The 279,505-nt window shown below is 37.6% G+C and overlaps 8 protein-coding genes across 13 annotated transcripts; 5 read left to right on the plus strand and 3 right to left on the minus strand.

Moving 5' to 3' along the window:
• Positions 1-25,918: 25,918 nt before the first annotated feature.
• On the plus strand, positions 25,919-31,261 carry dusp4 (dual specificity phosphatase 4). The gene is made up of 4 exons (XM_084387604.1): positions 25,919-26,455; positions 27,364-27,491; positions 28,008-28,227; positions 30,007-31,261. The coding sequence occupies exons 1-4, from the start codon at positions 26,080-26,082 to the stop codon at positions 30,384-30,386; spliced, it is 1,104 nt and encodes a 367-aa protein (XP_084243730.1). The 5' UTR covers positions 25,919-26,079; the 3' UTR covers positions 30,387-31,261.
• Positions 31,262-33,210: 1,949 nt separating this feature from the next.
• On the minus strand, positions 33,211-143,026 carry tnksa (tankyrase, TRF1-interacting ankyrin-related ADP-ribose polymerase a). Of its 3 annotated transcripts, XM_084388249.1 has the most exons (28): positions 142,506-143,026; positions 141,045-141,269; positions 126,521-126,616; positions 95,261-95,297; positions 93,408-93,483; positions 73,999-74,019; positions 70,555-70,649; positions 70,297-70,363; positions 67,423-67,609; positions 63,279-63,400; positions 62,868-62,959; positions 60,173-60,251; positions 55,347-55,518; positions 55,157-55,236; positions 53,732-53,877; positions 53,417-53,582; positions 52,658-52,877; positions 48,012-48,121; positions 45,315-45,503; positions 44,543-44,780; positions 42,059-42,141; positions 37,979-38,099; positions 37,763-37,860; positions 36,827-36,901; positions 36,597-36,702; positions 36,226-36,412; positions 34,957-35,113; positions 33,211-34,848 (listed from the first exon to the last, which is right to left on the minus strand). In XM_084388249.1, the coding sequence occupies exons 1-28, from the start codon at positions 142,954-142,956 to the stop codon at positions 34,762-34,764; spliced, it is 3,783 nt and encodes a 1,260-aa protein (XP_084244375.1). In that variant the 5' UTR covers positions 142,957-143,026; the 3' UTR covers positions 33,211-34,761. The 3 variants fall into 3 exon arrangements, with proteins under 3 accessions (XP_084244375.1, XP_084244376.1, XP_084244377.1); XM_084388250.1 differs by lacking the exon at positions 73,999-74,019; XM_084388251.1 differs by lacking the exons at positions 73,999-74,019; positions 126,521-126,616.
• A 4,843-nt stretch (positions 143,027-147,869) lies between these two features.
• ppp1r3b (protein phosphatase 1, regulatory subunit 3B) lies at positions 147,870-152,117 on the plus strand. 3 transcript variants are annotated; one of them, XM_084388191.1, is made up of 2 exons: positions 147,870-147,972; positions 150,184-152,117. In XM_084388191.1, exon 2 carries the CDS (start codon positions 150,215-150,217, stop codon positions 151,094-151,096), a length of 882 nt encoding a protein of 293 aa, XP_084244317.1. In that variant the 5' UTR covers positions 147,870-147,972; positions 150,184-150,214; the 3' UTR covers positions 151,097-152,117. The 3 variants fall into 3 exon arrangements, with proteins under 3 accessions (XP_084244317.1, XP_084244316.1, XP_084244315.1); XM_084388190.1 differs by lacking the exon at positions 147,870-147,972 and adding an exon at positions 147,979-148,115; XM_084388189.1 differs by lacking the exon at positions 147,870-147,972 and adding an exon at positions 147,997-148,420.
• A 276-nt stretch (positions 152,118-152,393) lies between these two features.
• Positions 152,394-156,373, plus strand: eri1 (exoribonuclease 1). Its single transcript, XM_084388187.1, has 7 exons — positions 152,394-152,765; positions 153,049-153,209; positions 153,301-153,517; positions 153,657-153,740; positions 154,224-154,333; positions 155,491-155,605; positions 155,744-156,373. The coding sequence occupies exons 1-7, from the start codon at positions 152,682-152,684 to the stop codon at positions 155,984-155,986; spliced, it is 1,014 nt and encodes a 337-aa protein (XP_084244313.1). The 5' UTR covers positions 152,394-152,681; the 3' UTR covers positions 155,987-156,373.
• Positions 156,374-157,236: 863 nt separating this feature from the next.
• On the plus strand, positions 157,237-183,598 carry mfhas1 (multifunctional ROCO family signaling regulator 1). The gene is made up of 3 exons (XM_084386997.1): positions 157,237-160,543; positions 181,807-182,204; positions 182,297-183,598. The coding sequence occupies exons 1-2, from the start codon at positions 157,696-157,698 to the stop codon at positions 181,935-181,937; spliced, it is 2,979 nt and encodes a 992-aa protein (XP_084243123.1). The 5' UTR covers positions 157,237-157,695; the 3' UTR covers positions 181,938-182,204; positions 182,297-183,598.
• Positions 183,599-184,257: 659 nt separating this feature from the next.
• Positions 184,258-195,887, minus strand: fyb1b (FYN binding protein 1 b). 2 transcript variants are annotated; one of them, XM_084386998.1, is made up of 19 exons: positions 195,764-195,887; positions 189,421-190,366; positions 188,449-188,572; positions 188,287-188,339; positions 187,787-187,800; positions 187,654-187,700; positions 187,380-187,482; positions 187,106-187,265; positions 186,860-186,986; positions 186,606-186,625; positions 186,405-186,474; positions 186,189-186,284; positions 185,758-185,798; positions 185,609-185,669; positions 185,365-185,464; positions 185,102-185,255; positions 184,988-185,021; positions 184,865-184,893; positions 184,258-184,718 (listed from the first exon to the last, which is right to left on the minus strand). In XM_084386998.1, the coding sequence occupies exons 1-19, from the start codon at positions 195,764-195,766 to the stop codon at positions 184,696-184,698; spliced, it is 2,205 nt and encodes a 734-aa protein (XP_084243124.1). In that variant the 5' UTR covers positions 195,767-195,887; the 3' UTR covers positions 184,258-184,695. The 2 variants fall into 2 exon arrangements, with proteins under 2 accessions (XP_084243124.1, XP_084243125.1); XM_084386999.1 differs by lacking the exon at positions 186,189-186,284.
• Positions 195,888-196,369: 482 nt separating this feature from the next.
• Positions 196,370-199,767, minus strand: ccdc80l2 (coiled-coil domain containing 80 like 2). Its single transcript, XM_084388371.1, has 7 exons — positions 198,425-199,767; positions 198,188-198,341; positions 197,611-197,744; positions 197,378-197,532; positions 197,198-197,301; positions 197,013-197,093; positions 196,370-196,924 (listed from the first exon to the last, which is right to left on the minus strand). The coding sequence occupies exons 1-7, from the start codon at positions 199,583-199,585 to the stop codon at positions 196,611-196,613; spliced, it is 2,103 nt and encodes a 700-aa protein (XP_084244497.1). The 5' UTR covers positions 199,586-199,767; the 3' UTR covers positions 196,370-196,610.
• Positions 199,768-201,743: 1,976 nt separating this feature from the next.
• Positions 201,744-241,289, plus strand: nnt (nicotinamide nucleotide transhydrogenase). Its single transcript, XM_084387000.1, has 22 exons — positions 201,744-201,865; positions 203,928-204,124; positions 207,165-207,394; positions 208,126-208,343; positions 209,892-209,979; positions 210,160-210,248; positions 212,390-212,580; positions 214,101-214,234; positions 216,047-216,238; positions 216,972-217,125; positions 218,308-218,469; positions 222,278-222,388; positions 223,756-223,901; positions 225,108-225,303; positions 225,749-225,982; positions 227,242-227,402; positions 228,670-228,849; positions 229,754-229,913; positions 232,672-232,753; positions 237,486-237,604; positions 237,688-237,803; positions 239,720-241,289. Exons 2-22 carry the CDS (start codon positions 203,971-203,973, stop codon positions 239,858-239,860), a joined length of 3,258 nt encoding a protein of 1,085 aa, XP_084243126.1. The 5' UTR covers positions 201,744-201,865; positions 203,928-203,970; the 3' UTR covers positions 239,861-241,289.
• The last annotated feature ends 38,216 nt before the right edge of the window (positions 241,290-279,505 follow it).

Here is a 279,505-nt window from a genome sequence, read left to right on the forward strand (position 1 = left end):
GCGGAAGCTCTCAACGGAAGAATGTACGGGTGTGAGGCGTTTGGAAAAATAGGTCCACAGTTTTACAACGAATGGTAAAACACCTGTTGGAAAGCATCTTTTGCAGCGATTTTTGTGCGAGCATATCAGTGAACACCCCTGACCACTCGGTGAGTTTCACGTCTTTGTAAACGAAAGTTTAATGCGTTTTAGGAAGGATTGTTCCAGTGCACCTATGCAACCATTGTGGAGGTGGGGGAGGTGCTACCACAGAAACCGAAAATTCTCGGGCCAGCAGCATGTGTCCAAATTTCAATCTTAACCGTTCTATTTCATCAGAAACGATCTGAAAACAGGGCTTTAACTGTAAAATACCGAACTTGTCCTTTAACACCATTCCACAACACTATAGGATTGATGTACTAATTGCATGTGTGGGTACCTGCTGAGCCTAAATGTAATTTAAAACAGTAGCTTCCTGCGCACTGACAGGAAGTGTTCATATGTTCATCAGTCAATTGATTTAGTGTCCTCCAGACTCACAGACAACCATTTCCAGCATCCTGATCAAAGAGACCCCTTATGCTCTGAATAAACTTTAACACAAAGAAATGTTAAAAATACAGTCACCATATTTGACAGCTACACAGTTCGCCATTTTAATGCGGTTAAAATTCTGCACGGTTCACATGAAGGCGTGTGGTTTTCCATTCATTTCATTTAGAACATAGAGAGTAATTTAAGAACATATAAGCTTTGATGAGAACTCTTTCCACAGCCTTGTCATCCTTTTGTGATTTTTCATTTTGAAAATAACAAGCAACCTGCTGACATAAACGTCAAGGAGTGTCCGGTTTTGTCCAGTGACACCCAGAGCTCCTTCTCTCTCTCTCTCTCTCTCTCTCTCTCATAGCAACCATAACTGCCTAGCAACGGTAAGCTGAGGCTGGGTGAGTGCTGTAGTATCTGGCTGGTGTTTGTGTACAGGGTTGTTGTCATGCAGCTCTCATCTCTCCCCAGCAGAGAGACTCACGCTGGACCCTGAAAAGGAGCATCTTTATAGTGACAGTCAGGTTCGGTGCTGCGTGTGGAGCTCGTCAAAACAGTCGTGATGTTAAGTCCATGTTGTTCCTCTTTAACATGTTCCATATGTCAATGTTTATTAAGTAGGCTACAGCAAATATCAATGTTTGAATCTATTACATCTTGAGTAATTCGAACAAACGAAAGTTCTGACATTAAGCCTCATGTAGCTCCAAACCCATCCACTGTTATTTTTTTCTGTGAAACACAAACAGAAAATGTTCAGGCATTAAGGCATTAAATGTGATGAACATGCTTAAAGAAAGGAAGTGGAACACCTGGTTTCCTGCCGCAGTCATAACAACAACAGTTCAATTCTCTGAAGACACTCGACATGATAATAGACTTCAGAAGGGCCACATAACCAACAGCTTCAGATTTTTAAAAACAATCATCTCTCAAAACTCATTCATGACAGGTAAACGGCTGTCTCCATTGTCTAAAAAACACAAAAAGGCAAGGATACTTCTAACCTGACCTCATGAAACATAACTATGACATGGCGATTTTGTACACTGAAAATAATGTAGTAACAAATTTCACTCAGAAATTGCTAGCAAACTAATCATTGGAATTAAAAGCGAAATTTTGAATTAGAAAATCTAAAATAGTATTGTTTTGTAAAATATACTGTGATTCTCGTGGAAAAAATTTGAGCATGAAGGTCCACCCACCCACGTCATTGTGGTGTAAACAGATCTTACCAAAACATAGGACTGAGAGTGTATTAATTCATATGAATTGCCATGAAAGTGTGTTGGTGTAAGCTGTAGTAAGCACATGATAACAAAAGGAGTCTTTAAAGGTATAGTGGAGGATTTTCTTTTTCCGGGTGGATCATCAAGACTATTGGTCCTCCTAGTTGTCAGTCATTCTGGTGATATGTTTACGTAAGGCCGTCGTACGTGCTCGTCCCTAGGTAGTTTTCGCTTTCTGCGCATGCGCACTTTCAGGTGTATATGTGTGGTGAGCCGTTTATATACTGTCTATGGTGGTGAGCTACCGTTTCAGCCATTCATTGAAGCTCGCCCGTTCTCACCGGGTTTTTTCAAAATGTCTGAGGGTCGCAAGAGAAAAAGTGTCTACGAATTGTATGACAAGAAGAGAAAGGCCTCTGAAGAAAGAAACAAGACCAGAGTGTTTTTGGGAGAATATTTCACACGCTGGCTTGCGCTAAAAGCACAGGTTGGGCTTCCCACTGATGCCTCAGTCGCGAAGTTTCTACTCGACAGGTAAAGTTTGGCATGCTATTTGGAGAAATCCATTTAAAATCACTGCTAGTAAAAGTTAATGTAAGCTATGATTAGCGATGCTAGCCCTGGCACAAGTCACGCACCGACAGCAACTTGTAAACAGAGCGTGCACGAGGAGAACTAGGCTCGTGGCATGCTCTCTCGTGCACACGTTTAATAGGCGTTCCCTCTCGGGAGCAGGTAGAGTGTTGCGCATGTGCATTTTTTCAAAAAGTGGAGAGGGCGGTTCTTTTCTAAAATTCGGGAAAATCCTCCACTATACCTTTAATAGTAAATTACACTAGGAACACGTAGGAGAATCACAGGGAAGAAGCAGGAAATAATCACGCTTAACATAAAACAATACCTGACCACGAAACAAAGGAAACTGAGGGCTTAAATACAAGGGAGAGTAATCAACTGAACAGAAAGAGGTCTGTAGAACTAATTAACAACCAATGAATTAACTAGGGAACACAGGCAAACCGGAACAGTAAAAACAGAATTAAAACACAATGAAACTAAACCACAATAAAACTATTACAGTTGGGTATTTCCTGAGACAGTAGAAGTTTAACATGCCAAAGGTTTTTGATGATCTAGTTCTACATTGTCATTATTGATACTCAGAAAAATTCATTTATTGTAATCTGCTCTGCTGCCCCTTCAAGGACCCCTATGAGAAGAGATCCAGGAAGCCTGCTGACGAGATCATCAGTAACCTTTTGCACTTTCCTCATCACAAGTGCTGCAGAGCAAAAAAAAAAAAAAAAAAAAAAAAAAAACCTTTCCCCCTGGAGCAGAGGCCGTTATCAATAGGTGTCATTTAAACACTGACAAATGTACATCTGTTTTGTACAGCATTCATTGCATTTATCGTTTCTTCCTTTCATTTATCATTCTTTAATAAAATGGCTGAATATCAGAGAACAGTAATTGTTTGAGTTGGATATACCAAAATAAATGCCAGAAAGTCAACAGTTAATTTAGTCTAAAATTTACATCTATTATTTAAGTTTATTTCATGAAAATAAATTAATAAATTAAAAGCATTTCATTAATAAATGATTATTTTTAAGATAATATTTATCATTATTTATTTATTTATTATTATTTTATTATTAATATTGAATAATTTTTGTTACATTTCAATCAGAATATTTGTGAATGGAGAAATTATACTGATCAGTTTAAAGAACTACAATTTTTACTCATTCCATATCTATATTTTTTAACAACTTAAAAAATTAAGTTGGACACAATTATCAATTGTGCAAGGCTAGAAAGGCTACCTAGCTTTGCTATGGACTGTATGAGCAGAGTAAATGTTGAAATACATGACACCGTTTTCAACAAAAAAAACGGAAACGTTTTTATGTGTTTTGGCTGTTCATTTACACGGCAAAAACGATAATGTTATTGTCTCTGTGAAAACTATAAAAACGTGAATTTATGAAAACGGTGACATCATGCGCATGCCTATTAGAGGTCTGCACGGGCTTTAAACTGAAGCCCGAACCCGGCCCGTACCCGCGATCATTTAACCCGACCCGACCCGACCCGACAATTAAATTTACATGTTAAGCCCGAACCCGACCCGAACCCGAGGTCCACTCTATTTCTCACAGCAAATAAATACCATTTTTGAGAGAGAGAGCCTGTGTGTCTGTGGTCTGTGTAGCCTATGCATAGCCTACATTGCACATCGAGAAGAAAGCGAAAACATTGCAAAGCGAGAAGAAGCCGCTCTGGATGAAATGTGAATTTTAAAACAAATTAAATGAACAACAGCCAGGGCTTAATTTGAGCACCTCCGACATTAGATCCGGAACCTTTTTTATTGGATCCGGCACCTCCTGTGTCACTAAAATGAATTGCCTAAATGAAATGAAATAAAATAAAATTACTGTTTGTGTAGTGTTCAATGTTTGTGACTCATGACTTGCGCGCTTGTACGAGTTGAGATTGCTGTTAGCCTCGATCGTTTCACTCAGGGGAAAAATGTCAAAAAGACAGGAAAGTTTGCTTAACTTTTTAAAATACGCTGGACAGTCAGATCCCAAACAAGCAAAAATCGTTTCCGCTGATCAAAAAGGAGACCACGGTGGACACAGTAGCCTAGTATCGACATAATATCTCGTTATTTCAACAAAATAAGGGGACATTCTAATCTGCATTAAGCCACATTAAGCTTTCTTATAATGGTTTTCTATGGGAGGAAAATGCTTAACGTGTAAATGCGTTCATATTATTGGCTCATCTGATTTTTTGTACATAGCATAGCCTATTTGTTAGGATTTTAGTATCATAATGATTAATAAATGCACGCACAATTTTCCGTGAACTTGATTTGAACAAATGCCTTTCAACTTGTGTGTGCAAAATTCAGAATTAAATTAATGCGCAGAAATTTGTACAAATTGAGAGTATGTAGGCCTACTGTTGTAAAGCGCATTTAGTTTCATATTTGTTAAAATATTATAATGTTTTTTTTTTTTCATTTATGTTGATTTATGAAAAGTGAACAGCACGACCGAGTAAGATAGGATGCGCAATATGAGACATGCAGCGGGTCAGACATGATTTTGACCGTTGAAGTTGAAGTTGTTTTGTAGAAAGCCTTTCTTTAAAGTGAATTTCGTTTTGTATAAATTGTATCTTAATTTTAATAAATTTTTCATCAACCGATTGCCTGTATTTAATGAATAGGCTACGAAACAAATATAACGGAGGCGCCCGCGCGCTCACTTGCATTGCACGTGAACTAGAGCACATCCTAACTTAACGAAACTCAGTGTATGCCTCACACAGACATGACAAATACATCAAATACACAAAGCTTGAAATGTCTTTAAACGAAATCATTCAAAACGAAAAAAGAAAAAGGCTACTCTCTGATTATGTAATCCATTAGGCTTATTTATGTGCATTTCTCTCTATAAGCGCGTTCACACGGAGATGGCGATTGTCAACTTCATCTTTGCAGCCGAGTCGACACTTTTAGAGAAAACACTTGTTTATTAATAAAAATCAATACACACGTCACCGGATTTACAGATGCACACACACATATTATTTCGAAATAACGAGATATTGTGTTGAAATAACATTATTAATAATAGCCTATATCTTTTAGAATATTTGATTGAATGCTGAATGTTGCGCTTGTTCAATTTAATAAAATTAAAGCTTAATTCTGATCATTAACATAACTTAACTGAATATTAAATATTTTGTGGCCAAGTTTTGCGCTGCTCCCCGTCAATGATCTTGCACCCACCCACTCAGCACATGCGTTACAAATTCTCTGGCGCTGTCCCTGCAGAGAAGCTACGTAGGCAGTGTAATTATTTATTTATTTATTTATTTTTTGTTCCGTTACCTCCAACCTCAGTTTTGAGTCGCCGGATCTCTCTCTCGCGTGCCGGTCACCACAACACAGCAAGCAGGCAAAGCACACGGCACGCAAACTATATAGCTTATATAGTTTTTCTTAGTTACAAACCCGAGCCCGACCCGAACCCGAGGCTGTTCAATAAACATTAACCCGAACCCGACCCGAAACCCGCACATTTTTCGGGACCCGTCGGGCTCGGGTCGGGTAGCAGACCTCTAATGCCTATTACGTGTTCAGTCTATAAGCGCGTATCATTCTTTACAAAATGAAATCGCAAACTACTGGCCTGGCATGAGTGGAGATCGCCTTGACAACGTTGTTGTCTGTACTCGAAAAACGCAAAAGAAAAGCTTTTCCGTTTTTAGTACTTCGATGTCTTGTAAATGTACCCTAAGTGGGGTTTTTTTCTGTGTTTTTGCACAAAGTTAATATAAGAGAAGATCTGTTCGTGTAATGTTGGGATTTATAGGGGTTTCTGTTATGTTTTGGAGGTTACCATTCTAGTGAAGAATAGAGACTGTGTTAGGGCAAGAATGGGCTAAAAATACAATATAAGCCGCATGTCTCTTCAAGGCCATAACCATGTCCTGAACCTTGGGAGGGATGTTACTGTCAGTCCTTTAACATTTCTCATGAAACAGTTGTCAAATATTAAATGTTTAGCTACTTACATCTTACCATGCTCACTTCCACTATTAAAAACAAAGCGTCACGTCTGAATTCGTGCTTGTCTTCTGTGAACAGTAAACCCCGCTTACTTTAATTTGATTGGCCATCTCAATCATTTTGTCATTGACGAGCGCTGTTAGACCACTGAGGCAGAACAGACTAAAAATTACAATATTTTTAATCTCTTTGTCTAGGTGGTTACAGCCATACGCTGCTTTACTGTAAAGGAAATAACTGTTTATTATAAGGAATATAACTGTAACACAGAAGGTAGGCCTATATATTAATGATTTCACAGCTTTAAATTTGCTCAATTTTATTAAGTGTAAAAATGTTCCTTCAAAAAACAGAGTACATCATAGTTTGTTACTAGGTAACATTTTATTTCGATGGTCCACTTTAGACATTCTATTAACTATAAGTATAACTTTGCTACTACATGTCTACTAACTCTCATAAGAGTATTATAGACTGATTAACACTTTATTTCGATGGTCCCCCAACATACACTCATACTGACCATAGTTTGCAACTACATTTCAACTTAATTCTACAAACCTGAACCCTAATACCTTTGGTTTTAAAGTGTAGACTCAATTAACTAATAATTTTTAGTACTATTGCACTATAGTTGCCTTTACCATTACACCCTATTCCTCATGCCATGTTTGCTGTGTCCTTTCCTTATTTGCTTGCAAACCATCAAGTCAAATTTTCTTGTTAGCACAACTTTTTGGCCAATAAAATATATAGTGTCCCAGAAACAAACAACCAAACAGGAAATCATGCTTAATTCTAGCTTTCTTTATTCATGACTGTAGGGAATAATAACATTAGTTCATTTCTAACATCATGTGTCTGTGCTGCCATTATACAACTCTGTGGCAACCACCTTGTAAAAATCTTATGCAAGACGCTTTTGTTTGCAAGGATGTGACCCAGTGAATGTGAAATCTGTGAAATGCATGCTATTTGCCTGAACCTTGATAATTTTGGACATTGTGAAAGGAGGTTATTGTTCAACACACATGACCTATGATACAGATTTTCAGTTCGCTTTCTTTTGCACACACACACACACACACACACACTTCTTTCAGACATCCATTTCATAGACATAAGAACAAAAGTGTAAGAGTCATACCGTGGTTTTTGGTGTGTTATGTCATTTACATCTAATTTCCAAGCATAGATTAATACATTATGATCTTTTTTTATTCTATTTCTTTTGCCAGGGAAATGTTTCACAGCACTTTGCTGAGGTGGATATATTCTCTCAGACTTTTAGAGCCGACAGCTCAGTCCACCTCCTCTCTCAGGTTCAATTGTGATATAAAGGCAGGAATAGCAACATTCCTCTAGTAAAAGGTCACTGTATTCATCGTGCCTCGTACACAAAGATCTAGCATTGAAGCTTTATTAGCTTCCCGCCTCCCGAAATGACCTTCCAGTTGGGCTGCTCAACCAGACACAGGAAGTACGGCCTTTTTCTTTGGTGTGTCCAAGTCTCTCCTCCCCCCAGACAGGAGGTGGATGAGGAACCAGATGTCCCTGCAACAGGATGACCCTCCTTTAAATCGTTATCTCTAATTAGAGTGTTGCAGGTATCGGGCGCTCTGTAGCACACATCACAGGCCTGCAATTCATATGCTAATTACGTAGAAAACCCAACAGGAAATTCTCTAGTCTCCATCAGGAACTTGTTATATGGATGTTTTGGTGATTGCCTACTTGTTCTTCCCAGAGATCCATCTTGCCAACCATGGACATCAGAGCTTATTTTCTCAAGGAAAAAAATGGTATTTGCTTTTCTAAGATAGTGCAAATTATGTTAGACTATATATATGGGATTCAAAAGCCTTGAAATAATTTATATTATAAGTATAATCATTCCTTATACTTTTGCTGTGGAAAATGTCAGATGTTCTCCAACTCATCTGAGCTATATGTGATTGATCTGATTGGATAAAGAGAAGGGATCATCACATTTATTTACCTATTCCAGTAAGTGCTGGTAAATGAACTCCCCCGGCTCACTGGGAGGAAACTCCCGTTGCTTTAGCCTATCACATTAGGCTAGCTGAGCAGGAACAAGACAGAGAGAGCAGAGCCCACGGGCTTAGGTCAATTCCATTATCAACGATTGAATTGGCTTCCTGTACCGCACTAGGACTAAAATACCAGCTAACGTGCAGCTCCAGGCTGGTTTGCTGGTTTCTAGCGTAAGCGCTAGCTGCTTAGCATGAGAATAGCATTGTGTGTGTTAAGCCATTAAAGAAATAAGGCATGAACAAAGCGCTATATATATTGCCATATTTGGATTCACATTTAAAATCACATATTACGACAAATTCATCTAGAGGGAGAGTGACAGATACTTTAATGCAAAATATGCAAAATGTGCTTTTATACAAACATTACTACATATACTTACTATAATAACAGTAAATTATGCATAATTACAAATAACTAACCTTAAACCAAACCCTAACCGTAACTCTATAGTAAGTACAATTAGTTAATAAATATTATTCAGTACTTATTTGAGTCCAATGTAACTGTCACCTTAAAATAAAGTGTGTAACCATAAATTCTGTTTCAAATAAATGCTGCTCTTTTGAACTTTTTATTCATTAAAAAAACTGGAAAAAACTGTATCACAGTTTCCACAAAAATATGGTTTCAAGATTTATAATACAATATAGAATAATTTCTGAAGGATCATGCAACACTGAAGACTGGAGTAATTGCAATCATAGGAATAAATTACATTGATTAAATATGTGCAGATTTGGTTAGCATAAGGGACTTGGTTAATGGTTATTTAACTTAAATATACTAACATCATTATAAAACACATTTTATTCAGCTCTGATGGGAAAGATGGAAAAGTGCCTGCGCTGGTCTACATCCGAGTGAGCGCAATTTTACATCAGTAAAGTGAGTACATCGATTTTACTCCCACAAACCTCATGTAGGCATAGACGTCATACGTAGGCCATGACACTCATAGCTTAAGACTCCACAGAACATAATGTATTGCTTTTCCAAGTATTTCTGTCAAACTACTTGCACTTTCACCATATTACCCTCCAGGTTTGGCCAATACCGTCACTAAAAAAATCAGTATTAAATCAATTACGGAGCTGAAACAACCCATTTTTCACTGACAGTGGACTGAGCCGGAAGGGTGATTTAGTTTTATTTTCTCCAGTTCCTGTGTCACATTCCATTGCACACAGCCAAAGGCAAGTCATATAGTGGAGCAATAGGATTTAGCTAAACTGAAGGCCATGAAAACACCACCCCACAGGCCTAACATTCATTCATATGAAGTTTAGTTCCTGCGTCAGGCCGAAGAACAGGGTGCCAAAGGGGACAGTGCATGTGCAAACACATGCAGATGTTAGACTAAATTTGACATTGGTTGATTCCAATGTTTAGTCCTTCTCTTCCTTCCTTGTACTTCCAAAACGAATAAACAAGGTATTAGAGAGATTGTTCTTGCTCATGGACGAGTTGTTTTGTAAAGACTAATAAGCACTACTTAAAAACAACATTAAGTAAATGATAGCACCTTTCTTTCTCTGTCTTGCGCTTTCTCTGAACTGTGTGAACTCAAGCCCTGTGCCGTTTGTCTCCACGGGCAGCTAGTTCTGTCACGGACCAAAACCGATTACTCAAAGAGTACCACAACTGTCTATTTAATAGTGTCATTTTTCATCCCAAGAGCTTCTGCTCTCCTGCCTCCTCAATCAGGAGAAGCCATTCATTGAAACTCCATTGGAAAAAAGTCTTATCCTAACGTTTCCTCCATGACTGATGCATTGTCTTAATCAATGTCTCTGTATAAAATCTGGAACGTGTTCAGACAAGGACTCGGTTTAGCTTGTTAGCATGTCCCAATTAGCCCCTGCTGATGTTGTAAACAATGTCATTTTTAATATTATTTATATACTATTATAGTATTTAATTAATATTTTCTATTAATAAGTATTTTTATATTTACAATAATATTTTTTTCAGCTTAATTTCACCTATTTTTGATAGTTTTAGCTTTAGTTTTAGTATACAATAACAATGCTGGTCATAACTTTACTATCAGGTTTCTCTATTGATGGCCATTTAAAAGTAGCCATGTATTCAGATTTATATATATATATATATTTATTTTGTGAAATACTGTTCTTGAGGTGCCATCAGCCAATCTGTGCTGTCATTTTCTTGTTTCCAAGAAATGTGTTTCCATGTGATTAGTCACATGACATTTATGGCTCAGGTGACGGCACGGCAGATTTCAAATGGCATATTCATGTGGTCAAGCAACTGCCATTGACATGAATTGGAAAGTTTAACAGAAAATAATACCATGCAGTTAAATCCAACAAAATACAGTAAATCCCAAAATATGCATAATATTGATGACTTGTCTTCTCACAAGGGGACTCAATGACATTTTAAACTGGCCTTTTAAATACATTTGCATATATTACAGCATTTTTGCAAATACTTTATAGGAAGTGCAAAAATACCCAGTCTAATGCTCATGCATTGTTATCATTCTCTTGGCAGCACTAGAATCGTGCTGGACGGCTACAGTATCCTCATATTGTTCCTTAATCCAATCTAGCACATGTGCTGATCGGTCTCCCTGAACCGACCCAATTTTCTTGACAATTCAATTACTCGGCACAGCCCTTTACCCAGACTGACGCCAATCGGCTGTTAAAACAACTCACCAGTGCCTACTTTGTTAAGGTTAGCTGAAACAACTTGAATGCAACCCAGTTCAAAGGACCTTGAGTTAGTTCTAACAAGATCCATTGTCACATATTTGCAAGTTGCTAAAAAGATGAGAAATGACAGTGGAAACTATGTCTGTCAAAACTTCCAGCAACTTCCAACACATTTCACTGACTCACATAGCTGGGAAATATGATTTTAGAACAGACTGCTAAAGACTTAACAAAAGCACTCTTGACTTGTTGCACCAATCTTGGACAAAGAGCAGATATTTGAGTCTTGAAATGTTTTAAATCCGGTCTTACAGCTGAACAGCTCAATATATAAGACCCAACAAATTGTGATTCAGCAAATAAACTGAAAGCAGAAATTTCCTTTTAACTATGCATTTACATAATGCAGCTGTTTTAATATTAAAATAATCCCAAAATCAAAATATTTCGGTAACACTTACCTATAAGGTCTGATTTGTTAACATTAGTTAATGTATTGACTAACATGAACAAACAATGAGCAATTCATTAAAAAAGCGTTACCAATGTTTCTTATATTCACATATGAAAACAAGTCGGATCTGACTTGCACATGTCTACAAGGCAACAATATCCTCTTCATTATCTTTGTGCTAGATTAAAACAGAACATTCATCACGCTTCTTATCATTGTCATCATTATTCTTATTGTCAATTTGCAAACTACGTACTGCTCTAAAGCCATTTGTTATGATTTATTTCCGAATTGGCAGTGCCACTGTGTTCTGCAAATTATTCAGATTTGCATTCCAAAGATTACAGTAAGTACATTATATTGCAATCTTTAATAATCCATCAGATGGAGCAGGCTTCCGTTGCTCCAAAACTTACCGAACAAGCCAATAAATAAAAAGAGTGGCCTATTATGCTTTTCTGACAACTAATTTAGGTTTTAAATGATTAATCAGGATTACTGTCAGTAATTTATCCAGATTATATATATATATCCTATAAAAAATATGTTTTCAACATTGATAATAATTACAAAAAGGTTTTTTTCTCAGCACTAAATCAGCATATTAGAATTATATCTGAAGGATCATGTGACACTAAAGACTGCAGTAATGATGCTTTCATCACAGTAATGAATTACGTTTCAAAATATTTTAAATAAAACAGTTATTTTAAGTTGTAATAATATATTATATTAATATTGTAATATGCAGATCTAAAGAGATCTAAAATCTATAAAATGTGTTTGTGTATTATGGTTATAATATTTATATGTTTTATAAATATTTTATTTGTCCATTTATGTATGTATGTGTATATACAGTATATATATATATTGTTTACATATTATATTTCTATTATAATATTAATAAGTCCTATCTTAATGATGGGATGGTCAAATTCAAAATCTTTTCAGGTGTACCAAGGGCTCTGAAAGCGTTCTTGCCTTGATACACGTTGGTCTCAGTTGTTGTCTTATCTGTTTTAGATGTTTCGGCATACCAATTAGTCAGTTTGTTTTGTTAAAGCTCAAACATGCATACTAATATTGTTTATCTGCGAGTGTTATTTCATGCACTCTTGTCCTCTGAGACAGACGCAGGAACTTTGACCATGAACAAAGCATTTTTTTTTTTCATGCCCACAAAATCATGCGGTCTGCATAATTCTGCATTCCTCACGCCGTCCAGACTCTTAAATGAATCAGTACAGTAAATGATGGCTTGTTTATTGCCAGTGAAGGTGTTACTTTTCTCTTTCCTGTCCTGCCCACTGATCAGCTTACACCAACATGGCAAGATGTGTTTGCTTTAGCTCTTTATCGTCTGTTAGGGTAAATCAAAGACAAGGCCGTTATTTCCCCCCCAGTCCCAGCCCAATCCACATCGAGCCCTCCCTCCCTCCCCCCCTCACATCAGTGTCCTCCATTACCTCCAGCAGAACTGAGTCATCCCGCCTGATGCAGGAACTCTCATCAACACAAACTACAAGCCTAAGAGCTCTACGGGCTGAGACTGAGGGCATAGTTATAGTTCAAGCTGCATCATTTGTGCACTCAATAAACATAACGCGAACATAACGCAAGGCATAATAATCACGCGTATATCCCAATATCATTTTAACGTTGGCCTGTGATTCCCAGGCAGACATTTGCTGTCTCTTACTTGTGCTCTTTTCTTTAATAGTCATATTGGCATGTGTCTGAGGTGAAATTGCTGCACGTTATTAAAAAGTGATTTACTTTTATTTATTTATTTTTTATTACAAAAGGAGTGTTTTATTAGATTAATATTAAGTCTATTTATTTAGTTTTTAATTAACTGATTTCCTTTTTCTTATTGTTACAAGAAGGTCTTTAAAGCTTTTCCATGCATCCCTCTATTTATGTATGTATGTATGTAAATATATATATATATATTTATAATGCACATTTCAATACAACCAAGGTTGCCCAAAGTGCTGTACATAAATAATACAAATAAATAAATAATAAAAACAAACATACAACAAGGAATAAAAACAACCGCACCCCTAAGAATTAATAACCCGGGTAATTATAAGCTGTTGTTAATAAATGAGCTTTTAGCAAAGATTTAAAACTGGAAATGGTCTGAGCAGATCTAAAACAAAAAGGCAATGAATTCCAAAGTTTGGGGGCAGTAACTGAAAAAGCACGATCCCCCTTAAGTTTTAATTTGGATCTGGGAACCACTAAGAGAAACTGATCAGAGGATCTCAGAGGAGTGCCAGTTCACTAATGTCTCCAGGTATTTTGGTGTCACTCCGTTCATACACTTAAAGACAAGCAATAAATGTTTCAATTCAATCCGGAAACGGACCGGCAGCCATTTGAGAGAAGATAAAATAGGAGTAATATGATCACGCTTTCGAGTGCCTGTCAGCAATCTCGCAGCCGCATTTTGAACTGTCTGTAGACGGGCTAGGGCTTTCTGGCATACTCCCGTATGGAGAGTGTTACAGTAGTCCAGACGTGAAAATATACTAGTGTGAATAACTGTCTCTAGGTCTCTGAAAGAAAGCCAAGGCTTCAGCTTCCCTAAAAGTCTCAAATGAAAAAAGCATGATTTGACCACATATATATACACACACATTTTAGTTTTTTTCAATAAATGCTGTTCTTTTGAACTTTCTATTTGAAATAATGTATCACGGTTTCCACAAAAATATCACTTGATACTAAAGACTGGAGTAATGGCTGCTAAAAACTCAGAAGTAACTGCATTCAAAACAACCAGCCTCAGCTTGTCTTTGACTTTAAATGGACACTTCCGGTCGGTAAGGCACATGCATGTGATGCAAGAACATGATGCAAACATCAGGAGAAATTCTCAGGAAATAGGTGGTGACGGTAACAGTACTATTAGTGTTGTATGCTCTGATTTCCATGGGACAGAATACAAAAACACCCTCAACAAGATGAAAACAACACCTCAGCAAGAACACATCACCTATGTGACAGATTCTCAAGAGGAAGCTCACCAGTCAAGAAACAACATCTGCTTTCCACCGACCTCTCTCACACCGTTACACTTTCTCTTGCTATTATTTGCTCTCTGTTCTTCTTTCTGCACTCCCAACAGGCTGAGATCATCCAGGACAAGGTTACACTGTGTGACTGGACAGAAATAGAAAGACTGGCCTGAAAAGCATCTCAACAGCGTGCCAATCTAGTAACATTTGGCCAATAAATTGCAACATCCTGCTCTGTTTTTCCTGCCTATTATTGTTTCTTTCCACAAGCCATCACAGTTAAGGAATCTTGATTGCTCAACAGTACATCTGGTCCGTGTATATCTCAGTTTAGACACTTTAAAGTCACGTTACCAAAGAGAGAGGGGGGGGGGGGTAAGAGAGTGCGAACACTTCCTAAATAGTACATTTGTCTAGTTATTTCAAAGATACATTTACTAAAGAAGCAAAATAAAATTTGTGAAAAAATTGATTTACAATGTATTATTATTGTTATTAAGCACAAATCTAACAAATTTAGTGAGGTTTATGCTTTAAAACGAACAAAAAACAAACAAGCAAACAAATAAATAAGACAAATGTACTTAGAAGCAAAATATATTATTGTTTTCAGAGAATTGATTTCAAATTGATTATTATTATTATTATTAAGCACAAAGCATTATTATTATTATTATTATTAAGCATTATTATTATGCCTTTTAAGACTTTGTCAAGGGACTTTTTTTTTACCATCTAAGGAAGCATCTTACCCCATTGACAAATAGTTGTATTTTATTTCAAATCAAACAAAAGTTAATTTGGTTTATGCTTTAAAAATATTATAAAATGTAATACAGCATAAACTTAAAGGGTTAGTTCACCCAAAAATGAAATAAATTACTCACCCTCATGTCATTCCAAACCCTTAAGACCTTTGTTCATATTCGGAACACAAATGAAGATATTTTTGATGAAATCTGAGAGCTTTCTGACCCCACATAGACTGCAACGTTATCACCGCTTTCAAGGCCCAGAAAGATAGTAAAGACATCGTTAAAATAGTCCATGTGAATACAGTGGTTCGAATTTAATGTTATGAAGTGACGAGAATACTTTTTGTGCAAAAACTTTATTCAACAATTTCTTCTCCTCCGTGTCTCTGTCGCTGTTAACGTCATAAACACAGTGCAGCGCTTCCGGGTTCTACGTCACAACGCTGGCTCAGTATTGGCCGGCTCCTGCGTCTGCATCACATGCATGCGTAGTGGTCCTCACGTGAACAGTGTGGAAGGTCAGAAAGCTCTCGGATTTCATCAAAAATATCTTAATTCGTGTTCCGAAGATGAATGGAGGTCTTACAGGTTTGGAACGACATGAGGTTGAGTAATTAATGATATTTTTGGGTGAACTAACCCTTTAATATTCAATTCAAGATAAATTGTTCATTCTTAATATCTAATGCCATTCTGTTGATTTAAATTTAATAAGATGAATTTAAGCTTGATTTAAATATAAACCAAGAAGCAACACTAAAATGATTTTTTGCAGTGAGAGAGCACTGAGGTGAGGAGCTGTCTGATCTCTAATGTCTGCTTCCTCTTCTCACACAGAGAGGGAAGGCTTCCTGTGTCTGGCATTTGTCACCACTCCTGAGCCAAGGGGAGCTTCAACAGGAAATGAAGGGACACCTTTTTTTGCCACCCAATATCATCTGTCATAACTGCTCCATTCTAATACTCGCCCAAAACGTCTACGTATCAAAAGCGTGTGTGTTTGTTTATCTTCTTAATGTTTTTCTATTACCCGGTCCAGCTGTGACCTACATCATGAGACCTGTGAAGAGTAAACTGGAAACATGCTCAAAAGCAGCAGGACTCATCAGATCCGTTCATGTATCACCACTGAGCTGCCGTTCACATTCATAAGAAAGTACCTCCGTGCAGTAATGTCTCCATGACCTGCATATTCAAACAATGTTTTGGAGAAAGCAGCTGATTTGAAAAATCTCCTTAAAGTCTTATGTAAGTCACAAACCCACTGCTGCTCAATAATGCAGCGGGTCTGGCTATAGAACACATGTACTGGGGTGGCAGAGAGATTTTAAGTATGAATGATTGGCTCACAGTAAACCTGCCAACTGCTGATGCAGAATAGAGGATTTCTTGTGAAGAAAGCGTATGTCCCAAAACAGCAGCTGTGTTGCAAGCTTATTTTCACAGTTTATAGTTAGTCATTTTTTTAATGGTTATATTACAAAAGTTATACACTAGCCTTCAAAAGTTCAAAAGGGTCAGTAAGGTTTTTTTTTTTAAAGAAATGAATACTTTTATTCAGCAAGGACGCATTACATCAAATGTGACAGTAAAGACATTTATAATGTTACAAATATTTCAAATAAATGCTGTTTGAACTTTCTATTCAGCAAAGAATCCAAAGAATTCAATACAAAAAATAGTAAAGTGCCCCTAATATGCTGTTTTAAAAATTCCTAATTTTGGAACTTCCTAATCTCCTACAATAGGTTTGCAAGCATCCAAGGTCAAAAAACACTTTAATTTTCTCATAATATACATCGGACATCACCTCATTTCTCAAAGAGTCTGAAAATGGTTTGTTCGTAGATTCAGTCTCTCTAAGCCCCGCCTTTCCAAGAGCTACTCTGCTCTGATTGGTCTGATGGCTCAGACTGTTGTGATTGGTCTACAGCATATGTCAGAAACAAAGCATAGGGACACTTTAAGCAGCATAACTGTTTTCAAGACTGATAATAATACGAAATGTTTTGAACACCAAATCAGCATATTAGAATGATTTTTGAAGGGTCATGTGACACTGAAGACTGGAGTAATGGTGCTGAAAATTCAGGTTTACCATCCCAGGAATAAATTACATTTCAAAATATATTGAAATACAAAATTATAAAGTTGTAATAATATTTCATAATATTATTGTTTTACTGTATTTTTAATCAAATAAATTCAGCCAAATCTTATCGACCCCAAATTTTTTGAAATGGTAGCATAAGTATGTTATATTGTAATGCATTCTGCTTCTTGTACAATGTGTAAGCTGTGCGTTTTATATTCAGTAGAGGATATACTGTCTATCATTCTGTAAATTCAAGATTCATTACATTTATATGCAGGTCAAAAGTAGCAAGCATGGCAGTTACATGCTGACAATATAAGTTACACATTCGGCTGAATGCTTAAAATAGAAAACGTGAGCTCTACCCTCACAAACCACTTATCGAAGCAGCTTGAAGTGATGCTCTGTTGCTAAGTAGCAGGTAAAGCTCGCCCTCTTATGCACCCAAGCAAAACGAGATAGGAGCCGCTTAGCACATAGAAAGCTATCAGGACTACCAGAGGAACTGATCTGCAAGAGGAAAAAAATGAGGTCAAGATATGCAAAATGTCTCAAACGAATCCTCTGCAACAGGAAGTCTACTTTGACAGCACATGGTAATTTTAGTTTGGCATAAAAATGACTGATTTGAAATAAATGAAGTGGTAATATGAATCTATCTGTCACTTTCCACAAGTCTTGAAACTCCTAAAATGAAGGGGGTTTTCTTTTTCGTTAAGTTGTCTATGAAAGGAGGTACATGAGAGGTTCAGACAAGCGTACGTACGGTTTAAACCATGATTTGTGATTATTTTTTCTCTCAATACCCATTAAATAGAAATCTGAATTCAACAAACACAATGTATGAAAAGAGATGAAAAAGATGGGTAACAGTGTTGAAAATGCCTCACACTATTTATTTATTTTTACAACAACTTTGGTAACAGGGCTCAACGATTGGACAATTAAAATGCTGTGAACACCACAATTTGTGTAAAAACATTTATTATTTTTTTTATATATAAAATAAGATTTATTTGTCATCCTGTAATGCTGTAGAAAGGGTCCAAATGATGTCACTTCTTAAGTTAATTTTTTGTAATGGGGAAAACCATGCAGTAACAGGGTGTGTAAAATGCAAGACACAGCTAAACATAATAATAATAAAAAATATATTTTACAAAAAACTGAATATTAATTAATAAAATAATTTTAAAAGATAATGTATATGTAGAAATTTGTACCATCCAACATACTCATTATTAGAATACAGTAATAATGTTAGACCGAGGCTAGATCTAATAATCTCCCTATGCAGCCGTGTTCATGAATGGGGTGACATAGTCATTTAGTTTATGCTGGGCTAGCATGTTTTAATCGGCTTACAAAACAGATTAAAGCTAATGAGGACTTGTGTAACCAGACAGAGGCAAACTTTTAACACGTCCACAAAACAGGTTCTGTTGGGATGGATTTTTCAGGAGGGCATGAATCCAATAAGAACGATTACTCCCACAGAAATAATTACAATAATGACTCCAAACAGGAGATATTTGATGTTTAAACCGGAAGCTGCATAATCTAAGACTGCTTGCTAATCTGGTACATCATCCCCCCCCCCATCCGATCATGTGACCTGTGTCTGGCGGGGAAGGGAGGGGAGTGAAGATGATGTCATCTACAAAGATATGATCACAGGAGATGCGAGACCTACTTCCGTCTTCTGCATCAACAAAATCCTCATCACTCAGTGCTGACATGTGACACGAACAGAGTGCAAAAGGCATGAATAATGATCACACTGATGTCTGAAAAGCAACTAACGACTGTCTGCCCTGAATACTTCATCACACTCTTGCATTCTCCAATCATAACACAACTTGCAGTATGTGACACTCGTGTAGGGGGTGCAGGGAAAAGATCTGACTGGAGCTTATATATAGGAGTTATATATTTTAGGAGCACGTCGCATGTGTAGCTGGGGCCAGAGAGGATTATGCTGAACTACAATATTGGATACAGAGCTATGATAATAATATAAGACACATACAGTACATCCAGCGACTCTTGTTTTTTCCCTTAGCACATAAAAAACATAGTGTTTCCCCTTTTTATGTTTGGGAGATACTGTACAATAAAAGTAAATAGGGACTGCAGTTTTATTGTACACTGTAAAAGTGATCAGTTGACTTAACTTAAAAAAAATGAGGAAACCTGTTAAAATTAAGTAAATAAACCATGCGTAGTTGAAAAAAATAAGTTGTGTGAACTTGACAATTCCACATAACTTAATTTGTTCAATTACACATGAAGTTTATAGGCAACAGGTTTCTCACTTTTTTAAGTTGTCAACTGATCACTTTTTGCAGATTAAGAGCATTCTGCAAGATAATTCCTTTTCTGTTCTACGCTAAAAGAAAATCATATAGGTTTGCAGCGTCATGAGGGGGAGGAAATGATGCAACATTGGAAAAAAACTCGATTTACTGCAGTTTCCAGCTGAATGAACACTGGTGGCAGTAAAACACCAACAACGTTTATTCATTTTCGCACAAATTATAATTACAGGTGCAGATTATCGATTAATAAAAACGTATTTTATGTTATAACTTCAAAATGCTCTTACCATAGTGCATGATTTGTGAACTAGCCTAATACAATTTGCATCACATAACCAGCTCCATAAGTATGCATTTCTGTCTTACTAAATTTGTTCAGTAGCTCACCTCTACAGCATTGCACTTGAGATGCGAAGTGCTCGGGTACGAGTCCCATGAAACGTGCATCATAATAAAGGAGCACAAATACTTGCAGAAGCAAGTTAAAACGTTGGTTGCTTCAGCCAAATAATTTTTACCGTACGTTTTCTTTTTTATCACTATCGAATAGGTTTAGTGTAGGTTCTGCGTTGTTTTCAAACGCGATAGAGCATTAATATTTTGGCGCCACTCACCAGACATTTTATTTCTGAACTGCTGCCATATGTTCAACAATCAAATTCATAAAATGAAGGTTGAAATGTCAGATGTTTCATTTTTGGGAGAACTATCCCTTTAAACAGTTCTTATGCTGGTATAGTCAGGTCAACACTTCACCCGTGCCCTAACCCCCCTCCTGCCCGGTGACAAGCTACTGCTTTGCTTATGCTTATGCAAAACAGTGTGAATGTTTTGAATGTGGATGGGGCGGATGTTGCTTCCGGAGATGCAGACGTGTGTGTGTGTGTGTGTGTGTGTCAGATGATACAGGATTAATGAGAGGGCGGTGAGCCATGCTGCTGTTGGTCAGAGCTGAGTTAGTCTGAGGAAACCACAGTGTGGAGGCCTGTCCGCTGGTTTTAACATGCTATGGAAATCAAACAAATTTCTGTGGTTATATTAGACAATGCAACAAAGAAAGAAGAAGCTACTAAGTTTCAGCTTTGTCTCTTGGGATATTTTAAAGTTGAGGCATGTCATTTTAGGTACTCAGCTTAATAGGTAGAGACTCACATTCTGACCAGCCTGACACAGCAACACTGGCTCAATCAATGGTGTCAGTTTAGGGCGGGGCTATCAGTTTGACTGGTCAATGGCATTCAATCAGCTGATGCTAATAGTGCCGAATTTACATACTATGACCCAATTGAACACAAATATGGCTTTTCGAGAGGTTAGTATTTCTTATATAGGCTTCATAGCTTTCATAATAAACCAATTGTTCAGTGCAACTGATATTAAAGGGACAGTTCACCCAAAAATACAAATTCTGTCATAATAATCAGTTGAAGGTAGCCATTGACCTCCAAAGTATTTTTCTCCTACTATGGACGTCAATAGTTACCGTCATCTGTCTGGTTACCAACATTCTTCAAAATATCTTCTATTGTGTTCAAAAGAACAAAGAAACTCACACAGGTTTGGAACAACTTGAGTTTGGAACAAATTTTTGGGTGAACTATCCCTTTAACAAAAATGTTTCTCAGACCTCCTAATACTAAAGGTTAGTATTAAACCTGTTTAACTTCCAGATATCATATAGGGAACAAGATGAGCTGTTTCCTCTGAGCACAGTGACTAATTGGCCAAACATCAGTTTCACTACCCCATGTCTCTAACTCACATTACTTGTGGCTTTGCATTTCCGCCCAGTCATGAGGCCGTTGAAACTCATCAAAACACGAGTTTGCTCAGCTGCTTTTGTTTTCGACTTTTTTATTTATGAACAGCCACAGCTGATCACATCCTGAGCCGGAGGCATCAAATTACATTAAAATAGCATTTTTTCAACACACCTTTAAAAGGATAGTTCACTCAGAACTGAAAATTCTTCAGAATCATTTACTTACCCCCAGGCTACACTTGAAAACAAAAGATATTTTAAAACAAAATTGACTTTCACTGCACAGACAAAACAAAGCACTGGGATATTTTTTTAGATTCACATTTTTTGTGGTCCACAGAAAAGTCATACAGGTTTGGAACGATGTAACGGTGAGTAAATGATGACAAAATGTTCAGTTTTGAGTGAACTATCCCTTTATGCGATTACATATTTGACTGCGGTTTTACACTTGACTCGTGTGTCATAACTTTGTGTTTCCTACAAATTGGATGAATCATGTTCTAGGATAGCAATGGGGTGGTGATGACACATATGCTAAACAATGCAGGAGAACGTTCAGGCATGGACGTTCATGTTGTTGACAGTCAAGTATTGCACAAAAGATGGTTAAAGAGCTAATCATCATGAAATCAGGAATGAACATGAGGAATGAAGGAATGAACTTAGTGGGCTTGCTGGGTATGAATATTTTCCAATGTTGGCAACAATGACAACATTATAAAAACAAATAACAAACTAGCATGCTCTTTAAATGCAACTGAGTGCATAGTAACTGTCATATTTTACTATTGAACTGGCTGAAATTTCAGCTATGGATGATAGAGATAAAAAAAATTTTATCTGCATGGCCAGGGAAATTATGAAAATAAAACATTTACTCTTAAAAGAAAAAGTTCTATATAGAAACCCAGGGTTCTTGACTCAGTTTTAGAGTGCCAAAACACTCTATATAATGAGAAATGTCTTAAGATTGCATTATGCTTTCATGTTTAATGGGTTGATTTATTTATTTTTCTAGTGATAAAGTATGTTTTATTCATAAAATGTATACCCTAAAAGGTATTAAGCACCTGACAGAACCCTTTAAGGTTCTATATAAAACCGTTTCCTGTATAATCATATATAGTTGGATAGCAAAATTAACTTATTAACCTATTAGCTTTTAAATGGGAAAATTAATTGTTGTTAATTTCAAACTATTCCGTATTTTGGCCTAAAATCATCTGTCACATGATCTAAGACCAGTCAAATCCTTGAAAACCATGAACCGAACAATGCATACAAAGAAAAACCGCGCAGAGTCATGCACAAGTGACAGTCTCCGAACTGACAGGACATTCTCAAGGGAGCATATTCCCGTTGTACACACAGGAAATGGCTAAATGGGTTGAATACGCAGGGGTATGTATGTTTAATGAATGATTTGAAGAGAGAGAGCACATGACTCTTGGGTGGGACCAGTATAATGAGGTCGACCGTGTTGTATCCAATGACTCATGTTCCGTACCCCAGGACTAAACCACTTCCTGTTTGCCACATGAGTACAAATGGTAGGCTACATGTGAAAAAGCATAGCTATAGCCTAATGCTCAGATTATAGCATCCTTCTCTCCATACTATAAAAATGAAATCAGCCTCAGTCCCAACCCGCTATCAATCCTCACACATAAACACACATCACAGATGTGGTGGTGAGTTTGACGTCAAGCGCTCGGCTCAAAGTGGCTGCTCCTCCCCTGGGCAGAGTCACCACATCATCCTTTTGCAGTTTCTTCATGTGCCATCGCTTCGTTGCTATGACAGCTATGATTTACCCATGGTCCCCCATGATAACGCAGAGCACTACACATGTGCACTGAGCTGCCATGGCGACAGGCCACATGGCTTCACCAGGAATCGTCACCAACTCCTTTCCACTCTGAGACATTCAAATCTCTATACATTGTCTAGAGCAAGGGGTTTTCAAACCTTTTGATATCACGGACCCCCAAATATGATGAACCCCATTGCTAACTTGTATTTATACAAAGTTCTGTCATCTAGATGTGAGGGGTCCTTAACTCAAGCATGCAATCACGTCATTCTCTAGGGCACAGCTGTTTGGTTTCTGCTGTATCAGCAGCCATTGAGCTCGCTGCTCAACCTTTAAATACTTTGTCACCATTTGCTATAGCAGTACAGTACATTTCAGAAACCCTCCAGCTTTCCCAGCTCCACCTGTATAGATCTGCTACAGTTATTCATGTATGCTAGGCTATATTGTGCAGCAGCAACATTTCTTACTTGCTCACAGCAGCGTCATGTATGTCTTGCCAGTAGCAAGTCCTGTACTTGCTCTGCAGCGGCAATAACCAACAGCAACAGATCTATTCCGCAAAGACCAAACACATCAACATGGTTATACATTACCATGCCAAAAACTCAGAAAGTTGTCATGACAAAAATAAAGACCCTTTTGTTCTGTGCAAATTACTCTCTGGATAATATTACCTTGCTTATAAGGTGGTCTAGATGTGCTTCACATATCATTTAATTTTGAAACCTGTCTATGGTCTATATATTATCCAAACAAAACAACTGCTTTAAGAAGATATCTACACATTTGGACTTTATAGAACTGATGAAATGGACACAGCAGGAAAATATAAGATTTCACACTTTTTATAAATAAATGGCATAATAATAAATAGACTAGACTAAAATCACTTAGCAGTAAAAATTCTTTAACACTCAACAATTTGATTTAGAAAGTGTTAATGAATTGTTTGCCATTACAAATGCAAAGCCTTGCACGTTCACAGCTTTGCTGGAGCAGAGGGGGGAAGGGAGGATGTGTCATATGATAATGTTAACACATCTATTGGATAGAGAACCTTCCTATCTATATGCTCAACTGAAGCAATGATGGCAAAGCACTATGCAAATACAGGCGTCTCATGAACAAGCTTGTGTTAAATCATGCAAATATTTTATATTCGAGATCCGGAGGAACTGAAAAACACAGCATGTTTTAAAATGCAAAACCATTCCTTCAAATCCACACATAGAGATGGAAGCAAAAAAAAAAAAAAAAAGTAGGCCTATATGTTTAAGTTGTGTTAATTGGTTGTTGGGAATGTAACTTTGAATTCATTAAGAAAACTTTAGAAATAATGTGTTTTAAACATAAAACTATTACAAAATAAGCACAATTAGGGCAGAATTTTCTTTCAAATAAAATCATATAAAGTGTTGTGTTTTTTGTCTGTTTAACAAATGTTTTTTTTTTCATTTTACAGATGACATCTGAAATAAGTAAACCCCACCAGAGGAAGCTCAGCATTTGAAGGCTTATCTTTACTGATAACCATGTTAACTAATTAACTAGGGGCTTTCTTAATCCCATGAGTCAATAAAGAACTCACCCACATGCCTCCATCAAATCAGACAGGGTCCTAAAACCCCCTGTAGGGAAATGATAATCAATCAGCAATAATTAACTCTTTACACATAGCAAGACCATAAAATATATCCAGTTATCAGAACATTATGGTGAATAATATGAATTATAGGACAGTGATCAGATTACAGTCGGCCTACATTGATTTAATTAGGCTATAAAATAATTGAATATCAAGGTAGGCTACTCAAAGTCATAACATTTTTTGAAAAGCATACTTACTAACAATGGAAACCACACGATGTGTGTAAAAAAAAAGAAAGAGAAAAAAAAGTCTCTCCTATATGATCAAGGCTATTCGACAAACAAACCGTATTCACTGACTGTAGACCTAGGCCTGTTACACAAAACTAGGTTGTGGATAAAAATGGATATGTGGATATGTTTTACTTACACGACATAAAATAAAACCTAAAACACTTTAATAGCCTATAAAGTACAATATACAGTACCACGCAGTTTGGAACAAATTATTGAGACAGAATGTTCTATGTCAACATTTCTATATACAAAGAATAACTAACTGCCTCCTACGGTACCGCGCCGTTTTCAATATATAAACAAATGAGATGGTTCGCGAAGAGAATTAATATTATTATTTAAATATTTTACAGTTTACTACTTAACAGATTGTATATGCTATTTTTATATTCTTGTTCAAATAAAATTGTGTAGGCCTACACAGAGAATTCGTGTTTACAAGCGCTTTATTTGGTCGTCGTTTTGCCGTGGGTGTATCATCCATCCTCTTTTCACATATTGTTTACTTTAGACCTTCTTCCAATTTAATTTCAGCAAACAGTTTCGTCATTTCAAAAGAAATATGCGATGGCTGAATTCTGGTTTAGAAGGTGACGGCGGTCACCATCGATCGTCGCTGACTCTCATGAATGAAGAGCGCCTGTGAATGGAGCTCGTAGCAGACGTCATCTCCATTGTGACGTCGCGATCCTTTTATGGAGCGATCGTCTGAAGCCCATTCATAAAACGGAAAGAGAACTGCCTCTGGTAGTAAAGCTCTCAGGAGGGTAACACAACATTACACTGCGCACTGCCAACGTTGGATTTGACGTATTATTTTCATTAAACCACAATTTGGCGGTGACCAGTCCCCATCGGAGGAGGAAAATGGTCACAATGGACGAACTTAGTGAAATGGATTGCAGCGTTTTGAAGAGGTTGATGAAGGACGACAGTGCGAAAAGTCTTCTTTTGGACTGCAGATCGTTCCTAGCGTTCAGCGCAGGTCACCTTCGCGGTGCCGTAAATATTCGCTGTAACACAATAGTTCGGAGGCGAGCGAAAGGCTCCGTTAGTTTGGACCAGATTCTGTCCGGTGACGACGAAGCGAGAGCCCGTCTGAAATCAGGGCTGTACTCCGCCGTGATCTTGTACGATGAGCGGACCTCCGATACAAACACTATGAGAGAAGACAGCACAATCACCCTCGTGCATAACGCTTTGTGTAGGGATACATATAGGACAGAAATCTATCTGCTAAAAGGTAAATTCAAATCTACACTACACGAAAAAATAATAATAAAAATTGTGTTATTGTATTTCTTGATGCAACCGTATTATTTGAAATAAAGCTGCATGCTCTGAAATATCTGTTGTATAGATGTTTTGACTGTGGTTAAATCTAAGCATCATGTCTGCTCTAAGATAATGATGTAATGTAGGCTATTCCCTGCTGGAAAATCCAGCTTAAGATAGTAGCCTAGCTGTTTTTGGAACATGGTAGCTGATCTAAGCTGGTCCAGGCTGGTCATTTGCTGGTTGACCAGGTAACATGTTCCAACTTGACCACCTTAAGCTGTTTGACCATTTAGAAACCAGCCCCCACATTCTGAAGAGAATATTCACACCTTGACAATCATTTCCACCTGTTCATAGACACAAACCAACTATTAAATATGCCTCACTTTTTTTTTTTTATAGAGATTCCTGCATTTAAAAAATGAAAGCCCTTTTTAGTGTGTTAAATTGCGAGGCTTGATAATAATTTAAGACTGTCTATTTTATTCAAAATGTTTTACGGCTTGCCTGAAAAGAGTGGGCCTAAATTAAAATGTCCGATCTGTTTTTTTTTTTTTTTGAGATTATCATGGTTAATAAATGTTACAAGTGATCAGTCATTTACTGCATTATCTTTGTGTTCTTGAAATGTGAAAATTGTGTTAAGGTGGTCTCTTAAGTGCAACCTCTGTCTGACCTCAAAACAATAAAAAATATCCCATTCAAATACCAATTATGGGCAAATAAAATTCGGTTAGATGATTCAAGCTGGTCTGGCTAGTCCTAAAACCCCTTTAAACGGCCAACAGTTCAGCAGTTCATATTAGATATTTAAGCTAGATACAGTTTGGACAAATGCATTAACATGCTTTTTTTTCCTTCTTCACTTTATAGGAGGCTACGACAGATTTTCCACACAGTATCCCGATTACTGTTTGAAAACCAAAACACTGCCCGTATCCAGCCCTCAGTCCAGTGTGGAGACCAGCTGCACCTTCTGCGCAACTCCCCAGCATGACCAGGTAACTACATTAGCAGCGCTGGATACTTTGAGGTCAGCTAATGGGCAGCATTGTGTAACATTAAACGTCCTGTTGACTGCTGTCATCCGCTGCTCTTTCCGGCTGATATAGCAGTACTTTTGAGTGCGTTCGTCCGGCCTTCCTCTGAAACGGGGGTGTACTGTGTCAGACACTCCAGTACGCTTCAGTGTTGATTCCCACATCGATCACTTCCTGTCTCTACAGCTTGTTAAGCAGGCCACCAATGACATAACAGCGGGCCAAATCAATACGAATTTCCCGAATAAATAAACCGGACATTTTTAGAGTGACCTTTTTATAGCAAATAGAGGTGTAAGTGTAATGTGTTATAAATGCTTTTCATCATTTATTGAGAAGGGCCTGTAATTTGATGAATATAAGGACAAATTAATAAAACCATTTAGATTTTAATTAATACATGCATTTATTATTATTATTAAAATATATTAAATATGTAAGATTATTAATTAAGTTGTTGTCCCTTTTTTATTACAGGGTGGGCCTGTGGAAATCCTCCCCTTTTTATTTCTTGGCAGTGCTTTCCATGCGTCTAAAAAGGACATGCTAGATCGTATGGGCATTTCTGCTCTATTGAATGTATCTTCAAACTGCCCCAACCATTTTGAAGGGGATTACCAGTACAAGTGTATCCCGGTGGAAGACAACCATAAGGAGGACATCAGCTCTTGGTTCATTGAAGCCATTGAATTTATAGGTATGATGATTTTTTTTGTTATTTTTAATAAAAAAATATAGCCTAATTTATTTCATGTATGCATGTATGTATGTAAATTGGGGTTTGGATGGTTAGGGTAGGTGTAACCGTTGGTCCGTAAATTAGTCTTGGTCGTTAACTTATAGGTCCTTTTAACTGCAAATGATATGCATTTAATCAGCAATTAAAACGTTGATCTGCTTTTGCAACAATTACACCCTCCTTTTTAGGCTAGCACCCATTACAATAGCTCAGCTTGGTCATTTATGCACGTAGCATAAAGAAGCTTGAAGAATACGTTTGAATGTGTTTTGATATATAGATAAATGCAATGATGAAAATGAAAGGCCCACGTCAAAGGTGCAAAATACGGGAGGAATTCTGCGGTATGGGTGGGTCTTCCTTATAAAAGGGTTTCCGCAACTGAGTGAGGTTGGGGGGGGGGGGGGGGGGGGGGGGTCCTGTATATCCAATTTCAGCTCAGCATCCTCTGCACTAAAGCTAGGCCCACAAGAAGGCTTGCCGCATTTGATCGCACCGTCCTAGGTGTGTGTGTGTGCTTGTATGTATGCGTCAGAGTGCAGAGCTTAGGGACCAGAGTCTGACTCATCCTCCATTCAGGGGTGCCTTGATACTGGAGTTACCTCAGATCTGGGTGTGTGTGGCTGTGCAAAGGCATATATGCAGACAGTCAAGTGCACACGAAGAAAGACATCTGACTAATATTTTGATACCGAGGTTATTTTCTCTTTGTTCCATGCACGTCATTTTTTTTGCTAATTGGCAGCTTATTAGTTATAGCAGGAGGTGTCTGTGTTTATGAGTGTGAATTCCACCCCAGACCATTTTGCCGGTGTGTTGAGTGTTTGTTGTCCAACTGTGACTATCAGCTTTTGGTGAATGTGTAATAACCAGATATACATGTATTCTAGAAATGCATTGTCCTTATTATTTGGGTGTTTTGAGTAGTAATAATACACACGGATCATTGTGTATATCAAACTGTTAAACTAGTAACAGGAAATTATAGTTTTGAAAATGTTTTTTATGATTTCATTTTAGCGACGTTTTATTTTAGATTGAATTGTTCATTTATTTCATTTGTATCTTTTTATAAATTACTAATCGTTTATATTTGATTGATTGGTTGTTTTACATGTCAATCAGAAACCCTCTTGTCTGATTGGATAGGCTTTTTGATTCTAGTGATGCACAGGAGATAATTAAATCCAGTGTTGATTGAAAAACACTTTACATTCTCACTCTAAGTGTAATAATAATAATTTGGTTGACCTTCCTAGTCGGTCTAGTTTTCACTGTTCAATCTCCAGACATGTTTCAAGCACAAATTTCAAATTGTTTTTTTTTTTAATCCAAGTAGTGATTGTGAGATTGCAGCCTGAACTGAATGTAATGAGACATAAAATATTGGCAAGAAAAATATTTAGTTTTGAGTTCCATTCGAGGGCTGCACGCAAAACCAAAAGTAACCCATGACACGATCAGCATAGTTTGATTCCCAAAACCTTGAGTTGTCTGCGTCGGTTTATTTGATGAATAGCTAGTTTCACAAAGTTCAATTTTTTTGAATCAGTCTGACTAATTGTTTGCTGAATGAACTCAAGTGAACCCTTCAGAGCAGGTTTCGAATCAACATATGCCTCATTGCTTTCAATGATATATCAAAAAGTTGCGGGCGTCAGCTTCACTGCTTATGCGGTAAGATGACTCATCTGAGCTTTATCTGTGCTTAACAAAACTCTTTGCTCTTTCCCTCAGACTCTGTCAAAGATTCCAACGGCCGTGTTCTGGTGCACTGTCAGGCCGGCATCTCGCGATCGGCCACTATCTGCCTGGCGTACCTGATGAAGAAGAAGCGGGTGCGTCTGGAAGAGGCCTTCGAGTTCGTGAAACAGCGGCGCAGTATCATCTCCCCCAACTTTAGCTTCATGGGTCAGCTCCTGCAGTTCGAGTCGCAGGTCCTGGCCACTTCCTGTTCTGTAGAGGCCGCCAGCCCTTCCGCCACTCTAGGCCCCAAGTCTTCCTCCACCCCCACGTCACCCTTCATCTTCAGCTTCCCCGTGTCAGTGGTGACGCACAGCCAGCCCAGCAGCCTCACGTACCTACAGAGTCCCATCACAACATCACCAAGCTGCTGATACACTGCTGTCTTTCATCAAGTTCGTTTAGCATTTGTCAGTGCCTTGTGCAGAGAAGGTACACAAACACTTTTACTCACCCCTTCCTTCGGACTGATCGCGAACGAGACATTCAAAGCATTTCAATCTGCAATACAGATCCGTTCCTGTCACAGAGCAGAGCAATAACCTGATTCTCCTTCCTCCCAGTCGCCACCAAAGCACTGTACGTTCTGTTTTCTTTTGTTATATTGTATGATCACGATTTTAAACGTCTGATTTTCTTTGCCAATTTGTACCGAGGATATCTTATGAATTATTTCTGCTGTATGCCTTACCAACAATGACTGTGGCGTTCTTCCGCATTGGAATGTTCTCATTAATAGACAGGATGACGCTGGGTTGTACACTGAACCTTTTTACACTGGAAGTTGGGAATGGGATTATTGGGAAGCCGCTTTCCTATGAGTCAGTTTGCTTTTTATTATTCCCCTCTGAGAAGCTCTGTGAGGGAAACTTGAAGAGTCCATATAGCAGATGGTATGTGTATGTGTGTTTGGACCTACTTCTTTTTTTATGAGATTGTGGGCACCTTTTATAGCACTTTTAAGTGATGCAAAATTTATTTGAGGTTTGTTTAGCAACCGGAATTGAAGTTTTAACCAAGCATCGTTTTTTTTGCCATATTACATGGTCTGTTTGTCTGTCAATCACTGATGAGATGAATGCAATAATTTTTACTGTACTTGTGAAATGTTATTGTCTGAACGCTCATGGCAATAATCATTCAGAGGGTTAGGATATATATTTTTTTTAACTCTACCATGTTCTGTTGTATTATATGTACATTTTATTTATCTCACGATTGTCATTGTTAAATATAAACTGTGTTCTCTAATGAAAGTGTGGCGTGATTTAATTGTATAGAAGAACAAAATCTACAGATCTACAAGTCTATAGGATCATATCAGCAGTAGGCCTGTAAGTAATATTGCAATAATTTTGTAAAATGAATAGAACATGAGCCATCTCATTATATCTTACATGAACTAAGAAAAGATATAAAAGAATAGAGCGCGCTATTATGCAGGAGAAGTGATTTAGGTTTTATCTGATAAATGAGGGTAGAATTTTGAATAGGTTCAATAGAAGTTATTTTTGAAGAGCCACAGCGCCCTCTAACGTGTGTTCTGTTAGCTGCATTCACGTCATGGTCAATTCTGACTCAATCCTTCCCACTTATTTAACGAGAAGTTCACTGGAAAACAAAACACTGGTGTGTTGTTCCTTGATCATATTTTTCCGCTTAACCATCAGACACACTGTGGCTAAACTGGAAAACCTTTAAAGCAAAAAATAATTTTGTAATTGCAGTTTTGCTTCAGTGTGTCTCTGATAATATTTCATTAAATGTGATAAATTAGGTTGAAGCTGAAATGTACCACAGCAACAAATCACACAAACAGGGTTGCCACTTGCCAGCGTTTGACCAATGAATCTCCATATAAATGTAACCACCTTTCCAGTCATTTATGGCTGAATTGTGATTTTTAATTCAGACCGATTAACTAATGAATTATTCAGACAATTTTATGACGACGTTCGAATGATTAGTTCAAATGTATTCAAATGCTACTCTACAGAAAAGCGATTTGGATCGAATATTTCAAAGCAGAGCATAACTAGAACATGTATTAGTAATTTCCATTTTAAAATTACCTGATATTTCCAGGTAACTTATTCCATGAATGCAGCTGCACTGTAGGCCTCTAAATATATCGTCATGTAACGTTAGGCCTACTTCACAAGGGTGGTAAAGTGTGGCTGCCAACTCTCACGCATTCGACACTTTTCACACGCTCTCACACCACACAACCATTTTCTTACCCAGAGAAAAATCGCGAGGCAAAGAGGACACTGACAGACAAGACAGAGAGCAGGTTACTTTTGATATGAAAAAAATTCTCATCTCTGAGATTCTTCTGCGATTCAGCTTTGGCGCTTTTAAATGTGACGTGACAGATCGCTCTAGGGCCTCAGTTCAAGCGGCATGTAAACCGATCTTACTCTGTCTTTACTACTAGTTAAACACGAATGAACAAAAGCAGCTATGTTGAAAGATGGTACAACTTACCGAAATGTATATATGCCTCATACATAATATCGATCAATCAGTGTTTTTCAACCACAGAAAGAGGTCAATAAAACAGCAGGAGAACACTGGTCTCATACCATTACATTTAGCATACCTCAGGAAAGCCGTTAGTTGTCTCTATAAAAAAATTAAAAAAGCTCTAGAGGAGTATTTAGCTAAATATGTGCATTATATTACATATTTATTATATTTTTTACTTATGTCAAAAGTAAAAAAATTAACGCACTATATTTAATTTGTTATTTTTAACCTTTAATAATACCAGCTCATAGGGCTCTCTGTTTACAGTATTAGGTGAGATATTTTTTTTTCTTGAGAAAAATTTACATCTACTGTAGTCTGTACCTAATATTTATCCAAACGAGTCAATATTGAATCAAGATCGGAATCAAATCACAAGAATTTAAATCATGAAATTTGTGTCAAGCTATAATAAAAACAGTGGCCTACAAATCATTGTACATGTAAACATTGTAACATGTTGTCACTAAACTCTGTTAAAATTGTTTAGTGAACATTTCTTGACAATCACAATTACACTTATTGTGATGCACGTTTTTTTTTGTACTGTAAAATAAAAAGTATTTAATAATAAAAATATGACCTAATATTATTTGATTTACTATACTATAATTGATAAGGAAACTGAATAAGGGTTCAGCAAGTGTGAAAAAAAGAGAGAAGACAGTATTTATGACATGTACTTTATTAAGACCATTTTACATGATTGAGTGTTTGATTAATCCGCAGATGGCTTACGGTAGACAAGCCGTTTCTGATTAAATTTCACAGGAAGATGGAAATAAAATAAAAATACAGTTCAGAGAATTGAGAAATAGTTCAGGAGTTAATCTCCCACGTATTGGCTTGAGGGGAGCAGTGGCCATGTCTGTGCTCATACTACTAAGAGGAGAAGAAAGGTCTGCTCTCTCTATCTCTCTCTCTCTCTGGATTGAACACAGAGAGTCCAAGAGTAAGGCAGATGTCCTCCAGTACACGTGTACAGAACAACAAACTACACCTGAGCATAGCAACCAAACCATGAGACTTCCAGAGGTAGAGCCATGTCCTTCATTTCATTCTGTAACATGAATGCTGATATCAGTAGTGTGTAACAGTTAAAATGTTACGGACACCCTCGTAAAAGAGGGCGTTTCTCTGACCCCAGAGAAACAGGACTGGAATGAACAAGATTTAAGAATTCCCGTGGTTGTGATCCAAAACAAGCCAAAAGCAAAAGGAACGACTTCCAAAGCGGAGTCACATGGTCGTCTGAAAATATCGAAGAAAAGATCTGAAAGCAAAAATTCCCACTTCCTTTACAGTACTACAGTAATAAAACCCCACTCTGAATCAGTAAACAACATTAAAAGCTATACAAAGGCATTGTCCGTTACACAACCTGTACATTACTGGAATTTTCTTTAACCTATGTCTTTTTTTGTTTTGAATAACTTAAGTCCTGCTTAAAAGTGCAAATTTTTTAAAAGATTCATTTTCCGATTATGCTATGACAATGGAATGGGACATTCTGACCAGTGTTCCTGTGCAAAGATATGTAAAAAATGTGTAAAAAAAAACAAAACAAAAAACAAACAAACAAAAAAAAAAAAAAAAAAAAAATATTTTGCTATTTTGTGGTCAAAGGCTTTTTGAATAGGTCTGGTCTCTGCAAACAACATTCTTTTTGCTTTAAAACCCCTCTAAGGCTTTTTTAAAACAACAATGCATAAAGAAAAAAGAAACACAACAAGATTTTCTGGGTCTTTAGTGAACTTCAATAATGGAAAGGAGGATTGCTTAAATGTCAGATCCTTTGAGACGTGGTCTGTTATTGTGAATCATATTGATGAAAATAAAATGGGTAATTAATCACAGTACTAGTAAAACCGTTTCAAAGAAAGTAAGCTAATGCTTGAACAGTGTTAGATCACGTAAAATGACAGGGAAGAGGTCACTTGTTGTCTTTCACGGAGCAGTCCTTTCTCTGAGCCCTGAAGCAACGCTGTGGCCTATGTCCTGACCTTTGACCTGAAGAGGAGGTCCAGGACACGGCCAGCCAAGGCAACTCTTTCTTGTAAACACTCACGAGGACAGAAATGGAGCATAACTGCAAATTAAAGAGGCAGTGCAGAGGCTTACGGGTGAGTGAACATGAGGAGGCGTCTGTGGATGTGTGTGAAATGTCTGGGTAACAGTCTGAGTGTTTTTGCAGGGCCGCTGATCTGGGACCCGCGTAGACTAGGACTTCTGCTCCGCCGCTGCTGGGGAAGGAGGCGTGCTGTCTGGCTTGATGATCTGGTATGTGATGAGGTACTCTGGGTAGGCCTGCAAAAACACAAAAATTGGAAACAAACTGAATATCTACTACCTTAAATGTTTGTTTTAATGTCGTGCGTTTGTATTTTCAGTTGTTAAATATCTGAGCCCTCTCACCTGTTCTCCTCGGTAGATGACATATTCGGCGTAGGCTAGGCCGTTGACGCTGGGTCGGCCGATGACGGAATGGTGCCCTGGAGGAGCGTGGGCCATCTTCATGGCACTGAATTGCAAGAAGGATTTACCCAAAGTCACCCGGCAAAACAGCATCTGCCTGCAAACAGCACAATTATATTTGCAATAAATAAAACTATAACATTATGTTTTAATGAAATTATAAAAAAAAAAAAAAAAAAAATTATATATATATATATATATATATATATATATATATATATATATATATATATAAAATTACAGTACAATTCATCATAAATTAATTAAATAAGTAAAAATAAAAACAGCATTTGAAAAAAAAAACGTATATAATTAATGCAATTATAAAAAAAATTGTTTTAAATAATTTGTTATATATACAGATTTATATTTATACATTACAATGTAATTTACAATATACTATAATAATTTGAAATAATATATACACCAAAGCGCAGAGGTTTCCAAATTGTGTGCGCATATATATATATATATATATATATATATATATATATATATATATATATATATATATATATATATATATATATATATATGCACACAAACTTTGGAAACCTTTGAGATTTCTGCACACTGAATAAGACATGTATCAAAGCTTGTGTGTAAATAAATGATTACATACCTACATCCATGGACAGTTTTAGATTAATTCATTTTAGTAATTAGAATTGTAATCAGTGTTCATGATTGTAATTATATACAGTGTCTGATTTTCTTTACACTTTGGTATAATAAACACTTGTACTAAACCTGTTAAGAAGCACTGGATTATAAGCTAGACAGCACCATCAGCTGGTCATTTAGGGTAAGTACTCCTGTTTTATCATTGATATAAGCAACAAATCATATTGAGAGCTAATCTAGGATCTTTTGCAACAAACTTCCGTATTCTGTAAAACAGGTTGCATCGCTTCCAGTTCAGGTCATTTGTAAGTGCTTTGTTAAATATAGAGCCGTTTTACTCAAGAAACCTTCAAAGGAGCCAGCCTTGAATGAATATAACCGATGTCAATCGCATATACAGATTAATAAAAAATTAAAAAAGTGTTCTTCTTCTCCCTAACATCCGGATATTAAGATCAAATAAAATGGCACCGATAAAAAAAGTTATTTTAGTTACTAGCTAGTTACTAGCTAGCTGATAACCTTAAAAGCCCATGGATATCGCCATCAGACTCAAAAAAGTGGAAGAATCAGATGTGTATGTACCTGTGACAGATGTAACAGGAGCGGTCTTTATGTGTGGGGCAGCCCGTCCCTCCTCCGATGCCGTACACATACTGGTTGCTTTTCGAGGAGTTCTCTGCAAAGTAGATCCCTGCCCCAAACATCCCCCCTATGTAGGCGTGCCTCTCATCAAACCCTTTATGGATGATGGCGTTGATGAATGGTGACCCTTGTAGATGAAGAAAAAGGAGGTTGATTATTCTTATGTAAAAACTGGAAAACTGAGATAACATTGTTTGAAAGAAGCTTTTGAGTCTGATATGGGGGAAAAAAGGTTCTTTTGTAGCTTGAACTTTCCCAAATAGCTTTTTAAAACAGGCCATTCATCTCGTGACCGTGAGCTGGAGCAGTACCGTGAAAGAGCATGCGCTCGTTGTGATGGTTGTGGTTCTCGTCTGCGATCTCCTTCTGCCTGTGTGAGTATCGCTCCCTCAGCTTCTTGTTCACCACCTTCTGAATCTGTATCAACATTGTACAAAGTTGACATCGTTGCTTAGATGTTCATCAAACATTTGAACCATAAACTAACTAATCATACGCGTCTAGAATGAATAGAAAAGAAAATAGAAAAATGCACACTCACCTTCAGGATGTTGTACCTGCTGAAAACACCCCCCGCATTGCCACCATCCCTGTGCTCTCTGATCGTACTTTGCAGCTGTAAACAAAAGCATAATTATTTGTTACATGCTATGTTACATAAAAACAACTATTCAAGACCACGCAGCCCTTCAATAGGGTAAAATAAAATGTTAAATAATGTTATATATGAGAGCTAACTAACTTAGCTTAAGTAACTTAAGGCTAAATAAGTTATCTAAGATTAAATTAATAGCTCACATACTAAAATAAAAAAAATAAAAATAACATAAGACCACAAATGAGTTCTATTATACTATAAACAAGTTGTAAATTAACACAAAATAAAAAAATAAGTCTACAAATAAGTTTAATAACTATAAAATACACAAAATAAAATACACAAATAAAATCAGTTATATAAAACTACGTTTTATAACACCAAAGAAAAATAAAATAAGATTATAATAGGTTATGACACACTAAAATAAAAAAGACTAACTAGTCGCACACTAAAATAATAAAAAAATAGGACTACAAGCAAGTTATATAAGACTATATATATGTAATAACTTTTACTGCAAAGTAAAATTGATAAAATAAGACCACAAATAGGTTATATACTGTAAGACTATAAATAAGTTGTAACTTGTTGCACACTAACACCACTAAAACCATATTCATCACAAAAAAACTGTATGATCAAGGAAAATATTTAGTTTTAGTTCATTTAGTTGTTGAAGGTTGTTAATGCATGTTTAATTGTTTATCACCACAAAATAAATGAATAAATGAAATAAATACACATAAATAAAGCCTAAAAATATCAGCATAATCAGCATCTAGTACGAGAACTATCCATTTTATAATCTGGAATATTATTTCACATGCTTTGGAAGGAAAAGGCTCCTAGATCTGCTGATTTGGAGTGCACTCTCACCTCCTCCTCTACTGACTGAAACTCTTTGTCATCAGGTGCCAGGTCGATCAGCACCGTGCCTTGACTCGCACAGTGGAATGTCAGGTATGGGTTGGCACCTGTTAGGAAGCACACCAACACATAAAACTACAAGTTACCTCAGTGCGCCGTGGTTTGCTTAGTCATGAACAGATGGTGTTTAAGAGAGAAGCTGGAGCTAAACGCTTCTGAGCTGACCTTGTTGACCGCCCAGCAGCCTCTCAATGCCTTTGATGAGTTTGTGTCTGTGCCCGTATGCGTTGATCCCGATCTCCTTGAGCTCCTCGTGCCCCATGTCAGCCAGCACATCGAGCGAAATCTAATAAAACAAGTGAACACCAATCAGAACAAGGGAAACTAAAGTAGTCTGCAGGCACAACCAATCACATGAAGGTGCAATTAAAAGCTTTCCTGTAGCTCAAACACTAGAGCGTTGGTGCTTGCAACGCCAAGGTAATGGGTTCGATTCCCAGGGAACGCAAGACCTGATAAGAATGTAAATGTGTACCTTGAAATGCAGTGCAAGTCGCTTTGGATAAAAGCGTCTGCCAAATGCATAAATGTAAATGTAAATTAAAAATGGCATTAAGCATCTCATTTCAAGTCCAATTTCGCCAACAGTGCAATTTTTCATTTTCTCAGCGTGTTGGTATGTGAAACTTCCTCCTACTGAGATGATAAACTCTTAGAGCGGCAGGAGGCTTGGATAGATAGTATCGCGTGTGACTCATAACACAAAGAATGATTATTGCTGAATATGCCTCCTACACGGTACAAAGCAGACAAAAGCAAACACGCAGATGGCGATTTGGGCATGCTAGACTGAGGCAGGGAGCCGTGGAGCCAGCGTGTGTCTTACAGAGAGCATTAAGGTTTAATGACACTGGACTAAGCACGTGAAATTATATCGGGTTTCAATGAATATGGCCAAACTGATATATATTTTGAGCATAAGAGACTTCTTTCAAAAATATACAAAAAATCATACTTAAAAACTTTTGAACAGCATTGCATGAATGGAAGTGAATGAGCCCTCATCTCCCTTGACTCAGCCTCAGCCTGTGTAATCTTAAAACTCTCATACTCTCAATTCCAATGGCCCACTTATTGGCAATGCATCACATCTATGATAGCTCCGTCAAAAGCCATTAGCCCAGGAGCTGCCAACTGCCCTCTCTCTCTCTCTCTCTCTCTCTCAGGAAGCACTGTGCACTTCAATCGATAGGACTCGCAGGACTGGCCATTATAGCAGTGAAGGTGTGATGGTCACAGCTGGAAAGATTCCATTTCTCTTTAATTCTTTTGGCGAAGTTTTCATTGGTGCCAAAGCTGAAAAAGAACTGCAGCAGATTTACTACAGACTAGTGCAAAACCTTAAAAAACCGACTAGCCGACTTAATCAAGGACAATAACTATAAAAATAACTATAACTAGAAAGTTTTAATCATCATTTTAATTCTATGAGAGTAGGGAAGTCCACATCACAACTATATATATATATATATATATATATATATAGATATATATATAGATATATATATATATATATATAGATATATAGATATATATATATAGATATATATATTAGAGTTCTCAACGGGTCGGGTCGGCCCGACAAACCCGACCGGGTTCGGGTCGAAAATATAATCAAATGACTCGGGTCGGGTCGGACCTCGGGCTTAATCTTTTCCAGTCAGTGAAAAAAAAAAAAAAAACATTTATTAATCATCGCTGCTGTTCACCGTAAAGAAAGTCTGGCTGCTGCCGTGCTGCGTGCAAGCGCATCACGGAGAGGGGCGGGGGCAGACCTGACGCCGCTGCGTGCACGCCTTTAGCCTGGAGAAGAAGATGGAGTTGGTGAAAAGTAAACTTGCCTCAGGTGAATTCACCGTCGCTACTACAGCCTATTTATATATTTAAAGTTTATTGTTTCAGTTGTTTGTATTGTTAAAAGGCGTTAACATTAAAGGTTGATTTGAATTTCCGTCTGCTGGTCATGATAATACGTGTATGAGAAAAAAAAAATCCGACGCGGCGTCGGGCCGCGGGCCGGGTTCGGGCAGATAATTCATGTTGATGTGTCGGGTTACATCGGGTCCGGGCTTTAAAAGCCACGGGCCGGGTTGTTATTTTCAGGCCCGTTGAGAACTCTAATATATATATATATATATATATATATATATATAGATAGATAGATAGATAGATAGATAGATAGATAGATAGACCCTTTCCAAAAAAATTGAATATCATGGAAAAGTTTATTTATTTCCATAATTTGGGTTTCCAGCTCATAAAACCCACGAAAACAGGATTTAAAAAAATTAGACTATTACATGAAATTACACAGTAATTACACAGTGATACCATGGTCATTGAACCAGGTTTTGGTTATTTTGGCAGTGTGGGCAGGTGCAAATCCTGCTGGAAAATGAAGGAAGCATGAAGTGCTCTGAAAATGTCCTGGTAGACGGCTGCGTTGACTCTGGATTTAATAAAGCACAGTGGACCTCTTTGGAAAAGTCCTCTTTTCTGATGAGAGCAAATTTTGCATCTCATTTGGAAACCAAGGTCCCAGAGTCTGGAGGAAGAATGGAGAGGCACACAATCCAAGATGCTTGAAGTCCAGTGTGAAGTTTCCACAGTCTGTGTTGGTTTGGGGAGCCATGTCATCGGCTGGTGTTGGTCCACTGTGCTGTCCACTCAACGCAGCCGTCTACCAGGACGTTTTCAGAGCACTTCATGCTTCCTTCAGCAGACAAGCTTTATGGAGATGCTGACTTCATTTTTCCAGCAGGATTTGCACCTGCCCACAGCAGCAGACAACATAACTGCAGCCAGCGCTTATAATAAAAAGAACTTTATCGTGCTTGGGTGTGAACGTGAATACATTTACAGTTACAGTTATCCTTGTTGGTGTAAGTAGACGAGTTATGAAAATTACGTGATATTGGACCTTTATTCAGTGCATGCCACTGTAAAGACTGCAAGTCTTGTTTTTTGTAACAAGTCTCAGCCTTGTTTTCATCCGTGTTAAATTCAATATGGCGTCTACCCTGATTAAGGTCTATGGTTTTTAACCTGGTTTTGTTTTGGTCCCTGATTGGATGAGTTTATTAGGTGGTGTTTACATTAGACAAATTCTTGCGTTAAGCAAGAACAGCAAAGTTCATGGTGGGATGCTCAAAAAACCCAACCAAGAGTGGTGCTTTTAAATAGATGAATTTAAAGACACAGCTGTCCAAAATGGTTTTACCATGCAAACTAATAATTAAAAAATAAAATATCAAAAGTAAAACATTAGAACATAAGAATGAACTAGACAATCTCACTAATTAATTTATCAAATGTTGGACTAAGTCAACTGGTCAACCAGCATGACGCATCTCTATTCAAAGGGAAGTGGAAATGCAGCAGACATACAGAAGACATCTAAAAATGACAAATATTTGCATGCTGCCCTTCTGACGGCTCTAGTAAAGTGAGGAGACAGCTCTAAACTGTGCCGAGGCTTAAATCAGATGCGTCTAATGACGGCATTGGTGCGCGTATGAGATCTGAGAGCGTGTCCTCAATCTCATTTGCACTCAAGTCTGTCACACCGTCTCTGCAAAACTGTTGCCTCTTCATGCTCCATCTCCCATAAGCACAGCGAGGCAGAATAAGATGGAGAGCGAGCAGACGAGTGAGTCACTGTGAGACAGATGAATGCGTCTTACTAAAGCCACAATCAGAACTGATTTCAGCCCCTCACATCAAGCACTCTTCCCAGCTGGTGGCCGCCAAGACCATTTCTGTTCATCTATGTGCAAATGAGTGGCGGGTCTGGCACAGCGTGCCAATCGCGTCCCACGGCTCACCCTCGCTGAGTCGAAGCAGAGAAGAAGAAAAGCCAGAGGAACAACAGTCCTGAGCTCAGTGTGAGGGAGCGGCACAACTGTATTAATCAAAAGAAGAGGCGTAGAGGTCAGACCCATCACCCAGGATCTCTCTCACAACTATAAAGATCGGGAGACGCTAGTAATCTCACAGCTTCCGGCTGAAGAGGAGATGACTGGAAATTATAAAGCCAAGGTGCTGAGAGAGAGTATATTGAAAGGAGATAATACGAGGCCACAGATGTCATCGCATTTACATAACTTTGACGAGAAGGGCCTAGGGTTCTCTTCAGGAAACAACAGCAGGCCTCTCTACATGGGACAGCTGGCAATTTAATGTGTGGAGTGGAACTGATGAGATTGAGATGACTGAAATTGATTTGATCCTAGGAAGTGACCTTACCTGTTCCCGCTCAAAAATATCCCGCAAATGCTCCAAACACAAACTCTTCAGGAACTGATTGATGTTCATATCCAGAATTGTAACTATAGAGAAAAACAAAAACATCATATCTCATTAGGGATGCACGATGATATTGGCACAACATCGGTATCGGCCGATAAAAGCTTTAAATGACCATCATCGGCATCGTTCGATATGATCATTTCTGCCGATGCGCCTTGCCGATAGGGTGGCGTGTTTCGAGCATGGGCGTCAGTTTGGTTTGAGATGTGCTGGGGACAGAGACGCATTCGCAAGTGCATTTTCAGAAGTTCTGAGGTACAATGACGCAGTAATTTTTTTTCTCTTTCGTGCAGGTCATGTTTTGAAAGACGATGTCCTGTAGCTTACTAATGTAAACTCTCCAAGCTACTATGCTCTCCACAGAGCATAAAATATTCATTTTATTTTATTTTTCGTGTTCGCATTTATGAGGAAAAACAGTGACAGTTCTCGGTTACGGACGTGAGCGCTCAGAAAGCGGCACTAAAAGAGACTGCTTTAAAACTTCCAGAGAGACCTCAAACAGAAAGCACAAAGCCTTTCTAAGTGAATTTCGTTTTGTATTAATTGTATCTTAATTTTAATCAATGTTTCATCAACCAATTGCCTGGATTTAATAAATAATAAGTAAAGCAGATAATAGATAATAGATATCACGACACGGAGGCGCCCGCGATTGAACTGGAGCTAGTCTCATAAATGAAACGAAACTCAGCATAGCCTACTTGCCTCACAGACCTGAGAAATATATCTATTATCTACAGAACGCTTGAAATCATATTTTTAAACAGAACAATTCAAAACGAAAGAAAACTATGTAATCCGAAATGTGCATTTCTCTTTGGCGCGTTCACTACTGCGAAGATCGCGAGTCATCGTCAACTTCATCTTTGCAGCCGACACAGAAAACACTTGTTTATTAATAAACAATTAAAAGGTCTCCTTGCTATATTTGACATATTCATAATCATTACTTTTGCGGTTCGTTGTGACAGGTTTTAGTTGCTTTATTGGCAGTGCCACCCTTACATGTTACATGAACGGGTTGCCACTGCATCAGCACCGAAAACAGGGGAGCATTTGGTAGACCTGTTCAAGTAGATGTACATTTTTTATTTGATTTATTTATTTTACTCTTAAGGACTGAAGTTTGAAGTCTGAACTTAAAAATAAAATGTGGCACTGGCATATCATTTATTCTCCAAATTAAATAATTTGCCTATTTTTCAGGGGTGAATGTCTGTCTACATTTGTAAAATTATACATTTATGGTAGAATCAAATGTTGTTTTGTTTGTCTTGTGTATTGCCTTATCTACAACACATGAGTGTAATACGGTAAAGGTAGTACAGGAGAGAGAGTTGGATTTCTCTTCAGTAAAATTAAAGTGTAAATATATCAGGGGGAAAATGTGTATATATATCGGTATCGGACAAAATTAGTTTGAAAATATCGGCATATCGAATATCGGCCAAAATGCAATATCGTGCATCCCTATATCTCATAGAACTATAATCAAACATTTAGGGCTTAATTACATTTAGTTTAGGGGTTAACTAACAATTACACATATAACTACTATATATATATATAAAAACCTATTAGGAAAATGCATTGTACATTGTATTCTGAAAAGTTTTGTTCTGTAATGTTTTTTTTCCCCCGTGTGTGCTTTGGTTTGCACATATTTGTGAATGATATGGACTGTTATATAATTTGGTTATTACAGTTTTGTGAAAATCATCCTTCAGTCTGATAGTTTACTTTGCTGGATATAGCAAATGATGACAAAATGAACGTATTAAACAAGATAAATGATGTATGCTTAATTTCGCGATAAGTATGTGATTAATCACAATTAAAAAAATTGGTAGTACTTTATTTTATAGTCCTGTTCCCCATGTACATACTATGTTCTAATTATACATATTAGAATTATATTATATATATTTATTTATTCTGTGTGATCACAGAATCTTTACAGCTACTGCCGGTATTTGAAAAATACACACTGCACACAAAATTGAAAATGGTAAACCAGATGAACTGGTATATTGCACAGCACTGGTATGTAGTATTATATATTACTCCAACATGTATTATTATTATTATTATTATTACTACAAACAAACATTTCACAACGCATTTCACTAAGTTTGAACTGCTAACAGGTAGAAAGTTCTGCCCAGATAATATTGCTATAATTTCCTTTCTTTTTTTTAAATAATTTTTTAATAAATGTAATCCTAAGAGACTCTTGGTTATAATCCCATTACAGTTATTGCTCTTATCAAAAATTATTACTTTTGTTAGCATTTCAACTTAAATATAGCATCATTTCTTAATTTTAAACTGAAATTTTATATCCAACAACAAATGTTTTATTTTATTTATTTTTTATCAAACATTAATTAGTTGCAGACCTACACATGATCTACTTACTTTCTCCCTCCTTCCTCTCTGACCCAGTAGCCCCATCAGCGGGGCCTGAGGCTCCAGGTACAGCCAGCTCTGCCAGGGGCCCGGCCAGATTGTCTATGCTGCTGGCGGCGGACAGGCAGGACGGTGTGGATGCTGGAGAGATGACAGAGGCACTGACCACCGTAGCCTGGGGCTTGAAACAACTAGGCAGTGCTTCAGGGGGCATGGCATCAATCAGCAGTGCCCGGATATCATCAGCCTGGAGATCAGAGGGAAAAAACTCCATAAGAAATCGGTGTCTGATCAGTTTTAAATACAACTAAAATCATCCAATATTCATGTTACAGTAGCATGCCACATGGGCGCGGGGATAAATTAGACGGTAGTTGTAACATAGCATTAGTTTGGCTTCTTGGTCTAGAATTGGACAATAAAAGATGAGAACAGCTGTGTCATTAGCACCTGGCATGTGCACAGCCACAAGAGCCCAATTAGTAAAGGTTATGGTAGATTTACCATTTGCTTCGCACAAGCCTGAACACAGGGGATATGGGTTTAAACACCTCAGCTCATGTGTTTAGAAGATAAATGTCCCAATTTCTCAGGATAGTCTATGCCACCTGAACCATATGAGATCTTACAGCCAGAACAAATAGTCCTACAGAGCATGAAACTTTTATAGATGTTGGGTTTAAACTGGTCTGTTTTGACATCTGTAGCTCTGTTAAATGAATGGCAATTTATAAATATGTGCTTTGATGTCCATGTGAAAGGTATCTTCTAAAGACATTACCGTCGCTAAGTCCAGCGGCGTCTGTCCCTCCTGGTTCTTCATGGTGGGGTCGGCCCCATGAGCCAGCAGAAGAGCGCAGAGCTGCGTACGGCCCTTCTGTGCAGCCTCGTGGAGGGGCGTGAAGGCCCATTTATCAGTGGCATTTACACAGGTGTTGAATTTGATCAGCAGGGCCGCGATATCCACATGCTGCAAGGGAAGACAGAGGCTTATTAACTAAATTAATGTACAATATACAATCTTTAAAGCCTTTATGTTAATTTAAAAAAATTAAGCATAGACCTATCTATAGAAGATCTGCTTTGGTGTAAAAGTTTGCCTGGTTTTAGACTTCATATACTGGATTGTCACCAAGTTATTTTTATAAAGTGGTCCTTACCTCTCTTCTAAAGCTTTGCGTAAACAACAAACCAAAATGTAAACTGTCATTGATTTAAAATATAGACATCCTCCCTAGCTCTACTTGGCAAGTGAATGAGAAAAGTAGCTATGTTCCATTTGTGAATCAAATTAGTCTTTTGAGTTAATCAATTGATTCAAAACAATCATATGATTTACTCAAAATAATCAAAGAATCCTTTTTGTTTCTTCTTTTTTTTATAAATCAGACGATAAAATCAGTATAAAATGATTTGTTCATGAATTAGACAAACAGTTTTCGCGTTCAAATCATTTCGTGATCAGGTGGTAGTGGTTAATAGCTGACTGGAGGAGAACATTTTTCATACAAAGCTCTTTTTCATACCAGCATTTTTTTCCAAGACCACCCCAGTGCCAACATTTTTTATCATTTTCACAAATGATCACTTTCATGGCCCCAAGAATATTTTGTTGTATGAATATATGAGCATATAATATTTAATGTGGATACATTTTATTTAAAAAAAAAAAAAGCAACATTTTTAACAAAACGCTGAGAAATTCACGTTTTTGTCAAAGACTGCATCCGGATTGGATTCAGAACGATGGATTTTCAAAACAGAAAACACAGGTCAAGTAGATCGAGTCCATCAACACTCCCAAAGCTTCACAGTCCTATAGCTCATACTGAGTCAACATTTCATTCGGTAACGTTAGGCAGTTTCGATTTATATGCTGTTTAATGTTTGAAGATCGCATTAGCTTACAAGTGTGCAAGCAATGCATCTATCGCTGGTTTCTTCACCTGTGTTTTTGATCCGGAGATTCTGTACTCTTTCAGAAGATGCGTAATAGCGCTCACTACTGTATAACAATGAAAACATGGATTCACGGAAAATTCTGTCAATGGCGGGGAAAGAGTTAAATACTATTAGAGTTACATTTTGAATTGGTTTTATAAAAAAAAAAAAATTGTTTTAATTTTTGTAATTTGTATGTGCTTTTGTTATTTTTATTACTCTTTTTTTATTATATTTCTAAAAAGTTTTCATTTATTTAATTACATTTTTTGTTTTAATTCAGTTTGTTTTATTCCAGTTTTAGTTTTATTTCAGTTAGTAATATTAGCACTTCCGCTTTAACTTATCTAATATTTTACTTTACATATTTCAATTAACTATTTTGTTTTTAAATACTTTTAGTTTTAGTAAACAATAACAACACTGAGGTTGACACCATGAGGATGACTAAATAATTGTAATTTTTTGGTGGACTATCCCTTTAAATGGCATATGAAAAACATTCTCACTACCAATGGATAGCACAGAACAAAACATGCTTGGGTTTTGGCCAACTCAAGAGTTGTGGTTTGCAGTGTGTGTGGCTGAGCTTGTCCTGAGCCGCCCTCCCATCAGCAGCAGTGACTGTATGGAACTGCGATCAGCTGCCTGTGTTTGCCGAGCACTGACAGCCTCTACACAAACAGGCTGCATATGAACAGAGGGAGGTGCACTCAAGGTCAGCCAGCATCGGCCGGCCGCCAGCTCTCCTCTAGCCAATCAGAAAAGCTTGGGCCACCTGCCACTCCGGTTGCAGCCAATCAGAATCTCCCCGCTCCAGTCGCAGAGGTCCTGTTTCTTGGACAGCAGCGTATACGAGTGTGGTCGAGGGCCGGAGTCAGGCTAGTTCTGATCCAGCATGGTTATGTAACCGCAATCTGCTCCCATCCATCTGCATGGTTTAATCACATCCCTGTATACCTCCACAGGGCAAATACCTTCAACTACCATCACCTAAAATGAGTTTCTCTGAATTCGCTTGATTTGATTTCCAGAAATCCCGTATTAGAAGAGTTCTGAGCAGTGCGGATTATGGCTCGCAAATGGCATCATCTCGGAATCTGGGTTGTTCGCGAGTGGAAATGCAACTGAAACCACCTGAAAGAATCAGGAGCCGCAGTGACTCATTAAAAGTGCATAAGCCAAGGTTCTGTTGGCAGAGCAAACACAGATGTCCAAACACTTTTTGCATACAGCCACACACTGATTTTCTCAGTCAGAGGAAGTGAAAACAAAGTGCTGTATCAGAGCACAGAGGGGTTCAGGTGTAGCTTTGCTCTTGTTCTGAGAGGGGAAAAGCCCTCGTGTTTAGTTTTCAGGAGCACATACATGGATTATTCAGCATCTACATCTGTTTGTGTGTATCTGAGGTACCCACAGCAGAGTTTCCTGCCAGACCTGGCATGACCAGAGGCACGACATGTGTCGGCTTAACAGATGGCTGTATGTAGTCCCAGTCTCACTGAAATACTCCTTTTTAATCAGCAATTGCACTCACCCCGTACGAGGCTGCGTTGTGAAGGGGGATAAGGCCACCTTTGTCCTGCGCGTTGACATCCGCCCCATGCTCAAGTAAATACTCCGCTACCTCCAGATTGTTATAGCCAGCTGTGGAGAAAAAGATGCAAAGAAATGTAAATCCATCTGCCCATGAACCATCTGTTATCATCAAACTCAAGTCACCAATTCATATCACATGTATGGATAGAGTGTATAGAGTACAGAGTATAGTAGAGTGTTTTTGAAACTCTGAGACTTGAAAACTTTTTTTTCCACTGTGTTTTATATTGAGTACGTCCTTTAATAATGGCCATAAATTATAAAGTGGTTAAGAGGAGTGTGCCATTGAGAATTATTACAAACCTGAACACCGTGAAATCAAATTTACATGAGGATGAAGATCACATTTACATCTAAATGATAATTAATCTACATGGACCCAAACCCCAAATTGTAGCTAAACTGCTTAAATCATCTGTTTTCAGTCAGATTTACTGAACTGAAAGTCACTGCGTGTGGAACGTGCATTAAGCCCACCAGGCATGTTTTTTTAAACAAATAGTTTAGTAGTTTGCTCCAGTATTTTTTGTTGCTTCATTACAACCTGCTTTTTACTCTGTGGGTAAAAAGGTTTATAATGCATTAGCAACACATTTTCCACAGAGTTCAGTGGTAAAAACTGTTCAGAAACTTAACTTCACTAGGCTGTTTATCACAATGTAATTGTTTTTAAAACCTTCACACACCAGTGTTGTTATTGATGATTAAAACAAACCTTTAATATATTAAAAATAATTCTCATTAATTAAAATAAAAAAAATAAAAAAATTAGATGAAAAACAAACTTAATTATTTTTTTTATTTTTTTAAATGTTGCCTTAGCAACTAACTGAAATATTTTACCAAGTAAAAAAATGACTAAAACTAGAGCTAACTATAAATATAAAAGAAATAAAAATGACAAAAGCACAAAATTACGAAAACTTGAATAAAAAAATTACGAAAACTAAAATGGAAATATAAAAATATAAGCTAATTCAAAATATTAATAAATATTATAATAGTATATAAGTACTAACATTGAAATTACAATAAGGCAAAATAGAAATATTAAAAATATAAAAATGACAAAAGCACATAACAAAATGACTAAAATAATAGCTATGAAAATGCAAAATATGAGTAAATATTATAATAGTATATAAATAACACTATTCCAGCCCATATTCATAGATCATAGTTTTTCCCCTCCTCAAACTTTTAGCCAATTTATTAATGGTTCCCAAATTCAGATTGTTTGTCTTGGGTGATATCTCATTGCCACAGCCTCTACATAGGTCTATTGGAATTCCCACCATCACCATCTCAATGAAATTTCATCTATTCCTATCTTCAAAACTCAATTAAACTCAATTAATTAAACTCTCTTTAGGCAGTGTTATTGGAATCTTTATGCGCTGACTCCTTCTGATAGCAATTATATTTATTAGTCGGTGCAAAGTGGAGATAGAGTGTTTTCTGTCGCTGCAGATAAGCTAGAAGACTCAATCTGGCGGCCAACCTTTGGCACTGAACTAGTTGACGCTGACCAAAAAGAACCAGACACTACTATTTTCAGCTTTAACTGTCTTCCTTTTTTCTTTTCCCTCTCACTCTCGCTCCAGACACGACTGCCTACAGGACAGTTACTTATTAAAGCCCTCATCATTACAGGCTGTAGCTCTCTAATAATGCACAAACCCAGCTTTGAGAACCTCACTAATGAGAACATGCTGTCAACTGTCTCACACGTACCAACTCCACCGCGTGTGCTGTGTTCATCAAACGCTTCTTGCAGGTTCTCCCAAAACTACAGGCATTTTTAGCAGTGTTTCTCACTTCCTTCCCTAGACAAGTCATCTGTTTGGCTGTACCGCTCTCTTTTCCTCTTATCTTCAAAAACGCAGATTTATTCTCATTAACACCATGATAAACATTAGGATTATTTTGAGCAAAAGAAAACTATTTACAGTGTGGATATGGTGTCAGCATGTTGTAATGAAGTCGTGAAAAGTCAGCAGTTATTTTCCATATATGAGAGAAATTGTAGACCGGATCAGTGAAATGAGCTCAATGCTAGTGAGCGAAAACATGCTGCATTTCTGAATGGGGGGATTGGCATAGATATTTCATACTTTTAAGGATAAATAAAATGCCTTTTTTTTTTAAATATATATTACAGTAATACTACATAAAAAATAAAATGACATTTAATTTATCCATAAAATTTTCATTCCTTCACAAAAAAGATTAATTACAAATATAACTACATTAAAACAAATACATTTGATTGATGGGCAGACATTGCTAAATATTTAGCCCCTGGCTTTCACCTCAGGCCCCCTAAAACAGCCTTAAAATGACTCGCCAACCGTTAAAAAATTGCAAGACAAAGCCTCAGGATTTTCATGCACGAGATCCATCTATCCAGAACGAATAGATGCATCTTACGATTCTCCCCGCGGGCAAACGGCAGTCAAGTGGTGTGTTCTCTAGGTAAGGGTCACAACCATCACATTAGTCACAGCCCACTGCACCCGTGGAAATGGGGAATGTGTGCTAGCTAGAGTAAATTCATGTGTCTGTATCTCTGCCTGATGGTTAGGGCCGTAACCCACCTGCTGCTGGCCTGGCCTAGCAAGATAAGTGGACTGACCAGAGCGCTAACTCCATCTGTTCAGTGACATTTGCTGATCTGTGCTGTTATGCACACAGTGTGAGTCCTGCTATGAGTCACTGGAATGGCGTAGTTTTGTGCAAATGATGATCCTGAGCAGTGCTCTCCTACCTTGAACTCAGATCTGTTGTGGGTCAAGCTTTTTAGTCTGTACAAGTGTAGCAGGATTGTTTTCTCACACATGATCATTCCCACTATTATTTTTAGTATTATTATTTTGTTAATTATGAACTGAATTATAATTGTATAATTGATTATATATATATATATATATATATATATATATATATATATATATATATAAGTGAATTGCCACATGCTTGTAAAAAAATTCAGCTGCAATTGTATATTTTTATTATTTCAGATGTCTATACACACATGCATACAGTGAGTGCAGAATTATTAGGCACGTTAATTTTTTGGTCATTTTTTTTTTCCAGGCACATTTTACCAATTCCAAACCACATGAATCTTAATTACTATTAATTTTGTATTTAATCATTAATAAGTGATATATAATTGTTTGTGAAGGCTGGAAATGAAAAACACCTTATATTCAGGTGTGCATAACTATTAGGCACATTTTCTTTTATTATGAAATGCCCATGAGAAGGATGCAATACTAATGCAATACTAGAAATTGCAGTAAAGGCATGACAACTGGACAGTGAAATGCTCATTGGGTCAGCAGCGTCAGACAAAAACAGGTGAAAAAGGACCTTGAAGGACCAGCACCACATTTATCTTCCAGAATCTGGCAGTAAGTTTTGGGAGTTCATTTTTAGTCCATCTCCTACCCTGAAGTCCATTTTGCAGAGATGGACTAAAAATGAACTCCCAAAACTTACTGATTCTGGAAGATGAATTCTTCAAACAGTGGTAGAAGAGGATGTGGTGCTGGTCCTTCAAGAGTCACTCTCAATCTGTCTGTCTATAAAGCCAAAAAAAAAAAAAAAAAAAAGTCTTCATGTATTTTACTCCATTTCAGCTTGTGATTCTTATTAAGTGGGTTATTACCTAACCTAAGTCTCTGAGATCCTGACACTTTGCACTTCTGGAGACTCCAGGTAGGTTGCAGTTCTGGAAACTGGTGGCGCTGGAGACTAAAGGGTTCCTGATGGTTTCACACTTAATTCTTCACCTTCATTCTTAATTCTTTTGGAGTTAACCCTGCTGACCCAATGAGCATTTCACTGTCCAATGGTCAAGCCTTAACTGCAATTTCTAGTATTGCATTAGTATTGCATCCTTCTCATGGGCATTTAATAATTTTTGACTTTTCAGTCTGAGTTAAATCTCTTTTTTGGCTTATTTTATCTGAAAAAGAAAAATTGCCTAATAGTTATGCACACCTGAATATAAGGTGTTTTTCATTTCCAGCCTTCACGAACAATTATATATCACGTATTAATGATTAAATACAAAATAAATAGTAGTTAAGATTAATGGGGGTTGAAAATTGGTCAAATATGATCAGAAAATGAACGTGCCTAATAATTCAGCATGCATTGTATATATTAAGAAGGCTCACATAAAGAGATTATTCTGAATAAGACTTTATCAGGGACACAAGCCATACAGAGAATATTGTTGTGCATGTAAATGTCGGTGACGGTACGAACAGTGTGGAAGTCTTAGACAGATTTAATATTTGGCAAGGAAGCTCTTGAATCCCCGCCTGGAAGCCAAGCTTACACAGTGCTCAGAAAGGGATGAGAGCCAAGATTTAATTCAACATGTCCCCCTATTCTTTCCTTCTGGGTTTCCTTGCCTCGCCTCGCCTCTGAGGTGGGATGATATCTCACACACTGCTTCAAAGCTTTTGTAGAGATGCAATTCTCTGGATGGTGGTACCATTTGAAAGAGAGAAGTGTTCTCGTTTCGGTGTTGAAAGCGACAGCTCAGGAAGCAGAATGATTTTTCATTACCTGCCAGGTGCAGTGGAGTCGAGTTGCGTCCCTGTGTGTCTCTGCAGTTGATGTTCTCCAAGCTGCACAGTTTCTGGACCCGGGCCAGGCAGCCTTTCTTGGCGGCATCCAAAAGCGCTGCATCTCCTCTCAGCAAGTCCTGGATATCCGTGTCTCCCTCCTTCACCATGTCCAATGGTGTGTTTCCATCCCGATTCTTCTTGGTGGGGTCTGCTCCATGCTGAAGGAGATAAGGATATTGAGTACAAATACACACAGAAGCCCAAAGGCTGACAGCACAGTTTAAAAACCTCATCTTTCAGAGTTCAATCATTCAATCCACATCTTATTTTCAGAGGACGTGAGATTTTTACAAAGTACACCTCTAAATTCATTTTACAACTTCCCTTAGAGATTTAGATTCAGTGAATGTGAAATGTGAATTTCTTTCCTGCAGCTTCAACCTCAGCAGTTCCACTCTAGGAAACAGTGACACGTTTGTTTGAAGGCTAATGTGCATATTCCTTACAGCTCTGAAGCTGAACCTCTCTGCGACAGTAACCTGAGACAGCATTAAAACCGACGTCTGGCAAACACCAATTATTCTGAAGCCCCTGCAGCGGCTCAAACTGCATTTAAAAACTTTACAGAGAGATAAAAACCATTAACAACTCCAGGCTGTCAGACATCTAGAGAGAGAGATATCACTTGAATCAACAAGTATGCAAAGTGAAGTGAAGAGGTCAGTGCTTGAGCCAGCAGGAGTAGCGATGACAGTACCTTCAGAAGCAGTTTGCAGATCTCGTATTTGCCCTTGGCCGCGGCCTCGTGCAGCGGGGTGAACTTCCACAGGTCTGCCACGTTGACCGACGCTCCGTGTCTGACCAGCAGCTCTGCCACTTCGTAATGGCCGTACGAGCAGGCATTATGCAGCGGCACCAAACCTCTGTTAGCAGACAGGGAAGTTGAGAGATAAATAGTGACAAGAAGATTATAGCTTATCTCCTAGTGCTGCTAACTCATGCACTGACTGCTAATGAAATTCATTCCACAACGGAGGGAGAGTTTCAGATGAAGAACTGCAGGAACTCTCACCCTTTGTCTTTGGCGTGGACATCAGCGCCGTGGTGCAGAAGGTACTCGACCACGGCCACGCGATTGTAGCCAGCGGCAAAGTGGAGCGGCGTGGAGTGACGACCCTCCAGGTCTCGACAGTTCACATTCTGAGGGGAGCAAAGTTGCTATACAAGACGAAACAAACTACATTAAACTGAATGCAAATTTTTATATTGCAAATTCAGAACTTTACTTTAGTGATGAGCGGTTAAACGCATCAAGGAATTAATTTCATTTGATCTGCTTTTATAGGGTAGCAGGCCAGAATTATGGCAAGCGTCAGTAGAGATTCTGATTAATTGCCTGACAAAAGTCTAATTGGTGCTCTGATCTAATTACTTTACACATAATGAGGCTTTCAGATAATGAGGATCTGATTGCATCAAAGGCATCCATCCATACAGACATTTTTATCTTCTCTTTCTAAATCACTATCTTCAGGCTTACATTACCAATCAAAAGTTTGAGGTTAGAAAGCTTTTGATCAAAAGACTTATGCTTAAACTATTGAAATCAGTTTTGAAGACGAATATAAATTGTACTTGCATTAACAATTATTTATCATTTTAATAACATTTATTTTAATTAATAACAATTTGGCAATATTAGTAATATATTAATATACATATGATACCACCATTCAAAAGTTTGGGATTGGTAAAAAAAAAAAAAAAGTCTCAAATTTATTTGAACAAACTGTAAAAACAGTAATACTGTGAAATATTATTATGATATACATTTAATGCATCCTTGCTGAATAAAATGATTGTTTTCTTTCAAAAAAAATCTGTGAACGTTAGTGTATAGAAAAAAAGTCTAAACTGTAGACAGAAGTGTATGTAACAAGATGCTCCGTTTGTACGTATGCTGGCTCAGCGTTTTCTTTCAACCACACACACACACACACACACACACATTCACGCACACGGTCGAAGGTGAGGTCTTCTTACATCTACCCTGTACAAGGTCATGAGTACAGAACAAAATAAATTTAAGAGCTGCAAGCTGTGTCCTTGAAATGTTTAATTGTCTGGGATAAAGAAACTAAACCCATTCAGGGTTTTATTACAGACAAAAGTCTATAAAAAAAATTTCAATATCCATAACTGCAGATGTATTTCCATCCCCATCTAACCTGGGGCTGTTTTGTAGGACTATTCTAATGAAAACCATGGTAAAGGTTATTACAAAGTATCTCAAACAAATTATCAAAGTTTTTCACTAAACATAGCAAAAATGTCTCTATCTAGAGAGTTCTATCCCATAAAGTTTCATGTTATATCTTGGTTCAACCAGATTTTAAGGATCCCCCACCTCCAAACCCCTTTTTAAGCTTTGACTCTTAGACAACTAGTTGACTATCCGGCCTATTTCTATTTAAAACCAAATTGAGGCATCTCTCACCTTCACAGTGTCCAAGTCTCCTGCTTTTGCTGCTTCTAAGAGTCTATAATCCACATCTGAGTTCCTCACTGGAATGTTTTCTAACAGACACAAGCATAAATTAACGTAAATTTCCATAACTGTTAATTCATAAGGATACAGAACATCAAAGCCCAAATAAACAATCCCAAACCCCAGATTCAGACTGTACCGTTCAGGATCTGCTGTACAGCTTCATTGCCCATCTGTGCAGCTGTAAAGCCCTGCAGAGAGACGATGGTGGGGTCAGCTCCATAACTCAACAGCATCCTACACGTCTGCAAGTGTCCAGCCAGAGCCGCCCGGTGCAACGCCGTCTGACCAAGAGTGTCAACAGCATTCATCTATAAACGAACAACAAAAAGGATGGAAAGGAAGTGAGCAGCCTGGAATCTCCCTGATCAGTGAAGTGCACATCTGAATGCAGCCCACAGAGCAAGAATGAACTGTAAGCAAACTTGGCCTCTTTTGAAATGAACACAAATATGAATTAATCAGACAAGCCCCTGGGAAACTTCTATGCTCCTTCAAAGCCTATCAACACTGAACAGTGAAGAAAGAAAGGGACCTACTGCACAACAGTGTGTTTGTGCGTGTGCTGTGTGCGGTTTAACATATGGCACAATTACAGTTCATTATTCTGTCTCAAATTTGTTCTTTTTTAAAACTCTAACTCTCAGCAAAATCACTCTTTACTAGAAGTGCAAATCGTACACGACACAGTCCTCTACATCAAACACACACTGGCTTTGTTCAAACTGCAAATGATTTGTTTATAAAATAAATGTTTGACCAATAGTAATGCATAAGGCTAATTTTGAGATAAAACAGAAAATGAAATATCATTGGGAATGCTTACATTAGAGTGTGTTGAAATGTAATATACATATATAACTTGCATGACTTTGTAATATATCCTTGCATTTTTCCCTCTACATTTCAAATCAAACATAAGTTCAAATCTCATTTACATCAGTTAAAAGTTCTGGTTTCAGTTAATATTTTTTGCCCAAATTTGCTCTTTCCATCAAAAAAGGCGTTTTATTGCATTTTTGGACGAAAATGTTCCACGGCAAATTGTTGGTGCATTACTACTATACGTACCATTACATATAGAGTTGCAAATGATATATACATAAAGAAAATTGGTAAAACTTTACAGTAAGGTTCCATTAGTTATGGTTAGTTAATGCATTAACTAATATTAACTAATCAATCTGATTCAGTACTACTTAATCTTTGTTAACAAGATGTTATTCATTGTATGTTTATGTTAGTCCAGGTTCATTAACTAATGTTAACAGATACAACGTTTGATTTTAATCACACAAAAGTAAATTATGAAATTAACATTAACTGAGATTGATAAATTCTTTAGAAATATTGTTCATTGTTAGTTCATGTTAACTAATGTAGTTACCTTATTGTGAAGTGTGACCAAAATATTAAATGACACAAAAACTTCAAATGTTTCATACCACATTCACTATCACTAAAATTTGGGGTCAGTAAGATTTTACATTAATACTACTAGCATTAATAAATGCATTAAATTTGAAAAAAGTGACTATTTCAAATAAATGCTGTTATTTTCCACTAAAATATTAAGCAGTACTATGATTTCTGAAGTAATGATCCTGAAAATTCAGCTTTGCCATCACAGGAATAAAACACATTTTAAAATGCGTTAAAGGGGTGGTTGATTATGATTTCACTTTTCTAACTTTAGTTAGTGTGTAATGTTGCTGTTTGAGCATAAACAACATGTGCAAAGTTACAATGCTCAAAGTTCAAAGCAAAAGGAGATATTTTCTTTTAAAGAAATAGCTTTTTAAGGACTACAACAAACGGCCGGTAGGGACTACACGACATTCCTCCCGGGTTAGTGACATTAATAACCCTAAAATTTACATAAACCCCACCTCGGAACGTGATTTATAGACTATCAAGACATAATATGCTAATCAATTACACATAAGCTACATAAATTCATCAACTAAACATTCAGAAATGTCACGTCTTCTTGAGTCTCTCCATCTTTGTCTGACTCCGGTTTGAACATAAAAGGCTAAAAGTTTTTTGAAATTTTCAGGAAACAAGCTGTTGAGCTCCGCCCTCTGTGCCGGGAGCAGCAGCTCATTTGCATTTAAAGGGACAGACACAAAAACGGTTTTGTTCACCCTCAAAAAGTGAAAATTTTAACATGATCTATAAAAATATCTGTGGGGTATTTTGAGCTAAACCTTCACATACACACTCTAGTGACATCAGAGACTTATTTTACATCTTGTGAAAAGGGCATTATACCACCCCTTTAAAAAAGAAAAAAGTATTCTTGATCAAATAAAATCAGCCTTGGTGATCATAAGAGACTTTATTGAAATGTTCCCCAAACTGTGGAATAGTAGCCTACAAAGGAGGTCTGTGAATTTCAGGCTGTCCAGACCTACAAACTACTGAACAGATTTCAGTATATGCCAAAAAATACTTTCCTGCCTGTTACAAAGCCATAATATCAATATAGATCTTCAGCTAATAAGCAGCTTCCATCGTCAGCTGATTTTCTCAGTAACTGTGTGTACTTTAGACAGCTTTATTCTTCATGCTTCCTGCTCTTCTTATTAACACAATGCTTCTGCACCATCTGTTTACTGGTTCACACATGGTCTGTAAACACACACTTGCTACACACTCGCCTCTCTCCTTTGAACCTCCAGCCTGACTAATTATCCAGTCCATTAATGTCACTTAAGTCTGGCCGCTGAAGTTTGGCAGCGAGCTAGGTCGCAACACCAGTTAACGATCGAATGCGTTTCCGAGGGCTCGTATTCAAACAGATGGACGCTGGTGATTGAATGATGGAATTCGGGTTGTGGCGGGTCAGCCTCTGTTTATTTATCATGCAAGAGAGCTGGGAAGCGAGTGGAAGGGAGGCTTTGAAAATCAAGCTGCTCCAGGCAGCATAAAAGAGCCACAGAGCATCAATGAAGAGGACCTCCCGATAATACAACCTTGCGTGAAAGTAGGACACGCAAGTTTGATGAGCGGGGAGCCCCTTTAGATACACTCTCGGCTCGAACAAAGAAGGCAGACTGTGGATGAGATTATTTACAGGAGTATCGGCTCCCCTGGTCTCTCCGCTGAAGAATAGCTGATCAGCCCTGATGCTCTCAGCCAAGGCAGTAGCTGAATGCCTGATCAGTTAGTCGATGCTTATCTGATTTGGCTCTCTGAAAGAGCTCCATTGATTTGGAAGTCTTTTACCCCTCTCTGCTCTGGAGAGGTAATGACATGAATGATGTAGCTCGTAAACGTCCTCCAGTTTCTCTGACACAGTCCAGCAGTGAGACCGAGGCAGCAGGCTGTTTACCTATTTAGGTTTGGCACTATCTTTTCATGTGCAAGATTGAACTTTTTAAAAGAATTACAATGGCAGAACTGGCTCACCACAGTGTTTAAAACACACAAGATGAATAACTTACTATGAGATTTAAGTTCTACACAGCATGTTTTTGCATCCAACAAAATGGTAGCGATGGGAATAAAGCAATTCTGGTTCTGATTCTACTTATTATTTTATTTATTTATTTCATGAATAGAAAGTTCAAATTAACAGCATTTACTTGAGACATAAATGTCTATACTCTCACTTTTGATTAATTTAATGCATCCTTGCTGCTTTTTTTTTTTTTTTTTTATCATACTGACCCCAAACTTTTTAACGGTAATGTATATTTGGAATACTTTTACTTTCCTCAGCAGCCTGTTCAGCATTCATTTCAGACTTCAAGAGAACAACAAATCAAACACAAAATTGTTTTAGGCAACAAAATTCTAGATAGCTTATAACTTCATGTTCTCAAATTCATTTAATCTAGCAACAGTATTGTCTTTATTATGTTTTTTAAACCCATAGTTTGGATAGTTTAGTCTGTCTGCGAGGAATGTAAATGTGCCAGGCCTATGGAAAAAATGTAAAAGGCGCTCCACGCACAGAAGCGGCAAATTATAAATAATGGGAAACCATAAATCATGCTACTGAATTTTATTGTTCATTTTTGTGCACAGCTGACAAAACAAAATGAACCAATTGCCAATTTTCTCTGATGCGTAAATTGCATAATTTATGCATTTTGAAGCAGTTTCATCTGCTTTGGTGGAAGAATACAAATGTAACAAAAAAACTGAAAATAACTTCGTAAAATATAAGTGATTCCAATATTAAAGATAATAAACAAACAAACTAGTTCTGAATCAGAAATAGTTCTTGATTTCCAACACTAGGGATCAGATTTCGAATAATAGATCAATCTGCTAAAGTCTCTTTGTAAACAAAGTGATGAATGTTTGGCAGTTAATTAGGAAGATGTTAGCATATAAACACTTCCATACTGATGATGAGCACTTCCATCTCAAAGCCAATTATCTCATCCACTGATAAGCAGACAAATTACTCTGACTAAGTGCAATGCTAGCAAAGCTCATTCTTCATTCTTCTCCTCATGCAGCAAGAACGTGATGACTCAACTGCACACAAAGGTGGAAGTGACAAAAACGCTGCTCCACTGAACTGATTTTTCTCGGGCTGAGAACAGACACAAAAAACGTGCTGTGGTTCTGTAGAGGGGCCATATTCTAAACTTTTATACTGTTTTTTCCCCATAAGGTCGTCCAACAATGTCAGTAAAGGGTTCTTGTACCAAAAACAGTCCACGTAGTTACAAATTTCCTCCCTCTCTCTGACCTGAGCTCCAGTTAGATGGAAAGAGTTTTCCCACAAAAAAATATCTTCTTTCTCCCCACAAAAAATAACATGAGGGTGAATAAATCTTGCCAATTTTTTGGTGAACTATCCCTTTAAGGCAGACTGTGAGCTGTGAGAGGTGGATGGTGAGGTGTCAGGTGTGTAAATGTGTGTATATGTGTGTCACAGCTCTGTAGGCACTTGAGAGCACATGTAGGGAATGTGGCGCTGCTGATGCAGGACCAGCTGTGTACCTTCGCCCCGTGTTTCTGCAGGACCTCCATGATGTCGTTGTGTGCCCGTTCTGCTGCCACATGGAGAGGCGTCATGAAGCTGCACAGGAGAGGAGGAGAAGATAATGGAAACAAAAGGGGCTTTCACACCAGAGGAACCTTTACATAGTTCCTAGAACTATTGGCAGAAGTCCCGCATTTTGCCGTGTTCGCACCGCAGGAACTAGGAACGATTTTAGCTCTAGGAACTCCTTTTGGGGGAACTAAATGAGCTCCTACTTTAGTAGGGTCTAAACTAGGGCTGGGCGATAAAACGATAACGATATGTATCGCGATAGACACGTAATCAATATCAATAAAAAATGCGGTCGATAAAACGTTCGATTTTTTTTTTTTGTCGGAAGACACCAGCAAAGCAAGTTTGATTGCATGAACAAAGGCACTCACTCTCTAGTAACCTAGCAACGTAGGAAGTGACAAGCTAACAGTCAGTCAGTATGGTTGCGCAATATTGTTGTCTCGTGTTGGATTCTTCAGTAACAGAACCGGCGTAGAGTGAAAGTAGAAGATGAGTAAAGTAGAAAATGAGTGCCGCAGCGATTGTTGATAAAACAGGAAAAGTCAGCTCGCCTGACTTCAAGTCTGACCGTAGTCAGACCAATGTCGTCTGCAAATTATGCAAGACCGTCGTCAGTTTCTCTGTTATTCGCGTGCTGATGCGCTGTTCTAACGTGTGCGTTTCTCAGCGCGTACATGTGAAGCTCACATGCACTAAAAGTCTGTCTACCAGCGCCTGAATACTGGACTAAGTTGTCTTTCGAGTCTTATTATGCTAATACTGTTATATACACACAAGGTTTACATAATCTAGTCGGATATGTCTAAAGTGAAAGCAAACTTGAGAAAATTGAGAAAATCTGCTTGTCAAATGCGTGTATAATAGACGCGTCGCGTGCAGTTCTTAAAGAGACAGTAGTAATAGTAAACACGCTGCCGCTTGTCCTTAAAGGGATAGTTCACCCAAAAATAAAAATGATCTCATTATTTACGCACTCTAATGTTGTTCCAAACCTGTATTAATTTCCTTCTAATATTTTGTAATATTAATATTTTGAAGAATGTGGGTATCCAAACAGTAGCTGGTCCCCATTGACTTCCATCGGAGAAAAATATACTATGGAAGTCACTGGGGTACATCAACTGTTTGGTTACCCACATTCTTCCAAATAACTTTTATTTTCAACAGAAGAAATAAACTTATTCGAGTTTAAAACAATGTGAAAATTATTATTTTATTTATTATTTTTTATAATTTTATAATTATTATATTTATTTATAGTAATTATGAAAATTAGAATTTTTAGGAGAACTATCCCTTAATTGTTAATAAAACAACAAAATGTAAAGAGAAAATCACTCACTGCTCTTGACTGATAACTTTAATAATAGCTTTAATAAGTATCAATGTATAATTTATACAGTAAAGTCTGTTTTGTTTTATTTTCATATTTGTTCATTTAATTACTTTCTGCAATGCTACTGTTAAATACACCTACTGTAGCTGAAAACATAAAGCACTGTTTATTTAATTTGTATATTAAGTTGTGTATGTGTACTGTGTATCTTTGATCTTAATATTTAATAACAAAGAAAATAATGAGGAATTTTTTTTATCTTCGCCCCTGTCTGCCATTCTTTTTTATTTTATATTTTGTTACCTAAGGCTTTGTTTTTAAAATATGGACATTAGTTTGGCTGTAATGCTCAGTCACAAAATAGTAAAACCAACATAAAAAAGAATTGTGATAAAATCGTGAATCGTGATTTTTCTGAAAAAAATCGTAATATTATATTTTTTCCATATCGCCCACCCATTTATAAAGCATTTCTTACGTATTCTTTAATTTTGCACCTTAATGTTAAGAGATAATTGTTAAGTGTTCATTGTGATTTTAGACTTTTGAGTTTTCCATGGTCGTGTTGACATTTCTGCCTTTATAACTGATGGGATTATAATCAGAGGTAGGTTAAGTTTAAAATAAAAAAATCTTTAAATGTAATATATTTGTCTCCTGGACTGGTCCTTATTTTAAATATGTCATAAAAAATATCAATAATTATCGATATCGACCGATATGAAACACTTATATCGTGATACAGTTTTCAGCCATATCGCCCAGCCCTAGTCTAAACCAGGGCTTTAGGAACTACCAGTGACGTAAGTGTACGCTGATTGGACGAACGAACGCAAAACACTGGCACCCGCCATTTTTTTAAAAAGCCGTGTACACAGCCTATATATCTACTCCACAAACTAACGCTACGAACATTGAAAACAGAGATAGATGGACCTCTCAACATTTACACTAAGGAGAAAATCTAACACAATTTTGGAGCAAGCAAAACATGATTATGTACTTCTGCTCAGCTAGCGACATTAGGCATCAACCACACAGAAAACGCAAATACTTTTTCACACACTACTTTCTTTGTGTAACAGTTCTATCTAATAACGTATTAGACAGGACTGTGACAGATAATAAACTAATGGAGAATAGGCGCTGTGTGCTCAGGCTCTAGCGGATCCTCCCTGGTGGCTAGATCCTAAAACTAAGTTCCTAGAACTACCCGGTGCGAAAGCCCCTAAACAGAGAAGATCATGAGAAAGACAGACATTAGCATCAGTCTTCAACACATGACAGGCACATTCACTCACTCTTTGTTCTTCTCATTGACATTGGCTCCTTTCCGTAGCAGCAGTTCAGTGACCTGTTTTCGTTTCGGGTGAGGCGAAGCGACCGTACAGTGCTGAAACACAGAATAGCCTTGTAAGTTTTACAGAAGTCTTTTTGGTCACTTTTATGGGGCTATTTGTCTTTTTTAATCTTGGACACCATTTTGGTAACCATTCACTTCTATTGTATGAAGCAGAGCCGTGAAAATCCTGCCTGAATAGGTTCTCTAGTGGTTTAAGGAACAAAAAAGCAAATCATATAAATCTGGAAAGACATGAAGGTGAGTAAATGATGACAGGAGTTTCATTTTTGGGTGACCTATCCCTTTAACATCTGCTTTCAACCTGATTTCTCAGCTGGAGAGATTCAAAAGTGAATGAGGAAGGGCTCACCAGTGCCGTCTCATGCGTCTGTGGGTGCTTGAAGTTGATGATCTCCAAAGCTAGAGTCTTTTTCACCTTGGTCATGTCTGCTTCTCGTGCCGCCTGAAGAAGAGAGTGGCCCTTAAACTCGTCTGCACAAGAGGAAAAGAGAAAATGTAGAGAAATGATGCAAGACGCTCTGACAGAAGCCGGTGGTAGACATAATTCATCAAGACAAAGCGTGAAAAAAAAGTAATTGAAGCTTCACAGCTACAATGCAATCTGGCTTTACGGCAGCAAAAATATGAGTTAGGGTTTCTAAAATGTATGACTGAATCTTGACCTGATCTAATTAATTTTGTGCATTCAATTTGTTATGCTTCTGCTCATAAGAACTGCAAAGACGGAACATTATTCCACCTACAAAAGTGCTGTTTTACAGATTATGAGCACAGCTGGGATTCGGCCACAGGTAATCACAGCTGAGCTGATATTTAACGAGACATTGCAACAGCAACATTTAAATTACCTTTGTCATCATTTGCAACAGTTAATCTTAAATGAATATCCATTTTCATAGTTTGTAAACATCACCTTTTTCACCTCTTCTGAGTTTGCAGGTCTGATTATAACATTATTATGTACACTATATTGTTGTTAGGGGGTCTGGGAGAATTGTTTTGTGATTTTAACATGTAAATGAAGTATTCTGGTGCACTCTAACAAGAAAATAAAGGGAAAAGACAATATTTGCTTCAAGTAAAAAATAAAATTAAATAAAAATAAAAAAAAATTCACAATTGGATTCGATTCACAAGCTTGCGATTCGATTCACTTCAAAATTCAATATTTATTCATTTGGGGCCTATCAGGTACAGTACATGATTAACTTCCTAAAAGAAAAAATATCTCTCAACTAATGCTGTAAACTATACAGGGAACTCAAGTTGGTACATCATTATAATATTAAAGTCCCCCTTTAGTCAGTAATTGTATTCCATAAAACTCATCTTTGATCTCCAAAATGGCATATTACATTTTTTTCCAGTAAACATTTTTTATTCATGCCTTAAAATAGCTTGAACTGTAACTTCGTTTAGTATACGCGGATCCATGAATATGCAAATAAGCCCCGCCTCAACTCACTCAAACAGGTTAATTTACAAGTCGATGTATCAGAATGGTAATGTGTTTTATTGCATCGCTCTCTAAAACGTCGGACACATAACGGTAATTGATATGATTAGCCTTTGGCTAAACTACGTTATCAAACAGCTAATAATGTGTTGCTAATGTTACATGAACCACGTTCCAGTTCGCCATCTTAGAGACACACAGCTGCCTTAAAAAAAATCAGCATCCTTAGAAACACTTTGAACAACTTAGAACGTCAGTGGAGAAAGGTATATAGTTCATCATAATCATAATATACATCATATACATAATTCACCCGCTATATTGCTAAATGTACCTGATTTTTTTTAAACGCATTTATTCAAACATACATTAATTTAAGAACAGATAAAAATGCTATAAATATGCAATATACTGCATATATTTAGCAAAACGCTCCTCTCTAAGTTCATTTTCTAGCTGACTAATGAGTGTTTGAACATTGAATGGCTTTTCTGAGGTAAATGAGACATTATATGACATTCTTCGCAAGCTGTTTTATTGACGCCTTTCCACGGTTGAAACACTGATTGAACAATTACATGTGACATGATACAGATTTTGGCAAATTGTACTATATCTTTTAACATCCTAAAATACTCACAGCACAGGCTCAAACTCAACATAAATTCCACATAAAGGAAAATCTTTACACAGCAAATTGTGTAAAGTTTCAGTCAGAACTACATCACTCCACCCCACACTGGGAGAAGACAGATGGAGAATTCACAGGCAAAATAAACAACCACGTCGCCTGCCAACCTCATCAGCACACTGCAACTCAGCCTCTACTGCGCTTGAATAATGCATAATGAGACTATTGTAGGTTTAAAGGCGTCTTTCTCAAAACCTTGATGCGTCTGTCTCAATGCCAGCGAGAATGTGGCAGAAACAAAGGGGCAGAAAAAAAGTTGCGTCTAGCTCACTTACACTTGTAAGGGAAACAAGTGCGATGAGTTTTTTGGGATCTGATGCCACTTATGCAGAACAATGGTGAAAGATCCCGGTCTGTTGTCGTCACTTCACGCTTAAGCAATGAATGAAATTTGAATGAATGATTCAACGACTCATAAATACTTCACTTGTTTTTTTACTGGATGAATTAGCATTTTTTGAACGAATCTCTTTAATTAATGATTCAATAACAAATATATATTGTTAGCAGTCACTTGTCGCATCCTAGTGGCGTAATCCATATCATTGTTATTTAACGCCCCAAGTTAATTTCAAAAGGTGATTTACTCTATTTTGATCGCTACCGTAGACATCAGTGTTTATATCTGAACTACAGTAGTCAACATTTGAAATGGATCAAAACAATACCCGTTCTTGTCTTAGGATAACTTTGATTAACTTTTTTGATCCACTTCAAATGTTGACTACTGTATACATTTTTATCCCAGTACTTAATATTTGTAGCACAGAAATTTCGATACTGTGTGGTTGAAAACAATGTTTGCGAAGCTGCCTCATACATATACGTGACAACTGCTCTCTCTGGGTAAACTGTGGCGCCAACGCAGATTAGTACGGAATGTTCTGGTGTGATTTTGTCAAATGTTTAATAGACACAGGCGAACCGTTGTCATTTAGGATTGAGATCGCGTGGGTGTTTGAATCGAGACTGCAATCTTTAACGATTAATCGTGCAGCTCTAGCTGTAAGGCAACATATGCTATACTGTGAATATAATGACAACAAAAGAAGTTGCATCAAAGCCTGTCGAGCCTTAAACTCACAATATAGTCCAGCCTCAAATAAAAAAGTTTTTTAATTTTTTTTTATTTAATTGAATCTTATGTTTTAATCTTTAATCTTTCATTTTTTTCTTCTATTTAGCTTAAATTTATTTTTATTTCAGTTTTAGTTTTAGTTTAACAAGTACTTAATCTAGTTTTTTTCCCCATTTAGGGGAAAAGCAACATTTTAATTTTCGGTCACCGTTTCACCGCTGCTATCTATATTTTACTTTATCTTTATTTCAATTAATAAAAACAATACATTTTTAATTGTTTTAGTTTTGGTAAACAACAACAACATTGATTTACATATATTTATATGGTTCAAACGTTAATACTTTTTTTGATACTTTTAAAATGTATATTTTTATTCAGCAAGACTTTAAATTAATCAAAAAGACATTTATGAAGATAAAAAAAAGATAATGGCAGTGTCTGAAAGCTTAAAAATGCTGCCTTCGGAGGATGTATTCCAAGGTAGGAAGGCTTAAAAGCATGTCCGAATCAAATGCTAGCTTCACTTCCTGTCTCCTGAGATATTTCGTCTGGTCGATTTTTGAAGATGTATCCTTCACTGCCTGTGATATCCCACAATCCTGTACGCACAGGATTCCATGACAGGTAGGCCGTGTGTCCACCAAAGCTTTTTTCCCCCAGGCTAGCGTATTTTTCCAATCACTAGCACCAAACGCTCAGTGTTTTTTCCCGGTCACCGAGAGTTGAAGAATGTTCAACTTTGGGTAAAATACCGCGCTCATCACTTTCACTTTTTACCCATCTGTCCAATTACAGTGGAGGAAGGGCGGGACAAATACCACTCCAACCTTCCACCACATCCTGCTTGTAAAGCGATAACAAATGACAACAAGCACATCTCTTCATCCAAAACTAGAGCCAGAGCAAGTACGTTACATTGTGTTTAATTTTTTATATTCAGAAACAAACTATTTAAAAATCAGATACTAGGAACAGTTACGTGGATATTCCATATCGAAGCACATATAACATCTCAACTGATAAAAAAAATGCTGTGCCACCGAATAGTTCACGTGTTTTCAGCTTGCTAAAAATGCTTTGGTGGACACATGGCCTTAAGTTAATAAAAATAAATTATTTTAAATTGCATTTATTTTAATTGTTTAAAATTCTTCTTGGCATGACAAATGCAGCCTTGGGGAACCAAAGAATATTCTCTTAACAAAAATTGTACTGATCCCAAAAGTGAGTGGGGTCAGTTTAATTAAAAGAAAAGGTAAACTCACATGTGAGCCTCTCTTTGAGTTCAGGGGTCGGGGCCATGTCCACCGCGCTCTTCCCATGGCAGTTGACCAGCGTGGGGTCGGCTCCGTGACTCAGCAACAGGGAACAAACCTCCACGCGATTCTTGGAGGCAGCCTCGTGCAAAGGGGTGAACTGCCAGAGGTCCATGGCATTGACGCACGCCCCATGCTACAGAAAAACATTCATGGTGAGATCAGACTAAAAGAATGGTGCATTTCAGAGGCCCCAGATTCATTTTCAAATACGATGAGAACACGATGCGGTTCCGCTTGACTAGTTAGAGCAGTTTTAGCATAGATTATGAATTTATATCTATTAGGGAGCATTCTATGCCCCAGAAGCCAAGTTAATAGCACTGAGGGAAAAGAATATCGAACACATTTTTAGAAAATGGCAGTTTTCCAGGAGGGAGACATCAACTTGCACTCAAAGGCAAGGGGTAGACAGTACAAACCTATGGAATAGATCTTCTAAAAAGAAAAGTCTTTTTATCATCAAATGCTAAATAAAAAGTTAGACAATAATTTCACACTGATATTTGCCATACAATGAAAGTGAATGGCTTCTGGGAACTCATTAAAACATGAAAATCAATGACATCAGGTGTGACACGGTGTGATTGGCCATATTTGAAAAGAGGTGAATATGAATGAGATTTGAGATCAGTGGAGATGATTATCAGTGAATAATGACTTACATTTCTGTATTTTCATACAAAAATATATTGAATGGCTTCAAAAGACTTGGAATATAATACAAAGTTGTATGGACTACTTTGAAGGTGCTTTTGTCATATTTGGAGTTTGACGGTCCCTGGTCACCGTCCACTCTTATTGTATGGAAAACATTCTGCTGAAAAAATGTCTCTTCTTGTGTTTCATGACATGAGGGTCAGTAAATCATTTTTGGGTGAATTACCCCTTTAAAACACTTCTTGAGCCGGAGAGAGTTTTTTTTTCTTGAACTGCAAGTGAGAAAAAGCTCCTGAGGAATCAGAAACATTGCGATAACGCCAGGTGTTCATAATAATGCATCTGTGTCAAATAAAATTATTCTTAATATTATTCTGATCATTGTAAGGTACATTTAATCTAATATAATGATTGAGGGGGCTTAATGAGATCTGGGGAGCTAGTGATTTTGTGATAAGCTCTCAAGAGACTGAGAATACTCTGCTCTGCTGTGTATCAAACTCCAAACATTGTTCTAGAGACAGATTGGCTGCTCCACAGGGCTCTGTTGACACAGCAAGCATGGGAGAACACACCGTGAGCATAGTGTTCCATATGACAGCTTTGTAAATAAAGGGAGTTGGACTTAAAGGCCATACTCTGTGAACATTCTGGCTCAAGGGAGAGAAACTGAACTTTAACAAGACATGCAGAATGAAGCTGCATTATGCAAAAAATTAAGGAGATTCATTGAAGATGTCACTTTCTTATTGGGCAAGAAGATAAAGTAAACTAAGCCAGGGTTATTAACATTAACATTAGCAAAAACTAAAACGTTTTTGTTAACTAAAGCTGGAATAAAATAAAATATAAATATTAGTTAGAAGATAAATGTTAACTAAATGAAAAGTAGAAATGTTTAAATAAGGTCAAGTTGAAGCACTAAAATTACTAACTAAAAAAACTAAACCAGAATTAATATAAATTCAAATGAAAACTAAAATGATAAAACTAAAAGCTGATTCAAAATACAATTAAAAACTATAATAGTTTATAAATAATGCTAAAATAAGTGATGGCGAAACCACTGTAGCATGATACAACCAATAGGAATAGAAAAATACAACCAATAGGAACTTATTTTGTTTAAATTGTGCATGCTTTCATCACCAGCAGGGTGGATTATTGTAATGGACTCCTCACTGGCCTTCCCAAAAAGACCATAAGACAGTTGCAGCTCATACAGAACGCTGCCGCCAGGATTCTGAGCAGAACCAGAAAATATGAACATATCACACCAGTCCTCAGGTCTTTACACTGGCTCCCAGTTAAATTTAGGATTGATTTTAAAGTATTATTACTGGTATATAAATCATTCAATGGCCTAGGACCTCAATACATTGCAGATATGCTCACTGAATATAAACCCAACAGATCACTCAGATCATTAGGATCACATCAGCTAGAAATACCAAGGGTTCACTCTAAGCATGGTGAGTCCGCTTTTAGCTATTATGCCAGCCGCAGCTGGAACCAGCTTCCAGAAGAGATCAGACGTGCTCCTACTGTAGTCACATTCAAATCCAGACTCAAAACACATCTGTTTAACAATGCATTTACTGAATGAGCACTGTGCCAATGTTCGTCCAACTGTTTGTACTGTATTTTATTTTTTATTTTTCTAAACTGTTTTAATTATTCTTATTTCTTTTTATTATTTTAATTTCTTCTATGTAAAGCACTTTGAATTGCCATTGTGTATGAAATGTGCTATATAAATAAACTTGCCTTGCCTTGCCTAAATTAGTGCTGCCAAATCAATTAAACGCAATTAATCGATTCTAACATAAAAGTTTGTGTTTATATAATATGTGCGTGTAACATATGTATGTACATCGCGATAGCACTACTTTAAGATATATGTGGAGCAGGACTTTGGAACAAGGGCGATATACTGAGGCTGGGTTACGATATAGTGGGCTGACTATTCATTGTGACAAGACAGAATCCAAGTGACTGACAGTTGCAGTTGCAACTAGTTAGGACAAAACCTCAGATTAACATGTTGCTTCATTGCATTGTGCATCAGTACATGCTGCTCAAATGGAACAGTGTTGTTTGTCTTCCATACAGGTCACACTCAAATATATATGCATACATACTCACTCAGGTTTTTGTCCTTACCTTCAGCAGTAGCTCTGTAACCTCATAGTGTCCATATGAACAGGCGTTGTGCAGAGGAACAAGACCACTGAGGATTGCAAAAAAAAAGAAAAATCATTTATGCACAAAATGGGCTTTTACTTTAAGAAATATATGGACAAAGGAAGGCTAATGAACCAAAGCTTTTACCAGAGTGAAAATAGCTAATGGAAACAATCTTTATTTAAAAGTAAAAAAGTAAAGTAAGAAAAAAAAAAAAGGAGACATTAGCAGACCTACCCTTTGTCTTTAGCGTGAACATCAGCGCCATGTTGTAGGAGAAGTTGAACAATTCGAACTCGGTTGTATCCGGCTGCCAGATGCAATGGAGTGGACTACAGGAGAGAAAAGAGAAAATGGAATTATGACAAAACTAAGATATAACGTTCAAAAGTTTAGGGTCAGCACGATTCTCTTAAGAAATAAATCCTTTTATTCAACAAGGGCACATTAATCTGATGAAATGTGGCAGTAAAGATGTGACAGTTTATGTTGTAAAAGATTTCCATTTCAAATAAACAGTAAACGCTGTTCTTTTGAACTTTATATTCAACAAAGAATCCTGAAAAAAAAATATCAAAGTTTGCACAAAAATATTCAGCAGCACAACTGTTTTCACCATTGATAATAATAAGAAATGTTTCTTGAGTCGTTAATCATTATATTAGAATGATTTTATCTAAATTGCTATAATTTTTCAAAATATTACAGTTTTGCTTATGACCATAAGAGACATCTGTCGATATATATATATATATATATATATATATATATATACAGTGGTGGTCAAAATTTATGGCACCCCTGATAAATATGATAAAAAATGGCTGTAAAAAATAAATCTGCATTGTTTATCCTTTTGATCTTTCATTCAAAAAAATTCACAAAAATCTAACCTTTCATTGAAGTAAAAGAATTGGTAAATCACATTATAAAATAAATGTTTTTCTCCAAAACACGCTGGCCATAATTGTTGGCACCCTGTTATTAAATACTTTTTGCAACCTCCTTTTGCCAAGATAACAGATCTGAGTTTTCTTCTATAATGCCTGATGAGTTTGGAGAACACCTGACAAGAGATCAGAGACCATTCCTCCATACAGAATCTCTCCAGATCCTTCAGATTCACAAGTTCATGTTTGTGCTGCTTCTCTTCAGTTCACTCCACTCATCAGGTCAGGGAACTGTGACGGTCATGGCAGAAGCTTCATTTTGTGCTCAGTTACCCATTTTTGTGTTGATTTTGATGTTTGTTTTGGACCGTTGTCCTGATGGAAGATCCAACCACAGCCCATTATAAGATTTCTAGCAGAGGCCGTCAGGTTTCGATTTTTTATCTGTTTGTATTTGCTAGAATCCATAATACCATGTATCTGAACAAGATGTCCAGGACCTCCAGCAAATAAATAGGCCCACAACATATAAGATCCAGCAGTATATTTAACCGTAGGCATGGGGTACTCTTCATCCCTGTTTGCACCAAACACATCTGCTGGGTTTGCTGCCAAAAAGCCCTTTTTTTTTGTTTCATCTGACCACAGAATCCGGTCCCTTTTGAAGATCCAGTCGTGTCTGACAACTGAATATGCTGGAGTTTATTTTTGGAGGAGCGAGGAGGACTTTTCTTGAAACCCTCCCAAACAACATGTGGTGATGTAGGGGTTGTTTGATCTTTTTTTTTTAGGCTTTCTGACCCCAAGACTCAAGTAATCTCTGCAATTCTCTATCTATGATCCTTGGAAAGTCTTTGGCCACTCAAACTTTCCTCCTCGCCGTGCATTAAGACAATATAGACACGCGTCCTAGGACCTTCCTGGCAGATTCATAACATCTTTAGTTGATTATAACTTCTTAATTATTTCCCTGATGGTCAAAATATTTAGCCATTTTCTTACAGTCACTTTCTATTTTGTGATGCTCAACAATCTTTTGCTGCACATCAGAACTATATTCTTTGGTTTTACTCACTGTGATGGATGATTCAGGGAATTTGGCCTTTGTGTTTCCTCATATTTAAACTCCTGTGAAACAAGAAGTCATAGCTGGACAATTTCATGTTCCTAGTCACCCTGGTGTGCTAATAAAGGTAAATATGAATGGGAATATACTTCAGAGATATTTTTCTCATAAAAAATTCTAGGGGTGCCAACAATTGTGGCCGACGTGTTTTGGAGAAAAACATTTATTTCATAATGTGATTTACCCCCCAATTTCAATTCTTTTACTTCAATGAAAGGTTTGATTTTTGCGAATTTTTTGAAGGAAAGATCAAAAGGATAAACAATGCAGGTTTATTTTTTACAGCCATTTTTTATCATATTTATCAGGGGTGCCATCAATTTTGACCACCACTGTAAACTGTATATATATATAACATATTACTGACCTCAAATGTTTAAACAGTAGTGCATGCAAATCAAATAAAGTGATGAAAAAAAAATAATAACTTTCTATTTTTTATTAGCATAGCCTCTATTTCTATTATTAGCATAGCCTTTTTTCTGAAAGGGAGGTCTTGGTTTGTTTAACATGTTAGGAATTAAGTCCATACTTGTGTTCCTCTCCTATAGAAAGAGCTGAGCTCATGACTGAATTTTGCCGTAAGGACGTCACACTTTATTGCAGCTCTGTGGCTTGTGACCCCGCCTAACAATCCAACTCTGTACTGTCCTACTGAGAATGATATAGATCAGGAGTATCAAAGTACAGGCTAACATAATAATTAAGGTATTCAACACCATATATTCAGTGTACCGCAGCACACAGCAGGATATTACAACGGTTCCCACAGCACAGTGTGATCATAGCAAAAACGTCCATCACCTGTATACTGATGATTGTTTTACGATTTGTATTTATTAAAAGGGTTTTAAATTAAGATAAATTAAAAGGCAGCCTGATGGCACAAAAATTAAACATTAGTTAAAATGATGCTAATCAAAATTTTGACTTTCAGGCGTCAAGTAATTCATGCATTTGGCATTCAAGAACAAAAACAAAAAGAAAAATCAACAAAACAATCGAAAACAATCAAACAAAATGAGGATCAGGTGGCACAAACAAAATCAAATCCCCATTTAAGTCTCCAATGAAATGCGTCAAGGCACACAGTCATAAACCATCACAGCAATGTATTTATACGAGCGAAGCACAATGCGCAAACTCCATGTGTTCCCACACCGCCTCCTGCGGTAAGCATGGATCATTCACCATACAACTGAAAATGCACGAAACAATGAAAAATCAATCTAGATGAAATTGAAAAACTTTGAATTGTGCCTTTCAGTTGCAAAATAATAACAACAACAATACGCAGTGACAAACTCTCAAAGGCATGCACACCAGGGTGTTGGAGGTTGTAAAAGACAAGGAAAAAAAACGAGTGAAAGTGTGATTGGTGGAGTGGAAAGCTATAGCGGTAGAGGAGGTATATTAAAGCTCACTTATCGAGCAGATTGTACACTAAGCCTCCTCTTTAAGACAGAGGTTTCACACCAGTGTTTTCCCTCTAACACCTTCACCCCAATCCATTGCATTCACAAAGCAGCAGTGTCAGTAAAGAACCAAAATGGCCACAATGTGGCAATCAAAGAGATGAATATAATTCTAAAAATAATAAAACCAACAGAGAATAAAATGAGTGCAATCAGGCTCAGTATTTTTATAAAAAATAAATAAACTTACCAGCATTTTTTGAGATGTCGACTGATAGACAATGTCGCCAGAATGACAAATAAAATCAAAAGAGAACAAAAACAAACAAAAACAAATAATGACAATGATAGCATTATGTAATTCTGGCACATCCTGTAACATTTCCTTGTCTTTTGCACTGTAACTTTACTTTGGACATTGGTACAAGCTCAATGTAACAAAGCGCAGCACTGCATTGTGACAGACTGAAATGACAAGATCAGTGATGGGAATAACGGCGGTGTTACTAACAGCGTTATCTTTTTCAGTAACGAGTAATCAAACAAATTACTTTTTCCGCCGTTACCGTTACTGACAATAAAATGCGCCGTTACTATAACTGAAGCGGTTTTCATCCGAGTAGGCTCTCTCTCAGCCATAGGACCTGCAAAGTTTTTTCTTTGATAATGAATCATCATATTAGAATGATTTCTAAAGGATCATGTGATAGACTGGAGTAATGATCCAGAAAATTCAGCTTTGCATCACAGAAATAAATTATCATTTAAAGTATAATAAATTGAAAACCAATTATTTTAAATTGTAATAATATATCACAATATTACTTTTTTTTCTGTATTTTTGATCAAATAAATGCAGGCTTGATGAGCAGAAGAAACTTCTTTCAAAAACATTAAAAATAGTAATGTTTCCAAACTTTTGGCCTGTACTGTATATTTTTTATTATTATTTTTTTTATTTTTGGTACATTTCTTAAGAAGCATCATTTATTTTTATTTCATTATCATTATTTGTCGGCCAGTTGTGGTCTGTGCATTATTAAATATTATGGTTCTAAACCATCTATTGTGTTTTATTGTTCTACTATAGTAATGATAATATTTAAAATAATATACTGAATTTAATAGGTGTCTCTCACATCGTCCCACAGCAACATTAAAATAATGTAGATTAGTGTACAATGTTTTATAATAATAATTTATTCTATTTAGTGCCCATTTCATTCATTTAACATATTTAATATTGGGGGCATCCAAGTTATTGGGCATATTTAGTAACGCAATAGTTACTTTCCCTTATAATTAGTTACTTTTATAATGATGTAACTCAGTTACTATTTGTGAGAAGTAACTAGTAACTATAACTAATTACTTATTTTAAGTAACATGCCCAACACGGACATGATTTCAACACAAAGAGGATATGCGAACAGAGCAAGGAGTCCATCCTTCTTTTTACTTTTCGAGGGAATTTGGGCTGACTTGACAGAAGAGCTGTTACTGATTTAATAGCACTCAACCAAAAGTCATTCCAGGCGGCTGTGACCGCGAGAACGCACTTGTGCTGCTAGTTTATATGATTCGTCCTATTGCAGAACACTGGTCTGCTGATGCGTTTAGATCTTTCACTCAATTTGTATTATTGGTCCAAAAAACAAAAAAACAAAAAAAAAAACATTATTTTATTAGAAAAATAGTAAAACTGTTTTATCTTCAACTTTATTAGTATCAAATAGAAGTATTATTCGTGCTTCTATTCCTAGCAGATAACCATTAAGAATTGTATTATTGCCATGTTAACCACAGCAACACTTCTGTAAACAAAAACACTTTAAGTCGTAATGAATAAGAGCATTTGCCTAATGCCTAAAATGCACATTTGACCTATTTTAAATATTGATAAATGTGAACGTGCATCCATTATTGTTGTCATTTTACAATTTATTATTTTCAACAGTAACAGTAAATAAAAAGACTGACCCTTGGGGAACACCTTGTTATTTTACCAGGTGTGAAATATTCATTTGAGGATATTCTGAGCAACCTGAATCTTGCATATGTAACCATTCAAGAGGTTGGATCACCATGGCGACACACTCATACAGTAGCCATGGCTACACTCAATCACTTTGGCCCCTCCTGCCAATCTGTCCAGAAAGCAAACAGGGCTAACAGGAAAGACACATCCTGCAGAAAACACACACGCTCTCTTGTGCTCTCTGCAAAACATAAAGTAAAAGACTAAATGTAATGGCAGCTTAACCATAGGCTATTATATCTGCTTCTTGCACAGATCCTCCATCAATTTCTTTTAGAGCCCGACACACCAGCAGAATTGCCGTCTCACTCGAGAGCTGTTCCAATTGAATCACTTAAGATGAATGTATTGCCTAAAGATGTACAGCTGGAAATATTCTACCCCCACACACTCAACACGCAACATCCTGGCACTGTTTAAAATGAGCAGAATGCGCTCTTGCTTTGCTTTAGCGATACAGAATTGGCAAATAATACAACTTTTGAGCATCCTCGGTATAGGGGTGGGGGGATCGATTTCACATATTAATTGTGAATCTATCTTCAACCGATTCGTCTATAACTTCGCAGTACTAAAAGTTATTGAAACGTTAGTGTTATGAATGCACTTCTCGCGTTGACGACCACACAGCCGCTTCGGCTGTTTTATATTCGGCTGTGCTTCACGAGTGAACAAATCACTCACTGCCTTTGACTGAATCACTTTAATATGTGTCAATTTATATTTAATTCATACAGCGAAGACGATACAGTTTTATTTCTGTACCCCAAAAACTTTTTTTTTCTTTTTTTTTTTTTTATTGTTTTATCTTTTATTTATTGTCAGCTTAATAGAGAGTCTAAGTCCCTCCCCTCCGCTTCCGGCTCATGGGACCTTATGTCGGAACAAATATGTACACTGTAAAAAATTATCGTAATTTTAACGGTAAAAGACTGTAAAAATGCTACAGTGAAAAACTGTTCATTGGTTAACAGAAAGTTTCCGTACTATATACGGTAAATAACTGTGATAGATCTAACGGTACATTTAATGTAATTTTACTGTAACATACCGTTAAATTTACAGTTTTTGAAAGTGAAAAAACAACTCATTGTATCATTTACAGTGAAAAACCGTAAATTGACATTCCCACAATTCCCTGTGACACTTCACATTTGATGTATTTTTGTTGAAATAACTATGTTTGTTTCTTCATAGTTTTCTTCGTTTTTTTCTAATCAGTTATGTACATTAGGGGTTTATGTTACATTTAATGTTGTTAAATTAATGTTTATTGCATTTTTAAAATTTCATGTGTTACCATGATGGTGTTTAATGTTTGTGTGAATGACACTGTGCAGCTTCTATATATATTAGTATTAACTCTCTTGTGGAAGAACTGCTTATGTTGAGCTTTGATTGATCATGTGACTTTCATCACTGCTGTGATTGGTGGTTATCAGTGTAAAAAACAGATATTAATACTTCAATAGGACGGTAAATTAACATTATATCATATTACCGAAATCCAATGTTAAATATACAGTTTTTTTCCGTAAAAACAACGGGAAGAAAGACCATTTTTTTACAGTATTTTTCTGTTTTTTAACAGGAATTTTCTGGCGCCCCAGCTGCCAGAAAATTACCGTTTTTTTACGTTTTTTTTTTTTTACAGTGTATGGAAGTCAATGGCGAGAGACAACTTATCTTTTTGTTCCGTCTGAACTGTGCCCTGAATTACACATATGATGTTTGTCAATTTAAAAGATAATTATGAAAGTCAAGAAGGTCGCAGTTTGTCATAAAACAGAAGAGTAACGTTTAGTTTTATGTGAAAATCGCTCAATGAACTACATCTCTCGTCTCGCACTATATGTACGTCACCATCCGTTGCTCCTATGTGTGCAGTCTGGTACAAAACACTCAGGCATGACGGCGTAACGTTACGATTATAACGTAAGACTACAGAAAAAATGACAGACGTTAGCTTCAGTAAAGTTAGCTTCATTTATTGAAAGAAAAGGTATGACGTCACATGTGCGCCTTTTGAGTTTGTAGTCTTTGTAATTACGTATTTTCAGTCTTATACCGCAACAGTTTTACATCAAACTGCAACTTTCTTGACTTTAAAATGTATCTTTTAAATTGACAAACATCATATGTGTAATTCAGGGCACAATTCAAACGAGATCAAAATATTTGTTGTCTCTCGCCATTGACTACCATACAATATTTTTCCGAATTAAGGTCCCATGGTGTTCCACTGGAAGGGGAGGGACTTAGGCTCTCTATTGCATTTATTATAAAATTGGGTTGACTAAAATGGGAAGGTTCACATTTAATTCAGTGGGATTTTTTTCTTCAAGACCTATTAAACTGTCTACCGCAGTCAAATAGGAAAAGTAACACAAAACAGTAAACTAGAATCAAATCTGTGATATCAAATCGAAATTGGATTCAAAATCGAGAATCGAGATTTTTTATCGAATCGTGACCTAAAGAATATATTTGAATCGAATCGTGAGGTACCAGAACACTCCCACTGCTAATCCTTAGTGCATTTGGCTCTGTCACAAAACAGCTTTCTGGTACTAGCAGAAAGATCAGACAGGTGAACTAGAGCGGAGATCTGTGTCCATTCAGATGGCTTCTAACAGAAAGCGGCAGTAAAGCTATGTGGCAGGGTTGACCTTTTGCCAGCAGACCCTGAAGCATGACAGTGAGACTGGCAGTGCAGGTCATTCAAATGAGAGTGTTTGAGTTATTCTGCTCATTCAAACACATGCTGCCAATAAGACAAAGCACTGCACACTGAAGCTGGCCTCTGCTGCAAAAACATGGAGCTGCAAGTATTTCATGAATTATTTTCAGCTATTTAAAAATAAATGATAAAATGGTCAAATACTTTCTTCAACCCCAGCTAAATATGCAGACAACTATTAGTAATATACTTTACACAAATTCACACTTCAATTTAAGGTGGGAGGGGCATTTGTGAAAAAGAGAGAAAGTGTGAACTTGTGAGAAAATACAAGCAAACAAAATAAAATAAAAATCTCTGGAAAGGATTAAAGAGATTGTGAAATGTTTCTATGCTTCTCACAGAAGAAATCTGTCCTGCTGGTCCTGTCTTAAAGGGATAGTTCGGCCAAAAATGATATTTAACCCATGATTTACTCACCCTCAAGCCGTTCGAGATGTATATGTCAATCTTTTTTCAGACGAACACATTTTCAGTTATTTTAGAAAATGTCTTAGATCTTTCAGTGGTTATAGTGTGAAGCTATGGGGTCCACCTCCTCCAAGTCCCAAAATGTGCATGCATCCTTCACAAAAGTAATCCATCCGGCTCCAGGGGGATAAACGAAGGCCTTCTGAGGGTAATCCGTGCGGTTTTGTCGTAAAAATATACATATTTAAAACTTTATTAACGAATATAACTGGCTTCCGGTAGCGGTCGACGCGCGTTCACGGAGATGGATGCCGGCGTATGACGTAGGACGTAGCGTAGGAAGCGTCGTGACGTAGAACGAACGTGGAGTTTTGTTTTGCTCTGCTCTCTGGCTGTGCTGTCACTGTTCTACGGTGAGTAAATCATGGGTTAAATATCATTTTTGGCCGAACTATCCCTTTAATCAACATCAGAGAGTCTGAGCACAAATCTAAACAATGACCAAAGCCGGCACCGAAAATACAACTCCACTTATATAAATAAACTGTATTTAAAAAAATTGGGAGACAACAGAGGTTGAGAGAAATTATTGAAAAAATTACCATTTAATACTTTTATTTGGCAATGATGCATTAAAACTTTTACACTGTTATAAAATATAAAAAATTATTTTCATAAAAAAAAATCCTAAAAGAAAAAAAAGATTTCCACAAATTATTGACCATTGTAAAAGATATTAAAATTTTTTTTTTTTTTTTGAATTGCGATAGTATTTCACAATATAACTGTTATAACTGAATTTAATCAAATAAATTCAGCTTTGGTATGTATAAGATACTTAAATTATATACCGGTAAATCAGTCATACATGCAGCAAAACACAGCCTACCCTAAATCAGACATCCCTTAAGCATTAATTTTACCTAATTTTAGTGCCTAGAAAACAACAACTCCCCTGTTTTTCCTCAGAGTAGAAATATCCCATTGTCCAATGCTTCCTCTTGTCTTGCCATGGAGGACTGGTGACCTGTATCCATGCCAACGGTGAGTGCTTCTCCATAGCTGTTGCCATGGCTGCGGTACATGCTATAACTAGCATGAAATCAACACGGATGGAGCCTTTGAAAACAATGTGTTGCTAGGCTAAGTAACCCTTTAGTGCAACTTCGTTAGTGCTGATTTACTTATGAGAGTGTAGAGAAAAGGGGAAAGGGTCTCTTTCGTCCCTGTGCAAGTCTAAAGTAAACACCAGGTCCACAGAGAGGCGTCTTACTAGCTGGAAGTAAACAGCAGGAAAGGGCTACCAAGCACACTAATGCCAGCTACGTGCTGACAGGATCAATAAGACATTACCCCTTCTTCCCGGTCTGCAAAAAGGGAAAAATACAATCTATTGGGGCTTCTTACTGCATATTAGGTTCTTTAATAAAGGAGCTAAGGGCCCAAAGGGGGGCGACGCCTGGTTCCTCCATCCTAATCACAACACCAGCACCCCCCCTCCCTATTAAAGCACTGAAGGCTTTAATGACCAGTGCAACCAATGGGATGTTATTTCAAATCATGTGCCGTCAAGGGCTCAAGTTTTCCCAGGGGTCTATTGCTGAAAAGCAGAGACAAATAGTCATGTGTGATAATTAACTGCAATAAAGTCTGTGTGTGAGAGAGAACGAGAGAGTAAAGAGATGAAGGCAGACGGGAATCACTACAAGTGCTACATATGCAGCTGCTCTGTTTCTTCCATCCACCTACGTTTCTATGGGGGCGCATCACTGTGTAATGAGGGCCAGGAACAGACGCTCGAATAAACAAAATATTTGTTAATCCTCAGAATTATGGAAATGAAACCACAAAGTTGCAACTGAATTAATTTATTCTCACTAGCAACCACTGCACAGATCGCACGCCGCTTGTTTTTATCTCAGCCTGTGCAGCGAGGCTGCCTCAACTTGATACTTTATCAAAGACGGCAAAGCACAGCAAGCTTCACCTGATGTGCAAACTAAAGACAACACTATTGAGACATCTTCTGTATGCATATTGCATACACTCTATAAAACAATAGCTTAGATTATTAATTTTTTTTGCCATGCATATATACATTACTGTTCAAAGGTTTAGGGTCTGTTCATCAAAGAATCCTGAAAATAAATGCATCACAGTTTCCAAAAAAATAAATAAAAAAATTAAACATTGATAAATGTGTCTTGAGCACCAAATCAGCATATTACAATGATTTCTGAAGAATCACCTAACACTGGAGTAATGGCTGCTGAAATTTCAGCTTTGCAATCACGAGAATTTAAATTGAGTTAGAATTCAAAATTGTTTTTAAATTGTAATCATTTTCACAATATTACTGTTAAGGTTTCTTTTTTTATCCAATAAATGCAGCCTTGGTGAGCATAAGAGACATTTGTTTCCCCAAAAACAAAAAAACATACTAACCTCAAACTTTCGAACAGTAGAGTACTTACACTGATTATACTTAACCTGATGACATGTAAGGTCATGTAAATGGTTTTCTTTTACTGGATAATGGTCAAACTGTTTCAGGGAAACCAAAACCACTTTTTGCCTCAATTTCGCTTGGCATGTAAATACCTTTACTTGCATAGACAAGATCGCATTCTTTTGCAAAATGGCATTAAAAAAATGTGTTAGGGTTTCAATGATGAGCTGGGTCTTTGATATCTATCAGCATTCCACTGAAATATCCACTTGTTATTCATTGTGCTGTGAATCTCCTACCTCTGTGATTTTGCAAGTAGACTGTGCTTTTGCAAACCAAAGCCAACAAGAGAGCTGTCTTGAGGAACGCTGGATCCATAGCGCTGAGACTTGGTGCAAAGCAAATCTGTCTGTGCTAATTCCTTCCCAAGCCTTTTACCACATCATTCTCCTCCAGTACACATAATCTTTAAGCTAAAGCCTGCAATATGTTAAGGCAAATGTTATCACACAATATAAACAGCTCTGTTTCACAGTCCTTTCCAGAGTAATGATAAGGCATTCAATGGAACAATGGCTTCCAATGTGCTGATATGGATGAGAACGTCTTCATCATACGTTCTTAAAGCCATTTATAGTGTCGTTTAGCTAAAAGGCATCAAAAGCTAAAAGATACTTGATTATGAAATATGGTTGGCTTGTTAATGAATACAAAATTCTGTCACTATTAACTCATGCCTTTCCAAACCTTTAAGAATGATGTTCTTCTGTGGAACGTGAAGATATTTATTGGTCCACACAATGCATGGGGTCGAAAACCACACTGGACCCCACTGACTTTTATTAAAAATTTCTTTTCAATCAGTAAGGTTTGGAAAGGCATGGGATTGAGTAATGCATGAAAGTTTTCATTTTCAGTTGAACTATCCTTTAAATGCCAGTTAGCAATTCCACAAAATGAAAATGTTCTGGAATTATATGGGTCATTTGGGGAAAGAAGATCCGATAAAATCAAAATAACAACAGCACAATAAGGACGGAAAAAAGCTTACTGTTCAAGTTTAGTAATGTGGTTAAAGGTTCAGACAGGATAAGTGGAACTGACTATAGTGTATATTTAACATAAAACTGAGCCCAGCTCAAACCTAATCTGAGAAAAAAGCAGCGGAAGGGTAAAACGCGGAAAGAAAATGAAAAAGTCAATTGTTCACCATGGAACAACTGTGACATGATTGATGGGATATGCGGTAGGCGTGCGGTAAGTGATTGTTTTTCCCTGAGCTCCTGTAGAAGGCATCTTGATAATGTGCTCCAGTGTGCTGTGTTAATAACGTCCTGCACTTCAGAGAACTCCATCATTTTCAAACCTGGACCGTTGCAAATCACACACTCTGGAGTACGCTTTCTATTCCCTAACACACACACACACAAGCATAGCTTTCAATCCATGTTCTGAGTCATCCTCTAAAGCTAGCATGGCACTGATAAATTCTTTTCCACTTCAAGAAAAAGAGTGAGGGGCAAGTCATCCATCTCTGGTTTGATTTCACACTGATTTCTCAGAGGTCAAAGGAGAACACAAGCAAATTAAAGGACGCAAGCAGGTAATGGAGCCAATCAAGACCATTTTTCCAACTGACATCGCCTAGAAGATTTGGTGTGGAACCAAACTCAACTGACCATTTAGCTCAGACAGGGAGTCTGAAGTTTTAACCACTTTGGTTTGTGGTTATAGTGAACGCAAATCGAGACAAGAACATCTAACTGTAGGCTTAAATGTATCAAGTGTAAAAAAATACAACATAAACTCCACAAACTATACCACCTACTATCTGTTCAGAGTCTATGTATTGCATTTCGTTGCCTTGTACCTGTACTTGTGTAATGACAATAAAGTTGAATCTAATCTAATCTAATGTAGCTTTCTCACTTGATAGTTTTGCTAAAAGGGTAGTTTATCCAAAATCTTTTCATAGTCGTCTTTTGACCTTACAATGAAAGTCAAGATGGTCTAATATGGTTATGACCCCATTGACTTTGATTGTATGGACAAAATATCTTCTTTTGTGTTCCAATTGATGACAGGATTTTCATTTTGGTGAACTCTCTCTTTAAAATGACCCAAACTTGGTCTGTGCGGTATGTTGTATTATACTATACATTTGAGTACCCCCAAGAAGCTGTATATTGCTGTACAACACAACAGTCAGCAATTCACTTCTTGTTTGGGTTCACATTAACCAGAAACTGAAGTGATTCACACTTCATTCCAGACAACCCTCTTTTCAAACTACAAAGCTGGATTCTAAGAAATACAAAATACTTTGTAGAATACTATTTGTATTGCAGAACTATTTGTATTTGTAAAGTGAACTAAATTGAGAAGTGAACAAATAACTGTTGTATTTTGCACACTTCTGTAGGTACTCACATTGATGGCAAAAACATACTGTTGAACAACAACTAAGTGTGAAAGCAGATGAGAATTAGAGAATCAAATTATGATTGACTCTATCAAGTGTGAAAATGACAACGTAGTATGTGGAAAATTCAACAAAATTGCTACCTCCTAAAATCTAGCTTTAATCAATTTAAACAAATTAGATCAAAAATTCACTTCAAAATGTGCCACAGGGTCTTGATTTTTCAATTTTTATTTGACCAGTCATTCTGCTAAATGTGTGAATGTTCTCTCACATTTTGATGAAAAGCCTGTCCACTCAGTGCCCTTGTCATGAATAAGTGCCACCGCAAAGCGGGCTTTTTCAGCAAAGATGGAGCTCAGCTTTTAGTGTGCCCTTAAACGTATCGTGATGAGCAGTGTCTCTGTCTTCACTGACAACCTCTTCTCCAGACAGGAGACTAATGACTCTGCTTTTTCCATCGTTCAGACAGCTACAACTACGGTGAAGCACTCCTTCCTTTCACACATCGACACTCCCCTCTGTCTCCCCGGGCCAAACCACTGTTGCCTTTAGCGACTTAACCCCCTTCACAGCCCAGTAAATGAGCCATTTAAAGAAGCCACAAGACACCAACCATCTCTGCGCCCTCAAGTCACCCTGGATGGTTGATAAGTGATAAGGAGATTGTACGTGTCCCCTGAAGGGGAATGAGATGTGCTTCCATGCCTGACCCACCACCAGACGCCTATGGGGGAAACCCACACTGTCCCTGTTACTGGTGTGACTTCTAATGGTTGCAAATGACATCTTTGGTTGCGGAGAGCAGCTGCTCCATGGGGATCGGACCTCTTCATCAGTGCCCCTGGTCAAAGCGTGATGACTGATCTTGACAGGGAGCAGGGAACTGTTCTGGGCCCTGCCACGCTGTGAGAGGGAGATGCTTGCAGCATTGAGAGGTTCAGGACTAATGATGAGAGTCTCAAAGTGTAATGGACAAATCAGTAGGGCTCACACTGTCTTCTGGTTTCAATAGGCTTCAAGCGTTTAATCACACATCTAGTTATCTATCACCTACTAACTCTTGCACCTGCTGTCCACAGTCTTATTAGGTAATTTTTCTTCTACATACAGGGTTTAAAGTGCAATGGATCTTTAAGACACCAATGTTTCAATTAAATTTGACTAAATACAACAGTCTCTAGTAAAACTGGTGATCACTATTTCCATTCTCAAGTCTTTAAATCGCAGGACAGCCACTTTTCTTCCCTCAAATCATCATGACTCTGCAGGGCATTGAATCCTCGCAGGTTGTGGTAAATTGCAATATAAGAGTGCCAACCACGTGCCGGCTTCTCACATGCAGGCAAGAGAGAGGCAGGCAGAGGCCCAACCTGAATACAAAGCAGTTCAAGGGGGTACATTTAACACGCAAACGCTTCACTGAGCAGGAGCTCCTCCAGGGTCACAGCTGCCATGAAATGCTGAGACAACATGGCCAGCCAGAAAATATGACAGAAGAGAATAAAATGCTGTGTTACAAGATGTAGATATCTGAGGGAGTCTTACAAATACCAAAAGAAAATCCCAACATAAAAAATATATATTTTAAAATATGTATCAATCCACATTTTTCAAAAAGGGAGATATAGGACAAGTATTTGTTGTAGTGCAGTGCACTTCTCCAGAGTGCCACAAAGAAAAACAAAGGTATATTTCACCTAAATATACTCAACATTTACTCACCTTTGTCGTTTAAACCTACAGTACATCATTTTCTCTCACTGTACAGAAGAGGAACATGAAGGAAGACATAAAATACAGTGCACTAAGTACTAAATGGATTATTATAGTACATTTATGGTGCTTAATGTTTTTTTTAATTACCTTCCTTTAAAGCAGCTTGGACATTCTGCAAAATACTTCCATTTCGTCTCTGTCAGGCGGAAACCTCGTATCTCTGTCATTTTTATATTTTTCCATAAATGTTTTGCTAATATTTAACCAATGAAATATCTAAAGAGCTTGTGACAGAACCTCTGATCTCCACTGGACCCTTCAAACTGTCATTAAAACTTTATAACTCCACCCCACCTCTATTGCGAATGAAGTGCTGCATCCAGTTTTGACTGTATCTGCTTGTTTGCAATCCAAGGGTAAATGCAGAATTGGTTCAAGAAACATATACATAAAGGCTAATCATTTAAGTATTTGCGGAGCTGAGAAGAGTGCATTTGTTGTCAAGTTCTAGCCAGTACTGTCTTAAATTGCCTTTGCACTTTGTCTTTAATAACATGATATTATGGCCAAATTAAAGAAGAAAAAACTGAGCTACAATAAACTTTGTAACCTGTAAGTTGAAGAAAACGTAATGCAATGCACTTACTGCTTCAGATGCAGCCATTCTAACAATGGACAAAACATGTATGTTGGAAAATCTCAGAAATTCTCATGTCAAAAACCTTGTAACTCCAATAAAATAATTACACATGCTGGTATCTGACCATATATAAAACCAAAGTATCAACTTTGACAACACTGTGTTTATTTATTAAGTAGTGTTTTTTGGAGATATGAGGTTTCCACCCGACAGTGATGATATAAAAGAAATAATATGGGTTTTGCATCACATTAAGGTTTGTAGATGATGACAATTTTATTTTTTGCCTTTAAATATATTACCAATATATAATATTACACACAGAGATTAATAAAATATGTCTATCACAAGCAAGCAAGCCACTGATGCATTGCTGTGGATTAATGTAATAACACCAAAAATATTAAATAAATTACATTAATAAGATTTAAAGATAAGACTTTAATTAAAATTAATTATTTTAATCTGTTGAAATCTCTAATTTAAATAAACAATAAACAACAAATGAGCAAGAGACAGTGGATTGAGGCAGTAAATCTTACTACACGCTTGATGATTGCCATTTTGAGAGACCTATTTAATCTGCAATAAGTTGAAGAACAGAACTGTCAAGACCTTAACCTCCTACGCAACAAGATAGTGTGGAAAAACTGAAAATAGAACACTCTGAAGAAATCTGCACATAGTAAGCAGAGACGAGTGGTAAAAAAAAATCCAGAGAAATAAAGAGTACAGCTTTAAAAATAAGCCTTATTCTATATGGTTTGTATTACACTCAAACCAACAAAGATTAAACTAAAAAAAAAAACAGAAGAGAGACAATACTAAATTAAACCTATGAGGATGACAGTTCTTATTAATGGTTTTAAATAAAATGACTTCACTGTAAAAAAATATATATATTTCAAAGTTTATGGGAATACGTTTTACAAGAAAATACATTTTCAGTGTTTCTTTTATTTGAATTGAATAAACGGCAGAAGCAGCATCTAGGTTTGTGCTGTTATTTGAATGTTACTGTAAATTTCTCATAAATTACAAGGGCTTTTTTTTTGTGTGTGTATGTACTGACATCCCCTCTGGACAGACCAGTCAGATTGCAACTAAATCTCACTGATATGAGGCTGGCTTTCACATTTGCCAAAATCATTGATTTTGCAGTGATCTCGATTCAGTGAAGCACAGCGAACACACAGTACTGCATATATTTAGCAGGGCAAAAGAAAATCACAGCACAAGAGACAGCCCTTCAAATAAGAAAACAGGAAGCCCTAATTTTCACAGCAAGGGACCAGAAACGAGCTTTCAATATATCACTGTTGGTACAACTTTGAAGCTTCTAAAATTGGTCAACATCAAAAAACTAACAACAACAATACATGAGAAAGATGAATGTGAGGTAATTTGCAGGATGCTGAGAGAGATGTCAGTCTTTTAAGGCTGAAATGAGATTGAACCAGTGGAGAGGCTAGCATGCTACCCCATCATCACCTCTCATTAGGATAGATGTTGGAAATGGGTTCATGTTGTTATACTTAATAGATGTGGTAGAATAACCAAGCAGAGCCCATTGCAATTAGGTTTCAGATTTGCCTGTTAAGTTCTACTTTATACTTAGGCCGTGTGTCCAACCAAAGCGTTTTTTCCCCCAGGCTAGCGTATTTTTCCAATTGTTTTCAATGGGAGCACCGCGTTTAAAACGGCAGCAGCATGATGAGGCGCTTCGTGTCCATTTCACACTGAACGCTCAGCATTTTTTACCGGTCCCGAGAGTTGAAGAATGTTCAACTTTGGGTAAAATGTAGCTCTCATCACTGTCACTTTTGACCCAGCGTTCCAATCACAGTGGAGGAGGGGGCGGGACAAATACCACACCGACCAACCACCAACAACAAATGTTAACTAACGGAACAAGAAAATGTAAAACAAAAGCCAGAGCAAATACTTGACATTGTATCGACATTTTTGTATAGAAACTATACAGAAACAAACTATCTGTGAAATGAGACACTAGTAACATATACACAGATATTCTGTATCAAAGCAAGCAAAGCATCTCAACTGAAAAAAATTAAAATAGAAAATGCTTCGCTGCCAAAGCCCTCTCAAGCGCCCACAGCAAGGCGCTTTCAGCAGAGCACCTCGCTTTTTCAGCTGGCTAAAAACACTTTGGTAGACACACGGCCTTAGGGATGTCAAAAGTTTGGTATTAATATGAATTTTAAAACAAGTGAATGATCAAATGCTTGGCATATTTAAATTAAGAGATATGTATATACATATATAAAAAAAGTTAATTGCTAAAAATATGATTTGAATTTAGTGAAATGCAAAAAAACCACGAGAGTAATTGAATAATTACATGAAGCAAGGTTTACATATTTAACTGTAATAACTTAATAAAGCAGTGCATATTTTTTATAATAGTCACTATTGAAAATTGCTGTCGAAAATCAGATGTATTTGTATCGACTAAATGAAATGTTGCTGTCGTGGCAACCTTATTCCATACAATACAAGATGTGTGCGCTTTCTACTTGGGAACATGGGAAGGGAAAAACACAACAACAAATTCAATATTATTTTATGAATGATATGTCCTGTATAACCTAAAATCCCAAGAGAGGTGAAGTGTGTGGAAAACAGCAAGCAATAAATTGAGGACCCAAGGCCATCTGTTACATGATCCAGGGCTGAGAGCGTGATGGCCACTGGGGCAAATATATAATTACCAAATGAAAAGTGGTTCACTTGTAATGGAGAGCGGGTGAAAGTGAATCACGCCATTGTCATCAATACAAAGTTGCTCATATTTGGCTACAGAGTAGAGCGGAATGTATAATGTTGAATGGAGATATATTGGCTAATTAAAGCTCAGTGGGAAGGATGTCTACTGTATTTTCATGCTCCAGTCAGAATATCAAAGCATTATGCATGACAAAGACAACCGTGGTGAAGCACCATGTAGTGTAAGAACGGACAATATGCTGCAGCGGACCTGGTGGACCTTCCTCACCAGCATATGGCGTTTTCGCTTACAGACAACACAAGGGCCATGATTCTATCCTCAGTAAAAGAAAAAAAACGAATCAAACTTGCTCGGTTGGTTGGGCAGCTTAAAGGAACTGTGACAAAAGCTCTATAAAACGAAAATGTAGCGCTGAGGACTTTTGGAAACGAGAGGTGGACAAAGCATTTACTAAATCTTGTGTTCGCTGTAAACATTTATGCGTTGGGTAGTAGGAAGAGAAAAGGCAATAAATAGCAGTAAAGGCTGAATAATATTATATTAGAACAAGAGTTCTGACACCACCTCTGAAAATACAAATACTAAATGTATATGAATTGTCCATTCTTAAAAGCATTTACCATAATTCTCTAGATTGCTGAATCACTTTTTGTACATAAGCCTTAGAGAGAAAATAATAAAAGTAACTGAAATATTCAGAATTATTTTGTTGACGACACAAGCCACATATATGAAAAAAACTATAGGGAATTACTGCAGTTTGAAGTTGTTACTTTCTTGCATAAATATGACAAAAAACTAATTTGCTGAAAAAAGCCTTCGCTTTCAATATTGAGATAATTTTACTGTTATTACTGTTATTTACAATGTGGACAATAATGGCAATATTGGGTGTGCTAAAATATCGAGTTTATAAAGTGAACAGCTTTAAATTGACCTGAACCGCTACACCCTAAGCTGAAACATATGAAGTATTTATCGATCGAAACAGTGATACAAACCAAACCGTGCAAATCTAAATCGATACACCCACAGTTATTACAGAATATGGAGTATAACCACAAAACACTGTTTGGCGCAGAGATGTGTGGACAGAAGACCAAGGAAGTGCTTTTCTGTCTGAACACAGAATACATAATTCAACCATATGGGGGTTTGGCGGAGATCCAGCCAAAATATGCTCAGAGTTACAGGATGGAATGAGTTTTGTGGAGGAAGGCTGTGTCTCTAAACAGTGCTGGCAGTCACTGTAAGTCAAATCACTTTTCATGGTTGAGACTGGAGTTATCAGGTGGAAGAAATTGGCTATGAAATTAAAGGGACAGAGCTCTAAATAACACACTTCCGGGAATCTCTCAAGGACTCTCTTCACTGTACAGCAGAGAAGATGAAGAATAAAATGAGGTAACCAGACAATAGGGAAAACTCTGTCTGTGGATCTACATAAGAAGGTATCCTCTGATTAAATCAAACAAAGTATTTAGGCTTTGACAACCTGCTATGCTCTATTCTTCCCGTGGTGTCTTTCTATTTCTAATAAAGTAGCAACTAAGTGCACCAAAGGGTTGGCAAAGAAAGCAACAAAAGGCAGGAGAGTGGCATCTTCGCGATTCAGGCAGAAGCTGCTATAAACATTACCTTAGACTAATCTTCATACACCCATAAAGCTGCATGGGAGAGCAAAACAGCCAACTAAAGCAGATGGACCCAGAAAGTGCATTTTTTCATTAAGACCAAAAGAGCTAAAGATTATCCCGGGCATAATGCAAACGCCAGCTCTTTGTGCTTGAATAAGCATTATCATGGTGATTGTAAAATTCTTCCAAATCATGAACCAAAATCAATTAAACATGAAATGCAATGCTAATCTATTGTGGGTTGAATCCTTTGAGATTCATTCAAGAGGGTACAGATCAGATGCATCTACATACTATAATCCCTTTACTAATGACGGCATCTCGCATAGAAACACTCTCTCAAATAACTAAGAGGACGAGCATCAGACTTTGTTAGAGGTCTGCTAACACAGAGGCGCAAGATATGGGCCTTGGGTCGATAAAAGCCAATCTCAGGCACATGCTCAGTGAGCCTTTACTCCACTCACCTGTTTTAAGATGAATAGAAACCTTGTTAAACAAGCTCAGGGATGAATTTCAATCTAAGGAGTTTTAAAAAAACCCAAAGGATGTTTAGTCCAGTGTGAAATGGACGACGTTCTGATCAAAAGGAGAACATTTATTTTGAGACTTAAATTTTGCAAAATAAACGGCAGTAAGCAGCACTGGGATATCCGTTTTAAAATGTGCAGGGCTGCACTGCATTAAAGTGTTCACGAGTCGGGAAATGTCTAGACATCAATTGCATTCTTTACAGGGGAACTGGGAAAAAGTAATATCTCAAATGTGATGTTCATACACACAAAAAAAAAAAATTGATGTGGTGATGAAACGCAATATGTGTCAGTAAACGCAACATATACTGTCATATATAATCATGTATGTAACCGTAGTTGGTCTATTTAGAATTATGCTTCAGACTATATTGTATTATTTTTAATCATTACAGACGTAAAATAAATACATTTTAAATAAATAACCTTTATTAAAAAGGTCAAATCATATGTTGATGCTTTAAAAGGATTAGTACCTGACATACAAAAGGAAATTCATGAAGCAATTTCTTTAAAATGATTTAATAAAATGTCTGCCCTGTAATCACAAGTAACTATGATTTGTTAATCCTGACCAACCCTGAGAGAAAAAAAAAAAAACTGGAAAATCATCACAGCATCCTTCAGAATGCTTTTATAAGCTGCATCAGCAATCTAAAATTATTATTGTCACATTCAAAATAGACAGCAAAGAGTTGAATTAGAAGACTCATTATGTGATAAATCATAAATCTTTGTAAAACAGTTTTCAGAAATGATCACATACAGTGCAAATGAGCTGAGAGTTCATGTCCGCAGCCAGACTCTTCTCAAAATGTTTACCAAAGCAGGGAAAAAAAAACATTTTGGGTAGCACGCTTGGGAAATCAGTCAATATTCAATAAATACGCATGAGGACTACATGCAGAAGCGGCTGAGAGTAATTCCTCCAAATCAAGCCCTTGATCTCACTGAGAGATTAGGACACTTCTGCAACCATTTCACTGTTCCGATCTTGTCCTCAGTGACAAATATTGATGGAGAAGTTGTTGTACACAGTCAAGTATTGTTTAAATAGATATATAAGACAACAAAAAAAATTATATCTAAAAAATAGATATCCATTTTAAGGCATCCGTGCTATACAGTGTAATACATTTAAGCACTGAGTAAAAATAATTAACTACATGCATTTACTATAGGGTAAGGGTTAGGATGAGGGTTTGGTTTAGGTTTAATTGCTTGTAATTATGCATAATTTATAGTTACTATGGAAACTACATGTAAAACGTGTAACAAGGACACTGTAAAATAAAGTGTTCCCAAAAACTCAATTTAAGGCTCATGCTACACACAAAGAGTGAATTGCAGGCTAGTACTCTTGAAAGTAAACTGCAGTACATCTTCGTAAAAACCTGAGGGTTTGCTTTAATCTCGGAACCAATGCAACACTCATGCACAACAACAGCAGCAAAAACTAGTCTAATTAAATGGCAGTTCCACATAAATTACTTGAGTTATTTACTTGATTATATAGCAACCAATTAAATAAGAGTGATGCTTCTTGGCTTCAGCTTTAAACCCAACCCTCAGCATTCACTTTTACTTTTAATTTGATGATAAAACTTATTTTCAACTGCAAAATTAACCCAATGAATGCAAGGTGAAGTGAAAAATGCTGCATTTTCACAATGAAGCTTAGTCATGGAAGACAGACACCATATTTAATTAAATATTCATATGAAGGCAATGTCTAACCAGTCGACTTGAAACAATTGTATTTTGGTTGGAACTATAATTTCCAATAGGACGGAAGCAGTGTTAGTGTCACTAGTGAAAATACAACAAAATCTAAAAACGATTTTGTTAACAGAAATAAAATATATACACTAATATAACTTGAAAAACTCAAATCTTAACTAGAATAAATTTTCATGACTGCAAAACTACTTACAGAAAGTATTCTTAGGTGTTCTTTTTAGACTATATAAACTAAACCTAAAATAGTGAAACTAGGAAAAAAAAAATCTAACAATGAGTGAATGCTGAACAAAATAACAAAACTAAATTAAGATTTGAAAACTATAATAACCATGGACAGAAGTTGACTGAGATTAGACTAGTTAACTCTGCTGAGAGACATTGTGTGTGAACCGACTTTCCTGATGCTTATGAATGAAATCAGCTTAAAAAAAAAATCAGCTTGTTTTCATTCATGTAAAATAAAATATGGCATCTACCTTGGCTCGGTTTTGGAAGTTTGTTGGAAGGAGAATATTAACAGTTCTATGGAGTATTCACAAACAGTGGTCAAACGTTAATGATGCAGTGAATGTTCTTACCTTACGACCATCGCTGGCGTGGCAGTTGACGTTTAACGGCGTAAGCAGGGCCATGAGCTTCTCTTCATTTCCGCTCCTGAAGCAAAGCAGCAGTTTTTAAAGAACATTGGGGAACAGTATAAAAGAATAAGCTAACAGTGAATTTCAAAGAGAAGATAAGGAGTGAAGGAGTAAAGGATAAAAGGAGAGATGGGGGAATAAAAGTCAAAGTCAAGAAAGGAGGATGTAAGACAAACAGCATCTACTGGTAATTTACTTTATGGAACATAAAGAAGAAACCGACAGGGTACCTTCAATTTAAATGTATCATATGCATAGGAGTGGCACTTGAGGATATCCTATAAAGTTCCTGCTGTAACTGGAGTGAGCCGTGGCCTGGAGATGTTTGAATCATCTGCACCTGCCAACGACATTTATGTTTCGCCAGCACCACGAGCTACAACACAGTGCTGAATTTGATAGGCCTGCCACGGCTATGACCAAAACCTCATGCCATCTGTGGCCTGATCCCACTCTAATCAAAAGATGAACAATGGCAAGGCGATATATTAGCTGCCAAACAATGTGGTTGTGCTCCTGTGCTGGAACATGTCGACGTCGAGTGTTCCATCTTTGGAAACTGTCAGGGTCTTGCAGGCATGCAAAAACTACTCTATGACAATAGCAGACTTGAGTCCGAGACTTTACTACAGGACAAGCCTTGCCAGAACCTTGCATAATAAGCAGAGTTTGTTTCTCCCCAGTTAATCTGGGATACTCCTGCCAGTAACTGCAGATAACTGGCTTAAATGAACAACAACATAAGTTCCTTCATTTAAATGCACACCCCACCACCAACATGGCAAAATAGGACTGGCAGTGAGATTACAACTGGGAAGAGAGGCTGAGGAATGGGAGGGTGTCATCAATCTTCTTGATGCGTTTGCAGATGCATCCTTGTCTTCGGGAGATTACTACTAAGAAGAGCACAGGCCATAAGTCAAACCCGACTTTCTTGCAAATAGTTGTCTATCTGCATCGCCCACCTTCCATTCTGCAAGTCTCTAAAAATGATTCTCAATTTATAGCGTTACTCGTGACATCCTTAAAGGGGTGGGGCAGAGATCAACCTAATTCCACAACAATGAAGCCCCCTGTGATCATGTGTTCCTATCAATCTTTCTTCCTAATGTTGGAGAGAATTACAAGGTCTTTGTAGTTCCTTTCTCTCTTGATCATTAAAAAAAACAAGAGTCCTGATTCGTATCCATGCTGTGGGCTGTGCCTGAAGGCAGGGGTATAAAGAGGGGGGTAAGGCCAATGGAGACGTAGACCAGAGTATGAAAAGGAACATCTTTTCTCTGTAACAAAAAGGTGGTGACTGCTGGGATTGCCTACGTGTCACGTGTTTCAAAAGGCAGTCTTGTTTTTCCATGGCTAGGTGTCCTATGGTGACAATCAGGTGTTTGGTGAAATGAAGTTTCCCCAGACAACAGGTAGGATGTGAAGTTGTCTCTTTCGCATCCTTCTCCTCTGGTTTCACCTGCAGCACTCGGAAACCAATTAAAACAGAATTCACCACATGGAATAAAGCATTCTGCCCATGGCATGCAGCTAAATGGAAACTCTCAGGCTGTCCTCTGTGTAGGAAGTGGGCTCCTCCAGGCCATCACATGTACGTATTAAATGCATCCATTGAGTGAGACATTCCCGGTCCTGACGGCACCTTCTCCGACACATGCCTTAATTCATATCCATGTGCACAGACAAAAGAAAAATAGTGTCTATGGAAAAAGCAAGGGAGGGAGGAAGAGAACGGAATCATGAGAGAGTGGGAAATGACATGAGGAAAGGTTGAGAAGGCATGTACTCACCTCGCAGCTTCCAAGAGTTCGTCCTTCTTGTATTCACCTAAGTGATTACAAAAAATCATGGTGTCAGAGGCAAACAGGATGAAGGACGTACAGCAGCAGCAAGAAGCCAGAGTAACTAAGGAGCAGCGGACCGCCGGCAGCCCCACACAGACAACTCAAACACACACGCGCACAGGCATCAGTGCACCAATGCTGCCTTGCTTTTCTCTCGTTCTCTGCCTGTCTCTCTCTTCTGGTGGTGGCGTCGCCGAGCGCCAACCCCTCTTGCCTGATGAAACCGTGACGTTGTGCAGATTGTGGACCCGGCATCGGCAGTGTCTAGGATACGGTGGACGAACTGACGCATATCCCTGCTCACTCCACAAATTAAATGGCTCTCTTTCTCAGGCAGACAGACAGCACACACACACACACACATACGCATATATACAAACACACACACCCCTCCCCTTGTATACAGTGAGCCCGATACTTCCCCTCCACTGTCAATTTTATGTTTGTATAGGAGGAGCTGTTGCCGTGATAACACAAGATAAGAGAAGGGGGGAAATATGTAATAAACAAATGTCGCCCGCCCCGCTCTCTCCCCCCTACCCACAATACCCAGCCTCTCAACCAATCGGAGAGAACCAACTAATTCAGCTGTGATTCCTCCCCACCCCCACATGTGCTTGCTCTTGCTCTCTAGCTCTCTACACCGAGGCTTGTGGAGACAAGAGAAGTGAGGAATAAGGGGGGGGAGGATGCAAAAAGACAGGGCGAAAGAGGGAGGGAGCAGAAAAAGCAGCAGAAAGGCATGTGAAAATGTTGTGGAGAGATGGATATCATGACATATGGGCTGAACAACAAAATTACTAAAACAAAATGCTTTGAGTAGGGCTTGTTTGGCGTTTTGTGGCAGTCGCACACAAAAGGGAAGGATGGTAATAAAACCGAAAAAGGCATGCCTGGAAGCTTCATGTGCTCGGCAGGCCATCAGTTGCATTTTCTCACCGAGAGGGCGGCCAATCTCCAAGCCTGATGTCCCCCCTACAGAGAGATCCTAATGGCGCGCAGCGCACAAAACACAAAAACAAACACTCATAGAGTCGACAATTATGATTTTGCCAATGGTAGGCCATAAATATTCTTACTGTGCATGAAACTGTATTTTGCATAGTTTTTATAAACAATATATATTTCTATCCACAACAGTGGAACTATTAAGTGTTTCCCTTGAATATTAAATGACAAACGGATTTGTTAGCATTTTGATCATGGATCCTGCTCACACATAACCTCTAAACTAAAAAAAAATTCTCAATTTATAGATTATATACACTGTCACTCTGTAAAACTGTGACGAAAACACAATGCTACATGATTTTGATTTTGTGGTTAAATGAGGAATATTCCACACAGGTGTCAAAATAAAGAAAATTTGGAGAAAAAAATAGTAAAGTAAAAAAAATTGGGGAAAAATCTGGTACAAACAAGCCATGTCAAATGTTTTCTTTAGTAGACTCTATGCATTTTATTTGAACCACAGGTAACATTAAACAGCAAGGTTAAATTTGATTACTTTGTTAATTCAAGATACTTAATACATCAACTTATAAACAACACTTTTAAAATATTTATTATATTTAATATGTTAAATGTTATTGCCACAATTATACTTTTCAAGTTGTATACATTTATATTAATGGGTAATTAATGGGTTAATTGCTAGTTCACAATACCACAACAAATAGAACATTTTAAACCAGCAAGGAGTAATTATCATTCTAATAGGCCGACTTAAACTTCGCAATATTCCATTTCCTATTAAAATTATCGATCACTAACGTGCATCTTTTATTTAGGAATTTGTATTTAGTGTTTGGCAGGTGTTAATTCTGGACTAGGGTTGCGCGATATGCTCCATTTTCATATCGTCCTATCGTGAGGGGGCGGGGCTTACTTATTTGATTATTAACTTGCTTATTTACTCATCAATTTGCTTGTTTTATTACTTCGTTTTAAATGAGAATCTTTTTTCTATTTTGCTAGCAAAGGTGGAGTGTTTATTAATAGGCTAAATCAGGTTATTTCCTGGTATAGTGAGAAAAAAAAAAAGATCCTAATCATTCTTGTATCTGACTCGGAGTATTTCAACATGTCAGCGGGAAATTTACGGACACACATTATCCTCTCATGCCGTTACAGATCTGCAGCATTTTGACTGTTTGACGAGATGTGAACACGTTTTAATTTCTTGATTCAAGAAAGAGTCGGAGTCTGCGATATATGTCCTCCTACCAGTGCTCTCTCTGTCTGGATGCACTTCACATGCGCACCGCACTTCAATAACGCAGGTGTTTTAAATGCCAGGAGAAATCAGAGGCAAAAATCTAAAAGTCGATCGGTTATACGCCGACTTAAACTTATGACTTGACTCTGATAAAGGAAAACGGGTTAATCCGTTTACATGACCACATGCATTGTCAGTTTATTCAGCATAATCGAGTTAATAACGTGCATGTAAACGCGCTCAATCCCTGAAAACGAAAGCAGAAACGGACTGAGCTTTCGCTGCATTAACAGCACGTTCTCTCAGAGTCGACGGTGGATAACGGTACAGCAACTATCTTAATTTACTGGCTGAATATTTCTCTTGTGGACTTACATTATTGACAGCGAAAAAATTAGAAGAATATTTCTTGTTAAACAAGTTTGAAGTTGCTTGTGATTTTCACAGATGGCAGAGTTTCACAGATGCTTCGTGAACTAAAGACTTTTATTAGGCCTAGGCGGCCTATATCATTTTATTGATATTATTATTATAATTAATATTTTGTAATTGTATTGTTTTTAGTGTTATTCGTGTCATTAAATATTTTGTTAATGTGCTATGGAAACAAAATACTGACGAACAACGATGCCGCGTCTTCATCTAGGCTCTGTATAAAAATTATGCGTCTGTTAAAGCACTCTTGACAATTTGTGAATGGATCACCTTGCAATGAAATTTCATTGTGGGATGTAGTTTTTGTTTTGTCTGTTTTAAAAACATTTTCTTTGAGGAGTCCTCATACGCGCGTGATATGGCGCAAGTGTGGTTATGTGGTGATGTCGTTATGAATTTAGGCAAGGCAAATATAATTGTAGTTCCTAATTAATTTAATAACTATACTAGCTTCATAATAATAATAATGATTTAATACATTAATGGAAAAACGAGCCAATTATCGTATTGATATCGGCAAAGGCATCTGCCATCGGCGATATCTCTGTCTATCGTCGATACACGATACTATCGTCTATCGGCACAACCCTATTCTGGACCCTGCGTAGAGGAGCCCAGAAAAACAGTTCTAAATGCCCTTTTGGTGTCTGACTGTTGACTGGCGCAAATCAATCCCAACCCCGGAGAAAGACTAAATGACCCGAGTTATAGAGCGTGTTTAATGGATATCATAAATTTCACTTTGTTACAATCTAAAGCATGGCATGAGAGATGGAGACAACAATGCTTGACGATGGCAAAATGATCCGGGAGTGAAATCTTGTCACGTCCTGGTCTGGTACTGAGTTTTTCTTGCTTAGTCAGTATTAAACCACTGAATGTCCCTGGGACAAATCACTTTCAGAGCGCTAAACGACATTATTGACAAGAAGGAAAGCTTTAAGAAAAAGAGAGGGAAAAGAAAAGAAAAGAAAAGAAAAGAAAAGAAAAGAAAAGACCACAGATGGTAAGGCAAAAAATATCACGACTTCAGAGACTATTAACGAGCTGCCTGCCAAGTTTAGCAATCTTTCATAACAGCATCAGAGACTCTATTAGTCTAGTCGAACTGCTGCAATCAGATGCTCTCTCTGCATGAAAAGGATGCATATTTACCCAAAAGCTAAAAGGAAAAAAAAATATCTAGATTGATTTATACATTATTCTGAAGTACATGCGAGTAGTGCAAAACTCACCAGCATGATATTGGAGTTGGACTGACTTTTGGACAGAGACCCCACTGATATACAAGTAGGGCTGGGCAAAAAGAAATCAATTTTTCGATTAATCGTGGTCGATTCAAAATCGATTCTCAAACGCCACAAATCGTTTTTTTTCCATATTTATCTATTACCCAAAAGCCAGTATTAGTTTTCCACCACTGTTCATAAGCTTGCAAACTCCATTTTATAGCTAATGCTGTGAGATTGTGTGTTTGTTTAATCTTAATCATAAAATAACCTCAACTAGTGCTGCACGATTAATTATATCGCAATCGCGATGTCAAGCCGATTGCGATGATGTAATGATGATGTAATGTAGCGCAATTAAATGATGTAATGCAGCGCAATTATATGACCCAAAATGCTGCGATTTTATATGAAATAAACAAATTTGGGCTGTTAACGTAATTAATGCAGCATCTGTTAATTTTTGTCATCCTTTGGCTAGTGTTACATGATCCCGCTCTTATTCATGATAATGTTTTTAAACCATTCATGCGCGACAAGTCAAAAAAGAGCTCGCTGCCTGTGAATGACCTGACTGTGACGCACAGAGAGACTCGCGCTGATATCGTGCGTGCGCACAAGACAGCCCAGAATACAGTTCTCTTTCGCGCTTGAACGAACAATAACACACACAATTATGCCAAAATGTATTTTTGTCGAGTATCTTCATAACATAAGAGCAGTCTTATGATGAACGTGAAGAGTTGTGACTCGTGAGAGAATGAGGCACGTGTGAGATCCGCGTCTCCGTCAGCAGCGGCTGGTCTTAAACGGACAGTACACAGTAGCCACTAATTACCTCTGTCGTTAAAGTTAAACAAAGAACACAGGGGACAGAGAAAAACACTCACTGCTCTTGACTAAATAACTTTTGTAACTTTAATAAGGATTAGTCTATATATCATTTAGAGATGCACCGATTGATCGGCTGGTGACCGGAATTGGCCGACTTTCACGTGATCGGCCATGACCGGCGACCGGCCGGTCAGTCTGACATATGCCGATTTTATGCCGGTCAAATGCACTCGGGCGCCGCATGATTAACCTTTGAGCGGTACGGTCTCATATATGGGTTTTTTATTTCTGTGCCCCTGAGAGTACGGTGCACATTTATAATGTTCAGTGACGTCGCATAACTGCCACATTCAAACTGTGCTTTTGCTGGTTGGCTGGCGCTGAGCCAGAGTCGGACGCGTTTAGCACTGTCATATATCACAACTAAGCAGTGTTTACTCTATTCTTCTCAGTTCACCCTGGGTGGTGTCAGTTAGAATATTTTTAACTTACGCGTGAAAGGGTTAAAGAAAATATCGAAAATAAATATTTGTGTGTGCTGTAAAGTGGTTAGAAAAAAATGTAATCGGAATCGGCTAAAATCGGTATCGGCAGGTCAAACTCAATGAAAAATCGGAAATCGGAATCGGCCTAGAAAATTGTAACCGGTGCATCTCTAATATCATTTATAATTAATGCAGCGCAGACTGTTTGATAACTTTATTTAATTTCTGTATATGTCCTACCTGTTAGACAGGAAGGGCACAGGTAAAAATTATATGCAAGTTTTTTTTTATGGGTTTATGTGAGGATTGTTAACCTGTTTGATCAAGGAATGACTTGTCCAATTTTCAAAATCCTGTTTATTCATTGTATGCATTTGAAATATAGAGTTGGGTTCTGTTTTAATGTACCCAAGTGTACCTAAAATAAAGAGTTTAATATACAGGTTTGTAGCTCTTAATTTCTTTTTATTAATTAACCACTTGTAAACTTATGCTCACTTTTCTTTTTCTTTTTTATAAATATAGGATTTGTATTAAATATATATTCATTGAGTCGAATTGAAATCTAATTTAGAATCAAAATCGAAAATTGAATCGAGAATCGGAATCGAATTGTAACATCTGAATCGATACCCAGCCCTATATACAAGTATATAATAATAGGAGTAATTTCTGTGATGTTCCTCTGATCTAATCAAATCCCAGTAGGCAAATATTATTAAAAATGCTATGCCTCCGCTTTACCACTCAGACATGTGAGAGCTCAAAACATACACTACTGTTCAAAAGTCTGGGGGCAGCAAGTTTTTTTTATTATTATTGAAAGAAAGAAATTAATACTTTTATGCAGCAGGAATCCATTAAATTAATTGTCAGTTTACATTGTTAAAAACATTCTATTTAAAATCAATTCTGTTCTCTTTTCTATTGATCAAAGAATCCTGATCACAGTTTCCAACCACAATTAGATCAACCTAATACTTGACATTAATGTATAGTTTAACAACAAACTGTTAATTGATCAAATAAAAAAATTCTCCATTCATCTCATTCTAACAAGCTATATATATATATATATATATATGTGTATATTTAAAAAGCCTAAAGTATTGCAGCGACAAACACAAAATGGTCCAATTCATTGAAGGATATATCTGTTGTTGTTGTTTTTTTTAATCTCTGCTAGTCTATCCCTTCAGGACGTGCACAAATGATTATTTCCTCCCTCTTCAAACACCACCACTGAAGCAAGGCCTAATCGCCTCTCCGACTGAACCGTGAGTACATCGGTTGCTTGAATTTCAGTATATATTTTGTGTGGGTGGGTGTGAGAGCAACAACTCAAAGTAAACATGCGCAGCCTGAGGAAAAATGACCTGCCTTTGATTTTCGGGCCGACACACTGATAAAGTGCACTTGGCAAACTGATAGAGTGCACTTCAGTCTCTTGCTGTGAAGAGAGTTGTTTGTGTGGCGCACAACTGTGAGAGAGGAAAGGTTAGAGGGAACCGGCACGTGTGGTCAGGGCGACTGGACCCCTGCCTAGCTGGCTCAAAGAAAGAAGGGTTGAACAGGACGGGTAGGTGGTGTTGCATCGTAAAGGTGTTCTCCACGTAATCCTAGGGCTGCTTAACAGACACACATCTGCTGAGATATGATGGGAAACGGAGGGCAAATCCTGTTTGCTGCACCACACAATTTCCTTTCTGGAGCCAAAATAAACATTGGGAGATTAGCTTAATTTCCGCTTCCTACACCGTGTTTGTCAGCAGCACACGTGTTTCATAACACTGAGGAGTCTTAAAACCTCATTTCAATCTTAAATGATTTCCTGAATGTTTCTGTCATATTTTTAGCTGTTATAGTATTCAAAAAATACACCCCTCTTCATGGAGTCTTTAAGACATGTTTAGCATCCGCATGAAACTTTGCAACAAGATTCAGTCTAGACATGCCATATTCAGTTATCTAAAAAGCAACCACATTTCTAACAAATTTGCAACCATAAATATAGGCTAAGCTATATTCATTTCTGCTGCATTAATCCATGAAATTAATTCCGCCCACTTAATTATTCAAATGCAACACTGAACTATCTAACACATTTGTATAAACATATTGTCAGACAAAGATACGGCTGTGATACAAAAATTTCCCTTCAACGTTTTTTTTTTTCCTTCTCCCCGCTCAAAATTTGCATTGCATTGATTTTTTCTCCATTCATCTCATTCTAACAAGCTTTTGAGCTGTATTTTTACAAAGTAGCTGATATTCAGCAGGAAGAGCCTTATGGGTAAAGTTTGTGGCACTCTGCAACCCATTAAAGGGCTTCATGCTTCATTTCAGCTGAAGGGAAAGAGAGAGAGACTGGAAAAAGATATCTTACAAAGCACAATTAACTAAATAAATCTCAAACAATCTAAATATATAGCAATAATATTATCCTTTATTCCTTTCCATGAGTATATATCTACACTATATGGCGTGATAAGCAGCCACAGCTTTGCACTAACCAGCAAACTCCTTCATTCTTCCAATTATCTGGCAAATGTGCAGCTCAGTCCCAATGCTTATTGAGGAAATAAACCATATTGAGAAGAACAACAATATTCACCTTCTGTTAATATAACTCATGACTCACAACTCTAGGCAAGAGAGACCCAAGTGCACTACCACACAGCTGAAAGCAAAAGACTGATGATGCCTCTGACAAGACCTGCAACTCAAATGATTGCTTTGTGGGCTGCAATTTATATAAACACGGTGAAAACCCCCTTTTGGTTTTGGATCAGTGACTCCAAATGGAAAGTTCTTGGGACTAGGTATTAAAAGATCAGAGCCCTGAGACACGGTCACAGTTTACTGACGGCAAAGTGGATCCCTTCTGCCAAACGGAGAGCTGGGAATTGGAACCTAAGCCACGGAAAACAATCCAGCTGAGCCCTTGCCTCTCCTCTGGCTACACCGGAGAATTTAGCTGTCAATCAAAACCTTGGCATACCCTGAATGAGCCATTAAAGAGAAAAATGTTTTAGGGTTTGAGCCATAAGGTATCACTCCCATTCAGTCAGGACATCAATTTCACATCCTCAATACCAGATTTTTTTTTTTTTTAAATATAACCATAATTCCAAATATTGCTTCTATGGTAGCCTATGGCTTTATAAAGTAAATAAGCAGCACATAAGCTAATAAGCTAGCCACAGAAAGTGTGTTTCTCAGACATCAAGAGCCCTAAAGGATTTTACTGGGACATGCACAGCTTGGATAGAATCTTAAATAGTTTTTCCCCATATTGGGATGTCAATTGTTACCTGTGTGGATTCCCAAGCAATTATGTTGATGTTGTTCAATGCCTAACAACTGAACTGAGGTGTCCTGAAGTCCAATTAGGGCAAGTCGGTTTACTTGGCGGCCACCTTGGAAACACCCTTATCTATGTCAAATAAATGCTGTTCTTTTGAACTTTCAATTCATCAAGAATCCCGATAAAAAGTTTCACAGTTTCCACAAAATGATTAAGCAGCACAACTGGTTTCAACACTGATTATAATAAGAATGATTTCTCGAGGATCATGTGACTCAGATGACTGGAGTAATGACTGCTGAAAATTCAGCTCTGCCGTCACAGGAATAAATTGCATTAAAAATTCAAATATATTAAAATAGAAAAGTTATTTTAAATTGCAATATTTTTTATTTAAAAAAATGCAGACTAGGTGAGGCATTCTAGACTTAAAAAAAAAAAATCTTACCTAAAATTATATGATTTTAACAACATTTACTCTAAATACACTACAAATGTTCAACACTAGAATATGTGCATTGTGCGGGATACATCGACAAGGCTGTTGGTAGATTTTGGAACGGGCACAAGGGAGAGCTAACATGCCTGTTAATTAAACAATATTGCTCTATCACTGCTGGTTACCCACAGCAGGAACTGCCATTTCACAGCAAGACAACAATTAGAGATAGCGGTCTACCCTGGCAAAAAAAATAAAAATCTCTATGGTTTTGCCATTGCATCACTGCCAAAGACTCAACCCGGCCAATCATAAGAATTTAAACCTCTCCAGAGATCATCAAACAACAGAGTAAATCAGGACGTGCTGCGACCCCCACTCTTCTCCAGTTGTTTTATCCTGCATCTGGAGAGTTGGATAACTAAGCTCATTATTTCAGTTTGTTCCCCATGTCTTCTGTATTTCTGCCTACAGTTTTATTACAGGCAGGCCGGGAAGCCACTCAGCCATGTGTAAAACCAGGCAATTACAGCTCAGTGATAATAGCAACCAAGGGCAACAGATAGCCTGGGAAGATGATTCGCTTTCTTCTCCGTCATGGAAGAAGAAAACATCAGCTAGACCAATTGGCAAGGTGTCTGATCTCCCAATGATTTCAGTTGTCAGGCTTTCTGTGCCATTATCAGTGTGGGCTGATTTGTCATTTCAGGAAAGACGCTGCCAAATAGTTGCACTGAGTGTTTATGCCACAAAAGAAAGGGAAAGGTGACAGCCAACGGTGCAGAACGGAATTTGCATGTTTTCATGGTAACCCTCCTGAGAAATGCTCTGATAGATAAAGACAAATGAAAACTTGGGAGGGAGGATCTCAGGGTTGAGAGAATTCATCAGGGAGCCGATCGAAAGGCAGCACACCACGGTAATCAATGAGCTGTCAGGGATGGAGGGCAGGCTTGTCACAGAGTGGAGAACAAAGTGACGGGCCATGAGCATCTAACAGTGAAAATGGGTGGCCCTTAAAATATATCCAATTGGAAAGTCCATTAGCCAGTTTATTTTCAGGCTCTTTCAAATGACACTTTCACACAAGTAAAAACTAATCGAACTATGGCCAAAACACTTATTGGGAATGCTACTTTTTTTTAATGGTGGAAGGGCTTTAAAGGGATAGTTCACCAAATAAAAAACACTCTTCAAAACACTTTTGATTCATATGCACGCTTGATTCATATGTAGTACTTTTACAAATGTCTTTACAATCATGGACTTTCATTGGTTGGATGGTTCATATGTGTTCCGAAGATGAATGAGAGACTTGGGTTTGGAGCAACATGAGGGTGAGTAAATGACAGATTTTTAATTTTGAGTGAACTATATTATTAAGCCTCTTATTAGACAGTAAAATTTCAAATTTATACAAAACTGTCAAACAGAAAGAGGAGACATTGAATCAGAAACAACGCATGCCGGACTTGAACCTGCCTCTTCAACTTTTTTTCCCCCTTTTCTTTTATTTACGAAATAGACAAACAAATAGTTTTGTGATTGAGCATCCAAGACCCTGAATAAAACCCTGAATCATCTGCATATTGCATTTGATGCATTTCTGGTTCTGAAACCCTGTTAAACCACATGATAGTGGGTTGAATATCAAATAAAGTGTTTCAGGCTTCTTCTTTTTTTTTTTACTATGATCATGGGATGTGGGAGGTTCCTGGTGCCATACACAGTCACAGATGTATCTGCTCCACTTCTGGTGTGTAATATACTTTCGCTGTGGGCATGCAAAAGGGATTATGTTCCTGCCGCAATAAGAGGTTTATCCTCCTCATACTCGGTATAAGAAAGGACTTAGTGAAAAACCCACCAAATGAGGAATAAAGCAATAGGGGAGGGCGGAAGGAAGGTGCAGAAAATCTTTCTTAATAAAATGGGTCATAAAAAAAAAAACCATCCCACCAACACTTTGACGCTGTCATTGCATTTCAATTGATTTCCATGAACAAATGTGCAAACAACTTCAAATATAATTTGTCGGAGACGCTCTGAAAGGCAAAGTGAGCTATGACCTTTTCAGCTTAAACCCCTTTGCTGCCAATTCCATTCAGATCCGACTCTCTCAGACTTTCTCTTCGTTTGCGCGGCCCCCGCTTCTTCTGACGGGTTTTAGCTTGTTTACTGCTGACTGTTTTGTGTGCCGGTATACGAAGGTGATCTGGCCCTGACACCGCAGGCATCCTGAGCTGTGGGCACAGAGGGCCTATTTAACATTTCTGGCTTTGAGGAGCCTCACTGCATAACCCTAGCTCAACTATACGCGCTACGCTGCTTGCTAATCTGTTCGTTGCTCCTAAGAACTGTCAGGCAAGCCAACAGCACCTGCCCGGAAACAGGCAGCTTTCCCAGAAAAAACAAAACGTGTCCGGCACCATTAAATACGCTGTGGCTCCTGCCGCAGACTCTGTTATGTGAGTGTCTGAGGCAAGCATAGGCTGAAGAGACTGAACCAGCACCTCCCTCTGGGAGCTAATCATAATAACAATGTGAACACTTACTGGTCTATGACTTCCTTAAGAGATGCCATTTGTATGCAGGACTACAGACATCTCATTTAAGGCTTTGCATTCAAGGACTAAATCATTGAATTACACACAAGCAAGGTGGCGAATTACGGTCTAAACATCTGAGCGTCGTCATTATATCTGTAGCCACTATTCTGACACCTTCCTAATAGAACTTACTGAAAAAAAGGACTAATGAAAGCAAACTGATAGGAACCAGTAGGATACAATTTGTGAGCATGTTGTGTAAGCTTTTTGTTTTGTCAGCCTGATATTTGTCCAAAAGCTCACGCTGAGACTCACCCACAGGGGGGCAGTGTGAGTCCCACGACACACGTCTCTGCCACACTAATGCTCTTTGAATCTCTCATTTTACTTAGACACAAGCGGGCAAAAACATACAAACACACAGCATTCCCACTGGTTCCTTCTGTAAACACCACAAGAACCTGATTTCAGATCACTGGGTAATTATAGCTGCTGCTGCTAGAACTTGGAAAGACTTTCAAAAAAAAAAAAAATCAAAGTCTATGTAACATCACAGTCAGACATTAAACTTTGCTTTCCTTATGCAAGCTAAGAAACACTGCAGTATATTGGTTGAGGTAATGTGAACTGGCAGCCTGGGCTCTTTACGTTAATGATATCCTCGTGGATCTATATCTGACCTTGGCTAATCTGGACGTCAAATGAGATCTGCGCAACACAAGCATGTACTGTCAGGATCAATAAGACTTTGCACGTATATAAGCTTGAAGTGGGCTAATCTAGCAGGAATCTACAAGAAGAGGAAGATACAAGACTGCAGTACAAGAAATCCAGGTATATAAATACCAAATCTGATATGTGGAAAACATTAAGCACCTCAAGACATGTACATTTTTCCAGCAACAGCACAGAGGTGGTTCTGCATAAAATCTGTACTGAAATACTATGTCTGCACTGACTTACCGAATTTCAAGCATTTGTTATATAAAGGTCTTGGAAACATTTTAATATAGCTTCATTGTTCTTTTTTACTCAATATTTGTATGTATGTTAAGATTGATTATTGTGCCGTGTCCCAGACTAAGAATTTCCATTTTCAACTATGAAAAAAAAAGTAAATCACAAAAAATATGAATTACCAAAAAATGAATGCAACAAAAATAGTGAGAAAAAAAGTGATCAGTAAATGTAAATGTGATCAGTGTTTTTCATGCATAATCAAGCAATTTTCTACAGCGATGCTTAAGGTGCAAAGATATTTTGTCTATATTTAGGATACATAAAAGATCAGTCAGCAATTATTTTATTTTTTTCAACGTAAAACGTAATTTCCAGCATAGAATACAGAATACTAATAAATATGAAATACAATGAATATTTATAAATTTTATGTGATGGCAATGACCATTAGATCATATATACAAATAGTCTATACCGTTTTCTATTTTAATATAGGCCTATTTTACTTATGTGACGACAAAGCTGAAGTGTCATATGATCCTTCAGAAGTGATTTGATGAATAATACAAAACATTTGTTATTGTTATCTATGATGAAAATGGTTATGAATGTAATATTTTAATGCATCTGATCTGTATAAAAAAGTATTCATTTATTTTCTTTTTTATTCTTGTTGACTGTTGGGCATGTTAGTAGACAAATTAATCAAACTATTCAGTGAGAAAAGTTTAATTATGTTTAAAAAGAATTAGGAGTCTAAAAAGTTTACAGGTCCAAAAGTGTTTAAAGTTAAAGAAACATCCACAAACAAAATTAACCATTATAACTAGGGATGCACCGAAATAAAATTCTAGGCCAAAACCGAACATTTTGAATGCACTTGGCTGAAAACCTAAACCAAAAATGCTTTTTTAAATTATTTTAATTGAGCTTTTTATATATATATATATATATATATATATATATATATATATATAAAATTGTATTAGTATTTTAATGAAATTCAATCACTATAATGAAGCAAATATAATAAACACTTTTTTGAAAGTAATACTAAAATTGGACAGAAAATTTATTAATATTAAAATCAATATATTATTCTTTAATCAATTCTATGCAACAGAACCAGATTTAACCGATTTATTTTTGACCAATTGTCCAAATAAAGTATAGTCCTACAAAGCTATTCTCAGAGCATGTGAGCAGAGCATATCGGAGCGGATCAGTGAACGAGAGGGTAGCGTCATTTAACCAGCGTTGCCCAGCATGGCTATACTATGGAAGCTTGTTTCCGCCACAAAATAAAACATTTTAAAAGATAATTGCGACTTTTTATCTCACAATTGTGAGTTTACATCTCGCAATTCTGACTTTATTTCTCAGAATTGCGTGAAATAAAGTCGCAATTGCGTGTTATAAAGTCAGAATTGCGAGATATAGTCAGAATTGCGTGAAATACAGTCAGAATTGCGTGTTATAAAGTCAGAATTGCGAGATATAAAGTCAGAATTGCGTGAAATGCGTGTTATAAAGTCAGAATTGTGAGATATAAAGTCAGAATTGCGTGAAATGCGTGTTATAAAGTCAGAATTGCGAGATATAAAGTCAGAATTGCGTGTTATAAAGTCAGAATTCTGACTTTTTTTCTTGCAATTGCGACTTTATATCACGCAATTCTGACTTTATAACACGCAATAGCGAGTTTATATCTCGCAATTCTGACATCTTTTCTCAGAATTGTGAGATATAAACTCACAATTGTGAGATATAAAGTCCAATTCAAAGGAAAAAAAAGACTGACTGAATTTTTTTTACCTCAGAATAGTTTATCTCTCACAATTCTGACTTTATAACAGGCAATTCTGACTTTATATCTCGCAATTGTGACTTTATTTCTCAGAATTGTGACTTTATTTCTCACAATTCTGACTTCATATCTTGCAACTGTGAGAAAAAAAGTCAGAATTGTGAGATAAAAATTATTATTTATTTATTATTCATTGGCGGAAACAAGCTTCCATACTATACACAGCAGGGCTACTGCAAACAGAAACAATACTACTACATACAAATTTCCTGTCGGCACGTTTTTTGAGTGGACTTTGCGGTACATGAGTGGAGCGTTGGCATGGGCCGTGAGCAAGCAAATGATCGCTGCACATGCATAGAGCAGAATATTGAGATGAGCGTCAAACTGCACAGTGATAACTGCTAGAGTGAGACTGAAACCTGAGCGCTGAACACTGAGGGGCCGAAATTTCGGTGCATCCCCAATAATAACCTAGCGTTAGACAAGGCTATGTAAATAATCCGATTTTTTATTTATTATTTTACATATTTGGATTAGCTCAGTGTATTACCTTTTCTCCAACTGCAGAAAATATGTCATTGCAGTGCTGTTTTAGACTTCAGCTAGAAATATAAAGATAGACAATGAACAAATCTTTGCCTGCTTGATGATAAAATCTTAATAGGAATAGGAAAATTGCAACTTAGAGACTCATTACACACCAGTCTGGCCCAGTAAGACAGACAGAGGGGCTGATTACACTGATTTAACAGCCCAGTGTCCAGTGAAGAGGATTGATCAGCTTTATACGCCCACAAGCAAGCTCTGACCATTAAGCTAAGTAATTAATTGAAGTTAATGTTGCCTCAGATATTCCTCTTTGTAAAATGGCTCTGTGAACTCCCATTATCGAAGCTCGTCTGGGTGCTTTATCAGCAAAAATTAATGAGTTCTCCTCTTTTTTTTTTCCCCAAAGAGAGCCACAGGAAATGTGTTTTTTATCAAAGAAAATCTAACAGCTGTAAAACACTAGAGGAAAAAATACCCAAATTGTATAAATGGAGCTGGGATAGTATATTTAGACATGATCAGAGTAGAAGAGAACTGAGACAGCAGTGACTGAGCAGCGAGAACATCATGCTAAACACTACTGACATGCATTCTCTCGTTACATCCATGCGTTTGTCAGACGCTTTTATCCAAAGCGTCTTAAAGCGCATTCAAAGTATACGTTTTATTAGCAGATGCGGTTCCTGTGAGTCAATCCTTAACCTTAATCAAACCTTAGTGTTGCCAGCACCTTGCTCTACCCGTTGAGCTGGAAAACACAAAGCTATACAATTCTGCTTTTAGCTAAGATCATCACTAGAGGTTGAATAAAATTCAGATCAATGAAATGTTCAGGTCTTTGCACAAAGCATCAAAGCATAATGAAAGCGACGTGGCTGTAAGCTGCATACAAAACAAGGTCTTTGCATTGCATTAAGAGCACTGAAGGGAAAAAAGGTACACAAGAAAAATAATAAATTACATTTGGATTTCAGTCCATGCGAGGAGCTTAGTGGCTGGGCTTCTGGGTGCTCTGTATACTGCAGACAGGAGCGGATAATTCAGGAGAGCATTAATTATTCAGAGATAAACAGAGACTCCCTTGATCTGAAGCTCCACAGGTGGGCTGAAAAAAGATCTCACGCTGGTCCTTGAGCTCATGGGTAAAAATGGCCTCAGATCAATGAAATATGTCTCAGTCTGAGACGCACACCAAATTACCAAGTTACAAACATTTCAGATGAAGGAACTTCCTCAGTTTATGGGTCTAGTCACCAGAGCCTAGGGTTCCAGAACCATTTCAAACCATTCAGAACGGTTCATGTCCGTTAACGAAAATTAATGAAGGGGAGTTCTTCTGCCAATATAGACAAACATACTAAAATACTCATCGGTAACAAGCTACAGAAGAAAGCAAGGAACATATACATTTCAAATTTATAATATAAAAATTTTACAAATTATAAGAAAAGAAAGAAAGATGGATAGACAGATTACAGTTTAGAAGTAGGCCTAGAGCTGGGGTGTCCAATCCTGCTCCTTGAGGGCCAAATCAAGGTCTTACTAGGCATACTGGAAACTTCCAGGCAGATGTGTTGAGCCAAGCTGGAGCTAAACTGTGCAGGACAGTGGCCCACAGGACCGAGTTTGGTCACGATTTACAGTTTTTAATATGCCGTAACCAAACACAACCTGAAAGGTCTTTGCGTCAGACGTTCATGGGGGATTAAAAGGATTATCTGACCCACCCAGCAGGGCACAGGCTATGGATCAATTGCTAGATCTAATTGACTGGGAAGAGACTGCCTGCCTGCAACCAAAAGGTAAATCTTATAAATAAAACTGTAGCCAGTTTTATTTTCCTGCTTAAATCCTGGCGGGGAGAGGCAAGATATTATGCTGAATAGATTAAACAAACAACCCCTCTTTATGTTGGTGCTAAGAGCACTTCAAGATGTTTGCATTACAGATTTTTTTGTGTGTTGCGATGCATCACAGGGCTCTTAAACAGCTTGAGGCATTTACGATTCAAATTGGGAAAATATGTTCATAATAACATGCTAGCAAAGGCAAAAGAGCAGCCCCAAAACTTAAAGTCTAGAAAAAAGGGTGGCAATATATAAAAGAAAAAACAATCAAACAGGATTTACCTTGGATTTTAAAAATGGAATTGAAGAGAGCTGGATGGAGTTCAAAGAACATTGGTGAGAAAATAAACATGGGGATTTGTTCTGTTCTCTCTTGAAAAGCAAAGAAATAACTGATGTTCTCACACACTTCATGTTCGTATTTTTAACGTGGAAAAAACGAAAAGTTGGGTGATATGACCAAACCAGCATAAATCACAATATAGCTATTTTGCAGGAATTGTATTATATATTACATAATCAAGTGGTAATTCCTATTTCTGCAGCTGTATTATTTTGGAACTTGGATGCATACCAAAAGGTACGATTATTTATAATAAAAAAAATGAATAATAAGTCTGGCATCAGTACATAACAGCTTCATATTATATAAAAAAGTTGAAAAATGTTTGAATGAGCTGTCATAAAAATAAAATAAAAAAAGGTTGAGGCATTTCTGCGATTGCAATGCTCCATCGTCATACCACTCAGCCCTACCTGGTGAACCTCACCTGAGAGCGGTGGACCAAAGATGATGTCCTGACAAGCTGTAAAAATGGCTGAGGCTGTTTACCTGATGTCAAGCAGCAGTTCAGGTCCAGCCATCTGTCCTCTCCGAGTGGAGACCAGGCTGGACGTCAAGACATCATGCAAAGAACCAGAAGGCTCTCAAAGACAAAATAAAGCAGTGGTTTATTGTGTTCTGTATTCTTACTCCGGATTCTGAGTAATGAGCAGTCAAGCTGTCTGCTGCGAGATAGGTGGACGGATAATTATGTGACAGAGCATCTATCCCTCTGTTGTACAGGGAGGGGAATTGACATGAAATACTTCTGGGAAGCTGACAAATACTGCAGTGTGACATGATATACAACAGCATTTTGTAATTAAATCATGCAGACTTTATGGTCACCTACTATTATCTGAAAGCTTACATTACATTTTTTGTACAAAATAATTTTCACAGTACAGTACCATTTAAATTAACAGGTAAAGGGGTAAAAACAAGTAATAAAAACTCGGTGAGTGTTTTAGCGCAATTTTCTCACCTCATGGGATCACAACACTAAGAGATAGTAAATCTTTTCCTGGATTTTTTTTGTGCGTTCCCGAGATTAGACCTTCCTTAACATAATGCCGAAAACCCGAAGTCTCTAGGTGGTCTGGTTGAGGAGTAGATATAGAAGTGCAAGATTGGTGCGCACAGACCAGAAATCACGAGTTAACAAGCGCAATTTTGTCCGGTGGAAAATTGCGCTAAAAAAAATTAAAGACGAGCCTCAGAATTCAAGGTCCAATCATTTTCCTTTATCTAGTGAATATTACTTTTTTTTTACCCATATCTACACTACTGTTCAACACTTTCGCTCTAGAATGCTTGTTTTTCAGCGGGAATGCAATTAATTTGCTCAAAACAACACAGATTTGACCAATTGCATTAAGGCTACACTTCAAGCAGCAGTTATTGTGATGTAGGCTGCACACAAATGAATGTTAATGTTAATTAAAGACCAAGGCTAGCAAATGTCTCCTATAAGCTGCGTGTTGAAATTAGACTAGCACTTAACCATGAACACATAAGCCACACCACACAAATGGCTTTTAATTGGTATATTTCGTTAGCAAACATATAACTATAATTGTTAAGTTCTTTCCAGCAATAAATTTATTCATTTCACATTTAAAAGATTTTATGAGGTTAAGTTATACCCTACTTGTGGTCACAAATACCGATCAACCGATCGTTTGCTTTGCGGACCTCAATTTATTTTAACTTTAGTTTAAAAGAAGACAAAGATTTTTTTTTTTTATTAATTAATTTATTATTAGGATTAATTGCCTTACATTACATTGTGAACATTTTTGTTCACATTTACTGAGATCTTAAAAACACAGCTGGATAGTTCAAAATATGAACCATTATTTTGACTGAAAAAACAACAAACGAAAAAGGACATATATAAACCTAGCACCTAAACTTTTATTTTACAGCTATTATCTGTTCTGTATATGGTAGATAGGTCTATAGGTCTTTCTCCCTGGATATGAGCGTGTGTGTGTGAGAGAGAGAGAGAGAGAGAGAGAGAGAGAGAGAGAGAGAGAGAGAGAGAGAGAGAGAGAGAGAGAGAGAGAGAGAGAGAGAGAGAGAGAGAGAGAGAGAGAGAGAGAGAGAATGCGCACAATCTGCCAATTTGAGAAGACGACACTTAATGCATTCATAAACTGGTGTGTGATTAGTTACTTCTGCATCTTCCGCATGTGTGTAAAGTATAGAGAGAAAGCGGGGGAGGGGAAGAAGTCATGAGGCTTGCCTTACAGTGTGTAATATTTACATATGGCATATAATAATATCTATAACCTCTACGAAGAGCTGTGCACATGCAAGTGACAGGATTTCAGGTGTATGAGCACCGCTTGCACACTGTCTTTGCCACTAGAGCCAATGATTTGCTGCTTTCAGTGTGTCTCTCATTGAAAATGAACTTGAGAATTGTGCACGGATGTGAAAACCGCCTTCGTGTCGAAGTGGTACAACCGGCCCAAATTATGAGCAGCCCACCGGGAATTCTCCCGATTCTCCTGATGGCCACTCTGGGCCTGGATGCATCAATAGCCCAACTGATCTGAGACTATCGGCACTTCATTAAACTTCCTATAATGCGATTTAACCTCACTTTCTTGGTGTTGAAGGTCAGAGGCATTAGTTTCATCCCTTGAGGATTTAAGCAGACTACATTTGCACAACTGATTCTGTGTAATCCTATAGACTGTATGACAACTGGAAAACTAGTGATTTTTTTTAAAGATATCTAAAAACAGGTGGGGCATTAAGAAACAATAAAAAGAGACAAACAGTTGGATCTGTCATAGCTTAGGCATGCTGATTTATTTAAATGTATGCACACCCACATATTCACCTAGAGTAAAACACGTGAACAAAATCTCTGCGGTCATTCAAATTAGACTGAAAAATATGCACTATTGGTTGGTTTAAACTCATCTGGGAAAGAAATTGGCAAGAATATCAAATTAATTATTTTCTATTGGATTAAGAAAGTAAACAAGTAAAAAAAGACTTTGTTCAGCTAGCAAATATCCTACTCCTGCCTTAGTCCAAAAATACAAAAAAACCAAAAAAAATGTTGACACACAAGGGAGTAGGTCTGGGTTTTCCGGTATTGTTGACTCTGGGTTTTAAGAGATTGTCTAGGGCAGTGGTTCTCAAAGTGTGGGGCACCAAGGTTACTGCAAGGGGGGCGCAGGAGATCAGCAGAAAAAAAAAAAGTGACCAAAAAAGTTTGAGAACCACTGGTCTAGGGTATGGTTGCACTGCTATGAGATGAAAAACATCAACTTTAAAAGCATCTTGCAGAAGATTTCAAAGGGACAATATTTTTCATCTTTTTCTATTTGGTATGATGAAAGTCTAAATGGATATTCAAAGCACTGGTTGGAAAGTGACTTCATTGGGTTTAAAAAAAACTGACACAAATAGTTAGGCAGAAGAAAAATTTTAGCTCAATATTTCACCACTTAAGGAAATGCCACAGTGGAAGTTTGCATCAACAAACTTTGTTTCTTTCCATACTTCTATCCCCCCGCCGAGTTCCAGAGAAAACATCATCCAAGACCCTCAGTGACTTTGTATTCCCCTTGACATTTTCCAGTTTAGACTCTAAGACTCTTAGACTCTTCTCAGAGTAATATGAGCAACATAAATCCATTTATAGATGGTAAGGAACAGACACAGAAAAAAGAACCCAAAAAAGTGGGCAATACAAAAGCTCAGAGGTTCTAGTCCTTGGGAAAAACGTTCTGCAAGCATGCGAGAAATACTGGTTAAAAGGGCTCTTTTTGAAGCCATGCAGCAGTCCACTACCTTACCAATTCAGGTCTATATCTCATAAGAACATTTACTCTGCTTTCTTGCACTGTTTTTGTGCTGGAGGGTCTCCGGACTTCAAACATCTTTCCATTACACACATAAATGTCAGAGTCATCATTCAGACGCCTCACCCTGGGATTCGCTCTTTTAAAGGACAAGGTTTTTTGTTTGTCTGTGAAATTGAACTTGTATTGACTCAAAATAACTTTGTTTTATCATGGGAAGTGGGCCCTAATGAATAGTACTTCTTGAAAGTCTATCAAGCAAAACTAAATGAACAGCGTTCTGATTAACATGGCAAGAGGATGATATGCCAGCGGCTATTTGATTGTTCCATTCTGAAGTGTTATGAACTAATCTCTGCAAAACAAACAAGCCGAACAAATTGGATTTATCAAGCCTGTAACAGTAGAGAAATTTACTCACATCTGATTACAATACAGTACCAGGGGCGAGGTGAACTCTGACATTTGAGAATGGCCAAACAAAACTGATTTAGTTAACAAACAACTGAAATCTCATGTCATCATTTTAGATCAAACCTATGTATACTTTACATAAGCCTTAACAATGTCTACAATTTTTCAATCAAGTCTCACATTTCCCTTTTCTGTGTCTCATATTAGAGGTAGAGTCATATTAATCACAAAGCTCACATCTAAACTCCCTATCTGGAAGGCACTCAAATTAAAATGGTGCAGAACACGGGCAATTTTCCTAAACATTACATATATTTAATACCACTTACAACAGTAGTGTTCTGCCAGGAATATGTTCAGTTCTGCACTGGCACTTTATGTCCAATTATTGCACTTTGTTTTACACTAGCCACCAGAAACCACAGACTTTTCTTAAAATCCTCAGCCAAACTGTGTGGCAAATACATTATAAAATTAGACATCCACATACAAAATTAAGCTAATAACTTCCCTATCTGAGCCATCAGTGTTCTAGCAAGAATTAAATGCCTCATTATTCATATAAAACTGTTAGCCTTTAAATAAATGAAAAAAGATAATTGCAAAAACACAAAATGAATCAGTGTGGAACGCAGCATTCAGTAGTAATTGATCATTTCACAAAAAGCTATAGTGCAAGTGTGTCTAATGCAACTTAAAGGAACATTTTGTCTTTGTAAGGACATCATATGATGGCAGAGGCATTACCACATGATCAAAGTCAAGCTCAAGGTCCTTCAAAATCTGCCATTCCATCGAGGCAATGGCTCCACATGGGTGTTATTTATGTGTCAAATATAGGCATGAATCAAACTGTCTACTCTGGTGTTTGCTGAAAGCCAGCATTTTCAACCAGGGATCCGTGAAGACGACATATAAAGCAATGAATACTAATAAAGGCATTTCTAACTATCTGAATGAATAATAACTAATAATGTTAACCATTACATAACATTATCATTGCAATGGCCCTAATAAAAGTCATTAGGTGTTGCCAGGAAAATCTAGATTTTTGGTTTATAAAGGATAAAAATAAAAAAAAAAGTCTTAAGACATTATATTACAATATACAGTGCTATGCATAAGTGAATACACCCATGCTAAAGTTGACTAAAAAGAGGAATAAAAAATCATATTTTGGAAATTGAACTTAATGCCTTAATTTAAAAAATTAGGAAAAATCCAACCTTTAAGGACATCAATTTTCACTGTTTCAATGTTAAATTCCCATAGAGGCAGGCAGATTTTTATTTTTAAGTATTTTTTTTATTTTTTTTTTAGGATACTATGCATCCTGATAAAGTTCCCTTGGCCTTTGGAATTAAAATAGCCCCACATCATCACATAGCCTTCACCATACCTAGAGATTGGCATGGTTTTATTTCAGTTAGCCTAAAAGCTAGTTTGATTTGCATTGAGAGATGATCTTATGAAAAGTACCCCATGCCAATCTCTAGGTATGGTGAAGGCTATGTGATGATGTGGGGCTATTTTAATTCCAAAGGCCAAGGGAACTTTATCAGGATGCATAGTATCCTAATTTTTTTTTTTTTTTAAATACTTAAAAATAAAAATCTGCCTACCTCTAGGGGAATTTAACATAGGGGTGTACTCACTTATGCACCATGTATTTTAAGGAAGAACATTTATTTATTTACGATACATTATTCATTCACAAAGAAAATTGGTGTCCTTAAAGGTTGGATTTTTCCTAATTTTTTAAATTAAGGCATTAAGTTCAATTTCCAAAATATGATTTTTTATTCCTCTTTTTAGTCAACTTTAGCATGGGTGTATTCACTTATGCATTGCACTGTATATACAGGATATATGCAATGCAAAAAAAAAAAAAAGTTAAAAGTAATATATAGAGTTTTCTGTTTTAATAGATTAAAAATTTAATATACTTGTGAATTACTCCAGTCTTCAGTGTCACATGATCCTTCAGAAATCATTCTAATATGCTGATTTGGCGAAATGTTGAAAACAGTTGTGCTTCTTAATATTTTTGTAGAAACTGTAATAAAACAAATTTTGTAAACAGAAATCTAAAATTTACTATCACTTTTGGTCAATTTAAAGCATCCTTAAAAGTATATCTTTTTTATTTAATAAAAAATGTCACTGACTCCAAACTTTTGTTGAACACCACAGCAAGTAACGACCAAGCATTCTCTTTTCAATTAATTAAAAAATATATATATTTTATCAATTGCTTGAAAGTCTGTGTCATGCCTGCCTCATCATTACCCAGACCCACAACACAAACTCAAAGCCGAGACATGTTTACATCAAATGATTCCTTTCCTCATCAATAATAATAATAAAAAAAAAAAATCGTAACTATCATGTTTGGCAACTGTGCAATAACTTTTGCCACAATACAAGCGACTCCAAAAACTGGTATAGCCTAAAAACACAAGGGATGTAAAAATAGTTAGTAGCCACGGTTTGTGCTGTTTTTCAAAACTCCTTGCAATAAACAACAAAAACACTTGGCTTAATCGAGCAGACTCCATTTTCAAATTACACTCAACAGACTGTTTATTGGAAAGCCTCCATCCAAAAAAACAAACAAACAGGATGCTCGATCAATTTAAGCAGCTGATAAGCAGCTTCAAGGCACCAAACTCTTTCAAAAAGTGCAATAAATAGCCATTCGTGCAGCTGAACTGACCTAGACAAGTTAATATGCGCGATCATTAAGCTGTAACAACAAAAACAGACTTGATGACCCGGAGGTTTATTCTGAAGCTGTTTGAAGAAAACGCAGCTATGCTTACAGATGGTTGGATGGCATTAGACCTCTAAAGCCTTTTGGCAACTGTGATGCGAAACGGCTAATTCGCAATGTAATTGGTGCAAGCAACATTCAAATTATCAGAACAACTCACCTCGGGCAAATAAACAACAACATGATTAACTCAGTTCACATTGCTCAGCTTCTATGTGAACACTTCAGTTAGTAATTAGGGGTTAAGGTTGCAGATAAATGAAAAAGCTGTATGCTGTGTGTAGTCTGGTATGATATAGCTAGCCAACACCGATTACCAATAAAATGAATGCTGTTCTTCAATATTTCTAGACAGATGATGGGAGGCTTGACAGGCACGGTCGGGTAGCTAGGCAGGAAAAGTGGATCTATAACAATTATCTGTGATAATCTAGAGACTGATGCTCTGCCTCCTGCTCTATTTATACTCACAAAACCAAACACATCAACTGTCACTCACACCAGGAGCTGCCATTTATACCATATCACCTTATTTCTGATTTGCTATGAGAAGTGGATAGAAAAACAGATGTTCATGGCAAATCTCATCATTTACATATAATTTCTAATGGCTGCTGCAGTTGCTCTGCATATCGAGCAGTTCTATAAGATCATACGCATCTCTCCACTTGATTAAATGTGCTTAATCGTTTTTGAGACCTGAGAAATGACCTTCTAATTCATTTGATTTTGCATCTGATGTACATTTCAGTTTACATCATGTGAGAAATGATCAGTATCTTAATGCTGCCAGCTGTTGTATCAATGAAGTCTAATGTCTTTTAATAAAGCTTCTACTGAGTTCAGAATGAGAATCGTTTTATAACGCATCACCGTTGCTGTGTTTCTGTGAGAGATGAAGAGTGAAATTTTACTACGATACTTCTTGGCAGCAAAACGTATTGTCAGTTCGGAGAATTACCCTGCTGAGGAAAGGCTTTCTACATCCCTTGTGCAACTGATGTATTTACCAAACAGGAAATGATGCAATTAAGTGTAAACACAATTGAAATGTGTCTAAGACGACCATGTAAAAAAAAATCAGTACAGCCTGATAATACACAAATCTCTGCCCCCAAACAATACAAAAATCAGGGCCAAGCGATGTGTTGTAAAATGTATTATAAAATGCATATATTTTCACAGCTATCAGCGGACAAGACAAGACTGCTTCGATATTTACATGAAAAAAACATGGTGTAATGCAATGATATACCACTTTAAAATACAGAAAATATTTCACAAAATTATATTATTATGTCTTTGACTGAAATTAGGGTGAACAATAATTTCAACCGAACAGCAATAGCAGCAAATTAAATGTAATGTTTAAATCAAGAAATAAACGTTTTTCAAACTGTTTTTTACTGAAACTCAAGGACAAATCATTTTTTATTTTATATGCACTAAAAATAACGATCCCTGATTTTTTTTTTTAAGCAGTCGGCCAATATGGCTTTTTCAATGGCTGATGTTGATGTTGTTTTACAAAATATTTAGGGTAAGTGTATACCCATTAAACCTGAAAATCATATTTTATGCTGCTCATTATTTTAACCAATCTAGTGATTCCCTGGCATTTTTTATTGCATACCAATCACATTTGGCAAAGTTGAGTTAGCCTCACTCATGTGCAAGCTGTCTCAGGGGACCTAACACAAAGTCACCCCAAAACTCTGGTGTTTCGGGACCCTTCAGAAATCAACATATTTCTGCAATTTCCAGCCATTTCTTTGGTAACTACATTGATATTATGTCAAATAAGAGATAAATGTATTGTTTTTTGTGTATGAATAAATAGTACTTTATCATTTTATATAATTTTCCTTTAAATGGAAAGATGAGATTTATTAGCTTGCGTTCAAAGCTAATCTCTAGGTCAAACCATTAGCCTTACAGAAAGGCTAGACTGCCAAAGAATCAAGCACGTGAACTGCAAACAATAAATGTTTTGTGATTCATTTTACATTCATTTACAAATAAATACATCATAAATTGTTTTGTAGAGAAGATTATTTTCATAAATTAACTTTTTTTACAGATGGGCTTAAATGGTACAGCGCCACAAAACGCATGCAAAATATAGCCAACACAAGCTAACCTTGAATGAAAAAAAAATTAACATTACTCAATGTGGGCACAATGAAAATTACTATGATACTTAGTCCATAGTATATTTAAGCTCCATGCATGTATTTGTAAACATATCTTACATTTTTAAAGGAAAACATTGTCTTTTTTCACCATTACTCACTGTGGAACTATTTAAGCCCACCTTATGCGTTTCAATGAGGAATCCCTCTAATTGCAAACTTTGATACATTTTCTGAGTGAAAGTGTTTAATTATAACATTTCTTTGTGTGCTTTTACCTTACTGACCTTTTAACCTTATCTTACTTACTACCGTAATTTACAACTATATTTAGATAGACCTACAAATTACACACATTCATCATTCATTCAAATGAGATAGAGCCCATTTTGTCCTAAAGTCCCTTATGTATAACCGGGCATAATTCAGTAGCCAAGCTTGAGATTCCGGGCATGGAGAGGTACATTCCCCACAGTCCTGAGACCCTCGGACCATCTGGCTCCGAGATACCGCCACTTCCTGTCCAGCTTTGACTGGGCAAAACTCGGGACCCAAGCTGAGTTAGGGCTCCGGACTCCGGGCATGGAGGGGTCACCCAGTGGGCCCCCTAAGCCAGGAGTATTTCCCCGAGATATGGTCACTTCCTGTGGAACTTTGATCAGGCATAACTCTGGAACCAAGCCGAGTTAAGGCTCCATACTCCAGGCATGGGGGGCCAACTATAGGGGACCCCCTAACCCCAGAGTCTGGAGCCAAAACTCAGCTTCCTTCCCGAAATACACCTGGTCAAACTTCCACCTCTGACCAGGCATAACTCGGGAGCTAAGCCGACTTAAGGCTGTATACTCCCGGTGTGGGGGGCCCACTAGGAGGCCCCCCTAAGCCCAGGGTATGGAGCCCCAACTTGGCTTGGCTCCCGAGATACACCCGGTCAAACTTCCAGCTTGACTCCAGCTACAACTCCAGTCAAGCAGACTTAAAGGGTCATGAAACCCTAAACCAAATTTTCTGAGATTTTAACAGAGGTATATGTGTTGAACACCATTGAAGACAATGTTAGCATCTGTTAGATTTAATAGTAGGGGGAAAATGGTAAAATTTTAGTTTTTTTCCGCTATTTTCGTCTTCCGGGTTTAAAATCTTCATTGTGTCCACGTCACAGGCTATGACGTGGCAGAGCACTATAGTACTTTGATGACTCATCGGTGTCTCATAATTATTCATGACTGAGTTTTCCTATCCAATGAGAAGACACTGCCTCTTAATTATTCATGACACCACGTGGAACTTTCCAATGACAGACATGTCAAACTGTGATATCGCGTAGTAGATGAGACAGGCAATGATGGGACGCGCGTTTGTTTTCGTGGTGCAAAAGTTGCAGTGCATCTTTCCGCGCGATGTTTCCCGGGCTGGACTCTGACTGCGGGCGGTTGGTTGGCCATCAACCACGGACACATCTAAACTATGTGTGTAGCAACCATTCAACTGGAGAATGGTGGACTTCGACCTTGTACACCAATGCAGGTTTCGTCATGCGAGTGATGCGGTCCCGAGGACTTTTCTATCGCTTCAGAGGTGTGTGTGTGTCTAAAATGTAACCCTGACCGTTTTACTTGCCTTTTGTTAAATAATCACTCGTTATTAAAATGTGGATATTGTGCTTAGTTTGTGCAAATTTCTATGTAATTGTCCATCTTTATTATGTGGGTTTAGGGGGCGCGTAGATCTAAGTTAGGCTATAGCCTACGGAATGTATTTGGAATGTCAAATATATGCATTTATAGTGTGTATATAAACATATATATTTTATAATGGCATAATTATACATATGCATGTACATTTATATGTTTTAATAAGGTGTCAGTGTATTTCATTAGACTTTAACTTTGCCAGCTATAAAAAAAATCTACCATTTCCTCGTTTTACCACAGATTTTTAGTGACAGTCTCGTGTACTGCATTGAGGTGCTACTGGATGCATAGGCCACTGGCTTTGACCACACCCACTCCCCTCCCTTCTTCTTACAGCCACCACGCCCATTTAAGTTGCATTTTTTAAAAGATTGTGAGCTAGACTTGAGCTGAAAGAGGGGGGTGTCGTGACCCTTTAAGGCTCCAGACCACCGGCCACTAACACCTAGCCTACCCATCCGATCCGACCCAGGGCTCTAATCAAACATTAGCAAAAGGAATTATTTTCCTTTAAGAGATTCTGATAGTCGGCCAATCTTAAAATTGCCAAATATGGGCTGATTAATTGACCTGGTTAATACATCTGCCTGTCACTAATAAACAATCAAATTTATATAAACGAATATAGATAGATGAACATATCGTTGAGTTTTGAATCAATTCATGACACAGAAATGATCAACAAATGACATGTCCATATTCATGCCCTGAAGCTCGAAAGTCATGACACTGGAACGGTGCAAACTATTACTAAACAGAGTTACAACTTAAAAGTGGTGAATTACTTTGGCAAAGCTGGCAAAAAAAGGCTTTCAATAAAACTTGGCTGCCTGTCCAGTAGAAAATCGAAAACAAATTGAAATTGGTGCTACCTGACTAGAAAAAAAACAAAAACAAAGAAAAAAGGCTTTTGTCAAAAAGGTTGAAAACTCTTAATGCACTAAGCATGTTGTGGTCCAAGGCCACTCCCAACAGTCTGCTATGGATACACTTACCAGAGTCAAACACTGCCTTCCTTTAGTACTTCTTAGCAAACTTTTAGTCATACTGGTGTAGACTTGTATTTTTCCCAGGTGCAAGGATTCAAAGAGCAAAAATTTGGTGGGAGTGAGTTACTTTTAGCTTCCAATGAAGAATACAGCACGTTGTAGGTAATGGCTAAAGGCTACAAAGAAACATAAACATGCAGGTTTTTTTCCTGCATTGAAAATATTTTGGCCGCTGCCATAATGAATCTTTGTCTTCCCAAATATTCATTTAATCATTTAATAAACGGAAATATATTTTGCAAAAAGATCTATTTTTTCCTTTTATATATTATTTTATTCCTTTTATTCCGTTCACAGAAGCGCTGCAGGTGTGTGATGTGACGATGTGTGAATCCATGTTCATGTTGTTTATGCTGCCATTTGCGCAATTAAAACTAAACCCCTGGGGGAAAAAAAACATTTTTGATGGGTCAGACACTTCTTCATTCTAATTTAATTTCATTCTAATTTAAACCCCTGATATTGGAGAGAACACTGCGACAGACAATCTGAAAAACCTCTGTGTTTGTAGTTAACACTTCAAACTGGATGGCAACGAACACAGTGATTTAGGCCAAATGGAGGGGAATACTAAAAGAAACTGAAAGCCGTTTCAATATTTTTACCATTATGCTGTTTAAAGTGTAGACATAGTATGATACCATTTTCAGAGATAAACCCACTCTTACAATAACTGTTTTGTCAATAACTCTGTCGATCCAATGGTCTGTGGACAAGGAAAAAAAATGTGGAGGCATAACCTTTAGTTTTCATTTTAAGTAGGGCTGCATGATTAATCACAATTAACATGGAAATCGCGCTTAACCGATTTGGAGTATTAACCGAAAGGCTGCGATTATTTTTTATGCGCAGCTTGTCAGTGACGTACGGCTCTGTGATACGTAGTAAATGCTGCCCCAACTGAAAGCACTGCATTTGAAAAAGCAACACCTGTCAAACATCTTTCCAAACATGAGAAGCATTTATGAACCTCTTGTCAAACAAAGGACAACATTTAATAAATCAATCAAAGCATTTCAATCTTCTGTTTATTCAGCTAGGATAGTATGATGCCCATAGGGGCGTGTCGGCGTGAGAGCGCCCTCTGGCTTTCAGATGAAGCAGCATTTACTACCGATCAGCTGCGCAGCCTTTGCCAAATTCGCGTGTGGCTTCATTTCGATTAATTGTGCAGCCCTAATATTGAGCCTGGTTTCCATTACAGATTTTGCCCAAAACTTTTGTGATATTTTCTAAATGTCAATTACACATTATTGCGAAATGACGGCATTTTCATTAACCGATGTTATGCGACTAAAACGTACTTTTATCCTCTCGTGATAAATCATTCCAAAAATCACGGCAACTCATGTTGGTAGGTTTATGTGTATCGCAGCCACCAGCTATTATTTTTAATCGAAGGAGACGTAGGCTTGTCAATCAAGCATTAATGGCAAGGAAAGCCCCTTATACCTGGGAGCAGCCACATATGAGGTGTTTCTGGGTGTTTCTCCCTTCTATCTGCTTCAAGGTCTTGATAATTGTGCATTTCTTTGTTGTTTAGAATACAGTTTTCCCATAATTATTTTGTATTTTATGAGTTTAATAAAGAACTCTGTCTCGTCTTCTGTCCAAACATACCGCGCCATCTTTAAAGAATGATCGACTTTTACAATTGCCAGTTGACCTGTAAATGCAAAAAAACGTTCCATTGCAGTTTAGCGATATAGCCTATTCCTTTTTCGAATTGCCTGAAAAATCACCACATGCGAGTTTTTGCTAAATTGATAAAGTTTCCATCGGGTGTATTTTCAATTTTCAATTTGTGCAATTTAAAAGGTAATGGAAATGCAGCTATAAAAGCCCTGAAGTTGTCAAAAGTCCGCCAGATGAAGTGATTTGGTGACATATAAATGGAAATTTATTGGTCCACGTAACAAGGAGAATGAGTAAACATTGTTCAATTACATAAACTACCAACATTGTAACAATACAAAGCAGGTTGAAAATCAGCAAAGTTACACTTTAATGGCCAAGCACAGTACATTAAAATCCTCACGATGTAGCTTAACTTGAAAATCATAATGTTCAATAGTCACCCATCCCTACAGAGAGCACGCAGGCAGAGAAGCGCTCAAGGACAACAACAGTCCCACTTCACACAAACATCTGTATCTTCACGTTTAGTACGTGAAGATACAGATGCATAACAATGCTGCTCCATTTCAAAGCTGTGTAGACATAGTATCAGACAGGAACAAACTGCATACATTCCAAGACGAAAACACTGATAAAAGAAAGAAAAAGAGAGACAGAAAGACTGGGAATGGAGAACATGAGGTTGCTGCACTCACCGGTGAGAACAGCTTTAGCGGACGGGTCAGCCAGGTCCAGGGCAGACTTGCCGTCGGTGTTGCGGATGTTGGGATCGGCGCCGTGCTGGAGCAGAACTGTGCAGGGGAAACACAAGCAGTATCGTAACTCAGGCAGACAGAGGCTGCTGCTGGGACCGCTCGCACCGCTGACTGGGAGCGCTTGCCTCGGCATGGTGCAGACATAAACACACATCGCGCACCAGCGCACCAGGAGCAGCAGCGAAAACAGCCCGCACGGAAAAACACACACTGCAGTGAGACGGGGGGAAAAAGCCCATGTTACACTGAGAGAGTCCGACTCCAGGCATGTGACGGGAACTCGGGTATGAGAGTGGAATATCAAAGCATGTCTTTCGATCCTCTCCACGGCCCCCTGAGAGAAGAAGAGACGACGAGAGCCGTTCACCGGCGCTCTGCTATTGATACCCAAGTAACGCAGAGCACCTAGAGCGAGTAGCGTCTATCAACTCTCTCCAATTCTCTTCTCTCTCTCTCTCTCTCTCTCTCTGTACAACAACATACGCTTGTACACAGGCTAACGTACACGTCCCCTCCCTCTGCCCTCCCTGTCCAATTCACTACCCTCCTCAGTAACACTTCCACACATCTCGCGCTGCCTACAATTCATCACACATATCCGTGGCATCAGAGAGGAATTACACAGAATACTTCGTAAAAATGGGCATTTCCATTGCTTCAAATCGTAGAGAACGTCCAGGAGCTTGATACTAATGATTTCAAAATCAACCAGTCGACTAATCAGTCTTCAGGAAGACTTGCATAATCAAATTATTGATTTATTTGTGCAGGGACAATTCACTGTGCTTTGACGCATTTCCGTTTTGGTGACCATTTGGTGACTTCTATTGTTTGAAGAAAACACTACATTGAATAATATTTCTCAAAATATTAAATATATAAACAAATATTTAAAAATAATATTATACATTTTAGGTCTGGCCGATATGGCCAAAAAAATACAGAGACATAGTTATTTTCTACTTTCTATTTGGATAAATAAAAAAATCTGTATTTATTTATTTATGAAAATGATGTCACATCTTGCCCAATGTTGTGCAACAATGTTCATATTGAAGGCTATGAAAACAAACAGTAACCATGTAGGCTGTGCCATATATTATGTGCATTCTAACATTCTAACATTGTAACAACATTACAAACCAAAAACAGAAGTTTAACAAAAGTTAAATTCACTAATAAATCAAAACAAAAGTAGAGGCTAAACATTAATTGGCAAGAGGAACCCACATTCACTCATCTGAGCTTAGTAATTATTTCATCCTACATTTGATAAACCCATTACAATAATCACTTTACAGTTACTGCTATCATAAAAATACACTTACTTATACACTCTAAATATGGCACATTTAACGTCCAACGATAAATATTTTACAAAATGTAGCTATATTTTAGTGCTCCTATTCATCTGTTTGGCGGCGATGCTTCGTTCACTGGAGTCTGTGAAGTTTAGCGGAGACTCGCTTGCATAAGGCTCCACTCCTGACAGCAAGATTTGCTAACGTTTACAGATGGAGAATACACCTGTAAAACGTAAGATAACACTGAGGCAAACACCACATCTCAAACACATTAAACAGCGCAAGTATCTGTCTGCACATGTAGGCTATCTGTAAGAGCATCTGACAAGGCAAGCAGATTTAAACTATGCAGGTTTACTATATCTATTTTACTATATAGGCTTTATCTATGTAGTTATTTTGAAGCCCTTAATATAAAGCATATCTCATGTTTAGGACAAAATGGGATTATACACTTCGCACTGTAGCAGCTCACTCTGTGTCCTTCACTATTTTTCAGATGCGCTCAACTACTGTCCATCAATATAAAAGGTAGTGCCTCTTCCTACATTGTTTATGAAAAAATATATTGATATATTGTACAAACTCAATGTACTCCCCAGCCCTAATACATTGAAAAATAAAAATGAGTTGACCTCACTATCAATGTCTTGGTCGTTGTACAATTTGTCAGCCAATCTTCTCTGACAAAAAAAAATTATATAATAAATAACTGCAAGCTAATTACAGCACAGCCACTAAAAACATAAAACAATCAAAAAAAAAAAAAATTCACTAATCAATTTGATGGCCAACAGAATAGACCATTTCTCAGAGCAGATTCAACACTGAAGCACTTCTGCTAAAAATTGTGATGTATCATTTTATTTCATTCATTAATTTTTTAGAAAAAAACACTTAAATCACACTAATTGTCTTATCGGTGGTTTGATGATTAGTTAGGTACCATTACTCACATTCTCCACCAGAGAGAAGACAACATTTATTTCTATTATAATCTTACAAAAGATTATTATTTCAAATAAATGCTGTTATTTTTAACTTCCTATTCATCAAATAATACTGAAAAAATGTATCACAATGTCCTGCAAAAATATTAAGCAGCACATCTGTTTTAAAAATTGATAATAATATGAAATGTTTCTTGAGCATCAGATCAGCATATTCGAAGGATTTCTGAAGGATCATGTGACACAAGACTGGAGTAATGATGCTGAAAATTCTGTTATTTTAAATTGTACTAATATTTCACAATATCACTGTTTTTACTGTATTTTTGGTCACAATAAATCTGACCAACCTCAATCTTTTGAACAATAGTGTTGTTGATGACGGTCCATCATGTTGGGACAGATTAAAAAGCATATGTTTTACACGAAAGCTGTTCTCAAAACACTACAGTGGCCAATATTTAAAGCCTGTGAAGGAAACAAGAGAAAGAATTCTGGCAAAGAAGCTTGAACTAAAAAAAGAAGAACAATCTTGTGTTGCGCGAGTCTGATTGTATTGCTATGCCGGTGACTCATAGGTCATCCATTTCTCATCAGAAAAACACCGTTTTGACAAGCATTAAACCGGTGTGTGAAATACACCACTGCATAAAGGGAGGACTCTGGGTTTGATGCAGAAAAATAAGGGATAAGGAAAAAGGTTTAGCTAAGTGGGAAAATACAGCTACCATCAGCCCTCTCAGTCAAATTAATATGCACTAAAGGCCCCACAGAGACCACATTTGCATACACTGGTGTCATGAAAGCACTTGAGCGGTGGGCTGCCGTGGGGCGGGTGGGCACAAAGGGTTGGAAGTGTCTGCGTGACGCGATGGCATGATTAAAATTCGCTTGCGTGCTTATGACAGCTAGCCTATCAATCAGGCGACAGGCATCGAGGGGACATTTCGGTAACCTCCGCTCTGCAGGCGGTCCCCCCTCCCTATGAGAAACATCTACGTTGTTAGCATGCTTATACTTTCTGGAGGGTCAATAACATAATGCTTTTTTTGTCCAGATAGACTTGTTTGTTCAAAACTACACTGTAGTATTTTACAGTATTAAAGTATATTAAAATTAATTTGGATATTTTTCGGGTGACGACGGCATATATGTCAGCATGATACAAATTTTCAGGTACAAAAATTATAATAAAGAAAAGAGCTTTGCTGCAAAGGAAACATGATTAAGTAGCTTAGCAACATTTTAATCAAACTAAATTGTGTGATGCAACTAACATTCAGAAATACAAAAGAAAAAAATGGAGAGAGATAGAGGACCCCTGCCAGACCCTGCATGACTTGGTGTCAAGATAAATAAGACTTTAATAAGATTAATAAGACTTTGTCTCTTAAAATATAAGATCATTTGACTTCATGACTTAATGTCATTTGGTGCGACTCTCAAAAACATATTTATGAATTAATAATTAATAGGGCTGGTCAAAATGCCCGCCTTTGCGAGTATCCAAGTAAACATAGTCAGTTATGGCTTAAGTAAACAGTAGAGGAACGCATGTGTATCATTATATTGGATCCGTGCATTAGTCTTAAAGTGACAGCAGCCTAATATTCCTGCTGCTGTCTGTGTTCTTAATGTTAATCAAACAACAAAGACAAAGAAATCACTCCCCGCTCTTCACTGAATAACGTTTTTGTAACTTTAGCATGAACCTTTAGGCTATTTAATTTGGACAGTGAAGATGTCTACTGTGAGACCTCCATAAAAAAAAAAACTTAAAAGCACTGATTATTTCATTTCTGTCTTTGTTCTATTGTATTTATTTATTGGTGTTAATGCTTGTGGTTTAATTATTTGTTCGTTTTTATTAATGACCGTTTACTTATTTTTATTAGGACAATCTTTGCAATTTATATTAGCAAGTAGTTTTAGCTGTGGTATCGAAATTGGAATTGAATATTGTTAAATTTCACTGGGATCTAAAAATGTGGGTGTCATAACCTTATTTATAACAATACAAGGATACATGGGTCAAAAACAACAAAAACAATAACTACTTAACTCATTCATTACTTCTTTTGTGGTGGGGTCAGTGGAAATTGAATCATTGAATTTACTAGCCTGGACTCGATCCATTGAGGAGTAATTATGCTCGGCTCCTAGAAGGCCGGGCCAATCAAATTGCCAGGGCGGGCTTTAATCGATGATGGACAGATGGTCTGCGGTTACGTCACCAAAGAGCGCTTGATTTGAATTAGTTTACAACAAAGACGACTGCAGCTGGAGAATTGAGATTTCACGAGTTCACATTTACAAATAAGTCAGATAGAATAAATGCGTAGGCTATATGAGATGTCATGAGTTCACACAAATAAGTAAGATAGAATAAATGCGTATATGACGTGCTGTCCGAGAGGGCTGTGGGCTCGGTAGCCATACTCCCCCCGTGTTCCTGGTTGTGAGAGAACAAGACAAGAGTGAGGATTCGGGGTGGTGGAGGGACCGAGGGATGCTGAAAAACTGTCAAGGAGTGTTAGGTAAGTTGACAGAGTGAATATGCTTCCGCGGTAACGTTAGACATGGTATTGTTTGATGACAAGTTGATAGTGGATTGAGTACGTGCTCCTCCCGAACTTTGTTTATGAAACATCATGTGTAGATTCCGCCATCGCGTCTGTTATAGAAGATATCGACAGCGCATTCATTTTAAAAGAGGAACAGAGAGCCGCGCCCGCGACATTTTGTTGGTTGAAAATATGAATGAAGGACATGCGTCATTTACTCCGTTGCTCTGATTGGTTGTAGGTCTATCCAATTGAGTGCAGAGGTTTTTTTTTTCCTAGTTCGGTTGAGACACGCCCCATAATCAAATCTCTATGGAGCGGTATCAGACTCACATTCTGACTAGAATATGAGTATGACGAAGTCAGGCTATGAATTTACTGAATCGAATTGAAAAATCAAGAATCAGGGCATCTGTATTGATACCTAGCCCTAATAATTAATGATATATATAAAAAAATAACAAAAAATACTTTCAACATGAAAAATAAAAGATGTGTAGCCTACACTTGAACATGTATGATTTTTTTTTTTTTTTTACTTTTTATATGATCGCTACAACATTCACATGACATATCAAAAGTCAGCAGACTGAAACTTGATCATGTAATACAAAAAGTACATTTTAAAAAATGTGGTACGTCTGCTTTAAATTACACACAGTTTTCTTTTCTTTATCACGGACAATCTTACATGTCACTGACCCTGAAATAAACCAGCAGAAAAACCCGCATGCTGCTCAGAATACAAAAGGAAAGGGCCACAGAACCAACAGCATTAAAACAGGCTCTGAGACCTACACTTGGTCATAAGAACCTTCTGAATAAACAGCGGCTGCCGCGTGCGCAGTAATTGGTGGATGGAGTGTGATCATCAGAGTAGAGTAATTATGGCCGAACACTGAGAGGGCTGATTAACTGAGAGCTTCAGAGAGAACATGGGTGCTTGGGTTAATGCATAAGCATGTACAAATCCCCACTGTTCTAACAGGATTCAGAGAGGTTTGGATACACACACATATCAGACACAGCCATCTCTGCAAGCTGCGTTCATTAAATTTCTCTACATACTTAGACAACGGTGAAAATGCCCATTAGTGCCAAGTGAAATCATTAGCAACTTGATAACCCCAGATGGGAATGAAAGAAACGACTTGAGGGGCTCGCAAACACGCACACGGGCACGCACACATATTATCTGAGATTGAAGGTGTGCTCGTTCGTTCATGATTAATCGATTTATTGATCTTTAATTTCATCCCAAGCGTGCACAATAATGGTTAACTGCATTGGAAAATAGGAGTGGAGACAGCTACGGCTCAAGGGTATGAGAGTGTGGAGTTTAAACTTGTTCACTAAGTAGAAAAGTCAGGAGTGAGGCAGAGTGAAAATGAAACATGCTGTCGCCATCACCGCCATCCATCTTAGAGGCAAGGAATGACGACACGACCTCTAATTTCAAACTGCCTCCCTGCAGCTTTGGCCTGATGGGCACATTTAATGAGTGGAGACCAGCAGCAATCCTAATTAGCAGAGGGGATGCTAATTATTTATTCATTATGAGCAAAGGGCAGAGGTGACAACACTTGTTGGGTTCAGAAAGGATGAAGATCTGATAGGAAAAAAGCTTGTATTCATGAAAAATCTAAAGGGACCAAACTAGCCTGGTGCTGTTTATTATTTTTGTTAATCTATTATCAACTCTAACCCATTTTGATTTTTGAGTTGTCGGAAACACTGATTAACCTATGTTTATTTTTCTTGACATTTTGTGACATTTTCTCATTTAGGGTCATGGACATGCATGCAAAGTTTCAACATGCTGATGTGTTTTGACATATACACTCATAATTTCTGTTATGTTTGTGACGTTCGTGCATGGGTCAATTTGACCTGCATAATTTAACGTCCTAAGGCAACTGTACCAACCCAAAATAATATTTTGGTTATATTTTGTTATTTTGGTTTTTAACTACCCTGGTGAAGGTAAAAAGGAGCTGTTTCCCAGTTATTTCAATACTGGAAAATATTTTGTCAGCCACAAATGGTAAAAATTGGCTATCATTTCTTTTTTCAAGCTATCTGAAATACTATCTAACCTGTTATTTTTCTTGAAATTTTGTGACTTTTTCATTTAGGGTCATGAACATGCATACAAAGTTTCAAGTTTCAAAGATGTGTTGTGAAATTTGCATACAGAAATTGTATATGATCTTGCTGTTTGTGGGTCAATTTGACCCATTTTACACAGCTGTTGAAAAGCAACTGTACAGACCCAAAATAAAAATAAAAATAAACATTTCTCTGTTGTATGTCAGAGCTAAGTAAAAAAAAAAAAAAGTTAACGTTAAAAAAAAAAAAGAAAGTCAAATGTAAAAATATAATTTACAAAACATGTTCAACTCAAAAATTTCAAGAAAATCAAAGCTAAATATCTGAACAAGTTCTGTGCCTATTTTAAGGTTGATATCTTAAACTTTCAGTAAGATTTGTTTTGGGTGCAGTAATAAGCTTTTCGCACTAGATGACATCCAGACTCCACCGGTGAGCATATAAAGACTCTCTGATTTCCATGAGTGATCTGAACCATATACCTATATTTCCATAATTTTCTCAATATATGAAGTAGGCATCCTATTCAGAAGTAGTTTGGGCAGTAATGTTAATATTTGATTTGAATTCAACCTCTAAAACCCACATAAAAAACATACGGAAAGAACCAGGGCTTGTGTTATAGTTTGGCACAGCATTACAAATAATGAATCTATCCCTATTTCTCTATTGGGCTTTCATTTATTTTGAAAAACAGTCACCAAATATGAAAACTAGAGTCTGAAAGCTTTCAAATGATATATAGTTTGTCAAGATTACTTTAGGTTTTAGACCAAGATATTATAGGTATAAATGTGTAATCACAAATGTCCCACAGGTGTGGGGGAGGGGCAGTCTTAAAAAATAGTGGTTAAAAACATTTTTATAAAATCATAAATGTATTCTTTGTAATGTGTGAAAAGTATTGATATTAAAATTAATTATTTATACCTGATTGTATGTTTTTTTGTGATTTTTGGAGAATTGTATTAAATCCAATGAGGGCTTTCAACTTGACCTGGATCATACAGACGTTAACCAGAAATCGAACCGCGCACGAGGGTTAAAGGTACTGTGATTTTACTTGGACTAGCAAATGCACATATAATCAAGCTTTATTTTTTTATTTATAATTTGCATTTCTCAAATATATGAATACTGTCATCGAATATGACAGTAAAGACATTGTTACAAAAGTTTTCAAATAAAAGCTGTTCTTTTAAACTTTCTATTCATCAAATAATCCTGAAAAAAATGTAGCACAGTTTCCACAAGACTATTAAGCAACAGGACAATTTTCAACTTTGATGAGAAGAAATGTTTCTTGAGCACCAAATCAGCATATTAGAATGATTTCCGAAGGGTCATGAAACACTGAAGACTGGAGTAATGATGCTGAAAATTAATCTTTGCCATCACAGTAATAAATTGCATTTTAAAATAAAATAGAAACCAGTTTGTAATAATATTACACAACACTACTAGTTTTTTACTGCAATTTTGATTAATTAAATATAGCCTTACCCACCCCAAAATGTTGAACGGTAGAGTGTAAATGTATGTGTGCAAATGTAATTAATCACATAAATGAATGTGTTATTTTTGACAGCCTTAATATATATTAATATATATTAATATATATGTGAGATTCCTTAAGTGAAAGTGACATGACGTGAAGGCCAAGTATGGCAACCCATACTCAGAATTTGTCCTCTGCATTAACCCATCCAAGTTGACTACATGACTACAAGTTTGCGTGTGCATCTGCAGCCTTTTGTTTTGTGCATACAAGTTGTAATATTGTGTTTATTTTGTGTAGGCCTATCTATTTCTGATTTATCTCATATAGGACTGTAGTAAAGCGTACGGTGATCATCTTCAGCTTCAGCGTGCCCAGATCAAACTGACTAATAATGACTATGATAATGTTCAAACATTATAAAGAGAACAATAATGTAATAAAACGTTGTGAATTATTTGGGTTTAGTTGCCGTGTTTCATCGCGTTTCTCCAGGAAGAGCTCGTCCACAACATGAGTCATTCTAAATGGCACGTAACTTAGTTCAAGTTCACTTTTGCATTTGCGTCATTTTCTGCAGATATAATTTGTAATAGGCTATGTTTATTTTGTATATGGGTCAATGACGTATAAGGATTTTCGACAGGCCAATTTTAAAATACTAAAAATAATAATATCTGTTGCAATTGTTCAAACATTAAGGATGTTGTGTACACCTAAATTCATTTAAAAAATTTAATTTAAGTGATTTTAGTGTTTTTTCATCTAGATGAATTGTCCGTAGCCTTAAAAAATGTCATGTGGTGCGACCGTGATTTATCTTAAAATGTATTAATTTCCTTAACATGTTTAAACATTATTTTGCAAGTTCTTAGTAATTAAAGTGTTTAGAAACCAAGTATTTGCATTTCTTTTGAGTTTTTATAAATAATGATCTCATTTTTTGTTCTATAATTTCTGAGTTGCCTTCTTAAATCTAGTTAACAGACTTATTTTTCCTGTAAATCACATAAAACTGATAGAAATGTTTTAAAATATATAATTTACTAAAGCATACTGTATCTGTGATTCATATTTCAGCCACAGAAATAAGATATTTTATTTTACATTTAATACAGTGATTGCTTTTATTGGTCGCACCACATGATAAGTGGTCGCTCCAAATGACACGAAGACCTTATATAGTTAAAAATCTATTTAAAGAGATCAATGACCAATACATTTCATACAAAAAAATTGATTTAAGCCAGATTTTATACAAATTTCACTGAATTTTCCTGAACATAAACATTTAATAAACTTGTTTTTATAAAAATCACATCACAAACACAAGTGCACCATTTAATTTAACTTGACTTAGAATTTCTTTCTAACAAATAATAATGTTATAGATATAAATTATTTTCATAAAAGTATTGTAGTTATGGCCGGACGGTCGCACCACATGATGTTTTGACACTTTAAATAACAAAAAAAAAAAAAAATAAGTAAAGGTTTTTGAAAAGTTAAAGTGAGTACATACATGGGAGAGGTACTACAAATATGCAGTATCTTTTTAGGCATTTAAACCCATTTTTGCCTGAAAAAATGCAATCGGACAGAAAATTTAGGCGTCACGTCATTGACCCATAGCCTATATCTGATTAATCTCATATAGGATGCGTTTCTTTGAGTTAAATAACGCGCTAGCAAAGTGCTCCAGTTTAGCGGTGTTCATTCAGCGCGCAGCTCAAACAGCAATGCACGACTAATAATAACTATGATTGGGACTGTCATATTACATAACATGAGAACACTATTTTATTAAATTGTTGTGAATTCATTGGGTTTAGTAGCCGTTTTCAGTGCGTTGTTCTATGAAGAGCGCACACGTTCTTAAGGCTAACGATTAATTGATCGTTTATCTAAACGATGATCGATCATGGGAATTTGTGAAAATTGACATCCCTAGTTTAGCCTATATAAAAACATTCAAAAAACCTAACCTGAGTGAACTAGTCTTTTATGTAGTATAGAATCTAATCAAAGCCAAAACTAGCCATATAATGCGGTCTGGAATTAAACATTTTCTAGTGAGGCATGTTCAACACATCCTAGTAATGCTAAATGTTTATTTTGGTAGAGTTACTCTATCTAAAACCAACCAAGCCTGAGGCTTAAGAACATTTAGGGCGTCAACCAGAGACGACGGCATCAATTGAGACATTGAACAGAGGTTGCCTATGCTAGTACACTACACAATAAAACAATAGACAATAACAAAAACAAACCAGCTGGTTTACCTGCAACAGCATATCACTACAATTTGAACTTTTTTTACTTTTTATGGCTTATCTTGCAGAATGTTGTGATCAATATTGAATCTGAAATATCTCAAGGACAGAAGTTTTATTTCCAGCTGAGTCCTGATCCTAACCTGATCTACAAAAATGACTCAGCCAGTCTAAAACTCTCCAAAATATTTTTTTTCCAAATGAACAAGTACAAAGATAAAAGGCAGAGAACATCTACTTCAATCTTTTCAGATTGAGAGATGTGAAATTACATATGTGTCCTCAGGCCTCTGAATTCTCCCCGAGATTGCACAGATAATTCTTATCACAAAGTTTTTCAATTGGAATTTGTCCCATTTAATTGGATTATGCTAAAAATGTAGCAAGTGGGCACTCTGGATAAAATTGCCACGAGCAGTAGACTACTCCTGGAACAAAAATCGGAGAAAACATAACTACAATACAAATTAAAATACCCTTTTCATTTTTGAAACAAACTTAGACACAAATCCACAGCCTAGTAATCACTTAAAACAAAGACTGGGAAGCACATTGAGTAGATTATTCCATGATCTGCCCATTGTGATGCAGGAAAGAGAAAATGAAAAACGTTGAATGACATTCCATCGCCACAATATTGGCCCTCTTCACCCCTCAGATGCAATGTTAAATTTCTCATGAATACCAAGCAGTAAAGATCTGATTAATGAGTGAACGCTGTGTAATAGCGTCAGTCACCGCGGCTAATCAAGAAGAATGCCACATGATTAACCCTTATTGAGAACTGTTCCTCAGGCAAAACACAGGAAAAATTAAAGTCATACATCTTCAGAATTCACTAAGGCGAGATTATTCCATTCGTCTCCTCGATCTACAGAGCTAACATGTCCTCCAACTGAAACCAAACTAGCACACTCTACTTGCAAAACACGTTTGAGGTTGCACAAACCAACTTTTTGGACAATATACACTTTTAAAAATAAAGGTTACAAAAGGGGGTTTTCACAGCACTGGCATAGAAGTAGGGCTGCAACAACTAATCGATAAAATCGATAATAATCGATTATGAAAATCGTTGTCAACGAATGTCATTGTCGATTAGTTGGTCTGCTCACGTCACGGGGAGCGTTACTGATGACGTCACTTTCATGACAACGCAGTCACGCGAAATGGCAGAGAGTAATCGGAGAGAAACATCAGCACGGCAAGCAAAAACTGTATTCTCATTATTATGAAGATGTGAAAATGGTATAGTCTAGTTCAGGAGTCACCAACCCGTCGATCGCGGTCTGCAAATCGATCTTGGAAGCATTTTAAGTCGATCGCGAAGAGTTTTCAAAATCAGAGAAAAAAACAAAACAATATTTTTATTCATTAGCCTATTATTTATTAATTTAAAATGCACCATGTGTGAGCCTATTGTGTGTAGTAAATGGTGTCTAGGGGAGGGAGAGGGGTATATCTGTCCAATCAAATAGCCCATAGTTTACATATAATGTCTGTAAAACAACCGCTGACTTGCCTTGTTTATACTTTCGTTTCGCCAGGCACCGCAGCGCGAGCCTCCGCTGACTGCGCGCGCACCTCCCCAAACAGACGAGGCATTTATACTTGACGCAACTGTTTTAAACTGAAAACCAGACCATACAACTGATTTAGACGCGCAAAGTAGGTGCCGGTGTGATGAGATGTACTAATATCCGTCTGCTCGGGCAGATTCGGCTGAAAGTCGTGCATCTTCGGATGCGGAGGCGCGCGCACTGTTACAATGACGTCATTTTTGCCGCGCGCGCACCTCCGCAAATGTTGAATTATAGTTGACAGTTTGTATAGTTATATACTATTTGTATAGTTAAATAAATATTTTGCTAGTGACTAACAGGCAACAAAGAATGTCAAAGTAGAACTACATTGTGGCCTTGTTTTTTCATAATTTTATGCAAGTGGTAGATCTTGGTTTACATTTGGACTTTGGATGTGATCTTAGGCTTGAAAAGGTTGGTGACCACTGGTCTAGTTTAATTCAATGCTACTGTGTAAACAGCTTTGTTTACTAACTTCGGGACAGTCACACTAGATCTATTTTGTATCGAGCATCAGGTTGCGCAATCAGTTCGCTCGCAACATAAGTGATGGATTAAAATAGCGCTACCGCAGAAATAGGTTAAATTAAATGGTGTTTACAAAGTGAAGCACTAAATATAAAGGCAGTTAATAACAGCAGCAGTAAAATATTGTTTTTTAGTCACTGTAGTCAGTGGTTTTCAGCGAATGCTTGTGCAGTAATACATAATTTTTTCTGTACTTTTAATCAAGCCTGTTGTCAGCTGCGTACCTCCATTCCGCTCTCTTTTTATAGCATTTGTCTACTATGTAAGGGATAATCCCGCTTATTACATGGCTACCCACCAAATAAATCAATAATTTTACACAAAATATTGATTTAAAAAGGAGTTTCTTGATTTAAAAATGATTGTATTGCTTCCGCTAAAGAAAATAGTCCGTTCCGTCTCTACGGTTAGAATCCTGTGTCCATAGCAACGCTCTGTTTTTCTGGTGTGTTATACTTCGCAGCGGTCTGTTATCAAGAAATAACAGGTCGCATTCTACATTGGAATTCAAAATCTGCTGCTTAATATCTTATTACAAACATGTTTGTGTCCTAATTTCATAATGTGAAGTTTTTATGAGCAGCGCAACTCAATATTTTGTTTTGTTTATTTATATTTTGGATATTTAAATAAGTTTTACTGTTTAAAAACTGGACAAACTTTTGTGTTTGGGGTTTAAAATGTAAAAATTTAAGATTATATTAGTAAAACTCAATGTGTGGCTTTTGCACTTTTTAAAGTACACTTTTACACATAAATACCCTGATTTAGGGTTTTATTTAGTTATAAACAAAAATCAAATTGAATAAAAAAAACACCTATCCGATTAATCGATTAATCGAAAAAATAATCGTCCGATTAATCGATTATCAAAATAATCGTTAGTTGCAGCCCTACATAGAAGAACCATTTTTGGTTCTCCAAAGAACCTTTCATACCCCTTTTCCACCAAGGCAGTGCTGGTGCCTACTCGCGAACCAGTTCTTTGTGTTTCGACAGCCAAAGAACCGGTTCTCGGACAGGAAAATTGGTTCCAAAGTGGCACCAACTCTTTGCTGGACTAGAACCGTTCTTTTACCACGTCATTCTTACGTCGGGGGCTGGGGGCGGGGTTATAGTCGAACTTCTTCTCGAACCAGTCTATAGTAATACAGACAAGCAGCACAAATGTGTTCTAAACGTCTTCTTCTGACCCCAATATAGGATCGCAAAACCAGGAGAAACATTTGAAGAAAGACGATGTAGCCCGCCATTGTAATTGTTATGCTTGAAGTTGGCGAAAGCTAAGACGTATGTATGGCAACGTACACAGTGACGTAACGACGTTGTTCGCTGGGCTCTCTAGTCTGAGAAGGTTCGCAAGTTGAACCAACTTTGAACCAGCACCAGTTCCGAACCAGTTCTTTTTTGGTGGAAAAGGGGTATCAGTGAACATTTCTCAAAAGAACCTTTTTTTTTTTTCTTAGTGCGAAGAACATAAAAATAATAATAAAAAAACGTTGTCCACTATAGAGCACCTTTTGTAAAATGGAAAGGTTCCATGGATGTTAAAGGTTCTTCGTGGAACCATAGATGCCAAATACTTTTATACGCAACCTTTATTTTTAACAGTGTACCATCACCTTAGTCAAAGAGACACAAGAAGAGGTACTTACCAATGCATACGTCAATTTTGCCCTTAATGGCAGCTTCATGGAGCGGAGTGTAATTCCAGTTGTCTCTGGAGTTGGAATCGGCTCCCTGACAAAGCAGCAAGCTGACCACCTCAGCGTGACCGAAGGAACAGGCGTTGTGCAGCGGGATCAAACCTCCGTCGTCTCGCGCGTGTACGTTCGCCCCTGTCTGCAGGAGATGCTCCACAACGTCTTTCCTTCCAAAACCTGAGAGACAAAAATATTGGTTAATCAATTTTATCTCTACAAGGTAACATGTATATCAGTCATGCCGACCAAGAAAAGCCGGTTCCAACAGAAAAAAACAACAACTTTATTTTGGTTTGGCATCTTAAAACTGAGAATACTACAGGTTAGAAATAAACTGGTTTCTTGCAATAGACCATAATGACAATTAATATGTATGTACAAGGATTATTCTATCATCATTTTAAGTAAACACATGCAATATAAGCACCTTCCAGCAGCAGATTCCATTAATAATATGCCTGTGCTCACAAGATATTAATTTGAGCACATATAGAGGAAGATAACATTTTGGAGATAACACTATTTAAGTCCTGGTGTAACTGAATCACCCCATGAAATGGCTTAACAAGAGCAGTTTTCTTCTCTGTGTGGACATATTTCCTACTGCAACAGGAAGTTGAGGCGGGACATATCAAATGGCTCTTCTGTTTGTATTTAAATAGCCTCTAAACAAGCACACAAGAAATAAAATCCACAAAACCCCTATTGTGGGGTTTCATGGGGTCTTTAAAGAAGATATCAAGCCATTTGTGATTACTGGATAAGGATTTTTAAAAATCATAAATGTTAAAATTGTATTAATTTGAATAAACATAGTTTTGAAATACACTTAGGCAAAATTTCCAGGTTTAGATTTCCAACACTGAATAATGGTATAATAACGTGCCAATTAGATGCATATAATTTATATTTTCCCATTAAAAAAAACTACAATAATAACGTTTCTACATTTATGTTAAAATGGATTTGGCAGCTCTGGAATTTTTCAAGTAAGTTAACATGCGAGGGTCCGGTTTCACTTTGTCGTACTATTGTAGGAATCAAAGTGAACATTTATTTTGGACATTGGAGTAACGTTACATATTGTAACTTTATTACGATGTTTATAACTTTTAAAGATTATTTGCCGGTGTATTACGTTTTCTTTAGTCTGTATGTTGAACTTTATTCACTTTCGGGCAGCGCATCACACGAAAACAAACACGATCAGACAAATATAGCCTATAGCTCCCAGAATGGTTAACTTTCTACTAGATGTTACGTGATTGCCCTGTTGGCCAACTTGGCCAAACTCTCCCTTATTCCCCTTGACCCCGTTTCCTTTACCGTTTATTTAGCTAACTTACCTAAACCTTCTACTTGTCTGCTTTCCAGGTCGGGATTGATCGCAAACATTTCTGTATTTGTATTTACCTGCAGCGAAATGAAGTGGGGTGGACTTGCGCCCAGCCATGTCCTTAGCGTTTACATTGACCGAATCCACCAGTTTCTTCACCCGGGACACGTCCCCATTCCTGCAGGCCTCAAACAGCTCCCTGAAAGCCCCACTCGTCCCGCAGCCGCTGCCTCCAGGACTGGCACTACCGGAGTCGGGAGTGGAGCCCGCACTACTGCCCCCGCCGGTGGTAGACGAGCTAGTGCTGCTCGAGCTGGAGCTGCTGCTGCTGCTGGTGCTGAGGAGCGGAGCGGGAATATCAGCAGTGATCTCCGGTTCCCTGATGCTCTCCGGCTCCCCACCAACTGCAAGGCAGCCGGTGTCGGTGGGTGATTCCAGAGGCGTGAGGGGACTGGAGTCGGGTCTTGGTGGGGAGGATAAGTTTTGTTGTTGTTGTTGCTGCTGGGTAGTGCGACGAGACGTCGCCATTTTCGCACACAGATCCCCCTCTGGCAGCGAAAATAGTCGGGGAGAACTTCCGGGAAGTGCCAGAATAAAACTTCCGCTTTCAAATTATAAAAAAGGATAAATTAATATTTTGAGCTCTGTGACTTATTACCAAGGTAACCACATACAAATGAAACAAATAAAGATTCATACAGAAATATATTGTGCAGAATAAAATTAAAAGAAATGATAAAGCTCTGCAAAGTGGAATGAAAATAGACTGTTAGGCTATGTAAGGAAATACCTAAATGATAAAGACAAACCATATAAGGGATGGTTCCCCCCAAAATGAAAATTTTCTCACCCTCATGTCATTCCAAACCTGTATGACTTTCGTTTTTCTTCAGAACACATATGAAGATCGTTTGATGAAATCTGAGAGCTTTCTGTCCCTCCGTTGACAGCTACGCAACTACCACTTTGACAGTTCAAAAAATTCATAAATAGATCATAAAACTAATCCATGTGAATAGAGCGGTTTAGTCCAAATTGAGATTTGATCGCTTTAGAACAGATTTAATTTAGGCTTTTATTCACATAAACATTGATCAGCGAACACAAACAGAAGCTCAAAAGAACTCAAAAGAAGAGCTCAAAAGAAGCTCAAACGTGCTGCATAACACGAGAATAAACCTCACTGGTTCTTGCGGAAGCTCAAACGTGCTGCGTAACACACGAGAATGAATCTCATTGGTTCTTGCGGAAGCTCAAACGTGCTGCGTAACACACGAGAATGAATCTCATTGGTTCTTGCTGAGGCTCAAACGTGCTGTGTAACACGAGAATGAATCTCATTGGTTCTTGCTGAAGCTCAAACGTGCTGTGTAACACGAGAATGAATCTCATTGGTTCTTGCTGAAGCTCAAATGTGCTGTGTAACACGATAATGAACCTCATTGGTTTTCGCACGTCAAGCGAACATGCTTGAGCTTCCATTTACCATAACTGTGTGAGGAGGTAATGAATGTTTATATGTAAATAAAAGCCCAAATTAAATCTGTTCATCGTATAAAATGATCGTGTCTCTTCAGAAAATATGGACTAAACTGCTCAATTCATATGGATTAGTTTTACAATCTCTTTATGAACTTTTTGAAGTGTCAAAGTGGTAGCTGTGAACCTGTCAGTGGAGGGACAGAAATCGCTCTGATTTCATTAAAAAGATATTCATTTGTGTTCTGAAGATGAACGAAAGTCTTATGGGTTTGGAACGACATGAGGGAGTAATTAAGTAAATCAGTGAACTATCCCTATAAGCTGGTTTCCCAGTGCCTAACCAGTGAAAAAGTGCCTAAACCCCTCTAAAACCAGTTGTCTAATGAGACAGAGCAGCTAAAACCAGCAAATAATCTTTTTATTTAAATTTTACCAGGGATTAGTGCATTATAAATTGATTTTCGATTTATGTTTAAAATAAGATCTGTGGCTAACATTGTCTTAACAAAGTGGATGTTGAAGGACTACAAGTTGTATGATTCGTCAAGCACATAACCTGCACATAACCATAACAGATCAACATACTTCTGTTTACAATATAAAGTCCAAAAACATGGATCTTGGATGTATTAGCATCTGTTTATAAAAATCCTTGTTATTCATTTCTTTGACCCTTATTGGGCAACTCAACCATCACTGATCCAATATTGACTAAAACAAAACAGCAGATTCCCCTTCTGTAACTTTGTTTTAATTGTTAGTATAGGCTAGTGAAAGTGGTTACCTCACTGTTGCTCCCTGGGATGGTGAGAGTTCTTTTTCTCAGCTGTTTGGAAATATTTGGTCGCCCAAGCTGAAACACTAGCCCGGGATGAACATTTTAAGTTCCTGCGCTTAGGCCTATCTAAGGTTCTGCTTGTTTTATGCCTGTTACATAATGGCAATGTTTGCGTGAGATGCATGGCGCTCTTATCACACACACAGTCCAACGTTACTGTTTACAAAGCTATTTGATTTTCTCCTCATGTTCAAGAGAGTCTAAAATATTGTCAAAATATCTATATGCACAGTCCAAAAGACCAAATTGCAAATATAAGGTTGTAAATCTAATTTAAACCTAGAAATAAACAGAAAGTTTAGGATTTTGAAAAATAATAAAGAAACATACAACACACATATGTAGAACATACTTTTTAAATAGTTGTGGAGTAATTAGGCTACGTATTAAAAGTGCGATATTTCGGACACCAGATTCTAAATTTTGTTTTAAATTTTTAAATTTAACATTTTCCTTAACTTGTTATGCTGATAACATGAAAAATGCATTAAATTGTTTTAAAACTATTATTTTAAATATAAAACGCTGTTACAGCTGCTCCATTTCTGTCCACCTGATGGGTTTTGTCACCCTGTTCTGTCAGTCACAGGGGTTCATAAATTACCTCCTGTGGCCGCTTTACAAATTCAGAGGAGCCGTTTTTCATAGGACATGACAGCTGATGTTATATGACAAGCTGTCATTTAAGTGTCCAGTACACATGTTTAAAAATACTTTTCCAACTAAGCACAATTAAAATTAAAATTTTGGAATTCAAATCATTGTCAGGATGTTAAAACAATTTCTGTGTTTTTGTCTGAAAGAAATATTGGGGTGCATAATCACAAATCAATACCATGCAGAAATATATATTTCTTTCAGGCATTTTTTTTTATTATACTGAACGATCAAACATATTCCACAAAAAGCAGCATGACTCTCATTTGAACTCTTTTTGTCACCTTTAGATCTATATTGATTCAGAATGAACAAGCCTGAACAGCTGTTCTCCTGTTAACCTTCTCTACAGTCTGTTTTAGCTCACTATTTCACAACCCATGTGGCTAAAACAGCTTCACCTTTTCTGCTGATTGTGCCGAAAATGTTACAAATGTTGGGTTTCTTTGATCTGGATTTATCTATGGATTTTCCGCACTATCTGTACATCAGTTGTGGCAACAAGATAAGGTATAATACAGTGTCCCAATGTCTCCGTACTGAAACTATTCTGACAGGATGCACAGTTCTTTGAGAGACAAATAATCAGAGGCGGACAGAGTACACAGCTTCATTACTTGAGTAAAAGTACAGATACACCTTGCTAAATTTGACTCAAGTACAAGTAAAAGTACTACAGTCAGATGTCTACTTACGTAAAAGTACTGAAGTACTTGTTTTTAAAGTATACTTGAGTTACAAGAGTACATTTTCTAAATATTGCATTACTACTGCCACAGTGCTTACATTGGTAAACACAGCAAACACTTGAAGCGAAAACTATCATTAAATTGTTCAGAAAATTGAAATAGTCTGGCGAGGTGGGGCCACGGGTTGGCACATTCCCGGGATGGACCTGCTGCATCTTCATCCATTGTTTCGTCCTTTCGTCTCTTATCTAAATCTGACCATGGAGTTGACTTTGGCGGAAAGTTAAAGGCTGTCCCAATCAGTGGCGCCTGCACAATCCAATCATGTTTGAGAGGGAAACAACAAATTGAGGGTTTCTGAGATTTTTCTTTTTTCCTTTTTCCTTTTTTTTTTTTTTTTTTTTAGAAGTAGTAACGGGTTCTTACGGTTATGGATAGAAATGTAGCGGAGTAAAGAGTACAATATTTGCCTCTCAAATGTACTTGAGTAAAGTCATGAGTACTCCCCAAAAATGATACTCGAGTAAAGTACAGATCCCTCAAAATTGTACTCAAGTACTGTACTCAAGTAAATGTATTCCGTTACTGTCCGGCTCTGCAAATAATATAGTCTTAATTGAGTCCACTAATTAGCCTGCCCTGAAATGTAGAAAGATACAAAGATACTAAACCATTTTACTAAGTTCCTTGATAAATAACTTCTCATTTTCCATTCTGTGACAAAAAAAGTGAATAAAGTTCCTCTACTTGACCCCAAAACAAACGGCATCTGAAATGGCATACTGTCAGAGAAAGTCCAACATTTGAATTTGAACCTACTTCACAACCGTTAAAAAGTACTTTTTATATAGTATGAATATGAGTTGTATGAATGAAATTCGGACATACTTCATCCGCCATATCGTTACTGTCACGTGACCTACCAGCGTCTGTTGCGTCGCTTCACTGCCATTCATAAATCCTTTCCCCTAGCCTCATGGGATAGTAAAGTGCCCATCGAATGCACACTTCAGAATCTCGCCGGAAGTAGTATAGGTCATCTTTTCGCCTGTTTTTCGAACATACTAGTTTTTTGCCGTATTGTTTTCACGTATACTATAAGTATTTGATTTCGGGCGCAGTGATTGTAATTATATGATTTCAATGTGCATTAAGATAACAAATAGCAAAGAGAACGATAACTGAGCTTTTGAGAGACATTGTAGAGGCATATATGGACTAAATGATCCACATGGCTCATGGGAGAATAGAAAAGATGTTTGAACAAAAACTCTGCTTAACAGACGTGATGCACACAACTGACCAACATGCGTTCCTTGTGTATTTTTCTTTCCAGGCTTTGCATGTTCCTTTGACTTCATCTACAAGTGATTGGCATGTTGGACACTCATTTTAGATTGATTTATGCAAGTGAAGGCCAGAAACAACTAGACAAAACTTTGGGTGTGGAAAAGAAATCAGTTACATGAGCAACTGTCCCTGAGACAACAGCTTCCCTTTGCTTTACGATTCTCACCAGCCTCAATGGCAACATATTTTAAACACAGCTCTTCAATAATCTCCAGAATACAATGAACAAAAAAAAAAAAAGAACAAAAAAAATGGATCTACGCTGGTCATAGAAGGCTAAAGTATGATGAAGTTTGTGGGTTTATGTTCATGGTAGGAAAAGTGGTGCATATATATATATATATATATCGTTGGTTTTTTTTTTTTTTACAGGGTTAGTAACCTTCAGACATGGCCTACTGACCACCAGTCCTTTCAGTCACGTGACATGACATTGATCAGCATGGGGTGCGTGCATGCCCCTGTAGCCTGTTGTGATTGGTCCAAACAGATAGTTCACGTGAACACGGCCTGATCGTCTGCAGAAATGTAAGTAATTTTGGTGCCGGTAAAGTTCAGTAGATCACTCATGCCGCACACACACATCAGCACGAGCATATTACTCTCGTGAACAAGACGCAGACACTGGGCTTGAGGAAGAAGTTCGACCTAATTCAAATGTCGTAACACAGGTATGCATTAACTTATGGTAACAGTTTGCTTCCTAGTGATACTTTTAAAGCGTACGCGAGGAATTACAAATGCATCCATTGATTCGTGTTGCAGCATGTAGGGCTTTTTTTTTTTTTTTATCTAAGGGAGCTATGAAACTTATTAAACACGGTCGTGCTCACTACAAACCAGGAAGAGCATGCACGCAAAACAACAGACGACGCAAAGGCTTAACACTTTAAAAAAAAATAATAAGCGGTGTAGCAGCAGTAAGATGATATTTTGGACCCGGACGAAAGTTGCAACTGCAAATGAGCTCCAACAGGTGTGAATCCCACTGTTTATTTCAAAATGTACTTGTCATTGCCTGTTATTTCAATGCACCATTTGTTTTAAAGTTTATCTCGCGCTTTGCCAAGACAGTCCGGAACAATGTTTCATTGTTCCTGACCGTATATGGATACAAGCTAGGAGCCTAGGTGAGACCTGGGCGTTTTGTGACACTTCTTAATTCAATTTGTTGCAAACTTTGAAATTGTATTCCGAGATTTGCCTTTTTTTTTAAGTGAAGTTTTTTACTTATTATTAGGCTACTTCGTGTAAATTACTGTAAACTTTTAGTTCCACTGTTGCAACCTACCCTCTACTGGATTGTAGCTAATACTCAATCAAAATGGTAAATTATTATTAAATTTTTTTATGGAATATTGTAGTATTGTTATAAATGAATTTTTTCATGTGCCCTTGTAATCTTCTCTGATGACGTTTTTACTTCCGCGAGGGCGGGAATAAATCATCTGTAACAAATGATCCAATCAATTTACGATGGACGAAATCAAGTCCAGCCCACACATATTTTGGTCATATTACATGGGCCTATTAGACACTAAATGTAGTAAATGTAGACATTGCAGACTTTCTTCATATTTTAATATATTACGGTAGGCCTTAAAGGGTTAGTTCACCCAAAAATGAAAATTCTGTCAGTATAATCACCCTCATGTTGTTCCAACCCCGTAAGACTTTCGTTCATTTTCGGAACACAAATTAAGATATGTTTTATTAAATCTGAGAGCTGTCTCACTCTTCCATAGGCTTCTATGGCATCGAAACTTGCCGGCCCAGAAAGTTAGTAAAGACAATGTTTAAAATAGTCCAAGTGACTACAGTTGACTCAACCATAAGTTTATCAAGCGACGAGAATACTTTTTGTGTGAAAAAAAAAAAAAAAACCGACTTAATTCAACTTCATTTTCTTCTGTGTAGGCCTCTGAGTTCACGTAGTGTAACAGCGCAGTGCTTCTGTGTTGTACGTCAGAACGTAGGCTCACTATTGGCCAGCATCACACACATGACCGGCGTTGGCCAATAGTGAGCCTACGTTCTGAACTTATATAAAAAGGCACAAAATGGACCAACATACAGTGTATGGATTAGTTATTCTCAGTTGTGGCAAATACTGTATAGATATACAGTTATGGCATTAGTAAATGAAAATCTTGTGAATGTTACATATCAATTGTATTTTGTCCTGTTAATACTCTTTTAAACATCTACTGACACCACAGGAGAGTGCTGCTCATGTTTAATAGTTCATTTCTAATCTGAACACTCCCCAGTCTGAAAATGCTTTTTCTAAACAATGAGCCTTAGATAATTTCTCCTCAGAAAATTAGGCATTTTGTTGTAAACATCAAGATTTCTGTCTTTTAATCATTTTGAATTAAATGTATCATACATTATGAACACTAGAGGGTGCTCAATATCCTCTTGCAGTCCCAAGTCCATGCCCCCACTCCGGCCTCTAGATAAGATAAACTTGTTTGACCTATTTACTGCAATCTTTTGCATAATGCTTAACTATTTCACTCTGAGTCTATATTAAGCTGTCCGCACTGTGCATAATGTTTTAATTATATCATACTGAGTTTATATCAAGGACTTCATGCTGTGCTACATTAAAGTAAAAGTGTGAAATGAGTCATGTATTTAAAACATTTCATCAGCTTTCAACCAACCTTCACAGACCTGGAAAGACCTTTCTCACTCTCTTAATGTGGTTATTAATACACTTTTCTGTGTTTTCAGTGCACGTGGCTGCCCTCCCAACAAATCCACCATGCCAATCGAGCTGGCCATGCCGATTTATCTGACAAATGAAGAGTACTTGAACCCAAGGGCATCAAAATACAGCAGGCCCTTGCAGGCATGTCTACACCCGTGTCAAAGTAACAAATTAAGTTTTAGATCTTCTAGTGAGAAATTAGAGTTTAATGGCATCAGCTCACCCTTGGCAAAACCTAGCAGGGCCAAAAAACAAGTATCTTTTGCTGATCACAAGGGCCTCGCCCTGACGGTGGTGAAGATCTTTTCTGAATTTGATGACCCCATTGACATCCCAACCAATATCGAGCAGTTCTTTAGCCCTTCTCTGACTTTATCAGAAAGGAAGGACAAGTTAACTCTCGACTTTGACCAGCCGTCTGCAGATTACTTGAAGTTTCGTGAACGTATAGAGAATGATCATGTTTGCCTCGAACACTGCATGCTTAAGGAAAAATCTATAGCGGGAACGGTTAAAGTTAAAAACCTTTCCTTCGAGAAGTCTGTTCAGCTTCGCATTACCTTTGACACTTGGAAAAGCCACACAGACATAAAATGCCAGTACATAAAGGACACTTACACCGGCTCAAACCGCGACACCTTTTCGTTCGAAGCTAGTTTGCCTGATCAGATGCCGCCACATGAACATGTTGAGTTTGCCATTTGCTACGAGGTCAATGGCGTGACGCTCTGGGATAACAACCAAGGACAGAATTACAGAATCATTCATTCAGCACTGAAGAAGAGTTCAAATGACTCAAGCGATGGCCATCAGCGATATGGCATGAATGATTGGGACGGTCATTTTGACCGTTTTGGCAGCCCCAGATGCTCTCGGGGAATTTTTCCCAATTGGCCAAGCTATGCTGGATATGAAGACATTGGTCCGTATTACTAAGAGTCTACTTTTGGGGCAGTTTATCCTGTACACATCCATCAGACATTGTGATAAATGCTTCTTTAAAGTGCTACTTTAAAAAACACAGCAACTTGTTGTTCTTTGGCCTCTTGTTCAAGTACTTGTCAGATTGTAAAGCTCTGAGGACACATGAAATATTTATGATCAAAAATAGATTATGTGGTCCAAAAATGTGAGTCAATTTTTAAAACGTATATTGTTCATGGTGCAATGCGAATGTAATAACAAGGGTAAGTTTCTGTTTATTTTCCAATTCTTTGTCAGTTGCATTGATGCTAGTTTCTGTGCAGGGTTGTGTGAATGTTCTTTTGGTTTTGTATGGATTTGCATGGACCTTTATAAAATAATACAGTCTAAATTAATTGAAGTATAAGTGAATCTGCAGGCCAGGATATTTGCTAAACTGTAAATCATGACCATAAAGTTTTGTTCACAAGTAATTATTTCTTTGAGGAAAAAATGTTAGCATTCTTTTTTCTTTTCTTAGCCAAGAGCAAAGACAGAATGACTCAAAAAGAAAGTGTTTTTCCCAGAAATGTGAAATCCGAGATGGACTAGATGCATGTATGCAAATGTGCCGTTTTTTGTTCTTCCCTGAACAGCTAAAAAAATTTTAATGTAAGACTCTAAATGTGTTTGTATTCCTGTATTTTAATTGACTGACTTATTCTCACTGTAATTGACTGCACTACATGATTATGATATTAGTGATGGAAGTTCATGTGTATTGTCATTTTTTTCCTTTCTTTTTTTCTCTCTAATGTATGCACTTTATTATGTTGCAGTGTTTAATTTCTTGTCACCCATTTTAAATTGCATTGTTTTAATGTGAATATAAAGTTTGTCAGAACCACTTTAAATATGTTGTAAAGTTCTCTTGATGGTATCAGGTATGTTCATGGTATTAGGTATGTTCAGTGTGTGCATTTTAATGCAATGTTTTAAATGTTCATAGTCACTAAAAACTTCTAATAAAATATTGTCATATGAAAGCAAACAACTTATTTGACTTGTCCTACCTGTAGAAGTAGGATGACATCAGTCGTGATAATATGTTTATAATTAACTGTCATGTCAATACCTGTTGGTAAATGTATGCATTTTATATGTATGCACAAATTACTTGTTTTTATCTTGGAAATTATCTGAGGGTGGTTTACATTTATTTTATTGAGAAACTAGTAGGCGTACCTTAACAAAATAACCATGAATAAACCGTTTTTACAAAAATAAAGAAAAGTTTGACAGGGGCTTTTATTTTGTAATCGTTCGACTTTTCAATGACGGCTTCCTGTGCGCCCTGCGACGTCAGTTGCCTGGCTCGCCTCACATTTAAGACACTAGGTAAGCAGAGAGAAGTTGAATTCTTCAGCTACAGTCGCTAATCTTAAGTGAAATGTTTTCAAAGTAAACGAGACATTGAGACAAGCATTTAGGGTGGTAAAATTTGAAAAGGAGTGGATTGACTTTAGGTTAAAAGAGACAGGGAGCGTGAACGCGCGAAACCAGATGTGTGTTTCAGTGTTTCTGAAATGAACTAACGTTAACGTTAGACTGTCAACTGATGGAGTCGCTGAAAGAAACCAGTCAACCTGCAAATAAGACTTCAACGTCTGGGAGAGATCAGGAGGAGCAATGCTGCCCTAATGTGAGTATATAAACACTGACAGTCTCGGTTTAGTAAAGTTAATGACAGTAATATGTTTGTAAATTGCTGTGGCAGATTGCTAAATAATGAAAGAGATCCAGTTTTTTAATGCATTCCTAATGTTTGATGATATTTTTGGGTGGGTTTTAATAAAAAAAAATTAATAAGCAATAACATATTTCTCCCACCTAGATTATTACTGTGAAACACTGAAGAGAGTATGCTTATTTTGGGTGAAATTTGCATTTCATTGCTATGTTGTATTCCTTTGTCTTACATGTAGGCTTCCTGTGAAAAAAATGAGGAGCAGGATCCTCCATCCCCAAAACAGGGAGATTTCAGTGATCCAGTATATAAAGAGATCGCAATGGCAAACGGCGCCATCAACCGAATGAACAGAGATGAGATGCGTGCGAAATGTGTCGAGCTGAAGCTTGACGCACGGTATTGAGAACTTTTAGTTTTTTTATGGTTATTTAACCTGCTGTTTACTTCAAATTCACTCGTACTATTCATTTCTTTATGGTCTTTTCAGTGGTGTTAAGGATGTCCTGAGGAAGCGCCTTAAAAGTTACTACAAAAGGCAAAAGCTGATGCATTCAAATGCTGCAGCTGGAAACAGTCATGCATACTTTGACTACATCTGTGTGGTGGATTTTGAAGCAACATGTGAAGAGAACAACCCACCTGACTACCTCCATGAAATCATCGAGTTCCCCATTGTTTTGATCGACACGCGCACATTGGAGATTGTGAGTTGGTGAGGGAACAGTCTGGCAAACGCGTGCTTCATTCTTGCCAGGCAAACATGATACCATACAACAAGTTTAGTGAAATGTTGTAGGATTGATTTACTAGTTAATGTTTGTAATCCCATTACTGTCATTACAGGTTGACTCATTTCAGGAGTATGTGAAGCCAGTGTTGAACCCCCAGCTCTCCGAGTTTTGTGTGAAACTTACCGGAATCACACAGGCAAGATTTAACAAACTGCTAACTGAATGAAATAACCATTTGAGTTATTTGCAATACAATTAAAAGATTATGGTCAGTATGTTTGTTTGCTTTTTGAAAGAAAGAAATATTTTTGTTTGCTTTTTGAAAGAAAGAAATATTTTTATTAAGGATGCATTATATTTATCAAAAGTGACACACAAAATATTTATAAAAGATTTCTATTTCAACTGTTCAATTTGTTTCAAAATTAATAATAATAATAAGAAATGTTACTTACTTGAGCACCAAATCAGCATATTCGAATGATTTCTGAAGGATAATGTGACACTAAAGCTGGAGTAATGATGCTGAAAAGGATTAAATTATATTTTAAAATATATTAAAATAGAAATGGTATTTTAACGGCAAATGTCATGCCATCTATATGGTTCTGTCTTTAGTCTAATGTAATGTTAAGCAATTGCTCAGACTTATATTTGATTTTCAACTTTTTTTCTCCAGAAAATGGTGGATGAGGCGCAAACATTCAATCAAGTTCTAAAGCAAGCCGTTTCTTGGCTACAGGAAAAAGAACTTGGAACAAAGTACAAATATACATTTTTGACAGATGGGTAAGGATGAAACTGAATGTTATTAAAGTCATGCTTAAAATGTCTTTGTGCAGTGCAGGGGCTGTTCTAGGATTTCGTCCTCAGGGTGGCTTCGCCCTCAGTGAGAATGTGTAGCAAAAGACCATTTCCTAAGTGGTGCCTCTTTGTAAATCGACACCACTATTACTACCATTATAGTAAGTTAAAGGTAGCCTACCAGCACTTAAATTGGTACCAAGTCAATACAAAAATGTTATGAGTGATATAATAATACCAGTCTTTCTGCAGTCCAGTTCAAATCGGTACTCGTGTAGGCTACTGTTCGACTAACAGAAAATTGCCATCATATCATTATTATAATTAAGTATAACTGTTAACTAGCTAAAACATTAAGGATTGGTTGGACCAGTTGATCAGATATTTACTTGCCCTGCCAAAACATTCACTGGTCCTGCCTAAAAAATAAATTCATTGTTTTTGACCTAACCCTACAATAGCAAGATTTAAATATCAGTGAAATTTTAAAATTCTCGATTCCAATTTACGATCACAGCAAAAACGAACGGCCTATTAGCCTAACCAATATAAAGTTCAAACATTAAAGACATATAAACAGTCAATAATAAAATAAGGAAGTTATTTAGTTAAGAGCAGCGATTATCTCTTTTTCTTTTGTTGTTTGATTAACATTATCAACATAGGAAACAAGTTAAGTGATTATGAAGTCATAATGCACGGATCGGTTACATTGACACACATCCAATATTTTCTTAATTGTTTACCTTCACTAAGACATAACCAACTGTGTTTACGTGGGTATTTGCTCAAGAAGTGCTGTCTGAGAGGCGGCTTATTGTATGCAAGCTTCAGGTGTGAAATGTCTTATCACGGTGCGCACGGAACACATTGAGCTCTCTTTCGTGGCGTCTTGCGCTTGAATAGCTTAAAATCGCTAGAATGGCTTAAAATCACTTGAATGGTGAAACTGACAAGACTTAAAAACACGTGAAATAGATCAACTTTCTTGAGTAAGCAGCACTGGCCCGATCGTTCAGATAGGTGACTTTCGGGAGGCTGAGAAGACAGACAGGTGGGCTGAAGCCCCCCTAAAAAGGTTCTAGAACTGCCCCTGTTGCAGAGCAAAATATATCGTACAGCTCACTATCTTGTCTGTTTAGGTCATGGGACATGGGAAAATTTCTCCATACCCAATGCAAACTGAGTCAAATCAGATTCCCCCAGTTTGCCAGAAAATGGATCAATATCAGAAAGTCTTATGGAAACTTTTACAAGGTTTGTTTTCATGTTCATTTTCCTCATGATTCCTTACACAGCCATAGAAGGATATCTAAATTGTATATAAGTTGGCTTTGGAGTATTACATTTGAAAAAATTCTGAGGTTTTCATGCATCTCATCCTGTCTCTCTCAGGTTGCTCGTACTCAGACGAAACTAATCTGCATGTTGGAGAATCTCGGTATGCAGTATGACGGACGTCCTCACTGTGGTCTAGATGACTCCCGCAACATTGCCAGAATTGCCATCCACATGCTGAACGACGGCTGTCAGCTGCGGGTGAACGAGTGCATGCATTCAGGAGAACCACGGAGCGTGCCCATCTCTGCCCCTATTGAAGGAGCCCTAGCACCACAAATGCCCAAGAAAAGAGACTAAAAAGACTCTTTCCCAAAACTAACATTGCTTAATGTGGACAAACATGAAAACCTGTCATTAGGTCATTGGGACAAACTAATCTAGGATTACTTAAATTGTTCCAGTAATGTGTGTGATTTCTTTGCTGCAAAAGCTTACATCATAGCAGATCAGTGGGGTGAGGCTGTGCTTCACCTTTACAGCTAATTGGGTTTATGTACTGTATTTTGAAACTTGCTTGAGGAAACAGAACTCTGAAACAGAAGCTACTGGCAAAAGGTTTGAAAAAGCCTGATGGGTGATCAATAATTGTGCGTTGCTTTTATTCATCTTTGTTGCACATCAGTTGAAAAACTGAAAAGCTCAATTTGTATTCTATTGCCAATAAAACTTTTTTATGATGACACTGTACAATATTATTATGACAAGAGATCATTTATACAATATTATTTTTTTATCCGTTTGCCTGAGATCTGATTTGCAGGTGTACCACATTGTTGTTGCTTAATCTTGTGTACTTTAACCCTTATAGTCTACTCAAAGTTTAGTTATGTTGTGGTTATGCAACGATTTGTCAACACAAAAGTTCACATGGTTTCTGGCCACCATTATCTAATTTTCCAAGGCCATGCAATAACCATGCTAGAAATTTGAGTTATGAACTGTAATAATTTTATTAAAAATGTTTTAATTAGTGTATGAATTTGTAATTTACATGTAATTTCTCTCACTTTAATTGGAGAAAAACGTTAATATGTCTGATGATTTGATTAGATACACATTGTAATTTATCAAAATTAATACATTGCGCACCATGTCCAGTAGATGGCGTCAAATAACATTTCTCTGTAATCGTAAACAACACAATCCACCATCATTAATGTCAACAAGGTCCAGTCGGGCTTATTTGCATGATTATGGCTTGAGTTTCTCCTAGTCTATTATAGTATTTTGATTTTCTTCCCAGTGTGTTTGTACAGAAATTAAAGTTCCATTCATATGTTTGGCAAACAGGATCCAGAGGCAGATACATCTCTTAATATGATATGTTTTAGATATGTCTTATAAATATGATTGGATTTTCTGATAGTTAAACCAAAACGACCGAAACGAAATTACCTTCACAGCAGTTTACTGCTACTGCTTGTTATCAAACCCGCTGCTAATACGCGACGCGTCCTTCGTCACCACCAGACCAATCAAAGCCTTTGTTTACGCGAGCATCGCGTCGCGTCGCAGGCGGCGTAGAGAAGGTGGGGCTCTGACGCAGTGCTGCTCCTGAGAGCATTCACTGCTGGCTGCATGCGCAGAGAATAGGCGGAGACACAGGGGAAGACCACAGCAACCACCACTGCCCTTCTTTCATTCTAACTCACTGGATAGTGGATGTCTTAGGTTTTTTCTCATGTGGTATCAAAGGACTCGCTGGCGGAAGCGCCAGCCACATGATCTAGGCTGAATATTTGTGACATTTAATGCGCGCGTGTTGGTTTTACCCTGTGATCGAGGATGCGTGAAAGAACGCAGCCCAGCCCTGTTTTCTTGAATGCGATTGAACGGATCCACATATTTTCGGATGAAGATGAAATCGGCAAGGTCTAAATGTTGGTTTCATCTGGATTGTTGTGTGGAGAACCAGAATCGATGAAGCAAGTGAAAGCGGCACCATGCTGCCTAGGTGATTGATCACTGTGCCCAATGAAAACAAGGAGGAGCACAGCTTCGATACGATGGCTGAGGAGAATAACCTGAAGACTGCTAGATTATGGAGGGATGCTGCTTTGCGCTCCAGGAAGCTGAGGAGCAATCTGCGACAGCTGACTCTCAGCACCAAAAACAGCCAGAAAATTACATTACCCGAGGACATAAAGGAGATTGAGGTCCTCAATCTGGGCAACAACTCACTTCAAGAGCTTCCAGATGGACTAGGTTCAACCCTCACCAGGCTCCGCATCCTTGTCCTTCGCAGGAACAACTTTGCCACTGTTCCCTCTGCAGTATTTCAACTTAGTCAGCTGGTTGAGTTAGATATCAGTCACAACTGCTTGAACCACTTTTCAGAGGATATTGATCTTCTCAAGGGGCTTAAAAAGTTGTGCATCAGTCATAACAAAATCCAATACTTGCCATCTCAGATTGGGACTTTGCAAAGTCTGGAGGAGCTTGACATCAGCTTCAATGAGCTACATGATTTCCCCAGGTCCTTTTCACAGCTCAGGAAGCTCCGAACACTTGATGTGGATCATAACAAGCTGCAGCGTTTCCCCTCTGAAATCCTTGCCCTCTGTGATCTGGAGGAGCTTGACTGCTCTGGGAACAAACTTGAGGGTCTTCCGGGTAACATCATGATGCTCCAATCCATTAAAATTTTGTGGCTCAGCAGCACCCACCTCTTATTCTTGCCTGAAACATTTTGTGAGCTGCAGAACTTGGAGAGCCTGATGCTCGATAATAATTTCCTCACAAATCTGCCACAATCATTTGGGAAACTGCAGAAGCTGAAAATGCTCAATCTCTCCTCAAATTTATTTGAAGATTTTCCTCAGGTTATTATCAAACTCACCAGTTTGGAGGAGTTGTATTTAAGCCGGAATAAACTGTCGTTCCTCCCTGAGGAGGTAGGACAGCTGTGCAATCTTGCTAATTTGTGGTTGGACAATAATAGCATAACATTTCTCCCAGACTCTATTGTAGACCTTGGGAAATTGGAGGAGCTGGTTTTACAGGGTAACCAAATCGCCATACTCCCAGACAATTTTGGAAAACTTGCCAAAGTAAGCATTTGGAAGGTGAAAGATAATCCTCTTATTCAGCCTCCATATGAAGTGTGCATGAAGGGGATCCCCTACATAGCTGCCTATCAAAAGGAGCTTGCACACTCCCAATCTGCTGTAAAACCCAGACTTAAACTGGTTTTGATGGGCCAGAGAAATGCAGGGAAAACCACACTCAGGCAGTGCATTGTCAACAAACCGTCAGACGCCAAAATGGCGATTGGATGTAGGGGTATTGATGTGACGAACTGGGTAGCGGACGCAGAACGCAGTCTAACGTTCATTGTATATGATTTATCCGGTAAGCAGAACTATGATCTTATCAAACCCTTCTTCCTCTCTCCCGGAGCTCTTTACGTTTTGGTGGTGAATCTGAAATTATATACATCAAAGAGCTTCTACTCCCATGTAGGCAGTTTCCTCCACCTGCTCAGTGCCAAGGTGCCACATGCAGTTGTTTGCATTGTAGGGACCCACAGCGACTTGTGTGAAGAAGTCGAGATTGAAGAAAAGTGCCTGGATATTCACAGACAGATTTCGCTCCAGGAAAAAACAGACACTGAATGCCTACATGTGTTTGCCCTGCAGGTTGACGAAGCCCTTGAGCAAGGTTACGATGTTCGGACTTCGAGCCCCCATGTTCTCTTTTACGGGGTCACAGATAAAAATTTGAGGCGTAAAAAGTCCCAGTTGCAATATATGCTCAACAATCGACTACAAATCCTTTCTCCGGTGATATGCGTCAGCTGCGTGGAGGTGCAGAGAAACATCCAGCATTTGAAAGAGAAGCTCATGTCTGTCGCCGATCACAGGGAGATTTTCCCCAATCTTCACAGAGTCCTGCCAAAGTCATGGCAGATGCTTGAGGAACTGCATTTTAAGCCACAGGATTTATGGCTTTCCTGGTGGGATTCGGCCCGGTTGGGCCTTCAGGCCGGGCTGACTGAGGACCGTCTGCAAAGCGCACTCTCTTACCTACACGAGAGCGGTAAACTTTTGTACTTTGAAGACAGCATGACGTTAAAGGAATACGTCTTCCACAATCTACCCCGGTTTATCGCCATCTTGAATGTGTTTTTCCAGAGGGACCTCGCTGCAATGCTTGAGAAACTACAGGATGAAGGAGATGACGGAGATAACGCCAGGTCTACGCAGATGCATGGTCACGTGGAGGGTTTTCTGTTGCATGGCCTGCTGCCGTCAAACGTCATTCGCTTGCTGCTTAAACCTCTGGTACAGACACAGCAGGACTTGCACCTGATCATGGAACTGCTGGAAAAAATGGGCGTCTGCTACTGTGTCAACAAACCTCGCAGCAAGCCGCTTAATGGGGCCACCGTCTGGTATAAGTTTCCCAGTCAAGTCAGCAGCGAGGAGCCACATCTTGAGGCCTCGGCCAGTGGGAGCTCATCAGTCCCTGGTCAGTTCTTCTCGGTCGAGCAGCTGCAGATTGAATACAGATTTCCTTTCCTCACCCCTCTTGGACTTTTTGCACGGTATAGTGTGCAAATCAACAGCCACGTGGTGCAACGGTCCGATGGAAAGGATCACATCTTTGCCTATCGGGGGAAAGTGCCTGTGACGGTGAGTTACCGGCCCTCTCGGAGCAGATTGCAGCCTGAGATCCTCTCCATCTCTAGCCATGCATCCTTGCCAAATATCTGGACAGCTTGGCAAGCCATCATCCCCCTAGTGGAAGAGTTAAACGTTCTTCTGCAGGAATGGCCTGGCCTTCACTACTCTGTGCATGTCCTGTGTTCCAAGTGCCTGAAGAAAGGGTCCCTCTATCCACATTCCTTTCCAGGTTAGTGTTTTGCTATTTTCTCCACAAATGTGTTTGATATCATGTGTTTCTGACCATCATTTGTTCTTGCCAACATATATTTCCACTGATTTTATGCTTTTGAAGGGATAGTTCACCCAACAATGAAAGTTCATCCATCATTTACTCACCCTGTTATTACAAACCTGTATGACTTTCTTTCTTCTGCAGAACACAAAAGATATTTTGAAGAATGTTTTAATTGTTTTTGGCCATACAATTAAAGTCAATAGGATCCAAAACAATTTTTGACCCCATTCACTTTTATTGTATGGTAAAAAGAATCTCAGACATTTTTCATATTATCTTCTTTTGTGTGCCACAGAATAAAGAAATGCATACAGGTTTGAAAATACATGGGGGTGAGTCAATTATGACAGAGTGTTTTTAAATTTTTATTTTTTTATTTTTTATGAACTCTCACTTTAATATAATTTTGAATATGATGTTAATGATGGAAAACAAGTTAACCAGATGCATTCAATCATTTACGTTTACAGTTAATGACTTACATTGTTTTAGTTTACCACTAATATGCAGTCATAAATCCCTCAGGCATATACTAGAACAAATAAAGAGTGAAATTAATTCTTCAGTGATGAATAAGGTAATCTTTGCAGTGCTGTCACTATGGAGGTGTATGTCTGGGTTTATTGCCAAGTAAACACTGACACAATAAAGGGTGAATCAGCAGGAAATTAAGTCATTTAGGCTGGATCTAGGCGAAACAAAGAATGAGAATGGCTGTCCATGACAAGATGGATGAGGGGGGGGGGGGGGAGAGAGTCTCGGTGGGTTTGAAGCCACACCTAGAAACACAAATTAACTTGGGCTCTCTGCTGTGCTGCTGCGAACACACTCGCACATCCACAGCAAGTGGAGAGGGTAGCCATGGTAACATCAAATGCCTTTCTTCATGGGATACAGACTAGGCGCAGCAGTCACTGGCATATATAGTAACATAAATACTAGGTTCCAGTATATATATAAAAAAAATCATAAATAATTGATTTATGTTAATATAGTACATATTTATTTTCTTGGGAGTCTTGTATTCTGTAGTTTTGCACTCTCATAGACTAGGTTAGGTTCACCACGGCCCTGTTGTCTTCTGACAGACTTCCCACACCCCCTTAGTTTCTAAAAGAGTACAATCTGGAGGTGAATTATTTTACTGGCAAACTATGTGGTTATTCTTAGCTTTAAGGATCTCATTGGGCGATAGTTATGTATGTTGTAATTTGTTGTGTTTATATCCAGTGTTGGAACAGGCACAATTTGAGTGTTATTTTAAAGATAAAGTGGTTGGTTTATGTAAGAGACATACCTTACTGAACACACCATGTCCATTTTTGCCAAATAACAGTCAAAGACAGCGTTTACTCAAGCTTATGTAATGAGGCCCAGCTTCATATGTTATTGCATGCTAATTGTTTCACCCATCCTGGAAAGGAAATATGTTTCACTATGACAAAGTACAATAGCCCAAAAGTATTTGGTCATTTGGTATTTAGTCACTTGAAATGTCTGAATGTCATTGCACTAAATTAAATCTAAACAAACCTAACCAGTTGGACTTTGTTTTTGTTTTTCTTTCAAAGAATTGTGAGCTAATTCCACATTTCTCAACCATTTTTGAAATGTTTAGTCTGTCTTTGCTTTTACTTTTTCAATTATATCTTTGTTTGATAATTGAAAACCTAACACATTTATGTGAATAAATGCCACTTGATTTTTTTTTGTTTTGTTGTCTAAATACGTTTTGGGCCCACTGTTTTTAAAATTATCAATGCACACAGACAGTAGTATATTTTGGGTGTTTTCATTGATGAATACAATGCTTGTCATTTGTGCATTACACTGTGTGTATTCCCAAAGGACCAAAGTTGTGATTTAAAACATTTTTTCAATGCGATTCTTGGCCTTCTTGTCCCTAAAGTCTTTGTTCTGCACAGTGATAATGTTTTACATACTATAAAATAAACCAGACGCCATGGTTCATTCATTTTACAGTTGCGTTTTAATGTTCAAATGAATTACATTATTATTATGTTTAAATAGCTGGGCAGGATGTCCTCTTAGACTTGGCAGCTCTGTTTCCTGAAGTCAAGTCTCACTGTTTTTTCCCTGCGGTCACATGATGAGACAGGATCAGGTGGGGCAATTCCTGACTCACATTAGTTCTTAACAACAACTCACAAGATGTAAAGGCCCTGTGCCATGGCAAAGAGTAAAGACCTGTTTGGCCTGCTTAATGAGTGCATTAGCTTTTAAGTACCCATCATTATTCAAGGCTGGGTTTGTTGAGTTCATTAATGATAATAGATATCGACTGCAAGCTGTATTTGTGGTATGGGGTGCAGATCTCTTTCTTTGTTTTACCATAAACAGGTTTCCTGACCGAAGTAAAAACAGAACAAGTTTAGCAGCAAGGTTTTTTGATCCTACCAAATTTAGGCATGATTTTTTTTGGCCCACTTGCATGTTGATTTACTGTTGAAGCTCTCTGAAACACTAAACACAGTGTGATGGTCACAGAAAGTTCTCCTTTACTTAGAAAAGTACTGGGACCCCAAACATGCTTGCTTTTAGATGAATATGGATGTCCAACAGCAGAATAGTGTTTTCAGATAATAAAATCCAGATAGTAAAATCCACAATTTAGCATATTTAACTTTTATACAGCTTTTATTTCAGTAAGCATTTGGAAACGTATCTATCTATCTATCTATCTAAAAATGACAGTTTAAAATGAATGTCACTTAACTTTAACATCCTTACATTCAGTGCAAATCTGCATTCTGTTTGCACCTAAATTCAGTTCAAATTCAGGACCTTGACTGGAATTTAAAAGGATTTCTACCTCTAGAGTGCGAGAGCTTGTCTGGGTGTGCATGTTATGTAAGACTGTTTAACATTTAAAACAACAGTCTGGAAAGAAAAGCTGGTGGATGTGTTTTGCAGGTGATGCGAACTTATTGATTTGATCGTACGTCCTGTTCTCTTTCCTCCTTAGATCTTTACTCTAGATTTAGTGACGCAGAAGTTTGCACATTTGGATACAAGTATTAACACAACAACCTTACTGTGTAACCGATAACCAATTCCTATCAATTACAAGCAGTTCTTGACAAAGTAGAATTTGTCCTCCACATCCTTTAAAGCGCAAAGAATGTATGCAAAGAATGGCAGTAAATTACTTTTGACAGTTGGCTTGCATGGCCTGTTACATCCATTTGGCATCTTAAGACAGGGTTTGAAAATAAGGAAAATACTGGCATAACCTGTTTGCTGATGAACCCGGATGGTCACAATTGAGATGGTAGTAGTTGGTACAGTAACTTGTCTGACCCATTTAGAAACTCAGTCAACTGATATTTAGTCTTTTGGCTCTTGGACTGGGTGTTAGAAATAAGAGCCCTCTCGTTACCCTGAGCTAAATTCAGTCACATCAGAGCTGGCCGAAGCACCTGCAATGTCAGCGCACTGTACTTTTTGCCTGTATCGATTGCCATTAACGTACGTATTTGAGCATATGTTGTTGGTGGAGTGTGTAGATGGTGCCAGAAAGTGTCCATACTGGCGGCGGTCAGGGCAGCAAGTCTTTTTAGCAGCTTTTCTTAGCATGCACTGTCCATCATCTTGCCAACTGACCTCAGCTTTTTGGGAACCTTCCTGGTATTTTGAGATATTTTGGACGCCACCGTTCATGGCTTTTGACAGACTAATGATGGCGTTTCTCCACAGGCCAGTTTAAATGACAGGGTTTTCAATATTGTTTGAACTATAGGTGGAATATTTCACTCTCCCAGATTTGATGGTTTGAATAAGAAGATCACGGATATTAAAATTCTGGTTAATACAGTGATAACCGATAAATGGCTGATTAGATTTAACTGTTTATTTTATTAACTATTTATTTTAATATTGCATTCTTAATACTATTTTGTCAAAATTATTACAAAAACACTCAAATCTGCTGTTTTAAGTGAATTTAGGCATCACAACATTTACATTATAATGAACAGTCTGAAAAAAATGAATATTCATTTAATGAAATGGAAAAATACTTCTAAAGCATTTATTAATCTTAGTTCATGTTAATTTCAACATTTACTAATGCATTATTGAAATCAAAAGTTGTATCTGTTAATATTATTTAATGGACCTGAGCTAACAATTTTTTTTAACTAAATTTAACAAAGACTAGTACTGTAACAAATTTATGGCATTGTTAGTTGATGTTAGTTATTAATTTACGTTAAATAATGGACCTTATTGTGAAGCGTTACCTAACTTTTTAGATATAACTTTTATAACTTTAGATATAAGCTTTTTATTGTAAATAAGAACTAAATTTAGATAAATCTGTTTTTAAGGTTTGCTAAAGATTGTTTAACAATATCATTCAATTATTTGTTTAAATCTAACTTTTTAGATATGACCTTACTGTAAAGTGTTACCTACTAACGTTTTAAATACAACGTTTATAACTTTAGATATAATCTTTTTATTATAATTAGAACAACATTGCATTAATAAATCTATTTTTAAGATTTACTAAATTATATATTTTTTGTGTTTTAAAGATTAACCTTTAACGTTTTAGATATAACTTAATTTTTTTTAAACTTTAATGTTTCTTGATTACATTTTGAGGGCCTTTGTTCTTTTTTCTTTTCTTTTTTTTGGTCTTGGTGAGGAAACCTCAAGATGTATATTGTATACCCATATGGCTGATTTTTTTCTTCTTCTTTACATTAGCTCTGCTTTCAGACATTTATGACATACCCTGTCAGTTGGGGTATGTAGGGTCAGTTTGATTCCTCCTGTTATCCCCTTAATGGATTTAACAGGATTACCCCGTGAGTGAAAGGGAACCTTAAAGACTGGCAATTAAGTCAAGGCAGAGTTGGTTAAGTAATCACAGCCTGACGAACTGTAACAACTAATTCTCATACAGTCTTTGGTGATGTGGAGTCCTCAGCGAGTTTATATGGCATCATATTGTCTTTTTAAGGATCTACCCTCAGGATGAGAGAGCTGTTCCTGGATGAATTAGAGATGGGTATTTACCTCATCGGTGTAATAAACATGTCTGAACCTGTACCAAGATAAAACATTATGGCTTAAGAACAAGAAGGAATAATGTATGTCATAAAAACCTCAAGATAAGACGTCATTTATGAGATGGATGTGTTACGATCCAGACGTTGCCAATTGAATGTGTGTGGTGTGATCAGTCAGGGTCAACAGGAGTTTTGTATATTTGCAAGTATTTCCGATATGTAAAAACCTGCTTCCCTCTATTATTGCACTGGACCTCCGGAAATTCTGCTTGTGAAAACATTCCACTGTCAGAATTCTGTGAAAGTATGCTAATTCTGAGATTCGTAATGGTCATCTACGGTGCTTTCTTTGTTTCCTTGATTTTTATCTGGTTTCATTAGATGATGACGACTTTGGCTGTATCACAAAGACAGTTTTATCTCTAATGATCACTGGAAGTTTAGAGCATGTGTTGAACTGTCTTGGAGGACTGTAAAATTACATTTGAATCATTATTATACAACTTTTCATTGTTTATTTATTACACAGCACACAGGCAGGAAAGATGGCTATCATATCTAAAAGTGGAACAAGATTCCTTGGGGTGGTTCTGTATTAATTGGCTCAAATGTCTGTCTCACGTGAGAGTGAAAGTGATATGTCTCTTATTGCATGTTTGTGCTAATGATATCAAATTTCTGTTTCATGGCTATATTGCTGTGATTTTGTTTAAAATCATGCGTTACAACAATTCCAGACTGCCATTCTTGCTCTAGAAGAGTCTAACTCTCACACCCATCTGTATGATTTCATGTCTGCTTTGCATGTTTCAGCCTGAAACCTTGTATTCCCGAGCACCGGAATAATCTGATGCTGTCAATCCTGTTATGTCACAACGTTCCCTCAAGGTCTACATTGTAAGCCTGCAGAATTATCCATGTGACCTGTACAGGGCTGGGTAGAAGGGTTTGTAATGCATGTGCCGTCTTTTTCAATGTTGTCATGAGTCACATCAGCAGATTTATCCACGTCAGACATCAGGGTTGTCGTATGAAATAGTTAGAAAAATGTAATATGTAGTAGCATGTAAATGTAGTAGCATTTACAACAATTGATTTAGACAAAATAGTATAGAATTTTAAAAGGTAACCCTTTATTTTGATGGTCCGCTAGAAATTCTTCTAACTATAAGTAACTTTGCAACTACATATCAACTAGCAGTCATTAGAGTATTAAGACTGTCTGCTTAATATCTGCTAACTAGGGATGCACGATATATCAGCCACCATATCGGTATCAGCTGATATATGTTATCGGACCGATAAGAAAATTAGGCTGATATTAGCCGATAAATAATGGAGTATTTTCTTCAGCTGAGACACTTCAGATGCGCACCGTTCGCCATGATGGTTATGTATTGCTTGAAATATGATTGGAATCACTTTTAAAAAGGAATATACAGTTAGGTGCAACATTTGCAGCGCAAGTCTGTCATATATAAGCTACATAACATTATAATTAGAACATTATAATTGTGTGCTTGGGAGTCGGGACATGTTTTTTAAAGGTGAGACTTTTGTTTTTGTAATCAGGCTCCCAAAAAATTATATAAAAATTTGTATGTATTAATCGGCTATATGTTATTGGGTTTCAAATATGAAGAATGATCTGTTATTGGTATCGGCTAAAATGTTCATATCGGTACATCCCTACTGTTAACACATTTTGATGCTCCCCCAACAGACACTCATACTGACTATATTGTCAGTAACCGAACTAACTACATTATATACTATATAGAACTATATACTACTAACCGAACCCTTCAACTAACCTTAACCTAACAGTCTAGAGACTTAGTTAACATGTAGTTGCAATGATACTCATAGTTAGAACGTCTAAAGTGGACCATCAAAATAAAGTGTAACCTTTTAAAATTAGCCATTAATCAGCCATAATGTAAAAACGAATTATTGGCTTATTGATATTAACCATATAATATTGGTTAATGGTTAACATGTACTATAGTAATATCATGGTTAATTTAAACATATAGCTTGCTAATACCATGATTGTCTTTGAAATACCATGAAAATACTATGGTATATGAATGTTAATCATATAGGACCATGATGTTTATGAAGTTCCTTATACTACCACTGTATCATTGCACCACCTTATATTTTTCTATAAGAGCAAGATGATGATTTATTAAGCCTCTTTGGTTAAAAATGAATGATGAATGATCATGTTTAGAGATAAAACAGACGTGCAGAACCTTCCATCCCAGATCTCCATCATTTTTCTAAAGTTGTTTTCGTGTTCACATATGCTTGGTGCAAATCAGCATAGCATGGTGGCAGTGCGGAAAGCCTTGACGGGATATTAAATATGTGTAAATGTGCTATCAGTGTTCTCACTGTGTCAGCAGGATTAGATATAGCAGCTCTCACCTTGTCCCGTTTCCATCTCTGTTTCTGTGTTGTATCAGCTATTTGCTAGTCAGATGTTTACATGTTTCTTTTAGCCTCAGCTTATTTTAGCCCAGATCGGATCTCTGCCTGTTGGCCTCATCAGATTCTGCTCTGCATCTGCTGAAATAGCATTGCAAACTGCATACTTCACCATAGAATATATCTTTTAAGTGTGTTCTAGTAAAAAAAAGAGTATTTATTGTGACTCGTGTCTTATTGATTTGTGCAGTTGTGCGTGGCTGGAGAACATTGATTAGTTTTTCACGTGGTATTAATGTTGCACGCTTCATTTGTTGATTGTATAACTGCTGTACTGCCAGCTGCATCGTGTTGTAAGTGGACAGATCTATCCATTCGGATGAAGTGCTCCAGCCTTGACCTTTGGCAATAAAAGCAGCGTGAACTTCCTCCAAAGGGAAAGATGCTGCTATTCCTGGAAACCAGTGTTTGAGGCTGCTCTGTGGCCAAGAAAAGTCGACTTGTGTGACTTGAGAATTTCAAGTTAGGACAAACGTTACATTCTCATAAAATAGACAGGGTACATACTGAGTGAATGTTTATGTCTGCTTTGGTGAAATAATTTATACTGTGTTTATAAATAGGTTTAATCATTTTTCATCACTGCATACTGGGTTAAATTTATGAACACATGAACGCTGATTTGCTTCAAACTTTCACTTGAGTGTGTTCAGCATATTGATTACTCATGCGCTGTGAAGTAAACCTCTACGACAAACAGAAGATTTGCCTTAAATTTAACCAATGTACTTTTATTTGGCTCAGACCCATGTCTTTGAGAATGGTGATGCTTTTTTTCCATTCTGAGTCATTTTAATGGAGTCATGTGGGAAAGGGGGATGTTTTCAAATTTATTTGTCAGTAAATAAATGTAATAAATATGAAAGTAATATGCATTATTTAAAAAAAAAAAAAAACACCTCAGATATTTTAGTGTAAGTTCAGAATGTAAATACATTAAATAAACTGTTTAAAGGCTTGGGATCAGTAAGATATTTTATTTCAGCAAAGATGCATGCAATTAATTAAAAGTGACTTAATAAATCTATAATGTTACAAAAGATTTATATTTAAAATAAATTTCCTTTATTTTTATCAAAGATTCCTGAATAAAATGTATCATGGTTTCCACAAAAATATTTTTAACATTGATAATAACAAGAAATGTTTCTTGTGCAGCAAATCAGCATATTAGAATGATTTCTGACGGATCATGTGACACTGAAAAACACTGAAAATTCAGCTTTGCCATCACAGGAATAGATTACATTTTAAGATATATTAAAATGGCAAACTCTTGAATGGTAGTGTAAAAAAAATGTCAGATATTATGGTGTAATTAAATAAATATAAAAGTAACTGAGGATTATTTTTTTTAAATATTATAATTTTTTTGTAAAATTTTAAATGAATGTTGAAGATAAAAAGATAAAATGAAGGTTTTTGGCTGTGAATTGTTCATTTCAGTTCGTTCACAAAGAAATGTCATCCTCCCTTACGCTGCCGTTGAATTTAGAGATCTCTGGTTCTCTCTCTGTGGGCTTCCTGCAGCTCTAAAATCAATACAAATTCAATTGAGCATAATTGGCATAACGTGTCAGCCTAAGCTAGCGGAAAATGATGGTGGCTTGGTGGATGGCCACGATACATGTCGGCAGTGATCTCATTTCAGACCAGATGTGAACATCTGTCACAAGGCGGTCATATGACAGATCAAACTTAAAACAGCCTTTTTGCTGTTTATGTACTACATACAGATAGATCAATGCTAGCTAGGTTAGAGTGTTTTTCCCCAAAAAACATTTTACTCATTTGAAGATAATGTTCTTCAGCTGTCTTGAATGCTACGTACTTCCCATATGGCTTCTACGGTCACTGCTTTGAAAAGTGTCATTGTTGCAGACTCCTTGACCTTTAGGCAGGCCTCTTTGCTCCGTGCAGCAGATATGCGTGTTTGCTCTCTTCCGGTGTTTAATTCAAATCCACTCTCAGTCAAAGTTAAGAGTTATAAGTGAATCTCTAGTTTAGCAGGTTCTACTGGCATACCATCCTGTTTGAGGACCCAAAAGACAGTCTCACAATCCCAGATTCACGTTATGGAAAACTGTTTGCTGTATAAAACCATATATTCCACTTTATTTTTGAGTTGTCTGTGAAGTAAACAGTACGTGTTTTTTGTTGTTGTTAATAATAAAATAAAATTGGGGTTATATTATTATGTGGTATAGTCTATTTGGGATCCTTAATGGCACCATCTTTAATGGGACCAGTGTTCTTTTAGCATTATTTATATAATATTATAGTATTTATTAATAATTGGAAGTAGCTTTTATTTGTATATTTTTAGTAGTTTAATATATTTGTAATCATGTAAATTTACTTCCACTTAAACTTATTTTATGGCACGTAAAACAAACCGTGTTCATTTGAATTACATGTCAGTCGTGGTCTCGTCTTGTCTAAGCGGGCGGTGAGACCTCAAGCTGTCAAGACTCCAACACAGAGCACTAGAAACCTAGATGGATTGTGTGAAATAGAATGGGAACAAATCTGGTTCTGTTTATTCATTTTCGTCTGGCTTGATTGAGATCTGCACAAATGAAGCCCCGATGTTTGATTACAATATTGTTTGACATTGTGTTAGCTTTTGATGGACGTCTCTGTCTGGGGTTCACAAATAGCAAACGGACAATAAAGAGAGGAATTAGAAACATCTGGAATGAAATGAAAAAGACACCAGATTTGTGTTTGAAGAAGAGAATAGATGAATTCAAGAAAACTCAAGAAAAGTTTACAAATTCCTTAGTACTCGCTCGGTCGGATCTGTGAATAATCAGTTGTGTTATAATCAGATTTTTGTAATGTTACTGAGAAAGAGCGAAATTGATTTGTCATGGTCAGTTCCCCTGTTGATTTCCCTTCATTGTCTGCAATGAAGTCTGATGGTGCTGATTTTGAGTCATTTTGATGCGTCTCCCATGTCAGTAATAGTTGTTTTTATGCTTCAGTCAGCAATTTGGGTCCTTGGTTCCAGCAGATGTTATTTTGTGGATGAATCTAATATATTTTTTAGAAATAATGACATTTAAAGAGTGTTTTAAATGTTAAAGGGATACTCCACTTTTTTTGGAAATAGGCTCATTTTACAACTCCCCCAGAGTTAAACAGTTGAGTATTACCGTTTTCGAATCCATTCAGCCGATCTCCGGGTCTGGCGGTACCACTTTTAGCATAGCTTAGCATAGATCATTGAATTGGACAAGACCATTAGCATCTCTTTCAAAAAAATGTACCATGGGTATAGCAGGCGTAATGATATGACGCAGCGCCTGAAAATAGGTCTAATAGGTTAGACAAACTTAGTCCCGGTCACGTTGGAAGTTACTGAGCTGGGGACTATTTTCAGGCGCTGCGTCATATCATTACGCCTGCTGGACTCATGGTACGGCAGCAAAGTTTCTTGATTATTACGCAGGAATGAGAGTATAGTTCCTAGCCATATCAGCCTAGAAAATCGCAACTTTACATTTTCCGTCGGTCTTAGTACACGATGTGACTACAGAAGAGTCAAGTTTTAAATAGGAAAAATATCGAAACTCTTTGGTCATTTTTTTGAGAGAGATGCTAATGGTCCTGTCCGATTCAATGATCTATGCTAAGCTATGCTAAAAGTGGTACCGCCAGACCCGGAGATCGGCTGAATGGATTCGAAAACGGTAAAACTCAATTGTTTAACTCTGGGGGAGTTGTAAAATGAGCCTATTTCCAAAAAAAGTGGAGTATCCCTTTAAGGTCATTATTTGCTCACCCTCATGTTGTTCATACCTGTATGATTTTCTTTTTTCCATGAAACACAGAATGACAAAGTCAGTGAGTTGAATCATTCATAGTGGTTTTGTTAAACAAATCAGACCAGACCCGCATACGCAAAAGAACAAAAACAAAAAGCACGCAGTCATATGGGCTTAAGTATGGAGGATACTGACGCCAGTGTTTACATGTTTATTTATAAGCTCAAGCTGATGTGCCTTACACAGAAGATAAGGAGGATGAAGATGAGGATGAGGAGAAAGAGAGCTAATTTTTTTTTTTCTTCTAGGTTTCCCTTAAGTTTTGCTTGTATAGAGCTGTCACCATGATACTTAAGACCTCGCTGTCCTTCCACTGACTACCATCATGGTTGTCTTTCATATTAACCTAATGACCAAAGAACTACTGGTATGTAAAATCTTTGAAGTGACTTTCGTCAGCCCAGAATTGTGACGAGTGACGTAAAAGTCTCACGAATTCTGATATGATTGTTCAGACTGAGGTCGCATTGTAAAAAATATGATCTGTATCAGATTTAACACCACATATGGAAGAGAATTGAAAAAATCTGATTCCTGCGGTTTGTGCTGTTCACACTGTCATGAAAAAAAACTGATCTGAGTCACAAATGAGCAAACAAAAAATCCGATTTGTGCCAATTTTGCCTGCAGTCTGAACGTAGCCTTTGTGTTTGAAATGACATGAAGGTTGAACTATCCCTTTAACTTGTGTTTGTTGTTGAGTGCAAGTCAGAAATGTATAGCCAAGGTGATCACCCTATAGTTAATAGTTGATTGTGTCTAACTGGTTATGCCTGCTGTTTCATTTGTTGAGTTTAATAAATCTCTGTCGTTCTTCTTAGAGATATGAAGAATAGAGATTCATTGGATTCTTCATGGTCATGAGCAGACCTTTGATTTCAGGGCTCTTCAGTGACAGATTTCTTAAAAGCATTGAGCATGTGTTTAAAAGGGATTCACTTCTAACCTCAGCCGTTTGGCTTTTTTAGCAGAGCATGGAAATCTCATCAGGACACACAGCACTGACTGAGACATCTGAATCCAGACGACTGTTAAGCTCTGGCCACGTGTCGGTGAATGCATGACGCGTTTACATCAGTGTATTGGTGTATTCTATTACTGTAGTATAGTATAGATATATATTCAAATGATGAAGAGCATTATAACCATGCATACATCAGAGTATTCAGCAAAAACTAATGCAGGACTTGATTTTTATCCATCAGGATTTGGCCATAAAAAGTAGGCTGTAATATAATTGTTTAATAAGATTTCAATGTATTTAAATTTTAATATAAATATTTCTGTTTGAATTTATAAATGTAAATTTATGTTATTTATTAGGCAATTTAATCATTTTTCCCTGCCCACAAGACATTGATTACATCAGCAGAAAAGTAGTTTCAGATAAAGTTTTGCTGAAACTTCCTTTTGTGCTCTGATGATTTTGTTCATTTTGATTTCATGTTCTTAAAGGGGTCATTAAAAAAAATCCATGTAATAAGTTATTTTAATATGTTCCATGAGGTTCACTCATAATGTAAAAAAAAACATATTATTACATAACTCAAACTATTATTTGCCACCTTCATTCTAAAACTCTATCTGAAATGATCCGTTTTTAAAGGGATAGTTCGGCCAAAAATGATATTTAACCCATGATTTACTCACCCTCAAGCCGTTCGAGATGCATATGTCAATCTTTTTTCGGACGAACACATTTTCAGTTATTTTAGAAAATGTCTTAGATCTTTTGGCGCGTTCACAGAGATGGATGCTGGCGTATGACGTAGGACGTAGCGTAGGAAACGTCGTGACGTAGAACAAACGTAGAGTTTTGTTTTGCTCTGCTCTCTGGCTGCGCTGTCACGTTCGTTCTACGTCACGACGCTTCCTACGCTACGTCCTACGTCATACGCCAGCATCCATCTCCGTGAACGCGCGTCAACCGCTACCGGAAGCCAGTTATTTTCGTTTATAAAGTTTTAAATATGTATATTTTTACGACAAAACCGCACGGATTACCCTCAGAAGGCCTTCGTTTATCCCCCTGGAGCCGGATGGATTACTTTTGTGAAGGATGCATGCACATTTTGGGACTTGAAGGAGGTGGACCCCATTGCTTCACACTATAACCACTGAAAGATCTAAGACATTTTCTAAAATAACTGAAAATGTGTTCGTCTGAAAAAAGATTGACATGCATCTCGAACGGCTTGCGGGTGAGTAAATCATGGGTTAAATATCATTTTTGGCCGAACTATCCCTTAATGGACGGCTTGTCAGTAAACAGCCACTGGCTAGCGTCACTGCATAGGAAACAGTATCAACGCCCACTCGCTATTGCACGCAAATAAGTGTTCTGAAAGCATTCCACTGTACCTCATTTACAAAATAAAATGCTCCAAACAAACATAGAATCCTCTGCTGCTTTCCAGGGCGCCATTTGAATAAACCATCCACTTGTTTCTGACCCTGGGATCGTTCTAAAGTCTGTACCGAGATGCAAAAGAGCTGTGTAAACTGGACGAGTCTAAGCAAACGTTCATTCACTCTTCCATTTGTCCTGTTGACGACAGACTGGTGTATGTCAGAAAATGATCCTGCCTGTATACTGTATCCAGTGTAGACAACGTTCGTGATAATAATGGGTTCTATTTGCCTTTAACGCGATGCAACACTTACATCCGTTGTAGGCAAATGTCAACTGTTAAGCGACTTGACGCCAGAGAACTGTTCGTCGATGTTTTGCTCCGGAGGCAGTCATATGCAAATGTTTTTGCACAGGTCACCTAATGTCAAAATGAGCAGTTTTTGGAGCTTGGTTAAATAAATGCTTTGTTCAATGAAGAGGGCATTTTAAGCTATGAAACTTGCCGGATGTTTTAAAGGTTCAAAGACCTCATATGTCAGAAGATAAAGGCAAATTTGATTTCTCATGTCATGATCCCTTTAAGTATCACTTAAGTCTATTTCTGTGTCAGCTGTGTGTACATGCGTATGCATGGGGATGACCCTGATTCACTCTCTGACGCGCTTTGTGCTTTATCACTCAGAGCGATAATCCTCCGTCCGAGTCGCTGGCCTTGTGTGGCTGCTCACGTCTCATCCTGCTGTTCACGCTGCAGTCTTGCCTGATCACGGTTTACCAGCAGTGAGAAACGAGTGATACATACCACCATATGTGGTGCAGAAAGACAGTTGCAGTACCGAGTATCAAATATAGGTTCAAAAATTCACGCATTTCACGGTGTGGTTTTGTTCTGTTTTGTTGTGAATGATTCTATAAATCAAGCTGAACTTCTGCATGACAAGCGCCATGTCAGCTACACGCAGTTAATTCCGGGGGCAGTTTATTTTGGCAGTACCTTTATGAATCCACATCCTTAGTCTGGACACTCGGGAAAAAGATGAAGCATTGCAGGATGTCTTTGACCCAGATTTCAAACTTCACAAAGGGCCGCAGAGCGAGTCACAGCATGAATGCGTTAAAGATAAAACAGCTTGGGAAAATATCTGGAATGCGACTGGAGGGCTAGACAAGCCTTTGTCTTTTGTATGTGTGTTTTGTGTGTGGAATGCTGTCTTATTCAAGATAACAGACACACAGAGCTTATTGGACGCTTTGGTCTTAATAAAAGTAGTTACATCTTTATTTTCATTTTTTAAGGGATGCATGATATATCACTACCATACTATTGGTAATGGACAATTTTATATCAAACACACAAAGTTTTGGGGGAAAAAAATAAAAAGATTTTTTACAGGGCCCTAATTTAAAAAGTCGCTGTAAGGCAAATGCTTATTATGTTTCTAGCATGTTATATGTTTGGCAACAGTTCTTCTAACCCTAATTGATTGAGTTTGTAGCTTTTCATTTCTTAAACAATCATGTAGGAAGACACATCATGGCCATATTCCAGGATGACAATGTCAAGATTCATCAGGCTCAAAGGGTGAAAGAATGGTTGGGAGGGAGCATGAAGAATACTTTTCACACATGAATTGGCACCTCTGAGTCCAGACTTTAAGTTCATTGAAAGTCATTGGGATGTGCTGGAGGAGACTTTTAAGAGTGCTTGACTTGCATTGTCAATACAAAATTATTTCAATCAAGAGGGACATACATTTTTGGTCTGATTGACAATGCAAGAGTCAAGCACTCTGTAAAGTCTACTCCAGCACAACCCTCAAGACTTCCATTGAATTTAAGATGTACCAATTCATGTGTGAAAATGACTCTTTATGCTCCCTCCCAACCTTTCTTTCACAATATGAACCTAAAATTCTGACTTTGTAATTTATTTAGACAAAATAAATTAGAGTTTTAAAACTGGCCATTTATTGGTTATCTGCCATAACACAATAAAATAATTATCTGTATCGGCCAGAATTCGCAAAAAATAATTACATTCATTTTAATTGTGCAAAATAGGTTTTAAAATCATCATTTCAGACTCAAATATTTACATCACCTTTATTTTTTTATGTCATATTGTTTAAGTTATTGAGAGTTAGCTATAGTTTATAGCTGATTGTTGATGGAAAATTTAGTGCTCAGAAAACCGAAGATGAAAATGTGTCATTGGAATGCAAGATCTTACGTATGAGCAATAGACTGTAGGAGTGAAGTGGAAGCTAGACATGCCATGAGTGAGTGTAGCAACAGTGGGCTTTGTTATGGAGATGTGTCTCATTGTTTCATTCTTTTTGCTGCTTCCTGTCCCAGCGAGTACAGGATGTTTAAACTGCAGTGTGCCCTTACGGAAATGTGTTTATAGATTCAGGGTTTGGAGATTTATTGTGTAGGTAACTAATTCTCTCTAGGTTCAAGTTTTTGTCCTCCCTGCCTCCAGGTGCGGGGCAGGTTTACCTATCATTAATGACTGTTTGAATTGTGTGTAAACGAATTAGGTCTCAATTTCATTATGGTGTTGGCTGTTTCACCTGTTACTGTTAATGAAGCAGCAGAGGTATGTGTTTGTATTGATAGCTGACAGTAGTGGACAAATAAGTAGAGACAAAAAAAGTGCTAATTTCATGTATAAATGCAGCTAATTATAATTGTGTGTGTGTGTGTATATATAATATTAGGGGTCGTAACAATATATCATGTCACAATATATCGCAATGCAAAAATGCAACAGTATGTATCGTGGATAGTGACAATATATATTGTGTATAGTTCACCCAAAATAAAAGTTTTCATAGTTTTAGTGTCAGTATAGCCTGGTTCTACCAGACTCTCGTACATTTCATTTGTACAGAGAGTCTGGCCTCTCTCCATTGACAAGCGTTAACTTCCTTGTAGGCAGGTACTCTGTTGAAGTTTAAAAGTATTGGATCTGCCCAGAGTCACTCTGGATCTGCCATAACCAATCGCTAACCTTTGGTCGTGACGTAACACTACAACTCAAACTAGCACACGACCTCAACGTCATCGTTCTCAGCCACTCCCTCTGTTCGCTGATTGGACCGCCAAAAAAATGATTGGAGAAAACCAAAGAATACACCACAATCCCAGACGTAGTACTGAAGGGAAATAAAATTAAGCAGAAGTACGCAGGAGGGCGGAGCCAGGCTAGTGTCAGTACTACATTAAACTACTATATATAATGTTGAGTATAATGTATAATAATGCAATGGGGGAATATTTGTGGGTCCTGATAATGTCAAATGTCTTATGTTACCAGTAAAAAGTGGGTTATATTATTTTAAATTTATCTAGTGATTGACAGAGTGCAGAATCAAGAAATGCAGAATCCTGATAAAGTCACCATTGTCCTGTGCATTGGGTTAGCAGCACCAAGCCTATTAATTTACACCCACAATGTAATATCAAATTTAGAAACAGGAGAGTCGAGGTGCGTATTTAATTCTGCAGTGAGTTGGGCAGGTGTGGTTTTATGTTTTTAGTATACAGCCTGCCTGGGTTAGTACCTGGACATCCCTTTCTGACAGCTTCCTCTTGCATCGACAGTTACTCCTGTTCGATGTGGTTCGTCCTTCGTGGTGGTATGCTGACGTTACCCTCCATAGCTATCTCATTGGATGTTATAACTATAGCTAGATGCAGTGAAACATAAGTTTCACGTGTGTCATTCTCTCTCAAGCAGTGAATGTAGAATCAATCCATTTACTGTCATTCTGCACCCTGGCTCTCATTAATAAGTAATAATTGTGGACTGAAGTGAGTCAACTGACCTGAACTTCACAACATTGTCACCCCGTATGTTTGGACTTTAAAATTCCTTCAAGCCCGCAAAGTCGATCCTCAGACTTCAAATAGCTAACCAGATACATGACCTGTAAACCATGTTTAGAAAGCTTCAAAACTCCCAAGGTCACTGATATACCTGACTTGTTTTCATTACTTATTAACTCTTCTCATCAAGAAGAGGAACTTCTGCTGATCATTTAGATATGTTTTAAAACATTTCATGTATATTGTGTGCTGCTGACATGCTCAATAGAGATAAGAAAGAATGAGATAAAAAGTTAAACTGGCATTTGCAACCCATTTCACTTTGCACAATTTTATGTATTTCCTAGTGTAATATGAGAAAAATTGAGGGTGTTAATTAATTGGATCATTTAGCTGGTTTATAAGGAGAGATTCATGCTTTTTTAATATTCATTGCGCACTAAGAGCAAGAATTTGCATTGGGAAAATTCTTGATTAAGAAAAATATTGATTTCTTGTTGACTTTAAGGAAGTATAAAGAAGCCTCTTTTTTTCTGTCTCTGTGAGCGTACAGCTACAATAAGACTTGTCTGTAAAAGTCATTGTTCTTCGCACAGGCCTTGATAGCTCATCATGGTTCATTGCTCTTGTGTTTTATCCATAAACCTGCAAGCCATTCTTGCTTACTGGGGATTGTTGTACGGTGGTATTGACGTGAAGCTTTGGCTGGGGAGTGCAGTATACCTTTTATGGACCTGATAATGCACCTCAGAGAGCAAGAACAAAAAGTATGTGATGCAGAAATGGAGAGTCTGGCAGAGGAACAAACAGACCCGAGTGCAAAAACACACCTGGAAATGTTATTCAGGGCAAAAGTCAAGAAAGAAGGCAGTTTCTTAAGTTTTGATGCCAGAAATGACTGCGTTCCAACCCATATTAGCAGCACTATGACCCAGACTAGAGGAGGAGCAAGTAATAATAATAACTAGTGCATGAATCAGCAAGAACACTCACCTTTATTCCATATGATTCCCTTAAAGGGACTTCTGACTAATTTCTCAATCACTGTCTACAGTGAACACATCATGTATAACCAGCAATGAGACCTTTGGCAATCACTGTGTGCTAACTGTTTGTTAATCTCAGATAAATCTGGTTTCTATCTGTTGGACTTGCTTTGGCCTTCATCTTTCTGCTGAGTGACCAAGTTCAGTCTAGTGGAATTTCCTCCTTTATTTAGAACGAAGGAGAGCAGAAAATCAATAGGCATAATGGCGTAAGTGGTGTACCAGTCAGGCCACTGTGCCGAGGATGTATAATGCAATGCCATGATGTGCAGTTATTTTACGTGTTAAAGTACATAACTAGGAGTTTTCATGGGAAATTTTCACATTTGTCTAATCTTTTTAGCTAATTGCACATTACTTGTCAGGAAGCTGCATCGTTAAACGACTTCATGGCATAATTTGCTTCCCTGTTGGTGTGGGAGACGTTTCACTGCAAGCCATTTTTCAAGCCAAGTCTATTGTTAAAACCAGATCAAACCAGATCAAACCTGATGTTAGGATAGATCAAGGCAATATTAGTAGCTGGCGCATTATTATATCATTAATGCATCATCTTCTGTGGGGTTGATACTGTATAAAAGCTGTGCTTAGGTCACAAATAAAGGAATCTACATAGACTCCAAAAACTCTTAAAGGGATAGTTCACCCTAAAATGAAAATTAAATCATCTTTTACTCACCCTAGTGTTGTTCTAATGTCATATGCCCTTCTGTCTTTTATGGACCACAATAGGAGAATTCTCATGCTTTTTTTTCTCACAACTTGTGTTTTTTTCTGGGTGAGACGAAGTGAACTTCCCCCTCCCAACACAAGTAACATCAATCCCATTTCCAGTATATAATAATCATTTTAATTTGAGAGATTAACATGTTGCCATTAAATAGCCTAAGATGCACTGAGATCTGATGAAATAAGGAACATGTTGGCTGCTTTTCGAATTCAAAGTCACATGGAAGCACTGTACAGATGACCGTGGTCTATAATCTCTTGGATTGACACATGATGTAATGCTTTGTCTTCCTGCGGTTGGTCTGATCCCCCTGAAGTACTCAAAGTGTGCCATTAGCTTATTGACTTGCTGACTAGCACACTGGAATCCTTCATTACAGTCTCTATTTATAGACATGGACGACTCTTCTATCAATTCAGGCTGCTTAGGCTGAATTTACACTTGTTTTTGTGCAGTAGACAATAGAAGATGTTGAACCTCAAAACCATCAGGGTTTGCTTTCGGAAGATAAACTGACACAATCCACCTCATAAAGGCATACAGATGCGCTTCTAAAGTATTATGGGAACTGGTACTAGTTCTTAAGAAGATCAATGAGTTTTAAATTATGAATACAAAAAGCTGTAATATCTTTAGCCCTATCTATAAGCCATTGTGTTTTTGCGGGTTTATTCACTGGACACAAGAGTTCTTACTCATGCCCAGATAAAAGATTGTTAAACAGCGCCGCCTTGAGGTAGATTTTAAAGATCCATTAGAAAAGCCTTTGAGAAAATGTTAAATCACTTATATTTCGAGATTTCTTTAAAATTTGATATTTGAAAAATAATACTTGACGATGTATATAATGTACGTCATAAAGAGGGCTCCAGTTGGTCTCAAATGCGACAAAAACATTAAACGCACCGCAGTAAATTTGAATCTAGTCACTATTGGCAATTTTTATTTTTATCTCCGTTGAATGTGCAACTTTGTTTCCTTTGTTTCTGAAAGCAGCAGAGCGAAACAGTGCCTGTCTGTTTTTTTTGCGGCCTTGGTTCTGGAAGTATTTTTCCCATTCATTTTTCCAATAGGAATTAATGTATGCTAAGGTATTAATGTTAACTAAGGTATTAGTTAAAGAATTGTAAGCTATGAGCCAAACCAACCAGCTAAGATGAATCACAATATTACGTTATTAACGTTAATTTGAAGCAAAAAAGTATTTGTAAATCGAACAAAAAGACAAACGGGTTCCACTTTAATGAGGGAAAGAAACAATCCCATGAAGCAGCGTGAATGACAATCAAATAAAAAATTATGGATAACTATTGATTTAAATATGTTGGTTATGTATAAAACGGTATACATAATTATAGATGCATACGATATTTAATATTTACAATATTTTAGAGTGTAGGGAGGGAGACTGACTAGCCTACCTAATTCGCAGTGCTTCATTGGAGTGGACAGGCCTTGATATTTTTTCCCTATATTTTGCCCTTCATCCTGGGTAATGTAGTTTTTCGCCAGAAATTCCACTGTTATAACTCGTAGTAGGTCTTAAAGGTCTAGTATATCATCAAAACAATTCCCCTGTGTACTCTTATGAACTGGTTCTTTTTTAATGAGCCAGTTAGCCTTGAGCTCCCTCTTGAGGTAGCATTTTGAATCAGACTCACTCAGTCAGTGAACCACGATTCATTTTTGATTACGTTCGATTTGAAATAGACAATGAACTGTTACTGTGTCTGGAGTAAATGTTAGGTCTATCAGACCTATTATAGTATTATTTATTGAGCGATTTTGTAATCTGGGATCTAGAAAAGTCATTTTATTTATGTTGTGGAGCCCTGTAAAATCGCAGATTGTGAATTAAACAAAACCTATTTTGTCTTTTCCTTGACATTATAGGTGAGCTGTTAAGTCAGCCCCGACCTGAGGGACTTACTGAGATCATCTGCCCCAAGAACGGCTCGGAGCGGGTCAATGTGGCACTAGTTTACCCTCCAACCCCGACTGTGGTTAGCCCCAGTCATAAATGACACTGACTTCACCTGCACTTACCTGCCTGTGAATGGCTTCCACAGACCGCTGCACCTCTTTCCCCAACATCTTATATGCACACGTGTACACACACAGAAGTATATGTGTTTGTGTGTGCTAAAGCGTACACCCCACTTTCCTGTTGCCTCTACCTTTCATTCCTCATCTGAGGGAGATGATGGACCACTGGATACCTGACAAGTGCAAAGAAGGTTTATAATGGAAGCTTGTCATGGGGAGATCATCATATCAGGACATAATTACAGGTATAATATTTTGAAGCTATATATAAAACAATGGATCATGTTTTGGATCTCCATTTTTTTTTTCATTGTAGTCATGTTCTCTTCTTTTTCAGGTGTTCAGCTCCGACTGCCAACACACGATGAACTGAAAGTATTAGAAACTTTTACACTGACATCCTGTTTTTGTCTATTTACACCTAAAGCATTTTCAATCACCCTGAGCCTTCTTTGACGCTTTGAGCTTTTCAGTTCACTCTGAGATGAGCCGTTCCTCTGCAAGTTCTTGGACGTTCCCAGTTATTGCATCTCTTGGACTGAACCCACATCTTGTGCTGCTGCAGGTGGTTCAGCTGACAGAATATGGAAGAGAATGGACTTGTTTCTCCTCAGACACAAGACAGACATTAATTAGTGAGGTTAGATTGACGCTTTAAGTGATATTGTACTTTAAATGCATGCATTTGAAATACTAAAAGGATTATAAAATAACTTATAAATGCACTAGCGCAACCGTCTTGAGAGGTTTAGTCGTATTGAACATGAAAAGACAGAATTGTTGAGCATAATTCTTCAGGATCTATTTATTGGTTTTCTGCTCAAATACACATTGATAATTTTGGGTGTAGAAGATGAGACATTTCAAAGGATTTTAGTGATGCGTGCAGCCAAAGATGTGAAAATGTTTCCCTAAACCACTGACACAAAAGCATCTTTCTGTCTTTCTTTCTATACCTACATTTATACCCACATACACTTAAGTGCTTATACAGCTAAGCATACTCCATAGCATGAGGATATTATTTTAAGCAAGTATCAGCCATCTGGAAGATTTTCATGATTGTCACATTGTTTCTTGCATGTTCAAACTTTCCTATAAGATGCAGTTTTGGATACATATGACTAAATACTGATGTACAGTCACGGATGTACAGAAATGGTACAAGTACAATAATTCAGCCAAGGATGTCTTTTCACGCTTGAAGAATATTGTGTAAGCATATCTGCTTAACTGTAAGGTTATTTGATATATATTTAATTCACTGATTGTAAAAGCAGTGTCTGAATCAAATTGTACATATTTATCTAATAAGTGCACATTATCTAGAACAAAGAAGCAAGACGTTTTTATAAGAATTGATTCATACTTAGAAACTACTGTGTATTGTTTAAATTTTTTTGAGGAGAGAATCTGCAATACGTGTAATGTTTTGTGAACAGTCGATAAACTTTTGTACCTAATATTTTATTTTTGTAAGCTAATAAGCTGTCACCAGTATCCCACATTATTTACTGTGCATTGTGCATGGCTACTGTGCTCAATGTAAATGCCACAAACTGATTTCTAAATTATAAAAAATGTATTCTTTCTCATTGTAGGGCCACAAAAACACCAAATATAAAGGCTGGTTTCCACATTGTGTTGTTTACTTTTTTTCTAAAATACATGAGAACAGTTACCGAGGAAACAACACTGTCCAATAATGATACTATCATTTTCAAATAATGTGAAAAACATTTTTGTCTATTTGTGTTCCGTGGAAAATCGCATTCGACGAATCTGTTGCATCTGCTTCAAAGCCAGGTAAAATTAATTGCGTGAACGCGCATTCCCCATTAACACGATTTACCGCTACAAGAGGGTGAAGAAGATGATACTTAAAACAGCCTCTATTCCTGTTACATACAGTGATACTGGTTATATTCTGTCCAAGGGATGATCTACCGGTGCGAAATTACATAATATCAGCTAAAAAAATGATAAACGAACGAATAACAGTTCTTATGTCGACGGACAACACGGACCTCCCTGACTGAACATCTATAAGTTAACGTTAGGCTACCTTTTGTTTGACAGACATTCACCTGACTATCTGATGCCACCTGGACAATCCCTTAAAGTGTGTAAAACATTAACACAGTGAACCAAACAATGCGAAGGTATGAATGTCGGCCAGGGCTGGGCAACTGGGTCTTGGAGGCCACTGTCCTGCAGAGTTTTGCTCACGTTTTTCTGTTCTACATAAATCATGTGAACAGTTGTAGGCCTATTAAATAAATCAATGCAATTAGCATGTTGAATTTAAAAGTGAAGCAAATGTATACATTTATTAGCATGTTATGAAAACAGTTCAGTCTTTTGCTGTGTAATATGTACAAAAAAGCACAAGTAAATGAGAAAATTAAGACCAGTTACAAAATACTGCCTTTCACTCAGCAACATGATTACAGCGATGAATTATTAATGTGTCTTAGAACTCATGACAGGAAAAAGAAAGTGAAAGTCTCTGGAGAACTCTATTTTTGGTGGCCAATCTGGACAAGAAGCCGTTTTCACTGAGTCAAGGTAACTATGATTTTATAATGGTACTAGACTGTTTATTCCAACAGAAGTAGTGAACTCCAAATGATTGTGTCCATATAATAAATACACTTAACATCAACAACCAAGAAGACAATATGGCCAGAAATAATGAGCTGAACCAGAAGATGAGATGATGATGGTGTGAGATCTTCAGTCGTTGTCATAGATACAGTCTGTAAAGACATGTGAATGAATTGATCTCTTTAATTGATAGTGTCTAAATTCTTATCTAAAATGACATTACATTTGCAGTAGAATAACTGCATTTTAATATTTTCATGTAGGCTAATGTTCAGAGATGCATGTATTTGCTACGTACCATCTCCAATATCATCATAGACCTCTTCACTATGTAAACAAAATGTAAAATTTTAGTTTTTGCATGTTCACACATTGATAAAACTTTTGCAAAAAAAAAAACTTTGACAAAAATGTAACTTACTCTGGTTGGATGTTGCTCGCTGAGACATATCCAACTGAAAGTCAATTTCATCATTATTACCATTGCTTATCTTATAGATTAATCTCATCTGGAGTCACAATTAATGTCACTTACATTTGCCCTCCTTGTTCCTACAGATGAATTTGTCAGGGTCAGATTTGCTGATGACGTCCACAGTCTCCCCAGCCTGTACAGCCAGCTCTTTCCCACTGCCCTTCTTGCTGGTGGCAATTGTTGCTTGATGAAGTACCTGAATCTCACCATCGTACTGGTAAAGTAAATACCAAATTGTTTGCTTATTAATTCAATGAAGAAAGCACTCTTATGTGAACTTAGCTTTGTGTCATACAGTATGCCCAAAGTTATCTCATACGCACCTTAAACTTCTTTCTGAATTCCTTTTCTTCTTTCTCAAACTTCTTTTGTTTTTTGGGGTCCTCATGAACTTTGGTCGCCTTAGATTTCATTTGAGGAAGGCTGCAAAATATCATTATCATCAAGACAAATTTAAATATGCTAATATATATAATATATAGTATGTTTTAAGAGTTTAATTCTGTGTATGGCATCATATTATTTGACAACATTAATAGCAAAGCAGTTAAGGTAACATCTGTTTACCTGCAAGGTGATGGAGCGGGAGGGAATGAATCAACATCATCGTATATGTCTTGGCAAATGTCTGTGATGTAAAGACATTTGAAGACGAAACATAGAGTTGGTTTCACAGTTACTTTGAAAGCGTTATATAGGACTAAAATTATTTTTACCTTTATTTCCTTCAGGTGTAAACTGTGGAGGTGGAGGAATGCTGAAAAAAAAGTATATAACTATTTGATAATTTTATGGGCAGAAGCCAATTAACAGACTTAAATTGGAGTTTATATTGTTTTCTGTAGATAAAGCAAAATCAAGGGAGGTTGAAGTCTTGGGAGTAGAACATTAGTGAATCATCCATATCCAGAAATGTTATGGTTAGAAAAGATTAGAAAAGCATAAATAACAGGAGGCTCAGAAGACATGAACTTGAAGGTGCCATTTGCCGTTTTTGCACAGATTGGATTGATTGTGAAAGGAACAATTATTCAGTTTGCTTTGTAAGAGCAAATAGATGCAATTGCATTTGCAATTGTGATTGGTAAGGATTTAAAATGTAGAAAAGTAACATTGACTGATTCCAGCTTACTAATGTAAAAATTACTCATTATTGTGGACTTGGCTTTTTCTCCGGTCAACCGAACTTTTGAGCATGTCCAAGAAGTGGCGCGATTTAAAGAGTGGCCTGGAATCTCCACTGCTATGGTTTCAGAGGAATGCAGTGTGGGAATACAGGCACACACTTATAAACAAAGTATGGAAATCTTATATTATATTACATTACATTATAAATATATATATATGTATATTTTGCCCTTACCTGATTGGATTAGGATTGGAATCAGGTATATCATCATACACATCATCATCTGGCGGTGGAGGTAAAACAACTATAAACAGCAGAGGGCAGACTTCTTTAAGTATCACCCCTCAAACTTAAATTATTACAGTTAATACAAGTTTTAAACTTAGACCTTACAGTCAATTAGTCAGAGAAAAGATTGGTTATATTAAAACTTACCCCGCTGCCCATTCATTTTCCTGAAATATGAAAGAAATATAAATTCTCACATAAATGAGAACAGCAGTATTTGCTGTGCAAGTTTCTTGACTGTTTCTGGACTAGATACTAGAGAAGTGTTTAATGTGACGTCAAGTAAATGTCCAGGTGCAGATCAAATCTGCTTTTTCACATCTTCCTATTATTAATTATTAGGGAAAATCGGTGGAATTCTGCAGAATGAACTTTTGTTTTTAAGTGTTACAGATTCTTACCCTTGATCGTCCATAGATTCCACGTCATCGTACACCTCCTCATTTTCCAAGTTATGAGGAAAAGACAGGCTTTGATTCTTCAAGACGCTGAAGTCGATCTCAACCATTTCCGTTTTAACGTAGCCGACTGAAATATAGAGAAATAACTACATATGTCTTTTCTCAGTGATGTTTTGTCAAAGTACTCATGTGGGGTGATCAATGACCAGTTCATATTGTCAAACTTTTTATAGTGTGAACTCTTACATGATCCATCTTCACTCCGGCCCAGCCATTTACCCTCTGGGTTGTCAGTGATTCGAATAATATCAATTGACTCGCCCTTCTTTATAGAGAGGTCATGTTTCCCACCCTTGCAGTCAGCTTTAGCTTTTACCTGATGGATAACCTGCAGGGGTGGTGTTATCTGTGGAAAGAACAAATCAGAAAAAAAAATCCTCATGATCCAGTAAAGTAAATCTCAATAACTGGTTGGTATTAAATTCTAAATATATGCTTTAAAATAAAAATCCCATCTTACTTTAAACTTCTTAATAGCTTCTTTCTCCTTTTTCTCACGGTCTTTCTGATTTTTAGGTTCTTTGTCTTGCTTCTTTTGAGGCTGACATGCCTCTGCAGCAGACCTGTGATATAACAGACCATACACCATTTATTAGCCAAAAACACAAGTAAACACTACAGAACATGGCAAAGCAGCAAAACAGTTGGTATTACAGTTTCATTCTGTTCCAGGTGGCTAAGGTAACCGCTGTGTATCACAGACAGTGGCAGCAATAGAGCTTAAAACATCTTACCGACTGTCATCGAGATCCTCATATATCTCACCATCACTTCCACTTCCCTATAAAAGGTAAGACATGAGACACTGCACAAACAAACTTTTAGTGTACCGTACAGGTATTTGTATGCCTTCGCTAAGATTCTTACCTCCATTTTCTGGCCTGTAGTGATAAAATGTGAAAAGATATTGTAAAGATATTGTATTGTACCATTAATTATATAGTATTGTAAGTATTTATATTTATGTCATTTATATATTAAAACCTATATGTAGTTTTTAAGATATATATAAACACTTTTATTCAGCAAGGATGCATTAAATTTATCAAAAGTGACAGTAAAGCCATTTATAATGTTACAAAAAATGTATATTTCAAATGCTGTTTAAAACTTTCTGTTTATCAAATAATCCTGAAAAAAGTATCATGGGTTCCACAAAAATATTAAGTATCATAACCGGTTTTAGCATTGATAATAATAAGAAATGTATATAGGGATAAATGAGATGACCGTTTTCACTGTATTTTTGATCAAAAGCCTTTGTGAGCACAAGAGGCTACTTTCAAAAATGAAAGTAGCCTCTAATGAAAATATGTCTCTTTATATACATATATATATATATATATATATATATATATATATCTTACCCCTAGATGACTCTCTCAGGCTCTCCACATCGTCATAATTCTCATCTTGAATTCTGCAGACAAAAATAAGGGTGTGAATTATCATCATATCACACTAAAGAAATAGTCATTACCTGAATAATTCAGTCACAGTACTGAGAATAGCATGTCTGTGGTACTCACAAAGGTCCTGAGGGTCGTGGGGGCAGGCTGGGAGGTAAGGGTTGAGAGGGCAGTGGTGGAGGTACTTGACTACTGGGGTGAGAGGCGGGTGGAGGAGGGGGAACTACATTCTTTGGTCCAGGACCTGCAAGAAATAGGTAACCTTATGACCAGCTCTTATATTTTAAAATGAACAGTTTACCCAAAATGTCTATTCTGTCATGATTTACTCACCCTCATGTAATCACCCTCACAGAGAGCAAAGTTTTTAACCATAGTAAAATAATCTGATCTTTTCATATGGCGCTCAAGAGCTAAACCTAGTCATACACAGGATCTCACCATTATCACAAGTTAAAAATGAAAGTGATCTTGAAAACTTTGTTCCCATTTTAAATTAGCTTCCCTTTTTTTTTTTTTTTACTAACTTCAGCTCTCAAGTGAAAAGAGAAACTCAAACGAGGAAGTTAGCTCAGCGCATGCAGGAAATCTTGAATTTCCAATATGTTGTTATTGCTCTCTGATACAAGATGCACCTGTATGTTCATTTCATGATGGCACCTCTGATGCCAATTCACATGCTGTGCTGTAATAGTGTATTAAAGAGCAAAGACAAGCATGTTGCACTCTGTCAAAGTGCATGAATCAGCAGCATCTAACATTTTGATATAGTCATGTGATGTTCCTCATTTGGACATAAATGACTGACTAAGATATGCATCTACATAGTTTCTCATTTTTATCACTTTATGGTGTTCGTTCTATTGTGCATGCTTGTTAACCGTCTCAGGGGAAAGCAGAGCAGTCACAAGTAAAACCACGGAAACCACTTTGGCCCAAAGTCTACTCTACGGTGCTTATGAGCAGTGGCTGCTTTGCATACAAAGTTTTTGTGGCTTTTACTGGTGAAGTGCATATTGCCTATTGTTTTGTTACATCAGATTCTTCTGTACAAAAAGCATGTGCAGTTTGTTCCAGGTGGGCATTACTCACTGTCTGTTGTATTCTCTGAGCCCTTCTTGAACTTCTCAAGGTTGACATTGGGAGGTCTGTTGGGTTTGGCAGGGGCGCTGCCCAGGGCATAGCTATTGGTTAAAGGTTTCTTCTTGGGGGCTGAAGGGTCATTGTTCACTGTTTGTACAGGAGGCCCGGTTGGTTTTCTTGGAAAGTTGGGTTTATGAGGTGTTACGGGCTTTGAGACTGACTCATTAGCACTTGGTGCTTTAGCACCCTCTTTAACAACTTCCTCTGGTTTGTTGAAGCTATTTTTAATACGGAAACTTGACGGTTTCTGATGAGATACTGAGGAAGGTCTTGTAGGCTCCATAGTGCTACTTTCCTCCGGCTGCTGGCGCAACATAGCCATGGTGCTTTTCGGTTTGGGTGCTAATGGCATTTTTGGAAGGGTGGGATTAGAGCTAGAGCTATTGTCTTCAGCTTTTGGGATTTCTTTAACCCAGGGTGGTTTTGCCGTAGTAGCCAGTGGCTTTGGACTTATCGCCTTTGATTCGTTCGCCATAATGCTTGAAGGATGCTTCTGTAGTGGTCCCTTTGGGAATGGGGCCTTTGAAGTCTCAGAATCATGGCACGAGTCTGGTGGTTTAGGTTTGACGGGGATTTTAAAGTTGACTCTGTTGTTCTCTTGTGTGTTTTCAAACCTAGTCCCGAAAGCTTTTGGCTTCGGAAGATCATGCATGTCTGGAGCGCTTCTAGCTGTGTTGACTGTGCTCTTTACAAAGTTTTGTTTGGGGGCAATTGAGGTAGTAGTAGCTCCACCGGAGAGGCTAGTTTCGAGAATAGGCTTCTTAGCAGTCACCGCTGGGCCTGAAGACAATGTGGGCTGGACAGGTGGTTTTGGACGAACACCTGGAGCCCCCTCCGTAGATGCACCTCCTGTTTGGAAACGAGCCATGATAGCTTTCACATCTGACTTGTTGTCCTGCAAGCATAGATTGAAAGTCAAAAGTTAAGGAACAGAGACAAACCTAGGCAGAGTGTACACATATCCGTATTTGTGCTCTTGTCAGTTTGTTTAAGCTTTTTTCTGTGTGTGATTTAGTATGCATCAAAAAAAAAAATTGGCCGATACCGATACCGATATTCTTTATGTTTGAAAACCGATAACCGATATACTGGCCGATAAATCTAAATCCAAATTTTTATATAATTTTTGAGAGCCTGATTACAAAAACAAAAGTCTCATCATTAAAAGCCATGTCCCAAGCACACAATTATAATGTTCTCATTATTATTTTATGTAGCCTATATGACAGACTTGTGCTGCACATGTTGCTGTAACTGTATTTTCCTTTTTTGAAGGGATTCCAATAATATTTCAAGCAATTCAAAAGCATCATGGTGAACAGTATACACATCTGAAGTGTCTCAGCTGAAGGAAATAATCCATTATTTATCGGTTATAATATATCGACCAAATTTACTTATTGGGCCGATAATGATAACATAAAAAATGATCATATATCGCCCGATAACGATATGGTGGCCGATATATCGGTAATCCCTTCCTTCCCATAGGTCTCTAAAACTACGCGACTACTTTAAAGGAATACATTAAAGGAGAACTCCGGTCAATTCTTGATGTTTCATTACAAGTGCACAGGTCATGTGAGTGATTCCTTCGGAGTGAATGCGGGTTAATCTGACTGCAGTAGATGTGAAAGAAATATATAAAAAATTATGTTTATTCAGCCAGCGCACATACCTGTGTTTACATCCTGTTTTCGTTTGAAGTCCAAAGTAGTCGATTGTCGAGTTCACGCGCATAGGTTTAGTACCTATGATCACGCGCGTGAACTCGACAGTCGACTACTGTGGACTTCGACCGAAAACAGGATGTAAATACAGGTATGTGCGCTGGCTGAATAAACATCATTTTTATTCATATCTTTCACATCTACTGCAGTCAGATTCACCCGCGTTCACTCCGAAGGAATCACTCACATGACCTGTGCACTTGTAATGACACATCAAGGATGTTAAGAGGCTAAAAGCAGGTTTAAAACTTGCCCCATTGAAGTCAACAGGGTGCAAATTTTAAAAAGAGGATAACACGGTGTAGGCAACACCGATTTTTGTCGTTGTTCTCTGTACTGACAGCACTCCAAATGTACAAAAAAATTAGCTCAATGTTAAAATTGACCGGAGTTCTCCTTTAAGAGTTAATTTTGCATACAGACACACAGGCTTTAATATTTCTTAAAAACCTATCAAAGTAAGTGAAAGAAACATGTATCATAACTCTTTATCCTTTTATCTTGCTCATATTGTTCATTGACATGCATGCCTAGGTTTGCCAACCTTTTGTTGTATAATTTAAAGTAAATTAAGTAAATTCATGCAATTTGAATAATACTATTAAGAAATACTACAAACTAAACAAAAGCAGTATAAAATACTAAAACTCATACTTTTAATGTCTGTCCGACTTAAATGTGTATTCTATATACATTTTTTGAATTAGGGTTAGGGTTATGTCAAGTGTATTTTTTTCTTATCTTGTAGTCTAAAACAGCTGATTTTTGTTATATTGAACTGTCCATAAAAGATTTATCAAATTTATGTTCAATACCTTAAATGAACCACCTGAACAGTCTGTCTAATAAATTAAGTATAGAACACATAAACAGCAGAGATGTTTTACGTTTAAGTCACAATGCAAATTAAAATTGTCTATAAAAACATCTTTACCTCTGATCTGGGGTCTCCGCTACAATTTAGCACAGTTGATTTTTCCATCAGAGCTGTTAGTAACTACACTGAACCTGAGAGTTTCTGAGATCACACAGGAACTGAGAGCATTTATCTAGCAGGACTAACACCAAACTAGCAGGAAGTCACTACGATCACTACTACAGCACTTATATACAAAAGAATGAATAGAAAAGTTTTTTTTTCTAACAGCATATGTCTAATTTGTGATAGGTGCACAAAGGTCACAGTGAAATGCACTACTTTCACGTATAAAATTTAGTAAAATAAAACTAAAATAACCATGAAATAGCATTAGCTTTTAATGCTAGTTTATCAGTTGCCTGCCATTCAAATCTTGCGCAATTGGATGCAAATCTCTTTCTGGAAAAAAAACGTCATTTATTTGTCTGTGATGTATCCCCAATGTGAAATCGAGCTGATTTACCCGGAAATCAAAAAAAGCTGTGGACTACAGCTCTGTGTTTTCACAGAAAAGTTATGCTCTAGCCTTTTGTTTTAACGTGTCTAGCGATACAATGGCGTACATGAGAGACTCTGGGCGATGAGTGTGACGCACCCTTGGTAACAAGCATTTGAATCAGGACAGACCTCTCACAAGGAAGAGCTGATAAGCTTTGGACAAGTTTCTAATGTGACAGGCCTGACCCAGAGGTACACACTGAGCTGTTTGACTCACTGAGCGAAAAAGAGAAACTGTTAGACACAGGAACTGACATTGGCCAACCAATTACAATATCACTACGCTCTTGACAAACAACTGCAATGTAGACATTTTTAAAAAACCACATACAGTACTTTGAATGGAAATTTTAGGCCACGTCTTTGTATTTATGGAAAAATATCTTGATTAATTTACGGTAAAAATAAAAAGAGAAGATGTTTCTGTTATTACAGGATGCCTGTATATTTTTCAGCAGAAAAATAATCAAAGTTCATCATAAGTTGTCTGTCCATAAAACATGGTCCATTGCGGAGAAATTAGTGCTCCAATCATAATGATCCGAAAAAGTTAGCCAGTGGGACCCGAAACCTCAGCGGCACCCCTACACATGATTGTAAAGTAAATAATCCTATAACTAAATAACAGAAAATGTAACACAGAACGTATATGTATATTACTGATCACAAAAATTAAACCCAAAACTATTTAAAGAAAAATAATCATGTGTGATATGCCATGAAGAGACTTGGGAATGTCCTTTGACTGTTTTCACTGTAAATTGTACAGTAATTATCGAGTATAGTTTTAACTTGCTAAAACTTTACATTTGACCATACTTTACAGTAAAATTACATATAATATGATGTTCAAAAAACGTATTTATGGTTGAAAATGTAGCTTACACTTAACCAATTATCAGTTTTTTGCATTTTACATTTTTAACATTTTTGCTAATTTTATCTTAGCACACACAAATTTATTGATTTTTAAAGAGTAAAACAATAGATAAACTGTTCAAAATGTACAGGTGTGGTGACATTAGACTTTGCTTCGTTGGCATGAGAAAGTGGGACAGTGGGAAGTTCATGTTTTAGTGAACTCTGACCTGAAAATTCATATAGTAACAGGTTGACAACTTAGCTAATAATAATTCAACTTTGAAAGCTCCAGGGTTTGTAGTTTTGTGAGAAAGTGGATTTGTTTGTATATTTTAACATTGTACATTTTTAAATGTTATTTATCCTTTTTTTAATGTTTTTATTTTTTGTTTATAATGTTTTTTATTTTATAATTTTACTATTCTTTTTATCCTGTTGCCTGTTCATTGCAGGGTGGTGTAATTGTTTAGAATTTTTATTGTTATTGTTATGGTGTTTCTGATTAATATGCTGGTTGAGCTTGTTAGAAACACCAGCATATGGGGACCAGATAGGGCTAAAATGTTTAATTTCTGGTTCATTTCTGACCCTGTGTAATTTTGCATGCTTAAATTATAATGTGACTGCTAACTTTCTAGTTGTAAACATTAGTAGAACAAGTAGATAGTTGATGTGATGAACTGCACCTGTATTTACTCTTCACGGACACTTGCACCAAAAAACCTTGAGACGTTGTTTGTTTGCAGATGCCACATGGATTGATCGTTTCGTTTGTTATCGACTGCAATGAGATCACACAAAAAGAGCATTTCCTCGAGGCAATCTTGAATTGTGATATATTGCGAAGCAAAATTAAATGGATAGTTCACCCAAAAATGAATTCTGTCATCATTTACTCACCCTCAAGGTGTTCCAAACATATGAATTTCTTTGTTATGTGGAGCATAAAAGAAGATATTTTGATGAATGTTTGTAACCAGTTGTGGGACACCATTGAATTCCATAGTATTTTTTCCATACTATGGAAGTCAATGGTGCCCCCACAACTGTTTGGTTACCGACATTCTTCAAAATATCTTCTTTTGTGTTCAACAGAAGAAAGAAATTCATACATGTTTGGAACAACTTGAGGGTGAGTAGCCCAAATGATGACAGAATTCAGAATTCTAATTTTGGGATCATAATTTTGTTACAACGGCTACAGTAAGTCTGAAAAAAGAACCTAAAATGTATAAGCATGAAGATGTCTTCTAATGCTATTCTAGTATTCAGTTTTTTATGCTTTAAAAAATTAGTCCTAATAGCTTCAAAGATATACAAAGAATACGGAATACATTTTTATTTATTATGGATGTTACTATAACGACAGCTGTACCTTTAAAGGCTCCCGACATGCAAAGCAGCCTCACAAAAAGTCCATAGTTCTGTTCTTTGGATGGATGATTTGTGTAATGTGTGTTTTGAATATGAGACCTTGCGTGTATTAACACATGTTAACAAAGAACCAATGGATGTCTGCGTGTGTATTTCTCAAACGGTTATGGAGAAGGTTAATGGCCATGAGAAGGGAATTTGGGAGATCCCACAATGTGACTGTGATGCAATCTGAAACAGGTGTCCTACCGTAGTTTCACATTGATAATGTGGTATTATTAAGCTGAAGCAGAATGGGTTGCTGTGACCACAAAGGGCAGAACCAGATATAAATTTTAAACGTTTTGTTTAAAAGAGCGGTTAATTGACGGCATGGTACAGCTAGCTAGAAAACCAGATGGCAGAAGAATTCAAGAGAAACTCAAGTGTGTTTAGACGAAGAGGAACTAAGTTGTGTTGGTGAAGCAAAAACTGGCCAAACATTACACAATCTTTTTTTTACACAAAAACACATGATACAATCCCCTAACCATGATGAACTTTTTTTAAATGAGAAGTTGCTGTGAAATTTTGTAACAAAAGCAACATTTTATTTCATAGCAGTTTAGTTTATTGCGTCTTATCTTTTACTGATGTCCAACACACAAACCCTATGATAATGGAAATTACATGCAATTCTTACAAACCAACAGAAATATTTTACGTCAAAAGTAACATAACGAGTTAATAAGTAGACAGACAGTGTCAGATAAACGTAGTGTGCTAGAAAAAAACGCCTGCACCATCACAAGTTCACAATCTGATTTCATACAGTCAGTTTATCTGTACTAATTTCTAAAAACTGTCATAAAGCTACATTCCGGCCATTACAATATGACAATTAAGGGATGAAACCAGAAAGAACACTCACCATGGTGGTCGAGCCAAAAAAAAGATCCTCTCCCAGATCTTCTCATGGACTAGTAGCTCTCGACCAGACTAATGAGCGTGTTTCTGTTTGCTTCACTTTATTTGTGACTGTAAATGCCTGCCCACTCCTGGCTACTTCCCCTATCTACTAGCAGCCCGTTGCACTGTCATCACAGGAAGCCCTATCGCTCTCCTCATCAAATCTATTTGCCTATCCCATACTGAACAATTGCTCTTTCTATACTCGAATATGCTTCCCTGCTGTGCATGATGGAATACTATTAGAACACATATAAGAACACTGAAGCCTTTTGATTAGTGTTTATTTTTACTGTCTTACTTGTCTTAGAGAGTAATATTCATTTTTTTTAACATGTTTGTGTATTACGACACCATCACATGAACATTACATTTTGAAATATGTTAAAATAGAAAACAGTTATTTTAAATTGTAATATTTCACAATATTTATGTTTTTTACTGTATTGTTAATGCAGTAAACTAATGCAGGCTTGGTGAGCAACTTCTTGCAAAAAAAAAATCTTACCAACCTCAAACTTTTGAATAGTAACTCACAAAGACATTAAAGACACTCGGACATTTTCTTCAGCTTTGAAAAAATAGACTTTAATATCAAAAGCTTAAAAAAGAGCTATGCTAGTAGCATGTGGACTAGATGCCAGGAAATGAAATTTTACAGGACATAGCAACAACATGTGAGGTGAATGTATGAATTTCATACAAGATCTGTTTATTATAACTTTTGCATCACATGATATGGGGATGACAAATGTACAAATGCATGCCGTGTTCATTATATGCATGTCCAATGTTTGTTTGGATGACTTTTAGTCCTCAGATCTGTGGTACAAATAGCTGTCCTCTGTCTCGTCTCTGTAATCATGGTAAGTTCCAGTATTCTCATCTGGACAGTGAATTCCAAGCGTTTGCTGCAGTTTCTGTTCCTGTTGACGCAATTCCATCGAGTCCACAAGGTCGTAGATGCTTCCCAAAGACCACATTGGAGACGGGAACCAGGCCTTTACGTCTCCGTCCTTACCCACCACCAGCATGCTGAAGTAGTCCCTGTTTATCTTTAACTGATTTCTGAGACTCTCCACCACATCCCGAGAGAGCGTCTCTTTCTCAGGTTGACTTTTTCCTGTAGGGCATGATCAATATTCCATCCTCATTTCATAATATTTATTAAAGCTTTATGTATTACTTAAGGAAGAGTTTTATGATCTCACCATTCAATGGAAAAAACTCCACTGTTCCTGAAGCTGTCGATCCAGTACCCACGATCTTCAACAAGGCAAAATGACGGATACCTGTCCGTGCGGATTAAGTTTGAATGCTTGCCAAATATATAGTGAATCAATCATTTTTAAAGAAATATCCACACTAGAAAGAGCTCAGAAAACACGATGCATACCCATTGGACACTCCTGTCCATTGAGTGCCTGAAGTTGCTGATGGAATGAGTAGTCATCTACTGTAGGTGCTGAGATGATTAGAAGTCTTCGTTTGGACATAAACCTAAAAATTATGATAATCAGAATAATTAGAAAAATTTGTAATCAGTTCAATGCAGGGTGAAACTCATTGTGTTTACCTCAGAAGCGAGTTCTCCTGATTGTTCGTTTGGTCTTTAGAGCAGCGTGATGGAGCTTTTCGCTCTTCTACCTTCTCAGATTGACGTGAAGGAAAGCTGTCAATGTAATCCAGTAAATTGGAAGGAGCTGTCGGCTTGCTGAAAACCCTGTTAAGCTAAAAACCACAAGTATGCCTTTGATTCAGCAGTCATTCAAAGTCACTGTGAATTAGGAGAAAATCAAGCGTACTTACGTTCGGCCTCAGGTCATAGTCAGTCAACACCATTGAGAAGTTTTTGGAGTCCAGCCCATATTCCCTGCGGATCTCGCTGATTAGCTCTGGGTTTCTGAACTTTTCTGGCAAGGATGCTTGTGGTGGCTCAGAGTCTGTTTCAAAAAGAACATTGAGCATTTTACATTTCTAAATATAATGTAAAGAACTCGATCAGCTCGATTCACAAATAAATAAATGACTCTTATAAGCTGGATTTATCTGGTGAATCAAACAAGTACAGAGAGAGTTCGATTTACAAACAAATGACTCTTTTGAGCCGGTTCTTTTTATTGAATCAAACACATACAGTGCGACAAGTGCGGTTCAATTCATGAGCAAATGACTCTTTTAAACCGATTGTTTAAAGTGAATGAAAAACATACAGCGCCACCTGTGTAGCATGATTCCTGAAGCAAATGACTTGGTTCTTTTTAGTGAATCAAAAACATACGACAAGTAGTTTGATTATTCTTCTGTACAAATCTGTATAATCTTTATCTTTATAACCAATTTTACAAGTGGTTTACTAATGTCATTGTTTACAAATTTGAATTACCTTGGTAGTGTTGGATGTGTAGCGTTAGAGTATGATCTGAACCCATTATGGACAGCACTGAGACCTTTCTTTGGGAAAACTCACAGCTACGTAGCTCATTATCATCTCTCTGTTTGATATACTGACTTGAGACATCACTTGGGGATGAAATCACCTGTACCGCAAAAAAACAACCACCTCATAATCAGGTACACCACTCCATGGAGAGCTGCAAATATGGATGAAAATGAAACTTACAAGAAGTCTTCTTCTCCCTTTGAGGTTTTGCATGAATTCTTTAAGAGCTGCCTTTTCCTTATCATCTGCTTCTCGTTGTGACTTCCTCCTCCCTCCTTTTCCCTTTTTCTTGCCATCCTTTCCTTTGCCTTTCTTTTTAGAGGTTGAATGGTCAACAGTTTGTTCTCCATTGAAATCCTCATTGAGGGTGTCAAAATGAGATTTTGCGCTAGTCTGCGTTTGATCTGCTTCAGAATGTTTTTTCACTTCTGTTATTGGCTCTCTGTTTCTACCAGGAGTTTTCTTTTGGTTGTCGTGCTTCAGCCTCTCATTTCCTTTATTTCCAGATTCTGAACCTGCTTTAGTTGATGGTTTGCCATTGCCTGAGCTGCCCGTCGTTTTTCGGATGACGAATCGCGAGCGTCCTCTCAAAATATCTTGGACTTTGTTTCTCAACGTTGCCTTTTTGTCTAGACGTATCTTCTGTGTAAGGATGGACGTGGTGTTCATTTGCCTCTGTGGGCTGAAGGTCCTACGCTTGCTGGAACCTGTTTTTTTCATCACTAACCTCTTCTTTGTGATCTTGCATTTAATTGGTAAGCCCTTTCTGGCGACCTTCTCCAACTTTCGCACAGGCAGCTGATCAATGACCTCAAGGATGGCCTCAACACGAACGGGGTATGGAAATCTCTCACTAACCCTCATGTTCTTCTTCAGAATCAACATGGAGAATGTATGGTACTCCACCTCAAGGTAATGGAGAAGTTTGCTCACCATTTCAGAGTCCATGACCTCCACAGTGGCTTCTCCGTGCAAGGTTGTGCGTTTGATTTTGCCTTCCATCATGGCATTCTGAATAATAGTGACAACGAGCGTGTCTCTTTCTGCCAAGCGACAGTTTAGTCCCTCAGACTCCTGAATCTGTTTCTCCATCATACGCAGATAGTTGTCACCATGCGACGGCGCGGTGATCACCCACAGGCGGTGTTTCCCGGAAAAATCAGCCAAGAAGTCCGACTCTGACTGACTTTCGCGAGCCCCATCTGACCCAACGTCCTCCTTGGGAGTTGCAGAGTCACTTAGATTCTTCCCTTGGTGTTTTTTCTTGCCTGCTTTTGCAGAAAGCACCGGGCTGTTGATCCAGTGTGCCAGCAGGAGCAGGAGGATCCACAGACGAGACATATCGAGACTTCACACTCTCCACTAACCAACAGAGTGAGGAGGCAGAGAGAGAAAAACAGCTTCTGGTTCACATTAGAGTTCGACCTTGTTACAGGAAACTCCTGGAATTTCTAAACTTCAAAGCAACGTGGAGCTCTGAGGCATGCGGAGCAGCCTCTTGTGCTTCATAACTTTGTGTCTGCATGGAGGATGAGCTTTTGTAGGAGAAGAATGAAAGGGCAGGATGAAACCCAACCCCTTTACAACTTTAATGTGATTTAGTTGTCAATTTGCTTTAGCCGTTTCTTTTGGAGAATAATTATTATTGCAGATTATGTCTTGACAATTTTAATATGTGTTCTGAAAGTCAATATTGAAGTTTAAACAAGAAGAACATTGTCTCTGGACACTCGCAATCCATGCATCTGTAAAACAGACATCAAAACTATGATGATTAGTAACAGAACTCCACTAATCTCACTGTGTTTCTCACGAACACAAACTAGTCTGTTTGTATCAGACTAAAATGTCAAGTGATATTTTTAGACATGAAACTACATAATTGTTTTGTTCTCAAAATAACTTTCCATGACACACTTTGAAATTTGTTTCTTATGAATACACCGGGTGGTATTAAATGTGATCCACACTCAAATAAAACATGTTAAACATGTTCGACCTTAACTTTTTTCATATGAATTTATATTTTAATATGTACAGTACATCACAAGAGATCTATAAATAAGGTGGGGAAGTATTATTTCCATGTGTTTTAATTTTAATTTGTTATATAGTGAAAAGCTAAAACTTTTTTTCCTGGTGTGAGAAGAATTGTGAGAAGTGTCTGTAGCAATCTGGGAGAAGAGTTAATGGTTAACAGTCATTGTACATAGACATTCCACAAATGGATTTAGTTGAACAGAAACATATGAGAGACAAGAAAAAAAAAAAAAAAAGCACCACATGGAACAGAAGGAAAGGATATTCAAATTTTTTTAAATTATATTCATGATTTTGTTTTTAAATTTAAATGTTTAACAAATGTCAGTGTTGTTCAATTGTTTCAATATTCTACTATTAGCCAAGTGTTTAATTTTTTTTTATTGCTCCTTTAACTACCTTGAGTTCCACTCACTAATCCATTACTCTGTGCGGCCTGGTTTCACAGACAGGGTTTAGATTAAGCCAGGATTAGGCCTTAGTTAAAATAGGGCATTTAAGTAGCTTTTATATACGTGTCTTAGAAAAAAATGTTTTTTTTTTTTTATGTGCATCTTGAGACAAAACAATGACACTGACATATTTTAAGATATATCAGTGCAAGTTAATTGCTTTCTGTTAAAACAGCTCAAACAGTCTGGGACTAGTTTAAGCCTTGAAAGCAGGGGTGCACTTTTTTTCAAGGGGCCAAGAAACAAAGAAATGGTCATAGGCTAAAACAGTTCATCAGGACAAACATTCTTACATTTTGGGGGTTTTATATGGTCTGAATGTGCTTTGAACAGAATAATCGTAATTGCACTGTGCACATTGCAGCAAAAATCAAGAACCTAGTTATTTGGGGCACCTTTCTCAAGATTTCTCAGATTCTTTGAAATGTGAGTTGCATTCGGACAGTGTTGAAGTCTTGTCCTTGTCCGCCCCCTGCTGGACATGTGAATCTCTATATGCGTAAAGACTTTGGTTAAACAATGTTACGATTAAAAATACAACCCGTAATTAAAGAGTATTAATTTATTTCAATATATATATAGGCTACTTACGCTACACGGCTAACCTGCTCCGGAGCAAATTGAATGCAATAATCCTTACATATTTTAACTGAATAATTGAACAACCCTTAATCAATTTATTTTATTTTTTTATTTGATTGAATTTTACTATTAATAGAAATGCGTAAAACTTAAAAAAAATAAAAAAAATAATAATAATAACTTTGGTTACCATGATACAATTTTACAACTCCCATAAGGTTATCATTTTTTTTAATCTCCCATAATACAAAAGCAACACGATTTGATGTGACAAATCGAATTGAAAGACACGTTTGTTTGTTTGTTTTTTGCTAATATTCTTTACGAAATATTTTTTTAAGCCTAAAATATACCTAAATATTTTAAACTAGTCTGTGTTCAATCTAGTTAACAAACGCCCACGGCACATGACATGTTGATGGACGGTCGAATGAAGCCACTAAAAGATAGAGGTGAGCGCGAGTGCGAGTACTTCCGGGTTGCTGGCGGCTGTAAGCTTTCCATCCCGCAATTCAAAGGTCGCTCATTGATGCCCTTTCTCCTCTCGGTGAGAATTTCAATTGTTCTTTATCGATCAATTGATCCTAAGAAATGCATTAGGGCATGCATTGATTTGATCTCCTTTTGCAATCGACAGCATGTAGTTATTGCTTTCTGCTTAGCTATCAAGCTAGTGTGTTTTACTGAAAGGAAAGAAGGGGAAATGAGCGCTTGTGCCCGCCTTCTGTCGATCCCAAAGCCGCAAACTCTTGCTTTTGAATTAGTGCGGTGCATAACGGGTTTTTAGTGAATAGGGCTGTTGTGTTTGAGGCGCATGATATGAATGAAAATATAAAATGTTCTGCGTGCCTTATGTGTCATTAACCTGTTTGAATGAATGACTTCTGCACTGTCCAATAACAAACTCTAGACACGAGGACGATCAAGGTTTTTTTTTTTTTTTGGCGCTATCTTACTCGTTTTCTCAACCGTATATGTTGATTATTATAATTTTACTAAATTAAAGTTAACGTGTACGGGTCAGTAAGTGTTGCCCCACATCTGATAGAGACTTATGTCACTACTCTGGTCCGGTGACGTGGGGCTGGAATTGGATTGTAGTTTTCACGATAATCCAATATAGTCTGTCTGCACTCGTTTGTGATTTAATTGTTTCCCACGCCTTCATACACGCATAACCACTGCACTGCTTTTATGTGTGGGATGCATGTATAATTAAAAAAAGACAACTACTTAGACGTCTGTGTATAATATACCACAAATCCTTTATTTATTTTGTTAAGAGACCTATTAGAAATGTATCATAAAGTCTTTGTCAAACTTAAAATGTACCTAGCATGAAAAGTAGCTTGTTTTAAATGCATAAAATGTCTGATAACCCTTTAAAGTTGTGATGACTTTTTCGACCTGAGAGGTCACAATGTCAGTATCTAACAAAACGTACGTCACCATTATGACATTTAGAAAATTAATGATAGAGTTATAATGTTCAGTATTACATCATTCATCAATTTTATTAAAAATTATATTGCAACTAAAAACTTTTTTTCTTTTTTTTAAGTTTTCTTTTATTGTTATTTTTGTATATTTAGTATACTGTGGATCAGAATATATGCAGATAGTGTTTATGGTGTCATAGACCTACCGTATAATAAGGCCTGTCTGTAAGCTGCTACTGTATGACCTGCACTGGCCTTCTGAGACAAACCCTTATCACCTGAGGAGATGGTCCTTACCTAAACAAACACACTTCACTACACATTTCAGTGTTTGCTTCTGCGTCCCCTAGACTGTTTTACCCTCTGGATTAAACTGGAGTTATAGTGGCAAAAACAAATTGTGTAAAATTAATGTATATTTATCTATGTATGCTTATGCATGTAGGTTATATGTTGCCGGTCAAAAATTCAGGGTCTTTTCTCACAAAGGCTGCATGTATTTGATCAAAAATACATTAAAACAATATATATATATATATATATATATATATATATATATATATATATATATTTATATATATATATATATATTTTTTTTATAACTTTTCTATTTTTATCTATTTTAAAACGTAATGTATTATTGTGATGGCAAAGCTGAATTACTTAGAAAATTATTCTGATATACTAGTTAGCTGCTAAAACATTGTGCTGGTTAATAATGTGCATAAACCATGATAACATTTATTCCAGGTTTGGAAAGTTTAAAAGAACAGCATTGATTTAAAAAAATAATTTGTAGCAAATGTTTAGTCACTTTTGACCAGATCAATGCATCCTTGCTTGAATAAGAGCGTTAATTTCTTTCAAAAAAAGACTGACCCCAAACTTTTGAACAGTATTGAATATATTTTTATTCATTTTTGAGCCCTTTAATTCTTTTAAAGAATTGAATGTGTTCTGTTGTGTTTGTAAGATGTTTTCTTTACTGTGTGAGGACATAGTGACTCAATATGCTCAGTTCACTTGTGTTAACCATGAGCGTATGTGTGTCACCTTGGAGGTGGGTAAACAGCTGAGCAACAGTTAGTGGGGCAGAGTGGAGCATTGTGGGATAGGTCATCTGGCTCACTTCTTTTCCTCTCTCTCTCTCTCTCGCTCCCTCACATGTAGGAGGAGGGTTGTTCCAACTGCACAGCTCCTCCTTGTGTCTCCGATGGCGAGTCTTCTGCGTGTGGTAGCCACCAGCTGTTCCAGCCCCCTGTTCTCCGGGCTGGCCTGTGCTAAGCTTCAGAGTGTGCAGTCGGTGAAGACACCATGTGTGCGGTTCTTTAGGACCCATCAAGCCCTCTCTCGCCTCGCTAGTCCAGGTAACGTTACTGGAATATTACAACTGTTATAAAACAAGTTCTGTTTCAGACATTCAATTTTAGTAACCGGGCGACTTGAGGTGACTGAGGTCATGTTTGGTTGAGGTATTTTTCCCTCAGTATAAATGAATGAATGAGGTGATTTAAAGACTTTGAATGCGGTTCACTTATGCTTGTATATAAACATCATTTGTTTTACCTCAGCAGATTTAGTTGTAAGTATGACAAAAGCAACTGAGACATTCCCAAACTTCTTGCCCTAATATTTCTGTAGCAGTCCATGTATGTAATATGCAGTGTCCCTCAAGGTCACTGTGTCTCTCCGCCCTGCTTGTTCTGCCACTATTAGTTGTGTTGAAGGTCCCAGGAAATGAATGAGTGTACTGTAGGTGACCTGTGTAGCGTGCTGGCTGCCTGGATACAGCGCGTGTTTGAGACCTGCCATTAATGGAAGACTTTTTTTTTTTTAAAGGGGAAATGACAGCTGGGGCGGGTTATTTCTGGCACTGTATCAGCTGAGGAACCAGAACTGTGGCACAGCTTGTGCAGGAGAATGCCTGCTGGGAAAAGAAACACATGTCTATGGTGAATGCCAGCAGTCAGTGTAGTTATAAGAAGTTTGTGGGCCTCAGATATTCTCTTTGTTTCCATTTACATCTGGAAATGCTAAAAAAAAATATTTAAAAACTACTTGCAAATTCTTTTCTTTATTTATAGTCCTGTCGGTATGATTAAGTTCTTTTGAAAGTCTCTTATATTATTTATTTGATTAAAAATACAGTAAGAACAGTATTGTGAAATATTACAAATTAAAATAACTTCTATTTTAAAATGTAATTTATTCATGTGTTTTCAGCACCCATTACTCAAGTCTTCAGTGTCACATGATCCTTCAGAAATCATTCTGATTTGCTGCTTAAACATTTCTTACTATCAATGTTGAGAACTTTTGTTACATTATAAATGTCTTGACTGTCACTTTTGGCCAGTTTAATGCATCCTAAATAAGTTTTTTTTTTTCTTTCTTTTTTTCTTCTTGCTGTCCCCAAACATTTGAGCGGTAGTGTGTAATTTTATGTTCTGTGTAAAGTATATATAATTATCCGGATTGGTCAGATTTGGCACTGGCATTATGCTCATGTCACAAAACAGTCACAGTCACTTATTCTCAACAACAACAAAAAAAAGAAAAGAAAAGTGAATTGCCCTTGAATATGCTAGAAAGCAGAGCTGCTCTAAAGGCGCTGATACACTTTATTTTCTGCGTTCCGCTCTCTCACACACACACACACACACACACACACACACACACAAGACTTTCAAAGTATATTCCTTTGGACATGCTCACTATCTAGTGGACTTTGTTTTCAAATGCTCAAGTAACTAGCACATGCGCTGTTGTACGTGTACCGTCCTCGCGGACACAAATTGGGCTTCATGTGGACAGTATGCGCAGACGACCCTTCCTGATGACAAAAATTACTTTGGGCTTAAGTTATCCAAAGAGGTTTTTGTTTACACCAATAATAAATGCCTCTTGGTTTGTTGTTTGATATCTATTGCAGTGCCATTCATAGATTATACATATGGCTGAAGTATCCAAACACTTTTTGAGTTGTCTTTGCTGTCTGTGGCCCAATTTAACCACCTCTAGGCAGCTCAAGTCTGTGATTCACTTGAGCTTATGTTGTTGTTATCTATAGATCATGCCTGTGATGGAATTTTCCACAAGCGACATGACTTGGATGACTTCTTGATGCATATTCAGCCTGTCTAGACCACATGTTGTTTGCACAACTTTTACTGACCAAAAGTCATAAAACGAAGCTGTGCATAAAAATTCAACTTGATTTACTTTATTACACATGCCAAAACCCGGCTATGTTCTGTTTTACAGCTTGAAATTCTCCGTTTTATTTTTGAAAATATGACTGCAGAATTGGAGCTGTTGCAAAGTCACACGGTTTCGCCTTACTGCGAAAATGCACGTAGCTGTAAAACCACAAGTCACACGGAGACTGTATGGACCTCTAGTCTAACACAAAGATCTCAAAGGTTTTTCTTTTTACCACTCTTTATGAACTCCTTCACCAGTTGTAAGTCTGCTTCCGTATATGGTGCTTATCTTTATCGTACAGCTTTACTCTTTGACCTCTCATTGACTTCAAAATGGAGAGTCTGACGGGTTAGAAATGATCTTGAGAGATTATATTGGCTATGAGAGAAAGGTGAGATCAGTTGGTCACACTTCACTTTGTTTCTGTGGTGTTGGGTTCTCTAAAACTATAATGTAAGGCTTTACTCAAATTTTATGTAGCTGAAAAAAGAGAACATTTTAAAATTTACAGGATCACAATATTGGTAGGCTATGATTTATAGTTGTTGTACTTTTTTAAAATAAGAAAAAAAAATTCAGATTTAATATTTCAGTAGTTTAGTTTGTGTATTATATATATATATATATATATATATATATATATATATATATATATATATATATATATATATATATATATATATATATATATATATTTTTTTTTTTTAAATAAGTATTTTACATGATAATACAATGTAACTTATTTTTTGTAAGTATATAAAGTTAGATCAAATGTATTTAATAATTATTGTATTATTATTATTATTAAATGTATTCTAAATATAAAATAAAATGATAGATTTTCATGTAAAACAATATAGATTTTTATTTATTTGTTATTTTATAATTTTTATTTAGAATACTACTATAATAATAGTAAAAGCAATTTTATTTTATATAACTTTATATAATATAAACATTTACTTTATATTATAATGTAAATGTTTTTCTAGTATACAAATTAATATAATAATAATAATTATTATTACTGTACTTTTTTTAAATAAAAAGAGTATTTTTTCATAATTGCATTAGAAATGCAATGTAAAGATTCTCTAGTGCTACTGGCGCAGGGCCCACCTGTTGAACATTTGTATTTGATATGCACATCTCATGTTCCTCTCCAGGCTCTGCTTGATTCTGTAATTCTGTTATTTCCTGCAGGCATTCCATACAAACAGCTGACTGTCGGCATTCCCAAGGAAATCTTTCAGAATGAGCGTCGAGTGGCCATCTCTCCAGCCGGAGTGGAAGCTCTCATCAAGCAGGGCTTTAATGTGGTGGTGGAGTCTGGTGCTGGGGAATCTGCCAAGTTCTCCGATGACATGTATATGAAGGCAGGAGCCACCATCAGGGATGTCAAAGATGTCTTTTCATCTGATGTTCTGCTTAAGGTACTGTTAGAGGCCTTCAAATTCATTAATCTTAAGTCTTCGTTCTTCTTGTTTTGTGTGCCTATTTTTTTTGTGTGTGTGTGTTTTAAAATGTTTTTATTCATGCAAAAGTCAGCATAATAACATTTGTAGTAAAACCTATTTTTTGTATTTACTCTTGATATATAAAAGGTACCAAAATGCTCATTGAACAATCTCTGATCGTATTATTGTCCTATTTAAACTATTTATCTCTGTCGGGGAAGCTAACATTTCTTTATGTATAAACTGATTGGGTTGACTGGTCAATTTGGAGAGCACACGTGATGATGTTTGTTGTTAGTGCACTTCACCATTTACATTGAAACAAAATATATGGATATGAGAACATATGTATAAAAGTAAATTAAACAACATTCTCTTAAATATTTTCTTATTTCATTAAACGTTTTCATTACATTGACTGTTTGATTAAAAGTGGACCTATTTTTATTAGGCTTATTTCTGCTATTGACGGCTCATTTTGTAAATGTAAGCAATTAATTTGGACAAGTGTAAACTGGGTGCTGGTACAGACTATCTAGCCTCAAAGTTGTGCATATTCGGAAGACGATCCGCTCGCTACTAAACTACTACAAAAAAAAGGCACACAAAATGGGCTCTCAATGCGCACCACCAGGCTGGCGTAATGTTTGCCATGCGGACACGGCGAGTATAAACCAGGCTTCATTCTCTCCACCTTTTCGCCACAGGTGCGTGCCCCGATTTTAAACTCTGCTCTGGGAGTTCATGAGGCCGACCTCATGAGTGAAGGATCCACCCTCGTCAGTTTCATCTATCCCGCTCAGAACCCTGAGCTGATGGACCAGTTGTCCCGGCGCAAAACCACCGTCCTGGCCATGGACCAAGTGCCCCGAGTTACTATTGCTCAGGGTTATGATGCCCTCAGCTCCATGGCCAACATTGCTGGGTAAGGCCATCTAAAACGATAAATGCAGGAGACTAGACAGCATTTTGTATTTGCATGATTGTTTTAATTTCAGTAATTGACAGCTTTCGTTTAATGCAGTTTTTGTATAATAATAATGTCGGCGGCAATACCCTCATGGGCTGTGCGCTGAAATATAGTTCAACTGCACCTCTGGTGACCTGTTCAATTCCTGGCTCGGGTCCTTTGACAATTTTGTTTTCCTCTCTCCACCCTGTGTTTTCCTGTCTATCCTGTATACTGTCCCATCACTAAAGGCATAAAAATTGGCATAAAAATGCATAAAAGCCATAAATATATATATATTTATTGCATATTTAGGCCTATTACATGGCTTGGTTGAATTCTAATGTAGAATGCGGTCTGTTATTTCTTGATAACAGACCGCTGCTAGGTATAACACACCGTTGCCATGAAAAACAGAGCGTTGCTATGGACGCAGGATTCTAACCGTAGAGTCGGAACGGACTATTTTCTTTAGCGGAAGCAATACAATCGTTTTTTAAATCAATAAACTCCTTTTTAAATCAATATTTTGTCAAATTATTGATTTATTTAGTAGGTAGCCATGAAATAATCGGGATAATGTAGAGTGAGGCGGTTGTTATAGCGAATACAACCCCTTCAGGCTGATTCAAGACCCTGATCAAGACCCTGATCAGCCTGTCTGGGTTGTATTCTCTATAACAACCGCCTCGCTCTACATTATCCCTTATATATATATATATATATATACTTTATTTATTTATTTATTTATTTATATATATATTTTATTTATTTATTTATATATATATACATATATACTTTATTTATTTATTTATTTATATATATTTTTATATATATATATATATATATACTTTATTTATTTATTTATTTATTTATTTATTTATTTTCTAGACACTACGTGTATGTAAAACCATTTTTGTTTTAATGCACTGGTCAATTTTGAGAATTTGGGATATTTTGCTTTCATAACATGTTTTATTTCAGACATTTGCAAAGAAAACTTCCAAAATACACATTTAACTGTTTATTTTATTACTTAATTATCATTTTGCACCTGTAGATTTCCATTACAATACATACCTTTAAATAAAAAAAATTCACAAGCACTGAGCCATAAAACTCCACTTTAGTAGCACTTACGAACACCAAACTTTGTAGTTTTATTCCTATATATTTTCTTTTATATTATTTAATCTTGTTCCTAAAAATAAAATCCTCATCTAATATATCAACAAAATTAAATGAAGTTTGAACCTGGTTTTATACAATGTCAAGATTTCTGTTCTGGAAATGTATGCAAATTAGTGAATTTTTTATTAGTCATTGCCTCATTTCTATATTGAGTTATAACTTGGCAGGAAACTTGTAATGCAAAATTTGTCTAAATTAACTGAGGAAATATGGTGAGGTTTACTAGTTAAAGATTTTACCCTGTTCACCTGCAGTGTCTTGCCTCTTTAAAAATGTCTTGATTTCTGCCTCATCAGTGGCCATGACTTATGTGCGTTTATAATTTTTTGGCAGTTATAAAGCCGTGGTCTTGGCAGCCAACAACTTTGGCCGCTTCTTCACTGGTCAGATCACAGCCGCGGGGAAGGTTCCTCCTGCTAAGGTATGTGCTGGCATGACTGCACACACGCCCTGAGTGCTTATTTTGAGTTTGCTTGATTCATTGCTGTACATTTCTCACATTAGTTCTTGGATGAAGATATTAGCTGTTCATACTTTCCCAAATTAGATTTTTCTGTTTATTTCAGAGTTAGAATTTTACAAAGGCTGTTCTTATTGGCAGGTGTTGATCATTGGAGGTGGAGTGGCTGGCTTGGCTGCTGCTGGCTCTGCCCGTGCTATGGGTGCCATTGTCAGGGGATTTGACACCAGGTAAAAAGTCCTAAAACTGATACTGAAACAGATTTTTGAAAAAATGTATATATGGTTTTTGCCAAGTATTCATTAAATTAATCAAAAGTGACCGCTACAAAAGATTTCTATTTCAAATTCTGTTCTTTTGAACTATATATATATATATATATATATATATATATATATATATATATATCAAAGAATCCTGAAAGAAAAAAAAGTATCACTGTTTCCAAAAATGAAAAAAAACTGTTTTCATTTGTGATTATAAAACATGATTACCAAATCATCATATTAGAATGATTTCTGAAGGATCATATGACACTGAAGACTGGAGTAATGATGCTGAAAATTTAGCTTTGCCATCAGATAAATTGTTTTAAAATGTTAAAATCGAAAACTTACTTTAATAATAATATTTTACAATATTACTGTTTTTACAGTATTTTTGATCAAATGTTTTATTTTTGTCTAACATGAAATCAAGATGGCACAGTCATCCATCAAACACTAGATGGTGCTATAATATACAAAGTTTTACCAACATCTCCACGACACATTAAATGTGGTGACCTTTATTTAATAGTTTTTCTTAAAATCAAGTAGATTTTCTTTTTCTGCCTTTTTGATTGTTCAGAAAGTTTTCAGACTCTAACCTACTGTAGGTCTTTTGTCCAATTAACATGAAATTTACCATGTAAGTTAGTGTATCATAGTGCCAAATGTGAATTATAACGGATCCTGTGGATAATGTGCTCTTTTTTTTGTCTACTTTGACCCTAATGAATGACCCTTCTAAATTGTTTTAAAATCTTGATAGATGCTCTGTTATTTCCCATTCTTGTCAGCATTTATAAATTTGAAAAATCGTTCTGCTCTACTTTGGATTTATGATGTTTCTTTAATCTGTTTCGCTTTCCCAAAAACAAGAACATAAAAAGGCCTTGTGCAAAAAAAACAATGTCACTGCGAATCCTGCTAAAATGGTTTGAAACGTGCATATTTTAAAAAGCTTTATTTTACTAATGAGTGTGAATTTACAGCTTTAGAACCAAGCTCAGTGTTAGAATTCATATCCTTTCTGTGCTTTGGAACAAAACATAAAATAGGGATGTCATAATCAAGTTTTTTGTGCCCCCGATCCGTTGTAAGTCATTAAATATCTTTCGAAACTGAGTCCTGATTCGATAATTGTATATTGCACACTTCAAGTAAATTTAACTTATTAAAGCTTGAAGCTGGCGGTTTCAGATTTGAATGACAGATTGGCAATCTGAAGCAAGGTGCAACCCATAAAAAATAAACTGTAAATGACTTTAGTGTGATTCGTTACAAAGGTGTGCATCAAGTATGCTAAATATGGAGGCTCGAACGTGCGTTTGTGATGCGCTAGAACAGACCTCGTTGGTTCTTGTGCATTACGCACGCACATTTGAGCTTCTTTTTCTTTTAATGGTGGTACCGGTACTGATCGGTTGAGGGGGAAAAAAAAGAAGCTTAATCTGTCCTGATACCAATCCTTGAGATAGGCTCCAGGACATCCCTAACAAAAAACTTAATTTGGCATGAAACGGAAGTTTGTGATAGTCTTCCCCATTGTGACGTATATCTGAGTGAAATTGCTTCTCTAACCAGAATAAATATAGGGTAGGACTTGATTTTGTCCAATGGATTAGTTTTACGATCTCTTTATGAACTTTTTGAAGCGTCAAAGTGCTAGTTGCGTAGCTGTCAATGGAGATATAGAAAGCTTTCAGATTTAATCAAAAAGATCTTTTATTTGTGTTTTGAAGGATAAAGAAAGTCTTATGGGTTTGGAAGTGAGTGATTAATGACAGAATTTTAATTCAGACATTTTTGGGTGAACTAACCCTTTAAAGATTACATGGGGGCACATGAATTTAAAAAAAACGTGCACGAATAATTTTTTATTTAATTTAGTTTTAATTTAATTCAAATTTAAAAAAGACGTGCACGAATAAGTAATTTAAGACCCCGATATTCCATTAAAAAATAGGAATTGTCCATTTCTATTTCATGGTGACTTTAAACTTTGTCTGCTTGACTGATTCCACCAAGTTCCATCAACTTCATTTCCAGCAAGTGTCCTCTCGGTGGCAGTGTTGTTTTAGTCATGGAGTCTTGTCCTCCTCTTCCAGAGCGGCTGCACTGGAGCAGTTTAAGTCCCTGGGTGCCGAACCTTTAGAGGTGTTGGATGTGAAGGAGTCAGGAGAAGGCCAGGGCGGTTACGCTAAAGAGATGTCCAAGGAGTTCATCGAGGCAGAGATGAAGCTGTTTGCCAAGCAGTGTTTGGATGTTGACATCATTATCACTACCGCGCTTATCCCCGGTACGCACACCTGCAACATTTACTCCCTTTCCATCTCCCCCTTTTCCATCTATGGCATGTACTCTTGCACATAATGAGTTATCTTGTTTGCTCATGGTCTTATTTCTCCATCATTTGACTTTAAAAGGAATAGTTCATCCAGAAATTGATTTTCTCTTTATTTACTCACCCTTATGTCATTACAAAACCCTGTTGCTGTTATTTTTTTATGTGAAATGCACACATTTCTTTTTTTGCACACATTTTTCCATGCATAAAAGATTATTTTGGTCATAGTCATCACAGGCTGTCCACTTTGCTCCAAAGGCCCAAAAAGCACCATAAAATAGTCAATGACTCTATATTTGCTATGTTATAAGTCTTCTGAAATAGCAGATATAGAGTCATATGGACTATGTTATAAGTCTTCTGAAGCTGTATGAAAGCTTTTAAGTCAATCATTTCAATTATAATTACAATTTTAAGACATTATTTACACATTTCCTTCACTGTACTGTGGCTCTTAAATAAAATAAGCCATCTTGATGTTATTTATCGATGTCCAACCTGCATCATAGGCGCTACAGTTGATTTGAGAGCTGCAGTAAAAGGTGAATGTTATCATTGTATAATGACTTCTTTTTAATCTATTATATTTGAGAAACTCTGAATATAGGGCACACATCTTTTGGACTACTTTTATGGTGCATTTATAGTGCTTTCTTGTCCATTTTGGAGTTTGTCTGTCCCTGGCCACGATGAGCTGTCACGATTCTATGGTGGAAAACAATCTTTAATTTTTTATTTTTTTTTGCGGTTCATGGAATAATGTCAGTTTTAAGTTTCCAAATGAACTATTCCTTTAACTTTAATCCTGGCTTAACTCATCATTCTTAAATTAATACTTGTGTGACTATCATTGGCATTTGAAAAGAGCAACGGATTAACCAGCAAAGCTAAATATGTACAGCACAATTACCAATTTAACAGCTCTGTGGCTGCAGATGTGCTTTGTGTTCATTTGAAGCATGTGTTGTCCTAATCTCCATGACTGAAAGCTAATAAAAATCAGGCCAGGTCCATAACAGAAAATGTTTACAAAGTGTCATAAGAGTTGCTTTGGGTCGCTCTTGCTTTAGGTTGGCAGGGAGTTGTCTTTCCACTCTGTTGCTTTTTCAGTACCGCTGGCACTCAAAGTCAGTTCCTGTGACTTTTGCATGCTCATGCACACTCCTGGTGTCACTCCAATGTTATTTTATTTCCATCCCTGAAGCTATGGAGCCACCGGTTGGACTTTTAGAACTTAATTCCTAAACAAACTGCATACCTGGCTGTTTTTAGCACGCCCCGATTGGTAAAACGCATGCAATCTGTTCCACTTTTATTTGAATAGCGTTTTTCTTTTAAAACCAACAAGCCGCAAAGCAGCTTATCAGTATATTAGGTTGCACGGATAAAAGGCACATCAGAGGAGTCTTATTAAATGCATATCAGTCATGGTTTTGGTTTACTAGTCTCACTGTGCTGAAATTATTATGCAGGTCGGAAGGCCCCTGTGCTGATTACTAAGGAAATGGTGGAGACCATGAAAGATGGTTCAGTGGTGGTGGATCTGGCCGCAGAGGCTGGGGGAAACATCGAGACCACGGTTCCCGGAGAACTGTCTGTTCACAAAGTGAGTACACTACAACTGCAGCGTACATGTGCTCCATGGGTTTGTCAGGAAGGTTCAGGTACACTACCACTTGGAGTGGAAATGTAAATGTTAGGTTTTTTTATTCATTTGTTGTTCATCAGTGATTCCTGAACAAAATGTATCATGGTTTCCACAAACATATTAAGCACGACGGTTTTCAACATTGATAATAAGAAATGTTTCTTGAGCACCAAATCTGCATATTAGAATGATTTCTGAATAATCGTGTGACAGTAAAGACTTCAGTAAAGGTGCCCTCACGTCCTACTAGAACTCGAAATTACAACTTGTAAACTGGGAATTTCCGGAGTGCTCTGACTTGTACTGCGTGATTGCTATACCACCTGAACGCTGCAGATTCATTTAGGTGTTGATAGTGTTATCATAGAAACACATAATTCCGAGGACTAAATAAATGGTTCAGAGTAGAAAGTCACATGTTGTCATCTAGAAATATGTTTGGTAATTATGACATGGCGTGAATGCAGCATAATGCCAAATGGTAATGTTTTTTCACAATATTTCGGTTTTAAAGGTCCCATTCCATGGATTATTTTATTATTTTATAATGTTTCCTGGGGTGCCCTTATAATGTTAGTATGTTTTTTAGATACATTTTTTTTATAATTTTGAAATAAAAGGCATTTTTCCTAGCCTGATTTCATCCCTTGATTTGAACGCTCTGTTTGAAGGGGCGTGTCTGCTGAGAGACTTCAATGTAAACGCCCTCTGCTGTGATTGGCTGACATGCTTGCATATGAAATATCTGGCATTACATGTGGAACTATCTGGAAAACTTTTACTATTACAGCTATTATAAGTTTTTACTATTACAGCTATCGGGATTAACGAATCGTGAGAAGTTTTTTAAGTATTTAGATATATTTCAATCACATAAAAGGTTGCAGTGATGAGCATTGAGCAGATGACAGCCTGTTTATCGCGTGAAAAAAGATCTTATCATTGCAACGCAGTTTCTGCACTCACTAATGATTTCACCAATGCAAACATGAGGTATATAAATACACTAAGAGATTTGTTGTGCAGCGTAACAGCGTCATTGATTTCATAACGAGTTTTGGCAAGTGTCCAGATAAACTCGCGCTGTGTGATTGATTGACAGCTTGGGCGATTAGAAAGGGATTGTTCTTTGATCGCTTTCTGTATATTAATCACAGTTTAAGTAAGATTATTTTCATCCTTATAAGAGAAACGATGTGAAGTTGATCGCTACTTCCATAGTAAATCACTACTTACCGCTTGCTGGAATATAGTTGAAATTGTCCCCTTCGTCAGTATGAAACGCTGAGAGAAGTCTGCTTGATATTATCCCAGGTTAGAAAAACAGTCCGTGGTGAAATGGACAGAGCAAACTAACAACTTCGAATTAAACTTTTGCGGTATCCGATTATAGATAAACATCAACCACGTCTGTCGTTCGCCATCAATACGCCTGTGTTCCTGTGGGCGGAGGTTAGTCAAAACACGGTTCTAGTGACGTAATTAAAGAAGGAAGTAGAGGGGTGTAGTCCAATCGAGCCGTTTTTTGTAGTCAACTTCTGTTAAATAAAATATCTCGCTTGGCATTGAACTTTGAGCTTTATAATTTTACAGATATTATTTATACTCTAACAACAACATTACACACTAACTAAAGTTTGAAACATGGGATCACGAAGAACGGGACCTTTAACTGTGATTTTTCTCTTTTCTGTTTTTCTTAAACCATTCAAAAATTGGATGTCGAGAAGATTAACTTTTCATAAAATGTGCTTGTGTACTTCCCTATAGGGTGTGATCCACGTTGGTTATACTGATATTCCCAGTCGCCTCCCGACTCAGGCCAGCACATTATACTCCAACAACATCATCAAACTCCTCCGTGCCATCAGCCCGGACAAGGAAGTTTTTTACTTTGACGTCAAAAACGACTTTGATTATGGCACAATGGACCACGTCATCCGAGGTTCAGTAGTTATGAAGGTAAACCTTTTTTTTCTACATTGTTCTTAGCTACTTATTTTGTGTTGCAGGCTAAAGCTCGCACCTTAAAGTGGTAGAACCTTTATTTAATTACACGGAATATTTTTGTGTGGACTTTTCCTTTACCATTAGTTAACATGATATGACAATGAAAAGTACTTCGAAAGCATTTATCATCTTAGTAGATGTAAATTTAAACAGTAAATAATATTAACAGATACAACTTTTGATTTTAATAATGTATTAGTAAATGGACTTGAGCAAATGTGAACTAACAATGAACAGTTGTATTTACCTAACCTAAATAACCTTAACATTTAACAATGAGCAGGACATTTAAAAAAAAAAATTTGTTTTAATTAATCTTTGTTAATGTAAGTTAATGCATTAACTAACTTTAACTAATGGAACCCTATTGTAAATTGTTACAATAATAATAATATCGTCAATTTTGTATGTTGGTCAGTGTAGGTAATGTAAAGGGTGATTTTGTTACGGTGAAATAAGCATTTATTAAATAATTGGTTGATTCTCTGCATTCACTCTCCATGGATACACTATGATTTAACAAACACAAAATTTGTCCAGAACAAGATAACGTTTTATCCAATCCAACCACTGATTTGATTAGAGACTCAATATCACTGTGGCGCTCATTTAGCTTTCAAGGAATTGAGTGATGGTGTCATTTTAATTCTGGCTTCGCTCTCTCTGTCTGTCTGTCTGTCTGCAGGACGGAGAAGTGCTTTTCCCTGCACCACAACCTAACAACGTCCCAGTGGCAGCGCCTCCAAAACAAAAGGGTGTCCAAGAGCTGGAGAAGGAAAGGGCATCTGCCATCTCGCCCTTCAGAGCCACCCTCAACACGGCTGGGCTTTACACCGGAGGTAAATCACAGTCCGGCTGCCCTCTCTGCCTCCCTCTTCCCACCGGATCTCTGCGGGTCCCCCGGGGTTAATATGAAAGCGGCTCCCCATGCATTTTAAGAGGAAGAGACCGCTGCATTGGTGGTCTCTGACACTGAACTATGTTAATAAGGCTGTCGTGTACATTTCAAACGCCCCCACTTTATAGCCTTTGAGATTAATCAGATTTTTATTTTCTTTCTTTAATCTTCTTTAGCAATCTGCACTGCTCAGAAATTCCAAAAATAGCAGCTCCCCTGTTTGCCCGCTTTTGTCCCAAGATGTGATTAGACTCCAAAGCCATGCTAAACCAAACTGCGCACAAATGAATTCTATTGGTTGCAGACGCCCGAGGAACACTCGTGTGAGGAGAGGCAATGTTGGCTTCACATCAAAGCGCTCACTTCCTCACTCAGACAAGCCACAAAAACTTGCACGTAAATAAACACCGACTGATAAACAAACATGCAAATGAGATCTTCCTGCCCTTTCATGGTTTGCTGTATCTGTATGAGTCTAGGTACAGGGAATCCTGACTTGCTCGGAAGGCCAAAAAATTGCGACACAAGCTGTTTTATTTTCCACATCACCTTGGCACCTTCTAGCATCTGAATGCCAGGAAACTAGGATGATAAAATGGTGGTGATGGGGGGGGGGGTTTGCCCTCCTGCTGTGTATGTCTGTTGTGGTGAAGAGGTTTCCTTACCTGCATGGCCAATGGCTGGTCTGAGTTGGCAATACCATAATGCCAGTCAATACCTGTGTAATAATAATATAACTAATAATAATATTAAAGAGGAATATTATTATTAATATTATTTATTTATAACTACAAAAGCTTATACCACTGTTATTTTTTTAAATCCATGTATGTATTTATTTATAAAACTGTGAATGCTTATAAAGCAAATTACAAACTAAAAAGTTGAAAATAAATGGTGTATTAAGTTTTAAAATTCAGACAGCGAGCCTACCAAATATTAGAGTCAAGTGTACATGACCCACAGCAATATTGCTGTTTTGAGAGGATTATGGGATGTATAAGCAGGACATATTGCTGGCTCTAGATTTATTTCTCTGTTAAATAGTCAAACAGTCAAAATGACCAAAACTTACATCCTTACTGAAAAACTAAATGTTTTACGTCTTGTTTTTTCTACTTAGGTCTGACATCGGTGGTCGGTCTTGGGCTGATAGCTCCCAATGCTGCTTTCACTCAGATAGTTACAACCTTTGGCCTGGCAGGAATCGTGGGATACCACACCGTATGGGGCGTCAGTCCTGCTCTTCACTCCCCACTTATGTCTGTTACAAATGCCATTTCTGGTAAGTTAGTAAATAAAATGTATACATCTTTTAATATATAATTTGCTTGGTAATTGCTACATGAAATGGTTTTCCTTTTGCCATCTTTTTTTTTTTTTTTTTTTTAATACACAAAAAAAGCAACACCTGAAATTTTTGTATATATAAAAATATAACACACACATTAACATTAACCTGCCAAATGCGTGTCGATTTCAGCAGTGCCGTGTAACGCAGTCACTTTGGCGGGTTGAATTTTATATAATATATACAGTTTTCAATTGTAGTCTTTAAGGCATCTGAAATTATACATTAAGTGCAATTTAGTGTACTGAAATATCCGAACGCTTCCAATACTCATTTTCCGCAGAATAGATACACGATACCAGCCAGTTGTGGCACAAACCCATCTGCCCTCACTCACTTGTTTTATTTGCTCCGGATGAATATTGTTGATGTTACAGGGCTTGAATTTCTGCTTGGGATTATGCATATTGCTCATAATTTTACTCATTCCCGCAGATTTTGTGCTTATCCAAAGTGCGTGCACATAAAGCCGCCTCAGTACTAAATTGAGCTCTTTTTCACTGCTTATTGCGTTTAAACAGTCAAATACACAAAATAATGTCAAAATCCCGGTCTTGTCGAATATTCACATAAACAGTCAGTTATGTTTTAAAGGGATAGTTCACCCAAAAATTAAAATTTCCCCATGATTTTTTCACCCTCAAGCCATCCTAGGTGTAAATGACTTTCTTCTGTCAGATGAACACAATCGGAGTTATATTAAAAAAAGCTCTTCCAAGCTTTATAATAGCAGTGAATAGAGGATGAGATTTTGAAGCCCAAAAAATTGCATCCATCATCATAAAAGATATCCACTTGGCTCTGGGTGTTAATAAAGGCCTTCTGAAGCGAAGCAATGCTTTTGTGTAAAAAAAAAATCCATATTTAAAACTTTATAAGCTAAAATAACTAGCTGAGACGGCCGTACGCATCGATTTATGACGAAAGAGTAACCCCTGCCCTGACCCAATGCATGACGCATTGACGAACGCGGAAGCACAGAGGATAGAGCAAAACAAAACACCGGTCATGAATTATAAGTCTAAAACGAGAATTTTAAAGAGAAATGTTGGAGGATTTTGATGTAAGTGAAGAGGAGCTTGAGTTTGTTGCCCAGCCATATTTGTTTGAACCGCGAGAGGCGTCAAAGCTTACGCAATGCCTACATCCGACGTCATACATCATGTCAGGGGTAACTCTTTTGGCGTAAGTCGACTTGCGTAGGCCGTCTGCCTGAAGCTAGTTATTTTACTTTGTAAAGTTTTAAATATGGATATTTTTCTTACACAAATGCATGGCTTCACTTCAGAAGGCCTTTAACTCCCGGAGCCATGTGGATTACTTTTATGATGGATGGATGGATGTGCTTTTTTGGGCATCAACATTTCTTTCTCCATTCACTGACATTATAAAGCTTGGAAGAGCAAGGATATTATTTAATTTATCTCTGATTGTTTTCGTCTGAAAGAAGAAAGTCATATACACCTAGGATGGCTTGAGGGTGATTAAATCATGGGGTAATTTATTTTCATTTTTGGGTGACCTATCCCTTTAAGTGAACGTAAGAAACGTATGTGTAACAGTATAGTGGATCTGTGTGTCAGGTTTTAAAGTGACAGCAGCCTAATATACGATTATATTAAAAAATATCTATATGGCCATTTTCCCCCATGGTTTCCCTCAGTCAAAATTGTGGCTAGTAACTTTGGAAAACCACTATCCACAGTGGCTGGCGAGCAAAAAAGTGAATGTCAAGCCTTGTAAATATAAAGCTGGTTGTGAAAAGGGATCTGAGGCAAGTTAAAATTTGAAATTTCTCTCATGCACAGGCCATCAAAGCGTTCCATTTTCCTCATCTAAGTTTGCCCTTTAGCTACAGGGGCTCTCAAGTGGGTGTGAATTACCTACTTTAATAGGCAGAATGTCACCTAATTTGATTTTTTCCACCCTTGAATTAGTGTCTGTCATGGACCGGCATAGCCCACCCGTTAGGCGGCGAATTCGGCTCTTCATTAGTCTAGACGTAATCATCAGCCAGGCAGATCAAGGATACTTCTGTGCTTCGTTAAGCTTTTATTCATTTCTCTCAGCAGGCTGAGAAACCAGGAAACGTTTCATTGTTTTTAACAAGTCCTTGGTGGTCTGCATTAAAGAGTCCTTTATGTCAAGAAAGCTATAAACTTCACATCGAGAGTGTGGGGAATCATCTGAAGCAATTAGTTTCCCTCGACCTGCTCCACACTTCCTGTGAATTGGTTTATTAGTCTTGTAGAGACAGTGTCTTGCTTTTCTTTGTCTCATTTGCGTATTAGGTGGTACATATTTGACACTTATTGGACTGTCTTTCACAGGTCTGGAAACGTGAGCGAGTTGGAATTTGCTTATTTCAGTGCCAAAAGTAATGAAGCTTTCACAAAAGTGACAGAGACGTTAAGCCACTAATGTGGAATTTCTCATTCTCATTGAAAGTGTGGGAGAACTTTTCCAGAAGCATAAAGTTACTCTTTTGCTCCCGGTGGAGTAAAGTTCCTCTCTCGTTCTTTAATCTACCTGAAACTGGTGAATCAGAATGACTCCACATCTCTTGATATGACTGTTTGAACATCGCCTGATCCAAGGAATCTTTACGGACAAACGTAGTCAACTAGATATTGGTTTTGGGTCCATTTTGCTGATGTGACCTAATGGATGTGTCATTTGCCTAAAACAACCCTTCTTTCCAAATACCTCATCGCTTTATCCTCCGTGATCACAGAAAGTCGGAAATATTATCCAGCCATCAGAACAAGAGCAATCCTTTTGTGGATTTTCAAGCTGGCTCCGACATCTTTCATTTTCATCCAAGAGTTTTATTTTACAGATATCCAGACCTCTGAATGTCTGGGTGCGTGTGTGGCGGTTCGTGCCTGTGTAGGTTTACAAATTGTCTGTTGCGTTTCCTGCAGTGTTGTGGTAGCGTGCTCTTGGCCTGCAAGCTGGTCTGTGATCAATTGTTACTTCAGAATTACAAAGTGAGAGGAAATGCTTACCAACAGTTACACACTTCATTGACTTAAGATACCGCTAACCAACAGGGCCACCTCAGGTCTGGTCAGTCGATTTGATGCTGTGGAAGCATTTGAAAACGATTACAGAGGTGATGGTTATCAGATTTCCTTCTGGGATGCCAGTGTTGTCCTCGTTAGTTCCCGGTCAAAATGAGTTACAAACGGCTTGTTTTGAGTGCTGTGCATGTGTCAAGCGTATGATGTAAGACTTCTAGTGGAGGGGGGAAATGGCTGGGACAGTTGTCTTGTTTTTCTCACTTGAAATAGTCACAATTTAGAAACAAATCTGGAAACCATAGCAAATTCCATTAAATCTGGCAAATTGTCAATAATTAGTCGGCATACATGCCTTCAAAGATCTCTCAATTGCCTCATAGCCATTTAATATTAGTGACATATTCTGATGGAATGCTAATTTTTGCAATCAACATGTCACTAATTTCATTGTAGTGTAGTAGCCATTATCAGCGCCCAAAGAAATGATTAGTTTTTTATTTATTTAAGTTTATTTAGTTTATTAGTTATTTAAGCCTTTCAAAATGAGTGAAATTAGTGCTGCAATCCACGTGTTGCTAATAGTTAAGTAGTGTAATAGCAGCACTCAATAAGAGATTATTTGTTTTATTTTTAAGTAAAATATTCAATTTATTCCAGCTTAAATAATTTTTTTTAATTGTTTGTTTGTAAAAAATAACATGGATGCTGTGTGTTTTTAGGTTTGACTGCTGTTGGTGGCCTCTCCCTCATGGGTGGTGGATATCTCCCTGGCAGCACGGCCGATTCCCTGGCCGTACTTGCTGCTTTCATCTCCTCTGTCAACATCGCTGGTGAGTGCACTGAACACACGATACCATACCTACCAACACATCGCTAAAATGTCAGAGGCTGAAAGTCGAGTAAGATTACAGATGTGAGCAGGTGAGGGCTCTCCGCTCGGGCCGCCTGCTGCCCTCTGGCTGCCCTGCATCTTGTGTTCGTGAGAAGAGTGGCGTATTCCGTTCCTTCCAGGTGGAATAGTTTAGTTCGTCAAACCTCACACCTGAAACAGGAAATGTCAGCGCGGCAGTTTTGCTTCAAAGAGCCTCGGCCATGTCATAAATCAGGCTCTGCTCAAAAGCAACCAATAGTGCCATTAAGGAGGAAAAGGAAAGAAATGTCTTGAAGTGGGCAGGTGGCCAAAATGCCATCCTGAATCCAGTGACCCCTTCATCCTGAGTCTTGGTATGGTGGGCCAAGACGCCAGTCCAGGTCAGAGGATGTGTTAGTGATTTAATGGCATGCTACTAGGCTTTTACAGACATTTTTCATCATGCTACAATAACAACTTTTGATATGTGTTCCAGCGCATAAAGTGTCTGAATTTATATATTTATCTTCTCAGAAGGCAGGTGTTTAATTTCAGTTGAAAGATGTTTTTTTGTTATTTCCATTCCTCATACATGTTTCGTCCCGCAGTCCCATTAACCATAAACCTTTGGAAGTTAGAAATATGGACATTCTGGTCACTTTTTCCTATCCCTTCGTTTTTTCGACCATTTTTATTGTTACAAGTGCATGCAGGGAAAAAATAACAATTGCCCTTTCCAATTTAATTTCAATAAAAGACAAGGAATTTATGGTGAACCTGCTCCATTAATGACAGGAATGAAAACATATTTTATTCTTTGGCCCCGACTGTAATGTCTGGATATCCTTCATATTTAATTGTGGGAAAACGGAACGTTCTTTCTAATGCTGTATATACATTGTGTTCAACCGTCTGAGTGCATTTACTTTTTAATTATTTTACCGGGATCCTCAGAGGAACGGGTCACTAAGGTTTGAGTGAAACTGGATATCCGTCTGAGTTTAAAATGAAAAGCTTTGGTTTGGTAATCGTCCTAGTAAGTTGCTTTGCTAGGGCAGCGTAAGCCAGGAAAATGAATGTAAATGCAATCACATGGCAGTTTAAAAATACTTCACTAATGAGCAGCAGATGAGTGACTGCCGTCAGTCTTCGTAGCATCCTTCTGCAACTCAATTAGAACTTTTTTATATTATTCATTTTATATAATGGTATAATATAATTTGATGTATTAAATATAATATATTATATCATTAATACAAAAATAAATATGCATGCTTAGGATGAAGTCAACTTAAGATTGTGTACAGTTGTATATACTGTGTTCTTACTATCTGTTTGTTTGATCAGGTGGTTTCTTGGTTACTCAGAGGATGTTGGACATGTTCAAGCGGCCCACTGATCCCCCAGAGTACAACTACTTGTATCTTCTTCCTGCTGGTTTTTTTGTTGGAGGTTATGGGGTGGCTCTTCAAAGTGGCTACAATGTTGAACAGGTAAGCTTAAAGTTAACAAGCTGCATGATTTGAAGAGTTTCAGTTGAGTTACTCGGGTTCAAACTTACACTTTTCAACATGGCAGATGATAAAAGATGAAAACGTCTGTGTTGAAGGCATTTGTAACTAAAACTGAAACTATTATACATAATTTGTCAATTGAAAAAGTTAAAGTAAAATGATTAGATGGAAAAACTTCAACTTAAACACATTCTAGTTAGTTGGCAACATATCTGATTTTTGTTTAAAGCAACACTATGTAACATTTTTTTACCTCAAAATAATGTTTCCAAAATCGTTTCAGTGGTTCATCAAGTCGTAACAGGGTGAAAGGCACTTATGCCTCCGCTTTGCGGTCCTTTATCTGCTGTAACCACACTATGTAAGATTGCCAGATCGGGTTGTGTTTCTGTAGTTCTAATGAGACATAAGAAAACTACAAATTTGACTTGCTTTACTGCAAGCGTTACAATAGTCATTATTTTGTTTTTCTTTAATCAAGCATCATACTCTACCTTGTCTGTGGACATCGTTCATTCCAAAGCCGGTGCTGGATAAACAGTTGGCGTGCGTGCCACAGTAGGCTGCGATAGGCTAAATGATCTATGACAGCGGGAATGGACAATTCCACTTCCAACCTGTAGGGGGACCGCAGAGGAAAATTTCCATAGTGTTGCTTTAAGTACTAAAAAGTAACACTGATATGAAATGAAAATTTTAAAAAGATGACAAAAGCACATAAGAAAATTGCTAAAACTTAAACGAAAATTTGATACTATAAAAATAAAAGCTAATTCAGTATATTTATGAATACTATAATAGTATATAAATAGTACTAAAATAACAATGGTTGAAGGAAGGGTACACAATCTAGTGACCATCTTATCAAAGTTGCATAAAATGTTCAAACTATTAAAAATTATTTCAATTGAAATAACAAAAAAAATGACATAATGTAAATATTAGATGAAAGCTTTAGAAATGTTGTTTTGGACACTAACTTAAAAAAAGTTGAATACAGCTAAATAGAAATATGCTAAACAACATGCTAAATTTCCACTCAATTTCACACAATAGCAACTTCCTGGCCACCACATAAAACAACTTAATATAGCGAAAATCTAGTCATGTGTTGTAATAATGCAAAAGAGAAATGGATTCTGGAGGATATGTATCCTCACTTCCTGTGAACCTTCTTGTGTGCAGATGATGTACTTGGGCTCCGGCTTGTGCTGCGTGGGGGCTCTGGCGGGTCTGTCTAAACAATCCACAGCCCGTCTCGGTAACGCCCTGGGCATGATCGGAGTGGCCGGTGGCATTGCTGCTACTTTCGGAGCGTTGAAACCTTCCCCTGAGCTCATGGCTCAAATGAGTGCGGCCATGGCGGTGGGTGGCACTGCTGGTGAGTACGTGTGTGTGCTCGTGTCTGTGTGCATTTCTTTTTTAGTCAGCAGCCTTTGAACCTAGTGTGTGTAAGTAAATTGGAAGTGGCCTTGTGATTTTTCCCCGCAACCCCAGGTAATGGTCATCAGGTCATGTGAGTCACACAGCACGGTATCGTTCTTTGTAGCCAGTCATGTCTAATCTAAATTGCTAATTATTCCTGGAAACCTGCTGGAACGTAGTTTAAACCGTCCCGACCAGCCCCAGCTCAAACCAGAAGTCTGCTTGATTCCAGATGCTTCCTTCCTGAGGTCTCAGCCCGCCCAAAACATGCCCTCTACACACCCTTCCCCCAACCTGCACTCCAGATTCACATCAACACACGCACACACACCGCTTCATCGGATGTGACCCGCTTACCAGCAGGCCTGAATTCCCCTTTCTTGTTTGCTCCACCTTTACAGGTTTGACCATCGCTAAGAAGATCCAGATCTCGGACCTGCCGCAGCTCGTGGCCGCTTTCCACAGTCTGGTGGGTCTGGCAGCCGTGCTCACCTGCGTGGCCGAGTACATGGTGGAGTACCCCCACTTCGCAACTGACCCTGCAGCCAACTTCACCAAGATTGTGGCCTACCTGGGGACCTACATTGGAGGAGTCACCTTCAGTGGATCTCTGGTGGCTTACGGCAAACTTCAAGGTCCTGCTTGTTTGGTTAGATAATATCACTTAAAGGGATAGTTCACCCAAAAGTGACCAGTTTTGTCATAATTCAGATGCCCTCATGTCCTTCAAAAACTGAATGACTTTCTTCTGTGGAACGCAAAAAAAGATTTTGAAGAACAGTTTTTATCCATACAATGAGAATCATTGGGGTCCAAAACAAACACACAGAAATTTTCAAAAAGTTATTCAGGTTTGGAACGACTTAAGGGGGAGTAAATGATGACAGATTTTTCATATGTGGGTGACCCATTTCTGTTCTGTCCCCCCCAGTATTTTATTTATAATTTTAATAATAATAATTTTTTTTTTTTTTTTTTTTTTTTTAATAAAGAGAAAAAAAAAGTAAAAAAATAAATGTAGTAAACATTGTTTATAAGCGGTTCTCATTACAAGTACCTTCCCAAATGCACATTATAAGTGACTCAAACTCTTTGTGTGTAGCATCATTTACTACGAACCAAGACAATGAAAACACCGAATCATAAGCTGCTCGCATTTACAGTGCCACGCTTTACTCTTTAACATGCTGCTTAATTAAATCAGAGCCTTTGTGATTTGATTATCGCCCTAAACTATATAGAAATTCCATTTTATTTTTATTAATCGTGCTGTCATGGGTCTAAGTCCTTATTGTCTGGTGTGGCTTTGTTTGTTAACTCACCATCCCACCGGTGCAACACACATGCCTCATGTTTAAAGCCAGGCGGAACCTCTCAAAATTTGGCACTAATTAGTCCCTCCGCCCCCCCAGTCATTTTCCACTTGTCCCTCAAAGCTGGGACGCATTATATTCAGGAGCTTTCCCATTCCTCCACCACTCTGAAGCCTACAGGCTTGCACTGATAAAATCGATTAGAAGTCTCATTTTTATCCTTGTGAGTTTTTCTTTCAGTGTAAAAGGGGGGTAGAATGCTGTACATAATCGCCCAATCCAATTGTATTGCTAACTTGTTATGTGTGTAACTGATTCGGTAAGTGTAATTTATTCGGCTCCTACTGAGTTTTTCCTGCATTCACATACTTAATCTTGCACTGATGATATGTCTCACACATATTATTATAGTTTACAGAGCGCTAGCAGATGCTTAAAGTGCACTTAACAACATGACATGCAGTTGTGTACCTTTGTTTAAAGTTCAACTCAACAACAAGCTTCACGTTCCCAAACAGCACTTCGAGTCCATCAGGACTCAAATTGTTTTGCTCTTCTCACTTCACTTCCTCCTCGTGCAGGTCTTCTGAACTCCTCTCCCCTTATGCTTCCTGGTCGTCATGCGCTGAACGCCACCCTAATGGCTGCCAGTGTGGGCGGCATGATCCCCTACATGCTTGATCCCAGCTACACCACTGGCCTGACCTGCCTGGGCTCCGTGTCTGCACTCTCTGCCGTCATGGTAAGGGATTCACAGCTTTCTAAAATCTTTTTGCCAGGTTGTCTTTTATGCAATTGTCTTTTATAAAAAATTATAATATAATTTCTTGAGTGTTGCTAGGCAGTTCAGATGTGGATGTTTGGTTTGTTTTATTTTTGTATATATATGTATATGTGTATATATATATGTGTCATTTATTTCTTTATTCTTTTATTTAATGGTAGCCAGTAAAATGTACACACAATTTAGTGCGTAATTAAACAGTATTTACTCTAAATTCACTAAACAACAGAAAATATGCTCTGTCCATTGACAAGACTGTCGGTTTTGGAAGACACGAGGGGCAATTCTTAAAATCAGTCTGTTAAAATGCCCAAATATAACCTGATCTGTTTTGGCCAATATATTGGCCTTCTGCTGGCTTAAGTAGGGACAGTCATTTATACAATTGCTCATTTGGTTAGTCATGATATGAGGATGTAGAGATTAAGATTTTGAGTGAGTACACTATATACAACTTATGTTCAGTGCTTCAGAACGGTGGGCCATACGTAAACCTCTAAGCTCACAAAACCCATCTCCCTTTGGCTTTAGTTTTATTTGTTTTAAATAATCCATAAGAGCACACCACCATATTAAGGCAGATACAATTAAACCACAATCATGAAATTTCGAAAGAGCGCTCCCTGAGTCTCAGTTAACATTGGCATCGTGAGGCTTTCATCATTTGTCAATAATTAGGAAGCTGACATTTTTATACAGTTCCTTTTACCTCTGTATGGAGAACCATACAGACCACCTGCAGTATGGTGTCTGGCTCTTTTTACAGCGACATTTTTCAAGTCTCCATCTTTTTGCTTGTTTGAATGTATTTTTTTACATGATGTGTGGTAGCTGACTTTGTTCAAGCCTGTTCCCTGAGGAAAGTACATTGTTTGATAATACAGGTCGATATCATGGACGAGAGAAATGAATACTGTGTTTTGACAAACACCTCATGCTTTAATTGAAGCCCATTGCAACCAAATCTGTGTGAAATATGTTGCTCTATATCGCATTTCCTATTTGCATCATCACCCAGTGTTTAAATGAACAGACTTGGTTTATAGAAACAAACCGCGTGTAAAATGCTCATACCTCGGGCTTGTGGTTTTTCTTTTGGTGGACTTCCTTTTTGTTTAAACGATGGAATCGAGTTACTGTTGTGCTTTGCTCACTTGTCATCACCGTAACCTTTGATCTCCACCCTTTTTCCTCTCCCTGACCCCTCTTTTCTTGTTCTTTGTAGGGCCTGACCCTGACAGCCGCCATCGGAGGGGCCGACATGCCCGTGGTGATCACTGTGCTAAACAGCTATTCTGGCTGGGCCCTGTGCGCTGAAGGATTCCTGCTCAACAACAACTTGCTGACCATTGTGGGTGCCCTCATTGGCTCTTCTGGAGCCATCCTGTCCTACATCATGTGTGTGGTAAGTTCAGTTCACTCCATGTTTGATTTTGTTCACATCTCTTCAATGAAGTAGTTTGTGGCTTAATGTGATTGTCAGAATAGACATTGTGGTTGTTGTTATTCGTGGAAAGTGACAGAGCTTGTGGACTGGAGAAAACATGGCCATAAAGTATTTAAAATACAAAATATTTGTATATAAATGTTTAAATATGTATAAATCTATTACAGTTATATATTATTTTAAATGTAAATCAATTTTTTTAAGTCTCATGGCTGCATTTATTTGATACAAATTTAACGTTTTTAATTCCTGTGGTGACACAGCTGAATTTTCTGCATCATTTCTTCAGTGTCACATGATCCTTCAGAAATCATTCTAATATGATGATTTTGTGCTCAAGTAACATGTATTATTGTTACTGTTTGTTGAAAACAGTTAAATGCTTAAATTTGGAAATGTGGAAACTTATATGCCCTTCTTTTTTCTTCTTTTTTTTACATTATATTCAAAAGAATCCTGAAAAAGTGTTTATTTAATATAAATAACTTTAGTAACAATATAAATGCATTTGCTGTCACTTTTGATCAATTTAATGCATCCTTGCTTAAAGGGATAGTTCACCCAAAAATAAAAGTTTTGTCATTTACTCACCCTTAACCAAACAGTTGATGGTAGCCATTGACTTCCATAGTGTTTTGTTTTTTTACTACTATGGAAGTCAATGGCTACCATCAACATTGACTACCAACATTCTTTAAAATATCATATTTTGTGTTTTGCGCTTCTTAATATCCTGTTAATAATGTCTAAATGTCATATGGACACACATTTTCTTGACACAATCCTTCTCTTTTTTTGCTGAGAAGCGGACTTAATACTCTGCAATCTGATTTCCAATCTCTGGGTGTGTTTTCCTTGCTAGGCCATGAACCGCTCCCTGGCAAACGTTATTCTGGGTGGTTACGGCACCTCATCCACTGGCACGGGCAAGCCCATGGAGATCATCGGTACCCACACGGAGGTCAATGTGGATCAGACGGTGGAGATGATCAAGGAGGCTTATAATATCATCATTGTTCCAGGTAATGGAGGCCCTTTGTTGCCTTGCACATCTGAAACTCCTTGGTTTAAACTAGATCTGGAGTGTCCTGTCAGTGACTTCAAACGATCCTTTATGTTATGTCTGTTAAAGCAACCTTGGTTCACCTCCATTACATCACTGGTAATTTTCTGACCCCTCCTGTGCGGGATAACCCCCCTAGAGAGCGCCCTGAGGCATGCTGGGACTTGTTTTGAGGTGGTCTTGAATTCTCACATGTTTTTTTGGGGGCCAGTTTTTATCTTTCTATTTGGGTTCGACTCTCTGGTGTGTGTTGTGGAACGGCGCGGTTGGCCTCCTGTGGCATTGTTCGTGTGAGCTGAGCTGTGGTGGGTGATGTCAGGTTTATCTCTTATGGCACGTTTCTTTTGCCCAGCTAGAGCTGCCTGATCAAGCAAGATGCGTCAGATGAACTTTAACTGTGTTTTCCTTTGATACAAGTTCAGTTGGCAAATAATTTAGTTGGACTCGTATATCTGAAGTGAATATTTTTCTGTGGCTGGTTCCTTAGCAGGGGCCTCCGTAATGGCCTCCAGCAACGGCAGCGACTCTCACGCTGCTTTGTTCTTCGCAACAGACTGTTTTATAGTCGCGTTTTATGGTCTGACAGCAGGTCGAGAACATCAAGACCTTGGAGGCGACAGGACAGTGGAAAAGAGGAGCGATTAGATGTGGGAATATGAACCGAAAGAAAAGGAGAAATGATAATAAACAGTGCAGTCCAGAGTAAACAAGACTGCAGAGCCAAGCACAACAGAGACGGCCCCTTTTATTTAAAACAAATGGCCGTCCAACTGAGGCATCCAAATTTTCCCCTCTTGACCATTGCCTGTTAAGCCACTGCCAAGATGTCTGAGAGAGCCCTGTGCTCATGGACAACACCTTCCACCTAGCCACCGTGAAGACCATTAAAAGTGATTCTGGCCGGCTAGATAATGTTAACTTGACTTTTAAAATCCTGGAATTAGAAAAAATTTAAGGATCCCAATTAGGGCCTCACGAGATATCGATATCGCGATGTGCACATCCACGATAGACAGTATGTAGGATGTCAAGTATAGGGATCGTTTCATCTGTACGGACCTGGCACCACGGTTTGAAACGCATTCTCAGATTAATTGTATAGTTTAACCATCGCAGAGCAAAAGTTTATCACTTGCATGTGTTTTAGGTCGTGTCAAGCAATTTTAAACTACTTGAGAGCAAGAAGACGCGCACACACAGAGCATCACGGACAGCAAGGGAACACCAAATTCCATTCTCTTCCACGTTTATTTGAGCTTGAATGGACACATGCACGCAAAATTGTGTCAAAATGCCCGTCTCTGTGAGTATCCTCGTAAACAGTCGCTTATGGCTTACGTGAACATAAATAGAGGGAGAAATGGATGATTATCATTATATTGGATCCGTGAGCAGCCTAATATATTCCTGCTGCCGCCTGTCATTTAATGTTAATTAAAAAAATAAAATAAAAAAAAACCTTTAAAAACCCTACAAAATCACCCCAATCATCCTTGAATGATTAATTCTTTCCAAATAGAGCTATTCAAGTCATCTGGTAAAATGGTTTACATATCGCAGAAAAATTAAATATCGCAATGTCAGCTTTTTCCAGTATTGTGTAGCCCTTCCCAAATGTTTAAATATGGTAGCTACACTATACTCTTACACTGGCCCTGGCCAATCAGACCATCCTTATTATTGAGCCCTGGATTGCTAAATAACATATAATGAACCCACTTAAGTTTTCTCCCCTCATTGACCGCTAAATCCATCCATCAGCCGTCATTGCGTTGTCCTCTTTTTGGTATATTTTGAGTGGGGTTTCCTTCACTGCTCAGTCCTTACACTGAGTAAGCAATGGCCTTGTTTCCATTTCCACATTTTTGTATAATTTAAGTAGTCATAGTCACTTTTGGTGATTGACAGCTGTGAAAACATTTAAGACTTTTCTGTTTAAGCTTGAAGTTTGCCAACCATTAAATGTCTTTCATTTAAAAAAAAATTAAAAAAGCTGCAAAAAATCATTAGGAGTGAGGAGGGTTAGTCAACATGCACTGTGACATGCTTGTTTAAATGGGAGGATTTGAAGGTTGTTGTAACAAGCCTATCAGAAGGCTTAATCCTGACTGACGTGTGGAATTTATATTCGTTTTCCTCAATGTAGTGCTAAATTGTTTATTGATGAAAGATTGATAAGTCTTTTTAAATTGTTGCATAGTGCACATTACTCTTTCTGGTCCCAGTTCAACTTATTCTGTGCTGCTTTCAAAGTGCACTTAAGGTGTACAAATAAACACTTGTGAAATATTATTATGAATTCTGGTGCTGTAGATTCATCAAAGATGCATTTCAACATGAAGCAATTTTCTCTTTTCTGTTTGTTTATAATCCTGCAGGTCATTCAAGTTTTAATTATTTATCTTTGAATCTTTGAATGGAGCAGGTCGCTTGCTTGCTTTACTTTCAAAACAGATTTGTCCTTTTGTTTATAAATTGGGATTATTTATTAGGCCAAAATCAATTCACATGACACATTGTGAAAGATGAGGTATGATTACTAAAAGTCTAAAAATGATTTGTAGGGATCATGCAGAGTTCATTAGTTTTCCAGTGGGAGTTTCCTACCTTCAAATAATAGTAGCAGCTGGGTTTTTTTCAGTTTTTTTTCTATGTATGTATGCATGCATGCATGTTTAGGTGTGTTCCTTATTTAATTGGTGTGTCTTTTACTTCAGGTTACGGTCTGTGTGCAGCGAAAGCTCAGTATCCTATTGCTGATCTTGTCAAGTCACTGTCTGAGCAGGGCAAGAAAGTCAGGTAAGAAACATTCAAGCATCTTCAGTCGGTTTCAAATCTTTACTGTTTAACTGTGATTTGACACCACGAGATCTGTGATACCAGGAGAAAGCTATCCGTTAACATTTCCCATTGATCTCAGTGGCAGTTGCTGGACACCCCTTATTAGTAAATAATGTCCTATGAATTATTGAACTAGGTTGACACTTGGAATCTCTCCTTTCTTTGTCCAAATCCTCACTCTCCCAGGCTTTTTTTTTCCATAGAGGAACTTTAAAGTGTTATTTTAAAACTTTGTTTTACTTATAATCCATAACACACGTTATCCGTAAAAGATTTTAAAGCCATTATTATATATTATAAACCATAATAATAGTTATTTATTAATGTTCTTTTATGTTCTATTAATGTTCTTTCTGTCGGATGTTTTTCTACCCTGTCTCTTTAAGTCAAAAGTCAAGACAAAAATATTGTGTGTGTGTTTTCTGTGAGTTTTAGTCTCTCTGAGGGGGTCTGAGTCTTGTCAGTACGGCTGGATGAGTGTTTAAATGGCTCACTACTAGTTGCAGGTCAGTCTGGTAAACCTCTGAACGGCAGCCTTCTCTCTGCATATCGGACTCCTCCAGTTCAAAGAGTGCTTTTGAATATCGTCATTCAGTTGCTCTATTGTCTGGGGCTTTTGTTGCCTCTCCAGTGTATGTGTAATGCCCTGTGATCTGAGAGCGCAGTGTACCCCAGGCCTCCCAGTGCTGTGAAAGAGCCGGTGAACAGCAGAGCGATAGGTGCGGGCTACGTAATACTTTCCACAGTACCGATGATGCCTCTCAGGTTGCAGGGCGTGGAAAGACTGAGCCTGACCCTAGGATGTTTCACCAAGGTTTTTTTTTTTCTAAGATGGGACTGTAAAGAAGTGACCGGACATTATTGGTGGAAAGGGAAGTGGGATGGGGGAGTGGCCCAAGTCAGATTCGAACCTTGGTCGGACGCACTTAAGCACCACCAAGTTGGTCTGTAATACCTGGAGAGAGATCCATTAGCTTTACTTTTGTTTTCAATGGTAGTACATCGTCACAATTTTAAGAGCCTGGTAAGACACACACATACTATAATGAAAGTTTGCTATTTATTTTGAAATTTTTGTTTTTTGAAGGGGAAGTATGTAAGTTTTTTTTATTTTTTTATTTATTATTATTATTATTATTATTATTATTATTATTTATGTTAAAGTAAATTCTCTAAACCCAGTTTATTGTCCATTCCCTATTGTTAGTATGCCATTCCATCAAAGTATTTAGTTTGGTCCGCCCAGATCCGTCAATCACTTTCCAGCTCAACCTATAGACCTTGTGCGCCAGAGAAACAAGGGCGCAGCCATCTTTAGAATATTGTCTTTGAACTTCTGTTTTTGCGGTCGCTCTGATTATTTCTATGGCATTGATGTCCAGGAGTAATTAGCTTTTGAAGTGGATTTACTTAATGTAACGTTAACGAAAGTTATCATGAGGATTGTAATGTTTAAAGCAACTCAACTTTTATTTATAAAGCACTTTCAAAACCATTAGAATGGACCAAAGTGCTGTCAATAAGTCCATAAAGCAGATGTCTTAACATAGGTCAGTAGACCGGGAAGCCGTTCATTCATAAATGCGCAAAATCGCTGTGAAAATACAGTTTAGCTGCTGTGGGACCATGACTGATGCAATGCATGGGAAAGACAATGTTATGTTTTGGTTCTTTTGCTGTTGTAGGCTGTAATAACCTTTGACATAACTGAAATAGTTTGGTGAAGTGATGTTTATCAAACCAGTCAGAATCAAACATTCAACAGTCCCATAGTATAAAATATAGTAACACATATTGAACTGTAGTTCTCATACGGACAACACAAGTTTGGCTTGTGACATTTCACAAAACCGTTCTTTTTTTCTGTCCCCATGTTCTCCTATTCTCTCTTCTCTCCATAAAAGCAGCAAAAAGGCCAAATTAGAGATGTGGCCAATACTTTATGAATGGGCATCTGATTTGAATGAACTCTTTGTATGGCTACAGCTGACCACTGTGGCCCTCTCGCTAGATGGTGTCAATGCTTTTGTTGCCCTGTTCCCACTAGATAGTGGTTGTCAGCACTAGCCTGGTTTCACCACACTCTTGGCAGTGAGAGGAGCCAATTATGGCATCATCTGTGACTTAAAGGTTCCCTCAGTATTTTTTGATGAAGGGACTCACACACACTAACACGTTTTAACCAGAATGTCATGGTGTGCTGCCAACCCATCTTGTACGCTTAAGAGATGAAGTACTGGTCACAAAGTGGTCAGCAGTGCAGTTTTGCTCAAAAGTGCATTGCCGTTGATGGAGACTGTTGCGTCCTGCATCAGATTATTGTTCCTTGCCATTTTATCATGAGCTTCAGTACCATTTCCCATAATGCAGTTCATGGGATACTTGGATCTGACAAGGTGGTATCTGAATGAAACAAATTGACGATTTCAACTTGACTGATTGTCACAAATGCTAGATTCCTGTTTTCTCTCTCTCTAGAGCTGCGGGCACTGTGTGATTGTGTAGGAGAGATGCAGACCGGACATTTTCGTTCATTTGTTTGATCTGAGAGTCCAACAGCTGCTGCCAATTAGAGCATTTGCAGTTGATTAGAAGTGGAGATGGGTGGCCAAATAGTGGACAGATTAGGTAGCGCACCCGCCGCTCTCCCCCTCGCTTTCTTCAGGATAATTGGCTATGGTTGTCGCCCTGTTGAGAGGACTTTGGGTAGAACTGACACTGTGTAAACTGTCTCCTTATCATTCCCATTATGTGTCTGTCTATCTCTCCATAAATATCATTACATTTGTTTTTGCTGCAGTGTAGAGTTGGAAAGATTTGGTTGAAAGTTTGGGCAGGAAAGCACAGCAGTCTAAATTTCCTTTGGGCCGCAAGCTATCGCAGATATTTTCAGAGCATGTGTTGGTTCAGCGTGGCGAAACACTGCGTAATGGTGATGGGAATAGCAGGACAATCGGGCTGGTTTGGATGGGATAGCTGAGCTTGGACTCATTGTCTGCCCAGACTGTTTTGCGCGCACACTGCAGCTGCAGCTTATGTAAGCCAGCGTCAGAGCTGACGGACAAACCCCATGTCTCGAAAGTTTTGAGGCCTGTCCACTGAATTATATTTCTGTTTGGTTTATTATTGAACCTTTTTTCCTCATTTCCTATTTGATAAATACGTTTACTTGAAGGAAACGGATGAACAGATGTCGGATTTGATGGAAAGCAACTGCAAGAATGATGTGGTCTTTGTTTTGCAAGTGGTCACGGCACATCTTGTTGGAAAAATAGCCACCTTCATCTGAACAAGACCACTTTTTAGTAACATTTTCTGCAATGAGGTAGTGCTGGCTTAATTTCGAAGAGAAAATAATTGACAATAGTGTAAATGAGATCAAATAGTGTGTAAATATGTCGTGCAAATTGGCCTGAATGCTCTGGAAATTGACTAATTACAAAGTAAACAACTCAGACATGTTAATTTGAACAAGGTCAGAAGTGAAGTGAGCTAGTTTTAGTGACTGGTGAGGTAAATTGGTTAAAGGTGCACATTCATTCTTGCGATCGTTACCCTTGTGATGATTCTACTATTTAGTTATTTAATGGAATCCATGTGGTTGTTTTATATCAAATAAATTATTTTAGAAATATAATTTTCCGAGCCTCCTTTTTATGTTTTAAATGGTCAATTACTTTATTTTTTTAATAAAATTATTGAATATGTTAATATCTGTGTGGCTGTTTGTTTAAATGTTTTTATTTTATTTTAATATGCTTGCCTTTCAATGATGTTATGCCAATCTCTCTATATATATATATATATATACACACACACACACACACACACACACACACACACATATATAATGTTTGTATGTAAAATGCACACAGGCATTCATAGCGGTGCGTGTCCACTGGCGCGGAGTAGAGTTTGTGTTTTCAATTAATGAACGTGAAGCAAAACTTTCATAGGAAAGAACTGAAAATGCTCGCTCTGCTCTGCGCCACTGTAAGCGATTTTAAAAGCGGAAATCTCCCAAAACTTTACATATCTTGGGTCTGGAGGTTGATCCTTTTTTTTTTTTTTTACTTATTAACCATACCTTGTGCTGTCCAAAGCTGTTTGGATAAATACCCTATTGTTTCTTTTGGAAAGAGTGAAAAGGTTATTTATATAAAAAAAGGATTTTGAGGTAACTTGGCTTTGTTAAAGTTAAACATGAAAATAGTAGTATTGGTTTCTTTTTGGTTTAAAAGCATGTAACTGCAGTGTAAACATCAAATAGAAATGGAGCACAAATTTACATCCGTTAAAAAAGCAGGAACAAATGCAGGGACATCACTTCCTGTCTCTCTCCTAAGCCTGTTGGCTGTGATCTGTTTTTACAGTGAAGTTGTAAAGCTGCCCACGTGCCCTGAGGGTCCACTCATCTTCCTCAAGCCATTTCCCCTGAGCTCATGCACTTTACTACCTGGCATAAAAAAAGATACCATCAGCCACTGCTTATTTCCTTCTCTGTTAACCTCTTGCAAACAGCCTGACCCCAAAGTACGTCTACTTAACTGTGTTCAAAGACTCCTGCTCATGGTGTATGAAAAGTCATCCTGACCTGCACTGCCAGAAAGTGCTTAATTTGGATGCCATATGTGTATCAGGCGATCCAAAAGGTCACGTGATCTATATCGTGAGTTTGTTGTGTGTTCAGGTTTGGAATCCACCCTGTGGCTGGTCGTATGCCGGGCCAACTGAACGTACTGCTGGCTGAAGCTGGTGTGCCATATGATATTGTGCTGGAGATGGACGAAATCAATGAAGACTTCCCTGGTATAATATCCATTTTTGGTGTTTTTTGCCCTTTTTTGGGCGGGATGTAAAAGTCATCTTGCTTTTCATTATCTATTTTTCAGAAACTGATCTGGTTTTGGTAATTGGAGCCAATGACACGGTTAACTCAGCAGCCCAGGAGGACCCCAACTCGATCATTGCTGGCATGCCTGTTTTGGAGGTCTGGAAGTCTAAGCAGGTGAGCCTATTAGTTGTTCAAATCTGGCAACCTTTAAATGTGATTATAGTCTTATAAAATCATTTTTTTTGCTGATTTCACACGATATACACTACCTTTAAAAAGCTTGGGGATGAAAGAAATGAATACTTTTATCCAGCAAGGGCGCATTGAATTTATTTGCATTTATAATGTTAAATAATTTTAAATAAATGCTGTTCTTTTTAACTTTCAATTTATCAAAGAATAAACGGCATAAGTGGTTTCAACACGGATAATAATTAGAAATGTTTCTTGATCACCAAATCAGAATTTTTGAATGTTTTCTGAAGGATCATGTGACTGAAGACTGGAGTAATGGTTGTTGAAAAGTCAGCTTTGTCATCCCAGGAATAAATTACATTTAAAAATGTTTTTAAATTAGAATATTTCACAATATTACTGTTTTTACTGCATTTGCTCAAATAAATGGAGCCTTAGTGAGCATAAGAGACTTAAAAAAATTATTTGATATACACAATATACTTCATACTCCATTTGTATCAGGCTTTACTTTTGCGGCCTAGCTGGAATAAAAGCCAAGATTGTAGGAATTGCCCTCAGGTTTTGTAATACAGACCATCCCTCATTTTCCCACCAAGAGCGATATGAAAATCTCCATCCCATCCCCACAGCTGGTTCCCACTGTAACCGTGCTACAGTCCAGGTGTATCTTCAGCAAGACAGCCTCACGCTGCTTTCATTAGCGCTGACTCGCTCTTTCTGGAATGATGACATTTCAGAGCATCCGACCGATACTTTCCCTAAAATGCTGGGCTGGTGTGCCTCACCACATGACAGGCCCATTGTAGCCAGACCTTCTCTGGGGAAATCACTTGGAGTACTGGGGCTTGACGTTTGCAAATGTGTAAATACGTAGGTCTTCTCCCACGAGTAATTGCGTGTAGCTTGTTAACCTGTTCCATAATTCCGTATGGAATTTACAAACACTAGAGCTTTGAACTAAAGCCTTCCTTATTTGTAGCAACTTGGATGTGTAGTCTCAACAAGAGCACTCGACCAACTTAGAACCTAGTGACGCTCTTGATGACATGGTAGCGCAGCAGAATATGAAGTTTCCCTGTCGATTGTCTATGTTGGTTTTGTTATACTCAATCTCGTGCAACATCCAACCCTGCTGATTGCTCCCAGCCTTGTTAGAGACCTTCATGTGTAACCTCATTCCCAAATGAAACCAGCTGCCCTATGAATAATTTAACAAAAGGATGTTGTCCTGTCCTGGGGGATGCTGAGCCTGGGTAAAGTGGTCACATGACTCTTTTGAGAAGAGCGGTTGGGTTTGTTTGAACGCCATCCCGATCACCTGCCTGGCATCGAACATCTGCAGGGCTTTTGAGGGACAGATGATGATATTACAAGGATCCGCCTGCTGATTTTGAAGTCTCAAGATGAGGGTCAGTTCGTTCCAAATATCTTTGTGTATTGAATAACACTAAAGCTAGACCAGCGGCAAGGGCTCTCCTCTCTGGTTTTACTTATTCAATTACCAAGTGTTCCTCCTTCCCAAACAGATGCTCCCAATCAAAGCACTGCTCTCGACGATTTTCCCAGAAACGGCTCAGCCTAAAAACTGGTGTTTGAGACACTAATGACTCTTAATTTTGCAAATGGCAGATATTTAAATAGCCATTACATGTTGGAAGCTTGGACTCTTTTTGCGCCCTCTTGTACAAATCCTAAAGCCATTCTCCCTGCCACTTCATGTGCAGGTGCATCCAATATTTTCACAGATATAATGTTGAAACAGATTGTATTAGCTGGCTCAAGGCGACATACAGGATTTTATTTAATGTGAAATTTCTAGCTTGTTCCATAAAGCACCGTTCTTTGTTCCCCAATTAGACAAAATGCATCAACCTCTGTTTTCATCCCTCCAGATCATCGTGATGAAAAGATCTCTGGGAGTTGGCTATGCCGCTGTGGACAACCCTATCTTCTATAAACCAAACACATCCATGCTTTTGGGAGATGCCAAGAAGACTTGTGATGCTCTGTCTGCCAAGGTCCGTGAGGGCTAGAGGGAAAAGAGAAGATCTGACCTTGCTTTGCACCAGATGAGTCACAGAGATGAGGAGATCGAACAAACCCAATAAACCCTTAGATATAAATTAGCACTAATAGAATCAAGCTCTTAATTACACTTTGTCCATTTTCATTATTGAACTGTAGATGTGTAGTTTATTCTGTATTTACAGAACTTCTGTTTATTTTTCTTTTCATTAAATGTCTTCTTTTTTTTTGGGTGTCCCAAAAGGGGGGAAAAGCATTGCAGCATCACATTAATTAGCATTAATAAATAAAGCCAACCAGTTCTCATCTGGTTTTGTATGTATTATAGTTCAATTTTTATATAGCATAGCAATCAGTTTTTAGAAACAGGGTGGTAGTGTTAGCATACATGTTACATATGTGTTGGCATACACTAATTAGTTTGAAAGCCATAGACTACTCCAAACTGTATGCTTTTTTCCCTTTTTCTTGCTTAATTGTTTATCTTGTGAACTTACCATGTGCATTAAGTGACCAGCTGGTGGTATTTGGTGGTGTTCCAACCAAGCAATCAACCTTTTTAGATGCAGCTTCAGAGGACCATTTCCCAACATTTCCCCGCACAAATCTTTGAAGGATCGCTGCTGAGATGAAGTAAAGTCCTAGCTAATACCACTAAAAATGTATGCACAGAATCCCAAACACCTATGGCTCATCCATAACATGATTTGTATTCCCCAACCACTCTTAATTCAAGTGAATGTCACTGTAGTGGTGATGTTATTATGAGTAGTTACTGTATATCTGCCCTGTTGTCCTCGCAAATTTGTTCCCAGCAGTAATCCTCTGCAGTATTTGACAGGGATTTGAACAGATGTACTGTAATTTACCTACTGGGATTTAATGGAACAGATCCTATGAGATACAGGAACCAGACCATTACAACGACCCTACCTCTCCACAGTTTCAACTCGACCAAAACAATCCCTCACCTTCCCGATCTCACACTCCTCCGCTAATGTTCACCTCTAGCTGGGCTGCATTGGGCACGTAGTTTGTTCCTCGATGTAGATTTTGTGGATGTAGGAAGGTACATCATTCTTTGCAAATAAGCTGCAGCTTAGATGCTGAATATCATCTGATTCAGGAATGTTTGAATATGTGAAAAGTAAGGGAATCAATTGCTGCAAGGGAAAGGAAGTATTTTTCGAACATCATTTGGGTTAATACAGAGTTTAGCTTTCCCTCCCGCCTCTTCAGGATATGTTTGTGTAGACAGGTTCTTGCGTAGAAAGGATGCTTTGATAATTCTACTTTGACGCAATACATGGGAGGGAAGACAGTCTTGAGATGTTTCATTGTGCCATGGTGAGGAAATAATGTCATACTGTGAAATGTTTTTTTCTCTCTTCACTGTATCACAGAACATCCCTCTTAATAAACATCCTGATAAGAGAACCGATGGCACGAACGATCATTCATTTCTCACTATCGCATGCCTTCAAGGTTGCGGGTACCACAATGCCTAGATTGGGCTGTTGAAGAAGCCACTTGCATCTTCTGATGAGTGAATATCTGCGCACAAGTGACAGTGATTACCCATTGTCAGTTTCATGGTTACCTGAGGATTTTCCTCCCGTTTATGTCTAGAATTAAGGGTTGAGATGGTTGCTCTGATATCAGTTCCATGTGGGTTCTTTCACCTTTGCAACAAGTGGCACTCAGACATGATAGTATCTCCATGCACCTTCTCCCAAGCTCTCTTAAGAGGTGAGGGATTTTTGGGAAAGTGCTTTAAAGAGTTATAAAAGCTTCAAACAAGCTTTTATTTATTTATTTTGAGTCGAGGATAAAAAGCTTCAAACGAGCTTTTATTTATTTTGAGTCAAGGTATGGGACATTTGTGACATAGGGGGCAAAACACATTCCAGCCATTACTAGTTCATTCATTTTTATTTTGGTTCTCCATGTCTGGTCCATCTATCAGTTTCAGCATTTTTATGTGTTTTATCTATCTTAATTCCAGCCCTTTTTTAATGTCTTGGAGGCCCTTGTAGATGTTTGTGGCCACGCTAATAGGTTTTGCAGAGGAGTTCTGGCCTGATGTTTCTCCTCGCTCGTTCTCTGCAACTTTCTGAAAGCAGTTTAAATGGGCCTTCATGACTGTTTCATTACCCTACAAGTTATCTCCAGTGCTGAACAACACCAGAAGAAATATGACTGGAGCTAGCTAGGCACACTGTGTTCCTTAACCGCAAATGTGAAAATTACTGTGTGGTTTGTCTCAGTGATGTCAAAGGATGTGGCTTCCCCCCCCCCCCTGCTGGACTCTGTTACTCAATCTACATTCCTGGAGATCATCAGTGATGCTCCTTTCCATGAACCTACATCTCTATTCCAGATAGAATCGGATCCAGTTCCGTCAGATTACCGTGCACGCTAGACTTTGTGCTCCATTTACTTCCATTTGGTAGGGCCCCCCAAAAAATGGTCAAATCATTGCAGAATTAAACACAAAATTCAATTTTAATTTGGCTGTGAAGTTAAAAGCACATCTCTTCTCAACAAGCCACATAACTTAAAGTATTGTTCATGTATGGGGTGATACTTGTTCCAGACTTTAGCCTAAAATATGAGCAGTAACTAGTGACACTTGTCTTGGCAAGCACTGCTAAAAAGTTTCATGCCTGCACACAATCTATTAGTTTGTATGGTGGCATCTTATCTTAATCCCCAAAGGAAGCTGCGACTGCAGATAAAAGGGATGTCTAACAGTTGATCATCTCTCTATATGCCCTGAATCGTGTCCACCTGTTCCACCTGTTCAGCTCTTTTAACAGTTTAAGTACACAGGGCACCAGATGCAGCGAATGCAAATCCCTTTCATCATTCGGCCGGCTGAACATTACTCTGATTTAAAACACAGGGGATAACTGTGCACAAACAGTATCTCCAAAGTCCTCTTCTAAGCTGCTGCGCAGATGCTCTTAAAAGCATTCGTCCACGCCATATCACTCTTAAAATAAAGATAAACGTTGACAAGGCACAATCCTCATCGGACCATATCCTGGCTATTAGGCCTGACATTTAAGAAACACAAACAGTTCAAGTGTCCTTTTAAGATACTTTTATTGTCTAAATTCTCTGAATGTGAAGCTTTGGTTAAAATGGAGCGGTTAATGTCAAAGATGTAGAGCTTTTTTTTTTTTTATTCTTTTGAGGTTTTGCAGAGGAGTTCTGGCCTGCTGTACAGAGGGAGCTTTTAGTAAACAGCGCACATGGATTTGGCAGCGCTGTTATCAGCAATAGGGTGTATGTGAGTTTGTATATTAGAGGTGGAGAGGATATTACATGTTACTATGTGTGCATGTTGTCTGATAGCAGATCGTCATTTAATTGTAGACCGTTTTATTGATGTAAACGCTTTGTACTTATCCCATACTGTATGTATATAAGCTAAAGATAACAAATGCAAAGGTGCTATAAGGACAGTCTCTTTGAACTAACCCACTTAAGTGGTGCTGTTGAATTTCATGCCACAGGCTGTGGTGAAAATCTGGGAGTCTATGTATTTTGAGTTTTAGGATTTTGAACAATTTTAAACAAAAATGTACTGTAAAATATGAAATATTGAAGATTCTGCACTATTTCTAGGTCACTAATCAAATAAGCAAAATTGTAACGTTGTTTAAGTGAGTTCCTTTAAACAAAAGGTCCGATTTTCTTGCTTCAGTTGAAGCTCAAGATGCTCTTTAATTGGATCATCTAAAATAATTCTGGACCACATGACCATCAGGTTTTAAACTTGTGGAGTTCATGCACAGGGCAAGCTTGCAGCTTGAAAAGGGGGCAAACGGTATAAAAAGGTAATATTGTGAAATACAAATTGGTGATTTGGTGGTCAAGAAACATTATCAACATTTTTGCGAAAACCTTTTTTTTTTTTATTCATAGGAAGTTCAAAAGAACAGCATTTTTTGTATAAAATATAAAAGTCTTTGCTTGTAGCTTTCGATCAATTTATGCTTCCTTGCTGAATAAAAGTATAAATTTCATAAAATTTTTTTTACAAAAAACTGACCCCAAACTTTAGAATGGTAGTGTATTATATATAGCTGTGTTTATGTAGCTACATATAGCCGGATGTTCACAGCTGAAGTGTTTTGTTGTTTGTAAAGTTTGGATCAGGACTATAATGTCGAGGCTACAAATCTCCAAGTGTTTGTGCAGTATTAGCCAGGGACAAAATATTTACACCAATATGGTTAGAGTTCTAAACTTGGAGCCACATTTATAGTGCAGAGAGCATCCCTGACTGACCTTCACACAAACCTCAGACACATCTATGCCACATTACCATAAAAGCGTGCATTTTTTTGTTCTGAAGAATAGCAGGATAATGTCACTAAATTTACGATCTCACTTTTGTGAGAACAGGCAAGTGGTTATTTTGAGTCTTTACCAGTAGGCAGTGCTGTTTCTGAGCTGTAACTTTTTCTCCTCAGATGACTTTTTCATTGACAGTGTCTTTTACCTCTTTACATGCTTTTGCTCTATTAGTAACAAAATCAGATTGCTGCATTATTATTAGCTATTCTTTTTTGTTTTTGATGAATTATGCCTTTATAACAAGTTACTTTTTAGTTGTTCTTGCCCTGATACTGTAGTGATGCATCTTGAATAGCAGGAGTCATGGTTATAGTAGGTGGCAAAATTATAACTGCAAATAAAGGTGCTAAGATTGTAGATCATAAAGAAATTCTTCAGCACCTCCTTAAATAAGTCACATTTCCAGAGAAATAATAGACTTCCTACAGTGTCTCGAATCAAACATCAGTCACGAATGTTACTTAAACTGTACATGAGAAGCCTTGTAGATTCATATTTGACTTCAAAATCTAATTGGACTAATTGAATATTCTACCTTATATGGCAGATACACTGTCAATGATGCAATCCAACAATGTCTGTGTTGAAAGAACGAACCCACACATCCATGTCTTTCGACAATAGTTAAACCCCTCTGTTTTTTGTTGAAGACAAGAAGCTAATGTACATCATGAGGGAAACAAATAGGGTAATTCATGAAGACAGCTTTACATCCCAGCATTTGAAGGCTTTTTTGAAGTGTGGCTGAGATGTGAGGAAACATAAGCTGCTTCGTTTTTCTCAGTACATTGTTTGTTTCCTTACATTCAGGCCTGTATTTTTGGATCTGTACAGTAGTGAGGAGTTGATCGACGCTGGCCGGGGTGTTTTACACGGGCCATAGCTAACCACACAGCTGTTTGAACCAGCTCCAGACTCCGTAAAACAACTCATACGAAAAGTGTATTAAGGATTAATGGATCTTTTCGGGAATTGGCAAGCTTGATTTGTTGCCTCAAAGACTAAATGAACAGAAATAACAATAGTGAATTGTAGGAATGTCATGGCATTGGTATTGTGATAGCATCTTGCTCCAGATGTGGTCAAGATAAACTGAGAGTTTCTTCACGGCTTGTAGAGAATGGCTTTATTTAGAATTGAGTGTAACAGTGACTTAAACATACTGTTAAAATTCCATCATGCCCTTGTCCTGTTTAGGTTGGGTTTAGATGTTGATATATGTAATTTTATTACCTTTTATATGATTTGTTTAATAGTAGAGTCTCCAGATAATTCCAGAGAAACTCAATAGGTAACATCCCTAATTCTTGTTGTTCTATCAAATTTTGACATTCTTGAATGTTTGCTTGTTGTACATTGTGAGAGATGAATTATGATAGACATTCTTTGACAATGTGCTCATTGTGAAAATCAGTCGAAATGCTGGTCTTGTGGTTTAAAGAGTTGTGAAGTGTTTAGCTCTTTCCAGTCAATGCCATCACTCAACACTGTCCCTCAGCAACATCTCCACTGTCCTTATCTCATTCCGTGACATGGCAGCCACTTTGGATTGTCAGGAGAGGTGCCTCTTATCTGCCGAGTTCAGAAGATTTCCGTGAGAATCCCTTAAGAAATGCTTGAAAAGAAGCCTTGGAATGGAGTTGAAATCCCAGAGGATTTATCTGCCAGAGGTATCCTGTATCTGGGAGGCCTGGGGAGCACCCTTTGTGTCTGTTCCTCAGGTATGTCTGTGTGAGACGGTGGATTTGAGGAATAAAGTGGAACAGATGACGTGATCTCCATTCTGTCTTGTTGTTGGTGAGCTCAACCAACAAATACATACTCTTTCTTGTTTTTACTTCTGGAACATCAGGGAAATCTAGCTTAAACTTGTACTGTAGCTGTCTTTTGCAACAGCTGGTTTCTAACTGGTCCAAGTTGGTTTTAAAGAGCTCCAGTCTGGTTATTGGTTGGTCCAAGGTAGCCATTAACTGATCCAAACTGATTTTAAGTGGTTTACACTAGTTATTAATTGATCTAAACTGACCATTAGCTGACTTTTAAGCGGTCAAAGGTGATCATTAGCTGGTCTAAGCTGGTTATTAGTTGGTCCAAGATAGTTATTAGATGGTCAGAATGTGTAAAAGTGGTGCAAGTGAGTTATTTGCTGATAAAACCAAGCTGATGACCAAATTGAACAATTTTAGACCCGTTACTGACCAAATGTATAACCATTTTTAAATGGCTAATGACCAAACTGAACCAGTTAATAATTAGTACCAGATAAAGACCAGCCCTAACCAGCGAAGGACCAGAATGAACATGTTAATGACCAGTTTGGTCCAGCTTAAAACCAGGTAATGACCAAGCTGAAAAAGTTAACCATTATGAAACAGCTTACTGAACAAGGTAATGACCAGTTTGATCTAGCTAATAACCAAATTGGACAAGTTAATAACCAGATTGGACCAGTTAATGACCTACAAACTTAGGTAACACTTTATTTTGATGGTCCACATTAGACATTCTTCTAACCATAAGTAACTTTGCCCCAAAGTAACCGGAACCCTAACCCTAACCTAACAGTCTACTCTCTCATTAACCATTCCAGTCGTCTCTTGTCATTCCAGTCATCTCTTGCCATACGCGAGAGACTCACCATGAATTTTCTTGGCAATTATTTTACCGGGGTAAACTGCATTTAAAATAAATAAATAATTGTATCGTGGGTGAGCACCCAGAGGAATCCCACACAGAAACAGGGAGAACATGCAGACTCCACACACACAGTAAGGACTCTTGGCCCAGCCGGGACTCGAACTAGAGACCTCTCGCTGAACCACTGTGCCACCAGTCTACTAATTTTCTAATGAGAGTTCTGCTCTAATACTCTAATTAGTTAACATGTAGTTGCGAAGTTACTTATAGTTGGTAGAATGTCTAAACTTACTGTTGGTCAAGTTTGACCAGCTAATGATCAAATTGAACAAGTTCATAACTATTGTGGAAAAGCTAATGAGAAGCTTGAGCCAGTTAATGACCAAAATCTGACCAGGTAGTAATCATGTTGAACCAGCAGCAACCAGCTTAACCTTGATTTTTCCAACAGGCAGGCAGATGAGGGTCACTGAGCCTGGCTATCATACAGGCTGGAGTAAAGGTGATGGGAGAACAAATGGCCGAGTGAGCAGACTCTCTTTGGAATCAGGTATCAAGAGGATAACCTCCGCCGTGTCAAAGGGAGCCACCGCTGGCCGACACAAAAGAACGACTGACACCAGAAAAGAGGGATGGGGTTTCAGAGCCTGGGCATGAAAAGGAAAACATCATTCTCCGTCTGTTTTGTTCACAGGCAGTGAAAGAACTCAGCCCCCTTATGCGGGTCATGGTGCAACACCACTAGAGGAATTTTCACTGATGGTATTCTCTGAAACGGCCACTATAGTGAGTGATTGGATCCGTTTGTGTCGCTTTTAATTGAAAGGGACGTTTTTTAAGTGAGTCAAGGGTCAAGGATGAATCAGTAAGGGTGGCCACCAAAAAACAAAACCAAAACAACACTTCTCAACGCTTTTATCACAGCTGAGCCGCCTTTGTGTTCGTGGGTGTCTGAAGCAGCCCAGAGGCAAGCTTGGAATCACGGCGGCCTTGTGTTGCCCTCATCGCGCATGTCTTTTGTGTGCGGGGAGGTTATCTGTCTGCCTCTTTCAGAGGTGGGGGACAGACAATAGGCTTTCGTGCCATGAGAAGAGGAGTGTAGGATTCTGGGTCCCTCCCTGAGCATGCAAGGCTTGGTTCATGAACACAGCACAAAGGAATGAGATCTCCACCTCATCCAAGACTGGATTAACATAGACACACATATACACAACACATATGCACGCCAATGGGAATCATAATAGGTCTAATTTGTTTGTTTACGATGCTCTGTTGCAAATGGCTGATTGTAACCACAACACAAGAGCTAATCAGACAGTTTCTGCTGAAAGTCATGCCATACCAGCATATAAGTCAGACGCAGGGCTAAAATATGATTCGAAAATAGAATTATGCAATTTTGAGTGCTAATCTAAGAGGGGAATGTGTACATGGATGTAATGAATCCATCTTCGTTTAGAAAAACTAAATCAGAGAGCCAACTTCTCAACCTTCTGTTAGTAGGAAACATTTAAATGACTACAATTATGTGTTTGCCAATCAAAACCTTCGCTAACTATGTGCTGAGAAACGATGACTCACTGAACATTTGTCAGAGAGAGATTTACATTTTGGCCCGAGGCTTCTACGGTTTGCTTCGGATGGTCCAAGCAAAAGCTCCCTTGAATTTTTAAGATTGAATTGCATTTAGAACATTTGTCTTGGCTGCCCACCTTTGAAAATAAATAGAAAAACACAACTCCAAAACCCCCGGCCTGTGCTTTATCACTCATGAGCCTGGGCTGTCCATCAGACAGTGTGTTTTACATTCACTTGAAAAGCATGTCAGATGTTTGCGTGTCATAGCTAGACGTCTCGTTAAGTTATCGACCGGTTTCAAGGCTGGAGGGGGATTCTCTCAATTTGCCCAGTGTCCGCTGGAACAACAGTGAAAATCTAATTTGGATATTTGAGAGGACGCTATACCCTTCCCATACTGCAACTCCAAACGCCAAGAACATGGAGCCAGACCCTCAAAACAATTAATTACGGGTCATAACCCGAGAGGGTCGGCATTCCTGACGGCTGGAGACAGTGTTAGATATTCCTCAGCTGTGCTGTGGGAGGAGACTGCGGGGACCAAGGATCCAACCCAACATCACAAATTGCTAAAAACATCATGCATTTTATACAAAAAGCGATCTGTCTATGATCTTACCTAAATCAGACCGACTGACAGATTATACAGTTTGGAATTCGTATTCATAGGCACTGAGTCAAATCAAACATCAGTGGCCAAAAACACTGAAGATTTATGTTTGCCACTTGTCCCAAAAATTTATTTCGACGTCAGTTCTCTCAAAGTGCAGATGTTTTCGTTTCTAATCCGCCCATTTCTTTTCTTTTTTTACAGTATAGCAGATTACTAAACAAACTCTAATTTCACATAGGAAATACAGCGGTTAAAGGGTTTGTGACCTAATGTTGTCAGTCGTAAGTAGCTAAACACCGAATGACTGATTAATGTGATCTGTTTAATGTATAAGTAACCCCAAATGAGGCTATTACTTAAACAACCTGATTCACTCGCTAATTGTGTCAGTGTCTTGGAAGCCTGTACTGATCTAAAATTTCTGTTTGATTAATCGCTGAATCAAATGTGTGTAACATGAGCAGAAATACCAGCACCAATCACAATCACACAAACATCGTTTGAATCAATCAAACGCAAATGTTGCATAATTAGTTTCACGTTTCCAATCAAAGCTAATCGTTCGAGCTGTTTTTCTCACACGCAACAGCTGAGGCGTCATTGCAGTATGAATTATGGAGATGCTCCAGAGACTAACCCAAACCACTTTTTATAACATGTTTAATGTATTGTATCATTAAAATGTATCATTTTTTGTGCGGGCGGCCCCTCTGTACTGATACAGATGATTGATATGAATATCACTCACAAGCGCAATTTCTGTCATGCAACACAATAGACATATCAAAAGAAAGGCAAACTGTGCTGCAAGTTAGTATTTCAACATGTGGTGCTCTTAAGGTCTCCTTTCATATAGGTGAAGCTAATGACCTGGACTACCTTTGAAATTGATCCTATTTCTCATCAAGTGGTGCAACATTAAGGATTTTATCTGGGCAAATGGGTAATTTATCAAGAGTGTCATTAAGATACTCTAAAGTGAAATGCGAATGAGGCATTTGCTCGAAGGGGAAAATAATACAATGATAAAAGGTAAAAAGTGAGGATGAAAATGGATATGCTGCATCAGTCATATGCTGCCGCTTTTGCGTATTTTAGTCTCTGATTTTTATTATACAACTGCATTATTAAAAGGATCATGACCTTAGGTAACAGACAAGACAGATTACTTCGCTTCGTTCCAAATCACCACCCTTCCTATACTCTTTTTCTCGTTCTTCTTTCAGTTTAACTATCTTGCTCATTTTATGTCTCCGTTCATTGTGTTGACCATATATGGGCAGCTCATACCTTGAACTGACCCCAGTCCTGATCCTGTTTTGAAATGCAATCCAAGTCTATGAGGCGATGATTAGCAGTGCAGGTAACATAAATGGATCTAAAGGCTAAGATTGAATAACGACTAAAACTGAACTCCAGGTTGCCGTAATCAGATTGGTATGAAATGTCCATGTATCGGTGCCTCAAAACCCTAATATTCATATTATGCTTATACTTTTGCACATACTTTTATACAAGTTTGTTTGTGTTAGTATAGGGACGCTATACAGTGTTATTGTTTCTGTTATATTATTTAAAGAATGTTAATATATGCCTTGTGTGTTCTTTTAAAATAGGATAAATCCAGTGACCCCGTCCTACAAGGTAAAAAAAAAAGAAAAAGGATGACATCTTGTCGATAAGACTAGTAATAATATTCACGTTAATCAGGTATTGGTTGTGTCGAAATCGCCCCTATACTCTCATATCAATATCAAATTTATTTCTAGACCAACGTTCCAGTAGTGGGATTGAATGTGGGATTGAATAAGTGCACTCAATAACGTCCACGATGGTTTCGGACACCCAAATGGCTGTTCCCTCAAATAGTGCCCTATTTAAAGTCTCTATCGTTTTTTGGCTTTTAGTATGAATATGTTAGCCTTACTGTTATCTATAAGCTAGTGTGCTCCAAAACAATGACAAAATTCGTATTTAGAAGACCAAACCTGACGCTGAAAATGAAAATCAGGTTGATGTCAAAATCCAACGGCAGATTGATGTCAATCTCCAACACTGAACAGATGTTGTATTGTGGTTAAAAATGACATTTTTTAACCATCGTCAGCCAACATCAGTCGTGTTCTGACGTCAACCCGACTTTCATTTCCAACCAAAATGCAACCCCTGCAACCAAAATCATCCCCTGACTGACATGGCTACTTTCTACTCAAGGACCTTGACAGAAATGTAGTGGAGTAAAAAGTTCAATATTTGTCTTTCAAATGTAGTGAAGTTAAAGTAAAAAGTTTCCAGAAAAAAATAATACTCAAGTAAAGTACAGATACTCAAAAAGTGTACTTAAGTACAGTACTCAAGTAAATGTACTTTGTTACTGTCCACCTCTGTAAATAATATCTGAAAAGAAAAAATGAATAGAACCGGGTGACATTACACACTGGGCTACAAATTTTCTTGAATGCATTTCATTATGTAACCCAAATCATAATTATATGCATGTTGTTGAGTCTGAGTCATAAAACTTTCTGCTTTATATGAGGTCCTCTATCTTTCTTTTTTCAGGAAATGCACTTAAAGGTCACAACAAGAAAAAGTGAAACCTGCCATTTCCAAAAATGGTTAAGCAATACATATTCCTGTGACACATCAAAGCCAAATTCCAAAACAAACACAATTTGAGTTCAAACTCCAACAAGCAGCCCATAGATAGACGAAAGAACCATCAAATAAACTTAACATTCCGATAATTGTTTATATGTCAGAGGTCTCGAGGGTGAGTCATAGGATGATGGCGAATGTACTGCCGCAGTAGAGTACTACTGTGTTTACACGTCTGGCTTCTTTGGGCCAAAGCTTGTGGCTGTCTGCTACTGCTCAAGGTCTTCGCAGATAAAAGATACATTTGACATGCATTAGAGGTACATTGAGACACCACACCAGTGTTATGGGGATTACCAGCTTAGAGTCATTGTTGACACAGCCTGCTAGACTATTATATGACAGGTGAGTGCTGGTCACTAGTAACACAATTCGTAATGTTTGGACAGTTTTGGGTCATCCGATTAGATCTATCATACATCATAGGTGTAGATTTGGGTCGGGACACCCCGTCTTTTTTTTTGGTGGTGGTTTCTGAACATACAGTCTGAGCTTGTACTTGCTCATTGCTTAAGTATTGGTAGTAGACCAGTGCAAGGTTTCTGAAATAAGCATAATATACGTTAAATCAATAACTTAGTCACTCAAATCTCTGCTTTGCGTCACACAACATAACTGAACATTGAATATATTTTCATACAGCTATGTGCTTTGTATACAAACACTCAGTACTACATCCCAGCATGTTACAATCAAACATTAACATTAAAGTAGGCACAAACAGAAGTTGAGATAGTCTTTTATTCCCTATTGTGACATATATCCGCGTGAAATTGTTTCTCGAAAAAGAAAAAAGGCAGGGTGGGACTTGATTTAGTAAAAAACGACAAGTTATCTATATTATCCATTTTGATTTCATGGTGACTTATTGAGTTAGTTCACATTATTTCAAATTCCAGAGTGGTGAAAATCTACAAAAGTGCAAAGTAAAGCAAAACTCTTCCTTTCATACACCGTCCACATGCTAACATAAACATCCTGACATCTCTAAATAAAACAGAAAATGATCATAGTGCTACTCCTGTTTAACAGTTGTGCTGTTCTTAAAGCATTGGAAACAACCAAGATGATCATGGTTAGCATGACGGTAGCTACATCATAGGTTCAAAAAGCGTATTTCTCCATTTATGAGAGTATTTCGCACTTTAAAATGAGTCTGTATTATGATTATGAAATATATTATTGCAAACAACCATATTTCATTACTGTAAATGTGGTACCCATGTCAGTGTGATGTGTTTTCGACGATTAGTCATTTACAGCTCAGCTAACAGAACAGAACTGATTGCCCATGAAGTGAAGATGGCAGATTTCTTGGGTTGGGCATCATGTGCCAGACGTGCTTTAATGCCAACCCTGAATTGGTGTTTTAAGTTTATAAAGTGCTTACAGTTTTGTGGCTGATCCTAAATATCCTAATATCCTCACGTCTGGAAAAGTGAATTCTCACTTGAGCAATGAAGGGAGGAAAAGCTAGGATGAGTCATGGGGAAAGGCACTAATGAGAGAGGGCTTGATGGATTCACCTTCGGGATTATGCTTTCTCTTCACCAGGTTCCTTGAGACATTTCACATTTCCCAAGTTTGAGAGTCTGTGGAAAAAATGCACTGCATGTTAACATTCTCAAATTCATCCTGTGCTTGCTGGTTCTCAGAGCTCTGAGTCTATTATAAATATTTAAGGGAAACTGTTGACATGAAGATAACACTGACAAATTGAGTTAACATTTCAGCAATAGATTACTACTCGTGAGGGGGAAGAAAGAGTTTAAAACGCATAACAAGTCCACGTTAGCCGCTAGATCATGCTTCGTTTACGTTTTTATCTATGCTGTTTGTTATATGGGTAGATTAATCATATAATATGATATCAAAGGTTTTGGAAGATATAAAATGAGAAGCAATGAGGCTGTTAAAAGGTTCTGAGGACATCAGAGTGTTTAAGGCAGCATGAAGAGCTTACAGCACAATCACACTGGATCATCCCATCAGTGATGTTTACAGCGCTCAAGCATGAGAGAGTGAATGGAGAGTCTACAATAAGCCATGCACTGACGTATAGACCTCATCAGGTCAACAGTTAGCTTGCTGGTGTCCTGCACCTAATTTTTTTCATTTTTTTTTTCAAGGGGGCACCATTGGTGGCTGAAATGCATTGTTCACAACTTAGTGAAGCGTTAAAGAGAAAAACGGCATCATAAACAACTGAGGATCACCAGACGTTTAAGTCGTTTCAGAAAACAACAAGCTCACAAGCCTCATTGCTAGAAAATGCATTTCAAATGAAAACAATGTGTTTGATATTCACCAACTAGATGAAATCACAGTCTGGAGCAGAATAATTTAAGAAAAAAAAAAAAGTTTCAATAAAATCTGTTAACTTAAGCCCCTTTCACACAGCGCATTGAACCCGGGAAATTGCCGGCAAATTGCCGGAACGCCTTCTGTGTGAACGCAAACACGACCCGGGTTTAATGCCGGGATCGATGCCGGGTTGGGGACCTAGTAACATTGCCGTGTTCAGTCCCGGGACGCGCGCTGTGTGAACAAAAGCCGTAATAATGCCGTGTCGTAGTGATGACGCTGAAGCCGGGATCGTTCGCCAGCTGTGAAACGGTACGAAATGCGCAATTTTATGATCGAATCAGAGAAATAAATGCAAGCGTGGTTTCTCGAGAGAAAAATCGCAGCTCATAAGCAAACTGAAGACGCTGCTGAGACATTATATCAAGTCACATCGATGTCACGTGTCTTTCCGGGACATACACGGGTTGTGTGTGTGAACGCACTCTCTGATTCCGGAAAATCACTGGCAGTGTGAATGAACCAAAATCAAATGAACCCGGGTCAAATACCGGGTCACTTTATCCGTGTATTTTCCGGAATCTCTGTGTGAAAGGGGCTTTAGACTGCTCAAAATCTGCAGACTGGCTATGACTTTCAGCACTAGGCTCAACTGCTACAGCAAAAATCTGAGCAAAAGTCTTAGTGATAATATAGATAATTTAAGGTAATATAGCACATCTTGTCATGCAAAAAAATACCCACAGACCTTAACCCTAACATTTAGTGGTAAATCAGACCTTAACCCTAACATTTAGTGGTAAATCAGGTTTTCAGGGCAAGTGCCCATTTTGAATCGTATGGAAATGGGCTGTTTTGTTATAAACATAGCTTTTCTTCATGTTCCAGAAATTGCATGAATCCATGAACTTAGTTCTTCCAAACTGTGTCACTTATACAACATTTCACAGAGCCAGTGATATGGCGTATTAATGGGTGTTTATCCCTGTGATGGATGGCACTGGTGTATTCCACAGGAAAGGCTGCAGTGAGATCATTGTGAGCGGTTATGTCGATACAGAGAGTGAATGCAGAGCTCAACCGCACTGCTGATGTTGAACATCAACTCACTGAGGTGCTGAAGTTTTGATTTTGGTATCTCAAATAATGACTGTTTTAACTGATCGTGCTACCTGCTGAAGTAACCATCGCAACTGTTGACTAGTCATGCCTAGTATGCAGTATTTTTTTTTAATGCAATATATTGAATACAATATTAAACTCACAATTTATAATTTTTCTTTTATCACAAAACCAGCATTAATTGGAAAGGTGTGAATTGTAAATAACATTTACATTTTGATTTAACTGATTGTTGCAGTTTTTGCCACGTCCTCAACTTCTACAATGAAATATTCCAGACATATTTATTCTCTAAACAGTGTGTTTCAAAACATGTTATTTTGGAAATATTGTTTTTGTCTGAATTTCTTGGAAATCAATTTATAGTTCCACCCAAAATTCAGTATCACTTTTCATCCTGTCTTTTGCAATATCCCTTTATAAAAGCCAGTTCCTTAATTACATCATCCTCCAGGAAGTGACATCACTTTGGTGGGAAAACAACAACACAAAGATCAGTGAGTATTAGCTTCTTTTTTTTTGTTATTAGCTGGTTTGTTTCACTGTAAAGCTTTTCACGTGTTCGATAAAATTGTAGAAATCAGTATGATAATATCCGAATTTCAAAAACGTTTGAGAACAATTTGGAACTTTAAGGTTAACGCCTTTTAAGCTAACTCTCTATCTAGCTGTTTATGTCCATCATGATAGGAATCCTTTTCTTTTTCCTAACTTCTTAAAATAAGTTATAATTAATAAAGCTTGACTAGAGTCTGGTAAACCTTTTTATATAAATATTCTTTTTAAAGACACACTGATTCTGGGCTCTCTATCGACATCTCTGGTTTAAAGATAAAATTTATGTCAAACACTTAAGAATGAATGACGGAAGCTTACAATTTCCCACCATATCAAATCTGACAGCTCTGCACTTAAATCACTATTGTAGGCTTACCGTAGTGACTGCGGGTAAAATGAGAATATGGTTTTAATCCACAGTCTTTCAGCTTGATAATGGTGTTTTGTTCATTTCTAACAAAAATAAATGTGAAATCCTCCACACTGTAAAGTTTGTCCATCCTAACTTTTGATTTAGGCTTAAGACATTGCTTGTCATTATTGCATATGATCAGCAATGTTCCAATATGATGTCTACAGTTAAATCAAAGAGATTTAAGAGTGCATTTAATTTCAGATACACTTCAGCCTAATTTCCTTTTCTGTAATTGTATTGAAAGTTTACCCCAGATCTATTTCAAAAGGATTACTGTGGTTGAAAAGACTAGTCTAAAGTGGCAGAATTGAAAAATATAACAAACTGCTTAAACCGAAAAATGTTCAGTAACAACTCATCATGTGGTGCGCTTGAGACTAGGCCCATTTTCGATTGCAAACGTTTGTTTTGGTGGCACTTTGTAGTCTAAATGTTGGTTTATTCAGTGGTGTGTGAGTGAGTGTGGTGAGAGGGCAGTGCCAGTTCTGCCTCATCTAAACAAGTGGCAATTTGAACTGTGAATGAATTTATGTGCAATTAAATTTAAAGGGCCGAAACAAAAAATGGAACAGACTGAGACCCCAGAGAAGTGAAAACACAGGAAAATGTGTACAAGAGGCACAAGGCTGAGAAGTGACATCACAGGAAGATTAATAGTGCATTTTATTGACGCCCCTTTTTCCCGTAAAAACTCTAAAGAGTTGGGAAACACTGTCACAATATCTGAAACGTTCAGATGATGACAGCGATGAGATTCTCATGAAGCAGCCGTTATCTTAGCTGTTAGTTTCACAAACAAATGGGTTTTTTTCTTTCCCTCTTGCACATAAGGAACATTTTTATTGCTCAGAGTTTGTTTTTTCAGGAATACTTGCACGAAATATAAATAGAAGCAAATGTTTGACATACAAAATACACTTTATACGTTTTAAACTTTATTTACTTTATAATTATAAGTTTTAGTATGTTTTCTAACTCAGTTCTTGCCATGAAAGTAGGCTTAGCTCCTGACATAACGTTAAAATCTATAGTACTACCACAATTGTACAGCAGATAAAGTGACACCAATAACCTTTCCTAATTCATTTTCACTTTTTTCCTGCGTGCTTAGCAAACTTTTGAAAAACTATCTGTACTTTCCCACTATTAATTATGATGGATGATGGGTAGAAAAGTCTAGAAAAAAATATGAAACGTTGCTGGCAAATGATCAGGTGTCCCAGTGATGTCATTGCTGTTTTTCTTTTTGAATTAAGTGCATGAAAAATGGATGCTGCCATATGCCAGTTCCAGAACTTGTTGTGCAGGATCTTTTGGCATTATCCCGGCCCTCTAAACTTTACATTGCAGACTGTATGGGTGTGGGCCCATCAATAAAAAAGCCGAAGAATTCAAGCTACGGGCCTGTCTGTGAGGCTAGAGCTTTCATTTGCATTTATGGTCTTATTTTACAGTTATCTAAGGATGAATTCAAAAGATTTGCGGCACTGTTTGTTTTTATTGTTCAGCATAATAGATTAAGATCTAGCAGTTTCTGGGTGAAATTAGCATTGTTTGTTGCAGCTGTTATTAATTTAACTGCAGCGCATGTAAGTGAGTCAAACAATTGCTCAATGTCTTGTCAGAAATGGCAGCGAATAGGATTCCAGTAATGCAGAAAAAAAGGAGAATCCCTTTTTGGCCTTTTTTTAACTAAATCTCAGTGGACAGGAATCTCGTAGACGGTGCTCCTTTGCCGAACTTTTACAGTGAGACCGAGAAAGCAGCTGTCAATTTCAGCCTGTGCTCTGTGCCATATGTGTGTCTAAGCGTGTGTTCGTGTTCTGCTGCCTGGTCAAGGTATAATAAGTAAGTCAGAAAGACACAGCTGCTGACCAGATGATTGGGGCCACCTGCTTTCTTCATCATTTACACGTTCCACAAATGTACAAACAACAGCAAATTAAAGTCAGATTAGAGTCTAGAAGCCTTGAATCTGTCTGTCTGTTTTCGGCACAGATTTGAATATCTTGGGACTACGCGGTTGTACAATTTGGACTGGATAGACAGGGTCAATTTTCACAAAATCAGAACCCTGAAGGAATTTTGTGATTATTTATATTATACAACATTTCTAGGGGTATTAAGGGGTGCTGAATCCAAATCTGCTGTATATGAAGCTCAAAAATGTCCCAAAATGCCTCAAAATTGAGAAATTCAAAATGGCCGACACCGCCAGGTTGAAATCTATTTTTCAGTGTATCTTTTTCACTAAACAAGGTACAAACATGAAATAAATGTGCTTTTGTAAGTTTTCCTACATGGGCAATTCAATGCCATATTCAGATTTTAGATGTCATGTGAAGAAACTGCTTAGATATTGCAAAAATAGTTGTTTTTAACTATGAACTATTATTAACTAATTAATAATTAAGTTATTATTATTAATATTATTGTTGATATTATCAGGCTACATTTACTTTGTATTTTGTTTTGAGGTCAAATGTACAAACAAATACAAAAAGTTACAAACTTTAATTAAATGTTCACAGGTTTTCACACATGGGGAATTTAACATCCTGTCCTGATTTAGATCAAGTGTCAATAATCAGCTTGAAAATCACACAAGTATAGAGAAAAAGATGGTCATTAGTGATAAAGAAGTTGTCAATCAAATAAGATCCAAAAGCAGGAAGATCCATGGATTTTTGTCGCCAATTGACTAATTCAGACCTACAAGAAAGGGTTGGTTCCCAACCTGTGGGCCGCCGAGGTATTGCAGGTGGGCCGTGGGAGGCCTTTCAATAAAAAAATTAATAAAAAAAAATTCATGAAGGATTACTAAAAGGGATTGAATGGTTCAAGTAGAACAATACCCAAAGAGATTTACATCTATCTATAAATTACAGAAACGTCTGTCTGTCTGTCTGTGTGTGTGTCTGTCTGTCTGTCTGTCTGTGTGTGTGTCTGTTAACCACATCTCGAACCGTTAGTCCGATGGATTTCAAACTTGACAGGTGTCTCGCTACGGGCACGAGTAAGTGCAGTGCCAAGTTTGACGTTGTTTGGATGAGAAATGCTAAAGATATCGTTAAATATATCATTTTTAAAAGGTTGTGGTTTAAAAATAAACATTCTGACATTAGAGGGTTAGCTACACTGTTTACTTCTGAATATTACAGTTTGGTTCCTTCTGAATATTATAGTTTGGTTCCAGAACGTGATAAATCCATTTTGATTAATTTGAGTAAAAATGTGTTTTCTTTACCAAGAAAGTGGCAAGATGAAAACCACTATTTTCTGTTTAAAACTTTCACATAGCATCTTTAGGTTATAATATCATAAGATCTATTATAAAAACGGATTATTTTTCCCCAAAAATGCAGTAAATTCATGACACTTTTTTTTCAAAATGCTATCATATTGAAACTGTTGAAATCAGCCATCACTAAGAAATATCTCCTGAACTTTTTTGACGGCGATCAGCTCACAAAAACTAATTTTGCACGGGCACTTAGCACTGCTCCCTGAATCGACGCGCTTATTCATTTGTGGATGTAAACTGAATCTATAAGTCAGCTATGCTGTTTACTTCTGAATATTATATTTCATTCTGGTGCGCTTAAAGTTATCGCTACTGCGTAATAGTAGCCTATGCTATTCACCAACTAAACATATCCTATTCAATGCGTTCACAGTCTCTTTCACGTGCATCACAGGCACCAAACCAACAATTACTAAAAACACACACAAAAACTGATTTTGCACGGGCATTTTGCACTAGTTTAAAGGTGCTGTATGTAACTTTTTTTATAAAATGAATCCTTTTTTTATTGCCCGTCTGTGAAGGGGTTGTAATCACACATTACAATGATCCACTTTTCGCGTTTTGCTATTACCTCTGAAGGCCAGTATTCCTATTTTAATGTTAATTCTCCGGGTCGGATTTTCTGCGAAATCCACCGGATGTGACGTGCATGCGCGCTCCCGAGCCTCTCCGTTTTATATACAGTCGGCACTGCAGCTAACGACATGGAGTCTGATAACACCAAAAAACGACCTGCCTCCAGCACAACACAGACTCCAACACAAACTCCAAAAAAAAAAAAAAAAAAATTATCTGCTGAAGCTCGTCAGGCCAAACGTCAATCGGATCGACTCAGGACGAAAACACGGATCAACATTGGCAGAGCGTTTGAATTATGGAGAGACCTCCGCTTTGTTTTAGGTATAAAAACAGACCCTGAGTTGGCTTTCATCCTTTTGGACAGGTAAGCTAACAATACTTCAAAGCATGTAAAATATATTGTGATTTTGTGCTTTAGTTGGCTCAAGTTAGACATCATTAGTTCGCCAGCTAACGCCGACCATTTGCTAACGTTATCTGATGTGAAAGAATACAGTTGTAACTTTATTGCTTTTCACGAGCACGAGCGCTGTTGTTGCAATCTGAAACATCACCGCTAGAGGCCGCTGGATCCTACATACAGCACCTTTAAATAAATTAAAGGTGCTCTAAGCAATGTCACACGTTTTTTAGGCCAAAACATTATTTGTCACATACAGCAAACATCTCCTCACTATCCGCTAGCTACCCGTCCCCTGAACACACTGTAAAAAAACGTGGTCTCTGCAGACACCACAGGCTTCACAAACAGCAACAAAAACAAACTTGGCTAACCCGCACCACGAAACATAAACTGTTCCAGCCAATAACCGACAAGAAGGATTTGGGGTGGGGTTTGGGGAGTTAGTGTGCGGATGAGGAGGAGGGAGGGTCTAGCTAGCCTCCGTTTTGTTTGACAATACTTTAAACGTCAACAAGAAGTGACATCACCCAACATCACTTAGAGCATCTTTAACCCTTTCACACGTAAGTTTAAAATATTCTGGCTCACCCCCCAGCGTGAGTTTTTCAAGGTGACCATTATTTAGAATGTGTCACTTTATGGTTTCCATGGTGACGCGTCATTGCTTGTCACGTGACACACCTCAGCATGAATTGTGATCTGCTTTTATGTCATTTTTCCTTTTTTATTCAAAATATTCACAAATTTGTTAGCTATGGCATGAAATGAGATTGTTAGTCTCTGGCTCAGTGCCAGCCAACGTGCGAAAGCACATTTGAATTTAGCACTTGATCACGTGATGCACTAACCGTTCTAATCACACCGGTGTGATCGTATGCTCCAGGGACCAGCCTAGACTGATCACACCGGTGTGATCGTACGTGCGAAAGGGTTAAATGAAATAAATTTAAAGTATTTCCTCCAATCAGTCAGTGTAAATTAAGCAAGTGTTAAGTTTACTGACTTTGATGTCATCTAGCTAATCGCGCTAATAGGCTTCTTTTAGTGATCAAAAATGCTAAAATATATACTGCAATTATTTAAACTACATAGATAGATAGAAACGTTATTGATCCCCTTGGGATGTTTATGAAAACATGTCACATTATGAAAATATACACTGGACATGACTTACCTGTTAGCTGTTATCTATCTATCTATCTATCTATCTATCTATCTATCTATCTATCTATCGTTCGTTCGTTCGTTCGTTCGTTCGTTCGTTCGTTCAGTCTATATTCATCCATCCATCCATCCATCCCATGAATTTGTGTTCAAAGCTTCCGCAAATCAGAAATTAAAGTTAAATGACCACAGTTAATTGTATCAAATTGTGTTATATCAAATATGCACATAACATAACATAACATAACATAACATAACATAACATAACATAACATAACATAACATTATACTAATCTTCCCCTTTTCAGATGGCCACCACACGCCCATGTTACATATTTGGTCAATAAGAGAAAAATGACAGAAGAAATACTTTTTTAAACTCACATTCTTCTTGTCCCATTTCATTTTGATTTGATTTCAATTTTTTGCATCTATTTTATTCTATAGACTGCGCCGAGGGAGCAGGTTACGACCTAGTGGGAGGCAGTGGCCAATTTTAGAGAACCAAGGCGATCAGAGGGATAAATTAAGGCTAAGGATTTGGCTAATTTCTCCCCGCCTTATTGGAGACAGAAATCAAAACAAATTTGGGATAAAATCTGAGCTCCTGCTTCATTTTCCTTTGGTCCAGGTAATTACTGAATGTGCCATGGTGCTCTCATTACTAGGCAACCAATTCCAAGTCCCCCCTGCCTTGAACATTCCAGCCAAATTACACCTCCCACGTGAGCAGGCAATCAGCCGCCCAGGGCCAACCTCTCATGTTTGTAATAATATTCTAATAACCAGTTACTGGCCGTTTGGAGAGCGCCCTACTCCTACAAGTCACCATAATTAGGAATCCTAATGAGAGGAAAGCAGGACCACCACGCCATACCCCCCTTCGCTTGGCGGGAAAAGGCCACAACTCATTGCCCACAGTATCTGAACTTCTCAATGTGTTTGTAAGTGCTCATAGAGCGGTCGCGTCTCCTCTTCTCGGCTGATTTCTGTCAGTTGTGCCCCTGAGGTTACTGGAATGGAAGCAGCATTGTGAGAATTCCATTGTATGTGGTTGACGTTGGCTCATTTAGCTTTTCTTGCAACTTTTATATCCCACTCCACATTCGAATACCTGTATAAAATTACAAGATTAAGTGGGAGAAAGGAATGTAAAAGGTGTACTAAAACTAAGTTTGCGGTTTAACACCATGATATTGGCACTAAATGCTTAATCTGTGTTTTTGTTTTATTATTATTAGTTTTTCTAGGTGCAACCTTGATATGTTGTCTTGCCAGATAGATCTCTGCTGCTTTCTATTTCTAGGAATGTTTAGATCATTATAAAAGCTCATTGTGTGAAAAGTACCTTATAGTCAACATATCACTCGCTTGGATTGTTTTTGCTACTCGTTCTTTGAGAAGAATTTGATTGTTTTTTTTTCCATCTTTGTGTTTTTGGCCCTTTCTGTGGAGATGTTGATTTAGCGCTGAATTTTCTTCTCTGTTGGTTATGCTACTAATTTGTGGTGAAACGGGTAAATTCAGCCTTGTGGGAGGCCATTTTTCTCATTCCTCCTCAAAAACTCCAGCAAAAAGCAAAGCTCCTATGACTCTGGCATAAAATCTGTTCATGTTAGATTTTACAAAAGTTATTCTGTAAGGTTATCAAAGATTCCAGTGCTCTGGTTTTGTGGATGTATCCATTACCTTTTGTGCCACTGAAATGCTCAAATTTTAATGGAATTAATCACAAATGTACTTTATTATCAACACTGAATATTTTGAAAGAAGTCTCATGCTCACCAAGGCGTTATTTATTTGATCAAAACAGTAACAATAGTAATATTGTGAACTATTATTACAATTTAATAACTGGTTTCTATTTGAATATATTTTCAAATGTGATGTCAAAGCTGAATTTTCTTCAGTGTCACATGATCCTTCAGTAATCATTCTAATATGATGATGATTTGGTGCTCAAGAAACATTATTTCTTATCAATGTTTTTTTTTTTGTGTGAAAAATGCGATACATTTATTTTTTCAGGATTCTTTGATTAATAGAAAGTTCAAAAGAATGACAGGTATTTGAAATAGAAATCTTTAGTAATAGAAATATTTACTGTTACTTTTGATACATTTGTATGCATCCTTGCTGAATTTCAATACATTTTTAAATTAATAAAAAATTCTCCCCAAATGCTACTGTGGTTAGTCAGTAGTTCCATTGTGAGACTGTTAATAATATGTGATTTCCTTTTTGTTTATGTGTCCAAAGTGTGTTTTTTTTGAGAAATGGTTTGAGTTTTTATAGCATGGTAAACTTAGCCTTTAATAGTAGATGATGTAACTTCACCATTCTATGGACTCCTTTTCTGACAAGATAGGCCTACTTTTTATTATTTTTTTAACAAGTATTACATAAATCACAAATATTATATTATATTATTGTAGACTTCTATTTTCTCTGTCTGCTGCGGCACTGCCTAAAATGTCACAGCTCAGTATAGTTGCCAGTGAAGAGTTTGGGACTACACCACATTACTAGCAGGTGCATAAAATCAAGGATACACCCATGTAATCTCTTTAGTCTCCTTATAGTCTCCTTAGTTTACCCTACAACCTTTTGGCTGTGTAGTATATTTCTGATTCATTACAATACACTACAATATTTTGACTTGTTTTGGTTGCAAACTAAGATAACAGCTGAGGAGGTCAGTTAGCCGAAAACGCCTGTCATTGGCAATACGTTTCAATGAAAAAAACAACAACACATCGTTCTCCTTGGCCCTTTTCACCTCAGATTTTCCACTCCTGCATTGGTAATTGTTTATTCTATTTTGAGGGAAAAGGCTATGCTCCCTAACATGTGTCTTGAATTGATAGTTTTGCCCCATTTCCTTTTTTGAGAACGAGGTCCCCCCAGAGTCGCCCTGTGGCAGTGTAGGTGGCCGAGGTTAAGCACAGAACTTGCAAGGAGGGGGTTTACTAAGTTTCTCTGTTTGCTAAATCTCAATATGAGGCCCAGGACAAGGAGAAGATCAGGTGGCTGAGAGGGTGAGGTCAATCACAAGCTATTTCAAGAAACAAAACAAAAAAAGGAGATGCTTGCATGATGTAGGATCTGTTTTCTCCTTGAGTTCTGTTGCTTGTTAGGGCCACAGTACCAGGCGAACATACTGATCTACACATGTACGTATTAGGTGGCCTATGATGGCTGTGTCCTTTATTGAAGACGTATTGTGTGGCTATTATTGCATAATATTGTTTAATGATTTTAATGTGCCTGTGATCTTGCACTGATTCACACTATTTGGATACCTCAAACAGCCTGTCCCTTAAGGCGAGTAGTAAATTCTCCCCTGCCATTTTAACAATGTGTGTGTTATTTCAGCAATCTGTTACTAAGAGAAAGCATAAGAAAACATTAAACCAGACCTCTTTTTTTTTTTTGAGATTTGATGAAGCAGCATTCTGCTTGTCTGTGTTTCTGTGTTCCAGACAGTCAGTGTACTATTGGTGTGGATTTTAAGTGACTCATTCTGCAGGTTATATTGTAGGTGGCGACTGTCTTCATGAATGACAAATGACCATCTTCACGAATCATCGAATATCATCATTAAAAATGGTGATTCATTCAGGAACAAAGCAAGTGATTGACTGCATCCTATACTGTATAGTTCAGTAGGTGAAAAACGAAATGTGAAAAGAGTACTATGTCCGAATTCACGGTATTTATAAAACAACAGACAAAAAGTACCCGGATGACCTACTACTTCCGGGCGAGATTCTCTAGTACGTCCAGAATACATTTATACTACTGTACACACATTTATTCTACATAGAACATATATTGGTTATGAAGTAATTGCTTATTGAAAAACACCTAGCTACTCAGAGAGTATGCGATTGTGATATAGCCACTGTTGTTATGAGCGAGTCATTGAATTATTCACCCAACCAAATTATTCAAAACTCTGATTCATTCAGGGACAAAGCAATCAATTCATGAGTCACTGAATCATTACATAATGATTACACATCAATCACACTGATTTATTCAAGACCGAAACATGTGACTGTCTTTATGACTGAGCCATTGAATCATTAATTAAATAAATGTGTGAAAATGCACAGTTCTGCTGTGACTTTGTTTGGAACCCTCTTTCTCCTGATGCTGCTTAAGTACCACAGTTTCTCATTAAGTTGCTGATTTTATTAATAATCAAAATGCACATGTTTTGTACTAATGCACATCTGTCAGTGCAGTAATTGTGCTGTTTATGCTCTAGTCTTTGCTATGCCTAAAGCACCTGGCATTAAAGGGAAAATGCGTGTAAGTCACTCATCATGTGAGGCCAGCTATACTGCAGTATTAACCTGTCCCACATCCCGATGTGTCTGCACTGGAGTCCCACGCGCTCATGCGACTGAGGTAGCATACAAAACTGTACCCAACCTCATTGTGTATACAAATTAGAGGGTGTTTGTTTGCTTGTATAGACATAAAACCTGTACTTTGGTCACAGTTGGTGAAGTATAGTGGTTTTCAGTTAGAGGAGCCCATGATGGGGCTCAGTAAGTCAATCTACATTAGAGGTACATTATAGGGAACCTGTTCCGAGCAGAGATGACCATCTTCCACCAGCATTTCTCCCTGTATAATGCGAAGCAGCTGCGACTCTCCTTGCGTGATACACCGAGCCACCAATTAATGGGGGGGAGGACATGTTGACCTACAAAACAGAGGAGCACAACAAACCCTGTAACTACAAACAGGTTTGCCTTTCCAAGACATTTTACAAGCTTGTGAAACATCAAATCAAATTCTGTTTTATATAATTTATGCTTATCTATTTTATGTACAGCACAGTGTTTCCTACATTATTTTGTTTTCCCATATCCATTATTTACTATACATATATATATATATATAGTAATAAAGAAATCATATATTGTGATACATGATACATTATATTAACAACTTGCTGTTCAGTAAGTGAGTTGGATGTTGATTCAGTAACCACTGTCTTTTGTTACTAATTGGTAGTTGGAATACTCCATGCTGTTTTTTAGTGCAGCCCAAGGACATCTCAATAGAAAGACATTTCTTTCTATTCATTCAAGGGACACAGTCTTTTTTTATTTCATCAAATGCAATGCAGGCTGTGATGTCACATTTGCAACTCATAAAATATGATTTCAGCAGAGCAAGAGCAGTGTCGCTGAAAAGGAAACACTTGGTATGCTTTGGTCAACTTTCCATTGCTTCTAATTTTGCTTTATAAATAAACTGCCATTAACACTGATCCTTTTTATTAGTTTATCAGTTGCCAGATTCTTATTTTGCAGTTGACATGCAGATAGTAATGCATCTTGTGGACGTTTTATGTTTCTGTTTAATGGAAATAAAATAACATTTTCATAGAAGGTCACAAGAATAAGCATAGGTTTACTTGGCGTATTCCCGCTAGTAAATGACACTTTCATTTATAAGTGGGAGTTGAAACACGTCCTATTAACAAACCCTCCTCTGAAAACACACTTAACCTGACCCGGGACATTATGGCTGAGTTCCACACCTCCCCAGCCAGTTCACAGTTCAGCTCAGCTCAATGTTGACTTCCCCTTTCACTCTGTCAGATTCTAGTTAAACTCTTCCAGCCATGTGGATTCTTGTGGCATTGTGGGTTTACCTAGGGAATGGATACAGACCAGAAGCACCACTGTGCTGGCATTTATGATCTGGCATTAAAGGAACATCCTGGCTCTATCTTCTGCGTGTCCTGGTCTGGGAGACTCATCATCAAGAAATAAGCTTTTAGGCCGCTGATAAAACATCTAATGAAGGCAGTGGTTTGGTGGTCTGTCATTCATGCGCTAAGCGCACACACAGGATTTCGTTGTCAGATGGCTGTCACTCTTGCCAGGCTTTTCCACAACATCTGCAGAATATTTTAAACGAAGTTCTATATTTTTTTAGTGCATGTGGTGAAAAATATTTCTTTTCACATTTTATCATTGAAACATTTTGATGACTCACAATCTGTTTTATGGGTGAATAAAATGTCATAATGATTATGATGATTTATTTTCTGTATTTAGGATATAGTTAATTATTTATAATGATAATGATTCTAAGTTATAATAAGTTATATACAATTTAAAATGATAAAAAGTTATATAAAATGCAATACCTTACTGTATACTGTGTATATAATTTTTCATCATGTTATAATATATATGGTGCATCGTTCACCCCAAAAACAGATTTACCCCTAAAGTTTGAGTCATCAATATGTTTCAAAACCGTACATAACTTACTTTAACGTATAATTAATAATAGTTAATAATAGCTAATCCATGTATTATGTAATACTTCTCTCAGCACATGAATATTCCAGTAATTGTGTGGAATTAGATTGTTGTTATTGGCTGTTTTCATTTCTTTCTTTCTCATTATGATTTCATCTCTTCATAGAATGCCAGGGAATTTAGGGAACAAGAGATCAGGAGTTGCTGCAGTTCAGATAACCCACCGCCTGAGGACCTGTGGCGGGACTGAGAGTAGTGCTTTTGGGTCAGCGGTAAATGGGGGGGCTGACAGCCGACTCAGTATGCCATAACCAACCAGCCATCCGCCCCCCACACACACAGGTTACAGCCGGGGCAGATGGGAAAACCGGTGGATGCTAACCCCATTTGCCACATGCCAGTCTTTATACAGCCTATTTGCTAGACGATACATATGATTTCTTAGTCTGGGGCAAGATGTCATTACCGCTGAGGCCTTCATCATCTCTCAAGTCTATATATTAGAGATATCAATGTTTTCCGGTGGAGAAAATTATACTGAACTTTATTCTACTGCTGTTAAGAATGGTTAGGACTCATGTGGGTTTGTGTTGGTCATGTGAAAATTGGCATCTTTTCAAAACCAGTTAGTCTGTGGGCTCTCAAACTATTATTATCAACCTAGAATATTGGGAAAATGTGCCTTAACTTCAAAAACGTACTTATACATTCCATCTGAAATGACACCAACAACCTTTATGCCTTTTCACACAAATTATGATTACAGGCACAGATTATCAATTAATAAAAAAGTATTTTCACACAGTTCCTTGCACAATACTATGTTATGTTTCCAAGAGCCTGGCCTGAATATATTTCCAGGACACTTAAACTGATTTGATTGAATGTTTTTGTTTGGTTACCTAAGATTAATTCTTTGCTCAACAGAAGTTAGGGATTTGGGATGTTTATAATGACGTCTGGAGCTAAATTGTATACAACAACTAAAGATTTCCATATTTCCATCTGTAGAGGTGGTGTCAGCATACTAATTGAAGCACCGGCATTAAAAACATCAAGAGATCAACCTCACTTCAACAACAACATCATCAACCGTGTCCCTAGTTTGTGTCAGCTAGTTTATTTGAAGCGTGAAGGTAATTATGCCCCTTAAATGGACAAACATAAGCAAATTATGTCCTTTTAATTTCAACCTGCAGGGCCATAGTTGCAAACAACACCATGAAAAACATCCTGGAGATGTAATTCTTCCGTGACTGAAACTCACAAGGAAACTACAGAGTAGACGCTCTTGCTAATTAAATGACATGGCACCCAGCTTCTGTTCCTTTCGGATTGAAGGCTCGAGTCTGGTCAGATGTTCCCCCTTTCCCGTTCCCCCTGGGTTCGTCTCTTGTTTGATGTCAGACCCTCCACAGTTATTTAGCTATTTTAAAGCAGGGTTGAGGACACTGGCTTTTAAGCCTTGCTGGCCAAGGTAAACTTAATTTGTATTGTGTACATATGGTTAAAAGTGCCTTTCTTGTAAAAAACCAAGCGTGATGCCGTGGGCCAATAGGAGCGTGTGTAAATGAGAACAGCGCACTAAGACATTGTGTGATGAAGCGCCGCAGCCCTGCTGAGCCCCAGCTGGAGAGCTCTTATCAAGGCCCAAATGAGTGGAGGTGAGAAAAGACAGACCAGCAGAGCTCACAGGTCCACATTTCACAAGGAGATGAGGGAGGGGAGGCCGCCTGCTATAGAAGACGCTTTTAAAGTTTGTGATAGAACAAGAGTGCTGGGGAATGTTACATTTTAAAGTAACGGGTTACAATATTGAGTAACCCCTTGACTAATCAACTAAGTCAGTTAATCAACTGACTGAAGGTAGCGAATCCACGTGACCAACTTGGACGCGTTGCGAAAACAACATGGAGGAAACGTTCACCTTAAAATTCCTGATCGGGCAGATTCCTGTTTAAATGACTGGATTTTGTCCGCAAAAAAATTGCTGAACAACAATAAATGTAACCGCACCTTGAGACTCCGAGCACTATGCTTGGCTTACAAGTGCTATTTTTGCTGTGTTTATCAGCTAAAATAGATAGCATGCATCAGAGTCACAATTTTTCCTGAATTATTTAACGCACCGTAAGTGTTATATACAGGAATCACAACTGTAGAAAGTTAATTTAACAATTTAGACCATAAAAGTACATTTTGTGATATTATACTGTACATTTTTATTTGTTATATGAAAAACCTGTGTGTAATTTATTTTATTTTATGTGGCGTTTGTAGTGCGCTGCCCCCAAGACTGGTTGACAAAGAGCAAAAAAGATACAATCCCCTTCCTGGTGCATTAAGTCAACAAACACAGATCTTGTCAGTCTAGTGAGTTCAGTGCCAATTTTATGATCATACATTAAAGTGGGCAATCTGATTTAAAGTTTTGATAAATATATCACATATCAGGGCAGGAAAGAGACTTACTTTATTATAATCAAGGCCTAAAGGTAATAATGCGAAACACTACATTTGTGATTGAGATACAAGTTGTGCATGATTAGTTCTGTATGCTCCACGTTTGATGTCACCTGTGTCAAAATATGGCAGAACATTTGTTACGGTATATGTTTAATGAAACACACATGATGGATGTGATTGGCCTAAACTGTACAGTATGGACGGCTGGAGGGTCTAAAATATTTAGGCTTAAAAGTACAGGACGACACATTGCACTGATCAATCTAAAAAAAAACAAAAAAAACACTACAATTCTGAGACATATGGGATTTGTTACCTTGGCCAGACAGTATGTTAGTTTTTAAAGTGCTTGTTGCAATGGCTTGTGTCCTGCATGAGAGGCACCATAAAAAAAATGGAAGAAGGATATTGGAAAGAAACCAGAGGAGAGGAGATAAGGAAATTGAACTCAATGAGAGAGACCTGAGCCGGCTTAGCGGTCTTTTCCTCTGTCTCATGTCACTTGTTTTCTTTCAAAACAAACCCATGTTGCAGGCTATAGCCTTTATGAAACATCCCTTTCATCAAACTGTCCTTTCTCCCACCCAACTGACGGACAGGAAAAACAAAACGTTTTTACAATTAGATTTTCAAAATGTTGAAACAATAAGACTAAGCTGTGTCATTCGGCCCACCCTTTTAAGCCTCTAGACAAGAAAGAGTTATAGCTTGCAGTTGCTCGTAAGAGATCAATACGTGCCACTTGAAATATGGCTCCCACAGAATGACCACACAAAACGAATGCTACTGCTAGTGAACAACTGAGGGAGTGAACAACTGAGGGAGTGACACTGCGGTTAGGAACTTTTTATACAAGGCCTTCAAGTTCAAATTTAGTTGATTTTTCTGCAGTAGGAGGACATAAACCTATAGGCCTATGACAACTAATAAGTGAACCTTAGTGTATGTAATGTAGTATTATGTAGCGTATGCAATCTTTCTCAATTATGTGGTACACTTGTAGTGTGCTCTACCAAAAGTGTGCCTCTTACTTTTATTTAGTATACGGTTAAAATAATAATACTATTACATTGATAGCTTGAAAATTGCTCAATTTCTCTTTTTTACTTTAACTGCTTTACTGTATAAGTAGTTTGTAGCTCGGTGAGCTACAGTTTTAAGCTTATTCTTATGAAAAAAGTTACACTACATGCTACTACTTTTAATTATTTTCCTGCCACGCTTTTTTTTTTGGGACCATTTTCACAAAAATGTCATGACCCCCAGAATATTTTGTTGTATGAATATCTGAACATGAAATATATCAAAAGAAAACCTTTTTATTTTAGCTTTATGCATTCTTTTTTTTTTATCAACACTTGTTTTATGAAACGTGTGTGTTTCATAAAAAAAAGCAACATTTTGAGCAAAAAGCTGAGAAAATCACTTTTTTGTCAAAGACTACATCCAGATCGGATTCAGAAGATCAAAACTCGTCCTGGATCGACATTTCATTCAATAAGATTAGGTACTTTTGATTTACATGCTGTTTAATGTTGATCACGTTATTTTACAAATGAATATTACATATGATATCGCTTGTTTCTTTTTCGCCTGTGTTTTGATCTGGAGATTCAGTACTCTTTCAGAAGATGTGTAATAGCTACATTAAACCTATTTAAAGTGGCAATTTCTTTTTATATAATGTCCATATAAAATGTTAAGCATATATTATATATCTATAATAGATAATGTGCACTGTAAAAAATGTCTAACCCTACGGTGGCCGAGAAGGGTCACAACACATTCAAACGCCACAACAACTACATATTCAGAAAACACCTCCAAATTCAGAAAACATATACAAACGCCACAACAACTACATTATTCAGAAAACACATCCAAATTCAGAAAACACATACAAACGCCACTACAACTACATATTCAGAAAACAACTTCGTCGATTTCACATCACGTACGCTGCAAATATTCACAGCACGAGCAAATAGGGAAACGAACTGCAAACTGTAAAGACACAACGGAAATGTTTCCAGGGGGGCCTTAATCAGTGACGGACCCGCATCCATCCGGTTGTCTTCGCGCTATCTGAATGTGCGCTTTTGTTGTCTATGGCTAGTCTGTCATAATAAAAGAGAAACACTATGATAGAGGGGAAGCTGATCATCGCCGTTGCTGGGTTTCCTATCATTATCGGATTAATTGCACAGTTTAACCATCATAGAGTGAAAGTTTATCATTAGCATGTGTTTTTAAGTCCTGTCAGTTTAACAGGGCGCGCTTGACAGGGAATATAAACGAGCAGAGAGAGAGAGCCCCGGCCGCGCGCGCGCACTCACTATTATTAATAATAGCTAATTATTATTTTTTTACGACCAAATGTGACCAAAACGGTTATAAAAATACTGTCATTATAAAAGGTTTCTAGTGTCAATGTATTGCTTGTTTTTTCTGTTTACATTTCATGGTGTGACACTTCTCTTCTCCCATGATTGAACATTGAATGCTGCTACGTCAGAGCGGCCAAAGCGTCAACAAGCTTCCCCGTACTTTTTGACAAGCTTCCTTGACAGGGCGGCCAGAGCTTCTTTGCAGCTCAAGTCGGCGGCGGTGTGAACGTAAAGTTACCTCTTGTAACCATAGACAACAAAAGCGCACATTCAGATAGCGCGAAGACAACCGGATGGATGCGGGTCCGTCACTGATTAAGGCCCCCCTGGAAACATTTCCGTTGTGTCTTTGCAGTTTGCAGTTCGTTTCCCTATTTGCTCGTGCTGTGAATATTTGCAGCGTACGTGATGTGAAATCGACGAAGTTGTTTTCTGAATATGTAGTTGTTGTGGCGTTTGTATGTGTTTTCTGAATAATGTAGTTGTTCTGGTGTTTGTATGTGTTTTCTGAATTTGGAGGTGTTTTCTGAATATGTAGTTGTTGTGGCGGCGTTTGCATGTGTTTTCTGAATTTGGAGGTGTTTTCTGAATATGTAGTTGTTGTGGCGTTTGTATGTGTTGTGACCCTTCTCGGCCACCGTACTAACCTTCCCAACTCAAAATTTTCTAGTGACTGATCACATCTAAATTTTTCAATTGGCCCAAGTGAAATTCTGTAAATTTAATTTGATAATTTACAGAATTTCACTTGCGCCAATTGAAAAAATTTAGATGTGACCAGTCACTAGAACATTTTGAGTTGGGGAGGTTAGAATTTTTTTTACAGTGTGGTATCTTTTAAGGCAATATCTTTATATTCAATAAATAAAATATATAATAATATAAATAAAATTAAATGCTATAAAAATGTTTTGGACACTCCTAGCTATCTAGACTTGTGATGACTGAAATTGGGGACAAAGGGCCAGATGATGTTTATTGCTTGCATATGTGGGAAGCATGTGTTTTACATTTTCTAAAAAGGCTTTTAAAATGTGTACTTTCTGGGTAATTTTACCACTGAAGTGTCTCAGAACAAGAGGTTAAAGAAGTCTGAAACAAATTTAGTGTATTTTGGATGTGCAGCTGCTTGTGCGATTGCTTAATAAAATGTCACACCGAAGTCAGCAGAAAAAATACCATAATATTATATTAAAAGCGTCACTACATGTCATATGGGGTATGCAATGTGCAAACATTCAACAGAGCGCAGACTTTATATATACATGTGTTACAGAATGTGAAATTTGTGTATAGCCATGAAATCGCAAAGGCAGCACCTGCTGTTTTGGTTTTCTTTTTTGAAATTTATATTTATCTATAAGACAAACTGATCTGCGCTATTTAAATCTTATTTTGAACGGGATATGAACGCTTTTCTGAGCACATGTTTGATCTTCCCACACATCAGGCATAGAAGAAAAATTCACATAGTGTTCCAGCTGCATTAATGGACCTCATCATTTCTCAGCCCTTAAAAGATGTTGCCAAATACTATCAAAACCACTTTTTTCATTTTTCTTCACAGTTTTCATAATTTCAACAGGTTCAGCCTCAACTGTTGGACATTCAACATATGGTGCAGATTTTTAGGCGTTTGGCAGTCACGCCACCTAAAATGAAAATGAAATATTAACCCTGTAATTGCCATGCTTTAGCCGAGCTGCAATTCGAAGGAAATCAAGCGATGCGCCCAGTTTTGGAGGGCCTGCTTTATTTTTCACTGAACGCATCAGAGCGTTTGCCAGACACAATCATTAAAATGATTTTTCATTTCGTAGGATTGGGATATTGCGCTGTCACGCTATACGGGACTGTGCGAGTCCAACTGATATTGTTGAACTATCACAGATTAACCCGCTAAATTGACTGTGACATTTCAAAACCATGATTATTAGCATTTGGTGTGCAGTCTGAGGGAGGTCGGGTCTTATTCACACAGCTCTGGAAAGACTCCAGGAATAAGTTCAAATTACATGAATCTCTGTTCAATATCCGCCTCAGTAGGCAGACTGATAGAACATCAGGATTTCTGAATAAAAGTCACGGTGACAGAAGTTTTATTGTAACAGGGTGACTGTGGTTCCGTTTGTCCTGTGAAACACGAGCTTAAACACACTTTATCACTGAAATTACAAACCGAATGCGCATGCGTCGCGTCTGAACGCGTTGTTGTCTTTGGAGCTCCATCGATTTGATTTATAAATCTTGATTTTATTCTTTAAACTTACAACAAACATTTTCTACTTTACCTCACTGAGAAGCACTACTGCTCAACCCTCATAGTTACAACGCGGACTGTTGAGCAGACGCGTCTCAAGCCTATTAGTGATCCAACGCTGGATACTCCTATAGGTTACTCCCGTGGATCACGGCTGAACGCGTCTTCTCAACACTCACTTACAAACATTTTTCGCCTATCGTGCGTCTACTCTACACCCGTACCACTAAAAAGACGGATTATATCTAAAACTTCAGTCATAAATTAGTATTAATATTGATAGCATCACTGGTAGCTTCGTTGCTAACTTACTGTCCATCTGTTAAAATGGCGAATATATCAGATGAAAGTAGTCTACCTTTTGGTGCAGGTGAGGACACATTTGAGCTGCACGCACTGCAGTCTGAGCTGGAAGCTGTTGAGAAACAGATCCACGACCTTTTATTGAGACAAGCCGAGCTGATAGACCGGCGGTTAGCTCTTGAAACATCACGCGCCGATGCACACAAATCAGAGATTAACGTTACTAACCCGCTGACTCCGACTTCGTCTACTCCGTGCGTTTCTCAACATAGGTCCCGAGCGCCGAGGTCGCGATCAGCCATGGTCTCGTTCACTCCGGCTCCAACACGCCACCACGAAGCCTGGGTGGTTCCGCAGCGGAAGACGCGAGTCAGGTCTAGACCAAGACTCTCTCCGACCCTCCCGGTTTTCGAGTTATCCACACAAAACCGCTTCTCCCCTCTTCGCGAAACAGAACGCGATGCTGTGATCATCGGCGATTCCATCATTCGGCACGTACGCGCAACGTTAGGTAAAAGTAAGGTGCACAGTCACTGCTTTCCTGGTGCTCGTGTTTCTGAAATCGCTACTCACGTTCCCGAGATTCTGAACGGTGACGAGCGCGTCGGAACTGTTGTCCTCCACGCGGGAGTGAACGACATCAGGATGCGCCAGACAGAGATTCTGAAGAAAGACTTCAGGAATCTGATCGATACGGTACGCAGCACATCGCCTGAAACAACGATCATAGTGTCAGGACCGCTTCCCACGTACCGACTAGGACATGAAAAGTTTAGCAGATTATTTGCGCTAAATGAATGGTTAATGTCATGGTGCAATGAGCAGAAACTGCTCTTTGTAAATAATTGGAATCTGTTTTGGGAGCGTCCTAGGCTTTTCCGTGCCGATGGCTTACACCCAAGCAGATTCGGAGCAGATCTTCTGTCGGATAACATCTCCAAAATGTTAAATACCTTTTGACTAGTAACCAAAAGTCCAAATCATAGTCTCTGCTGCACCAATTTAACTGATATAAATACTAGTGTAGAATATTGCATAGAAACCGTGTCTATTCCTCGTTTAGTGAGATCAAATAACAAATCTACTGCAGGATCTAGGAAAAATCTAATTGTTATTAAAACAGAAAATGTTGCTATTAGTAAACAAAAACAATTTCTAAAGCTAGGTCTTCTAAACATTAGATCACTCACACCTAAGGCAGTTATTGTAAATGAAATAGTCACAGATAATAGCTTCGATGTACTTTGCCTAACTGAAACCTGGCTTAAACCAAATGATTATTTCGGTCTAAATGAGTCTGCTCCTCCTGGATACTCCTATAAGCATGAGCCCCGTCTAATTGGTCGTGGCGGTGGTGTTGCGACAATTTATAGAGATATTCTCAATGTTACTCAGAAAGCGGGTTATAAGTTTATTTCGTTTGAAGTACTTGTACTAAATGTTACGCTCTTAGATGTTAGAAAAACATCCCTATTATCTCTAGCCTTGGCTACCGTATATAGACCGCCTGGGCCTTACGCTGATTTCCTAAAAGAGTTTGCAGATTTTCTCTCAGACCTATTAGTCAATGTCGATAAAGCATTAATTGTAGGAGATTTTAACATACACGTAGATAATCCAAATGATGCGTTAGGGGCTGCGTTTACAGATTTATTAAATTCATTTGGGGTCAAGCAAAACGTCACCGGACCAACTCATCGTCTTAATCATACACTCGATTTAATTATATCACATGGAACCGATCCAACCGATATAGATATTATACCGCAAAGTGATGAAGTCACTGACCATTACATGGTAACTTGCATATTACGTACTGCTGTAATATGTCATGCGGCGCCGCGTTATCAACCAGGCAGAACAATCCTTCCATCCACCATAGATAATTTCTCAAATTGCTTATCCGATCTGTCTCAGCTGCTGCCTGAACCCAAACAAACAGATGAACTAGAAGAACTAACTAGCACTATGAGCACTATTCTCTCTAGAACATTGGATGTTGTTGCACCTATTAGATTAAAAAAGGTCAGAGAGAAAATTAAAGCACCGTGGTACAACAATACCACGCATGTTCTAAAGAGAGAAACCCGTATTTTAGAGCGTAAATGGAAACAAACTAATTTAGAGGTCTTTAGAATCGCGTGGAAAGACAGTATGTCACGTTATAAAAAGGCCCTAAAAGCAGCCAGGGCTGAGCACCTCCGCAAACTAATAGAAAATAACCAAAATAATCCAAGGTTTTTATTTAACACCGTGGCTAGACTAACAAATAAACAGACATCACCCGAACAAAATATCCCATTACAGTTTAGTAGTAATGATTTTATGAAGTTCTTCACTGAGAAAATAGAAAACATCAGAACCACAATTGTAAACGTTCAATCTTCAGTTGCGCCTTATAATTCAGCCTTAATTATCACCCCGCAAGAACAATTACAGTGCTTTACAACTATAGAACAAATAGAGTTAAATAAACTTATCACTTCCTCTAAAACAACAACATGTTTATTAGATCCGATACCAACTAAACTACTGAAAGAAGTGTTACCTGTAGTGGAAGAGCCTCTCCTTAATATTATTAACTCGTCTTTATCTTTAGGTCATGTTCCAAGAACATTTAAACTGGCAGTTATAAAACCTCTCATTAAGAAACCACAATTAGATCATAATAACCTAGCAAATTATAGACCCATTTCAAATCTTCCATTTATGTCTAAAATATTAGAAAAAGTGGTGTCCGCTCAATTGTGTTCTTTCTTGCAAGAAAATGATATCTATGAGAAGTTTCAGTCTGGTTTCAGGCCGCACCATAGCACTGAAACTGCGCTCGTTAAAATCACAAATGATTTACTTTTAGCTTCTGACCAAGGCTGTATCTCAATACTAGTTTTACTTGATCTTAGTGCTGCGTTCGATACTATAGATCACACAATACTCTTAGATCGACTACAAAATTATACTGGTGTTCAAGGACAAGCATTAAGCTGGTTTAGATCATACTTATCTGACCGCTACCATTTTGTCTATTTAAATGGAGAAAAATCGATCATAACTCCAGTAAACTATGGAGTGCCGCAGGGATCTGTGTTAGGCCCTCTATTATTCTCAGTATATATGATGCCACTTGGAAATATTATAAGGAAACATGGAATTAGTTTCCATTGTTATGCTGATGACACTCAAATATATATTTCATCACGGCCAGATGAAAACGATAAATTATCCAAATTGACAGAGTGTGTTAAAGATATAAAAGATTGGATGACGCGTAATTTTCTTTTATTAAATCCAGACAAAACAGAGGTACTACTTATCGGTTCAAAAAACCGCCCACAAAACCTCTCGCAATACAACTTTAATATAGTAGGATGTCCTGTTACTTTATCCTCTACAGTAAAAGACCTGGGTGTTATACTCGATTGCAACCTGTCTTTCAAAAATCATATTTCATATGTTACAAAAACCGCCTTTTTCCACCTTAGAAACATTGCTAAGCTACGTAATATGCTATCAGTTTCTGATGCAGAAAAGTTAGTTCATGCATTCATGACCTCGAGACTAGATTACTGTAATGCTTTATTAGCCGGTTGTCCTGCATCCTCAATTAACAAGCTACAGTTAGTCCAAAATGCCGCCGCTAGAGTTCTTACTAGATCAAGAAAATATGATCATATAACACCGATTTTATCATCACTGCATTGGTTACCTATAAAGTTCCGTATTAATTACAAGGTATTGCTACTGACTTATAAAGCCCTAAACGGCTTAGCTCCAGTCTATTTAACGGATCTTCTATCGCCCTATAATCCATCGCGCTCTTTAAGATCACTAAATTCAAGGCTTTTGGTCATACCTAGGATATCCAGAACCACCAAAGGAGGGAGAGCATTTTCACATTTAGCTCCAAAACTCTGGAATAGCCTTCCTGATACTGTTCGTTGCTCAGACTCGCTCTCCCAGTTTAAAACTAGATTAAAGTCGCATCTCTTCAGCCAGGCATTCATATAATATTTTTAATCTTACAGTCCAAATTACAATCCGGCCTCTAGTTAATAAACGCCAGAGGAGAACTGGCCCCCGACTGAGCCTGGGTTCTCCCAAGGTTTTTTTTTTCTCCATTGGGTCACCTGATGGAGTTTTAGGACACTATTAGGTCACTTGATGGAGTTTTTCGGTTCCTTGCCACTGTTGCCTTTGGCTTGCTCAGTTGGGGATATTCTGGATATCTAATTTGA

This window comes from Rutilus rutilus, assembly GCF_951802725.1.
Source record: "Rutilus rutilus genome assembly, chromosome: 18".
Taxonomy (NCBI): Eukaryota; Metazoa; Chordata; class Actinopteri; order Cypriniformes; family Leuciscidae; genus Rutilus; species Rutilus rutilus.

Coding starts and splice junctions, on each gene's coding strand:
- mfhas1 (XM_084386997.1), top strand. CDS start 157,696: ATGGCTGAGGAGAATAACCTGAAGACTGCTAGATTATGGAGGGATGCT. Junction 160,544..181,806: donor CTATCCACATTCCTTTCCAG/GTTAGTGTTTTG, acceptor TTGACATTATAG/GTGAGCTGTTAAGTCAGCCC.
- tnksa (XM_084388249.1), bottom strand. CDS start 142,956: ATGGCGACGTCTCGTCGCACTACCCAGCAGCAACAACAACAACAAAAC. Junction 55,237..55,346: donor TGTACAGCAGATCCTGAACG/GTACAGTCTGAA, acceptor TGTGTCTGTTAG/AAAACATTCCAGTGAGGAAC. Junction 37,861..37,978: donor GCTGCTGGGCGGTCAACAAG/GTCAGCTCAGAA, acceptor GCTTCCTAACAG/GTGCCAACCCATACCTGACA.
- eri1 (XM_084388187.1), top strand. CDS start 152,682: ATGGAGTCGCTGAAAGAAACCAGTCAACCTGCAAATAAGACTTCAACG. Junction 152,766..153,048: donor AGGAGCAATGCTGCCCTAAT/GTGAGTATATAA, acceptor TCTTACATGTAG/GCTTCCTGTGAAAAAAATGA. Junction 153,210..153,300: donor GAGCTGAAGCTTGACGCACG/GTATTGAGAACT, acceptor TGGTCTTTTCAG/TGGTGTTAAGGATGTCCTGA.
- ccdc80l2 (XM_084388371.1), bottom strand. CDS start 199,585: ATGTCTCGTCTGTGGATCCTCCTGCTCCTGCTGGCACACTGGATCAAC. Junction 198,342..198,424: donor AAGGGAGAAGAAGACTTCTT/GTAAGTTTCATT, acceptor TTTGCGGTACAG/GTGATTTCATCCCCAAGTGA. Junction 197,533..197,610: donor ACTATGACCTGAGGCCGAAC/GTAAGTACGCTT, acceptor TGTGGTTTTTAG/CTTAACAGGGTTTTCAGCAA.
- nnt (XM_084387000.1), top strand. CDS start 203,971: ATGGCGAGTCTTCTGCGTGTGGTAGCCACCAGCTGTTCCAGCCCCCTG. Junction 208,344..209,891: donor TCCATGGCCAACATTGCTGG/GTAAGGCCATCT, acceptor ATTTTTTGGCAG/TTATAAAGCCGTGGTCTTGG. Junction 214,235..216,046: donor GAGAACTGTCTGTTCACAAA/GTGAGTACACTA, acceptor ACTTCCCTATAG/GGTGTGATCCACGTTGGTTA.
- fyb1b (XM_084386998.1), bottom strand. Junction 186,285..186,404: donor TCCAATCCTAATCCAATCAG/GTAAGGGCAAAA, acceptor CTGAAACCATAG/CAGTGGAGATTCCAGGCCAC. Junction 185,670..185,757: donor TACACCTGAAGGAAATAAAG/GTAAAAATAATT, acceptor TTTACATCACAG/ACATTTGCCAAGACATATAC.
- dusp4 (XM_084387604.1), top strand. CDS start 26,080: ATGGTCACAATGGACGAACTTAGTGAAATGGATTGCAGCGTTTTGAAG. Junction 26,456..27,363: donor AGAAATCTATCTGCTAAAAG/GTAAATTCAAAT, acceptor TTCACTTTATAG/GAGGCTACGACAGATTTTCC. Junction 27,492..28,007: donor CAACTCCCCAGCATGACCAG/GTAACTACATTA, acceptor TTTTTATTACAG/GGTGGGCCTGTGGAAATCCT.